The sequence below is a fragment of the Dipteris shenzhenensis genome, chromosome 4, assembly GCF_047967505.1.
Source record: "Dipteris shenzhenensis isolate YYH24624 ecotype China chromosome 4, Dip_SZ_1.0, whole genome shotgun sequence".
NCBI lineage: Eukaryota > Viridiplantae > Streptophyta > Polypodiopsida > Gleicheniales > Dipteridaceae > Dipteris > Dipteris shenzhenensis.
This window is the reverse complement of record NC_141599.1, coordinates 20,348,172-20,636,529: the sequence shown is the minus strand read 5'-3', so window position 1 is coordinate 20,636,529 and position 288,358 is coordinate 20,348,172. Positions and strand designations below refer to the sequence as shown.

Genomic DNA, 288,358 nt, shown 5'->3' with positions numbered 1-288,358 from the left:
TTGCATTATGAAGTATTTATACATATTTATGGTTTATGCCTTTTGAGACGGAAGGATAGGATTAGATACATGAAGTATTTATAGACTATCCAAAGAGTGCAAATGTCTTTGCATTATGAAATATTTATACATGAAGTATTCACACACTATCCATAGAGTGTGGGTGCCTTTACATTTGAAAGAATTTATTCATTGACTAGACGTCCTTGCTCTTGCCATAGAATGCATGTATCAAGGTATTTGTATCTCTATGCATAACATCTATTAAGGATTTCTTTCCTTTTCCTTTGCATGTATCAAGGATTTTAGCACTCTAAGATCTTTTGGCCAAGATCTAGAAATGTGCCCAAATGATGTCCTGAGAGTGTTTTGCACTATCTTTCACAACTTAGATGCCAATTAAGCTAGGGGTCTCTCAATATTACAAGTAAACTAAGAAACACATTCTTGTACCTATGATTTGCAAATTGTTCCTTTGATTTCTAGCACACATACAAAGTTAATAGTGAGAACTAGATGATGATGTGATTAAGGGCTATTATTGTTGAAAATGGATGCAAAGAGTGTGAGACTAACTTACTAATCTAGATGTATGTGAGGCAAACTTGTCACATCAAATCGAGATCACTATCAACTCATAGGTGAGCTTGAGGTCACCATCCCCAACTAAATGGTGGGATTGAGATCAACAATTGCATTGGTTACCTTATAGAAATGAATGCAAATTCCAACTACCATTTGCTTGGACATCAAGGGCACTAACTCGTGCCATACAGTTCAAGATCGCCAACTCACTTAACAATTAGGTCAACAACCCACAAGGAACAAGGCTTGGAGTTTTTATTGACAGATCACTAACTCAAACTAAAACTTTGGATCCCACAAGTCATTGAGAAGACATCAAAGCTGCCAAGTCCATCTTGGAATTTGGAGCCCATTAATCACAACAAAGGTTACTAGTAGGTGGAAGTTATGTCATCACTTGTAGACCCTAGCACCACGAAGAGAAGAAAAAAACCACAAGACAAAGTACACAAAGGAGAAAGAATCACCAAAATTTGCACATGTCGCAGTTAGGGCACCACAAGAACAACTTGACTCCTATTTGAGGAGTCTTTAAGGAGGCCAATGGAGTAATGGCTAGGAAGGGGATAATGCAGCCACTAATTAGAGTTAGGGAATATTTTTGGTAGCCAATGGGAGTGGAAAAGTATTACACATGAGAAAAGGTAAAGATGGATAGAGGGGGGGAGATGAGGGGGGCATCAAGCAATCAACTAGAAAGCAAGAGCAGAGTGTAAGAGGAGAAGAGGTTAGAGCTACAAGCTCATTCAGCAAGAGTGCAAGAGTGAACTTTAAGAGGAGAAGAGGCTAGAGCTACAAACTCAACTAGAAGGAGATTATATGGGGATTTGTGGATTTGGCGCGTTGATCCTAGAGACTAGTGATGCCTAATGCCCACTCTCATAACAAACAATACCATAATGGCTAGCCTATATTATTCATAGCATCCATTTGCATCTCATGTGGTTGTGCATTGTGCTATGATGTGCATGGACCTCCATTTGCATTTCATGAATGTGTTTTTTATTCTTCTTGTGTTCATAATGATGTGCACCAGCCTCTCATGACCAATGCACATTTGTCTTCCTTCCACATGACCTACACACAGTGGCCCAATAAAGCAAGAATCTTCTCAATGTATTAGGGACACACTGTTCAACCTGTTAATGTAGCAGCCATCTTGTTAACAATCAACTTGTAAGGTGGAGTGATCTTTAGAGCTACTTATTGTTTTATTCCTCAGGCTTCCCATGACACATGAGTCACCATCGGAGACCACATCATTTTATGATAATGATGTTCATCTTGAAGGAAGTTGTTGAGGATAGTAATATCAACATCATGTATGCATTTGAGAGGTAAAAAGGCTACATGGGGATGGAAATCTCCAGCCCACAAAGGATTTGTATAAAAGTTTGTTTTGTGTATATGAGACTTAGTGTATAATTAGCAAGTCAGGATCCTCTCTCCACATCCCCATGTTTTGGATTTTATGTGCGTATATGTTTGGGTTGTACACTTCCCAATCACCCCTTAACTTTCTCGGCACACTCTAGTAATCACTGATGAGAAGGACATCCTCTGAATGATAGATGGACGTCCAACTATTCCTCTAAAGGGAGAAAACCATCTTGGACCTGCTAAGCACCAAGCATAAAGGTTTTTTCAACATCTCAATAACTTCATGCTGTCCAAAATCCTTAAAACTATATCCATTTTCCTTGGTAGAAAAAAGAGCTAACATCATGCATTGTAGCATGCCCTATGCTTTTTTTATAGCATGCCATATGCTTTGTTTATAACATGTAAATTCTTTTCTTTTGCATGAGTTTGGAAAAAAATGCTAGAGGGTAAAGAAAAGTCCATGTGTCATAATGAAAGTAGATTTTAGGAAGCAAACAATCCTTTTCATTGCTATTGAATATATTCAACTTCACTACACCATAAACATTTCTTTACCATTTTGGGCTATTTTCTAGAGGGCATTTTGTTGAAGTAGAAGTCCAATACCTAGGGCCACCACCTTGAGTGAAAACGTGTCAATATGCCCAAGGGGAATGTAGAGCCTTTAGGGAAATCTAGCGGGCTAATCAACTATAGAACCAATTCCTTGAACCATTAGTCTTGACTAGTGAGGAAGCCAGTATGTGGCATAGCTAAAAATTTCAGAACATGCACGTGTTTTTTTTCTTGGTCACGACTTTCAAGCAATAGGAACTTACCCAAGACCTCTTTAAGAATGAGCCCTTAGCTTATATTATAACTTTTGATCTACTACATTTGAAACCAAACCTAATTACAAGGGCCATTTTTTTCAAGAGTCAAGACTAGTTTACATCAGTAGAGGCTAACATTGTATAGGATCAGTTCTTTGAGCCATTGGTCTTGACTAGTGAGGAATCTAGTTTGCTTCACAGTCAAAAAAGTCAAAACATGGATGTCTTTTTTCCTGGGCTACGATTTTCAACTAATAGGACCTCACCCAAGACCTCTTGAAGAATGAGCCCTTAGCGTATAACTTCTATTCTACTACATTTGAACCCAACCCTAACTATGATTGGCCTATTTTTTCAAGGTTAGCCTTCTTTTCCACTAATAGCTCTTCTTTAGGCATCTATATCTCATCTATAGTAGCTCTAGCCTAAACCTTAGGTTATTTCTAGCTATTTGAAGTATTATTGGAGGCAAGTTGAACAATGCATGCACAAACACACAAGTCCTAAAGGCATGAGGATGCTCGAGACATCTGACGACACAACCGCTTTCAAGCATAACTCTCTATAATTGCCTACCCAATCTAGCGACGGATGAGTCATAATGACCTTGCAAAAGGAGGATTTTGACTCAGAGTTGGTCAGAGATACTGGTGTTGCTAGGTTGGGATGATCGGAGATGGGAGGATCGGATGGGTAACACCTAAGGGAACAGATGACAATCCAAGAATCTCACGTGCCTGAGAGAAGTCAAAGAAATGGGAGCAGAAATAGGAGCAGAGAACCCTATATGACTTGAATGATGTATAGAAAGAGTCATAAATGACTTGAGCGGTGCTAGAGCAAGACCCAGCACCGGATGCCAAGGTCACCAATCAGCCTTCCAAGGTTAGGAACAATGCAGCCTGGCAGGCACTCCTCCTACCAATCCTCACCCTAGTAAACAAAAAAATTTGGCCAAGGAAGGTGCGTACGTTACCTTCACCTACATGTAGGTGGTCAACCTCTTTGTGGATCTTCTTGACATAGAGGTGCACGCACACCATTGGCTTTCCTACTTCAACCTATCGGATATACCCACCGTGGCTATTGAGATATTCATGGACTTGTTCTGGAGCCAGATGAGCTCCAAAAAGAAGCGGAAGTAGGGGATATACTCCGAATTCTCAAGCTTGCTGAGGAGGTACTCCGTATGTTTCTTGGAGCCCTCAGACTTCTTGGTGGTACCGAACATTGTCTCCATCTCTCCTTGGAGGGTTGGGGGCACCTACTTGTGCCCGTCTATGGGCAATCACAGCTATTGAGTTACAAGATGCTCCGAGAACAGGTACTCTCCACTCGCCACCCTCATAGCATCACCCTGAGCCAACTGGGCGAGGATGATATCTGCCTCAGGGTGAGTGGGCGTTGTACTCCATGGAAGTTGCACTACTTCAATAAGGAGCGCAAAGCTCAACAATTTAACGAAAGCAAGATTCAAGTTGGACAAAAGCCCATATTTGACCAATATGGTGACGGTGTGGGAGAACGGTGGGGACGTGCTAGGAAACGAAGGAGCTGCTGCGAGAGAAACCATGAACATGGCAAAGGGACAAGCGACTATGGAAGCAAGCGGTAAGGCAAAGAGGAGCAACAAGAGGATAAGTATTGACGTCGAAGCAACGGAGTGAGCCAGAGGAGAAGCGTTTGAAATAGGGGGCATGGTAGTAAAAGTGGTGACTGCATGCATGCAATAGTATAATAGCTTTTCTTGGAAGCCTAACACGATCTGCAGTAAATTTTGCTCAGTCATCCCAGCATGATGACTCAACATCTCGCAGATTATGTCCATACGTATCGTAATGACATTGAGTCTATAGCCATTAATTGGCTTCTTGAACCGCTTGCCCTGCAACACGTGCCCAATAAAAATGTGCCATCATAATAGCACTTGATGATCCAACACGGCCAGGCCCACTGCAATTTCAATTTCCAAAGTTGAAGGCCCTACTTAGACTGGAAGAGAAGAACTATAGGGCAATCTTTTTCAAGACCATGATCATGGTCTTGTCGTTGGATTCGGCCTGCCCATTCACTTGGCTATAGTATACTGTGGACATTTTGTGAACAATAATATGCCTCTTAGTCATCTTGGACATGACATCGTTAACAAAATGACCTCCCTAGTCACACTGACGATTTCCACTGGACACCCAAAACGGGTCATAATCTATTCATAAACAAATTTTGCTAGTGAAGCCACTGATATATCACACATTGGTATAGTAGTCTGCAGCTAACACCACATACCAGTTACCAGATGGGTAGGCATGCAAAGCTTATCTCGGGTTGGCCCAACCATTGATGCACGTTGCACTATCAAGCGAAAATCATTGCATCTCTGAGGACTATGGTCCACCATAAGACCGCCCCTGAAGGATGTTACAGCCAATCATATCTCCGATGAAGTATCCTTCAGTTATTCTTTGATGCGCTTTGTGCAAAATTGTAGATTGCTCATGCAGGGCCACACATCGGCAGAGTATCTTGTCAGGCCTTAGTTGATACAAGCTACCTGCAATAACTCGAAAGGAGTGACTCCGAAGGGCGAGGCGCTTGCACCTATCTCGAGACAGCTTTCGATCATGGATGCCAATATTGATAAGATGATACACGTCGGCATACCACATGGATACAAAGGTCGGGATCATGTCTACCATGGGATTGTTCTCTGAGTCTACTCGTACATCGTCGGTCACCATTGTTGTATCTACAACGCATAATATCACTGACGCCAGGAACAAAGCCGATGTTGAAGGAGTCATTCATGAAAGTTCAAGCGATTTGCCGGTGCAATAATCGGCTACCGTACGTCGAGCTTACCTGCAATGACTGGCTTGTTAACGAGATACAGGAGTGCCGAATGGACCACGTGAAAGGTGAACCAATTGCCAAGAAGGTGATGCCAAAATTTGTTGACAGACTATATCATGCTGAGGGCTTCCTTCTCTGTGGTACAATAATGCTTTTTGACTAGGGAGAGTCATCGATTGGCATAGTAAATTGGGCGATACCAACCTTCTTGTGTTGCTGCGCCGACCACCATATCGGAAGCATCGATGCAAATGTAAAATGGGAGGTTCCAATCTGGGGATGTATCGTCGGAGCCTTAGCCAGCATCAATTTGAGGAAGCGAAATGCATGGTCGCACTCCGTGGTCCATTTTAACAGCTTGGTATTAAGAACTACATTCAACCGTGCATCTGCAAGGTAGCAGAGCATTCAGCTATGCCACCGAACCTAACCCAAAAAATGAGCCAATTGTTTACTTCTTGTGGGTCACGGAGCTTTACAATCTTTCTCGACTTTGGCGAGTTCCAGAGCGATGCCCTCTTTCAAAATGATATGACCTAGCAGCATGTCGCTGCTGCTGAGGCTGATCGCAAAAGTGCACTTGGTCGAATTAAGAGACAGTCTGGACTCCCGACACTTAGTAAGGCATTATTGGAGATGGTTAAGGTATTCAGGTTGACTGCCAAAAATACTAAAACCATCCAGGAATGAGGGTTGTGAGGTACTCTTCAAAAACCTGCTAGGCTAAGCGGTAGAAGGCAACAAGTGCATTCATTAACCCTAAGGTATCACACAAGCCCTAGTCTATAATGAAGGCTGTCTTCTCCTGGTCTTCTTCCCCCATGTGAACTTGATTGTAGCCACTGAAGCCATTGAGAAATGAGTGCATTGGCATGGCCGGCCACAGTGTCAAGCATGGAGTCCATGAAAGGCAGGGGAAACGGACCCATCACTATTGTGGCATTCAGCCAACGACAATCCACACAAACTTGTTGTTTTTCTTGGGTACAATAACAATCGGGGAGATCCACGTTGCATGGTCCATTAGATATATAAATTCCACATGCAGCAACTTGTCAAGCTCTTCTTTGACTTTTTGGCATAATTAGGGTTCATCTCGTAACATTGCCCGCGAATAGGTTTTGCATCATCATTCAGAACAATCCCATGCTGATAGAATTGTGGGTCAATCCCCTTCATATCCTTATAGCTCCACGCAAAAACATCGACATAGGAATGTAGAAGGTCCTTTATGTCGGTCTGAAATGTTGCAGTAAGCCGAGAGCTAACCCAGAGTATCTTTGGGTCTGGATTTGTTTCGAGGTTGAGGTCCATGAGGTCACCCTCCTTGACACACGTAGAGTGCTAGAGAGCAGTTGGCTACAACAAGCAGCTTTCTGTTTTCCAACACACAAAAGGGATAGCTGAACGAGCTAATATTGAGTGTGAGAGAGTTCTCCCACTTGGAAATCGAGGCTCTTGCATGGGTATGCTAAGTCCAAGACATGTCTATGGACTTGAGACGCTTTGATTCGCATGTAGCCAAGGATGATGTCTAACTGTGCTCCAATCGGCTTTGAGGGCTGAGTGAAGAGATTTCATTGATGATCTCAATTACTATGGTGGAAAGAGAGATCTTGATTGCCGCAGGGATTTTTTTTGGCTACTCAAATAGGGGATTTATAAATCTTTCATTGCTTTGTATTGCTCGCTTTTTTTGGCTCACTCGCTTTTTGGTAATCATCTTGAAGTCATAGGATCCAGGCCACCAAGGAGCTAAAACACATAGATGCACTCCTCCAAATGTGTACTTCCCTACCCTCTATAGACTGCAAATGAGATTTACAATTGACAAGCCATGTCACAGGGGACATAGTTCCTCCACTTGATGGAGACGAATTCAGAATCATATTCATATATCTAGACAAATCCAAGAACATGCCCAAACTCATCCTCTAAAGATACACACAGTGTGCAATTTCAATCTCATGATAGTCATTCATAAGGTAAGGTTGAAAATCATAAACTCCATCACACATAACAAGGACTAGCTACTATGACATCCCCACCCATGTTATTAGTGCCCAACGCCCAACGGTGGGTGTAGACCATACTATAAACATATGCTCTCACACATACAATTCCACACCCCACACATACTTGAGCATCAATTTGTACAAAGGTCTTCGTACTGAGTTTCTGTCGGCAGTCCAGAGGTGAAGGGCAGACTCAGCCGTGACAAAGGCTAGCACTAATAATCAAACACTAGTCCACATTCTCTTCATCCAAGCTAAAACTGCTTATGAAGACTATACGATTTCATTTTAATCTGACCTAAGCGAATTCAGAATCACATTGTAATGTTGAGAAGGTGCCAAGCTGTGCTCTGCACTCACTCTACCGCTTGTGGGTGAACATTTGAATTCGCTATCTACTCTAACAAAGCCCAGTCCAAGCTCCAATGTAAAATCCACAATTGCCACTCTGTTAGAAACTCGACCCATGTGCTACTTTCCACTTGTGCAGCCTACAGCCAGAATTTGCCTAGGGGGAAACTGGTGATGTTTCTTTGACTCGCTCTTATCTCTTCCCAACTGTAAAACAAAGCCTCATATAGTCCTTTTCTTCCCAGACTGCAACCTTTAAAAACGCCAGTCAACTCTGTTATTCCCCTTTATCTAACAGTCGACCACCCTTCTCTAGACTTCTATCTGTTATTCTATATTATCCCACCTGCCAGCTGCAGCATAGGTATTTGATAACAACACAAAGGCTGCAGAGTCAAGTGGTTCCGTCTCAAGAATGCGGTTTGCTGCATGTTCAGCTAGCTCCATGTTACCACACACTCTACTTGCACTGAGTAAGGCTCTCCACACCACAGCATCAGGCAGAAAGGGCATTTTTTTGACAAAATATTCTGCCTCATCCAGGCGCCCTGCACGGCCAAAAAGATCAACCATACAAGCATAATGCTCTGCAGTTGGTGTGATTCCATAATGTTGACTCATGAAGACAAAGTAGAAATAACCTTCTTCCACCAAGCCTGCATGGCTGCATGCAGATAGAATACAAACCAATGTGATGCTGTTCAGCTTTATACTTTCATGTTGCATTTGTTCAACAAGATGGAGGGCCTCTTTTCCTTGTCCATGTTGGGCATGTCCAGCAATCAATGCAGTCCATGACACGACACCTCTTTCAGGCATTTGGTACAACACCTGACATGCATCTTCCATACTCCCACATTTGGCATACATGTCGATTAAGGCATTTGCCAAAGGGGCATTAAAGGCAAAGCCACATTTGAGCGCATGTGCATGGATGTGTCTGCCCTGCTCCAGAGCTGAGGCACTGGCACATCCAGTTAGTATACTCACAATGGTAACCTTATCCCACATCACACCTGCCAATTCCATTATTGATAATAATTGGAAAGTGTCCTCAATATGCCCCTGCATCATATAACCTGAAATCATTGAATTCCAAGAAACAACATCTTTTTTGGGCATCTGATCGAATACTTGGCATGCATCCTGTACACTTCCACATTTGGCATACATGTCAACAAGAGAGTTCCCAACAACAACACTTTGACTAACTTCAGATTTGAGTAGGTGAGCATGGATCTGCTTTCCCACGTCCAGGTTTCCAAGGCTAGCACATGCATTCAGAATGATCCCAAAGGTAATCTCATTTGCATTCATTCCTAGCTGCTGCATTTGCTGAAAAAAGCTAAAAACTCGTTCTTTGGACCCATGTTTGGCATACCCTGCCGTCATTGCATTCCAAGATACCATATCTTTTGCAGACATGTTATCAAATACTAGACGTGCATCTTCTATGCTGCCACATTTGCAGTACATGACAATTAGAGCATTCTCCAAAGTTACATATGCTTCTTCCTTTTCATTGGTTACCATGTGAGCATGGACCTGCCTCCCTTGTTCAAGTTGTCCTTCATTGACACATGCACCAAGGATGCTTAAGAAAGTAACCTCATTTGGCTCTACCCCCATCTGTTCCATTTGCTTGAACAGTTTGAAAGACTCATCAACATCCCCATACTTGGCATATCCTGTGATCATCACAGTCCAAGAAACCACGCTTCGCGCAGTCATTTTGTGAAACAATTGATGTGCATCTTTCAAGCTTCCACCCTTGACATACATGTCAAGAAGGGTGTTCATGACGAAAATATTTAGTTTCATCCCAGTTTTCATTACCTGGTCATGGATCTGCTTCCCATATTCCAGGTGCAGTGGACTGGCACATGCATCCAATATGCTCACGAAGGTGACTTCATTTGGATGTACCCCCTCATATTCCATTAGGCAAAGTAATTTGACAGCTTCTTCAGTATGTCCGTGTTTGCCATAGCCTGATATCATAGCAGTCCATGCCACAACATCTCGTTTTGCCATTTTGTCAAACACTGTGCGAGCATCCTTAACCCTGCCACACTTAATGTACATATCTATTAAGGAACTTTCCACAAAGAGGTTCGTTTCAGTTTCCATTTTGATCATCTGATCATGGATCTGTTTCCCCTTTTCTAAATTCTGAATATTGCCACATGCCTTAAACATAGTCAAAAGAATAGACTCGTCTGGCTTCACGCTTTCCCAAATCATTTGCCTATAGAGATCAAAGGCTTCTTCAACATGATGCGACATAGTATATGCTTTGATCATCATATTCCATGTTAAGACGATCCGCTGAGGCATTTTGTTGAAAACCTGGCGTGCATCCTCGATGCTCCCACACTTGGCATACATATTTAGCAGGGTAGTCTCTAAGGAGACATTAGGAGGTAATCCAGTTTCAACCAGCTGAGCATGCACCCGTCTTCCCTCAGTTAGGGATTGTATCATAGCACAACCCTGGAGGAGTGTCACATAAATATCAACACAGAGTTCTCCCTCATATCTGTCCATGACATCTAGGATGCATAATGCCTTCTTCAAACGTCCATGCTTACACAAATTCCTAAAATCCCATGCATTGCTCCATGAATGTCTGGTGGCTGTTTCTCTTGACCCCTTGCTTATACTACGACCATTCTGACCTCCAACACACATATGCATTCAAGTCCCTACCTTCACTGCCTGCACAAATATTAATAACAACTTGGTTCATGATTCATGCGTTACGGATAATCCCTGCTCGATAGATTTGTGGATGCATACAAAAGGAGAGACGGAAGCTGAGCACGCTGTCATCCCTGGAGAGCAGATGTTATTGTGCCTTGATTGCGGATTTCTATCTGGGTCCTCGTCTTCATCCTCGTTAATCGAATCTGGGAGAATCGAAACGGACAGCGGCAGCTGATTGCATCCTGCCGCGTCCCACATCTTTCTGAAAAGAGGGGAAATCAATGAATTGTACACAAATGGGTACGCATCAATCTGCAGCATTGCAAGCAGAAAGTCCATTCCATCATTTCTCTACTACTTGCAAATGGGTTCAGGGATCACATGTGAGTTGTCCGAGTTTAAGGTTAGTTGCTGTTAATTTCAGTATGACGGGAAGGCCTCCTTTTATGGCTGCCCTCTTGCCATAATTAAAGACGTGACAACTATGGAGGAAGAAATAGAATTAGAGGATGGCATCAATTTTAGTGATTGGTCATGGCAACTAGGACGGTACCCATGGAGTGGGCAGCTTGCGGACACAAATCTTTTGTGTCCATGTTCGAGCGTGTCAAAGTTTCTTTTGGTAGGAGTCCCTAAGTTCGGAAGTGAGCTACTTTGGAGAGTGTGCTGGTGCATTGAGTGAGGTGTCGTTGTCTTGCTCTCAGAGTCGTGCCAGTCGAGCGGAGCGCCCTAGACGGATTGAGTGGGGGAATCTATCAGAGGAGTGCTCAGAGATGTCTGAAGGAAAGGAAAGTCAGTCTGAAGAGAGAGTCGAGCTCAAGGGGAGCAACATGCAGAAGGCGAAACCTATACGCACCCCCTTGCTAAGAAGTTTTTTAGTGGATTCACGGGAATTGATGATGAGCTGGCTGGTAAACTGTTGCTTGAAGAGGTTGAGAGAAGAGCCAAGGAGGTGTCAAGAAAGCCCTGGTTTAAGTCTAGCAAAAAGTATGCAGTCCCCTATGCTTATACTTGTTTTTTACTGGGAGTTTCTCACCTATTGGAAGGGTTTCTTCCTTCTCAGACAAGTTTCGGAGCAGCTTAGGGATGAACTTGTTGGGCACTCTTCCATGTTTGCAAGTGCAACTATTTTCGTCATCTCTTGGAATCATTCAGCATCGATGAGTTCTTATCTCAAGAATGCCCAATCTTCCTAATCTGTCGGCTATCCTTGGGGACTCTATGAAGTGGATTGTGTCTTCCTTGGGTGGGGTGCTCCTAGTTCCTCCTCGTCGAAATCCCTGTCAAACCTCAGGAGGTCTGTATCCTTTGGGATAGGAGCCAGGAAACCCGGAGATCGAACGATTCAACGGAAAGGTTTAAGCATAGCAAGTTAGGTTTGGCACGTTTCCAAACCCATGTTACATCTGTCGCTAGCCACTTCCCACTAGGCTAGGGATTGTCCTAGAAGAGCAGTCAATACTTGCTTGGCGTCAAGTGATAAGGAGGGGGATCAATCCGCTGGTGGTGACGAGAAGACCCAGGCTTTGGATGAAGTGCTCTAGCCACCAGAGCAAGTCGGTAAAGTTCAAGACCAAGTTAAGAAGGTCTCTTCTAAGAGTAAGCCATAGGGAGAGCCCTGGAAGATCGTGGGATGGAAAGGCAAAGCAAAGAATGAGTCGCAGGATATGCAATGAGCTACTTGTGTGGAGTAAACGATTACCCCAGGTGATAAGTCGCCGAAATTCAAGTTTGAAGGTGGTGTGTATGGTTTGGGTGCTAATCTCAAAAGGAAAACATGCAGAGGAATCTAGATGCCCATCGGCCACGTAGCCCTCACGAAGGACTGAAAGTGGAAATGCCAGAGGCCTATCACAGGAAAAGATTGCTGGAGGAGAGACTGCATGAGGGAAAAGTGCTTGGCTCCAACAATCCAAACGCTTTGCCTTCGAAGTCTATGTTGAAAAAACTCAAAGACAACTCAAGAGTATGGGTCGAGGTAAAGGAAAATAGAATCAAATTCCTTAGAGATGCTTACCGGGTGTTGGCCAGTCAATAATATGTAAAAGGGAAGGTGTAATGCAAGTGTGAAGTTTGAAGGTGATGTGGAATTTTCCTGCTTGCGATCTAGTGCTTCTGCAAGAGTTCAAGTGCAGGAAAGAAGACCCATTTTGCTATACTATTCGCAGATTAGGCTTTGTTGTTCTTTGCAATTGTCATTGCTCAGGGTAAAGGGGGTTCAGCTATTTTGGCTAAGGAGTCCTTAGGGTTTCATGAACTATTTTGGCATGAAGCAGGCTGGTTTCTAGCAGCAGTTGTTGTCTGTATTGATGATTTCAAATTTAATGTCACGTGCATGTATGATCTAAACTCCTCTAGAGAGAGGACTGGATGTTGGTCAGATATCGGCTACTAAGAGGTGATTGGAATTTTACAATGGGTGATGAAGGCCGTTCCCACCCTTCTCACTTGACTTCTACCTCAGAATCTGAAGTTTGGGAAGATTTATGCCTAGAATTTGGCCTTATTGACTGCCTAGAAATTGACCCAATAGGGTTGTAGGGATTTTCATGGAGTAACAGGAGGAAAGGTGCAGAGTTTAGGCTAGGTAGGTTGGACAGATTGTATGCATTTGAAGAAGGCTTGGTGGATGCATTCACCAACGAAAGGTAATTATCTAGTTAATACTTGCTTATCTGATTGTGTCCCTCTCCTGTGGTCCTTCGATATTCCTCTCAAGGCTGGTAGATCTTTCGATGTTCCCTTTAAATTCAACAACAGGTACCTTTCTTCTTCTATGTTCTGTAGTCATATCAGCAGCAAATCCATATGGAAGAAAGTTAGTAGTCAAGTCGATGATCCATGTAGTAGATGAGATTGAGCAATAATTAGGGAGGCCAAAGTGTGGGATCAGAGAGACGGCCAATAAATGGAAGATGAAGGATCTATCTATTATAAGGAGAGATCTTAGTATGTGTCTTAAGTTGGCTCTAGGTGATTGGATTGTTTCTACATTGCTCTCGGAGCTAGAGACTGAGATGTATTCCAGAGAGTTGGAGATGCTGGGAGGGCCAGAACCTACTCTAGACAAAACTAGCTCAAGTTGGCGGGTTGTCCTACAAATGTGTTCTTTCAAACGGTCAGAAGGAAGCATCAATGGGAACCATTGACAAAATTCTGGATCAGGAAGGTAACATCAAGACGAAATCTTGGCATATTGCCAATATCTTTGTGAAACACTTAAGTGGTTCGGTGAGTTCACAAGTATGAGTGGCTTCAAGCCATCTTGCAGTCTCTTCAAGGGATTGAACCAAGAGCCACAGATCCATGGAGGAAGAGATTAAGCTTGAAGTTTTCTCTTGAAGAACTATGGGAGGCTTTATACAAGATGAAAAAGGATAAAGCTCCGGGGTCCGACGGCCTTACAACCAAGTTCTTTATATGCTTCTGGGATGTTTTGGCTAAGGATCTAGTTGATATGGCTAATGCCTCTGCCATGAAGGGATCTCTCTCCATAGACATTAACATGAGTTTGATAAATCTCTTTTCAAGAGGCAGAGCCATCTACAGATAGGCATCCCATCACGATGCTCAACACCTGGTATAAAGTGCAAAAGGTATGGCTCTCAAAAATTTGGGAAGCATGTATGCAGATCCTGGATAAAGAGCAAATAGGTTTTGTAAAGGGTAGGAGTATTTTCTATAACATCCTGAACATCAGTTTCTGTTTTGGATTATGTCAATGTAATCAAGCAGAAATGCATTTTATTTGGGTTGGATTTAGATAAGGCATATGACCACGTACAGTGGTACTTCATCTTGATAGTCTCAGATTGTCTTGGATTTTGAGATGCTTTTATTAAAATGGTTGCTATGCCATTCAGTAATGCATCAGCGGCTTTATGCATCAATGGTGGCATTGTTGGATGCTATAGCCAAGGGTGCCCAGTGGCACCCCTTCTCTTTGCTATTTCATCATTCCTCTGCTTCACAGATTGAAAGCGGCTATTAATGAAGGCAAACCTGAAGGGGTACGCTTGCCTTCAGGGGTTTAGTTTAGCCAAAAAATGTTTGTGGATGATATAAAGGCTTCTTGTAAGGAGGATTTGATGAGTCTTGAGTCTCTAAAGAAGATCATTTCATGCTTTTGCCAAGCTTTGGTTCAATGTGTAGTTGGCAGAAGTCATATGCCTGAAGAACCTCAGTATAGGATATGCCTAATTGGATGACTTCAATGCCAATACAATGGATCCCGCATGGGCAGTACGGTATCTAGGTGTCCCTTTGGGGATTGACCTGACCTAAGAAATTGTTTGAATGGTTTAAGGACAGGATCTACTGTAAATTGAGAAGCTGGAATGGGCTTTTGTTGGGTGGGAATGCCATGGCACTGATCATTAAACATATTTTATGAACCACTACAACATATATTGCTTCTGTTTGGTTCTTTCATCATTCTCTATGGGTAGTTCTCTGTCTCCTTACACACCCCCCCACTCTCTCTCTCTCACGACCACGTGAAGAGGGAGCTCAAAGGCCCACGCAGAAGGCCACAACGGTGAACGGAATCACGACTTCGGAGCTGCAGGGCTGCGAGGATGCAAACTGCGATGATGGAAGGCTTTAAGTGGCACCTGTGAAGCAAAGTGACTTGCGGTTGTTGGCTGGCCGACTTGGAAGCTGGTTCGGATCGCTCCTGTTCTCCTGGCGCTGCTCCTTGGGTCTTTGGTAGCTCATTTCAATCTTGTTATGCGGAGGTTTCTCTTCATTCCTGCCCTTGCGCAAAGGCGGTTGCACCAAAGGCGACGGTTTGGGAGCGGAGATCGTCGGGACTTTTGTTCTGGTGTACAGTCTTCTCTGCTGTAAGAGTAATCCCTCAGCGACGTCTCTTTCTCTCTGGTTGAGGTTGGTGTTTGCCTTTGCTTTGCACTTGCTGGAGTTTATGCTCTCTCTTTCTCTCTGGCTGTGGAAACATACATGGCTGCTCTTAATGAAGGGAATGCCACACCAGAGATCGCAAATGAGGCTGAATTTCACACACCGGGAAAGTTCACAAAAAATCCCCAAGTTTCGTATCTAGAAAGGCAGAGAATGGACGCTCTCTCCAAGCTCAAAGAGATTGGGAAAAACCCCCAAGATGATTGATGAAGTAGTATATAACGAGATGTACAAATTGGTAAGAGCAGAGATGAGCACCATGCGGGAGGAAATTATGCAAGAAGTCCAGACACAAGCAAAAGTAATGTATGAGCAAATAAAGAAGCAGATGGAAACCGAAGTATGCAAAGCCAAGAAGGAAATGGAAAAGCAGCTCAAGGTTGAAATGCAAGAACTGAAAGCGAACATGCAAGCACAGTTACTGTGTGAAATGCAATCCAGATTGCGGGCTGAAGTGGAAGTACACCAAGTATTGCTACAAAAGGATATGCATAAGATTATGAAAGATTATGTAAACGCTGAGACAAGGGCCATGGAATCGGTAAAAGATAAGGAAATGGCAGAATTGAAATCGCAACTTGAGGCATGTAAAAATGATGTATCTGCGGCCATGGACAAAGAGTCTCAGAAAAGCAGGGAGGCAATTGCAGCCGTGGAGGCAAGTGTTGTTAAAGTGAAAGCAAATGTTGAAAAAGAGGTGCATACTTGGGCCGAGGTGGCTAAAGATGCAAAAAAACAAGCACAAAAAGTGGGCAATGAGGTGAAAGAAAACGCACCATGGATTGAAGTGGTCAATCAAGAAAAATAGAGGAGTAACATCTAATAAAATAGAGGTCATAAATGCCACATTAGAGGAAGAGGCAAGGAGAAAGGCCCGGATCTTGCATGTTAGAATTGTGGGATGGGTACAAAAAGAGGATGCCACTAAAGATGCGAAGGCACTAGCATTGAAGATAGGGGTGGAAAGTGTACCTATTGCTGTTGCATGGCGGGTAGGAAAAGATGACGCCCGGCCAAGGCCTTGATTTTACGATTTGAGGACATGGGGGGAAAAAAGGCATTTTTGTCCAAAAGGACAGCCCTCAAAGGTCAGAAGATCTACTTAGACGAGGACCTCACTCCTGCACAAGTGGCACATAGGAAGGAATGCATGCCAAAGGTGCTTGAAGCCCGAGAACAGGGCAAGTGGGCCGTGTACAGAGATGTGAGAGTTATCATCACAGAGAGGAGATCCACATGACGGTATGGGGCCTCGGAGACTTTAAGGTTCAGTATATGGAACTATAATGGTTCTCTGAGGCTAGATGCAGGCTATTTTGAGGATTCCTTTAGGCATGCGGATATCGCTATTTACACAAAGACACACCAGTGCAAGGGGAGGAAACTTCCAGATGTCAGAGGTTTTAGATGGGAATCAGTATGCCGACCACAGCCACGGATGGCAGGAGGGACTAGAGGCTCTGGGGGAGTAGCAGTATTGTACAGAGAGGATTTGTGAGACATAGTACATGTCGTTCATAGAGATGCAGAAGCCAGATACATGTGGATCCGAGTGGAAAGAGGGGACCCCAGGGATTGATATGTAGCTGCATGCTACTTTCCACCTGCCTACTCGAGGTATGCACCTGAGGGCGAGTCGTCGTTCTTGCCATTGTATGAGGACATTATGAGATATGCAAGCATGGGGGAGATATTGCTAGTGGGGGACTTTAATGCCCGTACACACTTGAGGCAGACATCAATATATGACTCGAGTGATGCCATCTACAGAGAGATCAACGCAGAGGAGGTTGGTTTGCATAGGTCGGCATAGGACTTGGGAGATGTGATAGAATATGGTACACATTTCTTAGCATTAGGGAGTGCCCATGGATTGATTATCTTCAATGGTCTGTCTTATTGGCCAGGTTCATATGCTCTTACATGCTGGAACCCGAAAGGAGGTGCTAGTACAGTTGATTATTTGATGGGGTTGCCGTCTCTAATTCCATAGATCCGTGATTTCAGTGTATCTAGCAGACCCATTGGAGTGGCTGCGGACCATGCTATATTGAGGTTTATTGTGTCAGGAGGATGCTAGAGGGGGGCAGTCAGGCCTTCGATTCAGAGACAACCTAGATACCAATTCATGGAGGAGACTGCTACAATGTATGGAGATGCAGTGTGGGACAAAATTATGGTGCTAGACCCTCATGGTCCCCTGGAGGAGATCACCCGTGGTTTGACAGAGGTATTACATGTGTCAACACAGTATGCATTCCCACACACAACAATATCATCCACCCCTCCTTGCAGCACTGTCCCACAAAATAGTTGGTATGACGATATGGCATACTACCAAAGCCATTTTCTTCATTTATCTCCAAATGAACTTATAGCCAAGCCAGCATACATGGACACACACCTATCTCATGGGCTGCATAGGATTATTGGCCAAATTCGAACCTCATCACATCAGTTGAGAATAGAGACAGGGAGATACACCCACACAGCCCCTCAAGATCGGATATGTCAGTTATGCCAGTAGGAGGAGGAGACAGAGGAGCATCACGTATGTAGATGCACGGTATATTATGAAATCCGAGGAAGATACCACTGTCTATTCAGAAAAGGATTTGCCCCACTCCGTAGGGTGATGGAGTACAAAGATAAAATATGCTTGGGTTTGTTTTTATCAGAGCTCAAGCGACATAGAGAGACTTTGTTGGGAGACAGACAGCCGAGACCAGCCCCACTCAGGCAAAGTACACTCAGAGACTTCTTCATTGCCAGCACCTCAGCTAGTTTTATGCCCTCCCCGCCATCAGGAACCCCTGGCGCCACCACCACCTTATCACACACAGGCAGATTGCCACACTCTAGTGGTGTGATTTTGGACCGAGCCATTGCCATATCCAGGTCACGGAGGCCCAGGCTCCGAAGACCCCGTTCCTGACACCCATATCTTCATCGAATCCGTGCCATCATTGCCAAACACAAGAAACGTGTGGCACCGAGTTATGAGATCCTAGAGCTGCCCATGATTGGGATTTTTGACATAAGAAGACTACAACCCTTTTATTGATTAGCTTTCTGCCTATGCTGATCAATTGGTACTATTAGTAAATACTTGCTTGGTATTTCATTAGTTTCGGGTCACTTGCAGTCCCTCTGACTGTAAGTATCTTTAGTAGCGCTCAGCCTTCAGCTTATTTATTTTGTTGTTCTCTTTGATGAGACAACACTAGCAGATGTATCAACTGTTTTAGTCTCATAGGCTGTTTGGCCTTTTAGAGACGTTAATATATATCTATCTATCTATCTATCTATCTATGGTAGGAAATTGAAAAATCCTTTCAGTCATTCTTATGGGCAGAAGAGTAAGGTGAAAGGAGGATGCACTATGTGCCATGGGATCCTTTGAAGGTGTCTAAATAGCAAGGAGGCTTAGGTATTCTAGATGCTGCTCCTAAGAACACTTCATTGATCTGCAAATGGGTGCCGTGCTTATTTAAAGAGAATACATGGGTAGAGCTAGCGCATTGGTTTATAGAAAATGGAATCAGTTATAAGGTTGGGTCCTGGAGTGGCCTCAAGTAGTATGAGAGACTATTCTCTGATTTTTTTTTCAGGATTTTTGGCTTGGAATGGTTTCTTCTTCAAAAGTGGTGATTGCGAGCAGTTCTTGGAAAGGTGTAGGGGGTTGAAGGGGGATGCTAGTTTACGTGAATGTACTATGGTGGAGTAAGGCAGTGTAGGTCAATGGCCAATCACTAGCATTCTTGAATATCTCTTTGGCTCTTGTTGTAAGGGACCAATTTATTAGCAATAGATATGGGACTCCAAGAAGGGAAACTGGTGGCCTCCTGGAGACATTATCCATAACTTTCTGCGCAATGTTAGGGAGACAGCTTTCATGCGGATGGTGCTTAGTAGGACCCCTCCGAAGTCTAATAGTAGAGCGGAGTTTGGTGGGAGTTGATCTTAATAGGAAATGGGGACTTCACTGCTCTCCTGGTTGGTAGTGTGCCAGATTCAAGGAGGTGTGGCAGAAGAGCAGTGTGGGAAAGTATAGGTTCATTTGTGGAAGATCACTAATCAATTATTACCAATCAGAGCAAATTTGGCAAAAGAATCTTAGTGTGAATCCCATGTGTGTGGTGTGTGGAAATGCTATAGAGTACATCCAGCACCTGATGTGGTGGTGTCCTATCTCTAGAAGCTGCAATCCATTCAGTGGGTTTGATGGCTAAATTCTACATAGGTTGCAATTGGAAATTGGTTCTTTTGGGAGATGCCTTTGGGTATCCTTCCATCTTGCAGGCCTGCTCGCCCTTTATCAAAGGAGTGGTGTGCTATGCTATATGGCAGACTAGGAATCAACTAATCTTCTAGGAGGATCCACTGTTTGGTTTTAGGGATAAGGTTATTTTGAGTGCTGTTAGGTGTGGTCTGGCTGATGTGTCTAAACTGGTGGAGTTATGCCACCCCCTGGAGAGTCAATTGTTAATGTAGTTAACTGAGGTCCTAGTTTAGTTAACAACCTGATTTACTCTTGTTGTCTGAGCGTAGGTCTAGGGATTTGCCAATCTTTTGGCCTCCTTTTGTAATAGTGTTTTTTTTTCTTGGGCTTCCCTGTTAGATATCAATGCTCCACTCTCTTGTAACTACGCTGGAACCAGCTAACTCTACTTGTAAGCCCCCCATATGAGGAGAAGGCATTTGAGTAGCTCGGTTATCCGGTACGTCCTGGTTTGGACACCAGATGGGGGCCATGTGTGGCCTGATGGCTAGACGGCTTCAGATAGAGTTGGCATACTGCCAACTAGGCTACATGCAAGTGCAGAAAGGCATCCCTTGACTGACCGCACTGAGGGTAGACGGAGCATTTCCCGGGGCAGCCCACTCTCGGGTTGCGGGGCCCGTTTGGAGCCTCAGATGATCCCGGATGGCTCTGGGCCAAACGGTGACCTAAGGTTAGTTACTCTGTTTTGCGCAACGGTTCTATCGTATGGTCGGTGGCCTATTTCGGGACCGACCCCCAGTCGACCATTTTGGGCGGACTGGGTCGGCCACCCAATCGAGCCTAACCGACTATGACTGGTGGCTATATAAGAGCAAGCACGTGAAGCCCATTTCATCACTGGCTACAGCAACCATGATTCCTTAGCATCCAGCCTCCATCTTCTACTGTTTCCAGCACGCCATCGAAGCTTCTTTCACAGGAGCGCACGGTTGGGAGGTAGCGCCATCTATTGTATCAGTTCTACAGTAATCAAATTTTTTATTCTCCATACTATCTTGTTTTCTCTCTTGCGTACGAGATCCTGTTATCTGTTGAGCACAGACGACGTATTATTTTCTTACATGGTATCAGAGCTTGGACTCTAGCAAGAAGATTTGGTAGTGTGTTTTCTGTTTGTGAGCAGATTGTGAGAGATGGCCCAGCCTGCAAGACTGCGAATCCCACCGTTCGGCGAAAGCGGAAAGTTGGATGGCTCCAACTATCCACTCTGGAAGTTCAAGATGAAGACCATCCTAAGTGCATACGAGCTTTGGGACACTGCTACTGGGGTGGAGGCCGGTTGCGAGACCGGATCGAGCCAATGCAGGACAACAGATAGTACCAACTGCGGATGAGATTCTCGCGTGGACAAGAAGAAATATAGATGCGTTGTGTTCTATTGTCTGCAGTGTTAGTGATTCCGTCATGGCGTTAATTCAACATGTCACCACAGTGGAGGAGGCATGGACGGTCTTGAAAAATCAATACGAGACCACGAATCAGACGCGGATTCAGAATCTGGAGACTCAACTCGCGAACGAGAAGTTGTTCGAGTCTGAAGCAGCAGAGAAGTTCATCACCAGGGTAAAGAATCTGCATGATCAGATGACTGCGATTGGCATCACCATCACTAGCGAGAATCTAGCACGAAGGTGCATACGGATTCTCCCACCAAAGTACGATGGTCTTGTTACGGCGCTGAATACGCAGAACAGAAATCCGCCCCTCAACTTTGAGGATTTCAGTGCGATGCTTCTGGAGGAGGAGATGCGTTAAAAGACGAGGACTGGAGAAGATTCGACTTTTTGGACCGGATCAAAGAAAGGTAAGGGTAAGGACTCTGGTAACCCATCTTCTTCTGATGATAAAAAGAGAAAGAAGAAGATCAAGTGCTTCTATTGCAACAAGGCAAGGCACAAGCAGAATGAGTGCCGCAAGAAGATTGCAGATGAGAAGAACAGAGTGAAGAAAGAGTCCAGCAATTGCGCGCAGGCAGTACCAGAAGAGTTGTTTGTCGCAATTGAGGAGATTTTCACGGAGGCAGTTCATGTACCTGCGGATGAACCTTGGATCATTGACAGTGGTGCATCGTGCCACATGACCAGTCGGAAGGATTGGTATACCTTTCTACAGCCGGTAGGGAATGACATCATGGTAGCAGTCGGCAATGATGCAAAATGTCCAGCAAAAGGAAAAGGTACGATTGCTCTCAAGTCAGATGGAGTTGTAAAACAGTTGTCCGATGTTCTTTGTGTGTCAGATATCAAGAGGAACTTCTTGTCCATTTCTGCGATCACAGATCGGGACCTCAAAGTTCAATTCGATAAGAATGGTGCACAGATCCTGGATCTTCAAGAAAAGGTCGTTGGTAAAGGTACACGGCGCAATAACATTTACGAACTCTCAGCTTTCAGTGCTCGAGCAGATGTGAAGAACACTAAGCTGTGGCATGAGAGGTTTGGTCATCTAAACCTTAGTTCTTTGAAGGAGATGCATAAGAGTGGAATGATTGCAGACCTACCAGAAATTTCAGATCTGCCCGATGTATGTGAAGCTTGCATGATGGGCAAGCAGCATCGGCAGCCCTTTCCTAAAGAGGCCAGTAGGGCAAAGGCTCCTCTAGAGCTCGTTCACACGGACCTCTACGGAAAGATGGAGACAGAAGCTTTGGGTGGTTCCTACTACTTCATGACGCTGATTGACAACTACAGTAGAAGGATATGGATATACTTCCTGAAGATGAAAGACGAGGCTTTCAGTAGGTTCAAGAAATGGCATGTAATGGTCGAGAAAGAATCGAGGAGGAAGGTGAAGAAGTTGAGATCAGACAGAGGTGGAGAGTTCACATCGACTGAATTCGAAAGTTACTGCAAAAGTCACGAAATCAAGAGGCAGAAACCCCTGCCACATACATCACAGTAAAATGGAGTAGCAGAACGCAAGATGTGCATCATCTGCGAAATGGGCCGGAGTATAATGAAAGGGAAAGATTTGCCAAAGACTTTCTGGGCTGAAGCTTGTAACACTGCAATTTACGTCCTGAATCGTAGCTACACGAAGGCTGTGAATGGGATGACTCCACCGCAAGCCTTTTCTTGTAAGAAACCTTCAGTTGCACATTTCAAAGTTTTTGGATGTGACTGTTTTGTGCATGTCCCTGATGCTACCAGGACCAAATGGGAACCGAAGAGCCGGAAGTGTATTTTCTTGGGCTACAGTGAAGAGGCAAAGGGTTACCATCTCTATAACCCTGTTACCAAGAAGGTAATTGTAAGTCGCGATGTGGTCTTCTTAGAACAGCCGCATCAATTGGAGGAGGATGCTTCCTTCCTAGACAACCAGGACCAGGATATCCATCCAATACCGCCACCAACAGCAGACCGAACTCCCCCAACGGTGTTTGGGAGGATTCAAGACAAAGAAGATGAAGAAGAGCCTGCAGAACCACAATGGCAACGGCCATTCCCGAAGTGGGTAAAGTAGCTTTTGGACGCAGAGAACCTCCAGCCATTGAGGAGGAACCATCCGAACATCGCCGGTCCAAGAGATTAGAGGAGCAAAGAAGGGCATAGGAATACTTGGTCAACTATGCTTTGATGACAGAAGTGATCCATGCTGATGAACCCAAGTGTCTTGAAGAGGCACAGGGCGATGATAGGTGGATGGAGGCTATGCAGTCGGAGTATGGCTCCATAATGAAGAACAACACTTAAGACCTTGTGGATCGACCACCAAAACGCAAGGTAATCGGAACCAAGTGGGTGTACAAGACCAAGTACAAGTCCGACGGCACGTTGGATAAGTACAAGGCTCGGCTCGTGGCAAAAGGATTTGCACAGGTACATGGTTTTGATTATCAAGATACTTTTGCTCCCACAGCTCGACTAACCACAATTCACAGTGTTTTGGCTTTAGCTGTCCAGGGAAGTTGGCCCGTGTTTCAGATGGATGTGAAATCCGCCTTTCTGAATGGAGATCTCAAGGAGGATGTATACGTGGAACAACCACCAGGTTTTGAGATCCCTGGTTCAGAAGGTAAAGTCTGCAAACTGAAGAGGGCACTTTACAGGCTAAAACAGGCCCCACGAGCATGGTACCAGCGAATTGATGCCTACTTTCTGCAAAACGGGTTCAGGAGGAGCCCATCTGATGCAAATTTGTATATCTTCAGAGAAGGAGGCAGGAGTATGATCCTGGTCCTTTATGTGGACGACCTTGTCATAACAGGAAACCATGAAGAGAAGATCTCGCAGACGAAGCATTTGCTAGGAAGAGAGTTTGAAATGACAGACCTTGGACTGCTGCATTTTTGTTTGGGGATTGAAGTTTAAACAGATCTTCATTTCACAGCTGAAGTATGCTGGAAAGATACTGAAGGCATTTGGCATGGCTGAGTGCAAGACAGTTGGTACCCCTATGGAGGTTGACGCGAAGCTCTCAAACGAGGATTCATCACCATTGAAGGATGAAGCGAAGTACAGAAGGCTTGTGGGCAACTTCATTTACCTGTGCAACACACGGTCGGACATCAGTTTTGCGACTAGTGTACTAAGTAGGTTTTCCAATAAGCCCCGAGAGAACCATTGGAGGGCAGGGATGCGGGTGCTGAAATACATCAAAGGCATACTTGATTATGGCATCATCTATACCAAGGGCAACATCTTGACCGGATTTTGTGACTCGGATTGGGCAGGAGATGTGGACAACAGGAGATCAGTGACAGGGTACTGTTTCTCACTTGGATCTGAAGTTGTGTCATGGGTCAGCAAGAAGCAACCCACTGTTGCTCTTTCTTCTACCGAGGCCGAGTACAAATCTGCATGCTTTGCTTCTTGCGAGGCAGTGTGGTTGAGGAGGATTTTGGGGGACATGGGTGCAGTGCAGAACAAGCCTACGCAGTTATCATGTGACAATCAGAGTTGCATGGCAATTGCAAAGAACCCGGTGTTCCACGCTCACACAAAACACATTGAGATTCAATATCACTTTGTATGCGAGCTCATCATGGATGGAGAGGTTGACTTGGAGTACTATCCGACTACAGAGAATCCTGCAGACATCTTCACGAAGGCTCTTGGAAGAGACTTGCTGGAGAGGCATCTTCATCGACTTGGCATTGGGCCGAAAAAGTAAGTAAACTTGCAGGTGGACATTGACGGGGGGTGTTAGATATCAATGCTCCACTCTCTTGTAACTACGTAAGAACCATCTAACTCTACTTATAAGCCCCCCATATGAGGAGAAGGCATTTGACTAGCTCGTTATCTGGTACATCCTGGTTTGGACACCAGATGGGGGCCATGTGTGGCCTCTAATGGCTGGACGGCTTCAGATAGAGTTGGCACACCGCCAACTAGGCTACATGCAAGTGTGAAAAGGCATCCCTTGACTGACCGCACTGAGGGTAGACAGAGCATTTCCCAGGGCAGCCCACTCTTGGGTTGCAGGGCCTGTTTGGAGCCTCAGATGATCCCGGATGGCTCTGGGCCGAACGGTAACCGTAGGTCAGTTGCTCTGTTTTGCGCACCGGTTCTATCGTATGGTCGGTGGCCTACCGACCCCCAGTCGATCGTTTTGGGCAAACTGGATCGGCCACCCAATTGAGCCTAACCGCGACTGGTGGCTATATAAGAGCAAGCCCGTGAAGCCCATTTCATCACTGGCTATAGCAACCCTGATTCCTTAGCATCCAGCCTCCGTCTTCTACTGTTTCCAGCACGCCATCGAAGCTTCTTTCACAGGAGCGCATGGTTGGGAGGCAGCGCCATCTATTGTATCAGTTCTACAGTAATCAAATTTTTGATTCTCCATACTATCTTGTTTTCTCTCTTGCGTACGAGATCCTGTTATGTGTTGAGCACAGACGTTGTATTATTTTCTTACATTCCCCACCCACTTTTATTTATTTTTTAAATCCAAAGTTGTCCCTCCTATTGGGCCAACTAGGATGGTAGCACCTTTTTTAAAAAATACATATGCCAATTATTATTATCAGGGAGGAACAACCCAAGAAAAACCCAGATACAAAAGCTGGCCAAAAAGTGGGCAAATCCCTATGCCTACACTAAGATAATAAGGCAGAACCTGACATAAGTCTAAGTCAAGAACCTAGCTAACTCCATATGACATTGACGTTCTAGAGAGTGAGACACCTCCACCAACTTAGCCACATCTACAAGACTACATTTAACAACATTTTTATCCTCCCTAGCACCCATCCATGGATTCTCCCAAAAGATAATTTATTTTCTAGTTAGCCATATGGCATAGCACACCACTCCTCTGCTGATTAGGGGCCAACAAGCTTGTAACGTGCATGGGTACCTAGAGGCGTCTCGCAAGAGAACTGTAGTGGGTCTCAGTGGTGACTCACGTGTCGTGGGGTAGTTGAAGATATGCCGATGGAGTCTCCACTCCTAGCTACTCCTTGTGGGAGCAATGCATAGCACGAGCCATCCACAAGCGAGTAGTTGCAATGTGGTTTCACGCGATGAAGAGGGAAGAGGAAGAGGGGAGGGGAGAGGGAGAAGGAGGGAGAAGGGAGGAGGAGGAAGGGAAGAAGGAGAAGGGAGTGAAGGGGGATAGAGTGACAACCACAAAGACACTACAATGGAAACAAGAGAACACCCAAAACACTCTCTTGGAAGAGAAGAGGGAACTTGTATTCAAACTTGTGCAAACAATAATGAAGACCAAAGTCAACCATTTGGCCTTTTATACAAGTCACCTTTTGAAGAGAGAACCCTTTTCCTTTTTAGCACTCTCCCTCACTTTACAACCATAAGCTCTTGGGCTCGTAGGGTGCCAAGGCATATTGCTATTCTTATCGACTCTCCCTACTAGCGGAAATAGCGCTTGTGTTAACCATATTAAAGCACTTGGGACAAACCTGGAATTTAAAGGTAGTCCTAACCGGTTCCTAAATAGTGCTTGTGTTAGCCTCGCCACTCCTAGGCTCAGGTGATTTGGGGCTCAAACTCCCTGAGCACCCTCACACCTTCACCTATTTGGGATTCGAATCTCGTAAACTAGGCTCAAAACTTGGAGTGACGAGATTCAGCTTTCGCGAGACACTCAATGGTAACCTTGAATGCTCAATGGTAACACTCAATGCTGTTGGGAAGCCTTTTCTTCGTAATATTTGAAGAACAAACTCCCTGAGTTTGAGCTGTACTCCTTTCATGGCTATTTTTATTGGCGTTGCTATTTTCTGTGGATGTGGAGCTAAACACTGCAAGGCGCATGCACTCTTCATGGCCAAAAGTGTGCATCTCCTTGTTCTTGGTATGCACCTCCTTGTTCCGGGCGGGCGCAGCTGGAACATACAGCCTGTGCACGTTGCCTGGAATCTTTGAATCTTTGGACTTTGGAGCGGACTTTGGGTATTTAAGGATCAAACTTCCTGACTTTGAGCTATACTCCTTCCGTGTGCACATTGCTTGTAATCATTGACCTTGGTGTATTTTGGTATCAAACTCCCTTGAGCTTGTTTTGTTGGAGTAGATCATTCGGCTTGGTCACCTTTACTCCTACCCTGCATTTGGTGGCTGTACTCTGTGGATGTTAACATGTCCCCTTTCCTGTTGTGGATCCGTCCTCGGGTCAGCAACACTGGAGGAGGTTGGTGGAGAGGACTGATTGGAGGATGGCGTACCAATTGCCTTGATGTGAGGCGAGTGAGGTACGAGCAGTACTTCCAAAAATGGGTGGCATGCATATCCTCATAAGTGCAGAGGTGATGCCCATGGATATTGCGAACGCATAGGTCCTGGAACTGAGTTGGACCAACGTCGGGGTTGAAGACAATCTGGTTGGTCAGATTATGAATGCGGTCGTTGATGGGGTAGCTATGGTCGAGAAGATCGTAGAGGAGTAAGAGAATGAGGCGATTAAAATGGACGGCGGCGATGACAGGTAGATCTGGCATGGAGTTATAGGTGTCATTGAATGACTAGAGGCAAAAGCAAAAACCCTCCTGTGTCATTTCTTTTGGAAAGTTGTACTTAGGAAAATTGTACAACACATTGGGGTCCTGTTGCTGGAGAGCTCGAAAGGCAGCCCAAGTCGAACGTCGTTCCATGGGCATGTAGAGTGGGTGTACTCGATGATCGATGGGCACGCTGTAGTAGTAGCACCAAAATTTCTCCAGCTTCAAAAATGAGAGCCAACAATTTGACTATAGATCGGCATCTTCATCGGTCGCGGGGACGGGGGCGTCGGGGCCGAGGTTGTATCCTCCTCTTGTGCACTTGGGATGCGCGTGGTGCCAGTTGTTGAATGACTACGCTATAAACTGTGTGAGAGGGCGCACCTCAAGAATTTCTTAGAGGTGGAGGTTGGAGCCCTTGAGCTGCTTCTTCCAATGGTGCATTAGCGCACTATCCGTAGTAACTCTTGGAAGGACTGCAAGTCTGGATGCCAATGAACATCTTCAGAAGGAGACCTTGGCGGGGATGGCAAAGCTTCATCATCGGCAAGTGGCATTGGCCCTGTCTCTGGGGGGGCTGCAGGAGTCGTGGCGTCGGTTCTTTGCACAAAATGTGCTACTTTGAGTAGCATGTTGAAGGCTTCATCAGGGAGGTCGACCAAAACGTTGGAGGTGATGGATTGGGAGGGTCCGTGCTGTGCGGTGGTGGTGTTGGAGGCATTGGACGAGTACTCGGGGAGTGTTGTCTGAGGGAGAGGAGGTTGGCCAGCTTGTTGGGTGGGTTGGGCGGGATTTAGTGGAGGTGGTAATGGAATATGTGCAAGGGGCGGTGGTATGAAAGAGGGTGATTGCATTTTGTTCCTCGTCCTCGGTTATTTCCTCAGGGTATGCTACATGAATTGTTTCAAAATTGCTCACCAAGGACTCAAGTGACTCTTGGAGAGCTTGTAGCACCCGATTAAAGAGTATTATTATTTCGAGGGGTTGGTAGGTGGTAGACTGGTAGGCCGCAAGGTATCCTTGAGCTTGGACTACTGAGGCTCGGCCGTAGGTCTGCATCCAAGTTATGTATGCATGCAAACTTTCAGGAGTGCAAACCCATGGCGTGAGTTCCTCAGGCTTTGCGAGTTGCATCACATCACCATCCACAAGATAATTAAGGGACTCAGTGATGACATGGCACCAGCCTTGAAAATTAAGAAGAATGGGATGGGCGGATAGGATTTGTAGATCGGAGGGGCGGAGAAGAGATAGCGAGGTGGGTTGAAGGTCAAAAGAGAAATATGGCATGGCTAAGATGGGGCGGCAGTGGTCGGGATTACAATGGAGAATAGTTTGGACGGCGTTAGGCGGTAGTGGAGTAGTGAGGTGTAGGTGGAAAATATGGTTTTGGGCACGGAGTGCATCGAAGTGCATTTGCAGGGTTTGGGCGATGGTACGTGGTGCAAGTGTATATGTGGCTAATTATGCAGACACCTCCCTGTGCATCCTGAACTCCTGCTGCTCATGGTCTTCCAACCCTAACTCCTCAGAGTGGCCAGTGGCACGTTGTCTTTTGATTTCTTCTTGGAGGAAGACCGTGAGGTTCCTCTCGTGTGCCAGGAGTGTTGGAAGGCTGAAAGGAAAGAGTAGAGTTGACGCAAAATCAGAATACTTGCTTATAGAATGAAGAAGAAAGAGGTCCTTAAGTAGGCACCTCATACATGGTCACTGACATCACTGATGACCTCAAAGCTCCACAATCATCTCCTCAATCTGCTCCTAGATTCACTCAATCATCCTATGTGGCTTTTCCACCACCTAACTGTGCCTCTAGCACTCACACATAGAAACATAAGGTGTGCCTGAGGCATACACCTTGAGATATCCCAACAAACCCCTCCTCAAGGGAATGCCTCAAGCTATGTCAAGGATACATCTAGTCTCATAGTTTCTCATGCCATCTCATGGTGGTCAAGGATAAATCTATGGCTAGGTTCTCATGCTAGCAAGGGTTTCCTTGGGTGTAAGGTAAACAGAAAGGGATACAAACAGACCTTCCAATGGTTATCTCCCCTACATGTACATGCACACAATGTCTGTAGGAGGTACCATGGAACAAAACATACACATGGCCTACATCATAAGGTGACCAGAGGTGTTTACAAAACACACAACACACAATAATTTATTTTCATTCATTTTGGAGGACTATCCAGGCTGAGTACCTTGACATAAAAAGAGAGATCTGGAGCATACATAGAGATGATTTAAAATGCATAATCTTCATGGGATGCCTCATCTTGTGGAGGCAAAATATCCATGTCAAGGCAAGGTCTTATCACATGGGCAGTGTCTAGTGCCTTATAAGATGGTACTATGATAGAACAAGTGGATCTGAAAGTCATATCCTTCATGAGAACAATTATCTTGTCATCTCCATAGTTGTGTAGAGAAGCATATCTTAGGTGTCTGACCTTCATCTTTTTCTTGTACTTGGAGTCAAATAAAAGTGCCATGAGAGTGTAGATCTCTGTATTTGCTTCCTTTTTGGCAACCATTGTTTTGGCAATCTTCAACAAGGAAGTCAGATTGGCATTTTCATCCTTTGTAGCATAACAAGACATTGCTTTATGTTTTGGCTTTTCACATATTTTGCATAAGCAAGCCATGAGAGGCTCTAACCCAAGTATTGGGTAGTGTCTTCTCTCTTACAGGTGAAATATGAGCAATAAAAGGTAATCTTTTCAAAGAATAACAATCTTGAAATGCAAGATGTCTAAGCAAGAAATGACCAAGTAGATGTTAGAAAAATGAGCATAGCAGACTGAAAATAAATCTTGTTCAAACTATTAGTCAAACTTTGACTGTCCAAGGTCAAACTTAGACTTGCATAGTCAAGCTTTCATGGCCAAAGAGGCAACTCAGAAATCTGCTCCAAATCGTTATGCAAAGATTAGAATTCAGAGGGCTTTTGTAATGAAGAGAAAGGTAAATAGGTAGAGCTTCTCCCTCAGGAAGGAATTGCGCAGAAAACGGCCACGTCGCCCAGCATTGTAGAGGATATTTAGACTGGTTTTTCGTCGAAATCCGCTCGAATACTGCTCCAAAAGAGCTCAAACTTGATGAGCAGGGAGGTCGTGCTGTCGCCCAGCTCCCTCTGAGAGGAAATCGACAATGTGGCTCTCTACAATGAGAACCAGGAAAAAGATCGTCGCGGCTTCCTGAGATAATGCCGCCCAGAAGATGGCGAGATACGACATGTAGCTTGTTCTGCAGGTTCGCCCTGCCCTTGGGAAGACTCTCCTGAAGGATGAGATGCTGAGAATGCAGGTTTGAAGAGAACTTGCACTTCCAAAATCGACTTTGGAAGGGAAGGTGGAAGATGAAGGTGAAGAAGAAGATGATGATGTGGCACCTAACTAGGGCTCAAGGAGGATCAAATGGCTCTGATACCATGTTGGAAGGCTGAAAGGAAAGAGTAGAGTTGACACAAAATCAGAATACTTGCTTATAGAATGAAGAAGAAAGAGGTCCTTAAGTAGGCACCTCATACATGGTCACTGACATCACTGATGACCTCAAAGCTCCACAATCATCTCCTCAATCTGCTCCTAGATTCACTCAATCATCCTATGTGGCTTTTCCACCACCTAACTGTGCTTGTGGGCACCTAACTGTGCCTCTAGCACTCACACATAGAAACATAAGGTGTGCCTGAGGCATACACCTTGAGATATCCCAACAAGGAGATCCTGTAGGGAGCGGATCTGTTGGTTGTGGGACTCCTGTGTATGGGTGTACCGCTGCTCTGCCTGTGCTTGCTGCTCCAATGTCATGCGCAGGGCTAATTCTGCCGTGTCCACCTATTCCATGAGCATCTGGACTAGGGATTCACTGGTCGCAAGGTCATCTTTGACTTTTGTCAAAGTGAGCTCGAGCTCTTTCACCTTATCCCAGTATTATTCGGCTCGATTTAGTGCAGCATGGCCTGTTACTTGAGCTGCAACCATTATCGACTGGCTTTCATGTGCCGAGAGCTGGGCTTGGATGAGATTGGAGGAGAGTTGCAAGGCTTGCTCTTGCCTCCTCTATAAGATCATCCGTGCGACTTGCGGCAGTTGTGCCATGGCTTCAAAGAGATTCATCTCCATGACGTCGACGCGTACAATTGTTCTGTCATCATGTGGCTATAGCCTCCCGTTGCCCCGTACTGGGCCACGCTGTAAAATTGTATGGTCTCTGCTAGGCCTGCCCACGGCGTGAAAGAGGTGCCAATGGCAAAGGAGATGCTATCTCCTGAGGGTGGTGGAGACTGAGACAAAGGGTGTAGCGGGGGTGGTTGGCGTAGTTTCGGCTCCTGTATGGAGGCCAATATTGATGGTGTCGTCGCCTTGGAGATCTTCAATGAGAATAGGCGCTCCTTGCACCTATCTGCCCTTATCTTAAGGACCTAACCACTACAGGTGTAGTTGTCATTGCATGAATTCATGCAACTAGCTTTCCTCATATTGGTTGAGCGGCTGACTTGTTTTCGGTGACACCTGAGTGACCGGAGTGGCACTTGGCATTGTCCTCTCTCTCTTGGGTCTTGTTTCTGTCTCTTCTTGCTCGGTCTATATAGGATCGGTGGTGGATTTCTCGACGAGGCCAAAAGCCAACTAGCAGATGCTGACTTTTCAAGTAATAGAGGACCGGCACGTACAACATGGGATTGCCAATGACATCCCCGTGGGTGCTGAGATCATCTCTCATCTGGCTGTAGTAGTAGTCAACCCAGTTTGTCTCATGGAAATTCACCATTCTCAGCAAGATATTGGGCACAACGGATTGATGATGGTATATGTGCTTGACTTGAGTGAGCCATTGCAAGGCTCTTACAGGGTGCTCTACCTCGGGCTTGTGGATGGTGGTCAACTGGATGTGGCATCTACACTTGTGGCGGTCGTAGTGACAGACCATCTTTAGGGAGTCGAGCTTCTTTTTTTGCTTGGAATATTTTTCTACCACCACTGGCAAGTTGAATGCTGCCCGCACCGCGTTCTGATTGATCTAGTAGTGGTGGGGGTTGCCTATTACATCTCACAAGACACCAACATTGGTGTTGTTGTTGTATGTCTTGAGGAATTCCACCAGCAGCATCATGTCCAAGTGGCATGGGAAATGGGCTGCTACTCTTCCCAAGCTTGCAAAGTTAAGTGCCTCCACAACTGTCGAGTCCTGGAGAGCGGCATATGCTACTATGGTGTGGTAGTGGAGGGTATAGTCCCAACCCTCGTAAGCGAAGCGCGAGTGGATCATGCAAGCATCTAGCTCTTGGAGCCATGCTTCTCCCAATGGCGAGTGCGCTTGTGAATGCACAATCTTGTACTCGCCTATGGTTGGCGCTACGGTGTGCTTTTGTGTTTTCGTGGGGGGCATGCCTGCTGTAGCTGGCTCTTCTTGGGCAACCTATCGAGTGGAGGTGTCTTCGTCTTGTAAGTCCTCTGCAAGTATTTCGGTCAGCATTCGAATTATGGCCAAAGGAGTGCTCTAAGAATCTGATGGGCCAATGGCCTCTGGAATAGGGCAAGGGTGGAGACCCAGGTCAACCTCAAATTCAAAAAAGTCATGTTCGGATTCCATTGCAAACAGGAGGGGGAGTTGCGTGACAAGGGAATCGGTGGATGAGGAAGAACAGGACATAAATTTGTCAGTGGGGATGTAGAGGAAGTGGGTAGGAAACTGTCAAATTTTTGGATAAATTTTGACAGAATTTTGTTGCAACAGCTATGGCGACAACCCGACGAGGTAGGCCTGCATTTATAGATTTCTATCCCCCGACCGGCAGGATACTGGTATGGCAACGGTCAGTGCTGAATTTGATGGCGACCGTCAGTCGCGAACCTCGATGGCAATGGTCGGCGTGGAGTGTCTTAGGTCACGGCTGACGTGGTACTCAATGGCAACAAGGCTGTGCTGATTGGATGGTGATGGCTCAACGGGGAACATTTCAGCGATGGTCAGCGTCAAAGACTTTAGCGACGGTTGGTGGTGAATGTTTCGGCAATGGTCGATGGTGAATGTTTCAACGACGGTTAGCGGGGTAGTGACTATGTAAAAATAAGGAAATGAGTAGGAAGGGGGAGTGGGGTGGGGGAAATGCAGACTGAGCAGAGTGCACTTGTGTTGTGCAATGTGATAGTGAGGTCAACGTGCAAGAAAATGAACACTTGTAAAAATGCAACAAAGGACTCTAATCACCTGGGGCTGACCGTGTATGCGCATACGGTGTGTTCGGTAGGGACTAGTGGGCTATGGGTGCGTCAAGTGAGATGCCTACTATACTAACTCCACCTAGACCTAGACGTGATGATTATGATGAATGCGGTGGATGCAGGCACCGTACTGCAGCATAGCAAGTGAGAAGCCATGTAGAGTATGTGTCCAGCTTGTTCCTTACCTTGGATGCCAAAGGAACCTTTGTGTTAGACTTTGTTGTTGTTGCGGGATCCAACTTCCTTGGAGAAACGAGCTTTCGTGAATCCATCTGTGGAGCTGGCCCCTACATGTGTGAGTAGGGCCGGCGCCATTACCTTCGAGTGTCCGTCCCCAGGGGGAGGTTCTTGTGTAACTCTTCATGGGGTGGAATTCGGTTCCTGTGGAGTTCCTCAACTGGTGGTGGCGATGCTTGTGTTGAGTTGGACCGCCCGTGGCACCAATGTGTATTCGGTACCTTGAGGCTAGCTTGATGTGTCCAAATCGTTGGCAAGTTCTTGTGGTGTTGTATCTTGGGAAGACACAGGTTCTTGTGGTGCTGCCTTCGATGCCTTCGAGGGTTGCAATGTCTTTTTCTAGACCCAGGCAACTTTGTTGCCTTGGCCGCTTGAGCAGGCGGTGTTGCTCAAATTGTTGGCGATGCATGGCGGTGGATGAGGCATGAGTGTTGGGCACAACTTTCTCTAGGTAGTGGATGTGTGTGGGGGGAGCGATCTTGAGGTGATCGGAGCTGCTGTTGTAGTGTTACCATTATTTGGGCGTCGGTTCCGATCGAAGTGGCATTGGGCACAGAGGATAGCATCTTGTACTTGCAGCTCTCGAACTTCTTGAGCGAAGGATGGTAGCATGGGCAATGGCATTGGTTTAACAGTGTGGCGAGCTTTGTTCTCCTTTCAAGCTGGGCCTTTGAGCGGTGTGCTAGTGGAGACTAGGGCTTCCAATTGGCTTTGCTGCATCACTTCATTGTCGTGAATCGGCAAGGTCGAGGCCAAACAGGGGGGGCTTGGTCTGCATAGCAGGACTACCGCCATTTGACCACCATGGGTAAGCGAAGCAATTCGGGCACGCTAGTCAATTTGGTAGTTGACAACGTAGCACCAGGTTCTTCCTAGAATAATCTGCTCTTCAGTGGCTTCCATAGGGAGAACATAAAAGCGTATGTCCACAGCTTGGTGAACAACCATTAGGCTTAGATTTACATAACTCAAGGTTTGCAAAAGTTGGCCATTTATAGCTCTTATTGAGGCAATAGTGAGGGTTAGGGGTACCTATAACTTTTCCCATACCTCTCGGGAGATGAAATTGTGGCTCGCTCTTGGGTCCATGAGTGCTTTGATGCGCATGCGCGGCACTTCTAACTAAACAAGCAACCTGGCTGGCTCTATTGTTAGCTCATCTGTTAGTTGCATCTGTTCGATCATTGCCTTAAGCAAGGTCATTTGTCTACGCTATCAAATCTTAGCATTACGGATTCTAGCTTCCTCGATGGCCTGGCGCTTCATCCTGGCCACCTTTGCCTTGAATTCTTTTTCTCTATGCGTAGCTTGAAGGGTGGAGATGGTGAATGGTCCATAGTATCTTTTCAATTTACTTTCGTTTAGGTAGCCATCCATTTTTGTCCCATCAAGGGTGGCTATTCGGCATGACCCTTGGGGAGTGATCTCAACTACACGGTAAGGACCCACCATACCTCAGTACTTAAGCTTACGTTTGGTGTTGCGGACACTATAGAGGAGTGCCAAGTCTCCTTCCGCTAGGTCCTTGTTCTTGAGGTTGCGGTCAAACCACTTTTTATGACGGCGGGCCTTTTCTACTCGAAGAGCGTAGGCTGCTTGCAACCTTGTCTCTTTTAGCTTTTCGAGGTCGACTAGCCTTTTGGCTAGCATGTTTTTCATGAGCCTTTCCTTTACAGCAAGGCGAAGGCTAGGCACTACATACTCCATTAGCATTACTACCTCTATCCTAAAGGCTAACTTGAAGGGGGTACAATGTGTTGCCACCTTGTAGGAGCTCCTATAGGCCCATGCTTATGCACCCAATCAGTACAACTGGCTTCTACCGTACATGTGATAATCTTACAGCAAGTTTTGTTGGAGCTTTCGACCATCCATTTCCTCTGGGGTAGTATGGCATTGACTTCCTATGAATGATCATAAACTCGCTTGTTAGGATTGCTATGGTTTCGTTGAGGAAGTGAGTTCCTCCCCTAACTCCAATGGGCATTCGAACCGCGTGATGACTTGTTCATATAAGAATTTGGTGGTGGATCCTCCATTAGCCTTTACCATGGCTCTTCCTTTTACCCACTTGGTGAAGTAGTCGGTGGCTAAATGATGTATCGTGCCCTGGTCCCCTTAGCGGTTGGGCTTATGGGACCAATGAAATTGATTCCCCACTTCTCGAAGGGTTATTTTGTAGTCAAATCAAGAAATCCTAGTTTTGCTTTCGTTTTACCAGTTGAAGACTAAACAAGGATTTTCTATGTAAAAATAGAAAGTATAGAAGTATAGAGGGTTTAGATGATATGGATGGAAAGTTGAATCAAATGATGAAAAACTATGATAAAAACCCAAAACTATAAGCAGATGAGGTTGTATATCTTTTCTGCATCGACACAAAGGACATCACTTGCAATGTCCAATTGGAAGCTCTTCGTTGGTGGGTCTACGGTTCATGTTGACTTGAGGTGCCTTCTTTATCTTTGTCCTAGAACAAAGTCCTCTCCAGATCTAGGAATTTGCACTCGGACATCTGGTACTCTAGCTGAATATCCTTGGTTGCCACCTATGTGAGACAAATTTGCCTCTAAATTAGTGAGGATGGAGTCATCCAAGATTGTGGTTAGGGGCATCATGTCTACCCTGTGTGGGATTTGGATGCGCTGGCAGGGGTCACATCGCCTGACAAATTCGACCACGTCTCCGAAGAGTGTTGGCCACCCAGAGACCAGCTTGTAGCACTATACGTGCTATAACCTTAGCAGCAAAATTGCCTCCTATGATTCCTGAGTGGGCCTCTTCAAGCACCTCGATGTATTTGTGTTTGCACACGCATCTTCGTAGTATGCCATCCTTACCCATGCAGTAGAGTTGGCCTGCTATCAACTGATATGGCATTGCATCCTTGATGAGTTTACGGGCTCTATCCTTCTTAAGGTCTTGGCCTAGGGGTAGTCCGTTGGCCAAGTAGTGGCCGATTTTGGTGGCCCATTCTGGAATGACGTCGAGGAAGAAGAGGGAAGCATCGGGGAGATCATCTTTTTTTCCTGTTGGAGCTTCGCCATTTGGGATCCTCGATAGATGGTCGACTAGAACGTGGGTTTTGCCCTTGCACACAGTGATTGTAAAGTCAAATTCTACCAGGATCAACATCGTGATGCGACCCGTCATGCAGGGCTTGTTGACTAAGTATAGCAGTGCTTGATGGTCCACGAAGAAGACAAACTTGTTAGCTAACAAGTAGTGCCTGAACTTATTGGCTACTTAGACGGCTGCTTAGACCATGGCGAAACCCTCTCTCTCAGTGGTGGTGTAGCTAACTTCGGCCTCATGTAGTTGACAGCTCGCAAAGTATACCGGGTAATCCAAATTATGCTCCCTGGGCTGGGCTAACACACATCCAATGGCAAAGTTAGGGGCATCAAGGTTAGCATGGAATATTAAATACCAGTCGAGAGACCTCAATACTGGGGTGGTGGCTAGAGCTAGCTTGAGGGTTTCAATGGATGTTTGGCATTCTTCGGTCCACTCAAAGTATACTAGTAGTTTGTATATAACGAGCAGGCTATGTTGGCGTAGAACAAAATAAATCTCTGGTAATAGCCCGTATGGCCAGTAAATCGTTGGACTCCCTTAGTGTTGGTGGGGGGCGGTAACTCCAAGATGAGTTTGATTTTGTTGTGGTCTGTAGAGATGCCATTCTGGGACACTGTGACCTAGGATGACACCATGTTTGACCCAAAACTAGCACATAAGGGGATATGCGATATAAGCGGCACTTCTCGAGGACAAGCCTGAGATACTTCAAGTGGTCATTCCATTTCAAGCTCATGCAGATATCATCCAAGAAGACTTCCACAAAGTCCCTCAGGCATTCCTTGAATACCATGATCATCATACGTTGGAAGGTAGATGGGGCATTGGTTAATCCAAATATCATAACCGTGACTGCATATACACCCCATTCGGTTGTGAACGCGGTCTTGTGTTGATCTTGGGGTGCAATCAAGACCTAGTTGTAACCTGAAAATCCATCTAGGAAGCTATACGCTTCGTTTTCGACTACCCTTTCTAGAACATGTTCCGTGAATGGCAAGGGGTAGTGGTCACGTCTCGTGGCCACATTAACCTTCTTCAAATCCATGCATACTCTAATTTTTCCATTTTTCTTCAGGATTATCACAATGGAGGATACCCAGTTTGTATGCTCGATCTCATAGATGAATCCTGCATCTATGAGTTTCTGGATTTCTTCCCTCATTATGAGTGCGTATTTAGGATTCATAGGATAGGGGCATTGCCGTACTGGCCTGGCATCATCTATCATGGGGATTGTATGCTGCACTATTACGGCTAGTACCCCTTTCATGTCCGTGTATTTCTAGGCCATGCAATCCTTATATTCTCGTAGGAGAGCTATTAAGGCATTCTCCTCACTGGGAGTGAGGTCATCGACGACAAATATGGGTTGTGGGTCCTACCCTTTCGGGGATAAGTTTACTTCCTTGATCCGAGCCGGTCCATCATATCCTTGAGAACAACCATCCTCTCGAGATCTTTTGGCCTATTGGTATAAGATCTTACGATCCTGAATAGTATAGGACTTGTAGTGGGTTGGCACCTACCATAGGTCTTCTTTATCCTCAATCTCCTTCCCTTTTTTTGTCGGAGCAATGGACTTTTTGGCCTTAGCCTTGCCTTTGGATACAGGGGATTTGGGCCTTGAAGGGGGCTCTTCCTTTGTACTTGTAGAGCCGAGGGGGGTGGTGGTTACCTTACTAACCCTGTTTCCCCAATTAGAGGAGAACTCGTTGTGGGCAATCGTGGCACCTACGTAGGTCAGCCAGTGAAGATCTGATTTTACCCTTACTGTTCCCTTGCTTACCTCTCAGAGTTTGATCATATTGAACATCCTTAGGGGAACCACCGGGGTCAGACCCTCGAGCTCTGGGGTGGTGATCTGAAACCCTACTCTTTCTGGGACATCTATGTTGGCTAAGATGTGCATCCAGTTCTGCGAAAATTCTGGCTTGAGAAGACGTGCATACCAAAAGTCGTCAGACTCCTTCTCATCCTTTTCCTTGTCACAGGGTTGGAATAGCTTTACGGAGGTGGTTCGGGCAGTGGTGTCGGACTCTACGCAGTAAAGAGATGTCCTAACAATGGGTGGGCCTTATAGGTATGCAGGTCCACTCTCATGGTTTGCTCCTCGTGCTGCAAGTAGATGTTATCATTACACCAGTCATGCACAAGTCCGGACATTCTCAAGAAGGGTCTGCCTAGGATAGCTTCATATCTAGGCTATCAAGTGAAGTCCATGACCACATACCTAACAGGGCACGTGAATCCAAACACCTTAATGTTTATGCCAGTCAGCACTCCCAGAGGTTCAGCAGTTCCTCCATCGGCTAGCTTTACTACCAAATGGGTCTGCTCTATGCGGGTTTTTCCCATTTTTCCTAGCATTCCTTGGTGCAGACACTCAATCCTACTCCCCCATCTAGGATGGCTTCCACCTTCTGGTTTTGGTAGACTATGCAGATTGAGGCATTTGTGTCATCACCCTTGAAATACTGGCCTAGCTTGTTGATGGGAATCTTGGGTAGGTTCTACCCTTTTTCTAGTATTGATTGGTTGGGCTTAGGGCTGGCAAGGACTGGAGGTAGGAATGGCCTATTCATCCAATTGGATAGATCATGCCATAGGATGGGATTTCCTCTTAGCAGAGATGCGATCAGCATTTTCATTTCTGTAGATAGGAAGGCAGCCATCCTGACACTATCACAGGGTTCTAGTGAAGCTTCTTCCTCCATGGACATGTCATCAAAGTCATACAGATCTCCTTTATCTTGGAGGTTATGTAGCACTAGGTCTTCTTGGAACATCTTTTGCATCCAAAGCTTCTGACTGCTCCACGCTGAGGGGTTCTTCTTCCTCCACTCTTTCTAGGACCTTGAGCAATTGCGCTCCTCGATGCCCCATCAGGTGGGCTAGATGGATAGTATCTGACCCCCTATTGACCTTTAGTTGATGCTCGAACTTATCTTGGCACTCACGCACCAAGTTCTGGTCATCCTTATTGCTTCTCTAAGACCGAGTCAGGGTAGGTCTCTTTATAGGTGGGTGCTGATGCTAGGCCCTGAACCTGCACTGGTTTGTTTACTTCTGGAATTAGGGGTACCTCAGGGTCACCTTGGATGGAAGACTGTTCGGAAGTAGAGGAGGTGCTAAGGGTAGCTGTCTCCTCATCGGAACTATCCTAGATGAGCACCTGGTTGGCACCGCCACCTACTCAAATGGCCGAGCAATGGGGATGCCTTACCGTTCTTAGTGAGCTTCTTCATGACCTTGCCTAGTGCCTTGGCCTGCATCCTCATAATGACTTGTAGTGGCACTGCGGCCACATGGCCTTGTTCAACACTAAGCAGATTGAGGCTGATGCTCTTTGGCAAGGTGAGTGGAGTGGTTGTTCTTCTCATGGGACAGTCCTGGAATAGATGCTCCGGGCCACATCTTGCACACAAGGGGGTGGGGTTGGTTGCGATTGGGGCAACAAGTGTACGATCCCTGTAGGGATAGTCCTTCAAGAAATGTGGTCCCTATCATTTGAAATAGGACACCTGAGGGTTTAAAGTACCTTGGTAGGGGCATTCACTTGCTCTATGGGGACCTTGGCAGGTATAACATCGGAGCGGGGGCTTAAGCAATTGAGTTCAGATCTCTCGCCCTTGCGTTTACAAGGGCAGTTTGGAATACGGGGACTTGTTGATCCTCTGGCGGGAGGTAGTGGGCCAGGGCTCCAGTCCCTTCATTGTAGAGGTAATAATCATGAGGTCCATGATCAGGATCCGTTTCCTCCCAGTCATTCGGCAACTCTTCATTCAACACTTGGTTGACTAGGGCAATGCAAGGTAGCAGGGGTTGTGGACCTAGTATGGGTGGTGGTACCAGAGCTGGCTGAGCCCAGTACTAGCTAGAGCTAGCCACAGGGCCACCTTGCGAGATCTGGGGGTTAGGTGGGGCTGTGAGGCCCAATGGGGGTCGCATTTGATACATGGTTTGAGGAAGGGACCTCTCGAAATCAACATTGGGAGGTATCATGGTTTCCCCACCTAGGGCAGTGTGCATGGTAGAGTATTATCCTTGCCCTTAGGCACGGGCACTCATTGGAGGGGTGGTTGCCATTGCATACCCCGCATCATGGCATTGTCTTTTTGTGGAAACAAGTGGGGGTTGCTCGGCACCTCTTTGGAGGTTCTTGCTCTCCATTGTTGACCTAGCTGCTCCAATAGATTGGAGGCTAGCTCACTCACATCCAAACTTTTAGGCTCGTTAGCCTCCTTCTTGCTTGACTCTACACTCAAGGACCTAACTGATGGGGCTACTTTGGAGGGGGATGAGGCCTTAAATCCACTTTGTCCATCATATTGTCACACATGCGAATGGCCACCTTGTTGCATAGATCAAAGGAGGTGGGGTTCATGACCATGAGGTGGTCATGCAGCTTTGGGTCTGCTAACCCGATAAGGAAGTGAGGCAACAGTCGTTCATCGCTGATCTGCTCATAGGGTTCACAGCGCACATTGAGGTGCTTGATTCTCGCAATGTAATCCCTTAGGGATTCTTTGTCATTTTGTTTTACCCCATACGGCTAGTTGATCAGGCTCCGTTTATGGCTGCTAGGGGCGAATCCCACAATAAAAGCCTTTCTCAATGTCTCCTAGTTGATCTTTTCCTCTGGGGTGAGAGCCCTATACCATTGACCTGCCTTGCCGCGGCCGAATGCATTGGCCATCTCGAGGTCACCTGGTGCACCAAAGGCTTCACAAATCTGCTCGAACCTTTCCACATGGGAGATCGGGTCTCCTTCTCTGAGGAATTTGGTCATTAGCTTGGAAATGGCTATGGGATGGCTTCTTGAGGGATTTGCCATTCTTGCAGTGAACACTGGGGCGGGTGAATGTGGTGTCGCCCCCCTTCCTAGGGCGTTCACCAAAATACTCATAGCCTCATCAGTCAACACCGTTTGAGCAGCTAGCGGAGGTGGTGTTGTTGTGGGCCTGACAAGTCATAGGGCTGGCCTTAGGCCTAGCCCAGGTGCTAGTGTCCATGTAGTTGCTGGTGTCAGCATTAGGACGGAAGTCCCCATGCCTGTGTCCATTGGTGCAACCGGTATAGATGGTCCAAGGGACGAACTCCCAGAGGCGGTGGGTTTTGGGGCATGGTAACATTGGGTCCATGTAACAGGCGATAGAGTGGGAACTAAGGTGCCCCATAGTTGACGAAGGTTGGTAGGGTTGGGACTGTTAGAGGGTCATAAGGCATTCTGCCTTGGAAGTTCCTGGTATCCCCTTGATTCGGGTCTTGTCTACGGAGTTCCCTCATCCATGGATCTTCCTCGCCCATGTTCTCCCACTTGGGGGGTCTGGCGTAGGCAGAGGAACCTAGATCAGCGAAAGTAGTTCTGCCCTTGCATGTGGCTCGAGAACTATATGCTATTGGCCTTCCCTTCTTGCAGACATGCCGGCAAAGGGGTTCTCCATGTCCGTCGACTCTGTTCATCCTAAGAAAGTAAACATGTTAGAGAACGTACCTCTAAGCCTGGATGCAACCAAAGGTGCAGGAGAGTTGGGAGAGGCTACACTCATAAAGGGGGATTTAGAGGCCCTTGGACCTGAGCGGTCTTGAATCACTCCTTCAAGGCTCTTTGTTTTGTCTGAACTAGATGGAGTGTCTGGATGGGGACCTACGAATGAGTGAAGGCTCGGGATCGAGCTTCTAGACTCCCAACTAGGAGGGAGGGTGGACTGAGCGTAGCTCGATGCGCTTTCTTCTGGCATGAGATCCTTTGGCAAAATCCTTCCGGACCTCAAGCGCATGTGGGATGCCTTTGGCTGGGGGCACCCAAGCTAAACTAAGGTTTTGGAATTTTTTGTTAATTCCTAGCTACCCCAAAGGTATCACACCGGTTGGCGGGATAACTCTACAGCACCAGTCGGTGGACTATGGGTATAGCAACGGGCGATGTAGTACGGTTTTGGCGACGGACGGCAGTGTAACCTTTAGCGATGATTGATGGAATAAGGAATTAACACCGATCGCTGTGATGAATGTATGGCGACAATCGATGTGATGATGAGTGCAATGTGGTCGGTGCGATCGGTCAGAAGGGATATCCCCACAAGTGTAGGGATGCCGGATAATAGCGGGTAGCAAGATAGGGAATCGGTAGAATCTTACTAACGCACCATGGGTATAGCAATGATGGTGGGGTAAGCGTAAAACACCGGACAATGGAGAACACAGTGACGGGCGGTGTGATGGAAGTAGCGCAACATGCAGAGGGGAATGATTATGACTATGGGCATGGGGGTGGGTTCACCGTGTCGATGACAGGATAGTAAGATAGCAACGATCGGCGGGGAACCACTATAGCACCAGTCAACGACCTGTCAGGCCAGTGTGAAAGTAACTCTGACACGCATTAACTTTGGGCAATGGGGTAAACCGTAGTCAAAGGTTAGGTCAGCGGGAAAGCATTATGCCACCGGGTCAATGCAGGTTGATCGGGGGATCCGGCTAACGTGCCAGTTGGTGGAGAATCTAGTCGGTGCGATATGCTACCGCACCAACTTGGTGGGATACTCATACATAGTTTTCCCGATTGAGATTTGATGATTTCTGAGGATTTTGTAAATTTTTTCATGATTTTTTGTGATGGGGGGGTGCTACAGTACCTAATCTACCTACTTAATGAAAAAACACTTGAAAACAAACACTTTTTGAAAGCCAAAATGCAAAAACTCAGAAAAGGGGAGTTCCAGAACGTGAAACTACTTCAAAACTTGACAAAAATCCTTAGTTTTGTTGTTTTTTGAGGTGATTAGACCATACACACACCTTAGCAATCAAGCCTACTAAGTTCTATCAACTTGAAACACCAAAAAGCATCCAAAACAAGCTTCCCATGCACAAATGGCATTCCTACATGAAAAAAATGATTTCCGTCCTCTCTCTCTCTCTCTCTCTCTCTCTCTCTCTCTCTCTCTCTCTCTCTCTCTCTCTCTCTCTCTCTCTCTCTCTCTCTCTCTCTCTCTCTCTTTTCACCTCTCTTCTCTCCTACAACTCCACTAACAAGCTCCAAGGTAAGCTTGAAACTTATGCAATGGGTAGATATCGAAGGAAGGCAAGTGCAAATGCAAAAGCATACCTTTTATCCCTGGCAGCGGCACCAAAAATGTCATGGGCCTCAATGGTGACTCACGTGTCGTGGGGTAGTTGAAGATATGCCGATGAAGTCTCCACTCCTAACTACTCCTTGTGGGAGCAATGCATAGCATGAGCTGTCAGCAAGTGTCACTTAAGCGGTCTCCAGATTGTTGCAATGTGATTTCACACGAGGAAGAGGGAAGAAGAAGAGGGGAGGGGAGAGGGACAAGAAGGGAGAAGGGAGGAGGAGGAAGGGAAGAAGGAGAAGGGAGTGAAGGGGGATAGAGTGACAACCACAAAGGCACTACAATGGAAACAAGAGAACACCCAAAACACTCTCTTGGAAGAGAAGAGGGAGCTTGCATTCAAACTTGTACAAACAACAATGAAGACCAAAGTCAACCATTTGGCCTTTTATACAAGTCACCTTTTGAAGGAAGGGCCAACCTCCTAGGCTCGGGTGATTTGGGGCTCAAACTCCTTGAGCGCCCTCACACCTTCACCTATTTGGGGTTCGAACCTTGTAAACTAGGCTCAAAACCTAGAGTGACGAGGCTCGTCTTCCGCGAGACACTCAATAGTAACCCTAAATGTTGTTGGGAAGCCTTTTATTCGAAATATTTGGGGAACAAACTCCTTCAGTTTGAGTTGTACTCCTTTCATGGCTATTTTCATTGGCGTCACTATTTCCTATGGATGTGGAGCTGAACAGTGCAAGGCACATGCACTCTTCGTGGCCCAAAAGTGTGCATCTCCTTGTTCCCACTGGTATGCACCTCCTTGTTCTAGGCAGGGGCAGCTAGAACATACAGCCTGTGCACGTCGCCTAGAATCTTTGAAACTTTGGACTTTGGAGCGTACTTTGGGTATTTGGGCATCAAACTCCCTGAGTTTGAGCTATACTCCTTCCGTGTGCACATTGCTTGTGATTATTGACCTTGGTGTATTTGGGTATCAAACTCCCTTGAGCTTGTCTTGTTGGAGTAGATCATTCGGTTTGGTCACCTTTACTCATTGACTACCTTGCATTTGGTAGCTGTACTCTGTGGATGTTAACAAGAACCAATTTCCAATTGCAACCATTGTAGAATGTTGTCATCAAACCCACTTAATGGATGGCAACCTCCATTTTGCTCCAAACTCCCTAGAGACAAGGCAATGCCATATCAAGTGCTAGACATGCTCTATAGCGTTTCCACACAGAGCACACATTGGGTTTACTTGTAAATTTTTTGCTAGTTTTGCCTTGCTAGCAACCACCACTCATTGACGATCTTCCTTTAGATAAAATTGAGCTTCCCCACACAACACTTCTGCCAAACCTCTTTGAAACTGGCAAGCCACCATCTAGGAGAGCGATGAAGGCCCCATTTTTGGATGAAGCCAGCCCCCACCAATCTTCTATAAACCACTTTAGCAGCAATTCTGTTAATCTGTGTTTTACCAAGATGCCAATGTCAAACCCTCTTCCTAGAGCTAAAGGTGGGGCTAGGGTGCCACTGTTCCACATGAACTCTTCTTTTTTGGCTTCCACCAATTCAGCCAGTGCCCTTGAGGGGACCCTCATTGGATCATTGTGGCCCTTGACACATATGGCATAATGGGTTGTCTTGGTCAAGTTGTTCCTATCTCCATAGATTGAGAAATCGATGTTGTTTCATAGACCGGAATGTGTTGGTCATCTTGCCTAACATAGCGACTTATAAGGCTAGACCAATTTGCATTGTCACCATATTGGGGATCATTGTTTCCACTAAAGGTAGGTTTGGGGTCTCCCTAATCTCACTAGGTAGCTCTTCCACCAATACTTGATTCAGGGGAGTAATTCGTGGCGGTTGTGGTTGAGGTCCCAGTACTGGCAGGGGTAATGGAATATGATGAGCCCTAAATTGCCTTTGATTGTTGTGCCTGATTGGAAGGATCGGGTGGTGCAAGAAATGTTAGCTACGGCCTTTGTTGATACATTGGTTGAGGAATCACCTTAGGATAACGACATTGAGATGTCTCATGATTTCCCTAATGAGCACAATGGGCACAGTAGAGTGCTAGACTTGCCCCAAGATGAGGGCACTCATTAGCGGGATGTTTTCCATTGCATACCTCACAGCATATGTTATCTCTTTGTGGAAATAGATGGGGGTTGCTAGGAGCCTCTTCTGATGCTTCTATCTTCCATTGTTGGCCCAACTTGTTTAATAGAGTGGTGGCTAACTCTTCCATGTTTAGTACCTTGGGCATCATCCTTACATCCTTAGTTACCTCTAAGGTTGAAGCCTTTGCTATTTGGGACAAAGAGACTGGTGGCCTACAAAATCGGAGGTCAGGGGTGGAGTCCCAGCTCTATCTCGAATTCGAAGAATTCATTTTTCGGATCCATGGGGAAGAGTGAGGGTAATTGAGTGGTGAGGGAATTGGTGGAAGAGGAAGTGTTGGAGGACATAAACTGACTATGCTGGATGGCTTCCTGATGGCTGTGGAAGAGGGCAGGGGGTTGTGAGAATTTTGATGAAATTTTGGGAGACTCTAGGGAAAACTGCTATGGCAACGTCCTGGCAGGATAGGGCTCCTTTATATAGATTTTTGTATCCCCACAATCAACGGGATGGGCAACAGTCAATGGGATATGGGGATGGCGACAATCAGTGGGATGATGATCGACGGGATCTCTAGGTGGTGACGGCCGATGGAATACGATTATGGTCATGACCGGCGTGATATGTGGATGGCAAAAATTAACGAGATCTCTAGATGGCAACGGTCAGCAATATCTTTTGATGGCAATAGTCAATAGGATCTTTCTATGGCGATGGTCAACGGGATCTTTTGATTGCAACAATCGACGGGATACTCTTTGAGAAGAGTAGGGAAAGGGAAAGATAGGAAAAGTGGGAAGGAATGGGAAGGCGAGAGGGAGAAAGGAATGGGTGGGGTGTACCGGTGAGGAGTGGGATGGATTGTGAGGTCAGCGTGTTCAGGATGTTATAAAAAATAACCCTTCCAAACTTGTCTGCTCTTTGTCTACAATCTGGATTCATACTTCTCAAATTCTAAGGGCCATAGTTTTTGCAATTACTTATAGGAGGTGTTGAGCATGATGACTATATGCCAATCTCCCACTTGTAAATGGCGCTACCTCTTTGGGGAAGCTTTATCAAACTCGTGTTAACACCAATGAAACTCGTGTTAACACCAATGGACAGAGATCCCTTCATGACAAAGGCATTAGCCATCTCAACCAGATCTTTGCCCATGACATCTCAAAAGCAAATAAAGAACTCAGTTTGTCAAGCCATTAGATCCTTGTGCTCTATCCTCTTTCATCTTAATCGATGCCTCCCAACATTCCTTGAGCAGGAACTTCGAACATAGCCTCCTCCTATACGCTTCTATTACCCTTGGCTCAATCCCTTGGAGAGATTTCAAGATGGCTTGAAGCCACTCCTCATATTGCTATACTTGAGAGCCCACCAAGGCACTCAAATGTTTTAAATAAATATTATCTATGTGCCAAAACTTTGTCTCCATAAATTTATCTTCCTAGTCAAGAACTCTGTCAATGGTTTCCCTTTGATGCTTTCTTCTAATTGATTGAAAATGCAGCTTCATGGGGCATTTTCCCAACTTGATACTGTTTAGTCTAGAGAAAGCCCTCTCTGCACTCTTCAATTCTCACATGTACATTTCCTACTCAAGCTCCAAAAGCAAGGTAGTGACAATAGGATCTCTCGAAGCCAATTCAATACACAGTCTCACAATAGACCTTATATCATATAAGTCCTTTATTTTCCACTTGTTGGCCTTGTCTCTCTTGTTCCATATTTTGGCCCCTTGGTCCACCGCCCTTATTACTTGATCCCATCTACTACAAGGATCTTCAATTTTGCAGATAACTTGCTTTCAAATGGACCCAATATGATTGCAAAATGCCTAGGAGGATAGGTACCTATTATTGAATTTAAGCGAAACGTCAAATGATCTTCCAGCTTTGAGAGGGATGCTGAAGGATGATAATAGAGAAACATGGTCTAATAATCAAGTATTAACCATATATTCACCATTCATTGGGGAGTGCATCCACCAGCATTCTCTAGATACATACACTCTGTCCATCTTGCCAACCCTAAACTCTTCATCTTTCCTTCTATTACTTCATGAGAATCCTTCCAAACCATTAGGATCAATTTCTAGGCATCCTACCATACCATTTCTAGGCATACCTCTTACCAAACGACAGATTATGAGGTAGAAATTAACCAAGAGGGGTGAGAGCAGTCTTCTTCTCCCATTGAGAAATTCCAATCACCTCCAAACTGCCAGCAATCACCCTATATTTGAGACTTGATATCTAGCTAGCATTCTAACCTCTCACCCAAGGAATTTGCGGCATACATGCACAAGGCATTAAATTTTTTTGTCCTCAACATTGATAGGAGCAGCTAGAAACTAGCACATTGCATTACGAAACAGTTCATGGAACCTAAAAGGGTCCTTGGCCAAGATTGCCAATCCTCCTTTTCCATAGGCAGAGCAGTTACACAAAATAGTATAGACTAGTTTATGAATGGCAAAGCAAAACGGGTCGTCTTCGCTGCATTGACCTCTTGCAATAGCACCAAATCTGCATTGACCTTCCTTAGTAAAGCAATACAACCTTTTTTCTTCTCTGGGTTGCAACATCTATGCAAATTCCATGACATCATCTTAAAGAGATTCGCAGTGCCACTACACCAACCCTTCTATGAATATTGACTCACCAATGCCTATATGCATCTCTAAGGAAGTGGAATCTATTTTCCTTTCCTTGGCCGATATTCCAAGCTACATTTTTCAGCCTCTTTGACATCAATTTCAAGGGCAAAGTGTTTGCATTGTTGGGACCAAGCACTTTTCCCTCCTAATTCTTATCTTCCAACACTCTTTTGTAATGATAAGCCTCAAACATTTCCTCTTCCTAATCTTCCTAAGGGAAAATAGGACATGAGCTCCATCTTCATTTTATAGTCTTCTGGCTGGTCAATTTGTCTTTGAGCTATCTCTTTGATTTCTTTTTGACCATATGAACCTAATATGCTTTTGAATTTTCTCGTTACTTGTTTTTGCATCTCTTCCATTTGTGTACAAATCATGATGCTGATCAATTGTGGAAATTATTTGTGGGGTAGTAACTACTTCTGGGTTGTTGTGTTTGTGTTCAACCTCCTGCATGAGTTTGGTTTTCACATCACATTACAAAAATTTTGGACTTAAAACACATAGTTTCTCAACCTCATTCTTGTTTTTGCATCTCTTCCATTTGTGTACAAATCATGATACTCATCAATTGTGGAAATTGTTTATGGGGTAGTAACTACTTCTGTGTTGTTGTGTTTGTGTTCCACCTCTTGCATGAGTTTGGTTTTCACTTCACATTACAAAAAATTTGGACTAAAAAAGGGGCCCTATCAAAGAGCCATTAGACAAGTGACATGGAAATAAGGTGAATAAAATTGAGTATAATATTGGCTAGATAAGGGCAATAGAATATTGGAAATGGTTGGACTTTCCTATTTCTTTATTCAATGGACCAATGTTTGATGTTGTTGCATCCTCTCCCATCATATTTTTGAATTGTAAGAACACTGAAAAACCTAGTTTCTCAGCCACTTGCACCATTTGTCCTGAAACCAAACCATCCCATCCAAGTACCATACTCCTCTCATTCTCAAGTTTTCTCTTCCTTCTCTCATATTTGTGAGCACCTTGCTCTAGCTCTATTTTTGAAGTTCTTTCTTTCTTTCTCTGTTCTCTCTATCATTGCATGGACTTGTATGTTGAAATTTCATCATTTCTTTCTCTACCTATGTTTCCCTTGCATTTCACTTTCATTCTTTTAAAACTTTTAGGATTTATGAATGAGAGTCATCATGCCTTCATCTTGCTTTATTTTAGGTGCTTCTCTTTTAATCTTTCCACTTCTTCTCTCATCTAAGATTTTCAGTCACCCTTCAAAGGCCCCTTTTCCAAGAACCTAGTATGGTTTATTCACAAGTTTTAGATTTATTTTACATTCAATACTTTAACAATTTTTGTGGTTTTAAATGTGATTTGTGTTGCTTTATTGTAATTTACTAAGTCAAGTTTGCCTCCAAACTTTATATATGCAAGTCAATTTATTTGTTGTTTGTGTGTTATCTTTGTATATAATATTAGTTTTTTTTTCTATCATTTTACCATATATACGTGCTGATGTTATCGACATCGATTTTTTTCCCGCATGTTTGATACCATCATTAGATATTTGTTTTAATACTGATTTGTTTTACATGCAATAGTTTCACAATTTTGTGGTATCTAAATGTATTATGTGTTGTTTCTTTGTAATTTACTAAGTGGTGTGTTAATATATTATTTTAATGCAAGGTCATTTTATTTGTTATCTATGTGGTCTATATATATGATATGAGTTTTGTTTGTTGTCATTTTACTATGTTATGACATTTACCTTTTTATGTTAGCATGGTTGATTTGATTAATCAGCATTAGATAGCCATGAGCTATTTTGATTATTGATTATATGGAACTTTCCATTACTTGTTACCAAGTATATATGTTTTTAAATATGCAAATTTCAATCGTTAGATTTTGTATGCAATTGGGATTTTATTTTTGCTTGATTTGATGGTTTTTTTAAACATGTCATGTTTGTATGTTGTTTGGTGATGTCCATGTTATATTATGTTAGCTGGAAAGTGTATGAAACTATGGAGGCCCTTAGGGATAAGAAAATGGTAAACATCCATTTTTAAATTAATGCAACGAATGCACCATTTCTAAAGAGGAATGTATCTTCCTCAACATGTTAAACTGATTTAGTAACTCTTTTAAAAAAATAACACATGGATTTTGGTTAAATGGAAGATATATCCAATAGATCCACAATCTTGTGGCCAAATGGGAAGATATCTCTAGTTGTAGGATTTGTGGTTAGATGGGAAGATAAATCCAATGGATCCACAATCTTATTAGACTCCACAATTCCATGGGTTGACCATCTTAATAAAGTTTATGTGCAAGGGTGAGAATGGTTTGTAGAATATTGTCAAAAGTTAATTGCTCATAGAGCAAATAGCCTTCAATCTTTGATTAATGAAAGAGACAAAATAATTGCAATATTAGAGGCTTGGAATCAACATTTGGTATCATCTATGCAAGCTATAAGTGTTTAGATGGCTATAAAAAGAAACCTGATATGATGGCATACAAAAGAAATTTCATGAAATTCAAGTAAAAGTTTAAACATTAGATGCTCGATTGGGGAGAGCATTGTAAATGTAATTCACTTACGAATGTAAAAGACATCGCTAAAAGGTGACATTGGGAAATAGAAAACATAAGCATTCACGAAAAATACTCAAATGGGTCAAAGACTTTGTAAGAGAAAATTGCATCCAATTGATGAAATATCCAAGAAAAGTGGTGACTAAAAAGTGTCAAGTGAGAGCTTGTATGATTCTTTCAGAATCCATGTGTATCCATGATGAACACTCTGGTATTGTGGGGAAAGTGTTTACCAAAATTTTATGTTAGAATCTTCTATACAACATCCCAAATTCAAAAGTCTAAAATCATGGAATGATTCAATGCAACTAATGCATAGGGCATCTATGTTACATTTGGGGATAAGTACAAGGGTATATTGGGCTATATTTAAGAGATTTAAAAAATAATGCCTTTCTATGGGAACAAAAGTTAAAGCCCCGATGTTGATAAGGCAAGGCATGCTCTCAATTTGGGTGTACTTGATTTAGTCGGCAAGCCTCAACATGTATGTAGTACAGTACCTCTAAAAGGGAAGGTTTGAGATTCTAAAGAGCTAGAACTCATAAGTGAACAACAACTTTGTGATGGATGTTTGAAGAGTTCTACATGCCATGGTTAAGTTTTACAATATGTGTATGGTAGAATGCAATGGTCAACTAAAGATCATCCTATGGCTTGATAAAAGTGAGGTGGTCAAAGGCCAAAAGCTAGAAAGAGTTAGTTTCACATTGATGAATAGAACAATGGACCTTCAAGTTGAGCTTGATGATGCAAGGCAATTCATTCTACAATTGGAACAAGAGATTTGGTGGCTGATTGCATATGGGGTATCATGGAAATTTGAATTTTGATTTGGTAATGAAAAAATGCTTAGAATATTTTGAAATAGAATGTGAGTTGGCTCTGTAGAGAATGAAATGTTTGCATTCAATTTTGAAGTGGTTCTTTGAATAAACCAATATAGCAAATGTGATCAAAGGTCATAACAATGGTGAGCTACTTGAAGTTGAGGGCAATGAATGCTACCGCATAGAATGGCATCTAGCATGTTGACCTCAAGCCTATTAAATGCATGTTTAACATGGTACATGGAGCAAATACAAGCCATTATTTTCCATTGTGCATTCAAAAGAGAGTACCATTGTAGGCATGTAAAAAGGACCAAAAGCAATCAGCCTATGAACTTGCTCAGCTAGATCAAACAACTGCATTGAATTGCAATATTCCAAGGAAAGATCCATCTTGGAGCCCAAATTCTTGAAATTCCTCTTGGGAGAGTACACATTTGTACCCTTCATGCTATTTTTAGAATAATTGAAAAGCTAGTAAACTTGTACATCATTGATACATATAACTTGAAGCTTAAGAAAAGAGTAAGTAGAGGATAGCAAGAATTGAAAAGGTTCTTTCAAATATGGGACTACACTCTCAGCAAAGTAAAGATTACAAAAGTTGAGAAAAGATTTGGGAAAACAAATAATTTCCATATAATCCAAGCTTTGGTGGTATCAAGGCTTTAAAATTTATTCCTCCAAAGAAAGAGAATGATAAACTTAAACATACTGGTGAGTTTGATGTATTATGAAATTTATACAATGCCTATTGTGAATGGGGGGGGAAAGGCAAAATTTTGGTTAGCTCTTAATAGCTTCATACTTTTTCTAGAAAAGAAAAGGTTTGAAGAAGATGATGCTGAGTGTTTCATCAATGCTATCTATGACTTTAGTTGGAATATGCAAATCACTTAGGGAAAGAATCATTTCACACAGTACATGGTAATCTCTAACTTGAATATTGAGATATAATGATTACATAATTACTTATTTATTTTCCTATTTGGAAACATATTTAATATGCTCATGCACCATACATGGCATGGCAGTATGGAAACATTAAAGTGTGGTCTACTTAGGGCATGGAAAGATCTCAAAGCAATACCACATGGGGGTGGTAATTCGAGCCCGATGGTTCAATTAGTTCAATGGTGGTAAATGCATATTAAAATAAGAGTAGCTACAACACTAGCATTCAAAGAGTCATTAGTGTCCTATGTAGTGCAAGATGTCAATGCTAAACATAGAAGAAGAATATACAATTTATCAAATGCAAGACAACATCATGCAAGGTGGGGCAACCTGTCATAGAGAAGGGTATATATGGGTAGAGACAGCTGAAACTAATGTTGTGGACTCTTACAATGTGGATGCCCATGCATGCATAAGTTTCAAATTTTATTTGTAATTTTAATTATGCAATCTATAGTAAATTTATTTGTGATTCTAGTTATGTGATATATAGTACATTCAAATTTATTTGTAATTTTAATTATGTGATCTATGGTAAATTTAGTATATAGAGGCTATGAATTGCAATACAAAAGGGGGGGAATTTTTCAAAAAAAAAGGAAAATTTTGGGTTCATGCATGTTAATTACAAGTTTTCAATCCAAGGTTGATTCAATTTTATGTTTTTAAGCCTTAGGGTTGAAAACATGTATTTTTAAAAAAACAATCTAGGGTTTTAGGCCCTGTATAAAGAATTGGTTCTCATTTTTATTTCATTGTTTTAACTCCACTCCCAAACCTCCTCCCACCTATCCGTGATCCCCCCCACCCACCCTTGCTCTCACAACCTCTCCCTCTTCTTGTCACATCCCCATGGCTAGGACCAAGCAAAAGGCCAGAAAGCTAGGGACCAAAGAATCTACAAACTATGGGAAACTATGAGTGATTCCCCCCCAAGAAGGAGGTAGTAATAAGAAGGCAAAAATTTTGTTTTCAAGGCAATATAGGACCCAAGAAGAAGAGGATGATGAAGAAGAAATGCGACAAGGGAGAAGAAAAGGAAGCAACATTATTTAGTGAGCCACTCTATTGACAAGAGGTAGAGGAAAAGGGGAGAGAAGATCAATGACCCCCACCTCAACAACAACTTGGTCCACCTTGTCCATGCCAACCTCAAAGGGGACAATGAAAGCCACCACTACATCCAAGCTAACATCCAAGACCACCGTAGATCTCCTCCTCTAGTGAGGAAGTATAGGTTCAAACTAGGAATAGTGGCACTTCTAGAGATCCACAAGGATCAATGTTCTATCGACCTCCTTATTTCAAAGGTGAGTTTTGAAAAGTTTGTGCGTGAGATCATGCAAGACCTGAACACCAACTCAATGTCTAGGTGGTACAAGTGAGAGGTCATGGAGACCCCTTAGCATATAGTGGTAGATGCCATGCTTGCCTTGTAGCATGCAACTAAGGCCTACTTGGTAGACCACATGGACAAATTTTAGATGCTACCATCCACTTGAGTGTGACAGCAAATGATATGCGATTTGTGCTATGCCTTAGGCGAGCTACAAATACTTAGGATTGGTGTGTGTACTACATCTTGGGCCATACTTAGGGTTGGTATGTGTTTTATGCCTTGGAAAATCATGGTTCTTAGTCTTATATATCATTCCTATGACTATAAAGTTAGCCTTTTGAAATTATTATTTGGACTCTATGTCTTGGTCTTTGCAATCTCCAACATGTAATTTAAAATTAGTACTCTAGCCTAAAATTCTTTATGTTGAGTCCTATGCCTTCTTTAGCTCATCTGAAAAGATAGGGTTCAATAATTTCAATTTCAATTGCTTGGGGATTTATGACACTAGTTAGCTCTACAATCGCTTGGGGATCTATGACATCAGCAATCCCTATAATGGCCAAGATGCTATGGAAGGGTCCGGATTGTGTGTCTAAAAACACAAAGCAACACTATGATTTAACAAAACTACACATTTGGCATTCTAATGGATGGCCTTTATCTTTAGCATCTGACTAAGGACCCTAAACCTCATAATCTTAAACTTTCCATTTGATGAAAATTGATGATGGAAGACCAACATCTGCAAAGCCACTTTGCTGATACAATGATTCATGGAAGTCATGCATCATACTCCCACTATTACATCGATTATGCCATATTCATTGTTCCATGTGCCCTAAACCTTCAACCTTGATTTTTTACTTTGTTATATTTCCTTGTACTTCAATTGCAACAAATGGTTCCTTCAATATAGAAAATGTATATGGTGCAAATCCAAATGAAAAATATGCCTGGAACATAAAATCCAAAACCATGTAACCAAGACCAAAGCTAGTCATAGGTTCCAGATCTCATGCCTCCAAGCATATTTTTATCTAGATTTTCACCTGAAACATTTTCTATGATGAAGGAACCATCTGGTGGAAATAAATAGAAAATAAAACAATCAAGTAAAAATTTAGCGTTTGTATTTGCACCAATGTTCTCATTCAATTGATCTAGGGATGAACATAAAGTTTTAGAAAAGAAAGAGCCCTAGAAGTAAGAAATTTGAAATCGTGTGACCAAAAACTAGGCCTTGGTTGCACCATTTTGGATTTCTTACTTCTACTGCTCTTTCCAGTCTAAAAATTTATATACATCATTAGATTGATTGAATTAGCACTTGGGATCAAATTGAGACAAATTTATGAGCTAGCATAGTGCCTCATCCCCAATCACACTATCAGGACTTGGCAATGCCATGATTGCTTGAACCTTGTATGGACCCATTTGCAAGCCTTCTTCAGACCATCAATGCATCCTTCTCCAAGCAATTTGGGTTTGAAATGCTTCTCCCTACTTTTGACCTATATAAAATGTAGATGCCATGATGTGGAAATGAAATGTCAGGGCACCCCCTTATGTTTGCTCATTCTATTGGTATATAGTTAGTAATATCAACAACTTTTATATGGATGTGCTCAAGGAAGAAGACTAGAAACATGAAGTCCTACATGGCACCAATCTATTTGCTAGCTAAAAGCCCAAAGCCCTATTTTAATTCTATTTTTTTAATTACAAAAATGGGCCCACAAATAAAAGCTTTTATCACTTCCAATTACATAAGGAAGTTAGCATTGGTTGCAATCACAAATTTGTTAAAATACTATATCAAAGTCTGTTGTCTCCCAATTTTCCAAAGGCAACAGCCAATGTGGAAATGTCCATAAGGATACCTAATTTAGTTGACAAAAATAAAAACATTGTTTGCAACACAGAGGATATGGCTGGGTCCCTTCAAATTGTTAGCATGAGACAATGGATGTAGTGTGACTTCACTTGGGGTATGAATGCATGGCTGACGACCTTCTCCATCGACCTGGCCTCTTCAACTTACAGGAGGTCAAGAGGTCATGTGAATAAAGGCACACAATGTGATGCCTCCTTCTTGACAATGCATGTTGCCCTTGCTAAAGGATAGCCTATGGTTGATTGATTTGTATGGTTGGTTTTTTCAAGCATAAATAGAATGGTCTTTTTTCTAAAAGAATGAAAATAAAAACATTGTTATTTTAAAACTACACGACCTCGAGGAAATGAGAGGGTTATTTATAAGTTGTGAGTAGATATTATAAGCCTTGCACTGATTTAAAAGGATTTCTCCTTACCATGATTCTTTGGGACAAAACATTATCATGCAGAAATGTAACTAGTTTAGCTCAAATTGATGTGTTAATGTTAAGTTAATATCACGTGGCTAACAACAAGAAGACACAATGATTTACTAGGAATATTCATTGGTCATTTTTTGTTGAGGCCTATTGCATCGTGAACAATACTTTTTACAAGACTTCTTTGCATTTCAATGATAATCATACCCTACTTGGCTAATAAGAAGAGACAATGATTTACAAGGTGGTCATTTTTTGTTGAGGCCTATTACCTCGTGAAGTAATACTTTTTGTTGAGGCCTATTGCCTCATGAAGTAATACTTTTTACAATACTTCATTGCACCTTATGATAATCATACCCTACATAACTACCAGCCTAGCCTAGGAAAGCCTCCATGAGGTAAAATAGACTACTCACTTGACATTTTTTACTGACTCCAAATTCTAGGGGTGCCTACCTTACATCACCACACGTGTGCCATTAGTAGCCAATGGAAGCCCTCTCATCCTCTTTACCTACCTTAATTCACATACTTTTTTATGTCATGTAAGAATTCATTGTGTAGCTCCATGAAACCTTACCTTTTGTCCCCTTAAGTTTAGGGACATTGAAGGAGGAAGAGTATTGCAATTACCAAAGTGATATTTTTTATTAACTCCAAGTTCTAGGGGTGCCTACCTTACATCACCACACGTGTGCCATTAATAGCCAATGGTAGCCCTCTCATCCTCTTTACCTACCTTGATTTGCATACTTTTTTATGTCATGTAAGAACTCATTATGTAGCTCCATGAAACCTTACCTTCCTTCCCCTTAAGTTTAGGGACATTGAAGGAGGAAGAGTATTGCGATCAACAAAGTGATATTTCACGCCTTGTGTTCCTAGCATGCCTTACGAGCCCACCACTTGGTAAATGCTAAATGTTGCTTATGTAACTAGGTTTTAATCAGCTTTCTCCACCAACCTAATCTCTCAAGGGCTTTGAGGCTATCCATTATGTGGAAGATCATTATGTTACCTTGCAACTCTACCACCTCAAGTGTTTAGTCTCTTTAAAAGCTTAGTTGCTAATTTTTTTTCTTAGGGGGGACCTAACCCCTTATCTCAGGCGCCTCATGATGAAAAAGGGGTATGCTTGGGTGATGATTGAGCTATAGTCTTGAAAAAGTGGTATTCACAACACCTCTTGACACTTGACATTATACCTATTCATATACTTTGTCATTCTACTCACTAAGTCATTGATACATTGGATTTTCTCTGCCATGATATGAGGGTACACCTAAGCTTTACATCCCTTGACTTCCTTAGCCCCACGCACTTCCAACTAGCCAAGGGATGCTCTACGTGTTCTAATTGCTAAAAGGCAAAGATTGTGATTGAGCAAGAGGCATTTCAAACCTATGTCAGTACCTTGAATCCGTAGACTAGAGAGGCCAAATTAATAAAGAAGGCATGATCCACCTCTATCAGCTATGCATCCACCTGCAAGTGAAGTCTTGTTGCATCGTCTAATGCTGGCCACAATTCAGAGGACACTCAACTACATCCTCTACACCTGAGGGTAGCCCCGAAGACAATGTGGAATTATCTCCAAAACTCTATCTGCACAATAATGACAGCTACCATCTACCCACATGTACGCCAACCATGTGCCAATGGGAAGAAATCTTCCATGGCTTGTTGACTGGTCTAAATGTGTGACCAAAATCAGGAGATAACCTCTTAAGGGACCTCCTTCTCAACCCACTTTTTCTCTCTTAATGGGGTCTAGATAAGTGATCCTTAATTTTAGGGATGGGGCTAGGATTGGGAAGGATGGAATGATGCTATGTGTCTTATCCCCACCACTTAAACACATTAAATGATGCCAAGTGTGCTCCAATACCTAACCCATTTGAGTTATTTTCACTATGAGTAGATGGTGGGGAGGGTTTAGCAAATTGGATAGCATGAAATTTGATCGTATATTTTCTCGTGCTAAGACCCCTAAGATTGCAAATTTTATTCTTAAAAGATCGTATTCTCAACTCTACCCTATCGTGTTGGATTGTAATTTTATTCTTTAAAGAGCATATTCTCATGGCTAATGGCATACTGCACTAATAAAATTGGCTTGTAGTTTTTGTTCGTAAAGAAGTATGTTGTCATATTCCAAAGGCCCTCAATCTCAACAAATTATTCAAGACATATAACTCGACCTAAGGAGAAACTTAATTGATAAGGCCTTTATTTATCAATCGAGTGATTTGTTAGGTGAAAAGGTGGAGCTAGCCCAATTCAGCTAAGGTCAAATAGATAGATTTAAAATCTCATGCAAAGGGGGCTAAGGTCAAAGAGATAGGTTCAAAATCTCATGCAAAGGGGGACTTGATCTCAAGACATCATTTACCCACTCATAGGGTGTCTTTAACAGGCTACATGAAGATGCTATGAGTAAACGGGTTATCAAAATAGGGGAGGGATTCACCCCTTTAAATAAAAGTCCCTCCATTATTCACAGAAAACATTTTTTTGAACAAATCTCAAAACGTCTTTTCTTGAGAATTTATAGATTTTCAAGCAAAAGTGTAACCAAACCTAAAACTTTGTGGATTTTACAAAATTCAAAAAATGTTTTTTATAGGTGAAAATGCAAATGTTGCAGATTCATTGTATATAGTTCATATGTTTTGTGTGAACAATGAGTCCCTCCTTTAACATGTCACTCTTCTTTTCTTCCCATCCCTCCCTCCTCATTAGCCTTTCCTCTTCAAACCCTCTCTCGCAATGTTAAGGTTTCAGGTCAGCGGATAGTAAATCTCCGCCATCTAATCCAGACTAATTCGGAATAAGAATAAGCCTGGCCCCATTAATACGACTACGAAATTAGACGCGCCCACAATTAAAGTAACAAGGGGTTAAATGTTTTGTCACAATTAATCCTTAGTAGCAGCGGGCCACACCAACGCCAAACAAATTTTTTTGGCGAATAACTCGACGTCAAAACTCGTGCACACAATTAAGCTGACCGTCGCGAGTTAGTTTTCGGAGGGCCTCCGTTAGAACCTCCACGTGGACTTTCCGGGAAGGAAAGTGCGCGGGCAGTGGCGAGTGGCAAGTTCCGTCGCGGCGGGAAGGCCAACCGGGGCCCATTCCCCCCTTCTTGCGTTTCCACAAAGGAAGAGGAAGAACTTAGAAGCATGAACAAGTTCCACGTGGACAATGCAATTGGAAGGCAGTCATTCCATCTGATAGAGCTTCGAAGTTCGTCGTTGTCGAGGTGATTTCCAAGCTTGGAATTCAACGGTTAAGCAGAGCTCCAGTGACTTGCAATTACCAGGAATTGCATTTGCTTCTACACCCAATTTCCTTCCATACCCCCCACCTTCCTCTTTATTGGTCAGCTTTCCATTTGGATTTGATGAGTTCCCCATGAAGATTGCCACGGTTCTTTTTCTCGTCCGCTCTCGCGCATGCCGTCGCGTGCACCTTCTTTCTCCAGGTTGCTTCTTATTCCGGTCCTTCTCGGCCCTCGCTAGGCTCGCTATAAAATCTTTACTGCTGATAAAGTTGCTTGCGTTGTAGGTTTAATTTTATTTACTTAAAGAATTATGTTTTCCGAATCGTGGATTATCCGTACAATTTGGTGGGGTGTCTCTTCTCTGAGTTATTTGCTTATCTGAGGTCTTGAGGCATTACTATCGGCCACGATAAGGCGAGGGACATATGAATTACCATCGGGGAGTGGTAAACCTTCATTTCTGAGGATGCAGGGTCAAAATTTGCTATGAGCACGTTTTCTTTACATCCCAGATGCAATAGATAGAACTATAGATATAGACTGCTTGTGCCCTTTGGAAAGATACAACTTTGTTGGCTAGTGGAGAGTTCAGGCCTATACGTGTTGAATGCTTTGGTTACTCAAACTCTAAGATCGTACCCATAGCAGCCTAGGACTTGAGCACACGGTGGACAGGTAAGACTTACAATCCACTTGGAAGGTCTCGTACTTATCATTCAACCATGCAGTTCCCATAATTACATTGTGTCTATCTGCCGTTAGCTTTTGCACCCAGCAAGAATGAAAAAACTCAGAGTTTCCATTATTGACAAACAAATACTGAATGCCCCCTACTCACAATCCAGCCACGACTACCATTCACGTGATAGGTTTCAAGGGAACGCCCGACGTGTAATACTCACAACTTAAACATGGATAACCATTTAAGTAATGTACGGATAACAAAGACGAGAATGATAACTTGATAATTATGTAAAGTGTCGTGCAGTTATCCTTCACCTTTTTGGCACGGGCTTGATGAGGCTTACCCCTTTCTTCTTTATATGACAATATAAAGGCCTCGTGCCCTCACTTTGAACAATTATTTGACTACAACAACATAGGGTCGTAGGTGTTGGGCTCACCTCCCAACCATAGGTTAGAGTACCTTGGACCACCCCTAAGCCAAACGTTAGGACCATCATCTTAGCCTAGTAGCTCTTTGGGCAACACAGGGAGACCTAGGCTAATGGTGATCAATGCGCAAACAATGAGCATGGGCATGTTTGCATAGCCCTCATACGATGACCACCAAACTTGTCCTTGGCTCGTTAGGGCTTAATCTCCTAACCAATACCCTTAACTTATAGGAGTTCCCATACCTAGGTTAGACAAACCAATTGTAGTTAGCTTGGAATGTCAATTGCATTTGCCAAGAGTTGCATGCTTTGTAGCAAGATCATCCTTCCTTCCTTGAATGGTGACACTTACCATCATACTTAAATTTGGAGTGGACCGAGTAAGTGGTGTTACCTTTGTCGATGACGAAGCTGTGGCAGTGACGGTTGTTGCGCTCAAACTTGCCTGCATAAGGGGCTAACATCTGTTTGTGTTGGAGAAGCATCGCCTCTCGATCTAGATTTTGTTGCCTCTCTGCCTGGGCGAGCTTTGCGCCTCGCAGTGCCTCTTCATTTTTGCGTTCCTCATGCATCAACAAGAGCAGTTTTTTGAAATCTGTGGTTCCTCTTTCTTCCAGCGGCTTTTCTGCTTCTTTTTCCTCCAGACTTCGTTTTGTCTGGTCCAACTGTCTTCTGCTTTCTTCTAGCTAGGATGAATATTCTTTGAGTTGTTGTAGGAAGACCCGATTTTGCTCGAGAAGGTTCGCCATCACTTCTTGAGCACTTGGCGGAAGCGGATCTTGTTGGTAGTCTTTCTCCTCTTCAAAGTCTTCAAGGGTGAATCCTTTTCCTGACCCTTCCATGGCGCTTGATTGTGTGTCCTTTCCGGATCTCAACACAACCATACACTCGCGGTAGTCAAGATGGATACAGACCAAAGCTTTGATACCAATGTAACATGCAACAGTAATCTGATCATGTAATTTACAACAAGACCTTCTTTAAACCTTTAGCAAGGAATTAGCATTGTACACCATGGAGAGAGAAAGGAGATGAGGATAGAGAGAGAGTAAAGTCGACAACCGATTGGGTCCCTGTACCCACTGAGGGCCCCCTTCTCCAATCTGGGGAGAATTTGCTTTATACTTGGAGAACTGAGCAGTGATGAATTTGCAGATTATTTAGTCTCATGAGGTATACATCATCAATGCACTGTGCCTTACACTCCTTAGCAGAATCCCGTGGCTGAAAGGAAGAATAGATCAATCATGGAGATGGCTAGGTGTATGCTAAAAGGGAATCACTTGCCTAACAAATTGTGGTTGGATGCCGTTATGTGTGCAAACTATAATTTGAATAGATGCCCAACCAAGGCATTGAAAACCATCACACCTTATGATGCTTGGACAGGCCATAAGCCCATGATTTCTCACATGAGGACTTTTGGTTGCTTGCCATATGCACACGTGCCTTCACAGACACGGGCAAAGTTGGATGGCAAAGCTGTCAAATGCTCTTTTATTGGATACAGCTCAGAAAGCAAGGGCTACAAGCTCTACTAGGCCCGCATGGGTAAAGTTTTTGTAAGTAGAGATGTTGTTTTTTATGAGTCATCATCCATGCCCTTGCTGGACTGTCAAAAACAGCCCACAGTTGATGCATCATATATCTTTGACAACTTGATGCCTTTGTTTCAGTCAGACCCCCATAATGATGCTACATCTGGGGTTCCTCCCCCTTCTAATGGTCATTTACAGCCACTTGTGCAGTCTGAAAATCAGCAAGATTTACATCCTGATATGCCTCCGATCGATCAGGATATTATGCACAGGGCAGTTGACCTAGAGAGAGCTGAAATTCAAGAGCCCAAAAGGCTTCCTCCTTGGCTCTTCGACACTCTAAAAGACAGCAAACAAGATGCCACCATTTGGTACTTCTCTCGAGAAATAAAATATAATCTGTATTAGAAATTGACTTCGGTCAAAGAATGTTGACTTTGGCTAACTAAGAATAAGTTTTATTGTTTTACTTTTGCTTTGCATTGGTAAAAGAGAACTGGGGGGACACCCACAAGGGACTAGGATTAGTCCAAGAACTAGGAATGCATCCATTTGGCTAACCTCTATTGGGTTAAAGTGTTTGAATTTGTTTGTGCAAAGGCCTAGTCTATAAAAGAAAGGCCCGAGGCCTCCCAGATGTATTTAGAGTTGTTCTCAGCTCTATGCTCTTTCAAGAGCCAGTTGTACAAAGCTTATTTTATTGCAATAAAGACCTTAGGGGGGGTCCAACCCTTATTTTTGGGCCCTAGTGTGGTGTTTTGTCTTCTCTCTCCCACTCCGAGAGTTCTATTTATTGCTGCAAATCAACTATGCCTCCTCCACGCCGAATTGCGATTTACTCTAGCTCCAAGATCTTGTATGAGCTGCACATGTGGGTGCCCAGAGAAAGAAAGAAAGATGTATTAACATCCGTAGGAGGCCTCGCGGGCCTATGAGATAAAGTACAAAACCTTCTTTAAACCTTTAAACTATGTAACATGCAACGGTAATCTGATCGTGTAATTCACAGCAAGACCTTCTTTAAACCTTTATCGAGGAATTAGCGTTGTACACCATAGAGAGAGAAAGGAGATGAGGGTAGAGAGAGTAGACTCCACAACCGATTGGGTCCCTGTACCCATTGAGGGCCCCTCCCTCAATCAGGGGAGAATTTGCTTTATACTTGGAGAACTGAGAAATACAAAGAATGCTCTTTGAAAGAGCACGGAACGCGCTTTTGAAGAGCTCACTGTGCACACGTAGAGCAGACCTAAAGACCTGAGAGGCAACGCCGACCAATACCGAGACCTTGATGCTGACCACACTGACGACGTAGGACGCTTCTGCAAGGCAAGGGAGAGGCTTGTGCTGTCCACTGGAATGCAGGGTTACTGTGTGAGTGAGAGAGTGAAAGCTAGGAGTGATAGATCCTATAAGAGAGCTGAGAGATAACTGAAATAAAGAGATGAGAATGAGCTGTGTAAAACTGTAAGAGATAACTGAAAAGAGCTGCTGAAACAGACCCCAAACCTTACTTTGTTTGCTGTCCTGACTCCCCATCTGATGCGCTGCAGGAACACCTTCCCAGATTGCTGAACTGATGCCAAAGGCTGAGGCTGGTCAGAGGGTCACTTGGGGTGAGTGTCAGGCTGTTCACAGGGGCCTGAGGAGGGGCTGTAGGAGGCTGAAGGAGGGGAATTGAATGAGGAAAGAGGGCCTGGAGGCCCCCTATTTATAGGGATTATGGGGCTGGTTGGCTGGTCCCTTGGCCTCATAAAGGCAGCCCTAGGCCCCATAAAGGCAGTCTAGGGAGGGGTGCAGGGTAGCCTATAAAGGCAGCCCTTCCCCTGCCATTCTCTTCACTTGTTCCAACCCTGAGGGGCCCCAGAAGGGCTCCCTAAACCTAAGACAGAAACACTACCCTACGGTTCTCTAGTGGGTGCTAGTGAACAAGGACTGATCTTCCGACTTGTCCTAAGGTTGAGAGTCTGACTTACGTAGCTTGTGCCTGACTATCCCTGGACAAGGGCTCACAAAGGAGTCACATCATACGACAAAATCTCCTATTAGGGAACTATTACGTACTTGTCGATGTAGCTAGTGTGTCACTTTGCTACCCCATGCTGATTTGCAGGTTTCTCTTCTAGCACAAAATGATCCCACTATTCATGATGCAGTGATTGAAGAAAGGGCTGTTAATAGATAGCAAAGGCAAGTTCCCAGATGGCTTCTTGATACATCGAGGGACAGCAAACAAGATCAACCTTTTGCTGCCCGGACAAGATCAGGGAATAGATAGATGCATGGTCACTTTCTTGAGTTTGCACTCCTTGCTACAGCTTGCAATGAAGAGCCTTTGTGCCATAAAGATGCTTTTGACAGCAAAGAGTGGATGGATGCAATGAGAGCTGAGTTACAATCCATTGCCAAAAATGACACATGGGAATTAGTAGATCTCCCCCGGCAAGCATGCCATTGGTACCCGGTGGGTCTACAAATTAAAAAGGAAATCTGATGGCAGCATAGATCGACACAAAGCCCGTCTTGTTGCAAAAGGGTATGCCCAACAACAAGGCATTGACTTTGAGGAGACCTTTGCTCCCACTTCCAGGATTACTACTATTAGATGTGTCATTGCCATTGCAGCTCATCACCATTGGCAAGTGCACCAACTTGACATCAAGACTGCCTTTCTTCATGGGGATCTGCAGGAAGAAGTTTATGTGACACAACCTCCTGGCTTTGAGGTTATTGGTTCTGAAAACAAGGTATGCCAGCTTAGAAAAGCCCTTTATGGTTTGAAGCAGGCACCCAGGGCATGGTATGCCAAAATTCATGCACACTTACTATCCCTTGGTTTTCAGAATAGCCCACAGAGCCCACTCTTTATATCCGTGGGAGTGGATCTGATTTTTTAGTGCTGATTTTATATGTGGATGATATGCTAATCACGGGCCTAGATACTCAGCATATTGCAGCTTTCAAGGCTGATTTGCAGCAAGCTTTTGACATGTCAGACATGGGACGCTACACTATTATTTGGGCATTCAGTTTGCTCATGTTGAGGGGGGTATCATGATGTCACAGTCCAAGTATATTGGACAGCTCCTTGATCGTTTTCAGTTTGAGGATTGCAAGCCAATCTCTACTCCAGTGGACCCTGGCTTCAAATTTTCAGCTCATGATGGGAGCCCACCATGTGATATCATTCTTTACCAGCAGGCTATTGGATGTCTCATTTACTTATGCCACACCAGACCTGACTTACAGTATGCAATATCCTAGCTCAGGAGGTTCATGCACATGCCCAGTTCACAGCATTGGCAGGCAGTGAAGAGAGTCTTCAGATATCTCAGAGGCACTCAAGATTTAGCCCTCTTCTATGGTGACCAGGGTTCACTTACCATGCATGCTTACATGGATAGTGACTGGGCAGGTTGTTCCGACACCAGAGTGTCACATACGGGCAATTGTTTTTTGCTTGGCAGTTCATGTATCTCTTGGCTCAGCAAGAAGCAACCAACAGTTGCCACACCTAGTTGTGAGGCTGAGTACAAGGCAGCCTTCACTGCTACAGTAGAGTGTGTCTCGCTTCGACAGTTACTTACAGATCTTGGTATTTGCCAGACATCCTCCATTATGGTCTACACTGACAGCCAGAGTGCTTTGGCCATTGCGTGTAACCCAGTGTTTCATGCGTGTATCAAGCACATTGAAGTTCACTATCATTATGTTCGAGAGCGGTTGCAGCAGGAGACATAGAGTTGTCCTACCTTCCCATAGAGGATAACATAGCAGATATGTTTACAAAGGCACTTCCTCGTGCCAAGTTCGAAGTCTTCCGACAGGCTTTACACTTGGTTCCCTTTGTTACATGATCTGACATACCTTGTACATTCATAGGTGGCTGGAGGACAAAACTCCTTGCAGAAATTGGATGGAGTGCCAAGAATCCTTCGAGTCAATGGTTTCAACAATCCGATGGCCATCAAGGCGCCTGGGTGGTTCTTTGATAATGCTGCGTGATCCAGCCCTTCATCACCACCACAACGATGTGCAGGTCTCAGCTAGTTGGCAGCCTCATTCAGATCTCCTATCTCTCCCTTGCAAATTCAGCTCTTACTCCGCAGTTCCGTGTGGGCAGAATCAGCTGTGGCCATGAATAGAAACAAGGGCAGTTCTTCAGCATGACGGCTAGATAGTAGAAGGGTCTTTTCCACAAGAAAATAGCGAGATTTAAGTCATCTTCAAGATGGCTCTGATACCATTTGTTGGATCATGGTGAAGGAGGAGGAGAGAGAAAAGGCATTCATGAGATGGAGGGAGTTCTGCACAAGACTCAGTGTAGATTGCTGATATCAAAGGAGAATACATGTGCCAATTTATAGACTGGCTGGCCTTATTGTCTCATACACACACCTCACCCATGATGTCACCGGGATGACATCACACAATCATATAAAATCATATCTAATCTATACAAGTGGCCCATGTGGCTCACTTAGGCACACATCCACACCCACACATATTAAAGGACATTCTAGGCCACACCTTTGGCTACGAAACGTCCGTTTGCTCTATCCGACTAGGTTGGTTGGGGTTACCCAACCTGGTTGGGTGGCCAAACGTGATCCCCAATGCCGGCTGGTGAGGTGGCCAAATGCGGCCTTCCCAGCCTTGGACACAGCCTCCAAATCAGCCTGGCGAAGCCTGATCTCCTGCAGGGAACCATGGTGTACATGCCCTGGCTTGTCTCCCCCCTAACTTGTGGATATACACCGAGAAAGGATGAATATCCTATGCCTCTCTCTGGGCGGGCACACCCACATAGCAGGGCTCGCTCACTACTGTACACATAGGAGATATCTAACTCGAACACTGTCATCTATGTGACTGGCTGAGCACTATCAAAAGCGTCAGTTATGGCTACCCTTGCGAAAGGTGCTACCATAATAGCAAAGATGGTGTACACTGTAGACTTATGGTGACAATTATGGAAAGTGTTAGCACGGAAACTGAAAAAGACCAATGTTTCTTAATGACAACTTCAGAACAGTAGTCGCATCTATCAGGGACATTACGTTGAGAGACTGGTCAGGGCATGGAGGAAGATCATTTTTTAAATTTCCCATTATATAACCCAGCTTCCAGAGTTGACAGGTGAGAAAAGATGTCGTATTATTGAAACCAGGCTCTAAACTTCATGGCCCTGTTTTGCTTTTTCTACGTCAGCTTGAATGGAAAGTTCCTAGCATGCTAGTATTATTTGGTATCATTTTCACAGCTGTTTTTCTTCTCTATAAATTTACCAATATTGCGAGTTTACCCCTGCATGGTTCCCTCAGGTGTTGTAGTTTAAAGAGTTTTGATGTTCAGTATTTTAGCAATTATTGCATCTAACCTAGGCTGGTGGAAATAGTCTTTTGTAATGTGTGTGATTTGGGATATCCATAATTGCCATTTTGGCATCTCCTTGAGACCACCTTCTTCTGGGTTTTATTGAAAAGGCAAGTTTGTGCATTTGAACTGTTTCTTGTTAGTCATTTTCCTTACTGAAAGGTAGTGTTCTTGCAGGAATTGTTATAGCGATCAATAATTCCATTTTTGATGTAGTGAAGAAGTTGGTGCAAGTCATTTTGGAAAAGGTGTGGCTGCTTTTCTACCTTTTTAGAACTCATATTTTGATTTGTGTGGCTGCCATTGCAGATGTCTCAGAAGCTTGGCCAGGGTGTGGCCGGATCTTCCAAGATTACGCAGGGAACATGGGGCCTCTTCATGCATTCTATAGCTGTCATGATGCCATATTTTCACAAATGTGTGTTTAAGTCTATGCAACACGTCTTGTTACTCAATGCTAGTGTCCAGGTTTTGGAGTATCAGAATCTAGATTGGCAGGGATCTATTTTTGATGCACTCTTTGATTTGCAGCAGAGCTGCAATAGTGTTTTGAAAGGGATTGAATTAAAAGGAAGTTGCAGTTAAGTGACTAGCTCTACTTGTGGATGGTAGCCCTGCCTTCACAGTCGGCTCTTGCTAATGTTGTGCACAAGTGTGTGTATGTCCGCATGCGCTTAAACGCATGTACATACCTACACATGAAGCACGCCACATTATGGATTTTAACTTACACTGATGGGCTTGATGCCATGAGGCTCTCTGACACTAGGATACTATGAGGGACTTCCTTTCAGTCAAGCTTTTTTCTTAAAAAATATTCAAAGACCTGGCTAATCTTGTGTACTTCAGGGTAGCTTTTGTTTTCTATCTCCAAAGGTAAGTGTAAATTGTCCTGCTACTGTTTGCAGGTTTGCTTCTTGCAGGCAGGAAATACACTCTGCAGCTTCTGGCATCTATGTGGGAAAGCGCGAACAGGGAAAAAGATTCAAACGTTCTTACACAGAGGACTTGCATGGATCTGCAAAAGTCTCTTATTTCCGCCCTCTTATGGTGGCTTATAGAGCAACATATATTATGGCAGAAGTGGCAATGTTAAGTGTGTGGCATTTTTTTCTTAAGGATGTACAAAAACGGGCAGAAAAGGTATACCAAGAGGTTTATGTTGGTTTGAGAACAAGGCACCCATCTTGAATATTTGCTAGATCTGAACTATCAACTGGCATAGTCCAAGTTCTTTAGATTTCAATGTCTTAAGTGCTTGCTTTTTTGGCAGCTACGGCGTTGTCTGATCCGGCTTGGGCCCTTTTATATCAAGGTAAGTACTCTTTTATGTGGCATTACTGTCTGTTGAACCAGCTAAAGAATATGGAAACCTGTCTCTTATGGTAGGATCTCCAGAGTTGTCTCCACCAAAAGCGAGTTTGCATGGGTAGTGTGATGTTAATGGTCTCCCAATGTGGTCCCCGGGTTGATGTAGGCTAAGTGTCACTCCTTTAGCTCTACTCTGCCAAACTATACTTCTCTACCAGCCATGGGGAGCGTAGCTGCAGCTGCCTAAGTCTCGAGGACCGGTTGAAGTGTTTGCTTCTTCTCTGGATGAGATTAAGAGCAATGTCTTGCCTGCTGCTACGATGGTGCACTACTCCTTTGAGCATTGTCCATTGTGCCCATCCATTGTTGGTGATCTTGTCCAAGCTCATACATATTTAACCTGTTGTTCACAACCATAGAATCAACCTTGAGGAGGCACATCTTAGGGATGTTTTATGTGTATCAACAGGCCTGTTTGGGAATGCTAGTATTGTTTTTCATCATCCTTGATGTCAACTGAATACTACGTGTTATTTGTGCATCCATTGCATGCGCTTTAGATTATTCTTATGCTTGATGCTTATCTGCTATTTTACGATAGAATGTAATTACAAAATGATTAATATTTTAGATTTGCAATCCTAATTTAATGTATCTTTATTGTATGAATGAAGCAGCTTGGGCAGGCCTTGAGTACGAGGCCAGATATCTTACCAAGCGCCTATTGTCAAGAATTGGCAAAATTGCAGGTCTGCTCAGCATCTCTCTGCTTATATTTCTTATTTAATAAAGTTTTGTTTCGTCTCAAAAAGTCCTTTTGCCTATATTTTATGGATGCTTTTGAATTGTGTGTCTGCTAGGATATCGGACTGTTGGTTTGAAATATCATGACATACAAATGCTGTGGATTCTTCAAGGATCAAATCCCGCCATTTCGAACTTCAATTGCGTTACGGTACATAGAATCGCAGCTCGGATCTCCTCCAAGGAAGCTGTTTGCAGAAATAAGCGCAGAGCCAGTAGCTGCTGCATCCTTGGGACAGGTTTATAAAGGTTGCACAATATATACCCTCTATAAATATTCAGTTTTTGTTATGCCTGGTTATTGAAGTTATTATAACCCAATCTTTTTCATTTTCATCGTTAATGGTGGCAGCCCGGCTTTACTCTGGAGAACTTGTTGCAGTTAAAGTACAAAGACCTGGAATGCAATCAAGATTAGCCCTTGATTCATACCTCTTACATATTGTTGGGGGTCAATTCCAGCGCTTCCTAGGAGCTCGTCAGGACATAGTGGCTGCTGTGAATGAAATGGTTGTTATTTCTCTCTTGAAGCCTTGAGTAACTGCAAAAGCGCTAAATTTTACAATTTTAACTTTCTAACAATAAAGTGACTCAAGGAGGGACATGTAAAGTTGCAAGTCCTAGAAGCTACCCATCCTGAGCAACTGTAGCTAGATAGGTGAAAGCAACAAAAGGGAGGGACTTGAATCAAATGTCATATCACAATGTGGCTCTTTCTGACACCAAATGATGAATTTGACATCTATACTTTTCTTATAAGGAAAGAAGAAAACACAATTGTTCTGTCTGAATTTGTGGTGCTGCATGATGTCTTCATTTTAGAGGTTGGAAAAGCTGGAGAATTCTTGATCGGGCAATCTCTTCTTGTTTTGCTGGTGCCCGTTGCTCTTGTGCCTATTCTGTGCAACTAGGAAGACTTTCAACATATTCTCTATGGTTATGTTTTCAGGTAGAACGCATGTTTGAGGAAATTGATTATACAAGGGAGGGTCACAATGCTGAGCGTTTTGCAGCCTTGTATGCTGGGCTGTCCAAAAATGAAAAAACAGGTGGTAAAATCAGCACTTCCTTTGTATCAAGGTGGAGGGGTGACTCCTGTTGCTCGTTCCCCCATCCGGACTCCGGGCAGAAAGAGAATGAACTCAATTTCAAATTGTTTTAAGATTGAATAACATTCTTTTGTCCTCTTGAGCATTCTGTTGCAATGTGCAGCTAGTTTTTTGACTATGTCAGATGGACCTGAAAATGAATTCATTTCTGACCAATCAAGTTGTTCTTTTATGGTCTTAAAGTCTGTTGCTTATACGCATGTCCATGTATGAGCAATTAGTAAAAGATTAGGCACTCTCTATATTATGCATACCATGCTGGTATTGTCACCTGCCCTGGTGCCTGCTAGTACACGATGCGATAGGCGACCAGAGCACACACAATCGAAGTTCGACCTATTTCAGCTCTCCTCAGGGGAGATTGACTAAGGCGAGGTGTCACCCTTGACATAGCCCATCGGATCCAGAGATCGAGGAGACCATGCCCTCCACCACCACGAGAGACAGCCCGACAGATGCATATACGTGAGCTCTCTGCATCTCATCAGAGAGCCACCATGGAGCGTGGATACGTGGAGCCGGTTCATGCACTTGGGACTCTAGCTATGAGCACTTGATATTTTCATGCCACCCTCATGCTATTTTGCTACCTTTTTGCTACTTTGTACTAGTATAGCATTTTAGTACTCAGCAAGGGCCTTAGTGAGCCCTTTGCCTCGGCCCACAGTGTTCTGTATGAGTTACTTGATTCCGTACTTTGTCCCATAGGCCCACGAGGCCTCCTGCGGACATTAATATATCTTTCTTTCTTTCCTTCTTATGGTATTCCTTGTTCATTCTTAGACCAAGCCCAGTCTGTCTGCTGTTCTAGGCTGCATCTAATGAGCAATAACCCGGGGGATCATGGGTGAGTGCTCATGCTGAGCACACGAAGGTCTCCTTGGCCATCTGCATGACTCCCACTGCTGGTGGATATTGCAATGACCTGATGGCATGTGGACCACTAATATACATTGATGTGTTCTATGGGCGCTGCAGGCTGATACACATGCCTTACCTTTCTGTAGGTTACCTGGTTGGTAAGCAATTACCATCTCTGCAGTACAGATGTGTAGACAATAGTACAATAGTAAACCATAGTAGACAAAGAACTTCAAGAAAAACGGGCAGAGAGCCCTAAAGAATTACAAAATTACAGAACGTGTGAACATCAAGAAAGGCAAGAGATGCAAAGGCAGGCTGTTTTTTCTGGGGTGGACAAAGCAGATGATTTACCATTTCAAACTGCATGTAGATGCCCAAGAAACCTCAGCTTGGACAGAGTTGGTTTAAAAGAACAAGCTAACTCTCACACCGAGGCCACAGGCCCTTGTCATCATCCTATTGTTGTTACTTGGGGAGTTGCTTTGCGGCTGTGATCCTTATAACATGAGGCTGACACCAATGTGCTTACTTTTATTTGATCGATCTGTCCCATTAAAGCACACACTGCACTCACCTAGTCTATGGGATACTCCAATCAAGGCATGATGAGTTAGACCAATGAATGTCCCCTTCAGAGAGCACCTAGTCAGAACGAACCAACTATGGCATGGAAATTCAAGCTTGAGTGTATTTTAAAAGCTCGAAAGTTGTGGGGTATGATTGATGGGATTGAAAAATGTCCAAGAGAGAATTTTGAGAGCTATGATGAGAAGGGAAGCCAAATGCAGAGCAAGAGGTTAAGGAATCGGGATGATACAGCCTTTATGGCTAAACATAAAAGACAAAATCAGAAACTCCAATTCAGATTAAACCAAGGCACAACTTTACTTTTTAGTTTCAACATGATGATCATGATCAAAATGAAGAAAGGACCTTGCTATTACTGTAAAAGGCAGAGTAAGAAGTTAAGTAATCACTGTTAGGTACAATTTCGACCGCCCCTCAGCCACCAAGCAGCCTGCCTAGAGGCCACGACGCCAATCAACAGGAATCCACCGCATCCTAAGTTGCCGTCAGGTCGCGTAACAGCCGCAGGCCGCGTATAGGAGATTCTACCTTCTGCTGCCGTGAAGGGGTCGCAAGAACACACAACGCCCGTGCGGTTGGCCGTGGGCTGTCGGCGGTGAAGGTCTGCTGGAGAGCGGAGTTCGCTGTCTTGAAGCTCCAAGGGTGCGCGGCTGCTGGTTGAGTCCGTCAAAGCAAGGAGGCGTTGATGGAGATGATGTTGTTCTGAAGCCTTGCGGGAGCCTTCGTTGCCCGGTTGAGTCGAGAGGTGCATGGATCGGATGTGAGCAGATGCTAGTCGGCCGGTGAAGCTGCTCGTTGCATAGCTGATGGCACTGGCGTTTAAGAGTCGCTGAAGCTCCAATTCCTCAGCAGCATGTCTGTCGCATCGAACGCTTCTTGGACCAAGCCCGTGCTTTGGTGGAAGTCTTCGACACAAGAATAGGTGGAACAAGCAGTGAAAGGACACAAGCTCGAGATCCCCGGCCTTCGCCTCAGCTCCTCACCCTCAGCTGGCCTGTCACGGCTGGCCATTGCCTCGCCTTGGAGTCTCTGTTTTGCCATTGTGCGTGGAGCCGGTGCTCTAGCTCGTCTGATAGGAGCAACCCGTGGAGCAATACCCAGTTAGCCTAACCCTGGTCCAGCTATCCTGACCTAATCAGACAAGTTTGGTTAGTGTAGCCAGACTGTGATCAGTCCAGTTACTCTGGTTAGAGCTCAGTTATAGGCTAACCAGACCAGAGCTAGTTAGTATGGTTAGTGTAATTAGTCGGTTACTCATCCAGTTAGTGTCCAAAAAAAAAGAGAGACAGTTTTTGCCATCAGATTCCACCCATCTGTTAATCATTTTACTGTGAGAAAGTCAGTAGAAAATTAGAGATTTGCTGAGTATAAAAGATGCACGCCTTTGCATAGAAAAAGGGGAAAATAGGTGCATTTTCAGTGCTTCCTACAGTAGCCAGAAAAGGGGCAATAGTAAGTGAATGCTTAAGCAACTTTGGGGTTTTGTGCATTGAGCTGACAGCCTAACACTGGCATGAGTTGTGAATGCTCTTGTTGAGGTATTCTTCTCAGGAAAGAAAAGGCTGAGTGCATCAGTTGCATACATGGTGAAAACTCCTGTTTCACTTTGCTGTGACCCATCAGCTGTAGTGGAGGGTATCTTTGTTTTTGTTAGAATTATTATCTTTGCTGTGACCCATCACCATGTATGCATCAGTTGCATACATGGTGAAAACTCCTGTTTCACTTTGCTGTGACCCATCAGCTGTAGTGGAGGGTATCTTTGTTTTTGTTAGAATTATTATTATAATTCAGCAGTGACCAATGTAATGTAATAAGTAGGTTAGGGGCACTTTTCCCTCCTTTAGAGGTTTTTTCCCCTAACCATAGTTAGTTCACTAACTATGGTTAGTGAAGGATAAGGTTTTGTCACTTAGACAAAACCCATCCCACTTCTTGTATTAGTCACTTCTTCTATTGCAAGCACTACGTTCAGCTCTCTTGCTCTCACACACTCTTTTTTTGTAACATTTGGTATTAGAGCATCTGCTTCTCTCCTCGGACTTCTACCATTGTCCATGTGTGAGAGTGCTCTTAGATCCTGAGCTCCTGCTTTCTGGACTAGCTCCCACATCTTCTACTCTAGCTCCCAAGCTCACGTAACTCAACTTGCGCACCAGCCTCTAGGTGTCGTACACTCTGTTGTACAACTTGCGCTCCTAGACCGTATAGCCTTCCGCTACATTGTCCGTACACTGCTCCTGCACTGCTGTCCATACAAGTTGCACGGACTGTTCTGTACAGCCGTACATCTGCCGCGCAGTCCGTACCTTCTGCTTGTAGTTCGTCCGTACGTTCGTCCGTACACTGTCGTACAAGCGTTGTACGCTGGTTGTTTTCTGAACAGCGTTGTTTGGTATAGGTACCTGCGATGTACTTTCGTTGTATGACTGTCGTACCGTACTATTGACCGTACACCTGCATCAGTCCGTACACCTGCTTTCTTGTGTTGTTCGTACTACTCTTGACAGTTCTTCCGTACGTAGTTGCAAAAGCTTCTCCATCAACGTGTATTAGGCCGTACAATAGTACGGTCATCCGTACTGTTCTGATCAACCGTACCTACGTTGGGCTGTACAACCCTCGTTAGCTGTCAGTACAGCCATACAGTCCGTACTGTACGGGCTGTTCTAGTCCTTCTGCAAAAGGGTGCCTTGGTCATTTGGAGAGTTTTCATTGCAGGTGAATCTTGCAGGTGTTTTTATCTTTGTCAAGCATTTGTGCAGTGAGCCATTGTTTGGCTGTGGATTCAAGCAGGTGCATTTTGAGATTAAGGGTGTGCTCATTTGCGCACATAGGCAGTAGAATTTGGTTCTTTTTGCAGATAAATTGCAAATTGGGACTTTCAGTCATTTGCCCCTTTTTGAGTTGCAATTTCTTGCAAAAATTTGGGCCTTTTTGCTTTACACAGCAATTTCTTGCATTTTTGGGGCTTTCAGGCAATTTGCCCTCTTTTGGATGCAATTTCCCTGAAGAAATTGTGGCTTTTAGTATTTTGATGCAATTTGGCAGTGTATAAGCATTTTGGGATTGTTGCAGGCAATTTTGGATTCATTTTGAGTGACATTGCAGACATTGGCAAATTCTGCTGTGTTTTTTGGAAGTTTTTTAGAGCATTTGCAGGACAAATTGAAGTGCATTTTGAGCCTTTGACAGGCTGTAACAGTATTTGTCACTGTGGGCATATTTTTCTTTGCAGATTTTACTTGTGCATCTTACATCTCAGGAAGGGATTTTACTTGTTCAGTTTGCTGTATTCCTGAGTTTATCTGGCAAAAATGGCACAGAACAACTCAAATGAGGTGTTCGGGGTTGTCACACAGGAGGATAAGTTGGATGGCACCAACTACTCCTTGTGGAGTTTCATGGTTCGCAATATCTTGGTTGGCAGAAATCTTTGGGATTATGTCAATGGAGATGAAGAAAAACCAGATACAACACCTATACCTGTCACTCCTACAGCTGGAGGCAGGGGTAGAGGTACAAATACAGCACAGGTGATTGGAGCAACCGCTCCAGGAGCTCCCACAGCAAAGCAGAAAAGATGGGACTCTAGAGATGCACAAGCTCTTTCAGTAATTTCTCTTTCTGTCAAGAGGTTCATTATACCTCATATTCGGTCATGCAAGACATCTATGGCAGCTTGGGTAATACTGGAGAGTATGTTTGCAGCAAGAAACGATGCCAGAGTTTCCTTTCTGAAGCGAGAACTTTCCCATACACATATGGATGAGGGAGATTCCATGAATTCTCACCTCACAAAGCTTCAGGATCTCAGGGAACAATTGCTTAACATTGATGAAGTCATTTCGGATTCAGAGATGATCTCCACCACTCTGAACTCTCTTCCTGAGTCCTGTCCGGTTTCCACACCTCGCTGAATTTGTCATTGAGGGGGGGCAGCAATCCTCTCTCCTTTCACGAGTTGGTAGGACTTCTATTGTAGGAGGAACAAACACGCAGAAATATGGCAACCCGGGCTGGCGAGCATGCTATGCTCTCCAAGTTCAAGCCCAAGGAATCGAAACAGTGAACTTTATGGTTTTATCAACATTTAGTTGGAAATGGCTATATTTTGTTTTTAATCTTGTGGTGTGCATGCAATTAAAGACAGATTGTTTATCGTTGGTTCAAGGTGAGCACAAACCAACCTGAGCCTATGGCGATGCCACAATTGCTTCTGTTCCAGCCAGCCTCTCTTCATGCTGTATATGAAGAGCTAGCTTCTTTTGCTTAGCAAATATTTTTCCTTAAGTTGGGGCAAGATGAGCATTTCACAATGGTGCTCTTCTCTTATGAGGCTTTGAGATAATCATTTTGGCAATTAATAGCCTCCAACAAGTGTTGGGTCACCCATTGGTTTGGAGATAGGTCTTCTTTTAACAATTTTTATATTGCCAGACTTGCCTTTTGAAGCAAATGGGATGCTTGCGAATGCACATAATTTGAAGCAGAGGTTTGTGTATTGGAGAATACTTGCAAATGCTCCAGCTCTGACGTATCTCATTCCTACCATGATCCTTACCTGATGAGGTGGTGAATTCAGAATCCTGCTTCTCATGCTTTCCTCATGACACATGGATTGATCAGTCCTTAATTTAACCCTTCTCATCATCAAGGTCTGTAGGACCTTGAACCGGGTGCTCCCCCTGCCCCCCCTTTCCCTCCCCACCCCATATCTTTGGCCCTGCTTTGTACCTTTCCTCCTCTCTTCTGCTTTTGAAAAGAGTAGTTTCTCTCATATTGTGTTTTATTTATCACTGCTAGCCTTTTTGGGTGATTCTCAACAGTTTATGTATGCAGTCCTTCCGCACGTGTTTGGTACCTTTTGTCAGTTGATGCTCTTTCAGGGCCCTATGGCCATTTTGTGCATATGCTGCTTGTTCTTGTTCTTCCTCTATTGATGAAAAGCTTAAGAGGCTATTAGGCTATTCTTATTACTTGCTCCAATGGTTGTCCTCAGATTACCCGGGCTTCATCAGATCTGGTGTTTCGATACAGAAACGGAGGCGGAGGGGAGTACACAGTAATGCTTTTCGAGCAGGCGAGACTGGAGATTTGGTGATAGTGCCCAAAATATATTGGAACTTTTCAAGCAAAGGTGTGCTCACCATGGAATGGATAGATGGAATCAAATTGACAGATGTAGAAACGCTACGGAAGTTGAACTTTGACATCCAACACCTTGTTGATCAGGTCTTCTTTTTCGAGAATGCTATTTTGTTTGCTTTGATACCATAGATTCCATTTGGGATGTTGCCCATGCAACTGAACTTCTGTTCTCCATTTCATATACCCTTGTAAACATGATCTTGGGCATCATGCTGGGACTCCTGTGTTTACTCTATCCTTGAATATTCCTTAGGGTATAGAAGGGGTTCAATTATGTTTGCTCACTAATTATTTTCTTACTTTAACGGAAATCTTTTGTCTAATTGTGGCAGGGAGTTTTTTCTTCTTTGAGGCAACTTCTGGAGGAAGGTTTTTTTCATGCTGACCCCCATCCTGGAAATCTTGTGGTGACGAAGGAAGGCAGACTTGCATACTTTGACTTCGGTATGATGGGAGATTTTCCTAGGGACTACCGTATTGGTCTTATCCGAACAGTGAGTTTCTTAATGTTCACTCTGCTGCTTGAAATGAAAGGCACAGCTCAAGGTGTATAGTTTGGCAGTAAATATTAGTAGCTTGTTATCTTCCAACTTGGAATTGACTCTTATCGCTGAGGTTCCATACATGTTATATGTGTATAAATGTATGCTAATAAGTGGATTTCAATCTCAACTTTTATAATTTTTGGGTTGAATGTTCTAATAAGAGGGTGCAGTACGGCTGTTAAACTCTGAAAATACTATTGTATTGGAAAACCAGCATTATTGGAATACATAAATATACGATGTGCTTAGCGTTGGCAGGGGTGGTTCTAATTTGCACCCCACATGGGCTTCATGTCTGTCTTTATTTTTAAGTCTCAAACCATGTGTGAATTGTTGTTTTAATATTTTGGTTTAAGATTATAAATTTTAAGTGTTAATAGAATAAATCTTTGGAAACACTCTTTCGCTAAAGCACGACTCTGATAGGTGATTTATTTGATAAACCTTGCAGTTATAGCCTTACATCAGCCTAGAACTGCATGTATAGTGATTGTGTGAAAAAGAAAGTGAGAGTGTGAGAGTCCATAGTTTTTTGTTGAAGCCATGATAAGCACATAGAACAGCGATGTGAGACATTCAAAGAGTCCATCTCTTGCCCTTAAAGATGACCATGCTCACGAAGAGCAAAAATTCAGTCTTGTTTCTCAACTCCTTTTAGCATAGCCGATAAGCTTTGAATTCGTTGCTGTATCTGACTGACATGCATTTTTTACTTCTTGAATCGAGTTTGTTCTTGGTGTCTTATGTGTATGCACCCATGTGCCAGGATCGAAAAGTCTTAAATATTTTATGACAGTCCTTTTACCTTAGGAAATGTGCATTGCCTCTAGATGGTGTCTTTCCCATGACTGCTTTAGTCATTGCCTTATTTAGGGTGTGGACAGCCGTATTGATTGCATTTCCCTAGGACCTTGGAAATTTTTTACCTCTCAACATTCTCAAGTCTGTCTCTACAATTGTTTGATTCTTGCGCTTTACCACCCCGAGATGCTGGGATGTCTCTGCTATCGTAAATTGATGTTTGATGCTATTCTTCTTGCAATATGCATTGGACTCATCTATGTGAATTCTTCTCCTCGGTCTGTTCTGAACGTCTTAAGTTTCTTTTAGGAGAGGCAGAGACCCTGAAACCGAGACGCGACGCCCCAACAGAGGACTCACACACCAGTCACACTCACTGACATCTCCTCTGTTTTCAGACCTGGGGTGCAGCCGACCGGGGTGACAATGGTGCTCGTCAGACGTCGGGTAGCGGCCAGGAGGGCACGATAGGTTACTCATTCAGATAGCAGACAGCGATCCATTATGGGCTTCTTGGCTACACTACCTAGTCCGACGTTGGGTGTATCTTGATGTTCTATATATTTATTGCATTGTAGTGGATCAAACTACTGTGTCTCCACAAGAGGATGATGATGCCAGGATGGCTGCATAGGTTTATGGTGGACATGTACTATGATATCACTGACTATGTCTACATAGTTCTCTAGCATGGGTTAGGATGCTCGATTAGTAGCTTCACCCTCTTGCTCATTGTATCAGGTTTTTCTTCAGTCTCATAGACCCATCGGTCTTTAGCAGACTTCAATCAAATTTCTTTCTTTCTTTCTTGTCTTCCTTTTCACTTTAGCCCTATTCTTAGAGTACTTCTTAGACAAATAATAGACCCAAGTCATTCTGCTGAAATCATTTGTGAAGGTTAGGAAGTATTCCACCCCGGAAAGTGGTCTTGTAGGCATGGGCCCTTAGATTCCAAAATGAACCAACTCAATTGGCTCATGGCTCGTCATGGCCTTTGGCACGAATGATGCCCGGAGTTACTTGCCTTCCATGCAATCTCTACAAATTTCTTGTTTGCTTGTAAGTTACGGAGGTCCCTCTACCATGCCTGCCTTCGTTATTGGCTTCATAGGGATCTGGAAGACATGAGAGAGCAATATGCCAATGATGCAGATTTTGGTGAGATTTGACAGCGAGTGCAAGAGGTGCAGTCCACCAATCACTATTCCCTGAAAGATGGGTATCTAATGAAAGATGACTGCTTATGCATCACTCAAAAGATGGCTTTAGAGAGGTATTTCTATTGGCCAGCGATGCGAAAAGATATACATAAGTTTGTTACAGAATGCCTCACTTGTTAGAAGGTCAAATATGACAGCCGGAAGGCACCTGGCCTACGTATGCCTCTTCCCGTGCCCCAGGCACCATGGGAAAGTATCGCAATGGACTTGATTTTTTATTTGCCAAAATCAAAATTAGGGATTAATGGGATTTGGACTACTGATAGATTCAGCAAGCAAGCTCATTTCATTCCAGTATGTAAAACTATAAAGGCAGATCATATGGCTAAGGTTTTCATGGCACAGATCCTTAAGCACCATGGTATGCCTAAGTCCATTGTCAGTGACCGAGATCCATGAATGACTAGTCTATTGTGGAGAGCCCTTTTTGATAATATGGGACGAATCTGAATTTTTCTTCTTCTTTCCATCCCTAGACAGATGGTCAAAGCGAAGTAGCAAATTCTACAGTGTTGGATGTATTGAGTGCTACGTGGCTGACCAAAATTCAGACTGGGAAAAGTACCTTCCACTGGTGGAGTTCACATATAACAATATAGTTCACAGCTCCACAGGGAAAGCCCCCTTTATTTTTTTCCAAAGAAAGAAACCTTCTATTAATGCTTGAAAGATTTCATACAAAACAACAGCCCCGAAGGTGCTGAGTATGAAAAAACAGGAAAAGGCTAAAAGAAAAACCAGCATGTTCCAAAGAAGCCTAGATCACTGCCTAGGGGATCTCTGGAAATGGGGCTAACAGCCAAGTGGGGGGACTATACAGCCAGCGAATCCCTCGCAGAGTGAAGATGTAGAAAACACCTGCAGGCCAAGCCTTGCAAAAACGAGCACGCCTCTCAATAGTCGCCCTGGAGCCTGGAGTCCCGTGCTCCCAGGTGGACCGTAGAGTGTAGATGATATCCTGCCAGATGGCAACCAAAGGTAGCCGAGGGTGGAACCGGGTGCTCTCCCATCACAAGACTGCACCAAGCCACCCAGATGTTCCAAGCCGTGATGCTGGCTACAACCTCCCAAACGTTGTCCTCCCTAGGAGGAGAAGGAGCTAGGGTGTTAGGGGGGACTGCCTCGTGGAGTGCAATCCTCTGAATGCTCTGACCCTGTATCCGGTAGGCTGGGGAGATCTCATCAATCTGAAACACGTGTCCTCCCTCTGTTAACCAAGCCACCATCCCCCAGGTGTAATCTCTGTGTATACTCTGAATGTGTGTCATGATCCTGAGGGCTCTCATCCAGATCCTCGCTGCGCTACGACAGCTCCATAGGCAGTGCGGGATAGTCTCTAGGACACCATCTGAGCAGCAATGGCACTGCCCCTCCACTCGCATCTGCTCCAACCACGGACCGATGGGCAAGCCTCCGTGGGCTGCTAGCCAGAAGAAGTATGAGATCTTCCTCGGCCGCAAGTTGGACCACAACCGCGTCCAAAACCTGGAGCGAACATCCCGGGGCACTCTCTGGGTCACCCAGTGTCTTTCCCTCAAGGGAGTCTGATGAGTCCATCTGAAGTTTCCTGCCAATCCGTGTGGTGTAGGAAAAGAAAGGCACCTCATCTATCGTCTCAGCTAGGCCGCCCCTGGAGGGCCAGAACCACTCCCCCGGGTGGACGTCCCTCAGGGGTCTACCCTCCCATAGCCAGAGGCGCCATCGAGAGTCGTCCTGCTCTGAGATACTGGGATCAATGTGCCACTCCTTCCCCAAGCGTCCTACCACTCTGATCATCTGCCAGTGTATCCCATCAAGACTCCCATCCATCTTAGGGTCACTCCTAGTGAGGGGCTGAAGCAGTCCTCCAGGTCTTACACGGAAGAAGCCGGGGTGCGTGCTGCCGCGCTGCATCAAAATCCTCAAAGGAACACCAATACGGGAAAATTGCCCCAACCATCTGCTGTCTCTCCACATGTGAAGTCCTTCCCACCAGGACTCAGGAATGGCTAAGTCGATCTCGACCATCCGCTGCCTTGTCCCTCTCAGATGCGCTAGGGTGTCAAGCCTCTGCCTCCATGGGTAGTCTGCTCCAGCAACCAAAAGACCCCGTTGGACCACCGTCCCACTGTGCCCCGCCAATGTGAGTCCGCTGCCCAAGCATACGTCCCTCTTGATCTCTGACCTCTAGGTGCCACATAAGGGGCCGGCGCTCAAATTCCTCTCTGCATCTGGGCAGAGCACGGATGAGGCTCCCTGCTAGTCTCTGCCAAACCCTGTGGAGGCTCCTCATCAAGGGGGAGCCCTTTCCCGTAAGGGGGGCCTTTGAGAAGATCCATCTACGTGAAGGTTGCCATTGTCCCCCAGTGCGTGGGGTGTTCCTCAGAAGCCCTCTCTGTAGAAGGAGCTTCCAAGGCTCGACACCTGGGGTGAGGCCACGAACCACCAACTTGCCCAGAAGGGCCCTACTCTGCATCTCTGGATCAATGATACCCAAGCCTCCTAGTGCCTGCAGCATGATCACTGTCTGCCAAGCTACTCGGGCCCTAGAGTTCCTCGTGCCATTTGAGCCTGCCCAGAGGAAGTTCCGTACCAACCGTCGGAGCTGTCCAATGCAACCTCTGTGAAAGCACCAACAGGAGGCAATATACCAGGCAGTGGCAAGGACTTGGTTTGCCACTAAGGCGCGACCTGCAAGGGAGAGTTTGGCCGAGCTCCAATAGAGAAGCTTGCGCCAAACACTCAAGGACCGGGACAATCTGCTGCTCTGCTGTGATGTCAATACCCACCTAGCATCCTAGGTATGTCCCTGTCTGGCCCCGCGGTATCCATCTGAAACCAAAGTCACTCCCCCACTCATGGATCTCTTGTGTCTCCTCAAAGCCCGTGAAGAAGCCTATGGATTTCGTCCAGTTGATCCATGCCCCCGAGGCCTCACAATAGATAGCCAAGGCGCCTTTGACTCTCTCTAGACTCGCTGTGGTGCCCTCAACATACAAGGTCGTGTCATCTGCAAACTCGGAGTCAAGGAGCTCCTCCTCATGTCTGATTGGGAGTCTCAACCCTGTGAGACCCGCCACCTGTGATCTCAAGTAGTACCCCAGAGCCTCCGCTACAAACAAGAAGAGGAAGGGAGCTAGTGGGCAGCTCTGGCGGACCGAGAGAGAGAGAGAGAGGAAAGGCCTCGCGTGTGTGTCCTTCGATAATCATCTGACTAGAGCTCCCTGTGTATAGCGCCGAAACTCCTCAGACCCATCTGTTTGAGAAACCCAATCTCCTCATAGTGCCCTCGAGGAAAGACCACTCCACCCTGTCGTAGGCCTTCTTGAAGTCCAAGAGAAGGATGGCCAGTGGCTGTGACTCCTCCTTGGACCAATCCACTGCCTCCCAGAACGTGAAGATGTTGTCCAGGATGCTGCGCTCCTGGACAAACCCAGTCTGGGTGTCATGTATGATGTCGGTAAGATGAGGCTGTAACCGCAAACTCAAGACCTTGACGAGGATCTTGTATGCTGTATCAAGCAAAGTGATGGGCCTCCACTGTCCGATATTTTCCCTATCTCCCTTGAGAGATGGAGAGGGAGATAGAGTAGGGAGTAGGAGTTGACTCACTGCACACGACTTTAGTGGGGATAATCACAATGAGTGAGTGGTATCTCCCCAAGCACACACTTTATATATATTATGGATAAGGTAGTAACCCTTAAGTACAGCTAAGTACAAATGTGTACTTAGCGTACTTAAGTGTCCTACACTAAAGTACAACATAAAGTACTGTTTACGTAGGGTGGCCAGTGCCTTTACCCCAACAACCTCCCACTTAAAGGCAGTGTGCCCTCAAGGAGAGAAAGAATAAAAAACAGCAAATGTACACAATGTACAAGACCAATATGCTGGCTTCAACCAATACCCATAAGAGATCTGCAGTGTGCAAACCTCTCTGCAGCTAACCCTTTGGTTAATAGATCTGCCGGATTGTCATCTGTATGCACCTTAACAAGCTGAATTTGCTTGTTCTCAAGCACCTCCCTGATGAAGTGATATTTCACATCTATGTGCTTCGTCTTTGCATGAAAGACAGGATTACGTGCCAACTGTATGGCACTCTGACTGTCACAATGCAACAATGGAATCTCCAATGGATAACCCAAATCTGCCACTAGCCGAGATAGCCATATAGCCTCCTTGCATGCCTCAGTGGCTGCAATATATTCAGCTTCTGTGGTAGACAGAGCAATGCATTGCTGCATTCTAGATACCCACGACACTGCACCTCCAGTGAAAGTGAAAACATATCCGGTAGTAGACTTCCGGGTATCAGGGTGACCGGCATAATCAGAGTCTGTATAACCCTGCACTTTTGCATCTTGACTGCCGAAACATATACACAAATCTTGTGTACCCTTCAGGTATCTCATGACACCTTTCACTGCATTCCAATGCTTCTTGCCGGGGTTTGCCATGTATCTACTAACCACTCCCACTGCAAACGCAATATCAGGCCTGGTTGCAACCATAGCATACATGAGACTGCCACACGCTGATGCATACGGAATCTTTGACATCTCAGCCCTCTCGGCATCTGTCTGAGGGCTGTCCAAAGCACTGATTTTCACATAAGGAGGCAATGGAGTACCAATACTCTTCCCCCCCTCCATGTGAAATCTCTGCAAGACCTTGCCAATGTATTCCTTCTGAGACAAGTATAGCAATCGCTTTTTCCTATTCCGAAGTATCCGCATGCCCAGTATATGGTTGGCATCACCAAGATCCTTCATATCAAAGGTTTGGTGCAATCTTTTCTTCAAGGCATTGATCTCCTTATGAGATTTTCCAGCAATCAACATATCATCCACATACAAAATGAGGATCAGTAAACTGCCATCTGAAGCTTTCTTGGTATACAAGCAGTGATCAATGTCACTTCTCCTATAACCTTGGATTCGCATGAATGTATCAAACTTATGATACCATTCTCTGGGTGCCTGCTTAAGACCATAAAGACTTTTCTTCAGTCTGCACACAAGCTTCTCCTTTCCCTTCACTGTAAAACCTTCTGGCTGCTGCATAAAAATCTCTTCATGTAAGTCACCATGAAGAAATGCCGTCTTGACATCCATTTGGACCAAGTCCATATCTGCATGTGCAACCAATGCTAATACAGTTCTGAGAGTTGTCATCTTAACGACAGGAGAGAATATCTCATCAAAGTCAACACCATATTCCTGTTTGAACCCCTTGGCAACCAGTCTGGCTTTATGCCTTGGCTTTTCACCAGGTGTGACCTTAAGTCGATAAACCCATTTGCATGGCAGTACCTTCTTACCAGTAGGCAAGGATACCAATTCCCAAGTGCCATTCTTGTGAAGACTGTCCATTTCAGACTTCATAGCAAGATCCCATTGAACCTTGTCTGCCCTCTGCCTAGCCTCTCTGTAGCATGAAGGCTCTCCACAATCAGTGAGCATCAAATAATCAATGCCTGGAACAAATCTTTCTGGCTGCCGCGTCGGTCTGGTTGACCTTCTAACCCAATGACCATCGTCTTGAGCTGGCTGTCCAGCCTGTTCATCACCCAGATAAGGTGGCTGTCCCATGTCTCCTGGCTGCATTTGCATGTCAGGAAGATCACCTAACTGTGCCTCATCCATTGGGATGTCTTCTGCCATACCTGGCTGTCCATTAGGACCTGCTGCAGCATCATTTAATGGCTGGTTATGCTGCTGTTGTGGCTGATTTACAGCCTGTCTTTGTTGCCCATGATGCCTGTCATCATCAATAGTTACTTTTAAAGGTCCCTGCTGTACAACAGGTTCCTTGAACATGATGGTTTCATCAAACACGACATCATTGCTGCGTATAAGTTTTCTGTTCTTGGGATCCCAAATCCTGTAGCCCATCTCACCTTTGTCACCGTAACCTAGGAATATGCATTTAAGAGACTTTGGATCCAGTTTAGTTCTGTCTTCCCTGCGTACATGCACATACGCGACACAACCAAAGACCCGTAGGTGTTTGTAAGACGGAGGCTTACCCGTCCATGCCTGTTCAGGCACACCGCCACATAGTCTCTTGTTTGGTGACCTATTAATAAGGTGCACAGCTGTCTTTACAGCTTCAGCCCAAAATGTGTGGGGCAGTGCAGCATGTGACAACATGGATCTGACTTTCTCTTGAATGGTCCTGAACATTTTTTCAGCGGTACCATTCTGTGGAGGATCATATGGTGCAGACAACACCCTTTGAATACCCTTTGCCTCACAGAATTCTTGAAACTCTTTGGACAAATACTCTCCACCATTGTCAGATCGTAAAGCTTTCAGTTTATTGCCTGTCTCATTTTCGACCAGTGCAACAAACTTAGTGAAAGCCTTGAACGTATCACTCTTCTTTTTGAGAGTGTAAACCCACACTTTGCGGGTGGCGTCATCTATGAATGACAGTATGTACTTAGAACCTCCTAAAGAGAGTGTAGGCATCTCACACACATCTGTATGTACCAGCTCCAAGAGCTGTAATTTCTGATCTGACCTTCTCTTATGAGGTATTTGTACTTGACAACCGTAGAGACAAAATTCACATTTCTTTAAATCTGAAAATTTTAGACTCGGCAAGTAACCAAAATGAGCCAATTGCTCCATTCCCTTAATACTCATATGGCCAAGCCGGCTATGCCACAATGAAATCTTTGGCAGCTCGGCGGCATTTACATCGGAATGCGGACAATGTCGAGCATGAAGTGAATACAAAGTATCAACCTTAGGACCCCTGGCAATAGCCATTGCCCCTTTGCTGATTTTCCATTTCTGACTGCCAAAGGTGGTCTGATAACCATCGTCATTCAATAAACCTGTGGAAATCAAGTTTTTCTTCACTTCAGGGACATGCCTGACTCCTTTGAGCATTAACTGTTGGCCATTTTCAAGAACAAGCCTGACATCACCTATGCCAATGATCGAACATGCATGGTTATCACCAAGAAAGACAACTCCCTTCTGCCCTCCTGCATATCTGACAAACAGATCTCTGTAGGGTGTAACATGAAAGGAAGCACCTGAATCTATAATCCAGGAAAGCATATCTGATCCATCACCAGCATGAAGTGTATGAGCCTCCAGTGAAGAGGTGAAACATATCTCACGTCCACTGTCACTGTCACTAACATAAGTAACATGCAGCTCCTCTTTTTCCTTGCCCTTAGACTTGCCTTGAGTCTTGCCTTCTTTGGCTCTCAGGTCGTTCTTCTTTTTAAAACACTTTTTCTCAATATGTCCCTTCTTGCCGCAATAGTTGCATACAAGATCACTTTTAGAGCGGGACTTGCTCCTCTCTCTTTCTTTGTAGTTTCCACGTGTCTTGGACCTGCTGCGTGCATTCAAAGCATTCGACTTCCCAACAGCATTGTTCTTTCTATTCATCTCTTCCTGTAGAAGAGCACTCTCCACATCTGCAAATAACAGAATGGCATTTGAGTTGCTGGTAGAAGTCCTGAATGTGTCCCATGACTCAGGTAGAGAACATAGGATGAGTGTAGCTTTCAGCTCATCATCGAGCTTCAACCCCTGGTTGATCACCTGGCTGAATATGCTGTTAAACTCAATAATATGAGTGGACATAGGTGTCCCCTCCTTCATTTGAAGACCAACAAGCTTTTTCAGCCAGTAAGCTTTTCCCGTGGCACTTTTCTTGGCATAAGTATCCTCAAGACGTTTCCACATCCTCCACGCAGTAGGTTCATCCCTGATGCCTACAACCAGTGAATCAACAACTGTAAGCATAATGGTCGACATGGCCAAGTTGTCCATCTTCTCCCACTGCTCATCAGTAACGTTGGAGGGCTTAACACCCTTCTCCTTTATAGGCTTGTACTGGTCCTTCTGCATCAGCACATTGTAGCATTGTGTCCTCCATATGTCGTAGTTTTTAGCTCCTTCGAGCTTCTTTATCTGGAACAAGGACGACACGTCGCTTCCGGAACTCATGGTAAAGAAAGTGGAGTTTGTTCCTCAATGGAACCGCCTGACTCCCTGTAGTCGTGCAATTAAGCACTAGTCACTCCAAGAAAATTCTCCCGCAGCGGAAGTACGATCAAAAGTGAACTTGGTACTGTTTCAGTGGCACAAAACCAACTGAATATTTTTCTCCCACTTGCTACAGAAACAGTACAGCAAGCTGTTCCTGTCTTTTTCGCTGGCGAAAGTGCGGTACGGCTGCGTCAAATCGCTCTAGAAAAATCCCAGAACTGATATAATAAAAAAAAACAGCAGTACTTTTTGACTTTTTTGATAGTCAAATATGGTCAAACCTGCTGTTTGACAGTCCCGGACTGTCAAAAAACAGCAAATTTCTGATTTTTTGATGAAAGTCCCTGATTTTAGACCTCTAATGCTCCAGAAACTTCCCCCCCAACTGAATTTACAGTTTGGAAGTGAGGTGGCTCAAAAGCCCTTTGAATGCATGAAGAAAATCAGAGATTTGACCTCCAATCTGGAAAAGATTGACCTTTGACCAAACACTGTAAGTCAAATTTGCACTTTCAAAGCATAGTAGTGCTCTAGATAAGCATTTGTCACAACAATCTGCAATTTGCCTGCATCCACTGCCTGTGCGGGTGACAATCCTGACTAATGCATCTGTCTCTGCACGAGAATAAGCATACACACTGCAAGTGACAATGCATACACCGCTTCAAAATTGCATAGACCTCTGCTCAGAAAACATGCATACACACTGCAAATCTGTCAATGCATACGCTGTAACGCTTCACTGGCCAAGTGAATAACCTGCCTCAACTCTGTTTGCGGCATAAGCTAAGCCTCAGAGTTGAGTAATGCCCTGCCCCCAAGTGGAACGCCTGTACATGCAATTGTGCAGTACAAGGTACAAAAGGAAAGAATGGTAGGCAGAAAGTACAATGCAAATTACAAAGTACCTGGCTATGGTTTGCCAATGGCAGAATACAATGCTGTCCAAGAATGACGCATAAACAGGGAAAATCTTTCTCAAGTGTGAGCCCCAAAAAAAAAGGACTCGAGAAAGACCGCCTCAGGTATTGATAAAAAATACAGAAGATAAAACAGTACCCCTTGGTACTTGTTCCAGTGCTGCTGTAGCTCCTCAGAATGCGTGTACGCTGTACTTCTCCCACAGAAAATGCAGATTGTTGTACTTTTTGGTTACGCTTTTCAAGGCAAGTACAAGCTGTTATTCGTTTTCCGAACAACTGTTGCTGATTGGTGCTTTTGCAAAAAAAAATGTGCTCGAAGATGTTCTCAGATGTGTGCTCGCGAGGGCTTCATTCAACGGTTGTTTGTCGTAGATTTGCCCGCTCACAGGCACGAGTGCGCACCTATGCATAAGAGTAAGGCAGTTGGTCGCTGCCTGCGTGTGTATGCGTACGTTGGAGCTGGAGGCGGCCAGATTGGAGGTGTGGTCAGATCGGCAATCACCTACGACTGACTGGTGTCGGTCTGGTATAGCCGACGGCCGACTACTGTCGGCCGTGTAGTCGGCCCTGCTGCCGGTTTCTTGCTGAGAGACGCGCGCACCTGCGCGCTGTGCACACGCCTGGCTGCCTGTGCTCTGGAGTTGTCGCACACACACCTGCCCGCACAGCCTGCTCGTACCTGTTCCTGCTGCCTATTAGCAGCTGTGTGCATGCATACCCAGCACACGATCGATTTTGTCGATGCTGCCGTGCTACAGAGACACGACTCTGCAAGTCGGCTCCCTGCGAGGTATTGCCGCGTGCACACCTGCCTCGAATGCTTGCTTGCCTTGCTGTTTGCACACAATTGTGCACTCGCTGCCTTTGCGCACTCGCTCCTGAAGACTACTCGTGCCTTCGGGCACTCACCTTGCTCGCGGCTTCTATGCTGCCCTTTGCACGCCTGCCTGCCCATGAGCTGGCGAGTAGCTATCTCGCGCGCGTTTGCTCTCTTGCAAGCACTTGCTTGCCTCAGCTCGCATCTATCTCGCGCAATGTAGCCGCATCAGCTACACGATAGACACAATGAAAAGAATCCCGCGATGAAAAAGATGCCAGCCCCTTGGCTGAGTGAGAGGGTGTGGAAGACGGGAGAGGGGGAAAGGAATCGAGCCCGTTGGCTCTGATACCAGTTGAGAGATGGAGAGGGAGATAGAGTAGGGAGTAGGAGTTGACTCACTGCACACGACTTTAGTGGGGATAATCACAATGAGTGAGTGGTACCTCCCCAAGCACACACTTTATATATATTATGGATAAGGTAGTAACCCTTAAGTACAGCTAAGTACAAATGTGTACTTAGCGTACTTAAGTGTCCTACACTAAAGTACAACATAAAGTACTGTTTACATAGGGTGGCCAGTGCCTTTACCCCAACATCCCCCTTTCAGGATCAAACAAATCCACCCCTTGCGCAAGGACTGAGGGAGAAGGCCTGTGTCGAAAATCTCCTGGCAGGCTAAACGGAAAGGGGTGGAGATAATCTCCCAGAAGTTCCGGAAGAAGGCCGGAGTCAATCCATCCTCCCCTGGGCATTTCTGGGTCGGGAGAGCCTTGAGGGCTTCCCAGAGCTCCTCATTTGTGAAAGGCTCCTCAAGTCTACTGCATAGATCCCGCGAGACTACTGTCGGAACGTGATTCCAAACTAGCTCTCGGGCCACAAGACCGGCTGGGGTCATCCGCTCTGTTTGAAAGAGCTGGCTATAAAAAGCGGTGGTCATGTCAAGAATCTTTTGCGGGTCAGTGTGCATGATGCCCTGCGAGTCCCAGAGCCGGTCGATCGGGGCCCAATGGTCTGAAATAACTGCTCGTCATCCTGTCGCCCTGCTGTACCCATCGGGCCCGGGAGGAATGATAAGAGAACTCAGCCCGCCGCAGCTTCGTGTCCTGAAGCTCAAGACGAGTGCTCTCCAATCTGTCACTAAGCCACTGAGACACTGGGTCCTGCTCCCTGCACCTCTCGATGGAGGCAAGGTCTCTCCTCAAAGCCCGCTCGCGCTCCTGAAGGGTCCTCTTTCGCCTAAGGGCGTGAACCTGCAGCTCCACACTGCTCCTCTAAATCGCATCGGCAACCCACGCAGCCCAGCCCTCACTCGTTGCCATCTCTGAGTGCTTTTAGATCTCTGCCATAACCTGCTGAATCTCCTCGTCCTGCAAGAGGTCCTCTGGGATGCGGACCCCCTTCTAAGGGAGACCTCGGCGGGGCTGATCCAAGTGAAGTACCACTGGAGAGTGGTCAGACATCATGGTACCTGCCAGAATCCCAGCAGTGCCGCCTTTGTGTAATGCCCAGTCCCCAACATAGAAGCGATCTAATCTCTCAAGCAATCCATTGTGTCTCCTCTGTCCAAAGGAGAAGAGAAGGCTGCCAGGAGTCCTGCTGAACTCTGGCTCTCTCCATGGGTCTTTGCCACTGATCATGAAAATGAACTGCTCCCAGGTACTACGCTCTGCTGCTGGTATCTCAGAGAACGAGGCGCCGCCGTGCTTGTCTTCCCCAAACTCCAGGTTGTTGAAGTCCCCTCCAACAATCCAGGAGTCAACATCCGGTAGACACTCTGATAGCCTCCTCCAAAAGGCCGGGCGATGCTGCCTACACGCTAGGGCATACACGTTCAGGATTCCAATCGTGGACTCTCCCGTCCGAACTCCCATCCAAACTGCCCATCCTGGAATGAGCTCGCCCTGATCGTAGACCTCTGGAGCCAAGGTCTGTGAGACTGAGATGCAGACCCCTCCGCTCCGTCCTACTGTGGGAGACCACTCCTCTGGACCTCTCCCTGGAAGAAGGTGATGGCGTTGTCTAATGTCTGCTGCTGAAAACATGTGCTCCTGAATCATAAGGATGTCCACTACTCGCCCTACCACTGCCCTCTGCAACTCCTGCCGGAGCATCAGGTACTACGACTGACTACAAACACGGTCGTGGAGCCCGTGTACGTTTCAACTCACTATGGTCCAGCTCATGAGGACGGGGGAGTCGGGAACAAGGCTCTCCTATGGGTGGGTGGCTGTCCTAGAGAGACTGACTTGTGTGATTTTGTCGGGGGTTTGGAGGGCGAGTAGTTAGTGTCTCGGCGGCGTCGTACTAGGGTGGATATCGGCTCAATACCGATCTTCCATGCCCACTTCATCATGAAGGAGGCTTCCACCCCAAATAAATCCGCACACGTTTGGAGGGGCCATAAGTGTGCCTGGTCCACCTTAGCCTCCATCGGCAATTTGATAACTCCCATCGCTAAACCACACACCGTCTCCTCTCGCGTGAAGCTCAGCTGAAAGTTCACCTCCACGCCATGGGAGTACCAAAGATCTAGTCCCTGTGGGCCCATCCACTCGTCCATCATGAGCATAAGCTGATTACCCAAAATAGCATCAAACACCTCCGGGGACCACTTCTCCAACCCTGTGGAGGCAAGCGGAAATCTCCAAACAGGGTGTGTCTGAGCCCCTTGCAGGGCTGAAGGACCATGAGCATGACCTCCAATGGTAGAGGGTATGAGTCCGGAATCTCCAGATAGTTCCAGGGTCCTAACCTCCAGAAGTCCCCGCGGTAAGGGACGCCCAGGATGGAGGTTGGGAGCTGCTGGCCAGGAGGACAAGCCTCGTCTCTTAGGATCCCTCTCTGAGCGGACCTACTGCTGCGATGAGGAGGCTGAAGGGGGCATCGTCGTTCCCTTGCTTGATGGCAGGGGTGTCGAAGAGGAAGAAGCTGCTACTGGAGCGGAGAGGGGAGCGGCGGGAGAGGGAGAGGTCGGTACATGGGGGACAGAGGGCGGGGGGCGGGTGGTAAGAGTGACCACCGGAGGGGGGGCTAAGGAGGGAGGAGGGGGCGGGGGAACCCTGGAGGGGTCGGGGGAAGTGAAGAGGAGGAGGGGGAGGGGGAGGGGGGGGGGGGAGGAGGGGGGAAAGCCCCCTTTAAGGTCATCTATGGGAAGATGATTCTGCCACCTATCCTGAGGACCAAAGATGAGATTTTTGCAGCTGATCAGTTTGTAAGAGACCTCCAGACAGCTTTCAGCAAGGTCCGGACAGCAATAGAAAGGTCTCAAGAAAAGCATAAGAAGTTTGCAGATAAGCACAAGAGAGAATTAGATCTCAAGCGAAGGGATTGGAAACTTTTCAAGTCCGAAAAAGCTAGGCTCCACAAGCTTAAGGGAAAAGAAAACTTTATGCAAAGTTATCTCCCAGGTATTATGGCTCTTTCAGGGTTACCAATGAGACTAATGAGGTTGCATATGGATTAGCACTACAAGAGCATTGGAGGATTCACAATGCCTTCCATGTGAGTCTTCTAAAGAAATATCAGGGACCGCAGCCTACAGAGCCTGTAACAGAGGATCTACCGGAAGTGGATGAAGTGGAGGAGGTCCTTCAACCATAACAAATTGTGTATCATACTGTACGCAAAGGCCCCCAGGGCAAGGAATTTTACAGGTTCCTTGTAAAATTCAAGAACTACTCGGCATTGGATGCCAAGTGGATGGATGAAGACATGTTGTCTGATCATCCAGAGGTCAACTGAATAGAAGCCGAGGGGATGTCACCAAGTTGTAAATACTCCAAAGTCAATTCTAGCTGATCATTTATTTGATCATAAGTTTTTCATTTATTTAATTATGTTTAAAAGTAATCTTTTATTAGTCAAAATATTGACTTTGGTCAAAGATACTTAATCTTGTTTAAGTATACTTAACCTTGGTTAGGAAGACTTGGCTTATGCCAAGAGGTTTAACTGCGGTTAACTAAAGAACCTCTGACTATGGTTAGAAAGTGTTGACTTCGGCGGTCAACAAGACTTGGTTTTGGTCAAAGCAGGTTGACTTCGGTCAACCTAGATTATTACCGTATCCGGTCGGAGAGTTCTAGCATTAATTAAGGCGCCTTGACACTCGGTCAAAGTCCTTAATTACGGCTAAAAGGGTTGGCTATGGTCAACCGCAGAATTAGTTTGTTTTATGTACACATGTTTGCTTGGTGGGGATGCCCATAGTGACTACGATTAGTCCACAGATTGTTATTTGCATGCAGAAGTGCTGACCATTAATGGGTTCCATGGTTGTGCGCTTTAGTTAATGATTGGAGGTACCTGGGGGGATTGAAGACCCAAGCAATATGGAGCCTAGCAAGTGACCAGGAGGTGTTCACGTGACTTAGTGCTACAAAGACCCCAGAATTCGCCCTTTAAGGCATGTAACCAAAGACTTAGTCTAGGATTTGGACAAGTGGCATGTTGCCAAGAAAGAATGAGCTTGTGAGCTCTTTGTAAAAAAAATTGACTCACATAGGAATTATTGTAAGCAGCCCGTGTGCTGAATTGTACCTTGTAGTATGTACTCATATTTTTCTGATCAATAAAGACCTTCGGGGGGTCCAGCCCGACTGTTGTCTTGGGCCCTAGTGCTGTGTGTGAGAAAGAAAGAAAGAAAGAAAGTTTATTAAAGTCTTCGGAAGACCGATGGGTCTATGAGACTGTGAAAAACCTGATACAATGAGCTGTGGTAGTGGAGCTACTAAACGAGCATCCACACCAATGCAGAATGCAAAAAATGCAAAATGACTCTGGGTCAACCCTCTGTCTGAGCTGTCGGGTCACAGGCTTTGGGTCACGGTCATGTCGAGGTCTCGTCTCGTGGGGGTCTATGTGATCTGGCTGAAAGAACTCCGTGATAGAGCCATGAGAGGTATCAGTTGAGGAAGAAGTCTGCTCCTGTCTCCGTGCTCGGAGTATCCTCTCGCGGTGTCTAAGCACCTCATGAATGAAACCAGCCAAGCACCGCTGGTCTGGGTAGAGAGTGTGATTTCTTAGCAAGCTTTGTTGGTTGATAATAATGACTGTAAAGGAGAATCCTGCAGACATCTTCACCAAGCGAGTGCCAAAGAGGAAGTTCTTTGGCGTTGAGGATTAAAAGCTGAATTGATGCATATGATGGCTAATTAGTTTGTATGCCATAATGATTATATTGGTATGTCAAACATTTGGTTACTTTGATTACTATTCAGGATCCCACAGCTCTATGTCAAGGATTCCAATGTTGCTGAGGTATTTAGGGGCTCTAGCTTAGTGTTCAACAAATTTTTAGGACCGTATATGTGCCATGCCACATGTCTTTAATCGTAGTCAGGGTTTCTTATGAAACACTTAGTTTCTTTGGTGTTCAAGCATGCGCAATTGATTTCATCTTTTCTTTAGACCATGTGCTTTGGTAAAGCAAGAAAATGAAAAGGGTGAATTGTAGATGTGGATATCATGAAATTTTCAGAACCTTAGGCAAGTGAATTATCTGAATTGGCTGTTGCGTTTGAGATGGTTTGAATATTGATCTGGAACAACTTTATCCTGCTCCTTATCCTCCTACATTTCTCCTGGTTTTGCTGCTGCTGAATACCCACTTTTTATAATGTAAGCTGTCATTATCAGGGCGGGCTGTAATGAGCACAAGCAGAGATTGTTGAACTTTGATGCTGTGGCTACGTAAAATTGCATTTGTTTTGAAAACCTTCTGCTTAGCTGCCAGTTTTGTTGTTTGGATTGAAACTAAATTTCTTGTAAGATTCTGTTGAATTAACGCATATTGAATGCCTAATCATTTTACTGTTGTGACAATGCAGCTTGTTCATTTTGTAAACAGGGACTCTGTCGGTCTGGCAAATGATTTTTTAGGTCTTGGATTTCTTCCAGAAGGAGCTAACCTTGAAGAAATTGCACATGCGTTACATGCTTCCTTTGGGGACGAGTCCTCGAAAGCACAGTTGGATTTCCAGGTGAGGCATGCCTTTGCACAGTAAATGTCTTTCATGTTGAATGTTGCACTATGAACATTGAATGCATATGCTGCCTCAAATATAAAGTTTTGACACAAACATATGGCATTTATTGGGAAGGGGGGGGGGGGGGAAGAAAATTTGTTATATATATAAATGCATTGCCATGTATTTAAAAAAAAAAACAACTGCAACATCAAGCAAGAACTGTCTTTACCTTTTTCTTCTCAGTTTGCAAGGCCTTTTCTGCTTCGTTTAATCCTTCAGGGTCTAACTTTTAATCCTTTTGCTTTGTAGGGAATCATGAATCAATTGTCAAATGTAATGTACAAGTACAATTTCACTCTTCCTCCAGAGTATGCATTGGTTATCAGAGCCTTGGGATCTTTAGAAGGAACGGCAACGCTTCTAGATCCTGAGTTTAAAGTGGTGGCTAGTGCATATCCTTTTATAATTGGCAGGCTACTTGCTGATCCGGATCCTGACATGAGGCAGATCTTACGGGAACTTCTTATTCGGAACAATGGATTTATTCGATGGCATCGTCTCGAGCGCCTGGTGTGTGTTTTTGCCATCTCAGTATTGAAGTTCATTTCCGATCCGTTTAGGATTTCATTGTTTTCTGTGGAAACTGTTTCTTATTATGGGAAAAGAAAACCAGGTTACTTCTGTGCATGTTTTTCAGAATTGCATTTTTAAGAAAAGGCCAAATGTCATGGAATGATATTTATGTTGTTTCATTAACATAAATCAAGAGAAATGAGTTGTTTTCTTCAGGAAAGGCCAAATGTCATGGATGATAGCTTAGGTTGCTTCATGAACATAGGTAAGGAGAAATGGGACAGAAAAGGTGATACTATAACTATATGATTGCTGTCTGTCAGGATGACACGTAAGTCCAATATTGGAATGTTAAACATGTCCTGCACTCCTATCTAATACTCGATTCCTGTTGATTCTAATATTTTTTAGATTCCACATTCACGCTTTCTGTAATGCATAAATAAATTATGCTTACACTATATGTGGAAGACAGCATCACACAAGTTCCTCAATCCACCCTTGTGCTTATCTTACACACACACACACAGGAAATGCGCAGGAGATGTCAGGGAAAACTCTGTATTGACTGGTGAGAAAAAGCTCCACAAATGGTGCGGATATGAGAGTGCAGGGGGGCCAATTTATAGGGTGAGTTCTGCTGCTGACTGGGCCGACTTCTGGTCAGTCTAATCTGACCCAACAGGGTCAGCTCCTGGTCAGTTTAACCTGATCAGGCTGGGTGGCCAAATCTTGCCCTTAACAGCCTCCAAGCCAGCCCTAATCCAGGCAGATGTCCAGCCCTCAAACCAGCAGCGTGCCCTGGCTAAACTCCAAACTACCCTGCAGAAAACACAGTGAGAAAGGACTCTCTCTCTCTCTCTTTCTCTCTCTCTCTCACACACACACACACACACACACTATATATATATATATATAGATAGATATATATATATATATAGAGAGAGAGAGAGAGAGAGAGAGAGAGAGAGAGATGAATCCAGCCAGGAACATGCACAAATTCATCCTCTAAAAACAACATAGTGCAGTTTCAATCTCATGATAGTCACTCATAAGGTTGAAAACCATAAACTCCATCATGCATAGCAAGCACTAGCTACTATGACATCCCCACTGATGTCATCAGTGCCTGACAGTGGGTGTAGACCATAGTATAGGCATATGCTCTCACACATACAAATCCACACATCCACACATACTTGAGCATCCATTTATACAAAGTCTTCGGTACTGAGTTTCTGTTGGCACTCCAGAGGTGAGGGGCAAACTCAGCCATGACAAAGGCTAGCACTGCTAATCAAAAAGTAGTCCAAAATCGCTTCATTCAAGCTACAACTGCTTGTCAAGACTAAACGATTTCATTTTAGACGAGCATCTAAATCTAGCTGATAGGGCAACGCACCACTTAAGATGGAAATAATTATTGCAATACCAGCAAGCCGCAACATGGACGAAAACTTCTCAATATGAAATTTGCATGCCTGCTAAACTACACCTCTGTCTCTAATATACATATAGGAGATGACTAACTCTTTACACCTAGCTGCTTAAAGTGACAACAAGCATAGGGGTGCACAATTATTGCCAAGATACTTGCCTCTGCTTGTAACCCTTTGATGGTTCACACACCTTCATATCACTAGGCTGATACAACTCAGTTTCTTATTACTTCAACAGTTTCCTTCAATTCACCTTTGATCCTGGGAGAGATGTATCAGCCTTGCTGGAAACCGTGAAATTCTATCTTGCTTATTTTCAGCCTAGTTGTTCTATAAGAATATTCCTTATCAACAATATAATATAATAGAGGCAATCCTGGGGAGCTTCGTAGTATTTGATTCAAAATCTTTTGATTCAGTCGGCATATGTTAGAGTCTAAAAGTTTGACCTGGGATATCGGAATCAAAAAAAGTTTCTACAGTCTATTTTATATATGTTGCAATTTGAATTTATCTTGTACGCTCCCCTCGAAATATTTTTGCAGAGAACTATACATTAGACATACCTGTGGTCCCATATAGGTGAGTTGTGAGAATGAACATACTAAATCCTTTACTAGGTGGAAGCCAGTGGGATGCTATTTCTGCCATGCCCCATTAGTTTTTTTTGAAATTATGGTCAGGAAAATTAGTGATGCACTCCATTTTCCACACTAGAATAGAAGTCTACATTGGCTTAGTGTCGCTACTTTGCTGCTTCTAGCAGGTCTCTGATTGGAAGAGGTAATCTGCAGTGGACTTTAGTTACTAATGAACATCCATGTGTACGCTATTGGGGGCGCAGGTGATGTACAAACGTAGGCCTTTTAGAAGAGAAGTCTACATTGGCTAAGTGTCATTAATTTGCTGCCTCCAGCAGGTCTCTGATTGGAAGAGGCAATCTGCAGTGGACTTTAGTTACTAATGAACATCCATGTGGACGCTATTGAAGGTGCAGGTGATGTACAAACATAGGCTTTTTAGGAGCTTGCTCGCTTGTAAGTTGACCTTGCAGAATATTTCAAAGTACCAACATTGCAGCTTGTGGCCCCACAGATTACATGAAGTCCTATGTCAATGCATTTGCTAATATTGTCTTCAATCTATTGCTGGTGCTTTAAATGCATCTAATAGTGCTTGCATATGCAACTCATCATTTTTCATGCCTACAATTGCCTTTTTTCTGTATACTTGATTTTTAAATTTGTCTTCCTTTGGATAGTAATTTTGTGTCATCTCTGGTCAGGTTATCGCCATTGCTGAGCAGAGTTCAACACCATCCCCTTCTAGAGAAGCAGAGACAGGAGGGACATGGACTGCACAAGATGGCTGGGGTAAAAACACACGGACTTGGAGTTCTTTTGATACACGTACTGTTGTCTCTGCTACGGCAGATTTGTTCGATTTCATACTTTCAGAGCAAGGTTACAGAGTAAGGGTATTACTGGTTCAGGATATCGTAAAATCATTTAATGCTTTTGCTGATGAGATTGTTTTAAGCTACGTCCATCCCAAGGGTCCACCACAGTATGTGAGGACGTTCGACTTGAAAACATCGGGGGAGCAGAACAATGGAAATAGTGTGTATAAGGATATGGAATTGAATCAAAGCACAAGTGATGAAGAAGAAACAAACAGGTATAAAACATCAGCTAGTGGTGGGCAGCAGGCCAAGATACTCGGACAAAAGCAGAGCATAGGAGAAGGAACTGATGAACAGTACAACAAAAGGGAGAGTGGTTCAGAAGAGGTAAACTTTGCTGGCCTCTCTCTGTCTCTGTCTCTCTCTCTCTCTCTCTCTCACACACACACACACACACACTCTCGCACACGCACAAACACGCACATTTTCATAAAAGAAATTTTGCATTAGGAAAGCAGTTACATTCATAGCTGTCCCAAAGTGGGACAGCTACGACTCATATCTAAAAACAGTAATAAAAACTTCCAATTGGGCCTGAGGTAGGCCTCCAAGGGAATGAGCATCTTATAAAGACCGAAGCAAAGAAGCTCGAAAGTATGGGAAGACATTCTTTGAAGAGTGCTCATACAGTCGAATGGTACGAGCATGATACAATGAACAAAGAGCCCAATATCAACACTAGTAGAAGAAATGATCATACTTCGGGATGGGAGCAAACAACCAAAACTGCTTCCCAAAGGAAGTGGGTGGAAAACGAGCTCGAAGCCTTGTCATCAATCTGAAAAACCCTGTGCAAGAGGACAGGTCCAAAACAGATGCAAGACCATCTCTTCTGCATGAGAGAAAGTGGGGAAAATCGAGGAAGCAATGCGCCTAAGAAAGATCCCACTGGTAAAGCCCCAACCAAACAGCGCCATAACTCTTTGCTTGAGAGGGAGTTTGCTGCTCCAGAGGTGGTGAAGAGAAGTTCTCCACCAAGAAAGGGACTTATTCAGATTCCAAAAGTGATTTCCATGGTCCTGAATCCAAGGCCGTGGATCCAGGAGTAGCCTAGAATCTCACGATCAAACCGCCAATCCAGCAAGTGGCGAGTAGAAAATAGATGAGGGACATGCTAAAGAGGCTGCAACGAGGTGGTAATAATACGCCAAATAGATATGTGATGCAGTCCTAAGAAATAATGTCTCGTGGCCTGCGGAACATTCACAACATCTGCCACTGTAGAACTCCCAATCGGTGTAGGAAATACGCCTTGCGAGGCTACAAGTGAGCCAAAGGAATAGGAAAGACCCGACTCCAGTGAAGATTCTGCAGTCGAAGTGTGTTACCAGGATCTGGAGTCTACTAGGCCAGTGGAGATAATCTAAAAGCTATTGCCAATCTTGAATCAGTCGAGAGGGGAACGGATAGCCCGGAATGCGACCAGAAATGTGACCAAATATCACATCAGAAATAGCCTGAACCCAATGGCTAAAAGCATCCGTACGCACATGTGCGCACGCACACACACGCACGCAATGCACACACTAATGCATGCGCCACGTTTCTTGTGCTTTAAGCATGTTTGACAAGCACCCGTATAGGCCGATAGCATTGCCTTGGTAGGGATTTAAAGATGCTTTCTAACTCGTGGGATTGGTCAATGAATCTTGGTAAGGCTAATGCCATACCTTGCAAACAATGCACAACCATTAGTTCATGTGAAGAGGGGGGAGGTGGATGTAGTCTCATCATATGTTCAATGGAGCATGGTCGTCTTAGGCATTAAATCTATGGTGGAAATAGCCCAGGCAATGACTTTCAAGATCCCAGACGAAGTCATTGCCTACTCAAGTCAATCACCATGTATGGGTGCACTCTTTTGGGCATAGGACTATTAGACATTGGAGTATAGAGGACTATTAGACATTGTTTAGAGCAGAGATTTCAAGTGGTGCTTTTTTCTTGAAACATTTGAAGCAAACCTTTGGTCCTTAATAGATTATACAAGCATGGTTAAAACATACATCCTCTCAGCTAGATATGGCTTTCTAGGCGACCATAAATATTTGTGTAAATTTGCTACATCTTGATGAACTCCCTTGCATTGCTCTATTACCTTCAATGCACTTGAGCCATATGGTAGGAGTAGACGTTGGTTTTGATGCCGCCGTCTGGGGTGTCTTGAATATGCATAGAAATGTGTCCCCTTTTGTTGAAACTGTCTTGGTAAGGAACAATATCAAAGTTGAACCAAAAGGGATGCTGTTCACGAGGCAAATGGTGGCCTTCTCGAGGCAGAAGGTGTGTGGTGTTGTGTTGTACGTGCAAATCCCTGGGTTGCGAAATCCAAGGCAGATAGGTTGACGGAATGCAGGATCTGGAAGGGGCTGTGCAGATGCTATACATCAGGGAAACAAAGCAGTATGGTAGACTGCATGTAATATTGAAAAGGTGATAATTTGACCATGCGGAACCCCAAACTCCCAAACCCTCTGTGTTTACATGCATACCAACATCTTTGATCGCCCTCAAGGCCATAGAAAAGAACCAAGTATGTATAGGAAGCAACAATCTTCACCGGTAATTTGTCCAATGTGAAATGCTCTTTGTGCATGGCTGCTCAGGATATATTGAAGATCATGACCTTGGTTGTACTAAGGTTGACCTTCAAGTCATGTGTCTCGCAGAATGTATGAAGTATATCCAAGTGTCACTATAGGCCCTCTGTCGAGGATGAGAGCATAGTAGTCAAGGAGTTTTGAAATGATGAGTTTCAAAACGGGTTTCGGGGTTTTGGCAACGCTTCAAGGCCATCCCGAAACGTCAGTAAAAACTTTTCGTGCTAATAGGGTATTTAGATATTTTATTTTTTCCCAAAAAATTAATACATTTTAGATTATTACCACCAGAACTCCAATACTTGAAAAAAACTCATGAAACATAGTGCACAGACATTTGATTTGTCACTTAGAACTTGAAATTTGATGCATATTACTAATTTCTAACTTAGAATATTAACAATGTATTTTTGAAGATTCAAGAGTAAATGGTCATATTTAAGAATTGAAAAAGATACATGAATCATGATTCATATCAAATGACAAGAGGTTCAATCTTCAAAGGTGAAATGATGCTAGGTACTCCGATTTGGGGTTTTTTAGGTGCTCCAAAATACATGTTTTGGATTCCAAATGTTTGGGGGGGTTTTGACGATCTGGGGGTTTTTTAGGTGCTCCGAAACACGTTTCGAGCCAACTATGGATGAGAGTAAGGCCACATCGTCTGCGTATAAGTGGATTTGTATCAAGGAACTAGCACCAAAGAAGCCTGCCCCTCCTAGTGTCCCGATGAAAGTCTCGAGCTCGTCTATATGGAGGCCACACAAGGTTGGTGATAATGGAAAATCTTGTTTGATCCCAATAGTGCTCATGATCTCCTCTGTCCACCCCGCCCTAGTCGGCACCCTACTTGAGACTCTTTCATAGAATGCCATGACTCCCCAGATGATCTCCTAATCATACCCTAGCTCTTGCATAAATTTGATGAGTTGAGCTGTCAGCATTGTGTTGAAAGCTTTGCGGAAATCCACAAAGCAGCAATAAGCCCTCTCTCTCTGTGTTCTGGCCTCCTCACTGACCCCTTTGAGTGCGAGTATGTGATTTGGAGTCACGTGATTGGCCCGGACACTCACCAATCCCTCGGTTTTGAGTCCCTGGAGCTTTGCAAACCGGCTAACTGCTGTGTTGAGCACTTATGCATATATCTTAAACATGATATGCCTGATCATAATGGTCCTGTATTTTTTCATGCTCATGGGGTCCCTTGCCTTGTGGATGAAAGTAATGGTGTTAAGGGTCTAAGTGTGAGGAAAACCTATTCCATATGCCATGAATTCGGTATGTAGTCCCTCATGACCTTAGCTCGCCTGTTATGAAACTTCAGAGCTGCGGGTTTGACACCACCGACTATGAAAAGAGTGCAAGAGGTAGGACAGGGTAGGTGTGAGAGGTCAGGTGATGGCTGATGAGGAGTATCAGAGAGCATGTGTGCGTAGGAGTGCCATAGTGTGGTGTCTCTGAGGGGAGATAGTGCTTGCCTCTCGAGGAACTTCTACCAAAAGTCCTTAGTTGTTACTAATTAGGATGTTTATTAACTCCTCATTGTAGCAAACAAATCTTACTTCTTTTGGCAAACCAGAGAGTGGTACCCACATATCGTCTCTGCCTCCCACTCGGAAAGTGATGCTTAGTCTTGAATCTGAGTTGATGGGCGTAATTCCTTACACTCATCATCGTACCCGCTAATGCAGGCATCAGGGTATTGATCCAAGAGGTGGCAGATGAGTGGAATGGGTGGTATGTGTAAAAGTGTGTACAGCGGGCCACGGCCTCATGGAGAGAGCAGGTGATCATGTTGGCTCCATCCTCGAGGAGTGGTATGTCATTGATATACGTGATTAGAGTAGAAAGACGCACACAGAGTACTCAGGTGAAAAGCTATGATCAGATTGTATGTCATGATATGTAGTGTGCGTGGGTTGGTGTAGTGGTGTGCATCGTAAGACAAGGTATGGATACACTAAAGAAGAGATGGGCGTGATCTGCTCCTAGAGGTGGTGGTGTGACAATGAAATCAGTGATATGCAAGGTGAAGGCAGGGGATCACATTGCATAGTCAACTACACAGCCCCCTCGCCAACCAAAAGCTAGAAAACAAGTGAAGAGATGGGAGTAGGGCCATCGATCCAAACCATTATAAATGATAAGAGCATGCATCCTGCCCATATCTCAAAATGCATGCCCATAATATGTGGCTGGGGCTCGCTTGTCTACGAAAACATCCATGCCTCATCTAAATAAACCTCTGGTAATAAGACAGAATGATCATGAAAATCCTTGTGTTGAAGTCCAATTCTTGAGCAAAGTGTGAGGTTTCCGGGGGGGGGATAGCATACTACGATGAAGAGGTCCTATCGAGATGGGCATCGGATCCGAATAGTTTCAAACAATGCAAGTCAAGGTCTTGATGCTTTGAGTCTTATAGACCCTACTCCCCTATGTAGGAGGGCCACTAGATGCTTGTCGAGGGCCTATCAAGAGCCGCCCATCTCAAACCATAGCCCATTTCTCCTCCTTGCGGGGCAGTCCCACTGCTGTCTTCTCTACCTGCAGAGGTGTAAGGTTTTCATCCAGCTAGATCTCGGTGTGATCGTACAATGCTGATCATCTACGTAGTATCCTTGGCAAACTACTCAGGGCTGTTCCTACACTGTCAGGAGCTGTAATATCTCCTAACCAAGGCTGTGGATGAAGTGATCCTGCTCCATCCCTTGTGCACGGAGGCGGTGGACCTCCATGGCGATCTGCTGCCAAGCCTCGAGTGAGATCGGATGTGCCTTAGGTGACAAGTATGGGTAGGGCAGGAATAGGGGCTGAGTGATGGGAGGTAGAGGCTTATGAGCAGAGGGCTGAGGTGATGAGGAGACATGTTGAATGTGGCTGAGGCTAGTTCAGTTGTAGAGGGGAAGGGTGGCTGGCTGAGGGGTAGGGGTGACAGAAAGGAAGCGTACTGTGGGGAAGCATAGAGGGGTATGGTGGTTGCCCGCGCTGTAGACTCTGATGCGTTTCTGTATAAAAGACTATGTCACGACGTGTACAAGACTCCGAGAAGTTACCTGGTTCTGACCATAAGGTACCATTACAGTTCCAAATGGTACAAGAGAGGTTCTCGGTATGCTGAGTCTCATAGACCCCGCCCCCCTATGTGGGAGGAGGGAAGATGGCCAACGGGGGTCCGTAAGGAGTCGTCCATCTCGAACTACCACCCACTTTCCATCCTTGCGGGCTTGATCCCGCTACTGTATCAGAGTGCGTCTCTCCTCAACCTATAAGAGGGTGAGATCCTCATCCCTGGATATCGATGGCTGGTCCCGTAAGACTGATCTACGCCGTAGAGCTGAGAATCGTGCCTAGGCATCATGGAATCGTATGATCAGGGGATGCTCTTGATTGGGGTCTTTCCCCACCCGCCATGCCCTCTCAGTCGTGTGCTCAGCTATCCCAAGAGTAGTGACCACAAATGTAGTCGCATCGCTCATCAGTGTAGCCTTGGTGCGTCGAATGCCATGGAATCTGATGTTGAGAGCCTTACTGGCTTTCTGCTGCTGCTGCTCCATAAGGGTTGCCAAAATGGTTGCCTTCGCAGGTTCCCGTTTGGCCACATCTACCCATCTGGATGTCTCCTCGATTATAGATTGCATGCTCGCAATCTGTGCCTTGACCACTGGGGTACTCCCTGGGACTGCATGGATGGCTGCTACCTCCTGCCAGAGCTGCAAGAGGTCATGTCTGAGCCCCTGGATGAGGCCAGCCTGCTCTTGAATGACACGGGCCTGCCTCTGCATGGCACGATCCTGCTCCTGGGTAAAGCGGGCTTGCTCTTGTGCGAAGCTAGTCAACTCCACCTCGCATACCCGAATGCTGTATACCTCCATGAGCAGAGACTTCCAGGCATCTGGTGATGGGTTAGCTAGTGCTTGCCCAAGCTGGAACTGAAGAGGTTGTGGTACAAAACTAGGAGAATGTGGCAAAATGGTGGGCGGTGGCTGGGCTAGCTGGTTGAGATAAGGGATGACTGGGGCATGGGTGGATTGATACTAGCTGGGTGTGGGAGAGATGGCTGGCTGAGGGGGAGAGGGGAAAGAAAAGTCGAGTAGTGTGGGACAGTGTATGACGTCTCCGATATAGGTGACATAGGTAATGAAGCGGATGGGGAGACTGTAGCTGTAGCAGGAGGAGAGAGGGAGGAGATCGGTGTTTCCGGAGACGGAGAGGAAGTCGATGTCGGACCTCCTGTCATGGGTATATTTGTAGCTGAAGCTGCAGATGAGGCCACCATGGCTGAGGCTGAGGCTGAGGCTGAAGCTGAAGATGAGGCAGATCCCGTCTTATGAATTGCTTTGCTATCCACTCCGAGTCCACTCCGATAGTGGGAGAAGGAGAGAGGGAGAAGGTCGGTGTTGCCGGAGAGGGGGAGGAAGTTGATGTCGGACCTTTTGTCATGGGTATATCTGTAGCTGAAGAGTAGCTGGAGTGGATGTGGCTGCAGATGCGGCCATGGCTGAGGCTGAAGCTGAAGCTGAAGATGAGGCAGATCCCGTCTTATGAATTGCTGTGCTATCCACTCCGGTTTTGAGAGAGAGAAAGAAAGAAAGAAAGATATATTAACGTCCACAGGAGACCTCGCGGGCCTATGGGGCAAAGTGCACAGAAAAGCGAACTCATACAAGCCTCAGTGGGCTGAAGCAAAGGGTACGCTAGGACCCTTGCTGAGTACTAGTCTATGCTAACAGAATCATAATCATGATCATAATCATATCAATCAATCTATCCAAGCGTTGGGATGAAACCGAAGCCTGGTACAGTTATGGCTCTCTGGTGGGCTGCAAAAATGTCTCGTATCTGCGTCTGTCGAGCTGTCTCATGCTGCAATGGGAGGTGCAGTCTCCTTGCTCTCTGGACTCTCTGGGCTATGTCTAGAGTGACCCCTTGCCTCTGTCGGTCTCCCCTGAGGAAAGTTGTGATAGGTCGGACCTCAATAGAGTGTACTCTGGGGGCTCTCTGTCGCACATGTGGCCTTTGTGCCCCTCTCTCGGTGGTACTGTGCCGGCTGCTCATCCAGACTGCTCTCATATCGGCTAGCTCCTCTTCCTCCACTCCACTGTGTCCGGGGGCTGACTCAAATGTATAGAAGTCTGCGACGTGTCGCTGTGCCCAGTCACCCTCTATGTCTTGTAGTGGTCTGACCATCCCCTGCTACTCTTTGATCTATCATAGAAGCGCCTCCTTGTGTCGCTGCATCTCCATCAGATAAAGCCCGATACAGACCTAGTCATGGAAATGGATTAATCGTGACAAAGGATCGAAGCCACTCCCCTCTAGGTAGAGACAGTAGTAGCGTCCCCGAATCTTGTAGTAGGCTAGGCAAACACAAAGAAAATGCTCCTCTGTCTCAACCGTCCCTAGTGTACATAGCGTGCAAACCCGTTGCTCTCTAGGTATACCCATTGCTCTCCCTGCCTCAATCCTCAGCTGATGGGATGAAACCCGCATCTAACCAATGGCAATCCTCAGTGCATGAGATTCTCCTCTATCCTCGAGATACTGGGGTCTGATAATGAATCCCTCCTCTGATACTCTCAAGAAGTGGTCGCGATAAAAATGGGTGGTCCTCACCCCAAGTCCGAGATGTGTGAAGCTGGAGGAGGTCTAACCATATGATACGGTTGATCTCATCTCGCGGGATCGACTCAGGAGGTGCATCCATGCTGTACTGAAAGGGGGGAAGCCTATCCATTTGGATACCGTGCCTGGCAAGCCATGTAGATATGCGTGCATACCATGTGTCTGTCCCGCTCTCTGCGAGTCGTCTAGATGACTCTAGGGCCAACCTTGGAAGTCTCCAATGGGGTAAGTCCCACACTCTGTGAATGAAAGTCACTGTCTAAAAGATGGCATCAACCTGGAGAGGTGTCATGGCGAACTCTGGCCGTACTATCTCATATAGAACTGAGGGCTTACATCGGATCATCCTGGATCTCATCGTCACCTGTAGCCGCTCGAAGCTCCTCTAGTCTATCCTCGGAAGAGCGCACCCCCAGAAAGGTGCTGCATACATGACAGTCGGTCGCACTAGTGTGTCGAAAAGCCAGCCCTTTGTTGGTGGATCCCGGAAGTGCGCCTGGAAACACTACCACTCTAGTCTAGCCAATGCACTACACCCTCGTGTGAGTCGTGCCTGGGCTGCATGTTTCATCGTGAAGATGGGTCACTTGAAGACTGCTCCCAAATATGTGTATGACTGCACTATCTCCACTAGTTCACCATGATAGGTGAAAGTGAGTCGGTTAGTCACTGCTCGTGAGGTGTTGAAGATCATAACCTTAGTTTTCCCAAGGTTGACCGTCAGATCTCTCTCTCTGCAAAACCTCTAAAGCCTCCAGATCTCTGTATGAGGAGATTCCCTAGTAATGAGCCCTTGCCACCTTGGCGATCTATGAAAGTTGTGATCTCATCAATGTAAAGTCCAAAGAGAGTCGGTGAGAGAGGGAAGCCTTGCTTCACCCCAATGGTGCTCTCGACCCAATTCGATAGGCCGCCTAGGGCACGGACCTTGCTTGTGACTGACTCATATAAGCTCATCACACCCCAAATCAGCATCTTTGGGATCTGCATCTCCTGTAGTCTCCTAATCATGCGGGATCGTGGAACAGTGTCGAAGGCCTTTCGAAAGTCTACGAAGCATGTGTAGACTCTCTAATGTCTGGACCTCGCCTCCTCAATGATAGCCCTTAGAGTGAAAAAGTGGTCTAGAGTAGAGTGTTGCCTCCTGAATCCTGCCTGCCGTAGTGCTCGTTGCCCCCGTGCCTCTGTATGAATGCTGATCTCTCTCTCTAGTACCGATCCATAGATCTTGGCCAGTGTGTGGCCAATCATGACGGTGGGATAGTTCCCGGTGTCCATGAGGTCTCCTGCTTTGTGTATCGGTACGATAGTAGTGGGGCTCCATGCTGGTGGGAAGCCGTGACAAACTGCAAGGTTAAACATATGTGCAAGGATGGGTGCTAGGATCTCTTGCCGATGTGCGAAGTGCTCTATCCAAAGGCCTTCGTGATCGTGTCTTTCATAGTGGACATGTCTGGCGGTGTCTGTTGCCTCAGGACATCATATAAGAAGCATGCATAGTTGTGCCACACACCCGGATCGGTGATGTGGATGGGTGGCTTCCCCTCCGCAAGGAATCCCCACCCATTGGTTGGGTCTCCTCCGCAAAATGATCTGATGATCTCATCCATCCTATGTGTGAGGAAGGCTCGTCTCTTACGGCGTGTCAACCGTTGAAAGATCCTGTGTGTCTCATGTGACATCAACTGACCCAAGGCTCGCTCCCGTGTGAGGTAGGCTCGCATCTCTCTGCGCTCATCATCAACCAGGGGTTTTGAGGCATCTTCCCATCTCGTACCTGTGAAGATTGGGTTGTAGGAAAGGATCCGGTGGCAGCATCTTGTATCACTGTAACAAGGGTGGCTGAGGTGTGGGCGAGGTCTAAATCAGCCTCCAATAAGGCTGGAAGCTCTCTGGCTAAGTGACACACATACACTGGATCAAGGGCACGGTCAAAGTGGATCTGGGTACGGGTAAAGGTAGGAACTCTCCCTGTGCTTGGTGTAGTAGCAAGAGAGAGAGAGAGAGAGAGAGAGAGAGAGAGAGAGAGAGAGAGAGATGTATTAATGTCCTCGGAAGGTCTCACGGGCCTATGGGACAAGTATAGCAAATGAAAATGAAAACTCATAGAAGCCACAAGGGCTAAAGCAAAGGGCTCGCTAAGGCCCTTGCTGAGTGCTAAACAAAATATCAAAGACAAAACTCCTGGTCCCCTCCCCAAGTCCCTGAGATGTATAGAGCTGGAGGAGATCTAACCGTATGATGTGGTTAATCTCATCGCGAGGAAGCAACTCGGGTGGTGCATCCAGATTCCATGCTATACTAGAAAGGGGGCAGCCGGTTGATCTGGATATCGTGGTTGGCAAATCGTGCGGAGACGTGTGCATACCAGACGTGTCGCTGTGCCTAGTCAGACTCTGTATCCCGCGGTCTGGTTGCCTTCTTCTACTCTCTAATTTGTCGTAGTAGAGTCTCCCTGTGTCGGCACATCTCAAGCAGATAGAGCCCAATGTAGAGCTGGTCATGGAAGTGGATCAGTCGTGAGAGTGGGCAGCAGCTGCTCCCCTCCTGGTAGAGGTAATGCTATCGCCCCCAGATCTCATAGTAGGCTGGGTAGGCACAAAGAAAATACTCCTCTGTCTCAACCGCTCCCAATGTGCATAGCGTACAGATCCATTGCTCTCTAGGGCTCACCTTGTCTCAATCCTCAGCCAATGGGATGAAACCTGCAACTGTCCAATGGCGATCCTCAATGCATACAAGACTTCTCTGTCCTTGAGATATTGGGGTCTGATGATGAAGATCTCCTCTGATACTCTCAAGAAGTGGTCACGATAGAACTGGGTCTTGGGGGGGAGCTCCTGATCCCCCCCCCCTCGTCCGAGATGTATTGAGCTGGAAGAGATCTAACCGTATGATACGGTTAATCTCGTCTCATGGGATCGACTCAAGAGGTGTGCCCATGCTGTATTGAAAGGGGGGAAGCGTTTCCATTTGAATACGTGCCTGGCAAACCATGTGGATATACGTGCATACCATGTGTCTGCCCCGTTCTCTGCTAGTTGTCTGGAGGACTCCAGGGCCAGCCTCGGTAGTTTCCATCAAGGTAAGTCCCAAACTCTATGGATGAATGTCACTGTCTGAAAGATGGCATCAACCTGTAGAGGTGTCATGGCGAACTCTGCCTGTACTATCTCATGTGGAATTGAGGCCTTACTCCAAACCATCCTTGACCCCATAGTCACCTGTAGCTGCTTAAATCTCCTCCACTCTGTCATCAGGAGATCACTCCCCCAAAAGGGTGTTGCATACATGATAGTCGGCCACACTAACGTGTCGAAAAGGCAGCCCTTTGTTGATGGATCCTGAAAGTGTGTCTAGAAGCACTGTCTCTGTAGGCGGGCCAAAGCACTCAACCCCCTTGTGAGTCGTGCCTGGGTTACATGAGTCATCGTGAAAATGGGTCCTGTGAAGACTACTCTTAAATATGTGTAGGACTGCACTATCTCCATTGGCTCACCATAGAAGTGGAGATGAGTCGGTGGAGCACTGTGCGTGAGGTGTTGAAGACCATAACCTTGGTCTTCCCAAGGTTGACTGTGAGGTCTCTCTCTCTACAAAACACCTCTAGGGCCACCAGATGTCTCTGCAGCCCCTCCACTGAAGATGATATAAGGACTATGTCATCAGCGTAGAGCAATATCTGTATCATGACGTTGGCCCGTAGTGATCCCTCGCCCCCTAAGCAGTCTATGAAGCATGTATCATTTCTTGCATCGTGTTAAGCATCGGTGTACCATCTTTGATCTGTTGCTTGTTTGGATATTCTTGCTTGGTCTCAGAATGCTAGTGTTGCCTAAGCACTTTGCTAGGCCTCGTTGTGAACAATTTTGAGGAATAGGACCCTTTGGTGGCCTTTGTGTGGATCTGACTGTGTATGAGAGTTGTGCAGCTAAATGGATGGCGTGAGTGAGGAGTTGGGCTTTTGGCGTCTTGGGTTTGTTGGCTGTCAATATCCTTTGGGAGTGCAAAAAGATAGCTAACATAGATGTGCAGCAATGTTCCCTTATGGGGGGGGAGAGAGAGAGAGAGAGAGAGAGAGAGAGTGAAGGGGAAGGGGGGGAGGGGGGGGGATTGTTTTTATCCCAAATGTGAGAATTTGATTCTCAAGATCTTTTCTACATTTTCGGTTCTAAAGGTTGTGAACTCTATCCTGTTTTCTTTGGGGTTAGGTCTCAATGACAGTTTGTAAGGGCCAAAGCTTCTCATACTTAATTCTAAAATGCAGGAGCCTGATTTTCTCTCAAGACTTCTATTTGGAATAAGAGCTTTTAAAAGAGCAATGGAGTCGGCACCAGAACTGTGGATGGCCCTGCTAGCAAGGTTTGCTGCTAGGCCTGAGGCACAAACCCTCGTCATAATGATAATTGAATCCTTAGTGCATTCTTTCTGCCACAGAGGTTCTGAGACCATGTGGTTACTGCTTTCAAGATTGGCTCATGAATTACGTCATACAGAATACAAATACCAGAGGAAAAAGCCTCATTAATTTTGCCCCCCTACCAAAAAAAAAGAAGAAGAGAGACGCCATATATTGTGATCTGTGGTTCTGCTTTCCAATTTAGTGGCTAGATATGATCATACGCAGTATGTGGTGAAACACAAAATAGTGAATAACGTTTCGTGAGGTTCAAAGGAGAGTGAAAGAACGCAAAGAAATTATCCGTCTTTATACAAGGTGTAGACCATTTGTTGTAGGTATCTAATGCAAATTTTTTTAGTGCTATAGTCCTTATTAAGACATCCTAAATGTTTGCGAAGATTGTCCTGTTATGTTATCTTTAAATCATGCCCATCTTTTCTTCAAGAAAAAGGTTCAGAATAGGACAAAATCAAACCAGCAATTGCTTAAGAACATTCACAAATTCTTAATTTTTTCTGTATGAATGGATTCTTAAATAAGGTCTTCTTAAAGCTAGTATGTTTATGAATTCAAGTCGGCCTGTATGGCCTTTAAATCATGCCTATCTTTTCTTCAGAGAAAAAGGTTCAGAATAGGACAAAATCAAACCAGCAATTGCTTAAGAACATTCACAAATTTCTTATTTTTTTGTATGAGTGGATTCTTAAATAAGGTCTTCTTAAAGCTAGTGTGTTTATGAATTCGAGGTGGCTTGTATGGCCATACCAACTGGATTACTGTCTTGCACTCAAGCTAGTTCTTTAAAGGTAGATTGGCTTGCTTAGAGAGGGATAGGGATGCTCTTGCAGCTTGACAGGGTCTTGCAAAAGCAGCAATTTAGCAATTTCTTTGGGTCTTTGGAAGCTTACCATCTCGTGTAGTCAAGGTAGAGTAAAAAATCTCCACGCAGCAGGAAAAAGCACATTGAAATTTCCATTCCTGTTTGTGGAGGTATTGCATTATTTAAGCTATGGGCCTCCATTGATTTGACAAAAAATTTCTCAAGTCACAGTTGTAATGGACGTCTAGCAACAAAGCCGGCTATCAAGCAAAAGGACGGTGTGCATGATGTGATACATATTGTTTAAGGGTTGGCCTGCCAAGCAGTCATTGAGCTTGCAAAGTGCCCTTTGCAAGAAGAATCATTAAGACTCCTTAAACAAGTGTAATACGTATTCAAGCATCACACAACTTGCATTGGATCTGCTTGCGGATAGATGAATTTTAGTTTTCCAATCTTTTTTCCTTCAAAGTTAATCTGTCTTAGCTTTCCACTCGCAAGTTTTTGTAGTAATGGACATACAAGCATTTTGAAGTATTTTTAAAGCTCTTTTGAAGTGTTTTATTCACTCTTATAATGAAGATAGTGATGAAAGGAAATAAAAGTCGTTAAAATCCGAAAGCACACAAAAAGACCAATTTGAATTCAAAGAAGAGATATTTTTTATGAGAGAACAGTTTTGAATTAGAAGAGAGAAGTGCCACCTTGCTACTCTACCCTCACAATCGTAGTACAATTTTTAATTTGGAAATAGATATTTTAGAAGAGAACAATTTTGAATTGGAGGAGTGTGTACCATCTTGTTAATCATGTGCTCTACCTCTAGTATCTCAATTGTGATCTGAGCCTTGGTCAAATATGTCACAATTGCAATCACGATTATCACAATCTCACTCTCAAATGGTCTATCTCAAAGCCTTGATCTCAAATGCAATCCGATTTGCCTCTTAGCACAACCATGCGAAAATCTACTTGTGAAAATCTCTTTCTTCGAGCCTCAAGATCTCTCCCAATTTATGGCGAACCTAAAATCTATTTGAAATCAGCCACCTTCAAAGACACATATATCTTAAATAGTGAACATCTTGAAGGTAAGTAATAAGACAAGTTGCACCCATCATATATTAAGAGATGGCATAGGAACCCATGTAGAAGAAGCAATTAAAAGTGTATTTTTTCACCTTTTCAACACTTTTTCACCTTCTTGTTAACACCAGTAAAGATGCAAACGAGGAAGAGATACCAACACAAGGGAGATGCTCATGAATCCACCTTCCACATTGCGATATGCACAATTCTATTACATTCACTTGACACTTCCTACACCTCATGAACAAGAAGGCCTTCACACCCATGCCTTAAAGATTCCATGTCACCAGCTCTCTAAACTCTATATCCGTCCATCTATATGACATCTAGACATCAACAGTCTCCCCCTCAAGCTTAGCATGAGCTTGTACATCACATAAATCCAAAGCATCTCTAAAAAGAAAAAAACTTATCTTTACCTAAAGATTTGGTAAAGATATTCGCAACCTAGGCATCTATCCTCACATATCTCAAGTCAATTTCGCCACTTATCACTTTCTCCTTGATACAGCGATAGTGGACTTCTATGTGTTTTGTTCTTGCATAGTAAATGGGATTCCTAGCCAACATAATAGAACTTATGTTGTCACAGTAGATCATGATTGGACCATCTATGTATACTCCCAACTCATGAAGAAGCACTCTCAGCCAAGTTTCTTCACACGCTATTATGGCAATCCCTCTATATTCAACTTTTGTGCTAGAAAAAGCAACCTTGGGTTGTTTCTTACTGCTCTAACTAATCACACTACTCCCAAGAGAGAATGCATACCCACTAGTTGACCTTCTATCATCAATGTTGCCAGCCCAATCTGCATCAGTATAACCATGCAAGCATATCCCTTCTTCCTTGGCATAACAGAAGCCAACATTTATTGTGGCTTTCACATATCTGAGTATTTTTCTCACCAGATCAAGGTGGCTCTTGCAAGGCTTTTGCATAAATTGATTCACCACACCCAATGCATAACTCAAATATAGTCTAGTGATGGTAAGATATATGAGACTCCCAACCACCTTTTGGAACATGGCCATTTCTTGCAAGTAATACCCATCATCAACCATCTTAGCATTTTGTTCAAGTGGTGTTTCAATCGGTTTGCATGCTATCATCCGATATTTTTTCAACATGTCCAAAGCATATTTCCTTTGTAGCATCCAAATACCATATGGTGAATCAATTACTTCAATCCCAAGGAAGTATCTTAGCTATCCAAGGTTCTTCATGTCAAATTCACATGACAATCTCACCTTTTTTGTTGTAATTTATGCATCACCATGATGATGAAATCATCCACATAAATGATCACAAGCACCATTTTTGCTCCCTCTTGCTTCACTTATAGTGAGCTATCTGCCTTAGATTGTTTAAAGTACATATTCAACAAGGTTTTACTCATTCTCTCGCACCAAACTCTTGGAGCTTGCTTCAGCCCATACAAGGCTTTCCTTAACTTGCACACATGCATAGGATATTTCGGATGTATATACCATTCGGGCTGATGCACACAAACCTCCTCATGAAGTGTACCATTCAAGAAAGCATTTTTTACATCCATTTGATATAACTTCCATCTATGCATGCTTGCCAAAGCAATCACGGTCTGTATGGTGGTTATCTTTGCCACTGGGCTGAATGTTTCATCATAGTCCAACCCCTATGTTTGGCCATGCCCTTTTGCAACTAACCTTGCCTTGTATCTCTCCACACTTCCATCCAATTTGCCCTTCACTTTTTACACCTATTTGCATCCAATAGCTTTTTTTCCCTTTGGGAGTTTAACAAGTGTCCAAGTGTTCTTCTTATCCAACGCATCCATTTCTTGATCCATGGTATTTGCCTCCTCAAAGCTTGAGGGCTTAACAACTGAGTATCCAAAAAATACACATTTGATAGCCCTTGGCTCCAATTGCTTCTCTCACTTGGCACATGCACATAACAAACGCAGCCAAACACTTTCAATTAAGCCAAGGTTGGCTTGTACCCATAAAGCTTTTCAAAAGGTGTCAACCCATGTATGGCATCCGTGGGTGTTTTATTCATGATATACAAGGCCGTATGCACTGCTTCAGCCGAAAAACTCAATGGCATATTCATCATCCATCGTAGCTATAGCCATGTCACCAATCACCATATTCTTCCTTTGTGCAATTTGTTGAGGAGTGTATCTACAAGTGACCCATGTCTTAATGCCTTGAGCATATGGAAACTCATCAAATTCATAGGACGTATATTCTCCACCATTTTCCATATGAAAGCACTTGATATAACACCCAAGCTCCTTCTCTATAATTCTTTTGAATTGGCAAAAACTTGAAAGGCATCACTTTTGGCTTAAAGAAAAAAGAACCATGTTATCCGACTTTAATCATCTATAAAAGCGATGTAATATCTTGCTCCCCCGAGTGTTGTATGACCCAATGGTTCCCAAATATCTGAGTGAACTCTTTCTAAAGGATACTTGCTCATTCTCCCCCTCTTTGGAAATGGTAATCTTGTTTGTTTGGCAAATTGGCATGCAGGGCATACATGGCTAAAATCTAAATGACCGCAGCCCTCTCACCAATTCTTTTGCTTGCATTTCCTTCAAGCATCTATAGTTAATATGCCCAAGTCTTTTATGCCAAGCTGAGCCTCTTGATCTTGTTTGGGACCATTATTGGCATACATATCTTGCTATAAATAGGGCTTTCCTGCATCAATTGTGAACAATCTTCCTCTCTATTGTCCTTTAGCAACGGTTTTGCCCACAATGCCATTATGAAACTCCTGTACAAGGCATCCAAACTTGTTAAAGCACATTTGATATTTGACCAATGGAAGCAAGATTTTTTGTGATTGTGGGCACACATAAGACATCTCCCAATGTGTTTTCCATACCATATTTATCCCTCAAGGGAATTTTACCAATATGAGTAATCTTGTGCATAGTATCATCTCCCATAGAAACAAACTCCCCACCGGGCATCTCATCTTTGCGAATAAACCACTCACCATGATGTGTCATATGATTTGTGGCTCTTGAATCTATGAACCAATCATCACTAAAAGAGGGCTCTTGCATGCTGCTCATCATAACATGCTCCATACTAAAGACGTGAGTGCCATATCCATGCTCATATGCATGCTCTCTTCCACTAACATAATGATTGTATTGTGGTCTTCTTCTACCATAACCTTTATATGTGGCATTACGCTTGGCATGACAATATCTTTCAAAGTGCCCATAAATTCCACAAAAGTGACAATTTCTAGCTTGTGGAGTATGAGTGGCTCTTCCTTTACCATGGTTTGTGGCTCTTCCCCTTCCTCTTGGCATACACACCCTTATATACATCCTCCAATTCAAATTTACTGTGGTGAAAGTTGATTTCATGTGCACAAAGGCATTTATGCTTCACCAACCAGGCATAAGTTGATTTCATGTGCACAAAGGTATTTATGCTTCACCAACCAGGCATACAACCTCCAGTATCAACACTTTTTTACCCAAATGCAATATTTCCTAAATTTTCAAGTAAATTCTTGCAAGCAAGTTCTACCCCAAATGACAATGGCTTCCACCGTGATACTCACGGGTACTATGCCAATCTTTGCAATAAGATAACTAAAAAATTTATGCTTCTTATAAAGAAATACACACTTACTTGGTCTCAAATATTCACATCTAGTTGTAATGAGTGCAATGGGTGGTTGTAGCCACAAATGGCATGCATATGAACCAAGACAGGTCACTTTAGATCAAAGAGATCTCACAATATTGATCCAAAAACAATGGAATGTTGCCCCCACTTCACAGCCTTAGCATGCTTAGGCTTCACTGACTTCACAGTCTTTGGCTTTAGAGATTTTGCAAGGACACATTAGCAATCCAAGAAACAAGAACCAACGTTTTCTTGCTGTGAGATGATTACTGCTACTATTGGGAGAGAATTACAATTTACTATCACTCCGGTAAGAAGTCTAATCCAATGCTCCAATGGGTTATGACTATGGCGAATCCTATTCGCTCCTCTCACTTCTTGAATCTATGACTTATCTAGCTCCTTTCCTTTATCCCAACCAAGGCAGCTTACTCTCCTTTACCTTCAAGCTCTTCAAAGCCTTGAGCTTGCTAAATAGTTCTTCTTCAGATCTACTTCAAAGTGCTCTCACAGCTTGCGATTTTTTCCAATCTCCTCCTCCACTGGTTGCAATCTTCCAAGCTCTAATATCAAACTAAGATGAAAATGAGGAAGAGATACCAACACAAGGGAGATGATTGTGAATCCACCTTCCACATTACAGGATGCCCAATTCTATTACATTCACTTGACACTTCTTACACCTCATGAAAAGGAAGAGATATACAAGGCCTTCACACCCATGCCTTAAAGATTCCATGGCATCAACTCTCTATACTCTATATCCATCCTAACATCTATACATCAACAACCAGGTACCCGCATGCAAGAAACTCGCATGGGGTACTCATGAGGGATCTTAACCTATTTGAGGCAAGTGGTACCAACATGTGTAATAGATTCTAGCCTAGAGTGCTTTCTTGAATCCACACTATGTGAATTTGATTTTCGAGGTGAGTCCATAAAAGGAGTAGGTGCAACTCAAGAAGGAATCATGAATGAAAAAGCTTAGAAGTTGACATGCAAAAGGCTTCAAAGAATGATTTCTGATGATGAACAAAAACTGCTTAATGCTTGAAGATTTATGGTGCCAGAATTGCTTACAATGGTGTTTTGTTGTACCTTGTTGAGAGAGAGAGATTCTTGCACTCATGAGAAGTTGTGCAGGCTTCATCAAGTAGCACAGTTGCTTATAACTATTAGGGGTACAACTATAAACATCCACCTTTCAAAAGAAACTTAAGCGACTTCAGTTTGGAGTTTCTTAATCTTAAGCATTCTTTCAAAAGGTTACTTGTATACAAATATTTTGCATACCAGTTGAGCACATCATCTTTTGACACATCCAAGAAGTCTCATTCATTATCTTGCTCAATATCCATCTCAAGATGAGGTATGCATTTTACCACAATGAATTCTTGTCAACTCAAGGTTAGGCAGCTTAAATTTTGAACTTGTAGTTGGAGTCTCCATTTTAATTTAAGTATTTCAATTCTTGCGTATCCCTTGAGCACAATAACTTTTGAATGACCCGTGTGCAAGAAGAGGTGCTCATACTTTGTATGCAATATCCACATCAAGATTAGGCTTGCATTCCACCACCACAATGAATCATACTCCACTCAAGGTTAGGTAGCTTAGTTTTCAACTTGTAGTTCAATTCTTCTAATTTTCTTTAAAAATGACTTGTTCAATTCTTTAAGCATCACTATCCATTTGTAGACATGTAGTTTATATGATTTTGCACACCAATAGCACATGACATTTTATGAGCAACCCAAATCTAAGATATCTAACTCAATACCATGCTAGAATTTTATCTCAAGATTAGACTTCCATTCTTATAGTGAATTCTAATCAATTAAAGGCAAAGAAGTATAGTTTTTGACTTGTACTTCAATTCTTGAGGCAGCACTATCCATTTTGTAAGCCTGCCTAGAGGTGGTGTATTATCCGTCAACTCATTACATCTTTCCCACATAGGTATGTACCTTATGTAATGCACACAATGTTGAAAATTAGTTGAGAAATGGTTTTTTTGAAACATTTGCTAATTCAATTGAGACAATGACCTAATAAAATACCATAAGGTACATAAAACACTTAAAAGCAATGGAATTAAGCTCTAAAGGAATTATTCTTGAACTTTGTATAAGTAAAGCAAGCACATTGCACATATGAAATAGCATAAAGTCATTGAAATGGTCATGAACATTGCCTTAAGTTTGTCTTTTTCAAAGTTGCAATAATTGGACCATGAAAATAGTTCATGGAAGAAAACCTCCACAATTGAACCCACATGAATAGGATTTCCCTTTGTTTGTGCCATCATTATAGATCAAGCTCCATTCGCACTTACAATAAAAATTAATCGAACATTGACTAATAGCTTGAATTTAAGATATAATGAAAATTTCCCCTTTTATGTTGTCCTTCAAGTTCTTTGCCTTGTTTCAATTTCAATTGCAAAGTAATTCAATTTATACATCTTACAAGTCACATTTAGGGATGCAAGTTTAGTATCCATCTTCCACAATTCAAGATCCTTAGTGAAAGCAAGTGCCTTAAAAATAAGATGGTATTCATCCTTGTGATCTATGCAAAGGTCTCTTCTTTCTGAGCATGTGCCCAATGCTTTGAATTCACTACCTCTTGAATGCTAGCTAGTATATTTACTTGAGCTATACAATATGTGTGCATTGCTTCTTGTCTTCTTGGATTCATGTCTTTAATGAAATCTTACGCCACCTCGATAAAATTGTTTGCTCAATTTGGCAACTCTATCGATGTAGAAGCTTCTTAGCTACTTCAATTGTTAGTTGTATTTGGTTACACTTGAAATCCAAACAAATATACTCAAGGATACTCCCCCAATGTAGCTATCACCTCTACTTGAAGGAAAGTCCAACTTGATTACACATTCATCCATATTTGCTCTTACATTGTATCTCTAGTATTTTTTCCACCAATGACCATGCATGTTTGCCTACTTACATCAAAGCCATGGTGACATGCTGTGATATATACCTTCTTGTTTAACATATTTTTAGAAGAAAACGTTCTGCAAGTAGTTAGATTGTAGAACTTGTAAGCTTTATGGTCTTCAACATACTTGACTATTTTTTATTATTTGAGATAAACTTGGCATTTTATTGTTTGGAATATGGGTGTGTGCTATTGAACTAAAGATTTTGTGATCTTGTGTTCTAGCCTAGCATCACTGGGTACATTTATGGGCACTTTATTTATTAAAAAACCATTATTCATTTGGCTATTGCCCAAGTTTTGTTTAACAAATAATTTGTGTCAAAAGCACACCTTGTGCTATGCAGCTCTTTTTGCCACCCCAAATCATTGTATATTTGACAAAGAGAGTGCCGTACAAAGGTTGCACTATTAACAAGACTCTATAAAGATTTTGATATGTATCCTCTCCCATTATAAGATCTAAGCTATGTTTTCATGAATCACCATATAAATAATGCATGTTGTTTAGAGAAGTGGACAAAAGACACTAAGATTTCAATAAAGATTAGATTTACTTAAAGCTTTAAGACTACTGTGATAGTAGATCATGAAATACACAAAATACTTTCATTGTCACTATTTGTGGATATGGCAAAGGCCTTGCTATCTTCTAGTGATTACATTTCAATTACGTACTTAGCTACGATATTATTCACTAGTTTCAATGGATCCTTGGCTCTTGTGATTTGATTGTTTGGAGATGACTCATGGTTTTACTTTATCTCAAAGGCATTGTTCCCAAAATTTTCATTCCTATAGTTTTGGGAGTCCATCGCTCATATTCTACTTCTCAAACATTTGTATGAGACTATAGTAATATGACCAAACTATTGGTGCCATATGTTATTAGTTATGTGCAAATCATACATATGATTTGACCTAAGGGTTTGACTAGGATTTCAAACTAATCTCCATCTTTGATGGTTTTGTTGAGATATGGTGCCATGAGCACATAGATTAAAGGGCAAAGGTATGTGCTAAGGAATGTATTAAAGTAGCCACCCTAAGATGTGGACTACATGATGTGGAGATGTGGATTGAGGATATCCACAAGGAGAGATGTGGATGAGAGGATCCCACATGTGTTGACTATTCAAAGGGCTCTCTCTATATAAGAAGCCTATCATGTATTTTGAGAATATATATTGCAAGAGATATAGATTTTCAATCTCCTTCTTATGTCTTATTTAGTGTGCTTTGAGCCTCCTTAGTCCTTCTACTAATCTTGAGTGCACTAGGTTTAGCATGATCTTACATTCTTTTGACATGGTATCAGAGCAGGTTTAGCTAAACCTGGATTAGTTTTAGGGTGATTGAGAGTCCCTTGTGAGCATTCTTCTCAAGAGATTCATGAGAGTTCTCATCATTTCCATTCTTGTGAGGAAGAGATCTTAGATTCCATTCTATCCTACTTTGAGAGAACTAGGAAGTCCTATTCTACTCCTCACAAGTGCCAGCCAAGACTTCATCAATCCGAGCTGCAACAAAGGCTCTAGCTCCATGCACACAGAGGCTTAGCGACTCCAAAGTCTCCATACAATAGCCTATGAAAGCAACTTCAAGCAACTCACTACTACGGCTCTAGCAACAAGCTACTCTATCTTAGCCTCAGCCTTCAGCAAAACCTCAAAAGCTCTTCTTGAGGATCAACAACAACATCTCGAACGTGCGCCAAAGCTTCACCAACTGCCAACGTCCTCTACCAAGGCTCTACCAAGGCTGTAGCCCATCTTTGTTTCACGATGCTAACGGCACGGCCTCCATAGCCCACCAGACCAACTCAGCTTCAATGGCCTTCTACAAGGCTGAGCACTGGCGTCGTCTCTAAAGGCACAACCTTCACAATGCAGCCGGTAAGCCATACGGGCAACTAAGAAGGCAAGGTCCTGTTGATTCGAGGAGCAACGCCTTCATTCATCTGATCCGATGTTTGGACAGAGCTTTTTTCACCCTGCGCTAAGCATTCGGGAAGCACACACGAGTTTGAAGAACCCAACTCAAATCTCACAGCATACTGCTCTTCTGTAGCATTCCGTTCGCTTCTCCAGCTTGCTTGCACTATCGGATCTCTGTTTCGGATTCCTACCGCTATGTTTGCTTCACAGTTGGCTACAACAACCTCCTCGCCATTTCCAAACGGCAACTGCTCTGCCCCCTGCTACGACACTTTGTCCACTGAATAAAATCTCTGCCATAGCTGTTGGCAGCAAAGATGCCTCCTACATGCATCTTCGGCTCCCTCAACGGACTGTGCCTTCTCTGCCTTTGCTCCACCTACGGCCTCTGCAAGCTAGACCTACAGCAGAAGATTCGCCAACAGCACACGACTACGTCTTCTCCAAACGATCGACTCCGCGACGTGCCATAGCGCCCAACCTCCGATCACCTTCAACGAAATCGAGATTGAGAGCGCAATCGTGCGTCGCCCCGAGCTCCCTGCTGCAAACTTCATTTTTTGTAAGGCTTCCTTGGAAAAGCCACGTGGCAGATAGGACCCGTGGTTCAGTTTAGCTAACTCCTGCATGGTTTAGTGGTCTTTGGTTAGCAGAGTGCCAGGTGGCAGATAAGAGTTAACTCTAGTAAGGTCAAACATAGCTATGGTTAAGTTATGTGGTTAGTTAAAAGTTCCACCTAAGCACACAGCTTCTTGCTAAGCATAGTGTGAGTGCAGCATATGAATGCCTATGCCACATCATCAAGGCCCCCTCTTCTTCATAAAACCTTCAACAAGCCATAACTTGCAATCCAGGAAGAATTTGGACATGCTCCGAAAAGGAAAAGTGATCGTCTTCTTAAACTCTACGTGCTTGTCAAGTCATAATCATTGTATGCAATTAGACACTGCCAATATTGAAAGAAATCAATTGGTAAGACCTTTGCAACAGTTGGAAAAGCAAAGCATGAATGCACACATTATTGTCATAAGCATGCCAAAAGCACAAGTGCATGAGATGACCATAGCACGTAGCATGGCATCCACACACAAAGCACCAAGGCACATGGAAGAACAAAGCATCATGCATGAAGCTACACCAAGCCAAGAAGCAAACGCCATCATCATCAAGCCATGAGCCAAAAGGTGACATCAATGGAATGTATTGAAAAGCAAAAACCTTGCCAACCTTGCCTATATTTTTTGTAATCAAACCTGACCACCTGAGAGTAGCTATGAAAGCACCCAGGGGAGGTATTGACATGTAAAAACCACACTTGACCACCTTAAGTAGCAATGCAAGCACTAAGGGGAGGTGATGGATTTGTAACTCACATCTGACCACCTTGCAATAGCCAAAGGATCATGGCACCAAGGGGAGATGTTGAGATATGGTGCCATGAGCACATAGATTAAAGGGCAAAGGTATGTGCTAAGGAATGTATTAAAGTAGCCACCCTAAGATGTGGACTACATGATGTGGAGATGTGGATTGAGGATATCCACAAGGAGAGATGTGGATGAGAGGATCCCACATGTGTTGACTATTCAAAGGGCTCTCTCTATATAAGAAGCCTATCATGTATTGTTGAGAATATATATTGCAAGAGATATAGATTTTCAATCTCCCTCTTATGTCTTATTTAGTGTGCTTTGAGCCTCCTTAGTTCTTCTACTAATCTTGAGTGCACTAGGTTTAGCATGATCTTACATTCTTTTGACAGGTTTGCCCTTGTGTCAACATGAACACATTAGGCAATTGATAGGAGATTATTTTACAAGTAACATCAACAATATATTATATGTTGGTTTTATAAATAGATTTGTTAATAGATTGGATTCCCTGAATTTATTAAATCATTGAAAGGTTTTCATTGCCAAGCTGCACAAACTGTTAATATTTCTTGAACCGCTCTTTTTAACAACTCATGTTTTAAGAACATGTGGAGTCTAGATGCAAATAGAATGATTTAGTCATGTAGCATGCCCACAAGCTATGTGTGCTTGACAATAATGTACCTAGCTACTTTGTTTGGCATTTTCAGCTCAAAAAGCCATCATGCTATTGTACAAGGAATATTATATGCTACATTCACTTTGTTTCACACCATGGAAACACAACCTTCATTTTCTTTGTGTACATCTTGCTTTGTTTGACCTAGCTAGGCTTGTTGTTATTATATTTTGTCCAGTGGCTCATCTTGCCACAATTAAATTAGTTCTCCTCGATTGTTGCTAGCTTCTATTGAGAACATTTAATTGATGTTCACTTTGGTTTACTTTGGGCCACTATGTTGGGAATTTTGTCGTGGCTCCTTACTTTTAAAAAGCATTCCATGCATCTTTGCAAAGCTAATGCACTATCAACATAGTCTTTATTATAGGTATTGCTTTAATCCTCTTTGTGGACCAAAAGACTAATTTTTTCATCTTATATAAGTGTAATTTTTTGCACAATGAGTGCTATGTGGATCCAGCCATTAAATGAGTTGTCATGCAAAACATTCATCTTATTTAAATATTTTCCATTATTGTACTATCATCTCTCATATCCATATTTGAAAATAGTAGCTACTAGATAAATTAAAAATGTTGGAATGCCCAAATGAAATCGTAGATCTACTTTTGTTGTTAGGAGATTGAATTTTTTTTACGTTAACGAGATAATGTCACACACAACATCATTGCAATGGTCTCTTCCCTTCAACAAAATAGTAGCCTCACTTTTTGTTTGTTTTGGAATTGACAAAAACATAAGTCTTGTATGAAGCCTTGCTTGGCAATACTCTTTCTCATGCTATGATGAGAATAGTATATGGAACTCTACACAACTAAATCTCTCTTGTAGTGAGGCCCATTGTACAAGGATTATAAACAAAACAATAGTCTTTTTATTATGGAAATGTTTATGGAGTATTTGGATCCCACAAGACTGCCTAGAAGTTCCTTGGTTAAAGGAAAATTGCATATCATCTTATAGAAAGGAATTAGTCACAACGAGTGGGTCCTATAGAAGTATACCAATGATATTGCACTTATAAAGTAATAATCCTAATGTTGGTGCCTATTAACCTTAGAACATTTCCAATGATCAAAGAGTGTACATGTATTTCTACTATTAGTTTTGGATTTGCACTTTACTTAACCATTGTTCATGTAATAAACCTGATTTTATTTGGGATCTTAAATCATGGATAATGGATAATGAATGTGGTGTTACTCAGGGCTCACAAAAATGCATGTATCTACTTTTGACACAATGATTTACACTTAACATCATGGGTTTCCATAGGGAGCACAATACAAACCACATGAGATGTAAGCAATTGCCTTTATCATACTAAGGTTTAAGAAATCATTCTGTATACAAAAGATTGGATGGGAAAAGTTATAGAGAAACCTTGTATTAAATAGTACTAAGACTCTAGGCACCACAAGGGAAAAATAGCATATAGAAAGTGCTCTTTTTTTGGAGAAGCTTGTGCCTCACATGTTAACTAGGTGAGGATATCATGCACATGCATGTGCACGAGTGCATACACACACACACACACACACACACACATGCGAGCACACATGCATGCACACATACACACACACATGCATGCACACACACACACACATGCACATGTGCATGCACACACATACACACACATAGACACACGTGTGCACACACACACGCATGTAGAGTTGTGCATGTGGATGCATGCACACACATGCACATGCATGCATGAACATAAGATGTAAGGGTAAGTACTTTCATATACAAGGACATACTTTTGGAAAGGTTACCTCCCCATATGTAAGCTGCCAAATGAGGAGAGCATGGGGGAGGGAGACCTAGGGTAGGACATGTGTAAAGAAGAGAGAGAGAGGGGGGGCTGCCACATGGTTTTGCACCTCACAAGAGAAGAAGACTACAATAGATGGCGCCAGGTACAAAGCATGGAACTGTCCTGGAAGGATGCAAATCTAGAGCATTATAGGTAAGAGGCAAATCCCAAGGGCAAGAGGCACCCGAGATGAGCCTGCCTATGGCTAGGTTAATGGCCTGCAAGAGGGCTTGGCAACACCACCACAAAGGGGAGGGAATGAGCCCTTAGATAGGGTAGGAGGGCCAACCAACCAGGCGGACTAGTAGGTCGACTGGTTAGGGTTGGTGGTCAACCTCTGCAGTTAAAGGAGAGGCCATGCACACAATACTAGGGGATCTAGGCCTCCACTTATAAGAGTTGTGAGGACAATTTTAGGGCCTATAAGATTTCAGTGTATGACAAATAAATAGATTAATCTATCAAACACACAGACAATCATTGAAATATTGCCCGAGTAACATCCAGAATAGTGAAACTCAAAAAAACAAGAATCTCCACAAACACTAAAATTTTGTCTTCCCATAGAATCTAGAGTCCCTAGTATCGGACCCAAGTGAAAAAATATCAAATTCATGCCTCCATGGGTAAATTTGAAACCAGGCTTAGAGATGCTGCTATAGAAAGTAAAAAGTCACGAGTCATAGTGCAAAACCTAAAAACATGGACCAAGTATTCCCTTGGAGCTAGACATTTGTGACAAACAACAAGAGAATATGTCTATGTGCTAGTAGTTGCCCAAATGGAATAACCCCGAGCATCACCTCCCACAAAAAAATCTATTGGTGAAGAGGAAGCTTGTAGGACCAAAGCTAATCCAATATTTTATGCCACCACTTGGAATTACAATCCATAGACCAAATCTAATTCCTCCAATCTGAAATCCAAGGTGAAGGCATCAAAACCTTGTACAAACTGGCCACCACTGTGACATCAGCCAAGCGTAATGGATGAGTGCCAAAACCCTAGCAGTATAGAGCCCAATCTATAAGAAGATAAGTAAGCTCTAGCTTCAGTACATGTAAGAACAATCCATGTTGCATGCATGCACATGTGCACGTGCGCATGCACACACGCACACACACACACACATGCACGCATGCATGTGTGTGCACACACACACACACATGCACGCATGCACGTGTGTGCGCACACACACACACATGTACACACCTAGATGTATACATATACATAAATACATACATATGTATGTTTGTATGTGTGTGTGTGCATGCATGTGTGTGTGTGTGTGTGTGTGTGTGTGTGTGTGTGTGCACATGTGTGTGAAGTCTATATACCTGCATGTATGTACATATGTATGTCTATATGCGTACATTTTATATGTATAAATTTTAAAAGAAACATACATACCTATGTTTGTATGTATGTAGAGTGGTATGATGTTTCTTTTTTAATATGGCTGAATAAACTGGGGCACTCTTTCTTGTGGTTGGATGCTTATTAGAAGTCTTTGAGATGGTATTTCTTTTTGGCCTTGCAAGGCTCTAAGGGATGAACTTGCCACTTAATTCACTTCTTTCAATCCTTAGGTCAATTTGACCCGTTTAAGTTTTGCTTTTGTGGTTGTTTAAGGCTTCTTAATGTGCTCCTAATGTGTTGTTAGGGTTAAGTTTTTGTCATCTTGTGGAGGTCCTAAATGCCTTTGTCTTTTGTTAGGTATTTCTCTCTAGAGATGGAGCCTCTCTTCTCTTGTATGAGACCACCTTTATTAAAAACATGTGATATTATGTAAATGAGGGTCTCTTGCCAAAATGGCCACATTTGTACTTATATTTAATGGTCCATCCACCACACACACACACACATCTTTCACCCCTCTCCTCTCTTTCACTTATCTACCTTTCCCCAGATTGCTTCACCTTTACTTGCTTTTTCTTTTTCCTTTCCTTCCAAGTTTTTCAAAATATTTATTGTGCTACTTTACACGTATACTTATAATGACATTCCAAAAGGAAGGGCCTTAGTGGGATCCCCACCTTGTTTATACAATTATCACTATTTACAATCGTAAAAACCCAGCTTTTTGGAGATCCATGTGCATGGGGCTGAGTTAATCGTGCATGAGTTTCACATTGACACTAGGTTGCGATAGGAGTGCATTGGTCACACTATCATGAGTCACGGCGAGTGACTATGAGATCGGGAATTGTGTGTGAGAGAGAGATAGATGCATGTCATTCTCTCTCATCACCATGAGAAATGAGGACAGGAGAGCACAGCATGCTCAAAGGTAAAAAGTAAAGGCTTTTGCATGTCTTATTTTCCTTAAAGGCTTGTTACGCGAATAGGATTTATGGAAATTTAATCTTTTATTTATGCAATTATAAGTATTTACAATTGTAAAAACCTAGTATTTTTGGAGAGCCATATTCACAGGGCTGAGTAAGTCGTGCATGAGTTGCACACTGACACTAGGTTGCGACAAGAGTGCATTGGTCACACCGTCATGAGTCACGATGAGTGACTATGAGGCCAGGAATTGTGAAGTGCATGTGTTGCATTTCTTTCGTTCTTGGAGTGCAAAGAGATCGCACTGCACAAGGAGTGCAAAGATTGCACTGTGCGTCTTGAGCATTAGTTTTAAGGATTTGTAAGCATTGATAATTATGTAGATAATGTGATTAAATATTCCATGCTTTTACATTCTTGAAGCTCGTTGACATAAATGCCATGCACGCAATGACCAGTGCAAGTTTTCAAATTTATTTTGGATATCATATGGCGTGTTAGCAAATTCCTACATTTTGGAATAAGAATAAGGATTATACTTGAGAGAGTCAATTTTGATTTGAGAATTAAGAAGCTTGTGAATATATTTTATTTCATCCACCCCTTTACGTGGAGCATAGGTTAATTTAAGGAAAAGAAGACATGCAAAAGCCTTTACTTTTTACCTTTGAGCATGTCGTGCTCTCCTTTCCTCATTTCTCATGGTGATGAGAAAGATCTCTCTCTCACAATTTTTTGTGACAACCTTGGATAATTGAAAATACATGCAGGATGGACTAAGAGCTGCTTCCATGGGGGGAGGATTGCACCCACCAATGCATTCATTCTCTTTCAATTTCGTGAGTTTTTAAGTACTTGAAATTTTTGAGTATGCTTGCTATTATGGAGAATTCATAATCTTGCAAGTCTCGTGAGCATACCCATCGTAATATGGCTGGGTAGGCACATGAGAAGGGGAATAAGCCAAAAAGACCCCATAATGGGGGAGCCCATGCCAAAGGCTATGGGGGTGGCTCTCTCTCTCTCTCTCTCTCTCTCTCTCTCTCATGATGGGGAGAGGAGAGGAGGAGAACCGATGAGAATGAGTGAGAAGTGATGGAAGGGGGGGGAGCCTATATAGGCTCCCGTAGCAACCACATCAGCTAGCCCTAGGGGGAAAACCCCAAATTGGCCAAGAGTACAATAGGTTGGCTAGGCTAGAAACCTCCATACCAAGGACATGACCCCTATTATCCCACGATGGGCACCCTAGACCAAGCAATGAGCTCCCTAGGCTCTACGTGAGCACTAGGGACTACATGGCATGTCTCATGCCGCATTCCTCATGAATGAGATGACCATGACCATGTGGTCCATGACCAAGATGATGATGGCACAAAGAGATGACACCAAATCAACATGACCACGGGCCCCTTCAGTTGTCCCCATAGGCCTCACATATGGAGGGGATCATGACTGACGAACCAAGGAGATGATGCCCAATGCTAACAACCCCAAGTGTGGAAGCTCCAAAACTGCTCTCTGATCATTGGAAGAAGCAAAATCAAGCATCCATGAAGCAAGATTCCTCACAAGTCCCATGGCGCTATGCTCTTTCCTCATATTTCTTTCAAAATCCCCCAAAGCTAAGGCAAATTTCTCATGACAAAGGCCTATAAAATTCAAGAAATGGGGGTGGAGAACAAAATTCAAGAGGTTGGAGAGGGTGCAGCCATGGCACTCCTTGCAACACAAATCTCCCCTCAGCGAGGCTGTTTTCACAAAAGCTACTCAAGATCAAGGTGATGGCCGTTGTCCTGTAGCTTTTGCCCACTTATGGCTACGTGTTTCTATAAAAGACTTGGTGGCCTACTCATGGGGAGGAGGTGATGGTGATGGCAGGGATGGAGGTAGAGGCAAGCATGGTGATAAAACAATGAGCAAGGGTTTCGCTTTGCATAATGCAACAATGGAGAAGACCATAATTGAATCCAGAGGATGGCCATTTTTTTTTCAAAACCATGAAATTGGGATCCCACACCACTAAGTGAAGGGAATTCAAGTTGGAAATTGAAGGAGCAACAGACCCCTGTCTATTTGGGCTTTTTGTTTTGGGTATTAATGGCCTACAATGGCACGTGAGCCGTAGCATCTTCATTAAGAAAAATCCAACAAAAAAAACAAAACAAGAGCATGTGTACACATGACAAGCCACACCATATCATCCTATCATCCTCTGGCGTGAGGAGATGAGTGATTCAAAGGCATCTAGGTTGGGATTCTTTGAGGCACAGTCTCTGGACATAGACATGTGCAAAAGATCGTTGTCTGGACATACAAAAGACCTCTACTTCTGCAGTTGTTTACATAAAGGTCGCCCATAATTAATATTGATACCTCATTTGATACTAACTCAAGGCTAACATCAATATAGCATATGAGGGTGTTACACCATGGGTAAAAGTAAGATTTTTTGTGCATGTTGTTCCTACTTGCTAGGGTGATGTACTCTAGTTTTACATTGCACATTATTATTTAAAAATTTTGGATTTCTTTATTTTTGGGGGTTTTTTAATATCAAATGTACACTTAAAATGCGTTTTGTTAAATGAATTCATAAGTTCATGATTATGTACAAGGTTTATAGTATTTTTAACATTTTGAAGCTAAAACAAGAATGCAACAATTGAAGGCTCTAAAAATAACAATATGCTAAGGGAATAGCACGTTCCATCATATTATTGATGTCTGGGAAGGACTATTCTAACTCCCCACATGCAAGGCAACTTGTATAGTTTAAAAGTTTTAAAATGAAACAATACACAATAAATAATAATCATCTCAAATATGTCTCAAAACTAGCATTGAAAAAAAAAAAAACCTTAGCTCTATTGTTTCACAAGGGACATACAGTACAACACCAACTCTCAATAAGAACAGTCATAAAAATAGACCAACAACATCAGTATGAAGAAGGTAAGCACCTGCACATCATACTCCATTTTTCTGTCAATCACACATAATCACAATAAATCACATCTGCATTGTTTCACACCGACATGATATTGACTCATGAACCACTGTAATCCATTTCATTGCTCTCAAATGGGTCATCCCTACAATGCTTCCACATTCAGCTAGCAAAGCACTATAGTTATTATGTGTCGCTTTGATGCTACATGGACGAGCTCCTTAAGCATGAAGCCCATGTTCACATCCAAGGGCATAGAGAATTTATCCTAGGCTAAAGTGCCCATATGGGAGACTAATCGCAAGTAAGTGCATGAAGGTAATTGCAATACTTGCACATTCTTTGTAATCATCCCTCTAAAGAATGTGCTAGAATGCTTTCTCCTCTTTGAAAATATCACAATAGAAAGAGCTATGGAGAGTATGCATGGTAGGAAAATCTAGGTTTTGTAGCCTTGTGCCAAACCCTTACCGCCCATTATCATGATGATGTGTAATCCTCCAATCCCCCCCCCCCCTTCTCTCTCTCTCTCTCACTCTCTCTCTCTCTGCACATGCACATGTGCACACACATGCGTGCACACACACACACACATCTACTGTACAACACACATAGTTTTTTACACACTCATCTCTGCCAGAACACACACTATTATTCATTCTCACATACTCTTACACATGTATGCCATCATCACATGCACATAATCACACACACACATACACATACTAACACACACACTCCTTCTCACAACACACACACACACACACACACATGCGCACACACATGCATAGACACACACACACACACGTGTGAGTGCAACTTTTTTGTTCTTTACCAAGTCACACTTACAAGTCGCAAGTGGTTTAAATGATGGGTCAGTGATGCTCACATTGTGATGTGCCTTGTATGTTCTATGCAAGTTGCCATCACTGTGAATGATGAGGTATCTATTTGATGATCCTACTTGAGGAAAGGTGGCTATCACTAGGATTGTTGCATGGATATTTTGTATACACCTGCCTTGGATTTATTTGGATTGTTTTGTTATTAGTTAGCTCATGGGAAGGCTATGGATGTATGAGTGGTTTGATTTTATAATAAATGTTTCTGCTACTACTGCAAGGAACCCTTGGAGCATCCCTTATTGTAATGGTATATGTAGGACGGTTTGATCTTTGATGGAAGTTTGAGTGTTGTAATAATTCCCTGAGGACGTTACTTCAGGAGTTTCATGGACACTGGCAATTAGGAAGTTTAATGACTTGCGGAGAGTTTTTGCTTGGATAAGATTGTTCTTTCAGCTTGATTGTGGCATGGAATTTTTGTAAAATTTTACTTTGTTGGGTATGGTTGTTTTTATATATCAACTATATGATATCCTATGATAATGTGATTAGACTAATGGCATAAGTTGTAACTTGAATGTGGTTTTCGATGCTAACTCAACCTTGTAACTAGAAGATTCATACATGATACTAAGTTCACAAGAAAATTACATTACACCGATAAACCATTAGTTCCAGTTAGTGACAAAATTATGATTCCACTTTTAAAATGAAATTTCTTCTTTCCCAATATTTATACTTATAAGCTTGGTGTCCCATGACAAATGGAAGTACTCTGCATAAACTTAAAAGTTTTAGGTTCTACATTAGTGTTTTCTAGCATCGGAGGGTTGGAAATTAGTGACTCTTAATGGTAAAAATGTGATTAAAATATTGAAAACTAGGCATATTGGTATTAATTATGGATCCTAGCCTATTACATGTGACATTAAGTGGTGACAAGGGTCTTACTGGCAACCTTATGGTGAAGCGGTGGGCATAAGCTATTTTTGATAAGCTCCTATGGTGGCAATGTCGCTTCTTGGATCTTCCTTTACTCGCATAGCTACTCTACCTCTTCTTCCACCTATGCTTCACCTCACTTGCCGTGATCTCCCTCTGGCTGAGCTTCCCTCTTCTACAACATTACCATAACATACCTACAAAGCTCTCTATTCTGCTACCAAGGGAGTCTGGATCCCGTGTTTATACTCTTTATTACCTTAGCCTCTATACATGTTGGACGTGAGCTTATCTCCAAGCTTCAAATACGTGCTCCATTGATATGTTGGTTGGCTGTTATTGGCCTTATCTCCATCGACCTTTTGTGTGACTAAAGCTTCCTTCGTAACTCAACTCTACGTGATGGCACTATCATAGGTGCCAGGGGATAAATCTAGGGGCTTCCATTTTGTCTTATCTCATGCATTGAAGAGGCTAGGACCCACCCCACCGGTTGCCGAAAAAGACGATTGAACTAAGTGCAAAAGTTTATGCACATTTTGTGACCAAACCCACGACCTATCCATAGACATTCATGCGCTCTACCACCAAGACACACACATGCTTATGCACATAAGTGGTGTATTCTTATACATATGCTTATAGACACTTATTTCGATCACTTCGGCACCATGAAAAAGCTCCGACGACATAGGGTCCCGCCAAATCCGCTACAGACAAAGCAAAGACCCCTAAATCTATCATCAGGTGAGTTTGTAGCAGTTGCTCTTGCTACCAAAGAAGGCTTGTGGATCCAAATGCTACTTGAAGAACTAAAGATAATTCCAAAGCCACCTTTACATATCTACTGTGACAACCAATCTTGTATATATTTGGCCGGCAACCCCAAGCATTTGGAAAAGACAAAAAATATTAACTTGAAGTACCATTTCATCAGGGAAATGGTAGAAGATTAGAAGTTGAAGCTCGAACACACACCTATGGACCTTAACGAAGCCTCTGCCTACAACCAAGCATGAAGCTATGGTAGAAGATTAGAAGTTGAAGCTTGAACACACACCTATGGACCTTAACGAAGCCTCTGCCTACAACCAAGCATGAAGCTTGTTGTGAAAGACTAGGTCTAGTTAGAATCAATAATCAAATGTTAGCATTAAGGGGGTGTAAAGAAATGTAATTTTAACATTTAATTGTATTTATTGAATTAACGATCATGAACAGATAGTCTAAAAGACATGCTGTTCAGTGATTCGAACTATGTAAACACCCTATTTTGAAATATGGCATATCGAGGTTTACCCTTCTCATCTGTCTCAATCTTCATCTCTATCTCTCTTTGAATTTCTATAGTGACCATACTTAAGAGTAGTGACAACAAAGCATTCTAGGCAACCGATCGCCTTGAATAAAGTATAGGTGGCTATATCATTTACGTTATGGGACTACATAAAAGCACTAGAGGATCAGAGATAACATTCACATATGGAGGTCTGCGAATCAGACTAATAACATACTTATAAAAAGCAAAGAAGTAGCATATGCATAGACAAGTGAGAGAGTATCTAGTACGAGATACTTGTCAAAGCAACCACCTACCTGTGACACCTGATGATAGATTTAGGGGTCTTTGCTTTGTTCATAGTGGATTTGGCGGGACCCTATGTCATCGGAACTTTTTCATGATGCTGGAGTGATCAGAATAAGTGTCTATAAGCATATGTATAAGAATATGCCACTTATGTGCATAAGCATGTGTGTGTCTTGGTGGTAGAGCGCACAGGCGTCTATAGATAGGTTGTGGGTTTGATCACCAAATGTGCATAAACTTTTGCGCTTAGTTCAGTCGTCTTTTTTGGCAACGGCGGGGTGGGTTGGCGTGTGGGTACATTATCTTGTGGATTCATTGTTGGAACAGAGGCTCGAGTACAATATCAATACTCGGTGGGGCCAAGTCATGGATTGGATCTTGCGCTTGCTTCTCAACCTCAAATTGAGCTTGTTCCTTTTGTACCCATTGTTGAAGTGCTTGAAATCGAGCCTTGTCCACTTCTGCATTTGGGAGCTGATGTGGATGAGCTTGGCTGCTCATTGCTTGGCGGCAGTAGAGGCACTTGTGCTTTCTTGTGAAGAAGTCAAGTTGGTTGGATTGGAATATTAGGGTCCTTGGTGGCCTCTTTTTGCTGGCGTGTAATTACATTCACAGGTTGTGATATTATGCTTGCCGGCCCCATACTTTGATGGTCCACCCCAATAATGCCAATTGGGACGTCAGGCTTATTCTCAGTTTTTAGCCTCAGTTTATTGTGGGACCTTATTTTTAATGGGACAATCCATATAGGCATGGCCTATGCCATACTTGATTGGCGCTCGATATGTGTTGGGTCGAACTTGATTTGCATAGACTGGTATTAAACCTTCTACACCTTCTACATAGTACACTGGGTACTCGGCTTCATACTCGAATGGCGAGTCCACTTCCTCAACTTGCACTTGTTGTATTGGAATTGCCTGAGGAGCTAGATTTGGTGCTCTTGGATATGGCCGTGGATTTGGATTCCTGAGTAATTGCGGGACTTGTGTCCGAACGGGAACATGATTCAGCCTCAGAGCTAGGGGCACTTATGCAAGTACCGATTGCCTGTACACTGGCATGGGTGCCGATTGGTATTGTTGATGTCGAGGTGGGTTGTTGCGCATGTTGAAGATGCAACTATTTTCATAATGGCCACCAACGATGCAAATATGGCACCACAACCTTGGTGGTGGATTTGCTTGTGTAGTGATCCTGGCTCTTAGGACCGAGCATTCATTTGCTATATGATTAGCCATGCAGTGTGGGCACCATACATTTTCTCGCCGTGGATAAGTCTGGGGTGGCGGTTGAGACATGTGAAGCTTTTGTTCCATGGCTTGCATCATTTCTTCTTTTAGCTTCATGATCATGTCTCTAGGCGATCTTCATTAGACGTTTTAGCAGTGGACTTGGATTTGCCCTTTTTAGAGTACTTATCTCGTGCACTGGATCTTCCATCATCACTGCTAGTGTCAGAGTCAGTCATGCCATCCTCGATGTCAATGGCTGCCATATGAGCAGCAATGAACATCTCGTCACTGCTAATCTTTTTCATGTCTTCGTGGATTTTCTTCCTTACTCGAACATTTTTTTTGTTGAATTGTGATTCAGACAAAATGAACCAGGTTGTGAGGTACTTTGCATCGGGGCATGGTTCACATTTGGAAATTAAGCATTTCATCTTTCCCAGGTACGTGCATACATCTTCTCGAAGACCTTGTTTGAGCTTGCCTAGTTGGAGAGCGGGATCATCTTGTAGTCTCTCCGTTTGAAAGCGCCTCTTGAATTCAGTTTGCACCAGGTCCCATGTGGCTCTTTCTTCCACTAGGAGATCTAAGTACCATTCTGACGCTTCATTAGTTAAGGCCATGGGAAACCAAGCCACCTTGGTTTCATTGGATTGATCTCCACCTACTCGACATGCAGCATCAAAATGCTAGAGGAATCAGGCTAGATCGCCCCTACCATTATATTTGGGAAGTTCGAGTTTGCCCAGGGGGCGTCTACCTTGATTGTTATTATTGTTGTGAGAATTGTTGCGATTAAAGAAATTGTTCCCCTCTGCATCGAGGCCAATATCCCCATCATCACGATGGCACTTGGCCATGTTGTGTTGTGGAGGAGTCGAAGGGATTTCTTGAATTTCAGGGGGGAAATCGGGGTAAAGGATGGTCGGAGGCATTGGCCGCAGTGGAGTTGTATGTGGATTTGGCTAGCATTGGTAGAGGTGTAGTTGGCCAGAGTGTAGCTGCATGCAGATTTGGTGAGGTGCAACTGGTGTCTGCCCCCGCAAGGGCGGGTGTTGATGTAGTTGTGTTACATCCTTCTTCCTCTCCCACTCCTATGCTCTCCCTAAACCCTTAGTTCGTCAACCCTTGACCTCCATGATCTACGAGGGAGACGAGTTTTCCACCATGTACTCTACCCTGAACCTTGGATCCTTCTTCTAACCCTTGATCCTATTCTAAACTCTAGAACCTCTTGGAACCTCCTTCTAAACCCTAAACCTCACTCGAACCCTTAAACTCCTCCTAAAGCCTTCAACCCCCAATCAAGGCGAAAGCCTTATTACCCCAACCATGATGATGCACGTTCCTTTCACACATGCATGCACTATGTTTGCTTAACACACTTAAGCCTACGTCTCTCATCGGAATACGAATCGAGGTCCTAAGCAACGCTTATGCTACAAATGACAACACCGATATATCTGTAGGTGACAAAAGGCCTCAGAACCCTGCATATTGAGAATATCCTGCTCTTCCTGTGGAAGCCGTGGGAAAGAGCCAACATTGGAGAGACTAACGATTCTTTCCTTACAATGTTTGGAGATGCCTAGTGAATCCTTTCAAGCCACTTTATAGCACCCACGATTAGTGAATTGCATTGTTATCCATGAATATTTTCTGTAGAGCTGAGAAATCCATTCCCCATGCTCATCCTTGATGTTCTTCAGTATAACAAATTCCAAATTACCTCGATATCAATCATTCTCCATCTCCATAGTCCCTGTCCCAGAGAGATGTTGTTAATCATTTGGAAACCATAAATAAACATAATAATCATCTCTCTCTCTCTATAAATTATACTCCCTCCCTCCCCCCCCTCTCCCCTCCCACCCCCCACCCTCTCTCTCTCTCTCTCTCTCTCTCTCTCTCTCTCTCTCTCTCTCTCCAGCCCTCTCCCTCCCTCTCTCTGTCGCTCCTCTACTAGAGACAAAATGTCAAAATAATGTTATGGCTCTAAATATCATCCACCTCTATCTTCTCTTCCTCTACCTTTTTTCAACAAACATATAGACAAATTGTGAGACAAAATGTAATAAAGAGACAATTTTCAAAGCAAAATCACTTCATTATGTCGAAACTATATGTTCTTTCTTCTGAAGTTCATTCTCTATGCTCCAATAAGATAAAGAAAGAGGCAAAAATAATAGAACAACCCTTTTTCATACTTCTTCTGAAAAGAATTAAGTTGCACCTTTGGTTCTAACGCCTCTCTCTCTCTCTCTCTCTCTCTCTCTCTAAATATCATGTTGAAATAATGTTATGGCCCTAACTATCATCCACCTCTATCTTCTCTTCCTTTCTACCTTTTTGCAACAAACATATAGACGAATCGTAAGACAAAAATGTAATAAAGATATAATTTTCAATGCAAAATCACTTCATTACCTTGAAACTATGTGTTCTTTTTTGTGAACTTGATTCTCTATGCTCCAATAAGGTAGAGAAAGAGGCAAAAATGATAAAACACCCTTTTTTCGTACTTCTTTTGCAAAGAATCAAGTTGCACCTTTGGTTTCTAAGAAGAGAGTAGTAATGTACGGATGAATGAAAGTGATAATGAAATAGGAGAGAAGAGGGGCGAATAGAGCTTGGACGAAAGTTTTCTCTAAGACATTTTTTCATGTGTAAGAAAAGCATGAAAAAGAGGAGGGAAAATGACTAATCAAGAGTAGAATAGAGATAGTTTGAAACAAGGTGCTAGAAGATGGCGGGAATGCGTTTTTTGAGTACATGGAGGAGGTGAAACATTTTGGAAGAGAGAGCACAGTGAGAGAGTTGGTTTGGAAGTCAAAGTTGGTTGAATTAGAAGAAAAACATGAGCATAGTTCTAGTTTAGAAGAAAAACATGAGCATAGTGTAAGAAAAACGTGAACAAAGAGGAGGGAAAATGACTAATCAAGAGTAGAATAGAAATAGTTGGTTTGGAAGTCAAAGAGTAGAATAGAGATAGGAGGTGAAACATTTTGGAAGAGAGAACACAGTGAGAGAGTTAGTTTGGAAGTCAAAGTTGGTTGAATTAGAAGGAAAACATGAGCATAGTTCTAGTTTAGAAGAAAAACATAAGCATAGTGTAAGAAAAACATGAACAAAGAGGAGGGAAAATGACTAATCAAGAGTAGAATAGAGATAGTTTGAATGGATGTATTAGCATAGTTAGAATAAAGTTTCCATATCATGGGTGTTTTCAAATTTGGTCTCGCAAGCTTTTTTAGCATTAATGAGCTACTTTATGCACTCCTTGCAAGCTACCATGTGCCCTCCTGAATGGACGCACTAGCTGGTTTTTTGTTGTCCCATAGACTTGGTGGTCTGCCCTGGACATTAATAGACTCTCTCTCTCTCTCTCTCTCTCTCTCTCTCTATCTAACTGTATATCACTCAAGGATTATAGTTCTCAAGACTACTCATACGCAATAAAGTGCATTTCTATTTCTACTATTAGCATATCTTTTAGATGTCTACTAGCGACATATAAATTCCATGTCAAGGCTACTTTCAATTTTGGTCTCATGAGCTTTTTTAGCATTAACGAGTTGCCTTATGCCCTCCTGAATGGATGTACTAGCTGTTTTTTGTTGTCCCATAAACCTAGTGGTCTCCTGTCGACATTAATACTCTCTCTCTCTCTCTCTCTCTCTCTCTCTCTCTCTCCCTTTGCTCTTGGGTTTGCTTCACCAAATCAAAAATTGAGATCAAAACCAAAGTATCAACGAGAACTTACTACTTGCCAACTGTAAAGCCACGAGGGACAATCCCTAAGCATAGAGGTCATTGATAGACAAACCGGTTCTAACATTGAAAACTACAAATGCTACCTCCATGTGAGAGGACTTCAACTAGCTTGCCAAATACTATTGCTATAGGCAAGATCAAGTAGCAGCTACTAACTAGGCTACCCCTTGCCCATGTGCTCAAGCCAATATGAAGCTTTCTTGGTTAAAGATGACATAAAACTAATTTACGCCTTTTCACTACATCTAGTTCAATTTTGCCACCTTCTGAGATCTCCCATAGCCTCTAGGTTAACCAAAGTTTAGCTCATTAGCAACAACGTTAGCCGTGTTTTCCCCACCTCAGTAACCTCAATGGGTTTTTCTAAAATTATGTTTTTCTTTAAATTTCGACCCTTATGCAACCTACTCTCGAGACTCATAGTACAACAATACAAAAACAAAATCTCTAACATCTAAAACTTCCTACTTAGGCGATACTGGATAGGTACAACTATTGCATTGGTTCAACTTGAGATATTCAAAGATCTCTCTAGAAGTATCATCTCAATATTTAGTTAAATTGGACATGAATAAGCATAACGTCGTGGAAATACCATGAGATACTTCCCTTATCTCAAAAATGTCATCAACTTAAAGCTAGATTGACTTGAGTGGACAACCCTAACGACGATTGCATACTCTTCCTCTTTGGGGTGAGGGGGGGGGGGGGGGGCACCGGCAAGCCCATCTCATCCAAGGATGGTGTCTTTTGTGGACTGAATGTTGCAAATTGTCTTGTATTGCTAAATGTAAACCGATAGGGCCATAATAATTGGATTGGGGCCCTCCATGTTCTCAAATGCACCTACGAATTGCAAGCATGCCTTTCGTGACCAAACATTAATCAAATTCACGACTTGAGAAGATGAGCATTTCAACCAGCTTTACAGAACAAATTGAGTTGCCATATTAACAATGAGTAGTAGTCTCAAAGACGAGTCATTTTTTATCACTTAAACAATTGGAAAATTCTCTTACCTTGAACTATTTCATTTTGTTTATTTTGAACCCTCTTGAAATTTTCTTATTCTTATGATTGCACCTACCAACTTTATTCCTAAATGAAAATTGTAGCCCAAAAGTCTGAAGACAACAAAGTAGATTGCAGTGAACTGGCAGGCCTTCTCCCCGGTGGCACCATTTCATCAAAAGATTGCACCTGGACCTTGCCTAAAATGAGACTCAATGCTTTGGACATATCCTCCAAGCCTCTTTCTGTCCGATGTACACTCTAATAGGTATCTCAAAACTTTACAAACCAACCCCTAGTGCAACTATGCTTCTAGTGTCAACAGCGATTCCAAATCCGCTTTCAGGGTCGTGTGGCTATAGATGCTAATGGGCCGATAATACACAGAGTGAATGTATCAAGGTTGGTGGCCTTCTCGAGCATTAATTCGAGGAAAATGGAAATGGGAAGGGGAGACAAATTAGCAACGCCAGTAACAAAACGGCAATTCCTGCAGCTGTGTGCTTACTATCTGGGGTAGAAATCTCCTCTGCCTGCGGAGTGATGGGACCCCTTTGCAGAAATAGCACAAGAACCACCCAATATAAAGCTACATCACTGAACAAACTAGCAAGGCCAAGAAGGGCAATAGAGACACCGTTTACACGACTCCAGACCTGCAAGGTCAGAGAATTCCGTTAAGAGGATGGAAAAGTGTTTCCTTTGTGATACATACCTTTTTAAAGATATGATACGAACCTTTCTTCCCCACAAAGCCTGTGAGATTCGTCCTCCATCAAGCTCACCAACTGGAATGCTGTTGATGCCATTGATAAGTAATCCTGCCCAGGCCCAAAGCAGCAGCGGATTCACAGCCAAGCCTACACCTTCTTTCAGAGAGTCTCCAAGAAATGCTTTCACTGCAAACCATAGCCGTGCTTACTTTAGAACTTTATAACTTATTCAAACTACATATCCAGCCAGATGTCAAATGAGTAAAGCATGTATTGTTCTTTATGAGGGTGACAAAGTGTTTTACAAATTCAAGTATGGTTTATTTAAAACACTTGCTAAAGCGGTACAGCTTCATTACTGTTTTCCATGAGGAAGAACAGTCAAGGAATATAAGACAGTTACAATGTTTCAGTTCAAAGAGTCTCACCGAGGGCACCCACAATAAAGGATTCATGAAATGCACTTGTATTTACAATTATCCCCTGCCCTTCACTTGGTGGGAAAATCAAGCCAATCAGAATGATAATAAATGCCAAAGAAGCTCCAGCCAGAGGCCCGGCTGCTGCTACTTCAAGAAGGTCTTGTCGCTTTGACAAGATGTTGGTTATCCTCGTTATCCCTCCAAAAGATCCAAGCTGCACAAAGAACAGAGTTGCCAGAGAAGCATTTGACAGAACTGGAAAAGAAAACATGGTCCCTTGTGGGAGAGACATAACCGTCCGTGACAAGTCTCCAGATCAATGAACAATGTAAAGCTTAGTAGTGAATAATGCAAACTTAAAAGTTTTAATTATTCAAAAACTGTATATAGCATTTGAATCCCATATAGGTTTTAGTTAGATACTTGGAGAACCAAACTCCACTCACCTGATGCAAAAAATTCATGAAATGATTGCAATCCAAAAGAGGGAAGCAGCAGGCAAACTCAAGGATGTAATTTTTTAGAAGCCCTTACTTTAGTGTTAGTCAAAAGAAATTTCTTCACATATCAGCAGAAAACTGTTAAATTCCATCGTGTCCAACCATCAGAGATTGAAAGAGTAGTTACAAATCGCATAGCCACCCAAAAAAGGAAGCCTTCCCAGACTTATAAGCATACTCGAGAGAAAAACATACTCGAGAGAAAAACATAAGTAACCTCCAGAGTCCACTCCAGAAGAGTATGTTGCATGTTTAAAAATTTACTTGGAAATCCTTCTATAAGGCCGAAAACATTCTACTCACTGTAAGGCAGTAAGCATATTTATCTTTTTGAGCCCAAAGCTCATTGCTACTCTAAGAGAGACTTCGACCAAAGAACCATCTAGAGCATGAATTATTGTTTTTATAAAGCTGAATAAGCCCTCCTATCAGCACCACTTTCCAACCGAATAGACTAGCATAAGTTAGAATACAAAATATGAAAACTCAAGACTTGATACTCAAATGTCAAGACAGAAGGTTTGAAGGTGGCATAGTGATAGAGGCCTCCCCATCCTCTTAAGTTCCATTATCATGGTCCTGGGCCTCATCATCACCCTCATGCTTCATCAGTTTGAAATCATGTGGTTCAAGAGTGCAATCTGCCCTAGTTTGTATTGACGAGCATGTTCCTCTTTTTAGATGCAATGTTTCCAAAATTGCTCCACAAGCACCCAAAAAGTGAATGGCTAGCACCCCTGCAATGGAAAGAGGAAACCTTAAACCTATCATTCTGTGCATCCTCCTTAACCAAGCAATCCTTTTCTTTTCCTGTAATATAAGAGCTCCTCTGGCACTTTCCTTCTATCATTTAAATTTGAGACGAGTGGTCTCAATATTATCTCCCATTCTTACACCACCTTTGTATACGTTTCTTTCCCTTTACCTTGAAATTTTGGATCAAAAATAAAGGGTGCAACCTCCAAAGGTGAACGATATTCTATCTAGCGAGAGGTTGTAAGTGCCCTCAACTCATATTCTCTCCAACCATACAAACCATCCAAATTTTGAACTGTCTCAATCATCCTATCCAACGCTTCATACACTTGCCCAATAGAAGGGTCATCCCCATTAAGAAGCGTAAACATGATGAGAATATGCTTTGTGACCTGGAGCAATAGGCCAACATCATCCCAAAGGATGTCATCCAAAACAATGGATTTAAGCCTCTGATCCCCTGCAAAGTTGTCCATGCCATGCATCCTCGGAAGAAACAGGAAGCTACCTCAAATAAGTTTTCAGCTTAAGAAGCTGCTTCAATATGATGAAATTGTAAGCAAAGCACCTGTCTAAATACTTGAAGAGATTCTTTGGAGATAGCTTGCCAAAAATAGCCAACATACAATGGTGGTAAGTGATGTAAGAAACCAGATGATTGCCCAACTCAATGGAAATTTGTACCCAATCCAACTTACCAATGGACTTGTGTAAAATCCAATTTCAGAATACGGTCGTGTCTTCAGCCTGTTGTATGAACTTCACAAATATTCCATTTAAGGCTCTCTCTTCATTTGCCATAATACTAGGTTTTTCAAAGACTTTGATAGTGCCACCCGCATGACTATAGTTGTTGATTATTATATCCTTGCAGTTGTTTGCAAGTTGATTTGTTAATTTGTAATGAGCTTGTCGATTGCAGGTGCGCTAACATAGTATGACTATTTGTTTACATGTTTTCTGCTACTGTTTGTAGATTCACGACTTACACTCAATTGATATCACATGCCTTGGACGTTTTCTTGTTTGGTTTGTTCTTCTACAGAATCAACATTGGTCCGTTCGATTTTGCTTTTGTAACTGTCTTCATAGTTTGTGACCACTACGATGACAATTCTTGATGCATGTCCCCTACAACTATCAAAGTAGGTCATCTTCACATGAATCTTCATAGTAACATGTGTTTTCCTTTGATGATTAGAGTTCCTATTGGCTATAGGTACTACTTAGAGCTACAGCTCAAAATCTTTAAATCATAGTCTTTTTCCCACGCTAAGTCACATAAAGCAGCCCTCTCTAGAGCTCTAGTCCTCTTGCTCAGATTTTTGTGCATTGTAGAAGATTGCCTTGACTTGGGTCTTCCCAAGTCTAGCAAGGTTGTTATGCCACCATGAAAGGAAAACAAGGAGGCTCGCCTCGCCAGGCTATCATGCCCTCCCACCATGGTTAAGGGAAACGGGAAAACGGAAACGTTTCGGAAGTTGGAGTGGAGTGGAGGCTGAAGTTGAAGTGGAATGGAGGGAGGCTGAAGTTGAAGTGAAAGAGAGGGCTGGGGCTGAAGAGGGCAATCCAAAACGGCGAGATGTGGAGTGGGAAACTCGGGCTTTGTGTGTGTTTGCAAAGCAAGGGGAAACTTGGGCTTTGTGTGTGTGTGTAAAGTGAGGGAAAACGTTTTTGGACAGAATTTCTGTTTCTGGGCAGCCCCAAAAGGGCGTTTTCCCAAAAAATGGCCCCCGAAACACTTTTCCCCCTAACTATCTACCACAAATGCACATGTAGAATCACGGACACTCGATAAATTGCTAAAGTCGAAAAGGCCAATTATTGGCTACAGGCTCACCTTGAAATATCAAAGCACATGCTGTGAAAAAAGGTGACTAAGCTGCCGACATAATGCATCCACAATACATATCAAACCTAATTTGAGAGGTGAGGAGGTGTAACCGTAAATCTACCCCTTTGACCTCAATGAAAGGCCAAGGTCAAGCCTTCTACGTGACACTAACACAGTGTGTGGCCAGTGTTGCTAGGAAACTGGTTCCAGTCAGTATGACACCTGTTTCAGTGAAATGCCTAAAACCATTGTAAATCAACCAAGTAAAACCTCTACTTCAGGCTGTGAAGTTGGCCTTGGAGGGCAAGCAAAGGGGGGGGGGGGGATTTCTGGAGACATAATTTCTTTATTGAACAACGAGAATATTTACACTTAGTCTTTAGAATGTAATATTTGAGTTGAGATTTAAGTTTCAATGCATAATTTTATAACTTATTCTAGAAGATGTAAAAACTTGAATATGCAGGTTTGAACTTTATTTGACTTTTATCATCTATTGGAGTCTAGTTTTTGGGCTCCCGAATGGATTATACTTTTTGTGAACAAAGTTTATGTTTGTTGCTTCTAATACACACTCATTGCATCACTTTGTTTATTTATTATGATCATAATTCTAGAGTAAAGGAGTGACGAGAGCTTTAGACTCTTTAGATCTAAAAATCATAACTAGATAGTATAATATCTTGCATTAAGACTTAATTTTTAATTTGTCATTTTGAGTGTTTTTCAAGTTGGAAAATCTTGAAACCGTCACACTTCGGAACTGAAACTGTTTCAAGTCAAACTGAGTGTACCCAATCAAATTGCATTCAAATACATGCAACTGAGAAGTAACTTGAGCGGCTGGCCTAGAGTGAGAATCATGATGACAGCATGTGCATGTAGCAAGTGGCAAAGCTATCTTGGACTAACCGATAGAACGGTGCATGCAACACCCACCCTTAATCTTTGGTGGAGTATGTGGGGGCATGCAACTTTCCGTTAGTGCATAGTTGATTTCCAAGAAACCATTAAGCATTGCCTCAGATGTCAGACGAGTCAGAGGACAACAGAGGGTATGCACAAGGAAGCTAACCCCAGAGATAGAGTTATGGAACCCAGGAACTCACACAGTGGTATATTCAAGTCCAAACTTATTTCCTTAATGTGTACTTTAATATATGTGCAGATCATAAATAGACAATGCTCAAAGACAGATGTAGAACCAGCAAAATATATTTCCGTCCGATGTGGGCACAATAAAAAAGCTATGTCCAGTGTCCCACCCTATCGGGGAGTGCTGTCTAGATGTGGACCCCTGTACATACGAGGATGTTCCTTGGAAATTCCAAAAGACTTGGCTTGCGGTGCTCTCCTAGAGCTTGAGTGGACCTGGTATGTTTGTGCCGCAATCACGCCTACTTGCTGCTCCTATGAACAGCCAATACCAAGGTAGTGCTTGCTGTGACTCCTTCACCTCCTCGCTGCTCTGAATGCAACCAATGGTGGGCACAAGTTCCCTCCGTGATCCCATCTTCCTTGCTGCTGTGAGGGCAGCCAATGGTGAGGACCTGTGAGCTCCTTGTATGGTACAATCAGCCACTTCCCTTGTTGCCTTTGTATCCTCCTAGATGGCATCTTGAAGCAGGCTGATATGCTCCCAACAACTGCTTACCAAATGGATAGTTTGAGCCCAGAAGAAGGCCCCTTTTATAGGCCCCAAGGGGACCCTGAAATAGCGGAGTCGATCAGCCTTAAAAGCCAACCTCCAGGTCTGTAAACCCCGACTTGGTCAGCCTGTTGCTGACCCGCCTGGCCATGTGGCAGTCCCAGGCTTTACCCTGTCCCGGGACTTTTCCAGGTCATTTCCTGACCAAATCTTCACTCCCGTCAGTTGCCTTTCTGCTCCAGCTTCCCTGCCTTAATGCTGGAGCTGTTCCAGCCCTGATGCCTCTGTTCCAGCTCTGTACAGGGCCTCTCCAGGCTCCTGGATTGTTCCATACACAGGTGCCTGCCGTTGCCAACTCAAGCTCCATCTGCTGCAGAAGGTCCACGCAGACTGTCTTAGTCATCATGATCTGTCCCAGGCCACTGTCCAGGTCGTACTGAGGCTGACCACCAGCCAGAGGATGCCACATAGCATCACGACGCTTCCTAGCAGGGTTCCAGGTGCTGCTGCTGCTCCAACTCTGTTGCAGACCTTTCCAAGCAGCCAGGTACACCTTTTCTTTGTTTTCTGTGTGCGCTTGCTGCCCACATGGAAGACCACGTGCTGTCCATGTGGCAGCCTTGCATTCCTTGTCAGATCATCCCATGTGGCACATGGCATCTAACATACCCTGGTCCACCTCCCCCTTGTACTATTCATTTGGGCGCTGACACATGGGGAGGTGACCATCCATACTCCAACAAGACGGCCACTGGCACCCCGCACATTCGGAGGTACTCCCCAAAGATCCTTACAGCTTGTCCAAGGATATCCAAGACTTGCGACCTAAAGCATGGCCCCCCATTCACAGGAGGTGAAGATGTCTTCTTCTTCGAGGCTGGGAGTGGTTTACTGGCTTACATGATGAGAAAAGCCACTGTAATCACGCTAGAGAACACCCAGGCATCTGTGACACTCAGGCCCAGATCTTCCCTTCCACCTGAAGATGATGTCTGTGAGACAATAGTAGCCCTGCATATCTAGTTACTCATAATATGGAAGTCATGTGCAGACAGCAAATCTGCCCAATGGTCTCCTTAGTGGCTATCTGGCTTGACATTCCACAACTTGAGTTCCACATGGGAGCAAGTCGAGGAATTGTGTTGGACATCCAAGCATCATGTGACGACTTGGCCAGGCACTTTTTACACATTCACAGATCGAGGCATCTGTTTGTGTTTAGCCCTCCAACTCACTGCTTGTGGCAGCTCTTGGCTTGTATAGGCAATGCGCTGAAAACCTTCAGAAGCAGCTTGCAAGGAGTGGCCCAAAACCTGCTCCCGTGATTAGCCGAGTAGCATTCATTTTCTTAAAATTCAATCAGAATTACCTATTTTTACAGGAAAGCAAGAAACACTCTTGGAATGACCTCGAATTCATCAAAACAAGTGTCAAATCTCATTGTATGGGTAAAGAACTGGACATACATGACCAACAAGCAGCTTTTATTGAAGCAAGAATTCTGCATAGTGAAACGCCTGTTTTTATTTTAATGGTACTGATAACTTACTGAATTCTAACTGATAAATTATTGTCAAAATTTTGAATTCAAGAGCTGCCGTTATCACAACAGTTTACGTCAAAAGGCAGACAGATACAATATTAACCACAACAAGAAGAAACTCATAATTCAGTTAGATTGGTTCAGGCATGATACACACCTGCCAGCTGGGGATGAAATATGGCACACCAAGTTTTGCCCCAACATTCTGAGCAGCATAAATGTGACCAGCTTCGTGGGCAGCAAGTGTTACCAATGTCACAAAGGCCCCTGGAAGGCCCTCCAATAAAAGCTCATAGTTCCCAAATGACGACCTGCACAAAAACCATAAATTTAAACCCACTTGGCCACTGTGATTCAGACCAATTGTCATTTTGTATTGTGATTTGCATACCCAACTTTGAAATCCATCAGTCTCAATTACAAGTACGAGGACATAGACCATTTTAGCAAATATATGTGCAACTTGATGCAAAAAAAAGGGATCTTAGCTATGCTTGTGAACATTAAACAACACTCAGACAGCACTGATGAATTCAGACAATGACCACTAACAAAAATATAAGAAAGTATATGACCTTATTCAGCAAAGAAGGTAGAATGGAAGGGGTATGTGCAGGAACGTGCACCCTTCAGACAAACTGTTCCAGCATCCATTCTGAATGGAAACCACAAAGTTTTACTGCATCCCATTCCACACTTGAGAGACTCCCTACATGTCACATTTACTTAAGATCTTTACCCTTTAGACGAGCTGTTCCAGTTTTCATTCTAAATGAAAATCTACGTGTCCCATTCAGCATTTGGAATTCTCCCTACAGGTCATGTGCTGTGATTATTAAGCTCAAATTTTGACATAGCATGCTTCTGCATGGATTGCAAGCATTACGGATCATGACATCCAATTCCTTCTTTTTTTACAATTGCAAAAAATAGACTTCTAAAAGGTATAGCCAAAAATACAAAGAAACCAAGAGTGACCCCTGTTGATGTTTGCAGGGACGTGAACCTTTCAGACAAACTGTTCCAGCATTCATTCTGAATGGAAACCACAAAGTTTTACTGCATCCCATTCCACACTTGAGAGACTCCCTACATGTCACATTTCCTTAAGATATTTACCCTTCAGACAAGCTGTTCCAGTTGTCATTCTAAATGAAAATCTATGTGTCCCATTCAACTTTTGGAAATCTCCCTACATGTCCTCTATGGTAGTTACACATAATCAGGCTGAAAATAAGCTAGTCAAGGGTCTGAAAATGAAAGGGCATGTGGGTGTATGTGAGAATAGCAATCCATTGTCCCAATAAACAATAATTTCCTAGCCCAAACGGCAAACCATAAAGGCTAAACAACTTTTCCACAAATAGGGGAGCAAGCTGAAATATTCTCTTGTAAGTATGAACCATGACACTTGGTGAGTCGATCCACAAATCACCCAAATTGCATCATGCCCATAAGAGTTTCGTGGTAATCCTACCACAAAATCCTAGCGAGAGCCTGAGTATGATGATGAGGGCAACACAACTAGTGAGGGACTTCTTCATCATCTTATAGTCACGTTTCAGATCATGGTGGTGAGGAGGATGAGGAGGATGACACTGATGATGATGAGGAAGTGTTTGGGACTGTTATATGATGATAAGTCTTCACAAGTTATGCATGCTTTCACTGACAGTGACCGGACTGGCTGTTACGGCACCCGTGTCTCACAGTGGCAACCGTTTCATGCTTGGCTCTTCATGTATTTCTCGGTTCGGCAAGAAGCAGCCTACAGTTGCTACTTCACGTTGTGAAGTTGACTATAAGGAAGCCTTCGCAGCCACTGTACAGTGTGTTTGGCTCTGCAAGTTACTTGCAAACCTTGATGTTAGCCACGCACATAGCGAAATTGTGAGTACAAGGCAGCCACTGTGAAGTGTGTTTGCATCGCAAGTTACTTATACATCTTGATAACGTATCTTCTACCACGATTTACACTGATAGCTAGAGTGCTTTGGCCGTTGCATGTAATCATGTCTTTCATGCACATACCAAGCACATTGAGGTGCACTATCACTATGTTCGAGAGCAGCTAGGAGATATACAGTTGTCCTACATTACCACGAGGACAACCTAGCAGATCTGTTCACAAAGGCTCTACCTAGACCCAAGTTTGAAGCTTTTTGGCAAGCTTTACACTTGGTACCATTTGTTACGTAATTCTACTTCCCTATACTATAATAGGTTGCTATATCCATCAATGGAATCCATCAATGGACGAAAATGTGCAACCATGATATAGCTTCCAAGTACACCTGAGATGTATCCACAATATTTCAGCCATACCATGGAGGGGATTTGTTGACATTTGCCTTGGGTATAGCCTTCTAGGCTAGTTAGGGCACTTAGTCCTATTGGGACACCTAGTACACTTAGGACATTTTAGACCTAAGTTGACTTTGGTTGACTTGGGCCTTATATTAGCCATCTCTTGGACTTTCACCTTATCAATTTGCAACTACAATTCAGTTCCTTCAGCTTGTTGTCTCCTCCTTGCATTTCAAGTTCCTTTCCTTGCTCCTCGCATCGAACATGGTCGGTCAAGCCTAGCCCTCTGCTAGGTCTAGATAAGTGGAGGTTGCGTCTCCACTCTCCATCACACACTCACAAGTGACCCTTCACTATTCATCACTTGAAGAGAGCAATAGTGTTCAATGTGTAGTGTGGCTCATTATTCCTTCACCTCCTAGTCAAAAGTTGTCACCATCCACATAAGAGTGACCTGCATTTACATCAACCATGGGCTGATCTACTTTCTCTTTTTCCTTTCGTGATACTTGCAGCATCAAAGGCTATAAAAATCTAGTGGAGAGCTTGGGTCCCCAAAATTATACATGTGGATTTCACCCTGATTGGGCTGTGTATATACAAACCTACCTTGTCTCTACAATCAAGGATCTGGCTAGTTCAACGAGCAAGATACATACAATGAGACTCTAGCGCACATCAGACTGCTACCCCTTGCCTTGAATGGCCAGAAGAAGACGAAGACGGGGTAGATTCCACAACTAACATTTGTTGGCATGCCGCAGTTACACTTAGCACAAAGGAATTACGAATCAAGCTTCTTTGCCACTCCTACAGCTAAAAGGTACCTTGATATGGATAGCCGAAGAACTCACATGAGCTCAGATGGACCAAAAGGCAACGGAACTAGCATAGGACCATCTCGAAGAGTGTCACCTATGCACATGGACCATCTTCTACACTGACTCATCTTGTATCCTCAATGCTATGCTTCTGTGTTTCAAGCATACAGCTTTTATGAGTCAAATTCTGAAATTTTTTGTCACATGTGTTTCTAGCTACTTCCAATATGTTACACATGTTCCTAACTAGCATGTTACAGTCAAATGCAGCCATAAATTAAGCACTCTTTTTAAGTATTGTTGTAACATGAACACCCATGTATATTGGAAAATTTCAAGCATGACCTGTTGAAACAGAATACCCAGCAAGGAGATGGCTAAATTACGAAGTTTCCACTCTTCTTTATGTGTCTTTCTTTCTTTGCGGAGGTAAAAGCTATATTTTCTTTGAGAACATGAGATATATGTTTTTCTGCAGCAAAAAATGTGGTTATAGATTCATATCCTATTACTTCCAGCTGAAAGGAAGCCTGTATGCAGGAGTAGCAGAAATACAGTATTGGTGATTCGTTCAAATGATACAATGACTTACAAGAAATCTAATTGTAGTGAAGGAGAGTTCCGAAGCAGGATTGTAAATACGGTGACCAACCCAAACAGAGATGCTGCGACCCACTCGGGTATGGCTACAAAAATGCCAATCCATTTGTTAAAGTGCATTCAACTTTGAACTTTCAAATCCCACATAAAACCAAATAAAATACAGACACTAAACCAAAAACGTAATGTGAAACCTTACTAGCAGGATCAGGCTCTACCAACTCCTTTGGTGTGACAACCGCCACTGGCCTGTCATCCTCAGGATTCAACAGAAGGAACAGCTTATACTGGTCTTTGAACTTATCCTGCAACATATACCTTTGTAAGACTAGAATAAGTCCAATCATACAAATTTTGATTTTTTGTTGTTCTAAAGATAAAAAATCTACATAATTTATGTAGAAACAGCAGGGAGAATAACAAAATGCTTAACACGTCAACATATATAGGTAAATCTGTGGTCAATTGTAACAACTAGGAATCCAATGATAGGAAGAACGATGCGCGGCTTACTTGGAGTCTATTATTTATTTTTTCATAACTTTTGGAAGCATCACCACGGAGATTCCCTTTAAATAGAACACCACCCTGAAACAACAGTAATACATCGTACAAATGCACGATGGTGTGAAAAATAAGGTTAGATGATGAAATACCTGTATGTGAACTTACAAACAGCTTTACTTCCCAATGATTATTTCCAGCTGGACCAGATTAAAGATAGCAACGAGGCTTTCCATTGGAATATTATTCAGCATTTGCTGCTTCTTTTGTTTAAAAGCATCCTTTTTACCAAAACAGAGTACACAAATAAAGCATAAATTTTAAATTCATTACACCATTTCCGGCTTTGAAAGCCAAATCAAAAACTATACAGGATCCACAATGGTACAAAGAAATCCTACTTCCAGGTTTGCCGAAAGTCCTCATGTTGTTTTTGCCCATCTTCAAGTCATGAAGGCAACAATCCCGTATCCGCCCTTCATTTCCCCTCTCAATGGCATGGCAGCATAGCAGCATGGTAATGTCTCAAGTGTACCTCCTATTTTTGTGTTCCACTCTCATCAGCAAGAGTAGTTTTTGATATTCGAGACTCTCTGGCTTCGTAAGGCTTTCAGCCTCCTTTGCTCCAACTCTCTTTTGCTTTCTTCCAGCTGCCATGAATTTTCTTCAACATGAGCTAAGAGGTGTTTATTCTGCTCCAGAAGCTTCTCCACCACTTCAGCGGAAGCATACTTTTATGGCTATCTTTTGTCTTCTTGGAATTTAGACTCATTGTTCTCATCTCTCTTTTCTTCTGCCATGGCGCTTGGATGTGTGGTCTTTCCTGATCTTAACACAACCATGCACTTGCAATAGTGAAGTTGGATCACAAACCGAAGCTCTGACACCAATGTAACATGTAACGGTTAATGATCGTGTAATCGCAGCAAGACCTTCTTTAAACCTTTAGCGAGGCGTCTTCACTTATGCAACACACACACACACACACACACATACACACACACAGACACAGTTTATTAGAGTCTACAGAAGACCAATGGGTCTATGAGACTGGTAGAAAGCCCGATACAACAAGCAGAAAGGGTGGAGCTACTAAACGAGCATCATCTCCCATGTTGAATGCTAAGTCCTAAGTGGTACATAGTCATATCATCAGTAATGACATCATCATCATCCTCAACATCATCATCGTAATCACCATCATAAAGTCAAACATCATCATATCACGCTGGCTCTGGCCAATACAATATGACCCCACAAGGGGGTAAATTTCAGGGAGGGCTCGAGGGGGGCTCGAGGGAGGGCTCAAGGCCGTGCTGATGTGTATCTAGTGATGGGGCACTGGCGACTCTCTATGGGCGTTGCCCGTCTCAATCTCCTAGCAATGACTCTGCTCATGACCAGGGCTACTGTAACCCCTGTGGGTCACGCCCTAGGTCTGTGGGAGGTCGCCCAATGTGATCTGCGTGTCCATCTGTTGTCGAGCGTGGCATGCCTCAGGCTTTGGATCTCTACTGCGCCTACTGGAGATGACCGTGCGGTTTGTGTGATCTGACTGAAATAACTCTGTGATCATGCTCTGAGACGAGTCGGCCAATGTGCATGAGGCCTATCTCTGCATCCTGAGTAAATGCTCTTTGTGTCGAACCACCTCGTGGAGAGAGAGAGAGAGAGAGAGAGAGAGGGGTAAGAAAAAGAGAGTCGACAGCCCGTTGGGTGCTTGTACCCACTGAGGGGTTCCTCCCCCCAATATAGGGGAGAATTTGCTTGTAACCTAGAGAAATGGAAATAAAAAAGACACTCCTCTGGAGTGCACAGAATGCAACTCTGAATAGAACAGTGAAGATTGTGAACATGTATTAGCCTATGATAACAGAGGACAGCTCTACAAAGTCCAGCGATCATGTACAGAGTGTGCCTCAAAATGTCAACACGGGAGAATATCCAGGAGACATTAGTGGCTCGGAGAGTGGGGGATATCATGTGTAAGCCAAAGCATCCGAAAATGGGATATGTCTTGATGCGGCGGGGACACTCAAGGGAACCTACTCTGTGGGATATAATGGTGTTAGGGGTTGGATGTATATCTTGGAAAGGCTGCTGGTGCCAACAGCTTACTCAAAAAATGTTCCTGAGTATGCCCAATCTCGTGTAGCAGCACCTCAACTACTCACAGATAGTAGTGCAACTATGAGTCCTCTCAAAGTAAGTAAAGGATATGCCAGAGATCCTGTGGGCAACAGATGATGCAAAATATCCACAATCTAGAGGTTCTTGGGAATACCCGATCAGCACTCTAGACATGGAATCTTGCCGGGGAGTCATGGGACTTTCTTTGATTAGAAATTACAAGCAGAACATAAGAAGTACATAAGTAAAGCAAGAAAATAGATTTCTTGTCCATCCACTTCGATTGATTCACTTTCCAATTCTATTCTTATGGATTGAATTTGCTACTCTTTATAATCTTTTTCTGATAAAGATCAGAACACTGATGCATCCATAAAAACTGACAAGGCTAGTCTGACAAGCCCCATTTATAATTGAGCTACACAGTAATTACACAATGAAGCTCTTATAGCCTACCTCGTAAGGTTCCTGACCTGTCACGAAAAAGGTATCGAACCCAAAGACTTGATCTCGTAAAACTGCAAGTACATCCTTTGGAATCCGCACAGTGTCTCCAGAAGCCTGGACATCCATCACCAATAATACTCAAAAAAATTTACTCGACACAAAAAGCTTTCAATAAGAAAAACAATAGATTCATCCTTATGATATTACATATCCAACCATTAAGAACAATACATCTAACCTTCACTCCAGGAAGTGGAGAACCACTGGCAACTTCCAAAGGCTCGTCTACATCCTACAGAGCAATATGCATATCAAAAGTGAACAATTGTTCCATATACAAAGTGATATTGGAAAAGTATTTTCAATGAAATTAATGTATAATAGATTCCTAAACTTACCTTAGCAGTAACAGATTCTCCTCCTCCAGTTCCAGCAGGCAACCCACTCTGATTCTCTGCATCATCCTGTTGGGAGTGCAATTTTACAATCATTTATATTTCCTATTCATGGAAAAAACCCCAATTGTTTCGATGTCCACTCACAATCAGGTGCTCTCTACATAAATAATAACAAGCATCATGGCATGCCCAGCCCAGGAAAAATCTCTGCAGTAAAAACATACTGCATAATAAAGCTGATAGTCTCTTTTTGTGGCTTCATTTTGAAAGTAATATATCATGCAATTGTCCTCCTCTGAGCAACAATCTATTAAATTTAACAGGCACTAGCTGAAAGTGGAATTATCCTCCTCTGAGCAATCTATTAAATTTAACAGGCACTAGCTCCCATGACATGATTGAACCCCAAATCTCAGCAACTGAGTTAGTGGATCAAACAGACAGAGTCTCTTGTTTTGGACAAAAGATTGAACGCTCTTGTTCCGCGACTTCCCCAGAATCATGGGAATGAGACAGTTGTGCTGGTATTGGTTTGTTCCTACCCTCTATATAGGTTGCAACTACTTGAAAATTCTACAAAAAGATTATATGCCAAGGTTCCCGTTTTGCTGCAGCTTTTGGAGCTTTTAACTAATGACTAAAATTTGGAGAAACTTACATGCCATGTGCAATTATTCAGCTTGTGCATGTACAAGACGACGCATGTGGGAGTCTGCACATGGCTCATATTCGTGCATGGAATCACAAATACTTGCTGAAGAGAACATCTGTTTTATCAAAGATTCTTAAATTCAGTGTGGCCTTATGTTTTGGGCCCAAGTTTATACTAGAATCATAACAACCCGCAAGTGCAAATTCAACCTTCCAAATCTATTTCACCTTAAAAGAATCAAATAATTCTTCACCTCAGTCTAATAATACTTCCACTCCATAAAAAGACGCTTTTACAGTGAAATGAGAATCTCAGCTAGACAAAATTTTGCTAAGATGCTGAAAATAAAGTGAGAAATTGTTGCCATTGGCCAGTCAAAGAATGCCTAGACCTGCATTTAAAGAATAGTGCTCTAGAAAGGTCTGGAAAGTCGCTTCACAAGAGGGCTTCTCTTTCGAGTTCCTCTATACACTAGAACCTAAATTTTATTTATACTCAAACATTTGAGATTGATCACAAGATCATGCACTGCTTGACACAATATGTGTGTCCTCCATAAATTGTGATAAAGAGACACATAGCAAAAAATACCCTGCACAGATGTCTATGACTGCTGTTGGGCTGAGAATGTGTCTGTGCCAATGTGGTCATCGGGACCATATTCTCTACACAAAATGCCTATAATGGCATTTACCCGTTTATGGGTGCAGCACAAAAAAGAGTCAATCTTTCAAAGAGCTTTTGATGTGGACTCACACGCATGCATATGTGCTGTGCCCATCATCACTTGGGATACTGTAGTAGTTGAGGCATTCCAACGCACACCGCAAAATCATGCCATCATGACATTCAAGACATGAGGATAGGTTGGCAATCCCTCCCCAAACCAAAGCTTTGAAAGGCACCAAGATACAGATAGCGGAAGATCTCACCCCTCAACAGCTTAAGATGAAGGCTACTGAACTTCAGAAAGTACCATAAGCCTGAAATAATGGCAAGTGGGCAGTATATCGGGAAGGTATAGCTGTCATTACGGATTTCAAATCAGCTAAGACCCCGATGTAGATGTGGAGAAGCTCAGTCTATACCTGATGCAATACATACTAAGACACTAGGATGGACTCTCAGTCCTTAACTGACATTTTGGTTTAATGGATTCTCACTCCTCAACTGATTTTAGTTTCTCTAGTCTTATTTTCTCTCTTCCATAGACTATAATATACTCTCTCTCTCTCTCTCTCTCTCTCTCTCTCTCTCTCTCAGCCTCCCCAGCACCTCCGCTCATCCTCACCAGACCCTCTGTTAGCCCGGCGCTCAGCCTCGCCAATACATTCGCTCAGCCTCACAAGCCCTCTCACTAGCCTCCGCTCAGCCTTGCCACCACCTCTGCTCAGCCACGCCACACCCTCTGTTAGCGCTTTGCTCGCCTTGCCAGCCCCTTTGGTAGCTCAGCCCGTTGCTCACTCCTCCCTAGCAGCAGCCCCTCCCCTCCCTTGATCTCCCCCACCCCGAGTTGGGATGAGCCCCCAGTCCAATCTAGGAGTTAGCTTCAGCTAGGGGGTGCAAACAAAACCATTGCCAATATGGAGCAGACATGCTCCTTGAAATCTCCTGGAACCTCAACTCCCCCTTAACCGGCCCATTGGTGGCCCTCGAGAGCAAATTCCCTATCTACAGCAAGAAGTACGAGAGCTAACGTTACAGATGGTAGCCTGAATCCAGGATCTCAAAGGGCTCGGAAAGGAAGCAAGCCATAATCACTGAGATAATGTAGATATGCAGCACCTCTCCTCCTATCCCTCAATTAGTCTCTACAGTCAAGGATCTTGTTCACACAGAAGTGATTGTAGAAGTGGATACAGACGCAAATAAACTGACATTCAGGCTGAGATTAAGTAGCACGAAGACAAACACAACAATGTACTAAAGATCAGGATAAGAGGCCTTCCTGAAGGCTGGTTCAGACGAAGATACAAAGAATGAGACTCTTGTACACATCAAAGCAGCCACCCCTAGCATTGAATGGCCAGAAGAAGATGAAGACGAGACAGATTCCACAACTAATACACTTAGCACATGGGATATACAAATCAAGCTTCTTTGTCAATCTTACAACCTGAAAGGGACCAAGATATGGATAGCCAAGGAGTTCACATCTTAACTGAACCAAAAGGCAACATAATTAACCAAGGTCAAGGCTACTAGGACGGATGGAAAATGGGCAGTATACCTTAAGGGCACCCTCATCAAGGAGATTAAATCCAAACCAAAGGACCCTCAATCATTTTGTTGCCTTAACTTTCAGACCAACAATAACTCAGAGTCGCTTTATGCACTCCTCGGGAGGTGCCTTGTACCCTCCTCAAACGGATGCATACATTCTCTCTTATAACTTGGTGTACAATGACCATGGGAACCAGAGGACATCCAGCACATGGACTACCCTGGGCCATCTCTTACTAAAAGAAGACCTCCGTAGTCAAGATTGCCTTAAGTTATGAAAATGGGAAACACCAATGCTGCTTAAAGCCAACCCACCATGCGCTTAAGCATTCTCCCACCAGAAAAGAGGGCAAAGGACACCCAACACAATACTAAAATTATATTCCATCGTAACACGTGAAGTTCTTTCTCATTAATTCAATATTGATAATTATGGCGAGACAACAGTGCTATGTATAACTCCAAGAAGGGATTATGACTTCTATTGGAAAGGCAACATGGCCTTATACCTCTTTCCAATGATGAATTCTATTGGGAAGGCAACAGCACCTTTTACCTTTCCAAATCAAAGACCAATAATGTGTTCAGCTTCCTCATTCCTAGGCCAAAATGGGTAAAGATTCTAGGGCTTGGGTTACCCTCAAAGCCTTTTTGGTTCTCATCTAACTTTCTGATTCATAAACCTTCCTAATTGGAAAGCTCTCAACCCAGCATTATTGTTGAATGAGGAGGCCCTGGAGATAACCCATCAGATAATTGCACACTCTCCTCTCTCGACTCAGTCTTTGTTTAGACTACAAGCTTTCTGGGGCCCTCCATACCCTTTAAGTCTTCAACTAGAAGGAAACAAAAATAGAGATGACTATTGGGGAAGGCAACAATGCGTTTTACCTTTTTCCAAATCCAAGACCAATAAGGTGGGCACCTTCCAAAATCATCATTCCTCCAAAATTCATAACTAGCTCTGAGAGCTCCTCATCTAGGTACAGGAAGTCGGGGTTCCTTGCTCGACGCTCAACCTGTGAGCATTAGCTCACGGGTCTTGTTTCCACCCCCCTTCACCCACACCTTTGCCCAACCTGTGAGCATTAGCTCATGGGTCTTGTTTCCACTCCCCTCCCCCCTTGTTTCTATTCCTCTGTACCAGCGCCTGTTGATAGGCTGTCAGCCCTTCTTGCATCCCATTTTGGGCTCCACTGCCCTGCTAGATCTCTCTTTCTTGTTCCGCCATGCCGTCTTCCTGCTCAGGCTTCTTTGAGTGACACATGACTGATGGATGGCCCTTCCTGCTCAAGGGGCCGTCCTCTCATCAGCCTGTTAGTCACTTTCTTGACAGCATTCTGCTTCAACCCATCAGGGATTGACGCTGTGGGTTTTGATGCTCTGCTCAGGCCATTACGGGTTGACGCTGTGGGTTTTGACGCTCTGCTGGGACTGGGTAAAACAAGCTGCTTTGACGTCCATGATTGCCTCCTTCCTGTCCCAAGCCCATCTTCGTCAGGTAGTATAGTTTGCTGAGGCGTCACACAGCCTCTTTCTCCTTCGCCAAGCCCCCTTTTGCTCCAGGCAGAGTCAAGGCCGATGCGTTATACACAAAATGGCTCCAGGGTTAGGTCCTTGTGCATAGGGCTTGAGAAATGGGTCTTGGGGGTGTCAGCATCACCATCAAATCGATGTGGTTGCATATGAACTGAAGGCTGAAAGTGTTTTTCTCTCCGTCACTTGCTAATTTTCTTGTTCATGATTCCTCTACTCTTGGGCTGGTTGTGATTTGGCAGCAAGATGAAGGGGTTTCTTAGAGTGTGAGGGGCTGTTCTTGGGTCTCCTATTCTCTTCTTGCAGATGGCTGGCTGATCGTGTAAGTCCTGCCAAATCAGGATGAAGGGTTTCCTAGAGTGTGAGGGTCTGTTCTTATAAGAGCAAAATTACAGTGACAAATGAAGCTTGCATCAAAGATATATACATATACCTTCATAAGAGTAGAATATATCCAATCTTACAAATTAATGAAAACATGATCTATGAGAAAGTCACTGCCTAGAGCTGTTGTGAACCCTGAATCTAAAGAGTAATGACACAAAATTTGAAATATAACATGGAGCACTTATTTGAGGCTTGTTTTTAGCCAGTACCTCAGTATGTCGAAAATGGTATGTGTAAATGAGTGGTTTGTTTAAACAATTAATTTTGATGGAGTGCCATCTTTCTATTCTTAATAAAGATTGTGAAGATACTGATTTAATGCAAAGCAGTACGAGGCCAATTTCATGCCATAGATAACATTACTTAAGCTCAGGACAACTTCGCCCAACGATTTTTTGCAAACCTCCAGCCACAGCCAATTAGCAGTCCAAGGAAAGATTTAAGGAAACGTGTACTTCAGAAAAAAATCAACTTTTATTGGTAGGATACCTTTCTTAGAAAAGGAATGATGAAATTTCCATATCACCTGGACCTTTGGTGCATCCTCGCCTACACTGTCTTTAGCATCTTCAGACAATGCCCTGAATTGACAAAGTTTCCTGCTCCATAATTGTAGACGCCGCTCTTTTGACCTGAGATTGAACCTTGATCTATGCATTTGATCACCGAAACAGCAAAGAGGACGTTTAGTGGCATGCCAAGTATGTCCAATGCCTTTCTGAAGAGGAATTAGCTTTTAACTCACATAAATAAGGCTCCTATTCTAGGTCATTTAGGACTAACCAATTACACTATCCATCTTCATAATATGAGAACACATCCAATCTCAGAAACTGAAAAGACAAGCGAAAAGAGGAAAACAACAATAAGCAAGAGAGACTGAGAGGGATTAACGTCTTCGGGAGGCCTCAGGGGCCTATGAGACAAGGTACAATCAGAAAAGTAAGTCATACAAGCCACTATGGGCTGAGGCAAGGGCTCACGAGGGCCCTTGATGAGTGCTATACTAAGAAACTAGAACTAGAAAGAGAGGGAGGGAGGGAGAGAGAGAGAGAGAGAGAGAGAGAGAGAGAGAGAGAGATTAACGTCTGCAAAAGATCAAAATGCCTATGAGATCAAAATCTGAAACACATCAAGCTCATACACCCAGGTAGGGGAACTAGAGGTGTCTAGCAGGCCTCAATGTTTGCAATGTAAACACTGAAAAAAGAAGTATCAAGGTGTTAGAAATCGCCCAACAGAGGGTACGCACAGCGGAATACTGATAGAATAGCCCAGGAGCTCACACAGTGTGTGTGGGGGGTGGAATCACAAACTTCTTAACTTAATGTGCATCACATAGATGTGCAGACTCATCAATAGACAACGAACCAGTCAGATATACAGCTACCAAAAAGATATATTTCCGAACAAAACTATGGACAAGACTCGAGCCCATGTGCTCCACCTCGAGCATATGTAGACTCTCTGTCCAGATCCCTTCCACCTTGCTGTCTGCAAACCAGCCTAGGTGTGCTGCCAATGAGTGAGCTAAATCTGCAGGTCTCCAGCCAAGTTCTCCAGAATGAGGCCAACTGTTGCAGCTTGCTGCTGGTGCTGCTCCTTTCTGCACCTCAAAGGCTGCTCCAAAAGATGAGATATGAGGGCCTGGAGGCCCTCCTTATATAGGCCCCAGGCCTGCCCGCAATAACCGACCAGTCAGGCTGCCTCTGGCTGACCTAAACAGGCCGACCTGACCTCGTGGGGCTCTCATTTCTAGGGCCTTTGGTCCACACTTCTAGGGCTCTTGCCCTCACATCAAGGCAAGGGCCCAGCCCTTAGGTCTGCCCTATATAAGGCCTGGTTGGCTGCCTCCAAGCAGACCAACCAGCTTCTCTCTTGACCAACCCATGTGCTGGTCTGTCCCGCCTCTGCTGTGCCCTCTTCTTGGCTCCCTGATCTGTTCACACGTGTGCGCCTTCATCCCGTACTGCTCCGTACTTCTGTTGATGCCACCCGTGAGCTCATAGCCTCTTCTCTTGGGTCCCTGCTGCTGTCCTCTGCTCCGCCTTATGCTCCTGCAGATCAGCCAAGTACCCTCCTCTCTTCTTTTGATGTGAGGTGCTGCCCATGTGGCAGCCCCTTCTCTTTCTTTTCTCTTGGGCACATCCTGCCCTAGGTCTCCCTCCCCCACGCTCTCCTCATAAGGGGGCTTAAAGATGGGGAGGTGACCTTTCCAACGCAAAGTCTACCAACACCTAGTTCAACCAACTGAACAGTGGTCCCAAGGCTGCCTTTTATTAAGGCCTCCAAGTCCTTATAGCTGGGGCCCTTGCATAGGCCATGTTGCATTTTTTAAAAGCTGCCCAGCTGTCTGCCTCCATACATAGCATGCCACTGCACATCTGCAGCCCACATGGCTGCTCTCTCCCCTCTCAGATCTGCCAACATATGACACTGACACCTTGTAACCACATGGCTCTCTCTTATGCCCATATCTAGTGCAGGTACCATGTCCCCGTGTCGTTTTCGTTTGAGGGCTCACAAGTGAGGCAATGACCCTTCTAGCCCAACTCCCTCTCAAAGATCCATTGTGGACCTACACCCACGCGATCAAATGAGTACTCCATCAGCTTCGCAACAGAACTCTTTGAAATAACTCGAGGGAATCCATGACTCAATTCCAATCTCCAGCGTTTATCACCTCCAAGTCCCACTGCACATCATCACAAACAATCAATACACTTGGTGGCACTACCAAACCAAATCACAAACCTATCAGAATCTTCCAAATGCCCACGTACCATTGTTAGGTCCATCCAATTAGTCACCATCTCGCGAACTCACTGTTGAGCAGCCATTCTCCAACTGACAGATGACTATCCAGCTGTCCCCCCCGAAACTAAGAACAACTTAGATCTTGCCAAGTACCAAGTATGCAGGGTCTGTTTCAACACATCCACAACCTCAAACGGATAATCCTCTGTAGTGAAATCTCTATGGCTGCTCCAGATAAATCCTCGCTAATAGAAATCCTACCAAAAATCTTGGATCTGCTACCAACAGTCCAGCTCAACTCGGATCTGAATCCCGAGTCCACCAAGGTACCCTGCAAACTCTCATGTTCTCGTGGCTTCCCAGTTTCCGATACACAGCTTCAACCAATTCTACCAAATACTCCTTGAACATCATGCAATTGGACCTCTGTGGAAAGTCCTTGAAGTCAACTGCCTCCGTCAGAGATAGTGACACCAGTATCCACAGCCAACAAGCAAAAAGCTTTGAAGGCCTCTGTAATGAAAACTCGCATGGTCTACTCAGAAGGTCTTAACTCTTCACCCTCCACTTGAACAAATAATCATCAAAGCATGCAACTGAAAATGAGATAGACAAAGAGAATATTTACCTTGGTAAATCTTCCTATCGCCTGCCATTGCAGTAAGCCTGGTATCTCCCTGAAGTACCCATCGTATGAGAGTCAGTGTTACCAATCTCCTCACACTCCACCTCAAAGTGGCCAAACTTGTCCTCATTTCTCATGGTGCAAACGGCCTTGTCTTCAGCTTCACTATCTGAGCAACCCAAATGAATCTGGATCGATGGACCACAACTGTCTCACCCTGGTCTGCATATTTAATCTTAAAATTGGTAGGGATCACCACCAAGAAAATCCTGAATTGCCACATTTGCCCTCTCTCATTCTAACTCTTCCTTGTTGGACTGCTCCTCCTTTTTTAATCCACCTTCTTTCTCCAATCCCACACCAAGTGTCCAGGCCAATGAGAACAGGAACATTTCGGTTTCTTCTTGCCCTCATTATCAGAAAAGCCCTCATCCTCCAGAAAGTCCTTGAGCTTACCCTTTTCGAGCTTGCCCTTTCCTTTACCCTTTAGCTCTTTGGAAGTTTATTGACCATAAGCATGGCCACGTGGTTACTGTCCACTTTAAGAACCACCACCACCAATTGATCTCTGAGAACCTTAACCAAGTGATTGTCGACAAATTGTCCTTCCTCCATTGTTAGCATGAACACCATGCTAATTCTCCACTATCGCTATGCAAGATGCATGCACGTTGTTGGCCTCAAAGACATCCCTTAGAATCGTACATGCCTCATACGCAGTTACCACTAACTGTGTGCAGAAGTACCAAATATGCTCGTCGTACCGATGTTCATTGATAGTGCCTAAGGAACGACACTGACATTTGCAGAATTCGCTGACTTCACAAGTTTGCACGTGGCATCCGCCTTATCCTTGGACTTCAGCTCCACTCCCTAAATAATCTTCCATACCCCTCTTGCAATTTCCAACTAGGTGGTTCCAAATCTTTATCTCTAGATTACATAGTTATTCCCATCCAACATTCTCAGCTCTCCAAAATTACCAATCAACCTGTGGGACGCTATGTTGCGATATGTAGATCACCCAAATGAGATTTCTAATCCCAAGCACACTGCGTCAAACTTGATAGATAGCACACTTTACTGACCAGAAATCACCTTCTCTCTCGAAGCAAAGCCAGCAAAGGCCTTCTCCCTCATTGTGGGAGTAGATCACTGATACCAGTATTCTCAGTTCTAACTGTGTCCTGGCTGACACACCCACCTTGAGGCCTGCAACAGCCCTGCTGGCTATTCTGACTGCCCGACGTGGCAGTGCTGCAGCAAACGCTGCCCTGTATCCTGCTGATAGCCCCGCAGGTGATGCAGCAGACAGCATGGCTGTCATGTGGGTCTTCTTGTGCTAATTGGATCTTTGAGGGAGCCCGTGGCTGCTTCTACCATAATCCACACACACACAAAGAAGAGCCTAAGCAAAATGGCATAGCAGGGAAAGGAAAGAGGAGAAGTAAAGCACGTAGGAAGAAAGGCACAGGAAGTGGCAGCCAGTGTGGGGGAGCTAAAAGGAAATACAGATGGGGAGAGAGGACCTAGAGCTGCAGCACAAGGGGGAGAGGGATGGCTCACAGATCTGCACGCAGAGAACAGCAAGTTGCAGCAGCTAACAATTCCTTGGAAGAAGAGTAGGCAGAAGTACAATGAGGGAGCGTTCTGTCTGAGTCAGCATAAAACTCTTATGAGAGGGGGAGAGGGACCAGCATGAAGAACGAAGTGATCTGCTCCCAAATTGTGGTCCCCATCTGAAGGTAGGCAACATCTCCTTGGGGGTGGGTAAAGCCTTCCTCTCTATTTTGCCAGGCCATGAGTGGTAGTGCGGTCCACTAGACATCTCGGGAAAAGAAACCGGTGGTTCCTAGCAGCTGCGTTGACTGTGCTGGCTCCCACTCGTGCCCAGGTTTATAGGGTGCGGGTGCTGGAACCAAATGCATGTCTATATCCACAGTAAAAAACCTCTTCCAACCAAGTGTATTAGAGTATGGCCCCCTAGCTAGACGGCTCGCTGAGTTCTTGCTAGCTCAAGAAGAGTGTCCATGGTGTCAAGACATCAAAAGGATATAGACCACCAACCCATGCTAAGTGTGACATGAACCTCCCAAAAGAAGCAGTAAGACTGACTTCTAATTGCATAATATGCCAGACGAGAGAGGAAGAGAGATGGAGATGTATAAAAAGTGCATTTTTAACCTTATGATAATCACCGGGCTATGAACATAAATCCAGTACAGTATTTCTCTTGACTTACCAGCTCTTACGTACAGTACGTATTTTTAATTCCCTAATTGGTCTTACTCTCAATCAGTTCGTATGTGGATACCATTAGCAGCTTAACATTTGCCTAAAGAGATACGCCCTTGTATAGTCCTCCTCCCTGGTTGTTAGCCCCTGTTTCAGAGATCCCCTGGGCAGTGAGCTGGATTCTCTGGAAACAGACCAGTTTCTGTATTGATGAGCGCCTCAGGGACTCCTGATTTGTATGGTTGGTTTTTCAAGATTTAATAGAAAGTTCTTTTCTCCTCTTTTATTTTTTAAACATTCAACTAGGCACGAGGATAGTTTCGCGTGAAAGAAAATCGACTAGGCACGAGGATGGTTGTGTCGCCTGAAAGAAAATCAGCTAGCATCAGGGCACTTTGAGTGTCGCATTCTAAGGACGTGAGGAGGAAGTACGACTGTAAACATAGGTGGGGGGGGAAAAATGCATTTTTCAATGTGTGCGCATGGTTAGAAAGCGATCGTGTGCGAGCATATGTGTCGATGATAGGCTGACAATTTGCCACTACTACAAAAGTGATGGGGAGCGAAGGACTCGATGTGGGCGAATCCAGGAAAGGCAAAGAGAGTGCATTTGGTGATGGAGTTTGAGAAACTAACCGTTGAAGGAACTGTGGAGGAAGGAGGTGGCGATGGAGGAGGAGAGAAGAGTTCCCAGCAAGGAGGCTACAAGGATGGGAGGGCAAGGGAGTAAATGGGGATGATGCAGGCAGGAGAATCATGTCGCCAGCAATCAAATAGAACAGCCTTCCACCATTGCTACTGCTTAGCACGCACGGTTGGTGCTTCTTATATTTACTTTGCTCTGCTCATCCTATCCTTTTAGATCCTATCACCCTTCCTCTATCCCACGTGGCATCCATGTGTGGGTGAGTTTGCACCCGTCGTCGTCCTCCCGCAATGCCGCTCACAACCTCGTCTTCGTCACCCTGTCTTATGGCGTCGTTTGGCACTTACACTGCCCGCCCCAACATGCATAAAATTTCGAACAACCCATCCTTCTAGTAGGTCACAAACCCATTGGGTGCTTGCCCATCCATCGGGCAGATTTTGAGCTCGACATGGCAGCCATAACGAGGGCACAAGGAGGACGTGTGGTGGGCAATTTGTAAAGCCCTGATTGCCCGCCATGGGTTTTATTTACTCACATTGCCTGTGAGGAATGTTTATGGCAAGCGGAGCCTTGGTGTGTTAAGACAGGAAATGAATGACTTTTGTAATAAGGCCTGCCCAAAGGGCTCTCACAAACAGAGAGATGAATTGGACCTATTCCTAACGAGTCAGGTATTGTGTTTTGTGTATTATGATTAGGTGCCTTGGGTATCGCAACCTTCGGGGAGGACTTCTTCATTGATTTAGTCTATTGCTCTACGTAGTTCATAGAAATGAATGCACAGTAGACTTGCCGATTGAAACATGATAGAATTGATGTTTAGTAGACAAATTAGCTCAAGTAAGCCTTGGAAGAGAAGAGCTAAAGGCATTTGAAAGATCGTCTTTCTACACTAATGAAATTGTCTACTGACGATTGCGCGAGAGGGAGTAGAGTTGATCGAAGAAACATGGACCTGGAAGAACGAATAAAGCTTCTGAGCATGAGAGAGAGAGAGAGAGAGAGAAGTATGTAGGAGAGAAAAAGATGATGCTACAAACGCAGATGGCTGTAACAAACTTGGGGGATTGAAATAACAAGGCTTGATACCAAACCAAATGGACCAATAGGTTCCATTCCCTTTCAAGGAGGAAACATCACTAAGACCTCCCTACAAGCAGGTCAAAAATTATCCTTTTAGATCCAATCACCCTTCATTTATCCCACCCTTCTTCTTATCACTCGAAACTTCTAACTCAACCTCACCCCACACTCCACAAGATAACCTCACATTCACCATGAAGGACCCTCCAATCTATGGAGACTATAGGTTGGTGGAGATTTCCATGGAGACAAACCTCCATGATTCTACATTCCTTCTCACCAAAAAATGGCAACATAGAGCAATCACGACAAATCAACTTCCACAATTCCTCTCTCTCTCTCTCTCTATCTATATATATATATATGTGTGTGTGTGTGTGTGTGTGTGTGTGTGTGTGTGTGTGTGTGTGTGTGTGTGTGTGTGTGTGTGTGTGTGTGTTTTAGACTTGACAAGACCTCTTTCCATAGTGAAATGAAAACAATGTGGATCACCTTTGTAGTGAAAAAAAGGGGTTAAAAACTAAAATAAGTGATGGGGGGCCAAAGGGTTTAATTAAGAAGGAGAGACACATAGAGAGAGAGAGAGAGAGAGAGAGGCCCCGTTAATGCAAGGGGTCTTATGAAGGACCATAGAAAAAACACAAAAAAAAGGGAGAAAAAGGTGCTATGGATTAATTTTCTTTAAATAGATATAGATAGAGAGGGGAGGGCATGTATTCTCTCTCTCTCTCTCTCTCTCTCTCTCTCTCTCTCTCTCTCTCTCTCTCTCTATATATATATATATATATATATATATATGTATGTATATGTATATGTATATGTATATGCATGTGTGTGTGTGACGTGTGTGTGTGTGTGTTTGTGCGTGTATGTTTGTGAGCATGAGGATCTCGAGCACATGTTTTCTGAGCTCGAACATCATAGGGAGACGATGGCCTTGCTCCTTTGCCTCGTCTTCTTCCTTGTGTTCCTCTCGTCTAGCCCCAATTCAATTCATTTCAAAGGTTGCTGTCTTGAAGGGATGAATCTATGCTCGCGATGGGAATGACGTGATCGCACTGTTCGACGGATGCAAAAGGATACTTTGTTGTAGCTAGTGTTTTAGCTGTACGCTCCAGGCTCTTGGGCATCAAGCCAAGTGAAAGCTTCACTATCGACAGTTCCGACCAATTGGTGGAATTCGCTATGAACACTTGAGAAGTGGCATTGTATCCATTTGAACTTTGTTGCAGTAAATTTTATTTGCCTTACAGCTTGTCGCACAACTTGCTTGGCTCTTTTGTACCTGTATCTTAGATGCTAGAATACCAAATAGTATGTCTACACATGTTGAAATGCAAAACTATGACACAAAGAAACACACAATGATTACGAAAATGCATCCACAAAACTATGATGTTGTGCTATGCTTGGTTGAATTTTCCACAGACCATGCATATGAAACATTGTTGCAGTACTTTGTAATCACATTCTTGCTAGCACAGCACATAAAGCTCCACCATGGAAAGATTTATTCATGGACTCCATGTCCATGCACCCAAGTAGTTCTAATGTTGTGTGTTGTGCATACCCTTACAACTACCTCAAATTCTCATGCAATTATACATGATTCCTTTGTGTGTGCAAGCACAATCTTGCAATGCTCTTCGTGGTCCTTGCCCAAGACACATCAGGAACATGTGTTGTGATGCGATTGCTGAATGGTTCATCGGACATCAACACACTACTTATAAATGAACTAGCAAGTGCACCCAAGATATCGCCACTCCATACATGCAAGCGTAAGCGCCCTTACATTCAATGGAATGAAGACCACGAAACTACTTTGTTGTCTTTGGTTCGGGCAATGCCCCAAACAACTGCAAAAGAATTGCTTCATGTTACATAGCTACTTTCCCTAGTACTGCACACTCACTATGATCCATCATAGCGAAACATACAAAGCAAGAAAAACCCTATCTGCGCACGTGCACAACACTATGGCCGGCACACTTGTTCGTAGATAATTTTGCACTTGCAAAAGAGTTGTTCCCGTCCATGCACTCACAAAAGAGCACCCTCGACACCAATCTGCAACAATCAAAAAGTTCCTCAAAAGCATCACAGACATGCCCTCATTCTTTTGTCTTTGTTGTGGAGTTTTGGAATTCAAAACAAAAATGCGGTGCATGACCACAGCTACAAGTGCATTCATGTTTGAACAAGGCATTGTTGCAACAAACAATGTGCCACAAAGCCTCCTATGCAAACTCTGTCACGGTCAAATTTGAAAAAAAAAGGTTCCTAAATATGCTTCCAGCAACATGCCTTTGTCCCAGCATCGAAATTTTACGAGCACACTCAACACAGTTGAAGCATACTTGATTGCCATTAGGATCTCGCTTGCACAAATTTGAGAGCTTACATACGAAGGGCGATTCGGACTTTGTGGTGCAATAGTCAATGTTTTCGCTGACATTGAGCGAGTTTAGTGTGTCTTGCCATGGTTCCTGAGTGACAGTTTGACAATGTTTGTTGCATTGAAGCGAAAGCTTGAGTTTGCCCATAGCTACATGAGTGGTCTAGTACGATCGACACTCACACTCAAAGCGCTTAGTGAATTGAGATACATCATTCTACAAAGAGTCCAACGTAACCATGGATCCACAATGGGCCTTGCACATTAGTAGGAAAACAAATGGTGCCACCACTGAGTTACATGTCGAGGATTCCGCTAACCCACAAGAAGAAGACAACCAAACGGAGACACTCGTGTATGACATTTACATAAGTCAACAAGCGGTTGACTTCCAAGACAAGACAATCAATGTTGCCCTGTCTAAGGGCTTGTCACCGATTGGTACGGAGTTTGACCTTAACAACGAACTCCACCATGCAAAGAAAATTATCCCGCAAGCAAAAGCAAACAACTTCTCTTATGCACTGATGCCCAATCATGATTACTTATGCGAACTTCGCCAACTCAACTCCAAGTACAATTGCTCATCGAAGACATTATGCTGAAGAACGCCTTGCAATGACACTACTCACGTGCAAAATCAACTTCCATGGAGTTGCCAAAAGTGCTGCATTCAACATAGGAGGTACAATAATACATTCAGCACTTCATTTACGCTTACTCTCATCAACTTACAAGAGCCTTCCAACCGAGAAGATGCAAATCCTTTCGCACTTGTACCAAGATGTGGATCTAATCATATTCAATGAAATTTTATTGATCGGACAGAACACTTTTATTGCCTAGAGACATGCATATGCGTAAAATAAAGCACAACCACACACTACTATTCAGAGGCGTCGACATTCTCTTTTGTGGAGATTTGTGCCAAGCAAGACCAAAAAAAGACAACTAGATATTCTCGTGTAAACCCTCAACGTTAGCAATGTCGCCTTCTATTTGGAGGGACAATGTCATGTACTATGAACTAGACATGCCCATGTGCCAATAGGACATGGTATTTCTTGGACAGCTGAATCATATACGAGTAGGTGCACACACTGCACATGACCTTGCCGAATTGAATAAGCAATACTGGTGACAACCTCTTCAGAAACAACTAGTGCTCCATCTGTTCTACACAAACGCAGCAAAAGATGCTCATAACCATGATGTGTTCAGGAAACTAACGATAGGCCCTCAATGCATTAAATCAAAGGACCTCCGCCAAAGTGCATTTCTTATTAGCCGGAATTTGCCTAATTTCCTCGTGCATAGCGCCCGGCCATTTACCCAACAAATTGACTTTATCGACACAAAACATGCAGTAAGACAATATAAATCCCATCAAGACCCCATACCAACCGGAGGTCTGCACCATGAGTTGCACCTGAAATCAGGCATGATCATTGAGATTTTCTCTAGCAACCTTGACATTCCAGACGGGCTTGTGAATGGGGCCGATGCTGTGTTTAAGGGCTCCTGTCATCTGGGTAGAATTCAACAACACCAACATAGGCAAGCGTACATGTGCTGCGCACCATTTCCTTTTCAAGGAAGGAATTCCAAAGGTCTGGACCCCAATCTTGCAAAATCACACATGAATTTCAAATTGGCAAGAAGAACCACTTGAATAGCGTGTACAGACACCAATCCCCCATATAACCAGCTATTGTGCTGCATGCACGATCATCGTGCACAAGGGCTCACAATGGACCACCTCACATTCAACCCTACAGGAATAAAGGCGCATGGCCTTGTATACACAGTAATGTCGTGGGTACACAGCCCAAACAACCTACACATCATGTGGCCCATTCAAGATAAGCGCATTGAGATTGACAAAATTGTCCTCGATGAATTGCATTGCTTGTGCCATGAATGCACGTGGAGCTCCAAACAGGTCGACTTCTCATTGATGGAACATAATATATGTTCCGTGCAATCCTTGAACACAAGATCATATCCTGCCCATGAAGCTGACAAGAACTCCACACAAAACACACACAACATTGTTCAATTCTTGGGTTCAAGCATGAGATCGACAAGAGGGCTTCAGCATTGCAACATTCTACAAAGACTACATTTCATTCTTGCATAATAAATTCCTATACAACCAAGGTGTCGAGTGCCTACTGACTACTTTCAATATCATGCAATGCAACATTATCAATGTCATTAATGTCTACAAGTCACCATGAGTGAACATTCGTACTTTCCTTGACACGTTGGAATACGTGGAGCCTGCCACATGCACTTACATTATGGGGGACTTCAACATTTGTTACAAGAGACATGGGAAAATGCTTGATATGTTTCAACAGTTTATGTCTAGCCGCAACATGCACCAAGTAATTGTGCAACCCACAACAATACATGGATCCACACTAGACCACATCTAGGTGGGTCAACACAATAGCACACTTGCCACCCATGGTTGCAATTATGTTTACTAGTCAGACCATTTCACCATGTACATGACGATTCCTACAACTCCTTGACCATTTCACCGTGTACATGACAATTCCTATAGGCTACAACTCCTTGACCATTTCCCTTTGAAGCAATCTCATTAGAAAAGGTAGACCACTTGAATGTGTAATTCACCTTGTTTATTGTCACTTGCTTTTCTTTTTGTTTCTTGCGTTGCCACTCTCTCATTTAAGTCATTTCCCATTTTTGTTTCTCGCCCATTTGAAGCTTTCCATCTGAGACCAACCACCCACTGTTATTTCTTGCTTGCTGGCAGTTCTCACGGGCTACTACACAGCATCTCTTTTTCTTCATTCAACTTATTTGGTTCTCTATCGCCTCGGTGTGTCCCGTCTCCCTATTTTCTCTCAAAGCTTTACTATGCTTACCTGAGGTTCTTCCTACTAAGGTTTCTTTTGGGTTCTCTACCCTTTAGTTTTGCTCGTACCTTGGGTTATCCCCTCTTTACTTAGTAGAATTTTCGAATCTTATCAAGAAGCTATGGCCACCTCTACTATTCGGTGAAATTTTTCTCAAAATCCCAAATGTCGACATATAGATGATTTGAGTGATACTAAGGAAACAGAGAATCTGGATTCTCATGCAAGCTCTGATGCACAATATGCTTATGATGTAGACCATTAAGATTTTCAGCATAGTCGTATGACTTGGGACAAGCCAATACCTACATTCACCTAAAATTGCTTTGCCCTCTATTGTGTCGCTAGTTTGAAAATATTTGGAGAATTTAGTTATCATATTCTTCCCAGGAAAGATGCCTTCAATGGATGATGTTGCAAAATGGATCAAGGCTCTATTGCATGGGCATGTGGTGGAGGGAGTGTATTTTGATGCACCTAGATTTTATGAAATCAGAATGTTTTACTTGAAGCATCGCCATTAATGTTTGGCACACAAATGGTACATGTTTTATCGTGGTCTCCTACCAAAGATTATCGGGGTGATATTTGACATAGCTGTCCAGTGTGGGTAAAGGTGGTCAATGTACCTGAATACATGCAGAAAGATCTCTCATTCATTGCTACCTCTCTTGGTAAGTTGGTTTGCCCTCCTCGTCCAATAGGGAATTGGAATAGATTTTGCATTTTATGGGACACATACAAAATGACCAGCATAAGTTTCAAAAATGGTAGATTCGTGCAAGGCAAAAAGCTATTAAGGATAAAGTTCTCTCATCAAAAGGCTTCTTCAAAAGTATGTAGGTCCAAAAGTGGCAGATTCGTGCAAGGAAAAAGCTTTTGAGGATAAATGTTGCTTTCATCAAAAGGCTTCTTCAAAAGTTTACATACTTCTAGACGAAAACAATGAATTGCTTGGGTTAGAAAATTGGATAGGACTTGAAGAATGGATACCTTTGAGCTAGAAATGGAATGCTTGGCCCATTTCAAAGCCAATCTTTTGTAGGACTATTCCCACTTACTCCACCTCAAATTGCAACTAAAAATCTATTTTTGGATATAGTACGGCCTATGGTGCCTCCACAAGATGCTTTCACTATGGATATGCTTTAAATCATTTGGGTGCATGGAAATCCCCAGAATGGGATGGGGTGGACTTAAAATTTGGAGTGGAAAAGAGAAATGTTTTAATAGAAATACTTTGTAATAAATATCCATAAAAAAGGAAGTAACATCATTAAAGGATGAACAATCTTTTCAAGATAGAAAAAGCGAGCAGTAGAGCTTTGAAAAGTCGTTGGCAGCATCACTTTTATTGAAGAGGGGAGTCTGCCTACCTGCCATCATCCACCAACAAGCAAAACAGTGAGAAGGAGTTTCAACTTTGGTTGGGAAGATAGGTGTTATCAACACCCCTCCCTTGTTATTAGAGTCACAATAAAAATTGATGCTTTAGCCACACACTTAACAAGAAAAAGTAGTAAAAATAATGAACCTTTGTAGAAGAAAGGGCTAGTTTAATACAGAGTATTGTTAGCACGATCAATCTAAAGGTTAAGAAGTAACAATAATGCACCTTTGTAGTGAAAAAAAAGGGGGGGTTAATAACAACTGAAATTAGTGATGGGGGGACAAAGGGTTTAATTAAGAAGGAGAGAGAGAGAGAGAGAGAGAGAGAGAGAGAGAGAGAGAGAGAGAGAGAGAGAGAGAGACACGGTTAATGCAAGGGGTCTTATGAAGGACCATAGAAAGAACCAAAGAAAATTAAGAGAAATAAGGTGCTCTAGATTAAATTTTCTTTAAATAGATATAGATAGAGACGGGAGGGAATATAGATAGAGAGGGGAGGGGAAATAAAGATAGAGAGGGAAGGGGAAATATAGATAGAGAGGGGAAGGGAGGGGAGGGGAGCAGATATTTAAATAGAGAGGGGAGGAAATACTTAAATATAGATATAGATAGAGAGGGGAGGGGATACTTAGATTTAGATATAGATATAGATAGAGAGGGGAGGGGAGGGAAAAATAGATAGAGAGGGGAGGGGATACTTAAATAGAGAAGGGAAGTATTACATAAATATAGAGGAGAGGAAAAATATAGGAAATTACAAAGAGCGAGGGCGGGGAAAATTAGCGATGTGGTTTAGAAGAGATTTAAAAAAAAGAGGGGGTTAGGGGAAAGGAGAGAGAGGGAAGGGGGTTTAATGAAAATAAGAAAACCGAGGGGGAATTAATTGTTTAAGCTAACTAAATTAAAGAAACGAGAGAGGAGGGGGCGGGGGGGAATAAACAAAACAACAGAAGTAAAAACCCTTAGAGTCCACGGTATGGTGGAGAGGCGTCATCGCGCGGACAAGGGAGGTGAAATGATGGCGTGAACCAGAAAAGACGAGAGCCGTGTTAACAGCATCGACTGGTGGACAGAGGATTTCTCGAGGAGAAAGCAAATGGGAGGTTGATGGACAGGGATAGCTAGTTGTAGAGTCAAGGAAGGCGCTGGAGCAGACAGTCGTCGCCACCGCAGAGAGTTGCACGTAAAGCCCACGAACGGTAGAGGCCGTGTTGGGGTAAAGGCCAATGGCCTAGTATATACCCCTTTGTACTATACATACATAATATGAGCTTACCTTGATCTGGGTGAGTTAGTACCCACAATTTCAGTGTTCTCCCTTTCTTTGTTGCTCTCCGATAAGACCTCCTCTCCATCAACTGGTATCAGAGCTTGGTTGAGCGAAGCCAACAAGGAGACTATAGCATTGCAGTGTTGCTGTGCCAAGAGTTCGAACTTGTTGCGTGGAGTCTCCTACTGCATGTGGGCTGCCCCTGGGAGCTATATTTTGATATATACTAGCACGTTTTTATTGTTTCAACCATATATATCAGGTTGCCTCGACTGTTCCAACAATCTATTGCCTTGTTTGAGTGGGGGAGAAGGAATATTATCCATCTACGGTAAAAACCAACCTGCTGCTCTGCAATTCCAGCAACTGGAAGTTGCTTTTTTGAGGCCCGAAAGCAAAAACGTCTTTTGCTTGTGGCGGACTCCAGTTGATCAAAGGCGGCTGGTACATTCAGATTTCAGTTGGGTTTATGCCTTCAAGTTGATGCATATCAAGCCAAAGGTTGGCTGAAAGTGATTGCTTACAATTGATGCATTTTGAGCCTTTGTTTAGCTGAGAAAGTGAGCATAAGTGAGCAGTGTTTTTTTTGAAGTTGTCTTGTATCCCAAGAAGGGATTATTTTTTGTGAGTGCAATACTCTTCCCACTAAGGGAATTTTTTGGACAACAATTTTCAGAATTGTTGGGCTATTTCATTGGAGTTTATGCCTCAAATGCTTCAGGAAAAGTTATTGATTGGCAGTTTGCAATCTTGTGACAGTAGTAAAAAGTGAGCAGGTGGCTGTTTTCAGAAGTGAATATCAGTGAATCCATGAGGAATTGTCTTCTGAGTTGAACTACAAAGTTTTAGTTTTTTGGAAAATCTACAATCTTGTTTTTGAAAGTGTTTCAATTCGAGATTTAGAGAAAAAGTTATGATGCCTGGTATGCCCATGATTTACAGTTTTGATAGTTTATGACAGCAGCTAGAAAAAGTGAGCAGGGGGCTGCTTTCAGCAGTGAATATCAAAAAATCCATAATGAATTGGACTTGCAATAAACTAGAAGTTTGTAGATCTATTGGTTGTCTACAACTTTGGTGTTTACAATAAAGGCAACTGAGTTACGGTTGGAAAGATATTGACAGTTCAAAACAGGCCAAAACTGTTGCAAACTGTTATTACAGCAATAAAAGTTTGTAGGTGGTGGTTTCCAATAGCAGATATAAGGAAATCTTTAAGGATTTTGGACTTGCTGTAAACTGAGAAGTTATAGAGTTTTCTAAAGCTACATTTCTTCTATTTACACTTTTTGCATCGGAGCTACCGTGTAAAAACTATTGGCTAGTTTTGGGATGCCCTGAGGTCACTTACAGCAGAAGATGTATTTGTGATAGTGACAGTGTGGCTGTTGTCATTGCAGTATATATTTTTTGGGCTTGAGTTTGGTACATTGGTGCAGTGTATCCTAGTTGTTCTGTCATCCATTGTGATGGCTTCGGCATCAGAGAATGCATTGTTTAACATTGAGAAGTTAGATGTGTTAGATATGCTCAATGCCCCACCCTCCTGGTAACCACCAGTGGTCCAAGGTGCTCAAGTTGTAAGGCCCCCATATGAGGAGAAGCCATGTGTGAGCCCGGGACACTGGATGGGATCCTGACTTGCATGTTAGATGAGGTCTATCAATGAGACTATTGATGGTAGAAAGGTGATTGTGTGGGAGCCCCTTATTCTTGCTGGGGCTTGGGGGCTAGTTGGCCCCTAGCTGGGGGGTCCCAGGGGGGCCAGCGGCCCCCTGGTGGGGGTTCAGGGGTGGGAGCCCCCGAGGCAACGATATAGGGAATATTCCCTGAATATTCCATAGATGACTAGTCGGTTCCACCAACTAGGTTGACTGGTCGGCTCCACCGACTAGGTCGACTGGTTGACTCCACCCACTACGTTGATCTGCCTACCGCTCTCATAGCTATGAAGAGGTGACGTCCCCAGTCCATTGTATCATATCAGTTTAGATTAGATCAGACCTTCCAGCTAGTAGCTCTTCACCTAGTATTTGTCTAAATTGCCATCTAAGCTCCACTGTGGGAGCACACGGGTGGATGGAGCCATCATCTGTACTACATCAGTATTGAAGGAAAAGTTTGTTCCTCTCCAGTTTGATGTGTACTCTCTATTCTTTGTTCAATCTCTATTCCGCTGTGCCGTGTAATTTAACAGGATGGCATAAACTTCTCCTATTGGAAGGAGCAAATCTACAATGTTCTAGTGTAGAAGAAGCAAGTAAAGCCTATAAAACACAAAGGCATAAAGCCAAAGGATTGGGAAGATGATGAAGAGTGGAAAGAATTGGATGAGCTTACACGCTCCACGATCATGGTCACACTTTCAAAATCGGTGTATTTCAATGTGAAAGATACTGCAGGTGGTGCCTATGTGTGTGGACAAAGTTGCATGATCTTTATGAGAAGCAGAGTGCTGCTTGTCAAGTGTATTGGCTGAAGAAACTCATAGATCTTCACATGGAAGAAGGGACTTGAATGTCTAGCCATTTAAATGAGTTTAACACAATTTTCAGTCAACTTTCAGCTCAGAAAATTGCCTTTGATGACTCAGTTAAGGCAATGTTCTTATTGGTCACCCTTCCTGAAAGTTGGGACACTTTTAGGACTACTATAAGCAATTCAGCCCATGCAGGAGGACTGATAAGTAGTGATGTTGAGAGTAACCTTCTCACTGAGGAGGTAAATAGAAAGAACAATGCTGGAACTAAAAGTTCAAGTGCTCTCAATGTGAGAGGGATGTCGTATTCCAAGGGGAAATACCACGACAAAAATACAAGCAAGTCTAGAAGCAAATCTGGAGGAAAATCCCATGCCAAAAAGGATTTGAAATGCTTCTATTGTGGGAAGAAAGGCCATTTCAAAAAGGATTGCTACAAATCAAAGAACGATAAAGGCAAAGGCAAAGCTAATGTGCAACCCAAGAAGGAAGAGAAATCCACGGTCAATATAGAGAAAGTGAATGCCATAAGTAACAATAGTGATGAGGGTGACATTCTTTATGCCTCTATGTGTGAGCATGCTTTTCTTGTGACTAGTGATGATGCATTGTCACAGAATTAAAAAGTAGACTCCGGAGCATCTTTCCATGTCACTCCACATAGGGAGTGGTTTACCATTTATGAAGCAGGAAGGAAAGGAACCGTGAGACTTGGAAATGATTATCCATGTGACATTGTTGGAGTGGGAGATATCCACTTGTCTCTTCCTAATGGTTCAACATTTGTACTCAAGAATGTTAGGCATGTTCCAAATCTAAAAAAGAGCTTGATAAGTATGGGACAGCTTGATGATGATGGCTATCATGTGTTTTTTGGCAACAATACATGAAAAATTAGCAAAGGGTCACTTGTGATTGCTAGAGGTTCCAAGCATGGAACATTGTACTCAATGCATGTGTCAGGCATAAGAGATAATGTAATCAATGTGACCGAGTAGCCATCTGTCTCTTTGTGGCATTGTCGATTGGGACACATGAGCATGACAGGAGTGAAGATACTTTCTGGTTTGCAGTATGTTCCCATTTTAACTTTTCAAATTTTAGCATGTGTGAGCATTGCATGTATGGGAAACAAACATGGTCTTCACATAAAAAATCTTTGGGCAAGAAGAGGCTTGAACCATTGGAGTTGGTTCACAGTGATATGTGTGGACCTATGCCTACTGTCTCATTGGGTGGTGCTTCTTACTTTGCTACTTTCATTGATGATGCTACACAGAAAGTGTGGGTCTATCCTCTCCGAAAGAAGAGTGATGTCTTTGATGCATTTCAAAAGTTCTTAGCATTTGCTAAAAATTAGTCAGGCAAGAAGCTCAAATGCTTGCGCACTGATAATGGAGAGTATACCTCTCATGCATTTAAGAATTTTTGTGAGATACGTGGCATCAAGCGGGAGTTGAATACTCCTAAGAATCCTTCTCAGAATGGGGTTGCTGAGAAGATGAATAGAACTATTCAAGAAAGGCATATAAGCATGCTTTCTAATGCCGGTCTACCTCATGGCTTTTGGGCTGAGTCTATTAAGACAGTAGTACATCTTATCAATAGATCACCTAGCAAGGCACTAGATGGGAAAGTGCCAGAAGAGGTTTGGTCAGGCAAGCCACCATCTTATGGGCATCTTCGTGTATTTGGATGTGAAGCTTATGTTCATATCCCTAAGGAAAAATGCAGCAAGCTTGATCCAAAGTCAAGGAAGAGCATTATTCTTGGATATGGTGATTCAGGCGAGATGGGATACCAATTGTGGGATCCAGAGGCCAAGAAGATAGTACGCAACCATGATATTATCTTTAATGAGGACAAGATGCACAAGAATCTAGAAAAGACTGTTGAGATATGCAAAGTGGTGTTTCAAGAGGATGGACAACCACCATATGAGAGGCATGCACAACCTGTTCCACATGATGTAGGGCATGGATAGACCATAGATCGTGAAGTGGGAGAGCCACATCTAGGTGGACAACCTCAGGTTATGCAGGAAAATCAGTTGGGACAGCAAGATGCTCATGGTGAGCAAGTGTTGAGACGTTCCACTAAAGTCTCACGACCTCCATAGAGATATGCTCCATCTCTAGATTATGTCATGTTGACAGATTGTGGTGAGCCTTCATGCTTTGAGGATGCTATGTCTAGGAATGACAAGCATAAGTGGGAGAAGGCTATGTAGTCAGAGATGGACTCTTTGATGAAGAATGCTACTTGGGATTTGGTTTATTTGCCCAAATGAAAGCATGCATTGCCATGCAAATGGGTTTACAAGCTGAAGATGTCTCTAGTAGATGCATTGCCTAAGTATAAGGCAAGGTTGGTAGCCAAGGGTTTTAAGCAGGAGAAGGGTATTGAATTTGATGAGATATTTTCCCCAGTGGTGAAGATGACTACCCTTCGTATAGTGCTTGCATTGGTTACCAGAGAGGACATGGAGCTTGTCCAAATGGATGTAAAAACAGCTTTTCTACATGGAGATCTTCATGAGAACATCTATATGCAATAGCCAAAGGGGTTTGTTGTGCAGGGCAAAGAACGAATGGTATGCAAGCTTCAGAAAAGTCTTTATGGGCTGAAGCAGGCTCCTAGGGAGTGGTACCATAAGTTTGATGCATTTATGCAATCCCAAGGGTAACACGGAGTGAGACAGATCATTGCCTCTACACAAAGAAGGCATCAAATGGCAGCCTTCTTATTTTGATTTTATATGTTGATGACATGCTTATTGCTGGGAAATCTATTTTGGATGTGGATGCCTTGAAGAAAAGGTTGCATGAGACCTTTGACATGAAGGATTCTGGTGATGCCAGTCACATACTTGGCATGAGGATTGTTCAGGATAGGAACAAGAAACTCCTTCATTTGTCACAAAAAGAGTACATTAGCAAGGTACTTGAGCGTTTCAATATGGAGAGGGGGAAGTCCATAAGTACTTTGTTGCTTCCATATGTGAAACTTAGCCAAGCGGACAGCCCTAAGTCAGATGAGGAGTGGCTGAAATGGCAAAGATACCTTATGCATCCGTAGTAGGAAGCTTGATGTATGCCATGGTTGCTACACGTCCATATATTGCTTTTGCAGTGGGAGCTGTTAGTAGGTATATGGCAAATCTTGGCAAGAAGCATTGGGAGGCAGTGAAAGGTATCATGAGATACTTGAATGGTACAAAGAACATGTGCATTTTCTTTGGGAGGAAGGACACATCTGTTGTTGGATATGCAAATGCTGATTTTGCAGGGAATGTAGGCACTAGGAGGTCTACTACAGGATATGTTTTCTTATTCACTAGAGGTGCAATTTCATGGGTCTCTCGTTTGCAGCCATGTACGGCTTTGTCTACCACTGAGGCAGAGTATGCTACAACCACTGAGGCATGTAAGAAAGCTATATGGCTTACTCATCTAGTGGGAGACTTGAGCATTGCAGGAGAGGTTCCAGTTTTGCACTGTGATAGTCAGAGTGCCTCCAGTTGGCACGGAGTCCTGTCTTCCGTGCGAAGACAAAGCATATTGATGTGAAGTATCACTTTATCAGAGAGGTGATTGAGGACAAGCGCATCCATCTTGTCAAGTTTCACATAGATGAGAACCCTGCATATCTTCTTACAAAGAGTCTTTCCTCATAGCAGTTTGCACATTGCAAAGTATTGATGGGTGTTGGATGACATTAGAATGCCCATATTCTCCCTTAAAGGTGCATTGGTCTTTAAGTGGGAGGTTGTTGGGGTAAAGGCCAATGGCCTAGTATATACCCCTTTGTACCATACATACATAATATGAGCTTACCTTGATCTGGATGAGTTAGCACCCACATTTTCGGTGTTCTCCCTTTCTTTGTTGCTCTCCGATAAGACCTCCTCTCCATCAGGGCGCACAATCCACGAGGAGGTGCAAGCTTTAAGAGGTGCAATAGCATTGTTGCGGGTGCAATAAGGTGGCAGAGAGCAGGAGAGACTGGAGCCATGAGGGAAGCGCAAGCGTGAGTGAGTATGGGTGAGAGTAGTGAGTGGAGAGTGATGTGAGGGGTGAATATATAGGAGAGACAATCGGGGAGGTTTGAGGTCTAGGGGGGTAGGGGGAGTGGAAGTGCGCATTGCGAGGCGAAAGGACCGATATAGAGAAGTGGGAGAGGCACGAAATGCAAGGTGACTAGTATGCATAGCGAGGAGAGTGGAAAGGGAGGTAGAAGGGGCGACGCACGTGGTGAGAGAGGTTTTTTTTTTTTAAGTAGGGGAATTAAGGAAAGAAAGGAGGGGGGGGGTTAGTTTCTTTTAGGCTTAGTTAAAAGATATAGGATAAGAAATAAGGCTAGTTTCTTTTAGGATTAGTTAAAAGATATAGGATAAGAAATAAGGCTAGTTTCTTTTAGGATTAGTTAAAAGATATAGGGAGATTTAGGGGAACATCGAGAAAAATAGGAAAAAAGGGAAAATTAGGAAAGTAGAAAAAATAGGGAATTTAGAAAAATAGGAAAAAATAGGGAAAATAGGAAATTAGGGAGATTAGGAAAATAGGAAAAATAGGAAACAAGGGTTAATTAGAGAAATAGGGGAAATAGGAAAATAGGAAGAATTAATACGGGGGGTAGGAAATTAGGGAAATTTAGGGAAAAATAGGGAGTTTAGGGAGTGTAAATGAGAGAGAAAGGACTAAGAGTGTAAGTGTAAGCGGGTAGAGAGGAATTTAGAAAGGAAGAAGAAAAAAGAAGGGAGGAGGGGGGGGTGGTGGTTAGAGGAAAAATGTAAAGTTACTGAAAAGAAAAAAGTGAATAGGAAGTGTGTGTGTGTGTGTGAGAGAGAGAGAGAGAGAGAGAAGAGAGAGAGAGAGAGAGAGAGAGAGAGAGAGAGAGAGAGAGAGAGAGAGAGAGAGAGTAGGATTGACATTAAGGGGGTTGAGTGGAGTCAACTGTAAGGGTTGAAATGGGTGCAGGGCTTTTAAGTTGGAGTTGTATATTTGTAATGGGAGCTTGGCATTCTACAAGTAAGTTTTGCGAGTTTCAAGAGTTTTTATATGCGTTAGGTTTATAGCTAGTGGCCAGTTATTATTATTGCATACAACAAAGTTAATGCAAGGAGTAATTAAACTAGGCAATATGTTTTCTGACACAGGAAACACTCAGCAGAACTCATGGCACTAGATTTACTAGAAGATAAAGTGTAACTCACATGATTATTGAATCCCCAAAATTTGTAAATCCATCCAAACTACTCCTTTGGAACTCATACGAAGCCGTTCTTACTTTGAAATGAAAACCTCCAACAAAACTTAAATAGTTCAAGAAAAACACAGTATAGGAGTGCACTTAGCAATACTACATGAAAAACATTGGACAATGTCCTTGTGTTTTTCTATAATTCATCTTCAAAATCATTATCCTCCAATACAATGTCATCTATAAACACACAATGATTTGTCTTCGTTGTCTTCATAGGCATCGTATAATAGATCATCCCATGCCTTGCCTCAATGATTTCTCTTATTTGTCTTCATAAGCAGTGCATCATAGATCATCCCATGCCTTGCCATGCGAGATTCCTCAACCTCTACATAACCAAGCAAAGTGCTATAAATTATGAAAATCATGAAGGTTTCAATATCTCATAACACAGTTTTCCTTCTACGTGATTCCATGAGTCAAAATTGCCCTCGACATATCTAGGAATCTTCTCAAGAAGTTCCAATGTTAATCTTTAGCAATTGCCATATATTGGGATACTATATTGAAAAGCTATATCCAATCTAGTAGCGGTCAGATATATTAGGCTACCTACTTATGGCATATATATGTTTCCCACTACTTTGGGACCATCCTCAATATTCACTAACTTTTCTCTTATACTCATTGGAGTATTGCAGTCCTCTATTCTGAATCTGTAGAAGATTTACATACTTTGTTTAGGACATAAATATTTTATCTTTATCTCTCTAGATATTTCATAGTAATGCATATAGCCAAGATATTCACAATGAAGGCTTCATTTTATTTCATGTTTGGCTTATTTTATTAGTCTTTGGTATTTCTACTCATGACTATGTCATCAACATATATAATACAACGATAACTATGTTGCCTTTGTCATCATGCTTTGTATATAGGTTACAATCCAATTATCTTTTAGCAAATTCTTTCTCTTGAAAATGCTCATCTATCTTTGATGAGGTGCTTGCTTTAAATGATAAAAAGTTTTCTTTAATTTATAGACCTATTCCTTGCCTTTGCCTACAAATCCTTGATGCTAGTCCATATAAGCTTTTTCCTCTTTGAAGTGAACATGTAGAACTGCAATCGTATTATCCATTTGGTAAAGAGGCTAGCCATCATGAGTGGGGGGGCTCATAATCAATTTAATTGGATTCTCATAATAATATATGCCTTCCTTATGGGCATAACCTTTAATATTAATTTGGATTTGTACAATTTAATACTTTTGTCACTTAGATTAAATCATTTATTACCAATGTAAGTTTTGTATGGTGGTAAGTCTACTAGCTCCCACATCTCATTTTGTTTATTCTCCTCTTTTATGCCTTTATACCACTTGGGATATTTTTCTTTCATCGTATATTTTATGACCAAAAAATCTTTGATGATCATTATTGAAGCACACCTTACATTGAACCTATTAGGAGCTCTTTGTACTATAGTAGAACTTCTAAGTCTGTGCTTGCTACCATAATTTATTTTCTTTAATATCTTCATCAAACCATAAAGAAAATTATTAGAGTGAGGTTCTTATTTGAGAGAGAATAATTTGACTTGTTATAAAACATAGCCAGTGCTTCCTTTATCAAGAATCGCATCCCTCCTGGTGATAATTTTTCTTGCTTGGATATATTTTTTGATGATTTTCCATTATTATTTTTGGAGCTTTGCACTAGAATATATGGTTTTGTTTAAGGATTTTTATATCCAAGATTGGCAAAATACTTGTCAACTCTACTATACTAGCTTTTTGGTGCTTATTTCAAATTGTCAAGACTCTTGGTTATTTGATATATTTGTCAATTTTGCTATATAATCTTCTTAGTGCTTGTTTCAAACTATAGAGACTCTGAACTTTAGCCAAGATACTTGTCAATTCTACTATAATAGCTTCTTGGTGCTTGTCTCAACCCATAAAGACTTTTCTTTATTTGGCATACTTGATTTTCTTTTCTACTTACAACATATACGTAAGGTTGTTGGATGTAAATCTCATCATCCAAGTATCCATTGGGAAATGCATCCTTGACATCTAGCTGATGCATGCCCCATTTGCTGAAGGTTGCCAATGAAACCAAAAAACCTAACGGAGTCCATCTTGGCTATTGGATCGTAAGTTTCTTCACAGCCTTGTCCATATTCTTGTGCAAATCCCCTTGCTTCAATGCTACCATCTAGATTGCACTTAACCTTGTACACCCATTTATTTGCAACAACTATCTTCTTCCTTGGTGCCAAGTCACACAATTGCCAAGTGTTGTTTTTATATAATGAATTCCCATGCTCGGTCTTTAATTTATGCCATTCTAATTAGTTCTTCTGTTTGCATAATAGTTGTCATAAGAGCATAATTTGTGCTTTCAACCTATATAGTGTTCCCTTTTTTAATCATAAGTCAACCTTGCTAGTTGTTCCCGTTCTCTAGTAGATCTTCTAAGTTCTTGTTCTTCTGCTTGTTCTTTTGCTTATTTTTTGTTATCTTGAGTAGCTTCTTTTCTTGTTACTATCATTTCTTGTGCTGTGAATATTCTGTTAGTTTCTATTCTAAGAATTAACTCTAGATTCCATGATCTTTACAAATTTTCATGAACACTATGGACATATCATCCCCACCTCTATCTAATAGTACCACCTTGATTTTTTACTTATTTGATTTTCCATTATCACTTTGAATTCTTTGAATTGTCCAAAACTTTAGTCTTTGCTTTGCAGAAGTAGACCCAATAGTATCTACTATAATCATCAATTGATATAAGATAACATACTATACCATTTATGCTTGGGGTTTGTGCAACACTCCAAACATAAGAGTGTTATAAATTGAGTACCTCTTGCTTTGGTTGTGCTTATGCCACTATTGGCTCCAGATTGCTTTTCAAAACAACATGCTTCGCAAAGTTTTCTAAGAAGTTCAAGTTATGTAATTCAATTGCCATATTTTGATGTCTAAGTTGTGTCAAACTTCTAAAATTGACACATCCATATCTTTTATGATGTAATTCTAGAAGATGCATTGGTCAATACTCTATTGACAATCGCATGGCCATTTGGCATTGGCACTATCGTTCCAAAAAAAATCTTTCTATTACTAATTTTCCAATAGTTGATATCCTTTGGATAAATCTCTAATCATGCATTTATCTCCAGCATCAACAATTCTATAACCATTATCTATCATCTGACCAAGTGACAAGAGATTCTTGCTAAGTTTTGGAACATAGAGCATCATATCAATCCTTTATGTCTAAAAAAATTAACCATGGGGTACTTTCCTTGAATATGATTTGGTGTATTATCAGCCGTGTAGATTACATTCTTAGATGCTTCCAAAGGTTTCATTTTTGTGAACCATTCCTTATGACCTATCCTATGAGATGATGCTCCACTATCAACATACCATTGGTGTTGACTATTTTCCTCGACATTGTTAACATGGTAGCTCCATTCACCGTTTTGATTTTGTAACAGGATGCAATTCCTTTCTTCCAACCTTTCGATGCAATATTACCAACAATAACCTATCACTACTACCAGTAATATATCTATTTCCACCGATAATGATATATCTATACTAGTGGTAGTAGCAATACTACCGATAGTGACTCTAGCAACAATAGTTTATGCACTACCTCCGATATTAGTCAGCACCAACAAATAGTGCAAAGGTGTCTTTATGTCCGTGATTGCATGAAATACGTGATCACAACGTGTGATTACAAAAAAATGGTGATTACGTAAGTATGCAATCCCTAGTTGTGACACTAAATCCTAACCAGCTGTATTGATTCGTTAGTCATGGTTTTTGTATTTTCATAAGTGTGTGGGCACTCATGTGCACTTGCATGCATTTAGGTGTTACCTGCATGAAGTTCTTGGTTACCAATGTTTGTAAGGGCTATGTTGTGACGTTAACTAAGGTCTATGCAACATGCATCAAGTATGAGGAAGCTCAAGTCTAAGATCACTAAGAGAACTCATTTATTATGATTGTGTGCTAAAGTAATTACCCTTAGAGTATTTGTCTTGTGGCATTCCTAACAAGTTATGACCCCTACCTGTCAATAAGGTATCTTCTATGATATCTGGAGCATGATGTGTATTGTTTATCCTCAATTACCGAGCATATTCAAGGACTTTGTTAACAAGTTTACAACCCTAGTGGTAGAGAGTCACCAACATACCAACAGGCTGAGCATGGAGGGTGTTAGGCATAAGAGAAGAAAAGGGGAGTAGAAAACAATTGCTTGCAAGCCCCTAAGGGTTTGGACTATGCGCTATTCACTAGTGCATCTAGTTTTCTCTCTCAACTTGCAAGCCGAATTTCTATGCACTTGAAATATATGTTTTTGTCCCATGGATCTAAACAAGCCTTTAAGTTGTTTCAACTAACTTAAGTGTTCTCTTTGACCACCTCCTTTTCTACTCCAAGATTGTTCCTAGCATGCCACCTCCAACTATCATAGTTGGGCTCTACACGTGATGTTATGTTGGAATGATTCCTAATAGCTAAATTCAACAACTTTGTACGATAGGCTATGTACCAACCATCGCATCTCCTACATATTGGACCAAAACATGCATGTTTTTTAAGGGAGGCCCCTCCCTTTCAACAAGTTTAAAGAATGCAACCTCTCATTCATTGAACAGGTTACCTTGCTCCTTCCCTTATGCACAAACCACATGGCATTGAAGGTGGATTTGTTATGATAAAATTCAAGAAAATGTGCATTTCACCTCGTTGGGGAAGATGGCATGTATGAGGGGAGTGGAAAGATGAAAAAATGTTATTTGTCAATATCAAAATTATTGCAATGAAATCTATCTTATTAAGTGGAGGATAGCAAGGTAGGATGAAAGGAGCAAGTAGAGGGGGACTTGGGACGAGGGGATCTTGGATTGGCTCTAATGTAACATTAGTCAAACCCTAATCCCAAGTCAATGCAAAACTTAGCAATAAATGTAATGCCTTATGATTTGCAAAAAAGATTAGGTATGTCACATGTGCATGCTCATGTATCTAATGCACACTTTCATGCAAGTCCCACATATAGAAATGAAATATTGACCTAAATATGTTTGAACTCTACATTCCCTCTATCCAAATCAACACAAACATGCTCAAAAAATGTACATTTGCAAGTGTGAATACATGTGTAGTTGTTAATGCACACATCCCCATGCCTTTACCTATGTGTACATTTCTATCGTATACATACCATTTAAACGTGCGAGTGAATGCACGTGTATGAGTGCAAAAGCCAAGTGTGGCTGTGTCATCGATGTTACATGCAATTCTACCTTTCACTATTTCACAATAAATGTAAAATGAAAAACTAACAAAGCAAAACTACCTACATACCATATTTAATATAGGGTAGATCGACTAGTCCCACCGCAGCTATGAATTGATCACTAACGAGTGCAGATCTTAGCGCACAAGAGAATGAGGAACATCTCCACGTTACTATACAAGAATTGAATCTCCCTATTGTGGCTCCCTCACCAACTCAAAAATGTGCAAACACAAATTCTCAAATGAATCACATAATTGTATTCCCCTAATTTATAGTAAAAGATGTGAATTTTCTTTGTAAGCCTTAATTTATAATAAAAGATGTGCCCCTATCTAAACTTAGATGCACAAAATAATTGTTTGCACACATTGGGCCCACACGCATGCATGCATGTGTGTGTGCACATACATGCGATTCAAAGACTCTTACAACAATGGTTAGGGAAAGCCCAATGAAGCCAAACACTCATTGTCAACCCATAATTAGGGTTTTATGATCTGTTCTAAATCAATACATCCTTTGCATGTTATTTACATACGCAATACCAGTACAATCTTCATTTATGCTTCCACTATAGGCTAGCTTTCCACATATTCCTCCTAGTCTATCTAAATGCGTGGATTGTTCTTAAGACTTCAGGCTTGTGACATTAATTCCATTTGTGTAGTATATTCATATATCTTATATATAATTCTGATTCAGCTATCCATTTTACTGTCATTCTGGATTCATGATTTGTACTGCACTATGCATTATAACTCAAGGTGACCTGGACACGGATCAGCCTTATCCCCATTATGCACCGTCATGAAGAGTTCGGATATTAATTTAATGTCCACAATATCGTTTACATATACCCAAGAGATGACTTTTCCTTACATTTTTGTATGCAGAAGTATGGCAAATCTATTTGATCCAATTCCTGTCCCTGTAGAATTCAATAATCAAGATCGCTTATGCACCAATAGCAAAGGCTTCTTTTTCATATTAGTGTGAGCACCAATCGATGCATACACGCATGTATGCTCACACAGAAAATGTTGGGTAACACTCTTTCAAATTCAGACTCACATCATGTATCCACTTCTGATTATCCTTTTAACTCTTTGGCTGTAATGAGAATGAGCTTGTCCATGTAATAGTCTTTCGCATATAGAGCACTATCAAAATTTGGATGATGCGCCAGAATAGATTGTAAGCTAAGTGTACAGGACAATAAGCTTTTCTTATTTACAAATTTTCCTGTAAACACACAGGAAAATTCATCAAGTTGTATAAGCGTCTGCACAACATTACACAACCAAGGTAACCTGCTCAAATTTTCAAGTTTAATGATAAGAAGTGGTTCTTGGAACAGTACGACCTACTTGTTAATTAGCAGTATCTTCCAACAGATGTGCAACATTAAGCTGCACAACAGATAAAAAACGAATCATGTATGAAGTCTGATTCATTCCATGCCTACAAAAGCACATTCCCCGGCAATGAAATATTGCTGCCAGATCATCTTACTCTCTGGCAAGCGAAATACATGACCCGACCCCGCCCCCTCTGCTATCATGATGCTCTACTACAATCACATATCTGAAGACATTTCAGCTTGGGGAATCAGACTGCAGAGCTCTAAGGGCAGCTTACACTGGCTTTCAATAGGGCCAGACAACAATACAATCATGCAATTGGGAAAAGCAACCAATGCAACATAATTTATCTGCAAATGATGGGCCTTCAAAAATTTTGAAGCATTCACTGAGGTAAATTATGTGTGAGATTTCTATTCATTCGTAGCAGCCGTATTTGTTGGCTGATCCAAAAAAAGGATGCGACCTGCACAATTTCACAATACAAAAGTGAATTCTTGAAATAATACCTAAACACACGCTTAGATATCCAATAAAAGCAGATCTCACATTGATCATGCACAAGACTACTGGGCTTTCCAGCAACTTAGAATATGTCTATTGTTCCATCAGAAGTGTTGTGTTCTATATGTGACGGGAGGGTGCACTTAGTCATACCCCAAGAGATATATGCTGTTCACATCAGCAGATATGAGAAGACCATAAACAAGACAGCTCTAGCTGGAGCTTCATGCAATTTGACACAAATTTAGTCTGGTATCTCCACTGAGTTACTGAAGTACTTTGGTCTATTGTGACAAACCGTGGCTAGCATTGTGGCCTACTCGGAAATAAACTTACTTCTACACGTGCAAACCAGGTCTTTCTATCATCGTTATGGAAGTCTTGCCTTGCTGGACACAGATCTCCAAAGACAATGTTATTGGCACCTCTAATTGACTCTAAAAATGTTTTTCCTGCAACATCTACCCTGGTTCCACTACGAAGATCCTGACTTCAGATTACTTTACATTCCTGCATATCCCTTCCCTGATGACAGTTCTCTCTCCCATAACCCCCTTGCTCCCACCCCCTTCCCTATGGGCAAGCTTGTCTTGCCTTTTGAAAACCAGTAAATATCATCAGCCTTACTGAGCATGCAAATCAAACAAATAATTATCATGACTAGACAAAACATTTCAATGCAAAACGTCATCATCGGCAATGATATCAGCAAAGCAATCATCACTGTCAAAACAGGGAGATACCATTTTCCAATTAGAAATCATAAAGATCATACCAATTAATAGATTAAAACTTGGCCTTATTTATCAAAGGTTAGAAAGCTTACCAGTGTGTCTCACAGCAATTTCTCTGACACGCTTGACAAGATCAGCTTGCGGGTCATGGAAAATTCTGGTCTCCATATTTCCCTCCACGTACACTTGTGAGCTGCTCCACCAAAGTGTCATTGAAATAAGCCATATTTTGATCAAAACAGGAAGCCAACAAGTTTAAGCATGCAGATGGAAAATTAGTTGGAGCACAATAGTCATCACAGTCCCATTATGATTGGAGGTAAAGTCGGTCTGAATGCCATGACTCTCCACTTTGTACACGAAGACAAAACAGTAGTGTTGCAGGGCCTTACAGCCCCAAAAATGCAGCTGATCTCGGCAAGGCTCCTTTGTAAATGACCAAGCTTCAGATAGGGAGTGCCCCAATTGTGAAGGATGTTGACATGCAGCAATTGCTCTAGGAATTTGCTGATATGCCACAGCTGCTACCTCCAAAGAGAGATGCTGACCATGCTACAGTCTTGGAGCCTAGCAGCAAGCCTCCCTTCAAGCATTGATGAACAAGTTCAAAGTCAAGACTGACCATAGGACACTTGTGTATTTTCTTACGCTGCCCAAACTGTCAGCCAATTAAAAGAGGTGGTTGGCTTGTCCAATTATATGACTTTAACATCGAATGCAGGAAGGGTGAAGAAAATGTGCCTTATCCAAAATGTGAGCTTGCACATTGTGTGCTTGGATACATGGCATTCAAGGGGAATAGTCACAGTGTTTGAGGACAGCAGCCATGTTTTCAGACTTGCAGGACCCATTATGTCAGATTAAATTGCTAATAGCCTATTGTGATTCCAAGACAAATTATCTGGAATTAGACTCACAATATAGCATGTTGGCATTGAGGGAGATACATTTTCCCCCTTTGGCAGGAATTCAGACATCACAAAGACCTATGAAATGATAAATCAGAGTTTCTGTTGGGAGGGTCTTTGGAGAGATGTAGCAAAGTACTGAATGCTTGCCACACCAACAAAACAGAGTGGACAAGAAGCTGCCGAGGGGTTTGCTGCAGTCCAACAAAACTATTTCATGCCTGCCAAGACACGGTATTCGACGTTCATTGATCATGTATTAAAGCATCATGGCTTTCGTCAAGAGATTGCCGGTGACACAGGTCATTTTTGTATGTCTGAGGAGGTGAACAATCGGTGTAGTATCGGAGCACTTCTGCCATGACACTCAAGATGTCTTGGGATAAATAGCTTGGACTGGCTGAATTTTGATACATTCGGACCAAACATTTGTCGATTGGGATTAGCCCGTTTCAGACAATGTATGGGTCCAAAGTTGGGATGCATTGCACTATTGCAGACATGGCTATGAAAAATCAAACCGCAAAAATTTGGAAAGAATGGATGCTGTTTTGCAATTGGCCAAATAACCATGCACAATGTGCAGGCAAAGCCAAAGGAGTGAGTGTGCCAATGAATCTAGAAGATACTTGGAGCTTGAAGAAGGGTACTTTGTTTGCTAATGAAATCCACAAGAATAGATATACCTCCTTGAAGAGCAACACAAACACCAAGCTGGCCCACAAATGTTATGGATCGACTATCTCATCAAATGAAAGGGCCTACCTGAAGACGAGAATCATGGCAGCATGAGAGCTTTGTGCAGAAGCACCCCTACCTCTTGGAAGAGTGATGAGCAGCAAGATAGCCACCACATATGGTTTTGAGGGCAAAATTCTTTGGGAAGGGATGGCTATAATTTATGAAAACAGAAACACCAGCCGATAAAGTTACCTCCACTGACTTTGGACCCCATGTACAAGGCAAGCACTTGATGCATTGATATCTAAACATACCAGGTGGCGTAAGGAACCCATGATTCATGATATTACAACCAAACCAAAATGAATCTCTTATACGACTGGAACATTCCTTTTTCTGAACACTGCATGACAAACTTGCACTATAATATAAGCACCCTGAAAGACTTAGTCTAGTATCAAGTCTAATTAAATCTTCAACCTCACCACGATGAGGAGGTTCCAGCTTTCATCTAAACAATCATCAATTGCACTTTATGTCTCACCTCTTCCTCAAGTATTTCATGACTAGGGCCCCAATTTTATCTTGATAAACAGCTATACGATGCCACTGGACTGTGCTACGTTGAGCATAATCTTCAGGTGTTTCAGTACCAAAAGGCCTGCGGTTATTTCGCACTCCGCCTGTTCCCAACCAAAATAATGTCACAGCACGTCCATTTCTCATCATTTTCTGTGAAGGTGCTTGACCCACTTCTCCAATTAGAATAGCCTGCACGTAACAGAGATGCAAAATAAAAGCAAGCAAAGCACATCTACACACCTGCTTGCATGAGCTTTAAGTGTAAACCAACTTTCTCAAACCGTAAAAGTGGTACAAGTTGCTAAAAATCTACCTTGTAAATACCTTGAAGACCTATTGCCCTCACTCCAGGCTTGCCAAACTCAGCCGCACTATCTAATGGTTCTCCTCCTACTCTGTTATCATCAAGATTGAACCTATGTGCTTTGACTTCATCCGCAGTTAGTTCCGTGGAATCAACTTGCACGCCATCTTCCTCACCTAAAATACCGTTGGAAAAATAGTTTTCCTCATTGCCCTCTTTACCATATGTCTGATTACTTGAGGTTTGATTCACCCCATCGGTTGATTTAGATTGAGGATGCTTCGCACTAAAAGCTGACGTCTGCAAGAAAGCATGCCAGCCTTTAACTGCCCTTGGCAATCCTGAAACCAATTAGCCAGGCTTCAAATAGTGTAAACAAAGAAGAAAACACAAAGAACATGCATAGCAATTTCAGTAGAGATCCTTCCACCAGAATCGTTCAAGCAAGTTTATATGGATGATAGAGAACCCAAAACCAACTTAAGTACCAGAAACTGTCGAAAAAATGTGTGCATGACGTGTTATAATCCTATTAGTCCATGCCAACCACTGACCAATGACCATTTTTCAGATTCTATTAATGTCTTGATGTTGTCAACAGGTTCTAGATGTTCAATGCGATCTGTACAGGGACTTCCATTGTTCTATACCTCATGCACCCTCTTCGTATGGGAACTTCCACAGTCTTCTATCTACACGGCCCCTCGTTGTACCAATTCAATATCGTGCGGATTTTCCGCATGCAAGCTCATTAAATGGCATTCCGCTGTTCCCCTAAATCTTCAGGGGAATTCTCAGGCTCAAACAGCCTTTGGATCTCCTATGGACAGCGAGGGGCACTTCTATAAAAGTTTAATGTGACGGTTCTTTTTCTCCCGAAGTATCAAACGATGTGCATCGCTTGACACAGCATTGAGGCTCCGCTTAAATAATTAATCTCACTAACTTAATTTGAATTTTGCAAAGGTTAAGTACGGCTCAAATTTTATGAATCGTTTGCATATCTCTTGTCACTTAAAATAAACGCATGTGATGTGCAAAGTCCTGGAATTCCTCCGCTTCTCATATTTTCTCCTCCTAAAGACAACGAAGCTGCGCTGTAACTTAAGTGGTCCGCATGTTAAAAGAATGCTGAACGTTCCGGGAAGCGAGAGGGGTACCAGGGCTGCGAAAACTCCAATGAAGGGATTTGTACGCCATGGTGGGGGCGATCCGATCCAAGCCACCAAACTCACGAAATGTTTGCTGCCAGCATTCAAAAGCTAACTGGGCGATTTGCAACGCTTCGAATGACTGAGGGAATTGAGGATTTGTAGGAGAAGGAAATGTCGGATTTCATGCTCTCGCAAACGATTCGAAAAATAGCGAGTTTTGATTTAAATCTCGGATAGTGCGTATTTAGGATCCCCAGATTTAAATCCGGATAGTGAGTATTTATTTAAGTTAATGCTCTTGCAAACTATTCGAAAATAGCGAGTTTTGATTTAAATCTCGGTTGTTCGGTTTCTAGGGGCTCGTTCGTCGGTTCGTAGTTCGTACACTTGAACTCGTTGCCTGTGTCCGAATCCCTCACACGTGTTCGTCAAGATAGGCCACTCTTGGATCTGGGATGGGCGATCACGAGGAAACATGGGGGGACGGGTTGCAAATTTAAGGTGTTTATTATTTAAAAAAAGCAAACTCACCCATTCTTTTTTTGGCCATATAAAGGTGTCCCCACCCTGGACCTATGTTGCATTCGATCACCCGCCGCCTTAGTCATTAAGCCAAGTGTCACAATTGTATCCTAATTAAGCCATAGGTTCCAAATTTATGTCCGATATTAAAAGAGTGCAACGCGGGCAGACAAGAGCAAGTTTGAGATCTGGAAGTGCTAAGGTGTTAAGGTGCTTCATGATTTAGACCTTGGTACCGTTCTGAATGAGTTTTTCGATTAGAGTCTAACCATGTTTCAGGGGTTGGAGTGTCGCCATTAGTTCCATGGAATCAACTTGCACATCATCTTCCTCACCTAAAATACCATTGGGAAAAATTTTTTCCTCATTGCCCTCTTTACCATAGGTTTGATTTCTTGAGATTCAATTCACTCCATCGGTTGATTAAGATTGAGGATGCTTCGCACTAAAAGCTGATATATGCAAGAAAGCATGCCAGCCTTTAATTGCCCTTGGCAATCCTGAAACCAATTAGCCAGGCTTCAAATAGTGTAAACAAAGAAGAAAACACAAAGAAAATATATAATTTAGTTGAGATCCTTCCACCAAAATCATTCAAGCAAGTTTGTAGAGAGCCCAAAACCAACTTAAGTAACCGAAACACTCCAAAAAATGTGTGCATGACGTGTTATAATCCTATTAGTCCATGCCAACCACTGACCAATTGCCATTTTAAGATTCTACAAATATCTTGATGTTGTCAACAAGTACTAGATGTTCAATGTGATCTATACAGGGACTTCCATTGTTTTATCTTTTTCTACCTACATGCATCCTCTTTGTATGGGAACTTCCACAGTCTTCTATGTACATGGCCCCTCTTTGTACATTTTTTTAAAGACATTATGGTTGTTCAGATAGCTTGCTTTGTTGTTGCTTTAACACAGTTATAGATTCTAAGTTCTCGTATGTCTTTTTCTAACTTTTGAGTCCAATTCAATATCATGCGGATTTTTTGCATGCAAGCATTCATTAAATGGCATTCCAATCTATCAATGAGGACTATTCCCTTAGATCTTCATGGGAATTCTTAGGCTCAAACACAACCAATTGACCCCCATACGGGCTTTCTATGGATGGTGAGGGGCATTTCTTTAAGTGTTTAATGCGACAGTTATTATTCTCCGAAAGCATGGATTGGTTGACACAACATGGAGGTTCTGCTTAAATAATTGTCTGATAAGGGTTCACTCACTTAATTTGAACTTTGCACATATTATAATTTTTGAATCCTTTGCATATTTCGTCACTCAAGCATTTCTTCTTTCTTCGTTTTGTGGGGATTTGAAAATTAAACGCATGTGATGTGCAAATTCCTTTCTGGAATTCCTCCCCTTCACAACAAAGTTGTGTTGCCACTTAAGTGGTTGGCATTTTAAAGAATGTTGCACGTTCTAGGTAGCAAGAGGGGTACCAAGGCTTGAAAACTCTTGTTGAGGGAATGAACAGAGAGATGTGTTGATATCCAAGCAACCAACCTCACAAAATGTTTGTTGCCAGTATTCAAAAGGTTAAATTGGCGATTTGCAACACTTTGAATGACTCATGGAATTATAAATTTGTGGGAAGAATGAGAAGAAAATGTCAGATTCCCCTCATAAGCAATTCTTGCAAATGATTCAAAAAAATAGCGAGTTTTGATTTAAGCATTCAAGGACCTTAACTCGGACGAATCTTGGATAGTGTGTAATTAGGATCTCAAGTTGGGTTGTTCCATTTCTACGGGCTCGGTTGTGGGTTCACTCACTTGACTGGTTACCTGCGTTCGAATCTCTCACATGTTTATTAAGACAGGTCACATGTGGTGGGATAGGTGGTCGGCCAGCCATATAGTGGAGGGAAAAAAAGGGGGGATGGTGTGCAAGGGCGAGGGTTTAAGGTGTTAAAAAAAAAACAAACAAACTCACCCATCCTTTTTTGGCCCTATCAAGGGGCCCCCACCCTGGGACTATTTTGCACGCAATGAGATTTTTGATAACAAGCCACCGCCCTAGTAGGCAAGTGCATGGCACCGCCTCATCGTAGGAGTTAACAACTAGTCATGCATAGCCATTCAAATAAGTACTAAAGTTGGAATTTTTTTCCCTTGTGTATATGGTCAATGTGATTTTTTGGCCCTATTTGTTCAACTAAATACTAAGAATTACTAGATTTTTTATCTTGCTAAGGGTTTATGGGAAGTTGCAATGTTTTGGTTTGTGTGTATGTGGTCAACATGCTTTTGCCACCCTCCTAAGGAACTTTGGGGAGGGTTTTTGGCCATACAAGGGTCCTATGGGGTGGTAGGGTGTTTGTTTGTTAATCAGGTCCATTGTTTGGAGTGTGGTACTTTTCGTCAATTTGACCTTTCTAGTTTTGTGTGTAGGTTCGAGAGGTTAGGGTGGCTAAACCTTTCTTAGGGCTTTGTAGGGTTTGGTGTTTTGTTGTTTTGTGAGGGTCCTAAAGTCAATTTTCTTCTTTGCTAGCAGTTGTCCACGATTGCTTCTTCATTCTTCTTCATTCTGGTTGCTTTTGCATGCATGGCTGTCGTCTCCTATTGCTTACGACTACATGTGTGCGCTCTTCTATGGTGAAGTGCACAAAATAGTGAGAAGATTTGAACAAGAATAGAAATCCAAGGCAAAGGGCAACATATTTGCTATTATATTGCTTTGATGTGCTGGCACCTTTGGGCATGTTGCCATGCTTTGTCAATAAAGTTAAGCTATTCTCTATCCATGGAGTTTTGAGATTGAATGTCTTTGGTGTTTTAGTTAAATCATTTTGTTGCAAGAGCAGTTCCTAATCGAAATTCCTAATCGAAAGATAGAGACAATAGCTTGGAGATTTTTCTTTACAACTTGTAGAATCGGTAATTGTACATGCACTGGGTGGCTTAATGGTGAGATTTCTTGGGCGTGGCACATCATGGGCATACTTCGATAGATTTGTTGGATTTAATATCCATATAGTAGATTGTTGTAATATCTAGTTATCCCTTTCCTCTGATGAGCAATATTTTGCTTTGTCAGGGGTTGAATGCAAAGTAAAAAGGGGGTCGGTCAACTCTCCTAGCTCATAGCTACATCGGGTGGAGCGAATGGATCTTGTGTGGTCATGCAATTATCAGTGGTGCTATATAAGTTCTTGTAGTTTTTGAATGTTCACGATATCCTGTGCTTAGGGTTGTGTTTTGTGGAGGCTTTCATTCTATGGATTCGGATATCAACATTGTTGACTGTGAAGGTCCGCACTTATTTTGACTTTTGTTTGAGAACTATGGGGTTAAACTTGTCTGCACTCTGCCCTAAGCATTGAAACCAAACATTCTCAAATCTTTGCATGAGACCTGTGGGCTTGCGTTCTATTTGCGGTTCATCTTTGCATGAGAGCTGATCGATTGCGCTCTATTTTGCTTTGCTGTTAGCTTTGAAACGAATTGTCTACCTACCTTTTCATGAGACCTGTGGGGTTTTGCTTTGTTTGTTTTTTATCAGATCTTTCGAATGAAGGGTTCCTCTTGTGTAAGCTCTGTGTCTTGTTGTATGCACATACACATAGTTCGTCGTTCGTGAGTGTGGTCCTTGTCGCAATACCTTATCCACCTCTCCCTCTCACTATCATTTCTGGCAGCTATAGAGATTTGTGATGATGATGCAAAGAGGAAGAATGTTATCTCTTAAGGAACCTCTTCGTTAAGCGTTCATGGCTTGAGAGATTTTTGGTGGTGATGCAAAAAGGAAGAATGCCCTCCCTCAAGAAACCTCTCCTATAACCATTCATGTTGCTTGTTCTTCTTTGATAAATAGAGTTGTGTCACTTTTGGCTTCCTTGCCACCTCCTAATCCTAAAGACCTCTCCCAATACTAGGCCTTTTGTGAAGGGACCATTGTTTGAGTCCCCAACTTCCGATGAAAAAAAGTGAAGGATTGTGACTTTAAAAGAGGAGAATTCCTCATGCTATCCATATGTTGACACTACGCCCTTTCCTGCTTTGCATGAAGTAGGAAATTGGGTTGAAGAAGAAAACAATGGGCCCGTAGCTAAAGCTATCTTGGTTCTCGACATTGATCTCACCATCAAAAATTGCATTTTTGATGTGGTAAGGTTCTTAACGAATATGACACATATATGCTCACAAATGTGAATAATTTGAAGTGCATGAATAGTGACTTCATTAGATTTTTGAATGTGGATGATTGCATTCAAGTTACCAACTTCTCAGTTTGTGCCAAGAATCCCTAGAATGATGGTGGGATGACAGACAATAGCATTGCCTTTAACCCATCCACTAGAGTTTAGCAGATTCCACCATTAAGTGTTGTCTTTGAAATATATCCCGAAGGCACCATCTCACAATACAAAGAAAAATGCAAGAATCTAATTAAAAAAGGGGAGGGTAATCAGATACTACTGGTAGCCACACTAGGTGTGATTGTCATCAAACTTGGTATTTTATATAAGCAACACAATGAAATTATTGTCAAAGGTGGAGAGCTTCTAGAAGATCCCATTATGGTAAGTTTCCTCAATTCTACTGCATGTTCTACTTACCTTTTATCTTCATAATTTTATTAAACTACTCAAAACTTGTGTGTTCTTAGTCACTTGCATCGTATTTATAGCTAACTTTTTGGAGCAATTAGTGCTTGGATTTCGTCAAAGTTGCAAAGAAGTTCAAGACATTTGGGGGAAGCACAATTTATTCTTCACAATGTGGGTTGTAAAAAGAACACACAACCCATAGTGTTGAACATGTTGGACATTACAGTAATTTCCCCATTAAAATAACCTAATCTCACAATCTATCTTTCAAGAGTGTTCAAGACCCACACACAACAAATTGTCTACGGCAACCAAATGACCACATCTTCAATTAAAACTTGCAAATATTTCTTTTTGAAGTTGTTCATTATTCCTTTTGCACAACAAAGGCTTTTTTTCATATTAATTTGTTCTTGCAGATTGTAGGCACTCTTTCCATTATAGGAGTGAATTTTGCATTCTATAAGTTTGCATGTGGATTTTTAAGGAGAACAAGGTCTCTAGGGACTTTGAAAAAAGTTTGTTGCTTCGTGTGCAATAAGGCAACCACTCTTACTGAAATTTCCAAAGTCAAGGCTCTTAGAACCACTAGTGAAGGAGCCTTTGTTGAAGTGATCTTGAAAGACACATTAGTTGACAAGGTGTTGCAGCTGCCATGACCATTCATTGATCTTCTTTAAGAGAGAAACAAGAAAGTTGACATACATTTCCCGACCAACATGTTCGGAATTGTCACTGCAAAGACTGCTCCTAGAGTTAAAGAGGAGCAAACCAACATGTAATGAGAAGTTCAATATCTTGATGCTTCATTGTATTCCACTTTTGCTATGTAATAATATATTTGGTGGTTGTCCTTCAAAACTTGTTTTACTACTCTTGGACTCACAAAGCTTGTTCAATGAATTTTAGTACTCTTTAATAGTTCAAAACTTGTTTTACTATTTCATGGACTCATAAATTTCAAAAAGGACTAGCAAATAGTTTACTGCATTGCATAGACCCACTACGTGTTTTACTACTCTTGGACTCACAAATTTATGGTGGTTATTTTCAAATTTTAAAAAGACCTCATTGGACTTATTAAAGTTAGAATGAAGTATAACAAATCATTGTGTAATCTTGAAATGGACATGAACTTTATCTCACAATTCCCTAGCAATAAGTGTATGTTAATTTGTATGTCTTACTTGCTAAATTTTCACATCTCAACACAAGCTTTGAAAGATTATATTTCTCATAACTTACTAAAATAATAGGTTCAAATAGTGAAAAGAGATTGAATGGAACCATAAATTCTTTCATGATTCTAATTTTAAAAAAATGTATCCAGGATTATCAAATAAAAAAAGTGATTTTCTTTTCTTGCCCTATGATGTTTTTTTAAATTTCTACATTAATTGAGTCATTTGCATTTAAAATTGAATTGTTTCATGAAAACAATGATATTGAATACCTTTTTTTAAGTATAAAAGATTAGTATAGGGAAAAACATACCAACGCAAATAACAATATAGCATCCTCAAAAGAGATTTGATAGGAGAAGATTATGGACTAATGAAATGGAGGCAAGTTTGAAGAAAAGTTTCTTAGAAGAAGAAAAAAAGTGTTAAAGAAATAATGTATGGAAAATAATTTACTCATCCACCAACATATCTTTATCTTTTGTGAAAAGAAATATTAATCAAGCAAGAAGTTCATCCCAAACATAAGCTTCAAGACTAAATGTGGCATTTGATAAATTAAAAATTCAAGAAGATGAGGTATTTGGAACATTGCAGCATCAAAGAAAGTGAAGGCGAACAATATCCATTGATGAAAATGTAATTGAAATAAATGTAATTGAAAGTGAAGGCGAACAATATCCATTGAGGAAAATGTAATTGAAATAAAATACACTGCTATGTTTCACAAATGTAAACATGTGAAAAAATATATAAAAGATATAAAGGACACACCTTCATATGATTGCCACTCTTGTGAAAGAATGGTTTTTAGAAAGCATAGCATTTACCTATCCAAAAACATTTTCCAATGGATAAGAAACAGAAGACACACTATCAATGACACATTCAAGGAAAAAGAACATAGAATTTGTCATGAATGCAACCTAGCAATAAAACACAATTCAATTCCCAAGGTTTTTGTACCTTCCCAAATAAGATTAAATGCACCAATAGCACCTATGGATTTGTTGAATCACATCAAGGAATGACTAGTAGCCCCAAGGATTACATTCACATAAATTAGGGAGCTAGGGTTTAATGGTCAACTCGGTGTTTCAGGAAATGTTGTAAATGTGGTAGCTAAGACAAACAAGGTACAAAGTGTTATACCACATTTTCTAGATGATGAAGCTTTAGTAATGATTGGAATAAAGAAAAAACTTGAATTCAAATCCACGTACACAATAGGCAAAGTTCGGCCCAAGACTCTCATGAAAGCTCTGCATGTTCTTATTGACAAATCTTTGTACATTGCAAACAATGTCAATATCAACAATGAATGGTATAAGCATATGCTAAGTATAAATGACTCGTATCTTGACAACTCTAATTTGGAAAATGAGAACAATAGCCATCCTTATGAAAATGAGGACACTGAGATAGACACTTTAATTCACAATATCATAAGCATGAACAAATTGTTGATTATGAGACACAAGTACATATGTTGCTCTTGGAGAGAATCAAAAGCCCCTAGGACTCTTTCAAGACAAACATAGTAAGGAATTAACTTTCACAACACTTTACTTGGGCTCTCCTAGATGTGTAAACAATGTGAAATTAACATACTTAAACATCATGTTCAAAAAAAAATATATAAACCATTAAAGTTCTCACACAACATGAAGAATTTATTTTCCAAATCAATAAATGTTCTTATATAGCAACTAATACAATTTATATGGGTACGCTTAAGAAAACGGATGTTACAAAATAAAGTATTATATGCTAAAGATGTGAAGAACAACACAAATATAGAAAACATTCTCAAATCGGGAATAAGATAAAGAGACTTTGAAAGCTTTCGAACATCACTAGATTACAAAGAGAAAGTATGCAAAGAGAATATCACTATGCAATTAGGCCCGGCCACATTCTTCATTACAATGTCATGTGTTGAACACCTTTGGGATCGATTGATCTCAACATGGCAAACAACATACAATCCACAAGAGAACAATAGCTCACAAATACACTCACAATAATATATTAACCATTTGGTCAATCAAAATCCCACATCGTGTGCTAGATACTATGGGCACAAGCTACAACACATGTTATCTCTAATCTTGAGAGATTCAACACTAATTGGAAATGTACTAAATTATCTTTTGTCACCAAATTTCAAAGTTGAGGAAGCCAGTGCAAACATGGGATTTTGTGGGTGAAAGATGTACCAATATATAACTCAATTAACATGGATGAAATAGTATCTTTCATAGACAAACACTTTACATGTGACAAAAACCTTTTAAATAAAAACATAAAATAAATTCAAACACATAAAGATACACCGACATGTGCTAAAAAATAAAATAAGTATGTCGATTTGAATAACCCAAACCTCCCCTACATGAAACAATGATATTTATTCCTTTAGAATTTAGAAACAGAATCGAATATCAACAAATTCTCAAAAGAGTCAAAGAAGAAATTCATAATTTAGACACTGATACAAAAATGTCTTTCGATAAATGGCTACATCATTTACAAATAGACTTGCAATCCTATGTACTTTCATTGAAATCACATATTACCAAACCAACATTGTTCCTTAAATGACAGCCTAAAGACATTTTCACTAATTCATTTAATTAAAAAATCATATACTTATGGCAATCAAAATGGAACATTATAGATCCATATGCCGCAACCACATGTTGTACATCTTACATGGCAAAATGGACAACACCATTACACAAAGTTTGAAATAGACAATGAGAACTTCCATGCAGGAAGGCTCTTCCACACAAAATCGAATGTGCATGCTAGGGAATGCGTTCCTTCATGCCCAACAAATGAGTACTCAACTTGCTTTATTAATTACTCTATCTTTGCCATTACACAAAGCAATAGGAGATTTTTTATTCTTTAACACAAACAAAAACAAAAAAGAGCATTCATTCTAAAAAGAAAAGCTAAACTTCAACACCTTGCAACTGACTCCACACGAATATCATGTGATTCAATAATTGACAAATAAACAAAAGAAAAGGCATGGATCACATATGCCTGGCAACCTTTGCATCAGAGTACAATCACATAAATAACACTTGTAAAAAATGAAAAAGACAAAAAATCATACGGTTTGTTATGTTCAATAAATTAAAGGATCCAAAAATTATTATCGAGAACAATTACTATTGTATTGCCCCTTTAAAAATAATGAGAATCATAAATTACTAATACATGGAGGTTGGCAAATAGCATACATGGAGGTTGGCAAATAGCATACTATCAAAGACAATCTACTATAGAAGAAAAAAAATGATACAACTACAAATACAAGGAACATGTAGAATATGAAGACTTCATAGATGATATCACCCAAAATGAAACCACAAACTTCACATTGTATCATGAAAACCATGTTGATAGTGAGAATTCTTATGATAATGGATTAGACATGCCTTCACTACAAAAATAACTACCATTTCATTGTATGTGTAAAACAACAAATGCTTTTCCAAAATGATGAGTACTTTTAAAGATTTCTCACTAAACCAAGAGAAAACACAAGTATTTGATGATGTGATGTTGCACAAAAGGCTACACCCATTAGAAAGGCTTCATTTATTCCTCACAGGGGGGGAAGGGGGCTAGTACACGGAAGCTTCTACTTGTAAAAGGTTTGCTACTGTGATATTACAACCAAAACATAAAAGACATAGACTACAACTTGCCTAAGGTTCTAATGTTAGCATATACTAGAAAAACATCATACAACATAAATGGCAACACTATCAACTCAGTAGTGCACCTGCCAACACATACAAAGAACCTTACATCCCTTTCTAAAGATAAACTAGACACGCTATCTTCTCTATATGAACAAGTCCAACTCATTGTTTTTTTATGAGATCTCATTAGTAGGCAAAATAATACTAGACTCTGTAGATCTTAGAATGTGAACCTTCAAAAAAATTCACAACGAGTACTTTAAGAATGTTGATGTCATCACTTGTGGAGACTTTTACCAAGCCAAGCCTACCAAGGATTGATGGGTTTTCAAAAAAATGGATGATGAGTTACAGTATATGGCAAACACATATTGACATGCAAAACCACAATGCTATGAACTAAAAACAATTGTGAGGCAAAATGACAATACTTTTGTGCAAGCTTTGAACTCCTTCGGAAATTGTATACATACTCAAACACAAATAGATTACATTAATCCAAATGTGCTTGCATCCAGTACCAGAAGAAACACTTTCCCACACCTATATTATACTAACTCTCAAACAAATAAGAACAATAAAAAAGTATTAAAATTATCAAGAGGAAAGAGAACATCTTCAAAGCATTGGGCCACTCCTCCAAACCAATATGCACTACATCAAGACTATTGGAAGATCGTAAAGTGACAAATGGAATCCATACAATAATAGAAATAAAAGAAGGAATGTTAGTAGAACTATGCTTTGGTAACATAAGCAAACAAGATGGGTTAGTCAATGAAGCGGATGGAATTTTTATGACATCATCAACTTACATGATGAAAAAAATAGTTTGGATACTCTTTCCTCAGCACTACATAACAAGAATGCATACAAAAAGAGTGGACACCAATATTTATAACCACAAAAGAAATTCAAATAGGACCATCAAAGACCCATTAAAGACAAGCATCCTAACACATGAACAATTTCCAATACAACCAGTAGCAAGAACAATCCACGGAGTTCAAAGGCTAACCTTAGAAAATCTAGCCTTCTCACCAAAAGGAGTACGTACATATGGCCTAACGTACACGTGAACAATTTCCAATACAACCAGCAATAGCAAGGACAATTCATAGAGCTCAAGGGCTAACGTTCAAAAAGCTAGCTATCTCACCAAAAGAGATACGTACACATAAATTGAAATACATAGCACTATCTTGAGTTTAAAAAATAGAGAAGTTGTACTTGCTAGAACCACTTCAATTTGATAACTTCAACGTCGACAATGATCTTATGAAAGAAATGGAGTGACTTAATTAGTAAGCATTCGTGGAAAACAATTGCACAATTGAGATTAGTAGACAAAGACAAGAATGCATTACTCATTCAATCATTAAACATAAGGTCCTTACCAAAATATCATGAAGATAGCAAAGGAACAACCCATTTCCTGAATTCAGATATCATTTGTTTACAAGAAACAAGAACCAGACATCCAAAACCATTTGTCGCTTCCAACTTTAACACAATCATGAATTACTCTAACTCGTGGTCATGTACACTAGTTAGGAAAGGCATAAAGTTTAGACATACAAGCATTGACATACATAGAAAGAAGGGCACACATAATATCTTCAACATCTACAAACCACAATCTACAAAGTATAATATGTTCATATCATACCTAGGGATCATACTAATTGAAAAGCTAGCAATAGGTGATTTCAACATTGATATGTTAAAAGTGTTAGATATCAATGCTCCACTCTCATGTAACTATGCAGGAACCAGCTAACTCTACTTGTAAGCCCCCCATATGAGAAGGCATTTGAGTAGCTCGGTTATCTGGTGGGTCCTGGTTTGGACACCATATGGGGGCCATGTATGACCTGATGGCTGGACGGCTTCAGATAGAGTTGGCACACTGCCAACTAGGCTACATGCAAGTGTGGGAAGGCATCCCATGACTGACCGCATTGAGGGTAGATGGAGCATTTCTTGGGGCAGCCCACTCACCCAGATGGCTCTAGGCCAAACGGTGTCCATAGGTTAGTTACTCTATTCTGTGCCACGGTTCTAACATGTGGTCGGTGGCCTATTTCAAGCTTGACCTCCAGTCAGCTGTTTTGGGCCGACTGGGTCGGTCTCCCAATTGGGTCTAACCAACTACGACTGGTGGTTATATAAGAGCAAGCCCATGAAGCCCATTATCATCACTAGCTATAGCAACCCTGATTCCTTAGCATCCAGCCTGCGTCCTCTACTATTTCCAGCATGCCATCGAAGCTTCGCACACAGGAGCACACGGTTGGGAGGCAGCACCATCTATTGTATTAGTTTTATAGTAATCAAGCTTTTCTCTCTTGCATACGAGATCCTGTTATCTGTTGAGCATAGATGTTGTATTGTTTTCTTACATGGTATTAGAGCTTGGGCTCTAGCAAGAAGATTTGGTAGTGTGTTTCTATTTGTGAGCAGATGACTGTGATTGGCATCACCATCACTAGCAAGAATCTAGCACGAAGATTGTGTTTTTCTACACGATCAAATGACTGCGATTGGCATCACCATCACTAGCGAGAATCTAGCACGAAGGTGCATACAGATTCTCCCACCAAAGTACAATGGTCTTGTTACGGCACTGAATACACAGAACAAAAATCTGCCCCTCAACTTTGAGGATTTCAGCGCAATGCTTCTGGAGGAGGAGATGCGTCGAAAGACGAGGACTGGAGAAGATTCGGCTTTCTTGGCTGGATCAAAGAAAGGTAAGGGTAAGGACTCTAGTATTCCATCTTCTTCTAATGATAAAAAGAGAAAGAAGAAGATCAAGTGCTTCTATTGCAACAAGGCAGGCACAAGCAGAATGAGTGCCGGAAGAAGATTGCAGATGAGAAGAACGGAGTAAAGAAAAGTCCAGCAACAGCACACAGGTAGTACTAGTAGAGCTATTCGTAGCAATTGAGGAGATTTGCAAGGAGGCAATTCATGTACCTATGGATGAACCTTGGATTATTGATAGTGGTGCATCATGCCACATGACCAGTCGGAAGGATTGGTATACCTCTCTACATCCGGTAGAGAATGACATCCTGGTAGCAGTCAGCAATGATGCAAAATGTCCAGCAAAAGGAAAATGTACGATTGCTCTCAAGTCAGATGGAGTTGTAAAATAGTTGTCCGATGTTCTTTATGTGCTAGATATCAAGAGGAACTTGTTGTCCATTCCTGCGATCACGGATCGGGACCTCAAAGTTCACTTCGATAAGAATGGCACACAGATTTTGGATCTTCAAGGGAAGGTCATTGGTAAAGGTACACAGCACAACAACATCTATAAACTCTCAGCTTTCAGTGCTCGAGCCAATGTGAGCAACACTAAGCTGTGGCATGCGAGGTTTGGTCATCTAGACCTTAGTTCTTTAAAGGAGATGCATAAAAGTGGAATGATTGCAGACCTACCAAAAATTACAAATCTACTCGATGTATGTGAAGCTTGCATGATGGGCAAGCAGCATCGACAGCCCTTTCCTAAAGAGGCCCTTTCCTTTTTGGGCTGAACCATGTAACATGACAGTTTACATTCTGAATCGTAGCTACATGAAGGCTGTGAACGGGATGACTCCACTGCAGGCCTTTTCTGGTAAGAAACCTTCAGCTGCACATTACAAAGTTTTTGGATGTGACTGTTTTGTGCATGTCCCTAATGCTAATAGGACCAAATGGGAACGGAAGAGCCGAAAGTGTATTTTCTTGGGCTATAGTGAAGAGGTGAAGGTTACCATCTCTATAATCTTGTTACCAAGAAGGTAATAGTAAGTTGCGATGTGGTCTTCTCAGAACATCCGCATCAATTGGAGGAGGATGCTTCCTTCCCAGACAACCAGGACCAGGATATCCATCCAGTACAACCACCAACAGCAGATCACTGAACTCCCCCAATGGTGCTTGGGAGGATTCAAGATAAATAAGAGGAAGAAGAGCTTGTAGAACCACAACAGCAACGGCCATTCCCAAAGTGGGTAATGCAGCTTTTGGATGGAAGAGAACCTCCAGCCATTGAGGAGGAACCATCCGAGCACCACTGGTCCAAGAGATTAGAGGAGCAAAGAAGTGTAAGAAAATAATACAACGTCTGTGCTCAACAGATAACAAGATCTCGTACGCAAGAGAGAAAACAAGATAGTATGGAGAATCAAAAATTTGATTACTGTAGAATTGATACAATAAATGGCACTGCCTCCTAGCTATGCGCTCCTGTGAAAGAAGCTTCAATGGCATGCTGGAAACAATAGAAGACGGACGCTGAATGCTAAGGAATCAAGGTTGCTGTAGCTAGTGATGAAATGGGCTTCACAAGCTTGCTCTTATATAGCCACCAGTCATAGTCGATTAGGCTCAATTGGGTGGCCAACCCAGTCCACCCAAAACGGTCGACTGGTCTCGAAACAGGCCACCGACCATACGATAGAACCGGTGCGCAAAACAGAGCCATCCGGGATTATCTGAGGCTCCAAACAGGGCCTCGCAACCTGAGAGTGGGCTGCCCCAAGAAATGCTCCGTCTACCCTCAATGCGGTCAATCAAGGGATGCCTTCCCGCACTTGCATGTAGCCTAGTTGGCGGTGTGTCAACTCTATCTGAAGCTGTCCAACCATCAGGCCACACATGGCCCCCATCTGGTGTCCAAACTAGGACCTACCGGATAACCGAGCTACTCAAATGCCTTCTCCTCATATGGGGGGCTTACAAGTAGAGTAAGCTGGTTCCCGCGTAGTTACATGAGAGTGGAGCATTGGTATCTAACACCCCCCCTCAATGTCCACCCGCAAGTGAACTTACTTTTTCAGCCCAATGCCAAGTCGATGAAGATGCCTCTCTAGCAGGTCTCTTCCAAGAGCCTTCATGAAGATGTTCGCAGCATTCTCTGTAGTCGGACAGTACACCAATTCGACCTCTCCATCCATGATCAGCTCGCGTACAAAGTGATATTGAATCTCAATGTGTTTTGTGCGAGTGTGGAACACCGGGTTCTTTGCAATCGCCATGCAACTCTGATTGTCACATGATAACTGTGTAGGCTTATTCTGCACTGCACCCATGTCCCCTAAAATCCTCCTCAACCACACTACCTCGCAAGAAGCAAAGCATGCAGATTGTACTCGGCCTCGGTAGAAGAAAGAGCAACTGTGGGTTGCTTCTTGCTGACCCATGACACAACTCCAGATCCAAGTCAGAAACAGTACCCTGTCACTGATCTCCTGCTATCCACGTCTCCTACCCAATCCGAGTCACAGAATCCAGTCAAGAATTGCCCTTGGTATAGGTGATGCCATAATCAAGTGTGCCTTTGATGTATTTCAGCACCCGCATCCCTGTCCTCCAATGGTTCTCTCGGGGCTTATTGGAAACTTGCTTAGTACACCAGTCACAAAGCTGATGTCCGGCCGTGTGTTGCATAGGTAGATCAAGCTACCCACAAGCCTTCTGTACTTCGCTTCGTCCACCAGTGGTGATGAATCCTCGTTTGAGAGCTTCACATCAACCTCCATAGGGGTACCAACTGTTTTGCACTCAGCCATGCCAAATGCTTTCAGTATCTCTCCAGCATATTTCACCTGTGAAATGAAGATCTATTTCGGCTCCTGCCAAACTTCAATCCCCAAAAAGAAATGCATCAGTTCGAGGTCTATCATTTCAAACTCTCTTCCTAGCAAATGCTTCGTCTGTGAGATCTTCTCTTCATGGTTCTCTCTTATGACAAGGTCGTCCACATAAAGGACCACGATCATACACCTAACTCCTTCTCTGAAGATATACAAATTTGCATGAGATGGGCTCCTCCTGAACCCGTTTTGTAGAAAGTAGGCATCAATTCACTGGTACCATGCTTGTGGGGCCTGTTTCAGCCTGTAAAGTGCCTTCTTTAGTTTGCAGACTTTACCTTCTGAACCGGGGATCTCAAAACCTGGTGGTTGTTCCACGTATACCTCCTCCTTGAGATCTCCATTCAGAAAGGCAGATTTAACATCCATCTAAAACACGGGCCAACTTCCCTGGGTAGCTAAAGCCGAAACACTATGAATTGTGGTTAGTCGAGCTGTGGGAGCAAAAGTATCTTGATAATCAAAACCATGTATCTGTGCAAATCCTTTTGCCATGAGCCGAGCCTTGTACTTATGCAATGTGCCATCAGACTTGTACTTGATCTTGTACACCCACTTGGTTCCAATTACCTTGCGCTTTGGTGGTCGATCCACAAGGTCCCAAGTGTTGTTCTTCATTATGGAGCCATACTCCGACTGCATAGCCTCCATCCACCTATCATCGCCTTGTGCCTCTTCAAGACACTTGGGTTCATCGGCACGGATCACTTCTGTCATCAAAGCATAGTTAAACAAGTGTTCATGTGCCCTTCTTTGCTCCTCTAATCTCTTGGACCGGCGGTGTTTGGATGGTTCCTCCTCAATTGCTGGAGGTTCTCTGCCATCCAAAAGCTGCTTTACCCACTTCGAGAATGGCCGTTGCCGTTGTGGTTCTGTAGGCTCTTCTTCATCTTCTTTGTCTTGAATCCTCCCAAGCACCATTGGGGGAGTTCGGTCTGCTATTGGTGGTGGTACTGGATGGATATCCTGGTCCTGGTTGTCTGGGAAGGAAGCATCCTCCTCCAATTGATGCGGTTGTTCTGAGAAGACCACATCGCGACTTACAATTACCTTCTTGGTAATAGGGTTATAAAGACGGTAACCCTTTGCCTCTTCACTGTAGCCCAAGAAAATACACTTTCGGCTCTTCAGTTCCCATTTGGTCTTGGTAGCATCAGGGACATGCACAAAACAGTCACATCCAAAAACTTAGAAATGTGCAACTGAAGGTTTCTTACCAGAAAAGGCTTGCAGTGGAGTCATCCCATTCACAGCCTTCGTGTAGCTACGATTGAGGATGTAAACTATAGTGTTACATGCTTCAACCCAGAAAGTCTTTGGCAAATCTTTCCCTTCCATCATACTTCGGCCCATTTTGCGCATGACGCGCATCTTGTGTTCTGCTACTCCATTTTGCTGTGATGTATGTGGCAGGGATTTTTGCCTCTTGATTCCATGACTTTTGTAGTAACTTTCAAATTCAGTCGATGTGAACTCTCCACCTCTCTCCGATCTCAGCTTCTTCACCTTCCTCCTCGATTCTTTCTCGACCATTACATGCCATTCCTTGAACCTACTGAAAGCCTTGTCTTTCATCTTCAGGAAGTATATCCATATCCTTCTACTGTAGTCGTCGATTAGCGTCATGAAGTAGAAGGAACCACTTAAAGCTTTTGTCTCCATCTTTTCGTAGAGATCCGTGTGAATGAGCTCTAGAGGAGCCTTTCCTCTGCTGGCATCTTTAGGAAAGGGCTGTCGATGCTGCTTGCCCATCATGCAAGCTTCACATACATCGGGCAGATCTAAAATTTCTGGTAGGTTTGCAATCATTGCACTTTTATGCATCTCCTTCAAAGAACTAAGGTTTAGATGACCAAACCTCTCATGCCACAACTTAGTGTTCTTCACATCCACTCAAGCACTGAAAGCTGAGAGTTTGTAAATGTTGTTGCACCGTGTACCTTTACCAATGACCTTTCCTTGAAGATCCAGGATCTGTGCACCATTCTTATTGAATTGAACTTTGAGGTCCCACTCCGTGATCGCAGAAATGGACAACAAGTTCCTCTTGATATCTGGCACATAAAGAACATCAGACAACTGTTTTACAACTCCATCTGACTTGAGAGCAATCATACCTTTTCCTTTTGCTTGACATTTTGCATCATTGCTGATTGCTACCATGATGTCATTCCCTATCAGATGTAGAGAGGTATACCAATCCTTCCGATTGGTCATGTGGTGTGATGCACCACTGTCAATGATCCAAGGTTCATCTGCAGGTACATGAACTGCCTCTATGCAAAATCTCCTCAATTGTGATGAACAGCTCTATGGGTACTACCTGCGCACTGTTGCTGGACTCTTTCTTCACTCCATTCTTCTCATCTGCAATCTTCTTGTGGCACTCATTCTGCTTGTGCCCTCCCTTGTTGCAATAGAAGCACTTGATCTTCTTCTTTCTCTTTTTATCATCAGAAGAAGATGCGTTACCAGAGTCCTTACCCTTACCTTTCTTTGATCCGGTCCAGAAAGCCGAATCTTCACTAGTCCTCGTCTTTTGATGCATCTCCTCCTCCAAAAGCATCGCGCTGAAATCCTCAAAGTTGAGGGGTAGATTTCTGTTCTGCGTATTCAGCACTATAACAAGATAGTCCTACTTTGGTGGGAGAATCCGTATGCACCTTCATGCTAGATTCTTGCTGGTGATGGTGATGCCAATTGCAGTCATCTGATCGCATAGATTCTTCACCCTGGTGATGAACTTCTCTGCCGCTTCAGACTCAGACAACTTTTCATTCACGAGTTGAGTCTCCAGATTCTGAATCCACGTCTAATTCGTGGTTTTGTACTGATTTTTCAAGACCGTCCATGCCTCCTCCGCTGTGGTGACATGTTGAATTAACACCATGGCAGAATCACTAACAGTGCAGACAATAGAACACAGCGCATCTGCATTTCTTCTTGTCCATGCAAGAATCTCATCCGCAGTTGGTACTATCTGTTGTCCTGAAACCGGCCTCACGTCCACCCCAGTAGCAGTGTCCCAAAGCTCATATGCGCTTAGGATGGTCTTTATCTTGAACTTCCAGAGAGGATAGTTAGAGCCGTCCAACTTTCCGCTTTCGCCAAACAGTGGGATTCGCAGTCTTGCGGGCTAGGCCATCTCTCACAATCTGCTCGCACATAGAAACACACTACCAAATCTTCTTGCTAGAGTCCAGGCTCTGATACCATGTAAGAAAATAATAATACGTCTATGCTCAACAAATAACAGGATCTCGTACGCAAGAGAGAAAATAAGATAGTATGGAGAATAGAAAATTTGATTACTTTAGAATTGATACAATAGATGGCACTGCCTCCCAGCTGTGTGCTCCTGTGAAAGAAGCTTCGATGGCATGCTAGAAATAGTAGAAGATGGAGGTTGGATGCTAAGGAATCAAGGTTGTTGTAGCCAGTGATGAAATGGGCTTCACGGACTTGCTCTTATATAGCCACCAGTCGTAGTCAGTTAGGCTCAATTGGGTGGCCGACCCAGTCCACCCAAAACGGTCGACTGGGGGTTGGTCCCAAAATAGGCCACCGACCATACGATAGAACCGGTGCACAAAACAGAGCAACAGCACTATGGTTACCATTCGGCCCACAGCCATTCGGGATCATCTGAGGCTCCAAACGGGCCCTGCAACCCGAGAGTGGGCTACCCTGAGAAATGCTCCATCTACCCTCAGTGCGGTCAATCAAGGGATGCCTTCCTGCACTTGCATGTAGCCTAGTTGGCATGCCTCTACACTAAAAGGGCTAAGGATAATAGCCTAATAATCTTGGCACTATATGTGGATGATATGCTATTGGCTAGCAAGAATACTTATGAGCTAGATGCATTAAAGGCCAAGTTGCATGAGGCCTTTGATATGAAGGATTTGGGACTTGTAGGTCATATTCTTGGTATGCCCACCACGCGTGATCGGAGTAGGAAACTCCTTTGGCTTTCACAAAAAGAGTATGTTACAAAACTATTGCAGCGTTTCAATATGGAGGGGGGGAAGGCAGTGAGTAATCCATTGCCTCCATATGTGAAACTGAGTCATACAGATAGTCCCAAATCAGATGAGGAAAGAGCCATGATGGCCAAGGTTCCTTATGCATCAGCAGTTGGGAGTCTTATGTATGCTATGATAGCTACTAGACCAAACATTGCATTTGCAGTGGGAGTTGTTAGCCGGTATATGGCTAATCCAGGAAAGAGGCATTGGGAGGCAGTTAAGTGCATCATGAGGTACATGAAGGGTACCAAGGAGATGTGCATCTGCTTTGGTAGAGGAGACATGTGTGTACTTGGGTACACAAATTCAAACTATGCAGGGCATGTGGATAGTAGGAGATCCACTTCTGGTTATGTGTTCACCTTTGTAGGTGGTGCAGTGTCATGGATGTCTCGCGCACAAAAGTGCGTTGCTTTGTCTACCACAGAGGTTGAGTATGTTGCAGCCATAGAGGGTTGCAAGGAGGCTATATGGCTTGATCGGCTATTGGGAGATTTGGGGATTCATACACATGTACCGACATTGCATAGTGATTCCATGAGTGCTATTCAGCTAGCACGGAATCCGGTCTTTCATGCAAAGACCAAACACATTGAGGTCAAGTACCATTTCATTAGGGAGGTACTTGAGGACAAGCGCATAGAGCTTGTCAAGGTTCATACAGATGATAACCCTGCAGATATGCTGACAAAGAGTCTACCTAGTCAGCAGTTTGAGAATTGTCGTGTATTGATGGGCATTGGATAGTATTCTCACTAGTTGTTCTCCCTTAAAGGCACATTGTCGGGAGGTTGTGGGGGTTAAAGGTCACTGTGCCTTTACCCCAGTTATGTACAATACTCAAACACATATATAAATGAATGAAAAAGAAGATTAGGGTGGTTCTACACCCACCAAAACTTGTGTGGCTCTCTGTTTCTCTCTCTCCCTCTTCCGTTCTTGCTTCCATTGAGAGCACTCTCATTTGGATGGTGGTATTCCTGAAGAGGCATGGAGTGGCAAGAAGCCCTCTTACTCTCATTTGCATATATTTGGGTGTGAGGCATATGCACATGTGTTAAAAGAGCTTCGAAAGAAGCTAGAACCTAAGTCTAGGAAATGCATCTTTCTAGGTTATGGTGAAAGTGGAGAGATGGGCTATCATCTCTGGGATTCAGAAGCAAAGAAGATCATACGCAGCCATGATGTAGTCTTCAACGAGAAGAAGATGCATAAGGCACCCATGAGGGATGTGGAAATGAGGAGAATCACTTTCCAGGATGTGAATCCACGTGCATATGTTGATAGACAGTTGTCCATGCACCAAATGTGCAAGAAATGGTACCACCAAGTACTCCCACAGGTATACAATCAAGGGTCGATGATGGATCATCTATTGGTGGAAATGATGAGCAAAATGTGGCTGATATGCAGGTGGGATAGGGATGTGCATAGTTTCGAGCAAAAACCTACGAGCAGAAAAGTCCGAGCGATAGTTTTTGACACCAACCATGCTTGTATATTTCTCAAAGGAATATACAATTCTTTCTTAATTTCTCATTTATGGAACCATATACTTACTTATTTTTCATTATAACCCTCATTTTAGAGAACATCATCTGTATATGAACAAATAGTGAACACTTTAAAAACTCCTATAAATGCCTTTCTACCATATTGTCTTTTGAGTATTATGGTAATTCAATCAATTTAAAAGACTTTCCCTAATCTTTAGCAATCCCATATTTGAAGCTCTCATATAACAATGTATACCATATTTCTTGGATGAGTAGGAAAAAGATATTAGAAACCTCATACTTGAAGCCATTATAATCGATCATAAATTAATCTCTAATACATTATCAAATATGGGAAGGCAAGGTAGGGATCTTAAAAATATTCTCGATTCTCTAAACCTAAGTACTTTTAAGGAAATGTGGTCTCTACTGAACTCCTTCCTACCATAATATGAATTAGGGAGAAGTTGTAACTCTCATATACATCTTGAAATTTTTAATTTTTCTCTTTTATGACTATAAAAAGTATAATATCAAGGCTTCCATTGCATAGATCATTAAATTTTGAACATTTTTCCTTTTTACAGCTCCTCAATCTAAGCTAAGGAGCAAAAGTTATGACCCCTTCTGCGTAGGCTCTCCAAAGGTATTTCGCCGGCGGAATAGGTTTGGGGCAAGCTCTCCAAACCATATTTCTCTGGCAAAATACACTTAGAGGGTATATTAAAAAGGTACTATTTATTTTTCTTAGGTCATCCCAAGGAACTGTAAAGAGGATATTTGCTCATAATTTCATGATCTAGGCAATGGTGAAAGGAAAAGAAAGGATTTTTGAAAGTCATAAAATAAGTCACCACTTGCACATTATATATGTATATTATATAAAGGTATATTTATATCTATATCTATTATCAATGTTTCATATCTACTTACATATTCCTTGAAATAATTTGGAATTTTCTGCCCCCCAAAAATGACTTGAGCCTATATATTTTGACCCCTCCCACCTTTTGTCCGCTCATCGCTCGGGGGTTTTTGCTCGGAAAATGGAAACCCCCATGGGACAGCAAGCTGAAATACCCTTGAGAAGATCATCTAGAGTGTCTAGACCACCTGATAGGTTTGTTCCAGGGGTAGACTATGTGATGCTTACTGATTGCAAGGAGCCTTCTTGCTACAGAGAGGCTATGATGCATGAGGATCAACGCAAGTGGGAGTATGCTATGCAATTAGAGATGAGTTCACTAATGAAGAATAAGACTTGGGACTTGGTTTCTTTGCCACATGGAAAGAAAGCATTGCCATGTAAATGGGTCTACAAAATGAAGGTCACAGGTGATGACGTGCCTAGGTACAAGGCCCATTTGGTTGCTAAAGGGTTCAAGCGAGAGAAGGGTGTGGACTTTGATGAGATATTCTCTCTGGTTGTGAAGCTAACCACACTTAGATGCATGCTTGGACTAGTGGCATTAGAGGATATGGAGCTTATGCAGATGGATGTCAAGATAGCTTTCTTGCATGGGGATTTGCATGAGGAAATTTACATGGTGCAGCCAAAGGCCTTTGAAGAAAAGGGCAAAGAGCATTTAGTTTGCAAGCTGAAGAAGAGTCTCTATGGTCTTAAGCAAGCACCTAGAGAATGGTATCAGAAGTTTGATGCTTTCATTCAGTCCCAGGGTTTTAGAAGGAGTGAAATTGATCACTACCTCTACACTACAAGGGCTAAGGATAATAGCCTGATAATCTTGGCACTATATGTGGATGATATGCTATTGGCTAGCAAGAATACTTATGAGCTAGATGCATTAAAGGCCAAGTTGCATGAGGCCTTTGATATGAAGGATTTGGGACTTGTAGGTCATATTCTTGGTATGCGCACCACGCGTGATCGGAGTAGGAAACTCCTTTGGCTTTCACAAAAAGAGTATGTTACAAAACTATTGCAGCGTTTCAATATGGAGGGGGGGAAGGCAGTGAGTAATCCATTGCCTCCATATGTGAAACTGATTCATACAGATAGTCCCAAATCAGATGAGGAAAGAGCCATGATGGCCAAGGTTCCTTATGCATCAGTAGTTGGGAGTCTTATGTATGCTATGATAGCTACTAGACCAGACATTGCATTTGCAGTGGGAGTTGTTAGCCAGTGTATGGCTAATCTAGGAAAGAGGCATTGGGAGGTAGTTAAGTGCATCATGAGGTACATGCAGGGTACCAAGGAGACGTGCATCTGCTTTGGTAGAGGAGACATGCGTGTACTTGGATACACAGATTCAGACTATGCAGGCATGTGGATTGTAGGAGATCCACTTCTGGTTATGTGTTCACCTTTGTAGGTGGTGCAGTGTCGTGTATGTCTCGCACACAGAAGTGCGTTGCTTTGTCTACCACAGAGGTTGAGTATGTTGCAGCCATAGAGGGTTGCAAGGAGGCTATATGGCTTGATCGGCTATTGGGAGATTTGGGGATTCATACAGGTGTACCGACATTGCATAGTGATTCCATGAGTGCTATTCAGCTAGCACAGAATCCGGTCTTTCATGCAAAGACCAAACACATTGAGGTCAGGTACCATTTCATTAGGGAGGTACTTGAGGACAAGTGCATAGAGCTTGTCAAGGCTCATACAGATGATAACCCTATAGATATGCTGATGAAGAGTCTACCTAGTCAGCGGTTTGAGTATTGTCGTGTATTGATGGGCATTGGATAGTATGCTCACTGGTTATTCTCCCATAAATGCACAGTCCTTTAAGTGGGAGGTTGTGGGGGTTAAAGGTCACTGTGCCTTTACCCCAGTTATGTACAATACTCAAACACATATATAAATGAATGAAAAAGAAGATTAGGGTGGTTCTGCACCCACCAAAACTTGAGTGGCTCTCTATTTCTCTCTCTCCCTCTTCTGTTCTTGCTTGTGTTGAGAGCACTCTCAAATTGATGCCTACTTTCTGCAAAACGGGTTCAGGAGGAGCCCATCTGATGTAAATTTGTATATCTTCAGAGAAGGAGGCAGGTGTATGATCGTGGTCCTTTATGTGGACGACCTTGTCATAACAGGGAACCATGAAGAGAAGATCTCACAGATGAAGCATTTGCTAGGAAGAGAGTTTGAAATGATAGACCTCGGACTGATGCATTTTTGTTTGGGGATTGAAGTTTGGCAGGAGCCGAAACAGATCTTCATTTCACAGCCAAAATATGCTGGAGAGATACTGAAAGCATTTGGCATGGCTGAGTGCAAAACAGTTGGTACCCCTATGGAGGTTGACGCAAAGCTCTCAAACGAGGATTCATCACCACTTGTGGATGAAGCAAAGTACAGAAGGCTTGTGGGCAGCTTGATCTACCTATGCAACACACGGCCGAACATCAGCTTTGCGACTGGTGTACTAAGCAGGTTTTCCAATAAGCCCCGGGAGAACCATTGGAGGGCAGGGATGTGGGTGCTGAAATACATCAAAGCATCACCTATACCAAGGGCAACATCTTGATCGGATTCTGTGACTCGGATTGGGCAAGAGACATGGATAGCAGGAGATCAGTGACAGGGTACTGTTTCTCATTTGGATCTAGAGTTGTGTCATGGGTCAGCAAGAAGCAACCCACAGTTGCTCTTTCTTCTACCGAGGCCGAGTACAAATCTGCATGCTTTGCTTCTTGCGAGGCAGTGTGGTTGAGGAGGATTTTAGGGGACATGGGTGCAGTGCAGAACAAGCCTACATAGTTATCATGTGCAGTTATCATGTGACAATCAGAGTTGCATGGCGATTGCAAAGAACCTGGTGTTCCACGGTCGCACAAAACACATTGAGATTCAATATCACTTTGTATGCGAGCTGATCATGGATGGAGAGGTCGACTTGGTGTACTCTCTGACTATAGAGAATGCTGTGGACATCTTCACGAAGGCTCTTGGAAGAGACCTACTGGAGAGGCATCTTCATCGACTTGGCATTGGGCCGAAAAAGTAAGTTCACTTGCGGCGGGTGGACATTTAGGGGGGGTGTTAGATATCAATGCTCCACTCTCGTGTAACTACGCAAGAACTAGATAACTCTACTTGTAAGCCCCCCATATGAGGAGAAGGCATTTGAGTAGCTCGGCTATCTGGTAGGTCCTGGTTTGGACACTAGATGGGGGCCATGTGTGGCCTGATGGCTGGACGGCTTCAGATAGAGTTGGCATACTGCCAACTAGGCTACATACAAGTGCGAGAAGGCATCCCTTGACTGACCGCACTGAGGGTAGATGGAGCATTTCTCGAGGCAGCCCACTCTCGGGTTGCGGGGATCGTTTGGAGCCTCAGATGATCCTGAATGGCTTTGGGCTAAACGAGGACTGTAGGCTAGTTCCTCTGTTTTGCGCACCGGTTCTATTGTATGGTCGATGGCCTATTTCAGGACCGACCCCCAGTCAACCGTTTTGGGCAAACTAGGTCGGTCAAACGAAGACCATATGTTAGTTGCTCTATTCTGTGCCACAGTTCTAACATGTGGTCGGTGGCCTATTTTGGGGTCGGTTGTTTTGGGCCAACTAGGTTGGTCTCCCAATTGGGTCTAACCGACTATGACTGGTGGCTATATAAGAGCAAGCCCATGAAGCCCATTTCATCACTGGCTACAACAACCTTGATTCCTTAGCATTCAGCCTCCGTCTTCTACTGTTTCTGGCATGCCATCAAAGCTTCTTTCACAGGAGCGCATGGTTGGGAGGCAGCACCATCTATTGTATCCGTTCTAGAGTAATCAAAATTTTGATTCTCCATACTATCTTGTTTTCTCTCTTGCGTAGAGATCCTGTTATCTATTGAGCACAGACGTTGTATTATTTTCTTACAGTTAATTCCATCACACATGCACCAACCTTATTAATTCAACTTAACATCTTCCATGTATTACACAGACCACAAGATCGAAGAAGACGCAAATCAAATGGATAACACTAACACTATCATAGTATGCCACTAAGCAGGGCCTTAGTTGTTGGGATATCTCAAGGTGTATGCCTCAGGCACACCTTGGTTTCTATGTGTGTGTGCTAGAGGCATAGTTAGGTGCCCATAAGCATAGTTAGGTGGTGGTAGAAGTCACATAGGATGATTGAGAGAATCTAGGAGCAGATTGAGGAGATGATTGTGGAGCTCAGAGGTCATCAGTGATGTCAGTGATCATGTAAGAGGTGCCTACTTAAGGACCTCATCTTTCTTCATTCTGTAAGCAAGAATTCTGAGTTTGTGTTCACTCCATGCTTTCTTTTTAGTTTACCAACATGGTATCAGAGCCCTTTGATCCCCCTTGAGCCCATTTTTGCCACATCATCATCATCTTCTTCTTCTTCTTCATCTTCACCATTTCTCCTCTTTCTTCCCAAATCTTGCTAAAGCCTGTTCTCCCTTAGTTCTCCGCCTTTCTCCAAGCCCTTCCTGCTAGAGATACCTCTCAAAGGGGCAAACCTTTGGCTGCAAGGAATTGAAGCATCTTCATCTCTACTGGTCGCCATTTCACGCAGATCATCGAATCTCTATTCTATGTTTTCTCTGCGCTTGCTCCTTCTTTCTCTAATTCCTTTTAGAGGAAGCTTCTCCATCCTTGGGCTATCTTGTGCTAAAACGTGAGCAGCAATGGCTGCATATTCAAGGAGAAAACAGAGAAAAACCAGTCAACTTTGAAGAAGCGAGCTATGGCGACCTGACGCAGAATTGCACCTCTCCTCCTCAGTGGATCTTCTCTGGTATAAGAGCTTTCTTTTGCTTCAAAAAATCCCTTTTTCTTTGCTTTAGAGAGTAAGATACAAGCCCTCCAAGTTCAGGCCTCTGTTTTTGATAGTTTTGACAAAGTTGTGAAAGTGATGCTACATTAGATGCTACTTTAGCATTTCTAAGTTTTTGAAGTTTTGAAAAGCATCAGTACAACTATGGCTATAGCTTTGCTTTGAGTTGCTACACCTGGATTTGCTTGGAAAGCTTTCATTTAGCCACCTCTGTGAAGCATATAAGTGAAAGCGTCATTGATTAAAATTTGGTCACAAGACTTTGCTACATTGAATGTTTATATTTTGAAGCTTTTCAGTTGTTATTCTAGCCTTGTAAGAGAGAAGACACTTCCCAATAGCTAGGTTAGACCCTCTCATGGCTACCATATTGAATATAGATAAGTTCAATGGTAAGGGCTTCCACACATGGCAGATGAAGGTGAAATTTGCATTGATCGGGGAAAACCTCTGGGGACTTGTCAAACTGGCTTCAACTTCTTCTTCAACAGCCTCCAATGCTAGAGAATCCTCAGCTCCGACATGCTCGGCAAGGGATCCCGCTAGAGAGGAGAAAGCATATGGCATCATTGCTCTTGCTTTAGGAGATGATTATATTCATCACATCTCTGACTTAGAGTCTCCTTCACAAGCTTGGCAAAAGCTTGACATTATTTTTGGTGCTAGCTCTCACATCTCAAAATTATCACTCAAAATTTCTTTCTTTGAATTGAAGATGGTTAGTGGCACTCCTTTGGCTGCCCATGTCAATTACGTGTGGAGTCTTATGACTCAACTTGCTTCTATCAACTCTTCTATCACTACAAATGATGCAATGGCAGTGTTGGTCAAGAGTATGCCTGAAGATTATGATCATATTGTTACCACTTTGAAAAATCTTCCTAATCCTAATCTTGAAGGTCTTATCTCTGCTCTCCAAGAAGAAGAAAGGCACATGGAGCTCCAGAAAGGCAATGACACAGCCTATGCCATAAAAATCTAGAAGGGCAAGTTTTCACCTTGCAATCATTGTGGGAAGACAAATCACCTCTCAAAGGACTGTTTCAAAATCAATCCATGCAAACAATGTGGCAAAAACAATCATCATGAAAGGTTTTGTAGAACCAAAAAGGAAGCAACTTCAAAGACAGAAAATGCCAATCTACTTTCACTTGATGTGCCACCACAAGATGAGGCATCCTTTGAAGATTATGCTTTTTGAATCATCTCTATGTATGCTCCAGATCTCTCTTTTGTTGCGTCAAGGTACTCAGCCTGGATAGTCCTCCAAAATGAATGAAAGAAACTATTGTGTTTTGTGTGTTTTGTAAACACCTCTGGTCACCATATGATGTAGGCCATGTGTATGTGTTTTCTCCATGGTACCTCCTGCAAACATTGTGTGCATGTACATGCAGGGGAGATAACTATTGGAAGATCTTTTGTATCCCTTTTGTACATGCAGGGGAGATAACTATTGGAAGATCTTTTGTATCCCTTTTGTTTACCTTACACCCATGGGAACCCTTGCTAGCTTAAGATCCTAGCCATTGATAGATCCATGACCACCATGAGATGGCATGTGACACCTTCTGCTAGATGTATCCTTGACATAGCCTGAGGCATTCCCTTGAGGGGGGGTTTGTTGGGATATCTCAAGGTGTATGCCTCAGGCACACCTTGGTTTCTATGTGTGTGTGCTAGAGGCATAGTTAGGTGCCCATAAGCATAGTTAGGTGGTGGTAGAAGCCACATAGGATGATTGAGAGAATCTAGGAGCAGATTGAGGAGATGATTCTGGAGCTCTAAAGTCATCAGTGATGTCAGTGATCATGTAAGAGGTGCCTACTTAAGGATCTCATCTTTCTTCATTCTATAAGCAAGAATTCCTAGTTTGTGTTCACTCCATGCTTTCTTTTCAGTTTACCAACATTAGTCGCTTTGACAGTTTGATCCAAAGGGCCTTCCATGTTCTTCATTTGTATTGGTCTAGCTCACTTTGTTAAGGAGTCCATTAGAGTTTTAAAAGCCTTTAAATTGTTAAGGATGTCATTAATGGTTTTTAATAAATTTAAATTGAAAAGTTAGCTTAGTCTTCTTGCTATCCATCTACTCTTCCTTTCATTAAAAGCTTCATTACAGGCAGGGCCATATTAGTTTTACCATTTGTTTGAAATTGTGGGGTTAGTGCTAACAAGTTTTTAATTGGTTGAAATTCTGGGGTTATTGCTAACTAGTTTTTAATTGTAAGGTTAATGTTACTTTGCTTACCCTAACCCGTTATAAGGCTTCCATTTTCCCCTTTGTTTCCAATCAATCTGTCCATTTTAGAAAGTAGTTATTAATTGGCATTGAAGACTTCCATTCTTTAATACTCAACTACTCTCCAGGCCATAGAAAAATTCCTTATTCATTGTCCCCCTGCTTTGAAAAAAGGTAAAAATCCTTAATTTTATTAAGGGATGGAATTGAGTGAAAAGAGGGGCATAAAGGCTAGTAGTGTTTTTTGTTTTGTATTTTCAATTTGTGCTTTCTATACTTTTTGTATACATACTAAAGATTATAGTGCTTACCATAAAGTACTTATGAATTTTCTTTAAAAATTTAGCTTCTCAATGCAACAAATCTCAATTCAAGCTGAAGGATCACAAGTTTAATGTTTGGCTCGTTGTTAAAATGAGTCCATGTGTGAGTAGGCCACTGAGAGCATAATGTGGCACACTATTATTAGATACAAGAATGTATTCATTGAGAGTTTGTTGCACAACACATTGTCTTTCTAACATTGACCTTGTTTGTATATGAGATCCATCTTTCGCATGTTCTGAATTATGTCTAGTAGCTCATTGAGAGCACAATGTGGCACATTGTGATTAGGTACAAGAATGTAGTCATGTAGAATTTGTTGCACAACACGTCGTATGATTTGAAGTTGACATTGTGTACATACACGATCCATCTTTAGCATGTCATGAGATAAACACATGAGGCTTGCTAGATCGGCAATTCCCTCCACACATAGGTAGAAATGGATGCATATACAAAATGGAAATGCTATAAATTAATGTCAATGCTACCTAAAATGGATGCACCAAAAAAGAGATGCAGAAATTGAAGTGCAAGATGAACAATGAGCCCATCATACAGCTAGCCTTAACTATAGAGATGCGGGGGAGCATGCTCTTAACATCTCTTGCTTGATCTTGGTAAGAGGTCCGATCACATGTCAACCACCTGATCTTTTGTCAAACCCTAGATACGTTGCCTACAACCATGTTGCACCTCAATGTGCTTTGCTTAAGTGTGAAATACTAGATACCTATTTTAATAAGACCAATATCATTTAAGATCCTTCTAAACAAAATAGCCACATGGGCTACATTAGTTGATGCTATGTATTTGGATTCTATATAGGATAAAGCAATATTGCATTGTCTCTTACTGCTCCACAATATGAAGCCAAATCTAGTGGTGAAGCAATATCCAAAGTAGATCTTCTATCATCTAAGCAACTTTCCCAATCATCACCAATAAGCCTCTCTCTCTCTCTCTCGCTCTCTCTCTCTCTCTCTCTCTCTCTCTCTCTCTCTCTCTCTCTCTCTCTCTCTCTCTCACTCACTTGCTCCCTCACTCCCTCCCTCCCTCCCTCTATGTGTGTGTGTGTGTGCCCGTGCATGCGAGTGCATATAACTCTCTCACCCCCCCTCCCTCCCTCCCTCTGTGTGTCTCTCTCTCTCTCTCTCTCTCTCTCTCTCTCTCTCTCTCTCTCTCGTCTTTAGCAATTGTACATGGCATGTGCTTTATAAACTCAAAAGCCTTGCATTCTATTTTTGCATGATGGGTTTTGCACAACCATTGGCCAATTAACAATGATGGTTTAAGGTTTGTGCTCTAGCTTTGTGTAAGAAGAAGAAATCATTAAGAACAACAATACTTCTACAAAAGAAGAACAAGCAATGCATTCAAGTCCATGCTAATCACACATTTTTTTGGTAAATTGAACCCAACATTACAAAGGACACAATACTCCAAATTTCTCCATGATATTGGTGTATGATACATAATTGTGCCTGGAATTATGTTCCAAGAAAAAAAGCAAATAAATAGTTATGCTACATATTTGGGGTTTTGAGAAATGTTCTCGTGTTGTCGAAAATGACTTGCAAATTGTCATATGAAAGCATGGGTTGGTGTATGAACATGTTCGCATTGGCATCCATCCCAAACACACAGAGATACACAAAATACAAATGCTTGCATGCAAGGAATATCTTCTTCTCTGTCACTCGATCCATGAGATCCCGACAACTACATACTGGGTTCTTGGCAATGTCAACATTATAACTTTCCCCCATCACTCTAGAGTTTTCAACCTCTATCTTAAAAACTTCATGTTTCAAGGCTTTCAATACTGTGTGGTCCTTTACTGTTGCTTCTAGAGCAAGGGCGGAATTGATCCTTGTAGCTGCAGCTTTCGAGACTCCCGGTCGATATCTTGGTGCAGATGCATTCGAATGACACTCTATCGAGGCCTTGTGTAGAACAAATCCTCCCGTCTCTAGGGAGTTTATCTCATTCTCACTGAGATTTGTTCCACGAGCTACTAGCCATACTTGCGAAACTCTGGCTGGGGAATTTTTGATTGAGGAGCATATATTTCAAGTATGGTCCACATGGTCATTGCAAAACCACATGTATTGCTTTCGTGAGCCCGATTGATTGCTTGGTTGCCCTTGCGAGGTGGACCACCCAAAAGGATGGAGCTGACACTCCTATTGCTGTGTTCTTGATATTTTTCTTGCACTTCCCCTGTCGTGCCCCTAGCCATCCTTGACACTGCACTCTACTGCATGGTGGAATCCTTCTAATTGCCCATATGGTATTGTGAACTTTAGTCTCCATCACCTTCTCCAAAGATGTATTGACCGTCGTGGGCTCTATTTCCACTTGTTCCATTGCGCTTTCAAAGTTGAGTTGTCTTGCTCCTTTCTTGCAAGGTTGGTTTGTTGCCACAAATTTTGGCCTGTGAGTGGCATTTTCCTCCTCTGTTGTCACCTTATTGATGCTTTTACACTTACGAGCCATTGTGATGTTGTTGCCCCTAAATTCAAGCTCTTGATGCATAGGAGTGCTGCTTATGACACCCTCCATCATCCTCGATGTTGTTGTAGGGGTTGGGCTTTTCTCTTACTGAGCTTGCCTCGCAAGGTTCTCTATACTAGGGCCGACACCATGGTACTTCCCTCCAATGAATGCGTGTCTCTTGGTGCATTGCAACAACGCATTGGCCAAGTCACTAACACATGAATCGTATAGATTCAACATCCCCTTGAATCCTTTGGTAGTTAGCTAACTTGCATGTACAAGCTCAGCAAGATTTTTCGTGGGCATGTACGATATGTCCTCCGTGTACTATCAAGAGTGAAGTGGTTCGTTTGCAAAATTTGGTGGGAAAATAAAGTTTTGTATTTGTGAATGGATACTCACACCAATAAAGTGCTTATGCCAATGCAGATATCGAACATGCCATTAGCTTAACCAACAATCCCTCAGAGGGATGTTTGAATCAGAAAACTTCCCTGTGGCCCACCAAGCCCAAATCTACCTTTGTTGTGTGGTTGCATCCTCCTCTGTCGATGCACACCTCCACAATCGGCACAAACATTTGTGCTCGTCTTGGAAGCTCCTATGCACGTACTGGGAGGTGTGGATCTATAGGCTTTGCTCCCTTTGGAAAAGGCAAGACCTTTCCCATCCATGCATCACGTTCTCTGGTCCATTATTGAAGACTGTTCGCACTGCCCTCTAGTTTGTGCCAACCTCGTCTGCCATGAAGCCTTTAAAGTCTGTAGTGGGGTGCCCACACTTCTCCCATGACATCATTTAGCTTCGAGTAGAAAACGATCTGAGCCTCAGTGTCCTCTTTCATCTTGCACATGGCAACTGTCATCAACTCTTGGACGCTGCATCATACAACTAAAGTTAGGCATAAGCATCATCCTTTCGGTGCTAGAGGGAATGTAGGAATAATAGCATTTGCTTTAACTAGGATCATATACATGAGTAGCCATCGTTGTCCACCCACATATGCATCATACATGGTCAAAACATATCTAGCTATTTTGTAGATCTCCACCACCAGTGTGGCGCATGCGGTTCACTAGATCTACCCCCGAAGCAAGCCCTATTGTCGACATCTTGAAGATAAAGCATCTGCTTTCATCATCGACCGCTTGACTAGGGAAGAGGCTCCCATGGAAAAATCTGTAAGCACATATTTGCTTCAGCTTCAAGAGCCTGGGCTCCATGTCTCCATCACTTTCAGCATGAGCACCATGTACCATATGCTTGAACCTGAGCTAGGTTGTCCATTCGACTATGCATTATGTTGCTTCGAAGAATGCAAAGAAAACACGTTTGCATGTAGTTGCCATTGGGTTGGCCTTGTATGGTTTACCTGTGCCTTAGGACAAGAGGCTCCAACTCCTCAAGCATTGCCATCAACTCATTATCTGTAAGGGAGATGCCCGAGTCGCGGATGAGGGCACTTGAGACTTTTTTTTTTGCGACTACCATTTGTAGACGTCTGGGACCTGCTGCACTAAAGTCCTTCACCATATCTTCAACCGTGCACCTAAGGTCTTTTACGTGGGCTCTACAGGTACCTCTTTGCACCTTGTGATTATGCATGCCCATGTGGAAAAAAATTCTTGTCATTTCGGGCCCCACCATCATGTAGTACGCCACACATTCGCATTGATTCAAAAGAATGGGGGAGCTTTTGCAAAAGAAATAAGCCAAGGTTCCCAAGCCTGTAGCAGACATTCCAACAGCCGGAATGTTGTTCATTTTTCCTACACCAGACGAGAGAAGATTATTACATGCAATCAAAGAGACATAGTCAATGTTCTCTAACTCAATTTCTCGACAATGGGTTTGCTGACCTATCCATGCAGTGCGGTTCGACAATCCATTAATCAACCTGCCGGAGAAAAGGGGGTTTGTACACTCTAGTTCCCCCACACACCTACTGCTGATAGACTTTGCAGGGAAATGTCATTGTTGTCGACATTGGTTTCATCTAGCAATGGCCATCATACTTTTGCTCCATGCAGTCCATTGCACTCGCTCCATGTGGCGTGGGTGGCAATTCGAATGCAACATTCCCATTGTACATTGTCGGAACTTCCATCAACTTCTCCACTATGGTTGAATTGTGCAACAGTTGATGAAGTAGTTGATGATGTCCCCCAAAAGACCTGATGTACGATGACATGCTAATGATTGCTTGAGGACCCTCCATTGTGGCTACTGTATCATTGTTATCATCGATCAATACCATGCCATGGCCTCCTAATGGTTGTTCAACATGGCTTGAACTCGGCCTCAAGCTCGAGCTTTCTAGGCTAGCCGTGAGATCTAATGTGGGTGTAGCTTATGCAATGGCTGCCTTCCCTTGTGCTCAGAATGATGGGTCCAACTCGCATGGTCTCTACCTTAAATTGGCTGAGATCTATTGTGGGTGGAGTGTGGGAAGGTGCACTCTTTCCTCTCTCCAGCACATAGTCACATGACAACTCCATGTTCAGCATGTACAACTACCCCAATCCACTCTCCTGAATGGCTTCCACTTGCGTAGTCTGAAGGCAATCATTTACATGTGTGATGGCCATCACACGAATGCCCTTGCCTATTAGGGGGTCATCCTCACTTAGCACAATGGTTCCGCCATTTGCATATTGTATCATTGGCTTTGAAAAGAGGGAGTATAAATAGATCTACACTTCATTGAGGTTGCTAGACCCTGCACCAGTTGGGCCATCCATTTTCAGAGGGATCAGAGAGAGAGAGAGAGAGAGAGAGAGAGAGAGAGAGAGAGAGAGAGAGAGGGTATGGAGGAGGAGTTGAGAGAGAACGAGAGCTTGAGAGAGATGTAGGGGGGGGGGGGGGGGGGGGGTAGGGGGTCTTTATATAGTTGATGTCTAACAAATAGCATTCAATGAGTATTTAATGCAAGAATAGGTGTAAGGGTGAAGATGCCATTTTTTTAATTTTGTTTGTTGTCAAATAATTTAAAAAACAGCTATACCCCCCACCTCCACCCTAAAAAACAAAAAAAGCTTTTAAAAACCCCCAAAAAATGAGCATCTTGGCTCTTGGCATAGTAATTGCATTTATGCAACAATTAGAAAGTGTAGGTGATTCATGTGAAAGGCAAGCAAGCCTATAGAAAAGAATGAAAACTAGTAAAAATTATATAAAATTTTTGCCAAACAGTAAAATAGCCATAACTTTTGCGTACCAACTCCGATTTCCAAAATTTTTGAAGGAAAATCGACAGCATAACTAGATCTACGCACAAATTTCAAAGCATCATTGGCCAAATTCGAAGTGGAGGCCCTCAAAAAGAAAATTTATCATTTTGTGACTTTTTTTATTTTTTTAATTTATGAAAATAATCAAAAAAAGGGCAAAGTTGGCGCCCACATGAGGGCACCAAGCATCATTGGCCCAATTCAAAGTGGAAGGCCCTCAAAAAGGGCCCTCTTTGCTAGGGGGTAAAAAATTGTGCAAATTCTTTTATTTTGTGATTCTTTTAATTTATGAAAATAACAAAAAAAAAAGGGCAAAGTTGGTGCCCTCCCGTGGGTGCTAACTTTGCCCTTTTTTTAATTTTTTTGTTTTTTTGAAATCAACTTTTTTAAAAAACAAAAAAAGCCAACTTCACCATTTTTTTGGATATTTTTTAAAAAATTATTTTAAAAAGCAATTTTGTAAAAAAAAGTTAATTTTTAAAGGAATTTTTTTTAAAAAGGGGCCATGTTTGGCGCCCCCCAGAGGAGCGCACCGGTGCCCTCCTCTAGGCACCAAACATGGCCCCTTTTTTAAAAAATTTCCTTAAATTTTTTTTTTTTTGAAAAAGAAAGCTTTCCCCAAAAAAAAACATGCTTTTGGCAAAAGCTAACCCCCCCCCCGATACTCACTTTGTGAGTGAGCTATGAAGGTACCTCTCTCTCTCTCTCTCTCTCTCTCACACACACACACACACACACACACGCTTCCATCTCTCTCTCTCTCTCTCTCTCTCTCTCTCTCTCTCTCTCTCTCTCAGTGCCTCAAAAAGGCCTCTATCTTTCCCCCCCTATCTTTCTCTTTTTTGTCTTGTAATGAGGGTTTTTGTGCCATGAATGTAGGTCTTGCAAACCCTAACTTTCTACCGTATCCTCAATCCGCATCCTAGCAAGAATGGCATCATAGTATTCAAGTGAGATGACATCATCACCTTGTATGATGACAAATATGATCCCGTGGCTCAGGCACGCATCTGTCAGACACATGAGTCGAAAGGCATTCAATCTGGCGATGTTGGTGTCATCATTTCGTGCATGTATGATAAGGCCCCATTGAAAGGAATCAACAAGGATGGGGCTGAATTGGACCTCACAGAGAACGCGTTACTTGTGTGGCCCGTTAAACAAGTGGTGAGCTCTTCTATCATGTCCTTCTTCCTTTGCATCAGCTTAGAGTAGGCTTTGTTGGATTTTTCTGAACCCATTTTACCAATTTCTATAAATAGAGACTTGATGATATAGCCCAGCTCGATGATGAGGACATGCCTCCGATGGGGGGTGCAACTTCTGCAAGAGGAAGACTGTGCCGTCCTAAGGCCGCTACTTCAATGCAAGGGGGAGGTAGACAAAGAAGGATCGATCCCTCAGATGTGCAGACTCTTATCAGTGCATCATCGATGGGAGGCCTATCCTCGGAACTCCGTAGAGCCTTGGCGACATCTACTAGGGCTACCGCCGGTGCTTCTAAGCAGGATTCCAAAGGAAAGAGGAAACTTGTGATGCGAGAGAGTTCAATCGAAGAAGAGGAGGAGGAGGATAGTTCCTCTAGCAAGCATAGTGAAAGTGTGAGCACACCCTCTTCCCGAGGGTGACATGGCAAAGGTAGAGGTGGACGTGCATCAAAGCGACTGGCCAGAGAGGAGTCCGAGGACGATGACGAGGAGGGTGTCCTTGGAGAGATGGCATTGAGTGCCTCGTGCAGGAGTGCATTGAGGACCAGCTACAATCATTCCTATGAGTAGTTCGGTCTTTTGAAGGTCTATAATCTCAAGGCACAGAGTGAGAATGAATGTTTGGGCTAAATAAAAAAAATTTCCTTTGTAGGTGGAAAAAATATCCCTTTGCCCCCTATCCCCTTGTGTCGATTGCTCCCAATGCCCACTATCTGCCAGATCACATCCCACCGCACCCAAGAGATGCAAGAAACATTATTCTCAAGTGGCTACTTGCCGAGTTTGGGTGTCTTCATTGTGTCCACCACCACACCAAGGATGCAAAAGAGAGATGTGGATGAGGATGTCAAAAGGGAGTGAAATGTGCATTGGCTTCGGAAGCATGAAGAATTTGAGGAAGAAATTAGGAACACAGAGTGGGCATCTTGTCGAATTCCTTATTTTATATTTGGGATGGGAACCATCGTCACATAGGGTGGATGATCGAGATAAGGACATGTAAGTATTGTAGTCCATTGATTTCGGTGATTCAACATTAGTAGCCACGTTTCATTTGTTTTCAACTCATGAATTCTTTTTTTTCTTTTGAGTGCCAGCCTTTCCTAATGACGAGCATCGGCATATAAACATCCAATGCCGTTTAGTGGAGGTGCCCTTGGAAGATGAAGGAGAGTTCTTGTCTGCATTATCAGGACAAATAGGTGAGTTCGATGATTCCTAATAAACGCACTGTATCTTTAGATGCCTTGCCCTCACTGAAGGATCATTTAATATGTTGCTTTCGACTCCAGGCTAGCACAGAAGGGGATTGTCACCACCACTTTTTTGGACCTCATTTGCGAGGCCAAAGTGTTGGGTGCTGTATCAGATGTGGCAATCCACCAAAGATTGTCAACTAAGCAGAAACATGGCTAGATGCCCACAGGAAGAAGGCAGCTACGAAAGTCCATTGGTACAAAAACCCTCTTCCAGTCATTGCACAGGTGATGTGGAAGGTAAGGATCAATAATGGGACACTTTTCCCTTTCCTTCTCTAGTTTTCATAATATGTTTGATGACAAGGCAACGGATGCATATGCAGGACATGTATGACAAACACTTGCGTCCAGTCATGCACAGCCATAGCAAGTTGTCGGATGTTGACTTTTGAAAGAAATGGAGCAAAGCATACTACAATGTGAATGACAAGCTCTTGAAGTGTACACATCGAATCCTGAAGTTGGATGACACCCTGCACTAGGGGCAGGATGGTACAAGTAAGTAAATTGTGGGGATTACATGTGGAATGACAACGATTAGATGACAATCTTATGTACGAAGTGATTGTTTATTGAAATCACTTTCGGTTTGCAGGACTGTCACCACTTTGGACTGGGGGATGAAGCCCCGGGGGCGATCAGTGTGAGGAGAGGCTGTATAGCCTTGCAACATCAGGGTTGACCGAGGATGATAACATAAGGTCTATGGAAGCTCTGGCAAGCGATGACAAGGAGAGCGTGTCATGATGGACATTCCTAAGTGTATTTCAGCACACTCTAAAACCACGATGAATAGGTTGCTTTGCTTTTGCATCATGTTGTTATTGCTCAATTGATGAACACTTGTTTTGGGTGCTTTTCTACATATGGAAGTGTGGTTTTCAAGACCTAGCTGAGATGAGAGACACTGTGGTCCAAAATGCATGAAGTTGGACTCCACATTTTACGGCACTGGAGAAATTTCTACTCCATTGAGTACGACGAGAATAAGTTCTTTAGACACATGCAAGAAACCAAGCGCGAACACAAGGAGCGCCTCTTCATGCACATCCATAAAAATTTCAAGCCTGCCTTGACAGCACAGGAAGGCACAAAGCTTGCAAGCTGGAGGCATGTGTATCGGTATGCTTTCATGACACACGTTTTTTTGTGAGATGAATTTTTGTTTCAAAGTGGAGAGACTAACCTGGCGGGCTCATCATTTTGGATGTGCCAGTTTCATGTCTGCAGAAGTGGCAAATCAGGCCGTGAACCATTTTTTGGGTGAGTGCAAAGATTGGGCCACGATACATGATCCAGACGCATCAATGTATGAGGAGTTCCAGTTGGATCAAAAGTCGCCGAAGGAAGTGTACAAAAAGTGCCCGCTATTCTTGGATTACCCTGAAGGGGAGCATTGACGAGAGGAGAAAGAAACGTACATGACGTACAACAAACTAAGGGGCCCCAAAGAACCACAAAAGCCTACAATGACGGTATGCACAAACTCAAGTGTCCCCCAAAATATTTCTCTTCCAGGTTATTTTATGTACTTACAAAGGACTCTATGCTAGAAGAAAGTGAAGCAAGCAAGGCGGGGGCACCTGCATCTACTAGAGCAAGCAAGAAAGCGGCTGAAAGAACAAGGGGGCAAAAAAAAAGATTGGGAGGCGAGATAAACTTGATAGACTTGGACAGTCCCTCACCTAAAGGTACGAGACAAAATTGTGACAAAAATTGAGTTGGATTAAGAGTCGCATGGACGTTGTTTTTTATTTTTTTAGAGGGCCTCAAATAATTGGCAATGTATTAGCTTCTACAGAAATGGAGCCACTAGTTGCACAAGTTGGAAGCACCCAAATAGGAGTTGCAAGGGGAGAAGCTCAATGCGGAGATCAAGGTGAGGAGGAGCTTCGTGTGGTAGAATTCCTAGATGTAGTAAGGCAGGCGCTTGATGAATTACCGACTCAAAGTAGTCAAGTGGAACCAATGCTAGTTGGCCCCCATCAATCCACCAGTGTAGGTGGGGGTACAACTACGTCCAGACATTCAACCCAAACACGCAAGTAGCATGCTCCTCATTTTTTAAATTATTGTTATAAATAGCATTCTAAAACATAATTTTCATTAGCTACTGCAGCCATAATCGATGTGGCCACAACTACAAACATACAAGCATTAGGTGGATGCAAAGAGAATGAGGAGGACCTGCCAAGAGAGCATGAACAATCCACTTGTAAGTAGGGTCTAGAAGCAGCAAGATCCATGCAAATCAATAATCCGTTGTTGAGGCACTTGTAACTGTGAGTTTCTTGAACACATCTAGGGGCGAGGAGGTCCGAGAGAGGCATCTTGATGTTGCATGTGAGATGTCTACGTGCATGGAGACATACATCGAGCACATTCCACCAAAATGGAGGGTTATTATATGCAATCCATTCCAAGCAGGAAGTTCGCTACAGAACGACCTGAATTATGTGAACTTCAGCTGCTTATTGGAGTCTCTGGAGGAGTTGAACCACAGGAAGTGTTTAGAGGTAGATGGTCAGAGCACAGATAGCTCATGCAACATCATGGTGGTTCACCTCCTTGATGCATCGCCAATATTTGGACTAGGGGATGTCGTTCATGGTGGAACGGTTTTGGACAGAATGCTTGCAAGGCATTTGATCTTGCAGATCGAGTACTTCTAGACAATGGTGTCCTTATATTCATAGGGACAATGAAAGGATTAGAGGTCCTTCTCGTAAAGATGGGGAAGGATAGGCATCGACGTGAAGAAATAGGACGCCAGAATTGGATGTTTTTTTGCTCACAAGTGGTGCACTCGAAAACCACAATATGTGTGCAGGGAAAGAGAGAGGTACGTGCTGTAATCATGAAAGGATTTTTCAAGACACATGATCACATGATGCATATGCTACACATATTCTGATTTATTCATGTATGTTTATATGTAGATCCCCATGATGCATGTAATGGTGTATGTGCACCAAGGTAAGGAGCATAGGGCCACCCCATTGGATGACTTCATGGAGGATGATATCAGCACAGTGGAATGGGTGCGTGATGCGAATAATGTCCTTGTGCGAGGTACTGCTTAGCAATTGTGTAATAGCTTTGGCAAAGTGCATTGACTTTTAGTGTTATGGTAGGTGGCATGCAACATGGATGATTGTTTTGGATGAGGTTGTTGTAGGCCTTCTCAAAACATGGAGACACGCTCCTTGATTGCAATGCAGGGTGCGAAGATTTGGTAGAACCCCCAGTGCAAGAGGGGCGGAGAGTCTTGTGCCTCACCATAGAGGGAAGGGAAGCACAATTTCTTAGAGGTAGAGTATGGATTCGAGTTTGACATCTGCATGAATGTTTGTTGAAATTCAACTACATGCAATTTGGTTTTTCTTTTATGCAATATTGCACTTTTGTAATCTCATCAAGTTTGTGGCTATGAACAATTTCCCCCAGCTTCAAGGAAGCTGGTGATTTTTTATTTGAACGGAGTGTTGCTACATAGGAGGCTAAAGACTCAGGGTGCCTTGCACGCCAAGGCGTTAGAGCTGCAGAGCCATTGGGTCCTGTTAAGACCTGGTGTGACCAAGTTCCTACATGAGGTGGGGAGGCAATTTGATGTGGCTATTTGGAGCTCGGTACAATAGGACAATCTGCAGAGATTATTGGTCTTGCTAAAGGGAGAATATTGCCAAGACACTCCTTCTTTGTGTTTGAGTACAGCTAGGATAAATGTACCACACATGCCACAGATGTAGGGAGAGGACAGGGGCATTGGGAAGCGCTTGGCCGATATCAATTGGCAACACTTTGACCCTTTGGCGACATTGTTTGTGGATGACAATGCGGAGAAGATGGATCAAAATCCCGCAAACACCTACATTGTCCCACCCACTTTTATGGGGGATTGCATGGATATAGTTCTCCACTCAAGTCTCTTGCCCTATCTACACTGACTAACAAACCATGCCAGGACAGTTGAGGATTTTGTGTCCAAAAACCCTTCCATGTGCCGCCCATGGAAGAATAAATAGAATTGTAATGCTGCTTTGAAATGTCAGTAAAATTATTATTGTTTGAGACTCAAAGTGCTAAATTTTTTGTTTAAAATCAAGTAGCATGGACTTTTGTCTAGTGCTTGCACATGATTTCATCTACATTCATGAGAGAGAGAGAGAGAGAGAGAGAGAGAGAGAGAGAGAGAGAGAGAGAGAGAGAGGTCATAGAGGTCATAGAGAGAGGGGTTATGCGCGCACGCACACACACAGAGTGAGTGAGTGTGTGTGTGTGTGTGTGTGTGTGAGAGAGAGAGAGAGAGAGAGAGAGAGGGATTATGTGCGCGCATGCGTGCACACACACACTCTCTCTCTCTCTCTCTCTCTCTCTCACACACACACACACACACACACACACACACACACACACACAGAGTCTCTCTCTCTCTCTCTCTCTCTCTCTCTCTCTTTGCATAACCCCTCTCTCTATGACTTGTGTGTGTGTGTGTGTGTGTGTGTGTGTGTGTGTGTGTGTGTGTGTGTGTGTGAGAGAGAGAGAGAGAGGTCACAAGTGGAATAGGTGGAACAAAATGTGGTGGTTGCCAAAAAAAACGTGCTTCAAAACTCCTCGAAAAACTCGGTTCTTGCCCATCCCCCCATTGCACTAAGTAGATAAGTTGTTTGAACTGGTAGTAGTCAAATATATAAAGCTACTAAGTAGTTTCCTCTATAGAGTGCCACTCTAGAACTATCCTAATCTTTTAACCTTTATTGTCTAGATTCATAGGAGTATTAATAGGCTTACAATCCTGCTTTGATGGCTACCATTAAAGGCATAATTGAGCCAGAAAATAATGAGGATGCCATGAAAGAGGAGTATGATGGTATCATACAAAATAAAACTTAAAAATTAGTAGATCTACTACTAGGATAGACACACATTGATAAGAATGAGTCTACCAAATAAAAATCAAGAGTGATGGAAGTGTGGAAAAGTATAAATCTAGGCTAGTTCGACACCAAAGACAAGGAGAAGGATTGTGAATTGCATAAGTCTTTGTATGGTTTATAAAAGCTCATAATATTACAATTGGTAGACAAAGCATGATGATGAAGTCAACTAGTTCTCGTAGCATGTGATGCTTGATAAAGAATCTTGCTACCAACTATGATAGAGTGCCAGCTTGCATGTGGTTATAATAAAAATTTGATGAGACAAGCCAAATTTGACTTTGACATGAAATTTGGGGATTGAGGTTTGGATAGACCAAGATAAAATGTTCATGTCCCAAACCAAGTATGCCAAAATGTACCTAATTAGCTTAAACTACCAGTCATAGCAAATTTGACTTTGACAAGAAATTTGACTTTGACATGAAATTTGGGGATTGAGGTTTGGACAGACCAAGATAAAATGTTCATGTCCCAAACCAAGTATGCCAAAATGTACCTAAATAGGTCTATTATGGGCTACATAAACTTGGTTTTCCCACCTAGAGTACACATCATTCACTTAACCCCACTCAAAAAGACCACTTTGCAAATAGAGTGCTCTTATTTAATGTACTTGTCTTTACAAAAGTCAATAAATTTTATTGACTTGAAGTTCCCAAAGAAAGGTTCAAGAGAAAAGGGTATCCTTGAATTGATACACTTAAACCAATGTGGTCCTTTTAATGTGAATTTAGTAAGGTGATTTACTTCCTACATTCATAGATGATTATTCTTGGAAGATAGCGTGTACTTATTAGGGAAGTACGACACCCTTAAATACCTTAAGGAAGACACCGGTGTACTTCTTGAAAGAGAAGACATGGGTGTAGTTCTTGAAAGAGAAGTGCCAGACCATTAAATACCTTAAGGAGCTCATTGCCATGGTTGAAGACCAAATCAAAAAGTAGGTTAAGGCTCTCATAGTAGATAAAGGGAAAGAAGCTATGTTTTCCCAAGATACATCCTTCACTGATCATCTTCTCATGATGAATTCATGTTCATCAAAATTAGGGTTGTCATATTCAGGTGGATAGCATTTGAGTCAATCAAACTAGCATTTGAGTCAATCAAACTATGATTGACTATACATATAGTCTCTTTCTTGCTAGCATTTGAGTCAATCAAACTATGATTTATAAAAGTGCATAGATTTGTTCCTGCTTCTTAAAACATGTGGAAGTTTCAACCAATATAGTGTGTTGTATATATAAAAGGTTTAATGTGATCATGTACATTCTTTTGTATAAAAGAAATTCGATGTGAATATCTACATGAGAACCCATTAGGGTTAGGGTTAGGGTTTCCCCCTAATCTAATGCTCTTAAGGTATGGTGCAATTTACACCATCCTTAACACCCCCTCTTAAATTGCATTGGGTGAGTAGAGGGTGCATGTACAAGACCTTTTGTTGATGGCACTGCCCTTGGAACTAGTCGGCTTGCTTTGACTAGCTTCTATCTTGTTGTAGCTATGATAGTTAGTTGGGTGTCGTTGGCCCCTAAGCTTTTAATGACCTTGAGCTTCACTTCTAGTGTCAATGGGTCTAGCCAACTCCTTTGCTTTATGTTGTATTAGGCATTGAAGCTACGTCACGTGTTTGTAATATTAACTTTTGCTTTCTTTGTCAAGGTAGCTTAAACTACCAGTCATAGAAGTTGCTAGAGATGTATAGTTGCTTCTTTGTTGTCAATTGTGGGTGTCATATATTTTGGGAGCCAAAGATGTGGTTGGATGGGCTTGAAGGAGGATTTAGAACTCTCTCTCTCCCCTTCTTTCTCTCAAGAAGCCTTGCTACTCACATGAATCTTGAAATAGACCTTAACAAAACTCATGATAAAATCACTTGAAGAGCCTTATAAATCCCTCAAAAATATCAAGGTTTATCTATGTTTCTCATACAACACTCAAGAAAGAAACTCGCTACAAAATTGAGCGTATCTCACTCTACATAGCTTGAATGATGAGCTTTTCAAAGTAGATCATTCCTCAGCATGAGGACATTTATGCCCCAGTGTAGCCTTGCCCCAGTGCAGTGGATATCACCTCAGTGTTTTAGCATGCACTTATGGCTATTGTATACAGTTCATGCTTGATGCAGATTAGTGTTCATGATATTCCAATGTCGGCTCAAACATGCCCAATTGCATCATACTGGGATCCAATTATCACCAGCACCTCAGATCAGCAGATCATTCCTTAGCATGAGGAGATTTATGCATCAGTACAGTCCGATTCCAGTGATGCACAACCATCAGCTTCATGCATGAATCTAACTCCATCTTTTACCATAGATAATGTAGATATATCACAAGAGTTTACTAGTGATCATGCTGATTTACAGCAGGTAAGTCCTCAATATGAGGCACTCAAATCTCTGCTAGCATGCAGAGATACTGTCGGAATTCCTCCTCCCTAACTGTCAAAATCTCCCCTCTTTGATCGGCATCTTTGAGGGTGTCTTCTAACCAATCGATGGTGCATTTAGCAGGAATTTTTGATAACTTTGGAGGATAGTTCCTACCACTATTGGTCCTTTTCCACACTTTTCTATTCTCCTCTCTTTTAGCTCTTTCTTTTTTATATTGTTGATCCATATCTCTACAATTGTAAAGACAAAAGGTGTTCACCTTTGAGGTGCAAGGAGACACTCCTTTTCTTCTGATTTCCCTTCCCTTGTCTGGTCTCTCCTACAACTCGTGGGTCATTGTTGTCATCCCAAAGTCAAGGCATGTCTAGCATAAATTGTATAGGAAACTCCATAACATAAAACATTGACTATTGCACCAAGTAGCTACAACCATGCTTCCCTTTGGTCTAGCTTTTTATCTTATATACCAGCCCTTTGTAAACCATTCCAAGAAAAACATCCATTGGCTATGCATAGTTCCAGCATATGCCACCTCATCTACCAAGTGCATGAGTAGATGCAATTGGATGTCCATGATATTTGTAAATGCCTTTTCAATCAAACATACATCTTTGATGGCAAGAATTCTCATTTTCAAAATCATTTTCAAAATGGATGATTTCTTGATCTTTTTGATGAAATCCACGTGCATTTATCTGTTGTGGTAAGCAATGGAACTAGCTTTTGTAATGCAAAGGGAAATTAGGCATGTAGTTATAGACCCTTTTCCATACCTCACAAATACACTGAGCTTGTTCATGACATCTAACACATCTTTAGTACTACATCCTTGCAAAGCAATTGGAAGTACACACTATAGTAACAATCATGTGTTAATAAAATCAAAACAAGAGTTCAAAATTTTTTTTAAATCAAATGGGAATAATGTTACATGCATCATTTTATGCCAATCATGCAAATTTAGACCACTTTTTTCTCCACTTGAAGTAAAGGCACCCTTTAAGTTATGCATGTACCCGGAAAGGTTTTTCATATCCATGATAACACTCTTCACCCGGGTCTCTTTTGCTTTTGTCAACACCCATGGTGCCTTTGGTAGAATAACCTTGCTAGCATGGTCTACCAAAGTATCTTTTTGTTTTCATCGCTTTCAAGTCCTCTCATGCTTTTGCAATGTGTTTTCCCCCAATCATATGTAGGATCAAGTCTAATAGATATGTGACATTATGTTGGTGGAGGTATTTTGACTTCTAGATCTTGCCAAAGTTGCTCCCAATTCCATTCCACAAAATTTATAAGTCTTCTACCAAAGGGGCTAGATACACATCCATGTTCTTCAGCTTGCACTTGCCTAGCACAATGAGGGTTAAATGCCCCTTCTTCATGGTCAACCAAGGAGGAATATTGTGCATGGGTCATGATGTGGACTGATGCCCAAATGGATTAACATCTCTGGCCACTTCTTTCCTACATGTGTCTAAACGTTCCCATCCATAGGCATCCTTAATGTTCCATCCGTGAAGTGGTTGCAAGAACGCAAATCCACAATGAAACAAGTGTGAGATGCACGTTAAGATGGGCATGTGTCGAGTACATTGTGGACAAGTTGTAGGGTGTTCGTATGTTTCTCTGTAAAGGATGTAATCGTTGGATCATGCATGAATTGACTTGTAATACAATCCTAATGATGCAAGCATTTTCTTTGCATCCTTTCTTGAGTCGAAAACTATATTTCCTTTTGGAAGTAGTGTTTGAAGTAACCTGAGAAATAAATCCATTCAATGAATTCAAAATACCAATTTGGAAGTACATGCAATGAAACTATAGTTTAGAATACATTAAAACTCTTACCAAAAGACATATGAAACACTAGTGTCTAACCATCCATAGGTTGCTTGTAAATTTAAAATTATAAGAATGGCTGCAAGATGATATTTGCTATAACATGGTGCTTGATTCATTTCATAAGCTCTCCTCTTGAGGACTCATGCTATCCTCCCTAATTGTTTCAACATCTTCATCTCCTTCATCTGGGGGTGAAGGAGCATCAAAGTAAGTTTTTATCATGTTTTGCATTATTTCATCCTTAGTGCATCCTCCTCCTCAATGCTTCTATTTTGTTGTTCTTCTGGATGTTGATCTTCCCTTAAAGCATTAGGATATCCTTGGGTTAATATTGACTCATGACGATGATTATACAATGCATGTGCTCTCAAAATCGTAGAAAAGTTTATCTCTCTGCATGAAAAGAATTCAGTGAATGACTCGAAAAAGTCAAATACAAGAATCGAGTGAATTGACTCACAAACTAGCCTAAATAGAACTTGTACATAGGTAAAGGCTAGAAGTGACCATTCCCTTTATGTGTGATTGACATGTTGCATATTCTCCTTATTTTTCCTGGCCTGTGCAAATTATCATGCCCATCGGATACCATTTGCACGGCTAGAAGACCACCGAGGCAATGAATGATAAAAAACAAGTATTCCATTTTCACCATCCAAATGGTACTCGATGGGAATGATACTTTGTGTGGGCCTTAAAATCACTTATTTTAAGACCTGTGCAAGTATCATTCCCATTGGGTACTATTTACATGGCTAGAAGACCACTGAGGCATGTTTCCTTATGCTCATGCATGATGCATGGTGAACAACAAGGAAATGCTACTTTTGCATAGGCTTTAAACTTACCTATTTTTAGTGGACATGCTACTTTTGCATAGGCTTTAAACTTACCTATGCAAAGTATCATGTCCATCGAGTACCATTAGCATGGCTAGAAGACCACTGAGGCATGTTTTCCTATGCTTATACATGATGCATGGTGAAAAACAAGGAAATATTCTTTCTTCACCATGAAAATGGTATTCGATGGGCATGATACTTTTCATGAGCCTTAAAATCACCTATTTTAAGGATTGTACAAAGTATCATGCCCATTGAGTACCATTTGCATGGCTAGAATACCACTAAGGTATTTTTTTTCCTATGCTCATGGATAATGCATGGTGAAAAACAAGGGAATATTCTTTCCAAACCATGCAAATGGTACTCGATGGGTATGATACTTTGTATGGCCTTAAACTCACCTAGCTTAAGGATTGTGCAAAGTATGATGCCCATCAGGTACCATTTGCATGGGTAGAAGCCTTACCTTATTGAAAATTCGATGATGCAAGGTGTGATGAAAAACGGGATGCGAACCCTAAAATAAGGCATTTTGCCACTCAAAATGCAATAACACCTAGCAAGAATATTTGTATCATCATGAATTAGAGGACCAATTTTTGTCTTGTTTCAACCATGAATGCCCAACATGCGCATATAAAACTAACATCGCGAACCTGTAGTGTCCAATTGCATGCCACACGGGTTTTTCCTAAAAGAAGTGGATGTGCAAAACCATTTTGTAGACAAGAATTGGTAAAAATTTGGGTCTCTCAGTGATCTAGAGACATACCAAGTCTTTTCCTATTATGTGTCACGAAGTCATGAATTTAGCCTTACCCTATTGAAAATTCAGTGATGCAAGGTGTCATAAAAAAAGGGATACGGACCATAAAACAAGGCATCTTGCTACTCTAAATGCAATAAAACCTAGCATGAATCTTTATACCATCATGAATTAGAGGCCTGTCAATTTTGGCCATGTTTCACCCATGGATGCCCTACATACCCATGGAAAACTCATGTCGTGGACCCGTCCCACTGTATGCCACATAGAGTTTTTATAAAACAAGTGAACGTGCATAACTATTTTGTACAAAGCATGGGCCTTAATGACCTAGAGAGATACCAAGTCTTGTCCCATTAAGGGTCGAACCCATGGATTTAGCCTTACCCTTTCAAAAATTCAATGATGCAAGGTGCAGTGAAAAAAAGGAATACTAACCCTAAAACAAGCCTCCTAGGTTTCAAAATTTCACAATCCACTACATGATATCATATTCTAAAATCTATCAAGAACTGGAACAGAGAAGCATTAAAATTTTGAGATCAATTAAAAATTGAGAAAATTAATGCACCTACTGATTTCAACATTTTTGTTGATGTGAATAGCGATGCTAATATTGACGTTATTGGGGCTAGAACCCAAAATCTGAATTGTCTCACTTTCATTGATCTCTCTCAAGCTTGGAGTGAACCTCAAGCACTTGCCACCACCTCTCCCTCTCTTCTTGGGCTGGAGAAACATCGATTGGCATGAGAAGACACATACCTAGCTCCAAAAATGAACTTGTTTTCTAGGTATGTTGATTTTGGTTCTCTACTCCATTTTTTCTTTTAATTTTCCCATTTCCTTTCCCTTTCTCTTCCACTTCCCCTTCCCTTTTCTATTCCCTTCTCCCTTTTCACTTGTCTCTTCCCTTTCCCTTTTCACTTCTCCCTTCTATTTTCCCCTTTTCTTTGTCCCTTTTCCTTCTCTTCCCCTTTTCCCTTTTTTCTTTTCCCTGTCCCTTCCCCTTCCCTTTTCCCTTCCCCTTTCCCTTCTCCGTGTCCCTTTCCTTTTCCCTTCCCCTTAATTTCCTCCCTTCCATTTTCCCTTCCCCTTCCCCTTGTTTAAAATAGAATGCATGATTCCTTTTCCCTTCCCCTTCCCTTATTCTTCTCCCTTTCCCTTTCCCTCCCATTCCCCTAACCCTTTCCTTTTCCCTTTCCCTGCCATTTTCCCTTCCCCTTCCCCTTCCCCTTGTTTAAACTAGAATGCATGTTTCCTTTTCCCTCCCCCTTCAATTTCCCCTTCCCCTTTCCCTTCTTTAAAATAGAATGCATGTTTCCTTTTACCTTTCCTGCCATTTTCCCTTCCCCTTCCCCTTGTTTAAACTAGAATGCATGTTTCCTTTTCCCTCCCCCTTCAATTTCCCCTTCCCCTGGCCCTTCTTTAAAATAGAATGCATGTTTCCTTTTACCTTCCCCTTCCATTTTCCCTTCCCCTTCCCCATTCCCTTCATTAGTGATATCTATTGATGGAAGGACCTAGTCTCAACTACACTTCTTTTGACTCATGAGGGGTGAAGAATCAAGAGGTAGAAGAAGAACAATTGTAATGGGGTTTCTCCAAGAGGTAGAGAGGAGGCTAAATGTCACAACACTTTTTATGGGAGCTTGCATTCTAAAATTTAAATGTAATGGTTGCTTTGATTCTATGAAGGTTGGCAAGTAGAGGATCGAGTGAAGGGGTTAAAAAGAGACCCTCTTATACTACTACCTCGAGTAGTAGTACGGAGGAGGCTTGCAAATTACTCACGTGCTTAGATCCAAATGATAGGAAAATATTCCTGTGCAATTTTGAGCAAGGGAGACACCAAGTCTCGGGTCCATTTGCCTCTGTAATGATCTCCCAAGCTACTAGCCATGGAGGAGATGCTCTACCCTGGTACAACGAGTGCCACAAAAGGTAGTCAAGCCGAATCCCAAACTTCTACCACCCTCCCCTACTACCTCTAACTCGTGTGCTTGTTGAACATGAGGATGGAGATGAATACTTGGCCAGAGAAGCAAGAGGAGGGGAAGTGATGGGAGCAAAGATGAATGTGACTAGAGTGGCATTATTGGTGATCATAAATTCCTACACTAGTACCCATTGTTTGAAATCCATCCACATGCAATTCTTGGGAATGAGAAAAGAGCCAAACAACATCAAGCAAGTATGGTTGTTTGATTGTTATCCCACCTAGCAGCTCGATTGGCACTTTGCTTAGCAAGCTGGTACCACCCTCAACATCTTCCATGTCAAAGGGGTAATGATAGACAATAGACAATGGTGGAAGCAATGGATTCTAAATAAATCAAGTGATTGATGTGAGCATCTTGTGAACTCTCAACATCTATATGTAAAACATTTTTTCCAGGATTCAAGAATGGAGAAAGCAATGGATTCTAAAAAAATCAAGTGATCAATGTGCTCATCTTGTGAACTCTCAACATGTATATGTAGAACATTTTGTACAAGATTCAAGAATATATGACTAGGATGTTTTTTTTACTGTAGTTAAGTGGAGGATTCATGTACCAATAAAACAAATAAAGGGGGTAGCAAGACCCCCAAAAAAAAATGCAACTTCCAAAAACTTTGATGAAACAAGTGCATGCATTAGGCTAAAGTTGTAGTGTCTCATAATAGATCATGCATCTACAGTTAGTATTAGACACATGCTCAATCATATATAGCAAGTAGTGAGGGAATTTCATTCAATGTATGCTCAATCATAAATAGTAAGTGTTGAGGAAATTTCATTCATTGTGTACGCAATTTCTTCCTTAGGCCTAAGGAAGGTTAGCATATATGTTGATAAAGAAGTTCAACTATGAAATGCAAAAAAGAATATGGTGGAGAGACAATAGACTACAATACATTGCAACACAAATGCTTTTAAGTTTTTCCAATTGCATCTGTTTTCAAGTAGACTAGGACTTGATGGTTTGTTTCTGGGACAATAGGTTAAAACCCTTACGGGCTGGTTTGTTTCTTGTACAATAGGTTAAAACCCTTTTGCGCTTCCAATCTTGTTTATTGTTTTAGAAATTTAAGATTGATTAAAGATATGTGTGCATTGTCATTAAGGAACGCAAGAGCAACAATGTTTTCTACTCAAGTTATAGATTGTAGGCAAAGTATGAAAGAGTTGGCTGATGGATATTTTAGTCAGAATGAAGCTGAGCTTGAAGAGTTAACTGTTGTGACATAGTAGAAACTTAAGGCATTGTCCCAATGGTACATGGGATTAATCAAACATAACTCTCAAGCCATGTTTTGCAAGAATTGTGTTTTAAGTGATTCTCTAGTTGCTCTCCTACAGGCCTCTCCCTCTACATACCTGCAATTTGTTACATGTGAGACTATTAGTTGGGGACAGGAGTGCTTCTTGTGCAATGTTTACTATATTTGTATGCAATGAAATTTATGTAAGACGATGGCTGGCCTGATTTAGCTCCTCTCCTAAAGTGGCAAAAGATTGAGTTACAGTGAGGGAATCAATAACTTTCGTTTGAGAACTATTGATGGAAGGTAGCCGAAAAGCAATCTTGATTATGTGGTTTGATTTGATAGATGATGTATTGGCACATGACTTGTAGGCAATCCAAGAGGGCAATACATGTTGGTTAAGGCAGACGCAGGATACGTGTAGAAGTTGGTGGGTTTAAGTGTTTAGAAGAGGTGCCTGGCAGTGGAAGCTGTGTGAATAAAATGTACGGATCCTTCTTAAATACAGGCTTGAAACATCAAAGTCTTTTGTGGTTGGTCTTGCTCTTAGTGCTTATTTCAAAAAAGTAAAGTGACAGCTGTCAGTTGTTAGATTGAGATTCTTTCTATAAATTGGATCAAGTTCTCTCCCCCTGTCAGTCAATAGTTGTCCGATATGTTTGCATGCAAATCTAATCTTTGCCAAGGGCCTCCTCTTCATGCTCTTTTTCCAGAAAGTGATGGTCGTAAGTGTAGAGAGAGAGAGAAAGAAGAGGGGGGGAGGGGCTAGGGCGCGCGCTTCCACTCTATGAAGATGCCATTGAAGACTGGATACAATTCCAATTATGATGCCTCTCAACATTGATGATCGAGGCACTGATGTACACAACAGAATCAACTCAAATGCTGATACTCTCCCTGTGTATGCGGAGGCATTCACTCACATGAACAGCAAGACAACAAGGTTAAGAGGGAGGGGCATGAAGGTTCATTTCCAGTGGGTTAGAGATTAGAAAAGGAAATGGAGGTGCTAAACTCTTCTTGCATTTCCTACAATGGAAGAACTGGCTAAAAATGAGCCGTCGTTTCCAAAAAAGGGAAGACTTTTTGATCTACAATGTAGATACTTCCCTTGCGTTTCCTTGCTGCTTAAGGGAGGATGGGCACTCAATATATTGCTTTTGGGCACCCCTAAAATATCCTTCAAGGGTCCACCACCATTAGTAAAACCTGTCTCTTGACGGTATAGTTTATGTGGCTTCCATCCATCGTCAGCAGAAACTCTGTAACTGCTCCTACCATGGCATTCTAATGTGTCTAATCTCTCTTCTTCTTCTAGATGGTCCGCTTGATCAGCAGCCACAACATCATCGTCATCTTCCTCATCTGATCTAATGCTTTGATCATCAACAGAACCCTCTAGCTGCAGATGACATTACATCCAAATGTTCAAAAAAATATCATCATTGCAGCAGCAAATCATTTCCGAACAAAATGAAAGCCAAACGGATACCTCTTCTTCAAGTTGCTCCCTCCGACTACTCGACTCTTCCTCGCTATCAGCCTCAACAGCTTCCTCTTCTTGCTCTTCATCACTTCCAGACACTCTACTTTCATTCACAAGCTGCAAAGAGCCTCAACAGATACATAAAATTAACTAGTTTGGCATAAAACAAAACAATTGGAAGAATTCAACAATCTCATACTACCACAAGTCTCAGTAAGCAAGTGCTAACATATAACAGTCTCTCAATCACCATTGATGAACCCAATACAGCTAATTATTGCAATTTACGAAAATAAATTTGAACGCCCTCATTAATATATCCCATAGCCCACTGTTAGTATTATGAGCTTACTTAGATCTTGGGCGCTATTTACACACTTGAACCTCCAACACAAAAGTATCAGCAGTGCTGATAAATTGGACCCTCATCACAATTCATCTAAGAGCAGTCCTGATTTTATGGCTTCCGAGAATGTTAAAATGCCTTTACATATTCTCTGTAAGAATGAAACTCAGACAAGCAAGCCCACCTACAAGAACTGTAGTCATGCAATATACCAAGGGGAACAAATTCTGGAACCATTGAATATGTGATTATAACAACACAAAGGTTATGCAGAAACACACCTCTTTCTCAGTTCCTTCGACGTGCCGAGGTGAGCTTGAACAAGATGACCCATACCGACTACTCCGGTGACTGCCATTGTAGTCCGTCACATCCCCCCTTGAGCTTTGGCCATCTATGCTACCATTATGACTCGTCCCCGCTATATCATTGGGCCAAGCACTAAGGCCAAAATTACCAAATTGCAGATTAACAGCTGTGTACGGGGAACTGGAGTCTCCCATGTTACTGTAACTGCTCAAAGATGGCCTCTTAGAAGAGTCAGCAGTCTCAAAAGGCCATTCTTTAGCAACGGAACCATCAGTATTCACTAGGGCCATCAACTGGCGAGAAGATCCTCTTCTGCGTATGACTTGGAGCATTCCCTTAGAACCTATTGAATTTGCAGCACACTGGTTTCGATACTCCTCATCAACCACCTTGACGGTGTTGGTGGTCTCGTCATAAAATAACTCTCCTCCCTCTCTCCTACGCAAGCAACCAAAAATGGTTGCATGTATGGAAGCTACACTTTTGTCCATATTTGTGTTGTTTACCTTGGGAATAAGGTGCTTATCCGCCCTCTTGCACAGATAGTCTTGAATAGCCCTAATGTTGCGAATATATTTGACATACTTGTTCTTTGCAGGATCAAGTGTCATGTATTTAGCACGAACTGCAAATCTCTCTAAATGTTTTTCTTCGTTTGCAATGTATACCATAAAAGGGATTATTGAAGGATGCTTCTTCATAAGTCCCATCTGCAAAAAAATTAATGTGATGCATAGTCAGATCACAAGAAGTTGATTGAAATCACAATTATTCAGCCTTACAGTACTTGACAACCTAAATAGTGTGACATCAAGAAACAAGTGAGACATACCACGAAATTCAGGCTCAAATGTACGCCTTCAACAATTACAGACTCACATTTCTGCTCCCATGAAGTAATTAATCTGTCTAGACTATCAATCACCATCTCACTCTGAGCCTTGTAACCCTGCACTGCCATTGTTTTTGAACTAACCACTACCTCTGCCAAGTTACCAGTGGCATTCCCTTGATTTGGCAAGTAAGACTTCCCTTTTACACCCCCCTCGCTGAAAGAATGTTCTCCTAGAGGTCCAATAAATTTGTTCTCTTGTCCAGCCAATTTTGAAGCCTCCGAATTCCCAGTTCGAGAATCCATCAAATTTCTTTCTACCTTCTTTTCTTTTTTCTTTGCCTTCGCCTCAGCAACTGCCACTGGATCCAGATGCTCCCCAGCATGGTATGTTGAAGCCCATAGTAATGGGTTCTCCCTCTCATCAACAAAACTCCTCATCATATGTCTGATTGAGTCAGTCGAAACAACAGTCGTGATGCCCAGCCTACTTGCCTACACACAAGCGTGTAGGATCACCCTATGTCAACAATAAGCGCGGAAAAAGAAGCAAACCAACAATTCTATAAATCAGAAATCAAATCACGTTTTGAAAAATCGCTGTTTTAAGTGAAAAATAACCTAGAGCAGCAACTAAGATTGGGACTTCCTTCCAGTTTTATCTCTTCTCAATGATTGGAGAAGAAACCTCACCCACTATCCTAGATCCCTCCATAATTAAGAGACGTTTTTAATCTTTCAATGACCCTGACAGTGGTACTTGGTGTAGTAGTGGGAGATGGGAAACACTCTACCGTAAGAAGCATTATAAAACACTTTAGCTTGCAACAAAACACCAATTGAATATACCAGCAAAGTTGACAAGGTTGACTTGCCACATCCGCTCGTCCCACATAACAAGATTGTCATCGATGCTTTCTTTTCTCGGATTCTGAAAATTAGGACACAACTTCAACGTCAAGCTATCTACAAACAATTATTGAAGTTCAATATTGGACCAATTTCAAACTCCCACTAAAATTTATATACTTCAAACAATAATTTTAAACATATATCTCTGTGCATGCATGCATGTGTAGAGTAAAAATTATGCATAAGCTACATCACAGTGTCAAAGACAGTGTTGGTCTGAAGCGAATTTTGCCTATCGATAGAATGGTAGATTTGTAAGCACATTTAATATTTCCATGTTGGTGAATGGAGGTCAACGAAAAGCACCACGATTAGTGGACCTTAGATACACCTTGGAGATTGGAGCTTTCTAATTAAAACAAAATTTAAAAGGTATCCTTTAATGTTCCTTGGCCAATTTTCAGACTACGCGGCTAAATCAGTGTATTTTTAGGCATAGACTATGCGCCAGGCTTTCCATGAAGGCACTCATTGGTAGAGAAGGAAATGACCTGCACATGGTTGGTACATGAAGGAGAATATGAGAATATGATGACATGTATGAGCTGAATCATTGAGGGGAAGCACCATCGTATGTTTTTTACCGAAAGCCTGTTTTTTCAGGAGCAGCTTTACAAAAAACTTTCGGTAGTCATGAAATATGGTTCCAAGTCTGATTCCTCTGAATGGAATCGATCTCCAGCTTCATGGCTGCCATCCACGCTGGATGCTCAGCTGCCTCCTCAAAAGTGCAAGGCTCCACATCAAGTGATAGCAAGGACGTGTATCCAACATGTACCTTTTGAATGTGTTGAGAAGGCCTCATACCTTAATCACAGACGCGGGAATGTCTGTCACTCCTGCACCATCTGGATATGCCATTTGGGCAGGGGCAGAGTCTTGGAGCAATGGAGCATCATCATCCTATGAAACCTCCTTGTATGTGGAGAGACGGGTGCTTGGACACACTTGCCCTTGTCTTCAACTTGGGCTCTGGAATATTAAGGAGTGTTATCACGGGCTCTTCCTCCTCCGAGAGGCCATCTCTACTCACCACAACCTTCTTCATAGCTGGATCATAGAGCTTGAAGGCAAATTCTTTGGACTTTGAATCCAACCTCTTCTTCTGATCCGAATAAGCCTCGTCTGGCGTAACTCCATCAGGTGCTTGTCTTTCTTCTTTCGATGATGTGGACTGCTGTCTAAACGGCCTCACCCAGTAAGCCCTTTCAAAATCCAAGATCATTTGACCAATTTTCTATTCGAGAATAGAAAATGAATTATCAACCTCTACAACCGTCTTCCTTATATTCTCTGGCTAAAGCAGATCACCCTTTTCCTTCGTTGGCTGATCTGAAAGATTCGATTCCCAAATACAAAGACAGCAGCTGGTTTCGCTCTTTGCGAGTTTCTATTCCATCAGCTGCTCCCGGTTTTGGTTGAGATTGTTGTCTAAAAAATTTAGGGAATTGTAACATGCATGCTGTTATGCAAAGCAGCATAGAGATGAGGGTGGCTGGAAGGACCCTCTAATTTTCAAACGCTACCAAGCTCAGTTAGACCAGAAACCCTAAATACTTGAACTAGTTTCTAGGTCTGTTAAGCACTAATAATGAGCGTAAGGACTCCTCTTGCTGATAATGGACTGAGTTCAAACAGTCTAAAACAGAAGCATGAAAAAAGAACACGTGAAATACCACAGGATGAGAAGTGAATTAAGTTTTCTGTAGTACAACCCCCTTAGTTAGAGAATCACAGGGGTTCTAATTAGATAAACAGGACTAGACAGAACAGGCTCGAGTGTATGCAGAGCTTACAATGGTCACATTAATTGAAGTCAAGGTGATTAATGGCACAAGTCTGGAGCAACAAACAGGCTGAACTTTGGTCATATCGGCAAATTCATTACTAGCAAAAGAACCAACTGACAATTTGCAGCGAAGACAGCAAGACAATTTATCCATCTTACTCCAAATGGCAAGGTCTCTACCCCTCTTGTTTCCCATCCTCAAGAAAACATTCGCTTGGTTTGTTAGACTGATATGAGTCTCTTCGTTTCAGATGAAAACATCGACCGAAGGGGCAAAAGAGAAGCGTGAGAAAGCCTGGCGATAAAGAACTTAACAATAAATAATGCAACCGTCGTTCTGCTAAAAGGATTAAGGCCTCGAATTTGAATCCTAGATAACTAACATCCCTCGTGAAATGGTCGCATCGGCTTTTGATCTTACTTGCAAGCTAATAAAAAGTCGGATCTCTGATTGGGGCCCACATAACGGTACCCAGACATAGCCTCACAGACCAAGTCCGTGAATTCCTCCCTCCTGAGAATGGCGGTACGTCGCTTCTTCTGAACACTGAACAATTTTTTGGTGATCTCTTTCAATCGAATCTCATTCTCTTCTGCAGCTCTTTTAATATCTTCTTGTGTATATTCTCTGTTATTGTCAATCTCAGAATCAGATAGAGGCCTCGAGAAGTCCTTTCTAGGGAACTCGTGGCAAGCAGATCCATTCCTTTCGAGAACCTTAACCGGAATTTCTTCTCTCAAAAAATCGAAAACACACCTGCTGATCTGATAAACGACAAAAGATAATGGCAGACATCAGAAAACCGCTTCTATATAGAATTTGCGAACAAAAGCGCCATCTGTATTCCGCCTCATAGTACTACATGAAATAAACAGCACTGACCTTGAACGCATGTCGTGCTTTGCATCCAATAAGTTGCAATGTACTCTGCAAAACGGACCGTGTATACCGGAAAAGATTGCAAGGCGGCTGTCTGTGTGTCTCTGTATTATGAAAATCTTCGTCTTGCACGATGATGTAAAGAAGTTTCGGCCTATCCGCCATAGGTGGCACCGCTTCAAGGCCCAGGTTGATTTGAAGCGACTCGATGCAAGTGCATTGAAACAAAACAGATCAAGCCAAGGTTGCGCGAGAGATGGATCTTGTGGAAGGAGAGGGAGCGGCAGAAGCGTGAGGAGGAAGGTATGGAAAGCAAGGGACGAAGAAAGGCACAAAATCGAGACAGAGGTGGAGGGAGCGAGGAATCCGTGCAAAGGACAAAGGACAAACAGAAATCATAGCTGAATGTGGAGGTGATTCAAAGGCTTGGAGGGGGGAAATGTGGGATTGGGAGAGGCAATTTCTGGACGCAGGGATGAAGCCAGGCGAAGAAGAAGAAGAAGAAGAAGAAGAAGATGATCATCATGTCCGCCATAGCCAAAGCTCCACAAACACCATTTTGCTCGTATTCTTAAACACCCTCCTTAAACCCCCATTAACCTCCCTTAATCCAACCCCTCAACTTCACCTTAGTTCTTCCTCCCTTGCTCTTCACCCAACCTGGGTTCACCCTCCCTCTCTCATCCCTCCGCTCTCGCAATATTTGTCCAGTCATATTATTATGGCCTTTGTTGTCGACACTAACACCCGGAGGAGGCATAGATCCCACTGGTTGCAATGTGGGCACATGCCAAATCACTTTCTCACCCTATCGCACCACCCACCACACGGCTTCGGTCGCCAGAATATTGAAAACACTTCCATAATGGTAATCCGCCTCCTTCGAACCTACCTGTCCCAACTCCCATGTGTCAGCTCCCCAAGCCTTTGATGAAGGTTCGAGAAAGGTGAGGCAGTCCTCCTTTCCCAAACATGGCGAGCGAGCGGGAGTCTTCCATAACCGTACGTGTCAACTCCCTGCACCTTTGACAGCGGGGAAATGTGGGGGAGTCCCTTTCCCACTCAAAAAATGGATCCCACCTACTCGCCATTTACTAAGTGGGAAAGGAGTTCTCCACTTCTCCTTCTTCCTGCCTCAAACACTCACCTCCCCTACAGGACCTTTTGCCCGCCACTACGACTTCTTAACTTACCTCTCACATCTGCTCTACCAAGCACCGACCCCTTCCCTTTGCGTCGCTTGCCTCCCCCTTCATTTTCCTACCTAAAACACCTCCCCAACCAAACATCTACTTCCCTCTACCACCTCTTACCTTACCTCATTAGCATTCCATCCACAACCAATCTCCCCAACCCCTATTTCATCCGTGTGAGGTTGACGCGAAAACAACATTATCAACATTTTCTTGTGGTTAGGATACTTAATACAATGAACTTAATTCTTCTGTTTTTCTTTTCCTCAACCCATAAAGGCGACCTTTGGACTTAGTGCACCGACCGATCTAAAACAATTGGCATTTCCATGAAATCAATGTGAAAATGGCCTTAATAACATTTGTAAGCCCTTGGGATGACAAATTTCATAAGGGAATAGTTTAACCCCTTGTTCATGTCTTTTAAATGGTTTTGTTTTTAGAAACTCTAATGATTTTGCCACCTCTTCTTCTTTTTCTTCTTCTTCTTCTTCTTCTAAAACCATGAGATTAGCTAGACAACAAATCATTCATTTCCTCAAGATTCTAAAAAAAAGTCTCCTTTTTTACCTTGACTATACTTTAGGCCTCTCTCTCTCTCTCTCTCTCTCTCTCTCTCTGTGCACATTTTTTTACCTTGACTATACTTTAGGCCTTTCTCTCTCTCTCTCTCTCTCTCTCTCTCTCTCTCTCTCTCTCTCTCTCTCTGTGCACATTGGAACACTTACAACATTCGTAATTTAAGCACTATCAAAGTTTTTTAATAAAACTATTTTATATTGACTTGGTGTGCTTTCCCATACATTTGAAGCACTCTTCCCCCCTCCCAAATGCATCCTTTGTGCTCTCATTAATAGTAACAAAGGTAAACCTCACCACTCTATTAGCAGCACTTACATGAATGCCTTAAGAGTTTGTTTTTCTCTTCATGAAGATTTCACAATTCCTCTAATCTAAGCATAGTGCACACATTTTACCAAACATTGAATATAATAATACTTGCCTCCCAAGCTTATGATAATTAAACATAATGCTCTTTAGTGCTCCCCATTAAAAGTTATTTAAGACAAAACTTTACTACACTTTATCACCAAAATCACTCTTTATTTTCAAGGTTTCAACTCAACATCATAATAACATGTTTCTATGACAAGGTGCTGCCTTTTAAAAGTTATTTTAGATGAAAATTTAGTACACTTTATCATCAAAATCTACTCTCTTCTCAAGTCTAAGAAATAAACCAAGAAACAAATGCTTAGACACTAACAACACAACAACGAAACGATATGATGGCTCACCATAAATGCATTACCCCCAGTTACATGACAAGATTACCTTTAAAGAATCTTGAAGAAATAGAAGCAAATAGATTAGCAATGGTATGAATGGTTTATCATAATCTAACAAGCGCACAAAATGAGTGGTTGTGATTCAAATAAGCAAACATGAGGTCATTCTTCATACAACATGTGTATAGTTGTGTCCTTCTTTGTAAAACATTTATGCACATAAATGAACTACTTTTTATATGCATGTGGGCTCTTATTTATTTTTTATGTGTGTTCATCTAGTTCAATGAACATATGGGAAGTAGGACTTGAACTTAATACCTCACTATCTGTTTATAGTTTGGAAATTGAGACCATATCTTAGGTGTAAGCTTATGAAAATTGAGACCATATCTTAGGTGTAAGCTTTTTGATGCTTACTACTTTCAACTATGCTTTAAGGTTTACTAAGTTCTATGTTCTCATCATGAGAACTCTCCATTTTGTGCCGAAATATCAAATCATGCATGGCTAGTTTAAAGACAAAAAGGTTGTCTTTGATGCCTTGTTACAAACTACAAAAATACCATGGGTATGCACAATCAATTTGCTTAATGATTCTCTCAATTTAAATAAAGATATAAAAGTCTAGCTCAACATGGCATTCGAGTCGTGAAGAGCTTCCAAGAAGATCACTCTAGCCGATCTTCAAACACCCCCTCAAGAGTCAATCATCTCGTGGGTGTGGAAGCCCAAGGCAACGTTGTAAACACTCAACAAAGATGTGAGCTAATCTTATAGAGATAATTATTCCATAGAAAGATACGTGATCTTATGATGGCGGCATATTACATAGTTTTAACATTGCAAGTGGAACTCGTTTATGGTAAGAGTTTTGTTGCATAATTTCCATGTAGGGTGGAAATATGACATTGGGAAATATAAGTGTCATTCTAGAGCTAGGCAAAATCGAATCCCAAAATAGTATTTTCAAGTTGGGATAATAAGAGGGCACATCAAAATGCATCATGTGACAAAAGAAATGGTCGACAAGCAGTACTTCTCCTTACATAATCAGCACAGAAATCGTAGATATCGATGTGTTTGAAATATCCAAACCATTCAACTAAAGTATTGCCATTTTGAGAGCGAATTTTTATTTCACGATGCAACAAGGTGTTTTATTTTCTATAAATAAGCTACCACATCTTGACAAGGTATAATTTGGGAATCCTTGAGGAAAAGGGCATTGCCATACACATCCTTATTGGGACTTGGATGCGTGCTGGCTAGCCATTCAAGTGGGCTAAAGTCCTAAGTTGCCACAAGAGAGGTTATTATTACATAAAGATAATACACTACTAATTCTAAGCATACTTTAGTTCCAATTCATTGTTGCTCTACAAACACATGCAAGCAATGTGATCTAGTGAAGTTCATCAATAACTTTGAATTTACCTTTAAAATGATAAATATGGAAAGGTAAACTATTTTTTAATTTTTGATATTCACACGCTTTCATGCATTTAAGCACGCCAATGGGGTTGAGAGGGTTATGAGGGCTTAAAAGGGTATAATTTGGCACAATAGCAAGTGTGGTGTGACAGGTCTTTTCCTTAAATGTTTCACGACCTTGTTTGCTATACAAGCACAACTAAGGTTTACAACTAACATTTCACGACCCTGTCTGCTACTCAAGCACAACTAAGGTTTGCAACTAACGTTTCACAACCCTGTTTTTTAGTTGAGCATAAGTAAGGTGCACCTGGCCTTTCCAAAGGTCCCTTCACCCTTAATGCACCTGGCCTTTCCAAAGGTCCCTTCACCCTTAATGCATGGGCTTGATATGAATCTTGGCTATGCTCGTGTTGTCCTAGGGTTGCGAAAGCACCTCGTTTCTCTTATTTCACGTGCCAGCTCAGAATTGCATGCAAGATATACCCGTGTTTTTGTAGGTAAATCTGCTATGTTTTATTAGGGGGGGAAACCGGCGGTTGACTTTATGGGGTGGAGTGACCATAAATGTCATCCCCATTGATGCAGCGGCGGATTGACAGAGCGCCTGCTTCTTTCCTTTATTAAAACTTCACTAATCTGCAAGAGACATTGCTGACGTGGACCATTGGGCTGGCGGTCCACGTCGGCAATAAGGGAGAACGTGGACCGTCATTCTGCCAATGGTGGGCGCCACGCTCAGATTTGCTCGCAGACGTGTCAAATGGTACGCTGATCTCACCAAGATTCAGATTCAGTAGAGTACACCCGTTATAGATCCCTGATTCCGTGCCGCCCACCTTGTGCGCGACCATGCTGGCCTGCACGTCACATACAAAGGGCAAAGACCTAAATTGACCATCATCTCATCTCATTCACTCAATTTACAGGTCCCATCCTTCATTTAAAGGTTTCTCCATACTCCTCATGCACCCTTAGAGAGCGAGCTTTCGCGCGATGGATGGCTCAAGGTGTGTGAGTTTTCAAGCTCAAAGATAGCAAGGAGCCTAAGAACAATGTAGAATTTGTGATGATCGAATTTCCGATAGCAGCGACTTTGTAGGTGAAACATTATGATTTCTCTGAATAGGATCTTTCGAAAACTGGGAAACCCGCATTTCACGCTTGTTTACTCCAAAACTTCCGATGTTAGCGCTCGAGCCTAGAAGGATGGCAAGAAACTATGGAGAGTACAAATTAAGGTAAGCTAATAGTTCGGAACACTTCTTAATAATGTTTTGCTGTTTCGGACTTGCTATGGTGTAGAGTGGCACGCGAAATAATACAGGCAATGTTATTGTGCATTTCTGCGAAGTCAAAAATGCTATGGGTCAAAGGTCAATGTTGATGCACGAGGTGGTCATGGAAGATATGTTAGGCACTTTGCGAAAAATATGAGTTGTTTCGTCTACTCACATCTATTTTGAGCTCAAGTTTGAAGTCTTTCTTTTTATAGGAGACCGCATTTTCCTTTTTTGTTTGTATTTTCCCTTTTTTGGTCTAAATACAAATTTGTTTTTCTCTCGCAAACAACAAGGGGATTCCACAATGAAACCCCCAAGCATACCTGAGTTCAAAAATGCCCTACGCCCAGTGAAGGACCAACTCTCACCATTCCAGATCCGACCAAGGCACACCCACAACCTCTATTCGCTTCAGCCCACACATGACGTGTGACAAAAGAACAAGGGATGAAGCAAGCAAAGGGGCAAGAATGGGGGGATGGATGGATTTTGATTTGAAATAAATGTTACATGGCAAAAAGTCCCAAGCACTTTGAATTTGAATGCGACATGGTGAAAAGCTACTAACAAGTTGCATCATCCATGCATAGAACATTTCTTCTATAGCAAACCACACGTATGACATCATGTCTTTCCTTCCATCGCACATTTTTATGCTAGAAAAAGCCAAGGATATCTAGAAAAGAGGCATCACATCTATTGCCAACCTTTTCCTTCTTTTCCATCCATTACCAACCTTCACTATCCAAGGACAACTCACAATTCGATGATGTACACATTTGCATAACATCCATATTGAATAAGAGTCTAGATTGCCTTTCTTTATGTAAAGGAGGCAAATTGTCTATCCATTGCCTTTCTTTCTTTCATCCTACCACTTTGAAAACAAGGCCTTCACGTTAGAGAATGCCTTGTATTCCTAGCACATTCATCAGCTCCTTTTACCCATCATTGAGTACCACCCATTCGTTCCATGTGAGCAAAGGATTGGACCAATTTGGATGCATTTACAAGTCAGTCTCTTGACTCCAAATGGGACTTCGACATTAGCGGACTATATGTGGCCACCTTGGGAGTCTAAATATTGTTCCTTACGCATGAAATGTACTATAATTGTTGCTTTTTGATAGTAACATGATAGATTTCTACCATGACACCTTTCATAGCTCATGATAGTCTCTAGCCACAAAGTAGGGGCTTTGGCTAGCTTTCCTTTACTCATGCAAAAGAGGTGAAGAATTAATGAACCCCTATCATTATTTGCATGATTCTAAATTAAAATGCACTAATCGGTTAAAAAACAAGGAGCTATTTTTTGTATAATGTTTTCCATATTGTAGCTATTGATAAGACATCAATTGTCTTCTGAGGGCCTAGCGAGCTCTATCTTCTTCTAATATATTGAAATCAACTATGGTGCTTAACAATAACATCACAAAAACCCCTAGTCTCTTTGCATCACCTCTTTTTGTCAACAAATGTTGATTTATGGCAATCATTAAAAAGTATAAATGCCACAAAGGTTATAAGAATCTTACCTGAATATGGGTGAAATCAAGGGTAAGGTAGTATATTCTATAAGTTTATAAAAGGATATAGAAATCCCAACGTAATAGCATTTATGAAAATCCTCCAAAAGCACAAAGAAAGTGAATCCTAAGACTTGCATCAAATGTCCTCACCTTATATTTTCAAAATTTGTTTTCTTTGGCATCACTTACTGTAAAATATAGATCCAAAAGGCTGTACCCTACACTTAACTAGAAAAATTACATCCACATCCTAAATCCAATAGACTATAATGCTCATCGTTCACTTGAGTATAAAACTCCATTTGCTTAAGACATGTCCACTACACTATAATTTGAAATTTGATCACCTTAGAGGGCCTCCCCATGCATGCCATTGGGGCTGGTCCAACCCCACTGGCATCGAGTATTTGCATCCCCATGGCTCTAAAATGCTATGCCCAGCATTTCATTGCCCAAGCCTTGCAATTGGTGCACAGACTTTGAGCTTATTTCTGATTGACTGCAACAACCTTGTCAGATCCTCATTAATCACAAGCTGAAATCACAAAGACTTCATGGTCTCAAGGTTATAGTGGAGGAAATCCTATGTTGCTTATTGCACATGAAAACTTAAAGAAAACAGTTCTACATTTTTTTTATTACATCTCATTGAACTAAAAACTGTGCAATTTAAGTAAAATTAAATAGTTTTTTAGCCATGCTGGCACATCCTCTTCATAGGGTATTTTGATTTTGATCAAGAAATCATCATAAAATAGGGTATAAAATAGGCCTAGGGAAAAACTTTAGGGTATAAAATTCTTTTTCAAAGCTCCCTAACAAAAAGTTGCATAAAAATGAGTATTTTGAGTAGAGGGGAATATCAAATCCCTTCTTTGAAAGGTTTATAAAATGAACTTTGTGTTGAACTATGAGGCGTCATCAAATCCCTTCATTAAAAGTTCTAGAAAATGAACTTTGTGTTGAGCTATGAGGGGACCTTTATTGCTTTTTAAGAAAAGGATTCTTAAAGAGATAAAGAGGCAAAATATTTCAAACCAAATGCAAGTACTGAAAATTTTTATTTCTATGTTAGGAAGAAGGTGGACATCGACCCAACATAGCACTAGAAAGAAGCACAACAATGAGGTGCACTTACGACTTAGGATCCCATTGATCAGATCAAATTTCATTGGTCATCATTTCTGAGATGCAATATGTACAACATTGTTGCACTCAACAAACCCATTCCTTTGGATTTCAAACTACATGTGATATTATGTTCTATAAAACAACCTCTAAGTTAACTACTTCCCATACTCCTTTTAGATGGGGTTATGGACTAAAAGCTTTGGTGCATCTTGAGTTCATAGTGCCCATCCTTTGAGTTGCTATCAAGTACTAACTCAGTGTTTTTCCATTTGCTTGGGTAGCTTTTGCACAACAACGAGTGCCATTCTTGAGTGACATGGTTGCATCAAGTGATCTAGTTTAAAAGGAAGGCCTGACATGATTGTCATACCTTAAAGAAGCTCTTGAGTAAATTTTTACAACTCAGGATCAACCCAAGGAGACCAACCATAAATTCAATTTCAAATCCCTTTAGGATAATTGAGATGCATACTATAAGACACCATAACTTGAAAAACTTCAAGCTGACTATCTCCATGATTTAATTGATAAGAGTAAAGTTAAATAATCTAGACTGAGTTACAAACATGCCAGCATTGATGCTGAGACAAAATCGTATGGACTTGGACATCAACCATTATTTTTAATTCCATTTCATTTGATGCACGCAATCATAAGTTTTAGTTCATGCTGAGATCTCTTTTAGTTATGGTTGAATCACCCAGGTCTAATCGAGTCTCACTCTTAAGATTGATGCTAGTTATAGGACGACCTTGGTCAAAATTGGTCAATATATGTACATGTGAGGACATGTCAACAACATGTCAAGTCTGCACAGACCTTAGTTACACTTTGGTCATAGGGGGTTGGAGCAGTACATGTCAACAATAGGTCAATGGTGGACCAACCTTGGTCACAGTACTTGAGCAATACATGTTAGGACATCTCAAGGGTAAACCAACCTTGGTCAAGGGGGTACTAACCTTTGTCACATACTTATTAGCACAGTTAGATGTCAAGACATGTCAACAATGGATTGTAGTAGTCAGAGGAGCATAGGTTTGTGCACATGGTGGTGCATATGGAGAAGTTGTGTTATCGTCCATCTCACTACCAACTACTGTAAGACACACTAGGAGGTGCACATGCAATAGACAGAGAGCTGCATGTGGATTAGTTAAGTCGCTGACTAGGAGGAGCTTAGCAAGTTGGTTTGGTGCTTCCTCTACATCTCAACCACTTCAGGAGAACACACCAATATCTTTTCTGTAGTCTTGGTTGTGGGAAGTGGAGGGGACTTTCCCCCTGAACACACTCCCACACATGAAGGGTTGGGAGCAGGGGAGACAAGTAACCCCACATCCACAAGCATGCCCTAGGTCTATCATGCATGGAGCTAGCGGGACCTACTAAGGACCAACCTTATGATTTGAAGGTAGCTAGTTGGGTTTGGGAGCATAATTATCTTCTTGCTACATAAACTATTTTTTTCCATGAATATGTGGATGTCTTTTCTTGGTCATACAAAGATATAAAGGGGGTCCCCACTTAGCTCATGGAGCATCGCATTGATTTAAACCCAAATGCATACCCAGTGATTAAAGAACCATACTGCATGAATCCCAATGATGGTAAGGTAGTCCAAGCTGATATTCAAAAAATGGAGCAAGCATGGTTGATCTACCCAAGGGACTACTCTGATTGGGTCAGTGGAATTGTAATTGTACCCAAAAGAGAGACATGCAAGCTTTGGGTGTGTGTTGACTATTAGAGTTTGAATGCTACCACAAGATGAGATCAGCTTCCCCTCCTCTTCATGGATAGGGTGTTAGAGACCGTGGTTGGTCATGCTCTAAATTCCTTCATGGAGTTTTATAGTGGGTACAACCAAGTTAGGGTCAGAGAGAAGAATCAGTCTAAGACCACCTTTGTCACCCAATGGGGACGTATGCCTATAGAATGATGCCCTTTAGTCTGTGTAATGCAGTGACAACATTTCAATGCCTTATCACCAACCTTTTCTAGGAGAATATTGAAAAGTTTCTTGAGGCATTCTTAGATGATTTCCCTACATTCAATGGTAAGAATGCCTCTCACCTTGACCCTACTATACAAATTGATCATTTACATAAGCTGAGATGGGTGTTTCATAAGTGCAGAGAAGCCCTCTTGTGCTTGAACCATGACAACTGCTTCTTTCCAGCATTGCAAGGGTTAGGCTTGTTGGCCACATTGTCTCGCCTAAGGGAATGACTACAAATCCAGCCAAGGTGGCACCTTCCCATTCCCCACACACCCACCAAAGAAGTGAAGTTCTTCTTGGGGCATGTGTGTTATTATAGAAGGTTCATCTGATTCTATGCTGACATTGTGATGGCACCATCGACAAAGCATTCAACAATATCAAGGACCAGCTAGTGAAGGCACCCATGCTACAACCACCCAACTGGAATGTCATTTTTTATGTACATGTGGATGCAAGTGCACTAGCCATTGGTGCAATATCGACCCAACTTGACAAAGAATAGAAACTAGACTTGCCTATGTACTTTGCCACCAAACAACTAAATGAAGTGGAACAAAACTACACCACCATGGAATAGGAGGGTCTAGGCATGGTTTATGCCATGAAAAAATATTAAGTTTACCTCTTGGGTGGTAATTTTACTATCATTAGTGATCATCAAGCTCTGAAGTATTTGTCGAATAAACCCACCTTGGGGGTCGATTGAGTAGATGGATCCTTCTTTTTCAAGAATTTGACTTTAACATTGTGGTGAGTGCCAAAAGATTGCATCAACCTATAGATCGTTTGTCATAGATATCTTTGAGAGAAACAACATTGGGGTTGAGGATGAACTTCCAGATGGTAGCCTTTTCACTATCACAATGCTAAAGGATGAATGCTTATTTTGCAGTGGATTGCTCTCCACCATTGTATGCCAAAAAATTTCATTTGTTGTCCACTAGTGAGTTTCCTAAAGGGCTCACCCCAATAGAGAAGAGGAAATGGATTATTCAAGTAGCCCCTTTCAAATTGATTGCTAAGGAGTTGTACAAGTTGGGAAAAGACCAAATTTTGAGGTGGTGTGTGCTCCCACAAGAAACTCAATCATTTCTTCAAGAGGCTCATGATGGCATGGGAGGTGGTCATATGGCCCCAAAAGCCATTGCTAGGAATATAATGTGTGATGGATTCTAGCGGCCAATGTTGTTCTAGGATTGCTACACTCATCTGTGCTAATGAGATCATGTCAAAGAGCCAGACCCAACCCTACTAGACGTGAGTATCTTCCCCTTAAACCATTCATCCTAGTGCCACCCTTATATAGATGGGGTTTGGATTTTATAGGACCCATGTCTCTTGCCACACATCAAGGAAACAAGTATGCTCTAGTTGCCATAGACTATGGCACCAAGTGGATTGAGGTCAAGGCAAGGCAAAGGCGGTGAGGACATGCATATGGCCACCTTCTTATATGATTGGATCACCTCAAGGTTTGGAGGTTAAGTGGAATAGATGAGTGACTCAGGCTCCCATTTCTTAAATGACATCATCATCAACTTAGTTGCGTAGGTACAAGTTGTTCATAAAACATCCACTTCTTATTACCCTTTGTGGCAATGGCTTGGTGGTGAGTAGCAACAAAACCTTGGTGGTATCGTGAAAAAACTTTGCCTCAGTTTCTTAGAAGATTAGTATGTGTTATTCCCAGCTACTATATTCACATGCCGGACTGCTTACAAGGCAAGTACAAGGTATTCATCGTTTGAGTTGGTGTACAACCTAGAGGCAATCATGCCCTGTCAGTTCCACATTGACGCCACCTGGGTGATGGATAACGACTTAGAGGCTTGCACCCTTCAAAGACTATGGGATCCTAAAGCTATGTAGGGGCACCGTTAGGAGGCCTTCTTTGCTCAAGAAATGTGGCAAAATAGGAAAAGGGCATGGCATGACCGGAATCTCAGATGTAGAGAATTCCAAGTGGGTCATTTGGTCCTGATATATTTTAATAAGTTCTTGAAACACAAGACAGTGGCTAGATAGGCCCTTTTTTCAACAGACATTATCAGTAAATGTGTAATGAGAATCTCTCCATGTAAAAATATGTATATACTTTAAAAAAAAAAAAGGATGTGTAGGCCACCGTTAGACTAAGGAAAAGACTAGATGCCATTGACAAAGATGGTCACAAATCAAACCCAATATCATCACATCCCTTGTTTGACCTTGGCATTCATTCATTCATCGATCGCTCCCTAGATTTTAGAGTCCTTAGCATACATTCCTTCATTAATTGCTTGCTCCCTTTACTTTAGACTTAGTGGGTGTGTTTAAAGATCGGTGTGTGGGATGCACAAAATATTCAGATTGCTACTCAGATACTTTCTACCTTAGTTGATGGCTGACACACGCTTGGAAAGAACAAAAGATACACGACCAGGCATGAAGAGTTCCGAAGCCAAAGGAATTGGTCACATCCTCCTTAAGAACTGGAGTGGTCTCAAAATCGGAGTTCAACACTCGAAGGATGCTGGCATAAACAACAACTATCCAATAGGAGGCATCCGAGAAGATTCGTGAATGAAGGTCCATCATGGCAAGTGGAGTCCAAGCATTCATCTATACAAAGAGTTCAGATTTTGAGTGGATGGCCATTTCCTCAGTGGAACATCAAAATAAATAAGAATAGCAACTCAGAGAATGTCTTTAACATTACTCAACTATCACTCCAGAGGAATTTCATCGAGAAAGATATGAAGGTAGAAGACCAGCTATAGTAGATGATCAAAGAAACAGCCAATGGGAAGAGTGGTGTGCTTCTGATGGTGGAGAGAGATGCCACCAAAGATCCGAGGTGAGGAGCAACTAAGGCAATTTGCCCGAGTTCCTCTCATAATGGATAGAAATCCTACTCGACTTACAGACGTATGTCAAACTGTACCTCTGAGGCCTAAAGATAGTACCAAATAACTGTGGGAGAGTCAAGTGTGGCCTCATACGCATGAAGGCCGATATGACAAGTGGAAGGCTAGTGACTTGGTCCTTTCAAGTAAAAGACCTGCCTACTCGCATTATGGAGTAGAAAAGTCCAAGTCCAACACCAACATCAAGGTAAATTTTCAAAATTTTAAAGGCATTAATGATGAAGATCCATACAGTCACTTGCAAATTTTCTTGTAAGTCTATCACATCAATGGTGCCACAACAAAGGAGGAGTATATGGATATTTTCCATGTACCTTAATAAAAAATTCCCAGAGATGGTTCAATTAGTTTCCAATTGGATATTTCCCGGATTGGTATACAATGTTCGAAGCATTCTTGTGGAGGTTTAGGCACAACATCAATGAAGAAGATGTTCGGATAAATCTAATTGCATTGAAGCAGAACAAGGCGGAGTCCATCCAATACTTTGTACTTAGGATGCAAGCTCTTATCAGTTAAGCACGGTCCCACAAGACAAGTCAAGGTGGGCGTGGTTGATCACAGGTTGCCCCCAAGTAGACTTGCACAAGCCAGAGATAGTCAATCCGCCGACTAAAGCCTATGAAGAACTATTAGACCGATCTGTTGCTTTGGAGAAGAGTGAAGGCTCAAAGAGTAAGGCAAAGAAGAAACATGTTGACAGTGACACCGAGGAGACCCCAGCAAAGAAAGACAAGCTCAAAACAGAGTTGAAGAAGGCCTTAAAAGAATTGGGCATTTGAGGGAAGCCAAGCAGTAATGAGAAATGGTGTAACACGTGTTCTAGGGGTGGACACGTTGAAGAGGAATGCAAAACTAAGTATTGCAAGACCTGCACCAAGTTTGGGCATGATGAATCATATTGTTGATTCAATGGTAAAAACCACCAAGTGGTAGCAAACAAAGTGGTGACCGATGCTCTGTCACCAAGAGGTGACTCCACCACATCTTGGGAAGAAGGACAAAGAAAAGAATGGTAAGGAGAAAAGCAATCCATCTAAGATCAAGTGCTTTTGTTGTGGAGAAAAGCATCTGCATTCAGACAGTCCAATATGGGATGAACATTTGAAGTTTCTCAAGACTAACATGGAACGAAAAGAAGCAGATCCAGAATGCTGAGCAATTGTAGCCGAGCTGCTAGATGCAATTGATGCCCAAGTGGCTACTAGGTTGAAAGGATCAATAGCAATAATTGAAGACACATATCTTTACGTAAAGACATTAATTGGAAGGCTCAAAGGGAGTTGCAAGGGAATTAAAATGGAAAGCTCCAACAGTGGAGGCTTAGTAGTCTGTTACCAAGCGAGGGGAATCTTCAACATCTAAGGCAAGTGCAATAGAACTGAGTGCTCCATAAGAACCTAGCACAGAGCTAGCTCAAGCATGGAAAATATTTAAGAATATGCAAGTTAGTCTGACATTCGCCGAGTTACTATGAATAGCTTTTTACCGTCGGGATTTCTTTGCCCAGTAGATCAAGGAATCATCCGAGCAACCAAAAGAGGTCCAGTCCTTACCCACTATAGCTGTAGTTGATACTCCAAAAGTTGATGAAGAAGTGCTAGTAATCACTACCAAGGTTAGGAAACAAAATATATAGCGGATGGTGGTTCTGTAGTGAATCTTATTTCTAAAGAAATTCCTCAAATATTGAAGTTTAAGTCCTACAGACCATCACCTTTTTGAGTATGCATGGCAGATCAATGACCAGTTGACCTCAATGTATGTTGTAAGATGTCATCTCTACAAGTACACAATTAGCTTTATTGTGATTTCTTAGAAGATGTGTTATGCCGCATGAAATCATGCCAATCATAAGAGAAATTCATGAAGGCATAGCAAGAGGGCACTTTGCAGGGGAAGCTCAAGCAAGAAAATCTTATCAGGATATTGGTGGCCAACCGTTTGTGCAGATGCTTATGACTATGTCCAATGTGATGTATGCCAAAGAACAATCGAACCCCAACACAAGGATTTCAACCCCTACCAACATTTACTGCTTAGCAACAATTTGAAAAATGGGGGATTGATTTCGTGGTACCCATACATCCAGCCACAAAGGGAACACAAGCATGCTACATCATTGTGGCCATAGACTACTTCACAAAGTGGGCTGAAGCTAAAGCAGTGAGAAAGGAAGATGCCAGAAGCATAGCAAAGTTCTTGTCTGAAAATATGATTACATGATTTGGATGCCCCATTGAAATTGTGTCAGATAGAGGCACACATTTTGTCAATGAGGTAATCTAAGAACTTTTGTCTAGCTTTATGGTTATCCATAGAAAAAGCACACCCTACTATTCCCAAGGCAATGCATAAGCCGAGTCCACCAACAAAGTACTTTGCATTGTCCTCACCAAAATACTGGAGCCCAAGATATCTGACTGGGCCAAAAAAGCTTAATGCAGCCTTATGGGCATCTCAAACCACACTAAAGTCCAGTACAAGATTTATGCCATTTCAATTGGTGTATGGCCTTGATGCAGTGGTCCCATTTGTCATACCAAGCCTATGCATAGCAGTGCAAGAATGCATGGGCAACTAGGAGTCCCTCAAGGAAGCACAAAGACTCTCCAGTATCTATGCTAGTAGATGGATGAGGATGAGAGAAATGTGTTCTGTCTCTCAGCACATGCAAATCTCATACGGTTAAAGCCTGATGTGATACTTCTATATGAGTGCTTGATGGGAAGTCCTCCTCTTCTAGTAGTAGCTGGACTCCTACCCTTACTGCAACAATCACCATCAGCTTCCCTGGGATATAATTCCAAGGCATATCTTGAGAGATTTTAACAATGAAGTAGAATGGAAGAAGGTGATAGGGAGGGAGAGACAAAAGAGAGCCACACAAGTTTTGGTGGGTGCCAAATACCCTAATCTTCTATGTCATCCATATATATATATATATCCGTGTTTGAGTATTGTACATAACCGGGGTTAAGGCACAATGGTCTTTAACCCCCACAACCTCCCAATGTGCCTTAAAGGGAGAACAACTAGTGGACATACTACCCAATGCCCATCAATACACAACAATACTCAAACCATTGACTAGGTAGACTCTTTGTCAGCATATCTACAAGGTTATCATCTGTATGAACCTTGACAAGCCCTATGCACTTGTCCTCAAGCACCTCCTTGATGAAATGGTATCTGACCTCAATGTGTTTGGTCTTTGCATGAAAGACCAGATTCCGTGCTAGCAAAAAAGCACTCATGGAATCACTATGCAATGTTGGTACACCTGTATGGATCCCCAAATCTTCCACTAGCCGATCAAGCCATATAGCCTCCTTGCAACCCTCTATGGCTGCAACATACTCGGCCTCTCTAGTAGACAAAGCAACACACTTTTATGCATGAGACATCCATGACATTGTACCACCCAAAAAGGTGAACACATAACCAAAAGTGGATCTCCTATCCACATGCCCTCATAGTCTGAATCTATGTACCCAAGTACATGCATATCTCCTTTTCTAAAGTAGATGCACATCTCCTTGGTACCCTTCATGTACCTCATGATGCACTTAACTGCCTCCCAATTCCTCTTTCTTGGATTAGCCATGTATCGGCTTACAACTCCCACTGCAAATTCAATGTTTGGTCTAGTAGCTATCATAGCATACATAAGACTCCCAACCTCTGATGCATAAGGAACCTTGGCCACCATGGCCTTCTCGTCATCTAATTTGGGACTATCTGCCTGGCTCAGTTTCACATATGGAGGCAATGGACTACTTACTGCCTACCCCCCCTCCATATTGAAACGCTGCAACACTTTTGTAACATATTCCTTCTATGAAAGCCAAAGGACTTTCCTACTCCAGTCACGTGTGATGCGCATACCAAGTATATGACTTCCAGGACCCAAATCCTTCATGTCAAAGGCCTCATGTAAATTGGCCTTCAATGCATCTAGCTCATAAGTGTTCTTGCTAGCCAAGAGCATATCATCCACATAAAGTTCCAAGAGTATCACGCTATTATCCTTAGCCCTTTTAGTGTAGAGGCAGTGATCAACCTTACTTCTTCTGAAACCTTGGGATGAAATGAAAGCATCAAAATTATGATACCATTCTCTAGGTCTTGCTTAAGGCCATAGAGACTCTTTTTCAGCTTGCAAACCAAATTTTCTTACCCTTTTCTTCAAAGCCTTCCAACAGTGCCATGTAAATTTCCTCATGCAAATCCCTGTGCAAGAAAGTTGTCTTGACATCCATCTGCATAAGCTCCATATCCTTTGTTGCCACAAGTCTAAGTACGCATCTAAGTGTACTCATCTTCACAACCGCAGAGAAGATATCATCAAAGTCCACACCCTTCTCTTGCTTGAATGCTTTAGCAACCAAATGTGCCTTGTACTTAGACACATCATCACTTGTGACCTTCATCTTGTAGACCCATTTACATGGCAATGCTTTCTTTCCATGTGGCAAAGAAACAAAGTCCCAAGTCTTATTTTTTATGAGTGAATTCATCTCTGATTGCATAGCACACTCCCACTTGTGCTTATCCTCGTGCATCATAGCCTTTATGTAGCAAGAAGGCTCCCCACAATCAGTAAGCATCACATAGTCTGCCCGTGGAACAAATCTCTCAGGCGGTCTAGACACTCTAGATGATCTTCTCAAGGGCATTTCAGCTTTTTGTCCCACCTACATATCAGCAACATTTGGCTCATCATTTCCACCAATAGATGATCCATCATCTGCCCTTGATTGTGTACGTGTGGGAGTACCTAGTGGCACCATTTCCTACAGATTCGGTGCATGGACAGCTTGTTGGCTATCAACATATGTGGGTGGATTCACTAAATTCTCCTCATTTCCACATCCCTCATGGGTGCCTTATGCATCCTCTTCTCATTGAATACCACATCATGGCTTTGTATGATCTTCTTTGCTTCTGGATCCTAGAGACAATAGCCCATCTCTCCACCATAACCTAGAAAGATGCATTTCCTAGACTTAGGATCTAGCTTCTTCCAAAGCTCTTTTGGCACATGTGCATATGCCTCACCCCCAAATATACTCAAATGAGAGTAAGAGTGATTCTTGCCACTCCATGCCTTTTCAGGAATACCACCACCCAAACTCTTACTAGGTGACCTATTGAACACATGCATTGCAGTCTTCATTGCCTCAGCCCAAAAACCAGTAGAAAGACTTGCATTGGAAAGCATACATTGCAACCTTTCTTGAATGGTGCACTTCATCTTCTCTGCAATTGGATTTTGCTTTGGAATATGAGGGGATGTGAGCTCCTTGTTGATCCCATGTGTATCACAGAAATGGTGAAAGTCATGAGAGAGATACTCTCCACCATTGTCAGTCCATAGGCATTTAAGCATTCTACTTGATTGATTTTCAACCAAAGCCAGCCATTTTTGAAATACTTGGAACACAGTGCTCTTCTGAGCTATAGAATATGTTGGTTCATAGAGAAAGCAATGAGGCACAATGAACAAATCTTTATTCATGAGTGGTTACATATATAGGCAACTGCCTCCATGTTGGTAGATCCCAGATCCACAATCATCTCCATGATTATCTCAATTAGTCACCTCCTATGATCACTCACACATCACACCAACCTGACATACCTAACTGCCAAGTCACTAGAACCTTCTAGCACACCAACACTCACACACTCCTTGCATAGGACTCCAAGCCCATAGGTGCACACACACACACATCAATTTGCCCTTCATTCCCCCCCACAAATTGATGACCTCATCCCTCAGCAGTAGTACATGGGATGCTCCATGGCTTGCCAACCATCATGTGGCAACACACATGGCCCCAACCTATGACTCACTCTTAGGATTCTTGGTTTACAACTGGGAGATAGACACTGACTATGTATGAAAAGCCCCATGAGTCCAACAAGGAAAAATCTTAAAAGACTAACAATCATTTAAGGATGGACTATCCATGGCAGAGAACCATTATTGACCTCATACACACATAACTTAGAAAACATATGGATCCTCACCCTTGTTAGAATTAACTTGGGTGTTGTAAGCAGTGAGAGCTTTGACATTCTTTGGTTCTTCTTCTTCTTCAGTCTATGCTTCTTCAACAAGGTTGGCTGAACATCTCTTCTTTGCATAGCATTCCTTTTCAAAGTGTCCAGGTTTGCCACAAAAGTTGCACTTCATTTTGCTCTTTCCCTTGAAGTTGCTTTTGGCCAAATATGCCCCTTCTTTGAAGTCACTTCTTTGTTTGACCTTCCTTTCCTCTTCCAAGAGGGATGCTTCGATTGCCACCAGACTTATCTCTGGTATATTGGTGAGTGTGGTTACAATAGTGCCATATTCTTTACTTAGACTTCTAAGTAAGATGGCAATTACAATATCTTCATTAAGATCAAACTTGATGCCAGATAACTGTGTAATAATGCTCTTCATTGAATTTAGATGTGAAGAGATGGATTCTCCTCTATCCAATTTTAAATCAAAGAACTTGATAAGCAAGCTAAACTTAGAGCATCTCCCCTATGCTCCAAAAACATGCTCAAGATGAGTCCATGCAGCATGAGAAGTCTCACATCCATCAATGTGGTGGATAAAAGAGTCACTCAAACCAAGAGCAATTATGGCTAGTGCTTTTTTCATCTTTAAGAAGCCATGAAGCTTCTCCTTCTCTAGTTGTAGGCTTAGTTTCTTTTCCATTATCCACCTTCCATATTCCCTTTTTCATGAGAATAAATTTCAGTTTGGTTTGCCAAGTGTGAAACCCCTCTCCTTCAAACTTATCTATTTTGAGTTTGGAGGCCATTTGGGAAGGTCTTACCAATTTAATGGCAGTGTCTAATCCCTTTACAAAAGATCAATCTTTCTGAGCAAAGAAATCACCTTCACCATATAGATGCAAATTGCAAGATTGTTTGGCATATGCATAACCAATTGGCTTCTCCCACAACCTCTTAATTGGGGTCTTCTTTACCTTGTACTTTGTCCTTGTAGTCTTCTTGGCATTTGAAGAAGATTGAGAGCTTGGCATGTTGTCAAGAAATCACAATAAACTGAGCTCCAAATAAAATCCTCTGAACTAAAAAAAGAATCTTTGAATCTCTGATTTGAATTTTAACTCCTCAAGCATCAACTTAGCATTTAGTGTAGCATCAAACTTCAAAAATAGTCTAGAAATGCTTGTAGAAAATAGAGGAACTTTGGAGGATTGCTACCTCACTCCACATAGCATCAAGAAGAGGGCATTTGCTATGTAATCAAAGGTACTTGGAAGTAGAAGAATCAATGCAAGTCTCAGACCAAATGAAGCATCACACCACTAGGGGCAGCAGCATCTTCTCCACCTCCAAAAACCATGTCTTCTTCAAAACCCGACTGGTTTTTCTTTAGTTTCTCCTCATTCCCTTAACCATTTGCCCTCAAGCTTCACCAGCAGGTAGCCCATAGAGTTGCCTAAGCGCAGCATAGACCATTTTTGGAATGGAGGCTCCAACAAGCTGAATTAATAGAAATGGCACGAGATGGTGCGAGTCTCAGCACAGGCTGTAGATGCAAAATTCCTTCAATTCCTCTCAAGTGGAAGTGTGCCCCAACTAGGGGAATCTATAGCTAAAAGGGCTGAAGCAATGGTGGCTTGTAGGAGGAGAATAAGCTTAAGGCAATTCATGGGAGGAAGGTGGAAGAAAACTCCATTTGGGGAAGAAGAGAGAATCTAGAGGGAATCTTCAAAGCATCTTGTGGATTCTCTTTCTAGGCACTAGGATTCTCAGCAAGCTCTGACACCACATGTTGGTTCATAGAGAAAGCAATGAGGCACAATGAACAAATCTTTATTCATGAATGGTTACATATATAGGCAACTGCCTCCATGTTGGTAGATCCCAGATCCACAATCATCTCCACGATTATCTCAATCAGTCACCTCCTATGATCACTCACACATCACACCAACCTTATGTACCTAACTGCCAAGTCACTAGAACCTTCTAGCACACCTGCACTCACACACTCCTTGCATAGGACTCCAAGCCCATAGGCACACACACACACACACATCAATTTGTCCACACACACACACATCAGAATAAGCCCACACTTTCCTAGTTGCATCATCAATGAATGTCACATAGTATTCAGCCATGCCTAATGATCGTGTAGGCATGGGACCGTCTAAATGCACCAAATCAAGCTTTTTAATCTCTTTCTTTCCCCTTCTTTTATGGGCAAATTTAGTTTGCTTCCCATAGAGACAATGCTCACAAAATTCAAAGTCAGAAAAACTCAAATGCAGTATATAACCCAAACGGCATAAGAGTTTCATTCCATTCTGGCTCATGTGCCCAAACCGGCAATGCCACAAAGAAGTACTTGGCCACTTGGTTATTGCAACAACATGATCAGACACCCCTGATGCATGTAAGGGATACAATGTCTCACACTTGGCACCTCTTTCCAAAACCATAGAGCCCTTCTGAATTTTCCATCTCTGAAAGCCAAAGGTGGTTTGAAAACTAGCATCATCTAGCTGACCCACTGAAATGAGACTCTTGGTCAGCTTAGGCACATGTCTCACATTTTTCAAAACAAATGTAGACCCATTTGCAAAATTAAAACTTTATGTCACCTGCTCCCACTATGTCACATGCATAGTTATTTCCAAGAAGCACACAACCTCTCCTTCCACTGTCATAAGTGGAGAACCATTCCCTATGGGGAGTAACATGGAATGAAGCACCATATTCCAAAATCCAATCCTGGGAGTATGCATCATCTGAAGTGGTAAGCAAGTCTGCAGGTAGACTAGACATGAAGAGAATGTCATTGTCACTATTATCAGTGATGAATGCATTGATCTCCTTGATCTTCATTTTTCCTTTATCCTCTGTTGGACTCTCTTCCTTATTATTTGGACCCCAATATGCATTCTTTTTATTATCCTTTTGCTCTCTTTTCAACTTGTAGCAATACTTTTTCTTGTGGCCCTTCTTGCCACAATAGTAACACTCAATGCTCGGTGCCTTGGATTTGCTATAAGACTTCCCTCTTTCCTGGGACTTCCCCTTGAACTGTGATCTACCCCTTTGCCCATTTAAGGCTGCATCCTGCTTGTTGCCATCCATAGACTTTTGACTAATCTCCTTAGACAACAAGCTACCCACAACATCATCAAACTTCAGTACTCCACCAGGTGCAAAGTTACTGATAGCTATACGGAAGGTATCCCATGAGGATGGCATTGAACACAAGAGGAATATTGCCTTAGTCTCCGCATCAAAATTCATCTTTTAAGCCTGAAGTGGCTGAAAATAATATTGAATTTATTCAAGTGAGAAGAAATGGAGACCCCTTCCTTCATCTGCAGCTCAAATAACCTCTTCATGAGGTCAACTTTATTAGAGACTGTTTCCTTCTCATAAGTAGCACATAGTTTCTTCCATAAATCTTTCATAGTCTTCTCATTTACTACAAAGAAATAAACTGACTTTGCAAGATGAAGTCTAACAGTAGACTTTGCTATTGCATTGAACTCATTCCAATCATCTTCAAACATAATTGTAGGCTTAGCTTCAATCCTTGCCAAGGGTTTATTCTGCTTTTGTAGGCCTAGCTTCAATCCTTGCCAAGAGTTTAATGTGCTTCTTTTGAATAAGCACATCCCTTATCTATTCTTTCCACAAAGAAAAGTTTGTCCCATCAAACTTTTTAATGCTGAAAAACTCCTTTTCAGACATGCAAGAGGACGCCATGATGCAAATAAAGCAAAAATCCCAAATGCTAGTACCTACACGAGAGAAATCACACCAAATACCAGGTGCACCCAAATACATCTACCACAATGGAGGGTAATATCACCCAAAAACCTCAAAGGCTCAAAGAATCAAATTGCATCTGACTCATGTGCATATACTAGGCATCCATATGAGCAAATTTGGCCCACAAGAAAAAGTCAACTTGTAATGACAAAATAATGGCAAACCCAAAGCCAAATGCCTCAAGCATAAACACCATCCAATGGCATATGCATCAATAATGTCTCATCTAAAAGAGTATAGCAATATCAGTGCATCAATTGTGTGTAAAAGTTGTCCCTCGGCAAGGTTTGAACCTTTGAATGGATTTTTGACAGAGAAACACACAATTCGGCATCTCAAAGAGACGGAACTTCTCCAAATCTCCACAAAATTGCACAAGACTAATAGGTAGGGGTTTTTGGGCCTCTGAAATGCAATGGAATAGACGGTTTTGGAAATCGTGGTTATAATCATCGGGACCAACACACAAACCAAGAAACGTTTTTGCAAATAGATTTGTTTGTAAACACCATAGGAGTGCAAATGATGAGCAACATAGAAGTTTTAGGGCCTCTTGAGTCCACCAGAACTGTCAAATCTGCGAATGGTTGCTCCAAACTTGAGTTCCAACACATTGGCAGAAAAACATTGAAACAGAGACAATGAGTTAAAAATCCAATGAAATGATCCCAAATTCAATAATGAAGGGATTTTCTAACTCCCAAAGTGCAATGGACACCAAAAGCAAGCAATGGTTGCCTTTGCAAGTCATTCCAGACTCTCATGCATCGAAAAGAACAAGGGAATCATTAAAAAACGTCTTTTTTGCTCCAAAACCACTCAGAGAACTTTGCAAAGGTTTTTGCAAGGTATCTACACACTGGGATGCAGGTAAAGTCACCTAATGGAGCTTCTCCTTCCTCTCTAAGAGCTGCAATAGTAGACTTCAGGCTATAGGCTCATACCCGGGCTCAGCTAGAACTCTTGCACTTTGATACTAGTTGAGAGATCTCAACAACAGAAGTAGAATGGAAGACAGAAGAGAGCTACACAAGTTTTCGTGGGTGCAAAACACCCTAATCTTCTATGTCATCCATATATATATGTGTGTTTGAGTATTGTACATAATTGGGGTTAAGGCACACTGGCCCTTAACCCCCACATATCCTACATTGAAGCTGACAATGCCTACCAAAAGTGACAAAGATATGCCCAAGGAATATGTGGTCTACCTTCAATCTAATCTCCCCTATCTTGCACCTCCCTTTTTTTATCTTCTTGCATCCCTACCTAACTCCAATAACATCCTCCATACCTTTCTAGAAACCCATGCTAACCCATATTCCTTGCCATGCCTCTTTGTCCATGCCCCTCAACACTACCTCCTAATCCAAGAATCTAACTCCACCGTCCAGTAATGCCTGAATTTTTTCCATCGCTTGAAAACCCTTCCCTTGGGGACTATCAAGTTGCTAAATCCATTTTCCCTTCTCTTCCTCCACTTTCCACCAACATCCCAACTTTCCCCTTCTCAAATTTACTACTTGCTTCCACCTCATGCTTGTCCCCTATAACCTCTTCCTCTCTCGGAAGACCACATATTCCTCAGATCTCAATTGAGTTTCCAATACAAGGCACCTTTAATGATTCCATCAATGAGCTTCACGAATTGGATAATCCAAATCCCACACCCACACGAGAGTTGAATAAGGATACAAAAAGGATTCCCATGCTTGGTAATCCCATTAGTGACTTTTGGAAGAAATACTTAGATATGTAGTCAAGAGGACGATGGGATCTTCTAGGATTTCAATGCACATTCGCCAAGCGCAAATCATTTCAGACATAAGCAATGGATTGGAGCTGCAACCTTCTTAGCATAGACCAAAACTACTCAAAGAAAAGTACCTGCTTGAGTATTGACGAGCTCCATCTTGCTTTTGAATGCATTCCACATTTGATGTGGTACCCTGTCACACCGGTGGGATGCCAATCATCATGATTTAGAAAAGGAAGATGCTCCTCACAATTGGCCGCTAATCAATAAAAACACCAAGGTCAAATGGACAAGCTAAGAAACACTCATTAGAGCCTTGGAAAAACATGCCTCACATATGCAAGGTAGGTATGACAAAACACTCAAGGAGAGTGCCAGAGACAATGAAGCTTTAGCAATAATCCTCGAGGTGTCCCTCACCATTGATGACCATTTACCCAAGCTCAGTTTCAACCCAAATCAATAGATACATGCTCCAACAACCATCGCCTCTTTTAAAGAGTCATATCTCTTCAAGGGCGGTATGTGTGTTTGTTTGAAGAAATGGTTTAACATTGGCTTCTTAAACAATCTACGGTGTTCGTGGATTACAAGAAAAAGATCAACAACAAGCTCAATCCATCTATCACTGATGGCATCTTTACCATACTCATTGGGTAAAAATTACCACAACACAATATCACCTATAGACTCAACCATAACTCGAGGATGGGTAATTGAATTTTTATGGGAGAGTTGTTAACCCCATGGCAACAAGGGCTAGAAATACGATCTAGAGCAACAATGATGAGATCATTGTGTGTGTAGAGTAGTGGCGCTTGTAATATCTTGTGCCTGAAAGATGGTATGATGAATCTTAAAGGATGAGGATAGTAAAAATCTTCTCTAGAAAGATCCAATCATACTTGCAAAATCAAGAAATGAAGCTCCCACTCTTTGGGGTTCTGTGTTCATGTGATTGATCTCCATTGCGTCCATGGTCTCTTATGCTATTGTATTCTAGCATGCCCTTGTACCCTTGCACTTCCTACCCTTGTACTCTCTTCTCCTCCTCCCTCCAACTCCACCTCCACCTCCTCCTACTCTTTCTCCACCCTCCTCCTCCCTCCTTTCTCCTCCTCCTCCTCCTCCTCCTCCTCCTCCTCCTCCTCTTACTTCCTCCTCCCTTGTCTCTCCTCCTCAACCCTTACCCCTCAAGGTTGCGAAGGAGACTGGCTCTCCACTCTTCAACCCTGGACTCCTCCTAAGCCTTTCAACCCTCCCTGAACTCTAGAACTTCTAGATAGATCTCTCAACCTTATCCCCCTTCTAAACCAAAAGCCCTTCTAAACCCTTGAACTTGCATGGAGGTGAGAGCCTCCATCCATCGTTGTGATCAAGCCCTCTTTCTCACCCATGCTTGCATGATATTTTATTTCCATGCTTTTGCCTACACCTCTCATCAAAATATGACCCAAGGACCTAATGCTAAACTTGTGATCACCTATGCTACAACGAGCAACCACATGGTTGTAGGTGACCAACACCCTAGGAAGCTGGACATGGGAGAGACAATGACAACACTCTTGTCTTATCAAGATTGGTTTTAAAACTGATATTGGTGGAGGATGAAGGGCCAAGCCTTTGTAGTTCATCCTCTGGTTCCACCAAGAATAACATTGAGATTGGTTTTAAAATGGATCTTGGTGGGATCGGAGGATAAAAGTCAATATGTGGATTGGTCTTAAAAGTGATCTTGATGTAACCAAAGAATGGAAGCCAAAGGAATATCCTTTCATCCTCTACCAAGATTGGTTTAAAACCAATAATGGTGGAGCATGAGGCTTACTAAAATTGCTAGTCAGTGACGGTTAGGATTTTGTTCCTCGTGTCCTTTTCTAATAATTTGAGATTCTTAGTAACAATAGATTTTTCAAATTCTCTCATTATATCACATATGGGACCATTAATTTTAGAAGCGCTTGGCCTCTATTGGAGTTACATCAAGTATGATTGGTAAACAGCCAAAGACATCGATAATAAACATAATCAAAACACCAAATAACAATCAAAGGCCAAACCCAACCGCCCACCCAAGGTTGTATTGAGACATGCCCATGCAGAAGTAGTGCAAAGGCTTGAATATTATATGTGAGACATTTAAGCAGTTTACAAGCTAGTATGCTTGACAAAAAATCAAATTATTCCTACATGGCCACACTAGAGGGTGGTGGACCGGTAAACTCCTGATATGCATTTTGGGGAAAACAAAACCACTGCTCTTTGAGCCAAGCTCAAAACTGGTCCAAATAAAACTTGTCTTGGGATAGAGTCCCGAAACTCTAAGATAGGCTCATCACCCCAAGCTTGATTGATTTTTGAAAGCCTTCCTGTAATGTATCCAAAAATGGTTGCAGCTCTTGTTTTATGCATAATTGAGAATTCTTTGCAACAACTTGACAATGCTTGTCCTCATTCCTGTTGTTGCAAAAGAAAAGTGGAGATTTGAGCAAAAGCTATTGCTTATATTGGGCATAAGTAAAGATGACTTCATAAAAGCATCAGTCCACTAATAGCCCTCAACAAAGCAGCCCTTGAGCAAGGATTTCAAACATTGTGCCACATCAAAGCCTCCCCTTCTAGAGGTCATGGAGGGTCCCTATCTAAAATAGTCATAAACTCTAGGCTAGATGGGGAAGAGTTATCCACCTTGTGTCATTTGGATCTCTGAGCTACTTGGGACACTGCAAGTAGAGTGGACACCATTGTAGACTCCTTTGTTGGGGTGGACACAAGTGTTGTCTCTGGGAGGGATAGCCCTAGCAAGGTTTGTACTTGTGCTTGTTCTCAAGTATGGAAAGAGGGGGATTTAGCAATGAGAATAGGGGTGAGCCCATGGTGATGCAATCTACAGAGAATTCATGGAAGGGGGTAGATTCACAAGAGAATGTGAGGAGGATGGTATTTTAGATGAGGAAGAGAGACAAGGGGAAGATTGGAGTGGTAAAGGGTAGGTCACACATAAGGGGGGAATATTTGGGACCAGGGGGAAATGCACAAGAGGAGAAGGTTGAAGGCACAGCAAGGAAAGCTATTGGAAGCGCTCATAAATGGGGATGATGCAGGATTATATCACTGCTCATAGGCTACATGTGGTTTGTCCACAAGAACAATGATCAACATTCTTTCACTACTGTGAAGGTTTCTTTGCAATTTTTTGCATCTTCTATGTTGGTAGAGCTTCTTTTTCAGGGGTGCAATGCTGATTTATAGCCACAATTATTTATAATTACCCGCACAGTCATTATCTTATGCTTAGATGCATCATTAATGGGGTTACTTATGAGTTTTCTTTTATCTATGCATCCTTGACATCCACAATTTGGGCTGAAATGTGGCACAGCTTGGCTAAACATCCCTAGATGGATCATGCATTTGCATGTGGAGATTTTAATAATTCTCTTGGCAATGAGGTCATATGATGGCAAGGGAAAAGAATGCATGGGCACTCATGGTTGATACTTTATAGGCTTGTGATTGGTGGAAGCACCTTAAGATTGATGATATTGGATATACTTTCCATCACAATGACTTCACTCAATATTGGTCACGCTTGGATCGATGGTTCATGTCATGCAGTCCAGTTTGATGACTTTACTTGTGATATGCATTCAGATTATGCCTTGCACTTATTTAATAAATGTTTGGTCTCTATGACTCTCTATATGACCCTTCATTTTGGTTTGTGAGTGCATGAAATGTGGGTTTTAGGCAAAAGGCCTTTACTATTAAATAATTCTCACCTCAAGCATTAGATCTTTCAAATTATGGTCAAGGCTCTCATATGACAACTCGTGTTGCATGCATCCATTGATGGAGACTAGCCGCTTCTCCATGAAAATGTAGGACCTTATTAAATACTATGGAAAAGGCTATCTTGGGGACTTGTGTCACAAAGTAGTAGTTTGGTTTAGTGCTTCACTTCTATAGCACGGTGAAGCCAATCACCTATGGATGATCAAATAGCTTTTAGAGATGCACTTTGACAATGATCAATGCAAGCTGAGAAAATGGTAGCTTAGTTCAAGGCAAAAGGCTATGCAAGATAAAGGTTGTTCTCCTAAGTCCTTTTTTAAAAGTCTTCATGCCTTGTGCTGCATGCATTCCTTGCATTGCATCCTATGCAGGGATGGAACATGGATAATGAATGGACAACAACTTGATGATGAGGTATGAAGTTACTTTTCTAATATGTTTGCTGCCCTACCTTCTCCCCTACTTGTGGAGGTTGATGCGAGGAGGATTTTTCTACAAAAAGTTTGACCAATTCTCTATCAAGAGGATGCACATAAGCTGAAATTGCCTTTTGAAATCGACACTATCCAAATTGGGGCGCTCTATATTTCTGGGATGGGATGGCTTGATAGTGGAATTTTTTATTGAACTTTGGGATCAACTAAGCCTTGTTCTTTTGTTTATGATTATTAGGTCTTGGACTTTTGGTCGACTTCTTTTATCTTGGAAAAAGGGCTTGCTATGATTGATTCCAAAAAAGCCTCTTTGTCAATTGTTGTCTGATTGGCATTTCTTGATTCCTTTGGTGTACAAGCTAATTTGGTTTTGCATATATCCCACTTTTTGTACATGGGATTGCATCCTGCATAGTATGGTTTGTGCCGCCTTGCAGGCAAATCATGGACAATGTCGCAAATGCTCATTACTTATATTGGCGCTCTATATTTCGGGATGGGATGGCTTGATAGTGGAATTTTTTATTGAACTTTGGGATCAACTAAGCCTTGTTCTTTTGTTTATGATTATTAGGACTTGAACTTCTGATGGTCTTCTTTTATCTTGGAAAAAGGGCTTGCTATGATTCCAAAAAATCCTCTTTGTCTTGATTCCTTTGGTGTACAAGCTAATTCAGTTTTGCATATATCCCACTTTTTGTACATGGGATCGCATCCTGCATAGTATGGTTTGTGCCACCTTGCAGGCAAATCATGGACAATGTTGTGTTGCAAATGCTCATTGCTTATATTGGCATAGAATATATACACTCATTAGGATACTTGCATAATGCACGTGGACATTGAAAAAAAATTTGACACCATTACATGGAATTTTATTGCCGAAGTTATGTGACAATTGGGATTTGGGCCAAAGATGCAAAATGTGGGTTACTGGATTTATGATGAGGGAATGGCAAATTGCTTTTTATTCGATGCCCTCTCATCTTCTTGGTTCTTAGGCTATTCAATTTGATAGGGATGTCCTCTTAGTGCTCTCCTCTTTGTGATTTGCTACTCATCCTCTGTTCATGCACATAGATATGCCTTGGTTTCTCAGCAGGATTTCCATGGCATTGAGTTTCCAAGAGGAGCACCTTTTGTCACCTTATGCTTATGTTGATGATTCTTTCTTCTTCCTATGAAACTCAGAGGATGACTTTAGGAGTATTATGCATATGTTACATTTTTTTGGGATTCTAGTGATTTTAAAGTTAATTTGGGAAAATAAAAACTCTTGTCTCTCCATGAGTGTGATTGGCATAGCATCTTGTGGCCTGGATTATTGCTCTCATTTGATCAGCTAGTGAGTCATTTGGGCTATCCCATTGGATGGCATTTGGGATATCCTATTTCTCTACCACAAGAGAGACTCTAGGTGTTGCAAAATCTATTTTGCATGTTAGATTATTGGAAGTTATCTACTTGGTTATTGCATGTGCACCTTTGTATTCTTCAGTCTATTCTTATGGCTTATGTGCACTTTTATTTGCCCCTTATTCCTTGGTCTTCTTGAGATATTCAAAACTTTATCACTAAGGCTATGGAATGATTTTGGTTCACCAAGCATGATTGCAAGCTCTCCATCTTCTCCAAACTAATTTTGTGTATTTGTTCTAGGCTCCATTTGGGTTTTAACATTATTGATCTTCACACTCACTTGCTTGTGTGCAAGGCTATGCTCTTCCCACTATTTTGGAGTAGCATCAGCCATGGACCCTCACGTTGTGTGTTGTTTACTCACCTCTCTATGTATGGATACTTTTGGCCATTGGTTCCCAGCCATATTTGAAGTGATATTTGGTCGCATTTTGGTCGTATTCTTGGTTTTCCTTTCTCTTGTGATTGATTCAACATTGGCTATATCTTTTGGATTATCTCCACTAGTCTGGTAGGCCTCTAGATCCTTGTAACACACTTCAATTATAGACTCTTCGCTAGATTTAGGGCTTTTCTCTTTCATTGGCTCACTTGTAGCATTACAAGGCATATTTCTTGCATCGATTGGGAGTTTCTATAGTGGTAGTGGATGATCAGGGTTGCACATTTTCCTTTCCATAGGCTCGAAGATAGTATTACTTAGGGTTGCATCACAGGTCTATTTGACATATTCTTGCTACCTTGTTGTCGCCTATTCAGCCTATCTCTCGCCTATTTCCTACTCTTACTAGATTGTCAGTTTGATCATGATACCCTAGGTTACTCTTCCTTTTCATTTGTGGACCTTCCTGCCAAAAGAAGGCATGACACTTCTTGCCTTCGTGGTCTTGGATTCATGACCCATGTAAATCACTTTTGGCATTTGAATAAGTCTCTTTCTTGGTGGAAAACTTCTCTTTAGCTAATCTAGAGGAGTGAAATCCCTCTCAAGCAAAGAGTCTTCCTATGGTGCTACTAGTGGGATTTTTCTTCTTTTCTAGGTGCATTGCTTGTCCCACTTGTTCTCATTCACAAGAGATGGTCTTGCATTCATGAGATTTCTTTTACACTTTGATGAGGCTTTGGATTCATTTTCCCTCCACTTCCTTTGGGAAGTAGTTTTGGTTATTTGGAGATATGCTCCCAACTCATAGTATGATCATTTCTTCCCCTAGTGTCAATACTAAACTCTTTGGTCATTGTATCATGCTCATACCATTTGACTATATGAGCGCCCTTCAGTGAATTTCTTTCCATACTTTTGAGCTTCTTTTCTTCAATCTCTACAGGATGCGCATACCCTTGGGTACCTTCCTCAGGCTGAGTTGGAATTTTTTTATTATTGTTTTAGTTTTGAGTGGTAGCTATATGAATGTAAATGTTTTCTAAATGTAAAATTTCTTTTACAAAAGAAAAATGTGTGTGTGTGTGTGTGAATTTATTAGATTAGAAAATACATTGTATAAAAACCTTGTCATATGGTTATAGATTTTAGGTGTAACCCTTGTGTGTGTGTGTGTGTGTGAATTTACTAGCTTAAAAAATACCTTGTATAGAGCCCTTGTCAAATGGCTATAGATTTCAGGTTTACCCCTTGGGATGATGTCATTCAAAAAAAGCAATGTTTGAGCATGAGTCAAATTACAACTTAGTGAGAAATACCAAAACACTTTATGTGTAAATTTTCATTCACACTTAAGGTTATGAGAATCTGTGGTTAAGTTATTAGGTGAATGTTTGCTTGGATGTTGCCATTTTTAGTGAGGTTCAAGGCATTTTTCGTATATAGCTATCTTGCCTGACCCATAACTTATTCATCGCTCAATGAAATTTGATAGAATTTGTCTTTAAGTTGTAGTACAAATTCTACTCTTGAACATGAGATCAAGGAAATATGGAATAAAGATATGGAATGAGATTATTAAAGCATTACAAGTTCTATGTTGCATGTGAAGGAGGATGCATCCTAAAGAGTATAGTATATAACAATTTATTCAAAAACATCAAAATTTTGTTCTGCATATATATGCTACCAAGTAATCATTCAAAAAAAAATATATATGAGCTTCTCCTCAACCAAAGGACATGCTTGGTTGAGAACATTAGATGTGGCTTAAGTGGCCTCCAATGTTGTGCTAAAATTATGTACACCGATTTGAGGGCACACTCCATATCTTTTTCTTGTTTTGTTGAAAACCAAAACCAATTGAAAAATGGGAATCCAAACTAGTGGGACTACTGCATGGTGGTCTCAAAACATTGACAGTTGGTGATATTGGTATCTAGATTCACCTTAGAATGGAATAATCTAAAAACATGTAATTTGTGCATGTGCCAAGATCTTTTAATAAATCCAACACTATTTACGATTTTGTATTGGTTCTTTCTCCATGCAATTCCTTGCTACATGGCTCATAAGCATGTCAAATTTCATTGCATTTCATAATATATAACATCAAACCTGATAGCATGCCCTTTGGCATATTGTATTTTAAACCAATTTGGGCCACATTGCACTTGCTTGAGGACAATCGATATATCCAATTTTGTTGATATGTTATCGCCCGAGGGGAGAAATCATGGCAACAAAGCAGCTGAAAAGTTTTCTATCCCTATGCACTTTGAAGTGTTCAACTCTTGCCCTGCAAATCTTTAAATGTTAAGGTACATCCTCCTCCTTCCCCACTACAACATACCCCGTGTAGAATCAGCTTAATGTGACGCATTCTTTTGGTTTGGCATTATCTTCTTTACTCGGGTAAATCAACTTCTATTCTTTGCTTGCCTCACAAGCTAGTGGTCTCTATTCTAGTGGTAGTTCACTGATCGTCTCCATGGTATTAATGGAAAGATGCAGCTTGTCATGGCTTGCAAGAGTAGTAGACAAAGGCTACGAGATAGGAAAGTTGAAAAGCTTTGATTATCAAGGCACAAGGAACAAATTGTGTGGCAAGGAAAGAAATGGCATAGTATCAAAATAGTAATGAAAGTCACTGGAATACTCAAATATCTCAAGAATAAAAAATTTTAGCTTTTCTTACCAAGTATCCTTTGTAGTAATGCATATCAATAAGTAGCAACACTCAAATGACATCATCTTAGGTAGATCCTTCTTGAAAATTGCATGATTAGTCCATGACTGCCGGTGGGTCAATAACAATTATTTACAAAAAAGAGACCAAATCATTAGAGTGGACTTAAAATAATGGAAGGCCCATCCCATCAGTGGAAATTTATTTGCTGCTAAATCTGACCCTACAAATATGTCCACATTGATAAATGTGTTCAAAGAATATAAGAAAGAGGACAAAGGGAAGGGTCATGAAGTCTCTTGGTGTGCTCCTTTAATGGAGCTATAAGACTCATTAAATTGGATCCATACAATGGCCATAATAGATTTTCCAACTACTAATGGAACATAGTATATGCACCTTGACAATGACCAATCTAACTCCTTTACACCTTTTTGACACCATAAAAGTGGTAGTACCTAATGAAATTGAACATGCAATTGACAAATCCTTTGAAAATAAGGAGACATGTGTTACTCCATCTCAACTTTGGATGAAGCTAAAATCGATGATTCAATTTTATGTCCCCATTGAGAAGTGATATTTTTTATTATTTTTAGTGCAATTAATTACTAGTCAATGTGGTGGCATGTGATTAAATAGCTTCTCATGATTCTATAACTGGATGGGCTTGTACATACTAGGCTTGCATGCATTTGAGGCTCTCGATAATACTAAGTTGTACAAATTTGCTCTTTGCAACTTTTTCTCAACGAGGCTCATAATCACATAGCAATGGCTGAATGGTTATCCTTACCAAATTTAATCTTTTGGTCTCTCACCAATGGCTGAGTAGTCATCCTCGTCAGATGTAATCTTTTGTTTCAACTTTAATATAATACTATTATGGAAAAAACTAACTTTTAATATAATCTCTTTTGTTTAACTTTTGCTCAATGAGACTCTCAACAATTGTTGAGTTTTTAGTTGTTATAAATTATTTTTGGATGTAGATGTCATCTCTTTTGTTCAATTTTCGGTTGAGATGTTATACACACTGGGTGTAATCTCCTTTAAGTTTTGATTTGTTATACATACGGGGTATAATCTCCTTTAAGTTTTTATTTTAATAAAAATAATACTATTATTGTAGTCATTCTTTGCTAGTAGCAATCATTATTAGTAGCGATATTGATGGTCCTCAGTCATTGCACAAGCAATTGGTGTATAAGGAAATATGTATTTCCTTAGCTGTAGGACTAAAATAGAACCAATGTGGTGTTTGCATAAGAAAATAAAATTTC

At 42.5% G+C, this 288,358-nt stretch overlaps 5 protein-coding genes, 1 long non-coding RNA gene and 2 pseudogenes across 9 annotated transcripts; 4 read left to right on the top strand and 4 right to left on the bottom strand.

Annotated features, from left to right (window-relative positions):
* Window positions 1-7,743: 7,743 nt before the first annotated feature.
* On the bottom strand, window positions 7,744-11,739 carry LOC147902582 (pentatricopeptide repeat-containing protein At4g39530-like). Its single transcript, XM_087374055.1, has one exon. It carries the CDS (start codon window positions 10,691-10,693, stop codon window positions 8,324-8,326), a length of 2,370 nt encoding a protein of 789 aa, XP_087230181.1. The 5' UTR covers window positions 10,694-11,739; the 3' UTR covers window positions 7,744-8,323.
* Window positions 11,740-11,749: 10 nt separating this feature from the next.
* On the top strand, window positions 11,750-12,540 carry LOC147902581 (uncharacterized). The gene is made up of 2 exons (XR_015540911.1): window positions 11,750-12,409; window positions 12,486-12,540. It is a non-coding gene; the product is annotated as an uncharacterized LOC147902581 (long non-coding RNA).
* A 3,305-nt stretch (window positions 12,541-15,845) lies between these two features.
* On the top strand, window positions 15,846-16,859 carry LOC147902580 (uncharacterized; annotated as a pseudogene).
* A 43,594-nt stretch (window positions 16,860-60,453) lies between these two features.
* Window positions 60,454-113,091, top strand: LOC147902579 (Protein kinase superfamily protein). 2 transcript variants are annotated; one of them, XM_087373617.1, is made up of 14 exons: window positions 60,454-60,722; window positions 68,863-68,971; window positions 69,462-69,696; window positions 69,827-69,868; window positions 70,542-70,613; window positions 70,782-70,917; window positions 71,021-71,178; window positions 71,618-71,717; window positions 78,232-78,464; window positions 78,713-78,874; window positions 96,524-96,676; window positions 96,974-97,234; window positions 99,962-100,465; window positions 112,631-113,091. In XM_087373617.1, exons 1-14 carry the CDS (start codon window positions 60,653-60,655, stop codon window positions 112,889-112,891), a joined length of 2,496 nt encoding a protein of 831 aa, XP_087229743.1. In that variant the 5' UTR covers window positions 60,454-60,652; the 3' UTR covers window positions 112,892-113,091. The 2 variants fall into 2 exon arrangements, with proteins under 2 accessions (XP_087229743.1, XP_087229744.1); XM_087373618.1 differs by lacking the exons at window positions 60,454-60,722; window positions 68,863-68,971; window positions 69,462-69,696; window positions 69,827-69,868 and having other exon boundaries at window positions 70,540-70,613; window positions 70,725-70,917.
* Window positions 113,092-141,740: 28,649 nt separating this feature from the next.
* On the bottom strand, window positions 141,741-167,573 carry LOC147902578 (putative zinc metalloprotease EGY2, chloroplastic). The gene is made up of 12 exons (XM_087373716.1): window positions 167,397-167,573; window positions 161,670-161,793; window positions 156,346-156,411; window positions 156,186-156,239; window positions 155,957-156,061; window positions 153,380-153,454; window positions 153,066-153,171; window positions 152,859-152,952; window positions 149,296-149,449; window positions 142,864-143,071; window positions 142,461-142,621; window positions 141,741-142,378 (listed from the first exon to the last, which is right to left on the bottom strand). The coding sequence occupies exons 1-12, from the start codon at window positions 167,516-167,518 to the stop codon at window positions 142,145-142,147; spliced, it is 1,503 nt and encodes a 500-aa protein (XP_087229842.1). The 5' UTR covers window positions 167,519-167,573; the 3' UTR covers window positions 141,741-142,144.
* A 22,850-nt stretch (window positions 167,574-190,423) lies between these two features.
* On the bottom strand, window positions 190,424-195,897 carry LOC147902577 (uncharacterized). Of its 3 annotated transcripts, none has more exons than XR_015540871.1 (6): window positions 195,701-195,897; window positions 194,550-194,881; window positions 194,199-194,425; window positions 192,158-192,258; window positions 190,834-191,293; window positions 190,424-190,708 (listed from the first exon to the last, which is right to left on the bottom strand). XR_015540871.1 is itself a non-coding variant. In XM_087373436.1 (6 exons), exons 1-5 carry the CDS (start codon window positions 195,738-195,740, stop codon window positions 190,871-190,873), a joined length of 705 nt encoding a protein of 234 aa, XP_087229562.1. In that variant the 5' UTR covers window positions 195,741-195,897; the 3' UTR covers window positions 190,424-190,708; window positions 190,834-190,870. The 3 variants fall into 3 exon arrangements, 2 of the variants coding, with proteins under 2 accessions (XP_087229562.1, XP_087229561.1); XM_087373436.1 differs by having other exon boundaries at window positions 190,834-190,875; XM_087373435.1 differs by lacking the exon at window positions 190,424-190,708 and having other exon boundaries at window positions 190,753-191,293.
* Window positions 195,898-231,994: 36,097 nt separating this feature from the next.
* LOC147902576 (uncharacterized) lies at window positions 231,995-233,782 on the top strand (annotated as a pseudogene).
* Window positions 233,783-248,312: 14,530 nt separating this feature from the next.
* On the bottom strand, window positions 248,313-254,446 carry LOC147902575 (P-loop NTPase domain-containing protein LPA1 homolog 2-like). The gene is made up of 7 exons (XM_087373364.1): window positions 254,003-254,446; window positions 253,541-253,884; window positions 251,268-251,349; window positions 250,419-250,913; window positions 249,559-250,296; window positions 248,938-249,048; window positions 248,313-248,847 (listed from the first exon to the last, which is right to left on the bottom strand). The coding sequence occupies exons 1-7, from the start codon at window positions 254,162-254,164 to the stop codon at window positions 248,455-248,457; spliced, it is 2,325 nt and encodes a 774-aa protein (XP_087229490.1). The 5' UTR covers window positions 254,165-254,446; the 3' UTR covers window positions 248,313-248,454.
* Window positions 254,447-288,358: the final 33,912 nt, after the last annotated feature.

What these genes read in the sequence shown, in the direction of transcription:
- LOC147902582 (XM_087374055.1), bottom strand. Translation starts at nt 10,693, where the DNA reads ATGCATATGTGTGTTGGAGGTCAGAATGGTCGTAGTATAAGCAAGGGG.
- LOC147902579 (XM_087373617.1), top strand. Translation starts at nt 60,653, where the DNA reads ATGAAGATTGCCACGGTTCTTTTTCTCGTCCGCTCTCGCGCATGCCGT. An exon ending in TACAAAAACGGGCAGAAAAG is followed by an intron (nt 69,697 to 69,826) that starts GTATACCAAGAG and finishes CTTTTTTGGCAG; the next exon opens with CTACGGCGTTGTCTGATCCG. An exon ending in TTGGGCCCTTTTATATCAAG is followed by an intron (nt 69,869 to 70,541) that starts GTAAGTACTCTT and finishes TGAATGAAGCAG; the next exon opens with CTTGGGCAGGCCTTGAGTAC.
- LOC147902578 (XM_087373716.1), bottom strand. Translation starts at nt 167,518, where the DNA reads ATGATTCTCCTGCCTGCATCATCCCCATTTACTCCCTTGCCCTCCCAT. An exon ending in AAATAAATAATAGACTCCAA is followed by an intron (nt 153,172 to 153,379) that starts GTAAGCCGCGCA and finishes TATATGTTGCAG; the next exon opens with GATAAGTTCAAAGACCAGTA. An exon ending in AGGCTTTGTGGGGAAGAAAG is followed by an intron (nt 142,379 to 142,460) that starts GTTCGTATCATA and finishes CTGACCTTGCAG; the next exon opens with GTCTGGAGTCGTGTAAACGG.
- LOC147902577 (XM_087373435.1), bottom strand. Translation starts at nt 195,740, where the DNA reads ATGGCGTACAAATCCCTTCATTGGAGTTTTCGCAGCCCTG. An exon ending in TTGGAGTTTTCGCAGCCCTG is followed by an intron (nt 194,882 to 195,700) that starts GTACCCCTCTCG and finishes AATTGGTTTCAG; the next exon opens with GATTGCCAAGGGCAGTTAAA. An exon ending in GTCTTCAAGGTATTTACAAG is followed by an intron (nt 194,426 to 194,549) that starts GTAGATTTTTAG and finishes TGTTACGTGCAG; the next exon opens with GCTATTCTAATTGGAGAAGT.
- LOC147902575 (XM_087373364.1), bottom strand. Translation starts at nt 254,164, where the DNA reads ATGGCGGATAGGCCGAAACTTCTTTACATCATCGTGCAAGACGAAGAT. An exon ending in AAGCACGACATGCGTTCAAG is followed by an intron (nt 253,885 to 254,002) that starts GTCAGTGCTGTT and finishes GTCGTTTATCAG; the next exon opens with ATCAGCAGGTGTGTTTTCGA. An exon ending in CAACCTTGTCAACTTTGCTG is followed by an intron (nt 250,914 to 251,267) that starts GTATATTCAATT and finishes GCTTGTGTGTAG; the next exon opens with GCAAGTAGGCTGGGCATCAC.